Here is a 288,358-nt window from a genome sequence, read left to right on the forward strand (position 1 = left end):
ATGTCGCCTTCCTCAATGCCAGGACCCTGAATTCTTTGAACGATACGAGAAGAAGTACGAGAATGCCCACAAGCAAAATACACTACTATCTGAATCAAACTAGCTTGTACTACTGCCACTCTTCTGTTGCTATGATTCTCAGCTTCTGTACTGATAGCGATTGACTCTCCAGGACAATATCCAGCTCTGTCTATAGTGACTGACAGCGAGATGGGACCAGAAGCACAACAAAGACAACACAATGTCTTTTCATTGGAACCTGACAATGGAGCTGTTAGGTAGGGTGTGTTGATGTCTACCGTTTCATTGATGGTTATAGCTCTCTTCGTAGTGTGGTTATGTTTCCATGACCGTAATATGGTAGCAGTCAGTGTATACCTAATGTAGCCATATTGACTCTCAAAAGACGTTGGTAATGCCACATTATAAGGAAGTTGATATTTAAATGGAAACTCGTACCTGCCAGCAGCTAGCTCTTGAGAATCTTTACCATTGCCCCATAAGTGTGTTGACATACGGTTCAAGATCGTTTCAGAATCAGAGTAGTGTACAATCTCAATTCGTCCGGTTTCTCTTGTCCCACGATGACGTTCTTCAGTCCAGTGAACGTAGGTTAGTCCAGACAGTACAATTGAGATTCCTTGCATTACCTTCGGTTGGGACAGTTCCAGGATGACATTTCCTTCAATCGTTGACCCCGCGAAATACACAGGGTTGTTTCCATCCAGTGTGATAGCGAATATTTTGGGCCTTCCCATTTTCTACACCTCGACATCTTTCTCTATAGTCTGGTCTCCGGTCCCCATGCGATCAAGGTCGTTGTCACGTGCCGTGCCTTGGCACGTGATAAGAATGTTGGAGTTTCGCCGTCAAACTCTGGATAATTGAAAGTTCCAGCTTCGATTCTAGGGTAAGGTATATATTGTCTATGATTCCAGCGATTATCCATCATAGATCTATGCCGAGATCCATGGCTTACACTCGGTAAACAGGGGCGGAACCAAGCAGGGGGAGGGGCACATCAGGAAGTAAGATAATGGAAAAGCTACAACACAATGGTAGTTACATGCATTGGGAGGTGATTCTCTGGAGAGTGCGGTGTTGAAAAATGTAAGTGTTGAAGTCTTGGGGGGAAAGTTGCATTGGCATTTGTTAGTAGCTATAGATTTAGTACATGCATTTAGCATCAATTTTAAGCCACCATTTTAAAGCCTTTATATTGCAAAAATCCGGTAGCCCCTGGAGGTCGTATCCCTGGACCACAGTCATACCGGCATAGTTTTGTGTATACACCAGCAAATATCACTGGGGAGGAGGGAGGGAAGGGGGGTAGTTAGCTATTCAACTAATTATTGCAAAATCTTTATCACATCTAACAGGATGGAGGTAGTTAATTCCACTGTTTGTAAATGATGCTCTTTACTTAATAGGTAGAGTGAGTGTGTAGTGTATAATATTATAGTCACACATGCACACAACTCTACTCCCTCCATCACAAGACTCCAGCTTAATTCAAGTATGCTGTCACATGACAAGTAACACCAGTTGGGATAGTGGATAACACTAGCACTGTTCACAACAATGATGGGCTGAACTCGTCACAGTGTATGGAACTGGTAGCTTCCTTTATGCACATACAATCAAACAGTCAGCTGCACTGTTTGTATATGTGGTGATGTGCATAAATTACATATAGATAGGTAAAAATACATGTATGAATTCAGTAGTACTTCTTAATTCCTTGAAGTCCAGTGGACCAGTTTTCTGGTCAAGCCATGTGAAACTCCAGTACACACAGAGCAAATGATTCATCATTTAACAACATTATAAAAACGACATCTGAGTTTTGTCTACAATCGTAGACTTGTGTACACAGAATGTGATTAAATATCTAGATATAACTGGAGTATCCTTACCAATATTTTAATTTCCTTAGCAAGCTTAAGAAAACAGCAAAGCTGGTGTAAACAAGCACACACCATAACTCTTACTTCTTCAAGTTATATTGAATACGGCAGTAATCATAGTTCTTTTTCCAGAGAACATCATGCATGCTCATGATATTTCCATGTCTATACAAAATCAATCAAATATTGTGGTATGTGGATGTATGTATACTTCTGTTATTAAACGTTGCTACATAAGCTAGAACTTTCAGAACCTTTATAACATAGGTATAATTTTAACGTTCTCCTAAGTTTTGAATGTGATTTGTGACTAAAGAATGATGGAGCAAAATATATACATACACAGCAAATGGCACAATTATCTTTCAGTATAAAGGTACCAACATTGCCTGCGATACCTATGCAGGTACCACTGGTAATTCAAACATACACTCTACGTAGACTCCATATACAGTAGCAAATAAGGAATGATTCATACCTATATATATATCAATTGCATGGTGATTCAAGGGTATGTAACTATTCCAACTATTACATACAATGTAGTACATAATTTTCCCACAAATAATCTACTATCTTACCCTCCCACATATCACCTGTAATAAGAAGTAGCTAGGGCCTCTTTGTTACAAGTTAATCTGTATACCACAATTATCCAAAATTGGCTGGAATAGTGGCTGTCTGGCTGTTTCCGGTGCAAGACGGTCACCCAGTACAAGCAATAAATGTATGTACACAAAACTCACAGACATGTATGACTGGATTTCACAATTCATTAATGATTTCCCTCCCATAATTAATTTTCACATTAATGCATTCTCCAATACAGTATATTGAAGCATTATTTTAGCCAAAAATTTACTCATTAATATACTGATCGTTCAATTCATCAAATTTTATATTGTCAAATCTTTGATATTGTGTTTGTGAATCAAGACACACGGTAGTGTGTCGTGCGGCCCAAGAAGCCGGCGCGTAACACCCGTGAGTATATTGACAGGAAGAAAGAAAATGCAATTTTCGCACCTCCGTAGCTCTGTGCTTCCTTGATGAAACAAGACGATTTTTGCTGTGGACATTCCCTCCAACTGCAGCACTCCACATTCCAAATTTGAGCGAAATCGCTTCGCGCGTTCCCGAGATATGCGACTTCAAAAATTGGCTCAGTTTCTTCGTTTTTTTTCTTCTTCTTATTTTTCTTTTTCTTGTCGCACACTTACAAAAATTGCTATAAAACTCGAACGCCATATCCGATTGCCTAGAAATTTGGCACACAGAAGGGGGATATAAAGGCGCATCTCGGTACCAACTGTGGCTGGAATACGATAAACAGGCAAAGAGTTATGAGCGATTATTCACGAAAATTAACACCAATATGTTGTCACGCCTACAGGGTAAACCGCGTATGGGAAGAAGCTGAAAATCGGTGAGTGAATAGGTTAACTATTGAACCTCAAACCTTTTGTGGTTTGAAAGAAATCGAGCTAAAAAACAGGAAGATAGAACGAAAAAACCAACAGTGTGTAACAATTACGCAATCGAGATTAGCTAATAAAAATAACGACTGCTTGCCACGCCTACCAGATAAACCGCTTGGGGTAATGCTTTGAAAATCGTTGTACAGATGGAGTAATCATCTTAGAAAGGCTCATCAATGGTGTAGAAGAATCAGACTTAAAGCCACGGAGTTATAACACGAAATCCAACTTGGTGCAGCAAGTGCGAGATCGAGATACTCTAATAGAGCAGTCATCCTAATAGAGCAGTCATCCTAATAGAGCAGTCACCCTGAAGAGAATTCAAGAGATCAGCTAGAAACAAGAAACATGTATAGAGATCAGCTACACACAAGTCACTCTGTAGAGAGATCAGCTAGAAGAAGTTACCTTGTAGGGAGTTCATGCAACTATGGAAATGGATAGTTCAGCTAGAAAAAATCACCTTGTATAGAGTTCAGCTACAAAGAAACCACCATGTACAGAGTTCAGCTACAAACAAATCTTCCTGTGGAGAGATCAATAGAAGAAGTTACCTTGCAGAGAGTTCAGCTACAAAGAAACCATCATGTAGAGAGTTCAGCTACAAACAAATCTCCCTGTAGAGAGATTAGCTAGAAGAAGTTACCTTGTAGAGAGTTCAGCTACAAAGAAACCATCATGTAGAGAGTTCAGCTACAAACAAATCTCCCTGTAGAGAGATCAGCTAGAAGAAGTTACCTTGTAGAGAGTTCAGCTTCAAACAAATCACCCTGTAGAAAGATCAGCTAGAAGAGGTCACCTTGTAGAGAGTTCAGTTACAAAGAAACCACCATGTAGAGAGCTCAGCTACAAACTAGTGACTTTGTAGAGACATCAGCTAGAAGAAGTTACCTTGTAGAGAGTTCAGCTACAAACAAATCACCCTGTAGAGAGATCAGCTAGAAGAAATTACTTTGGTGAGAGTTCAGCTACAAAGAAACCACCACGTAGAGAGTTCAGCTGCAAAGAAATCACCCTGTATAAAATTCTGCCACAAGCAAATTGCCCTGTAGAAAGATCAGTTAGAAGAAGTTACCTTGTAGATAAGATCTCCCTGTAGAGAGATCAGCTAGAAGAAAGTACCTTGTAGAGAGTTCAGCTACAAAGAAACCACCATGTAGAGAGTTCAGCTGCAAAGAAATCACCCTGTAGAAAATGCAGCCACAAACAAATCGCCCTGTAGAAAGATCAGTTAGAAGAAGTTACCTTTTAGAGAGTTCAGCTACAAAGAAACCACCCTGTAGAGAGATCAGCTAGAAGAAGTTACCTTGTAGATCGTTCAGCTACAAACAAATCACCCTGTAGAGAGATCAGCTAGAAGAAGTTACCTTGTAGAGAGTTCAGCTACAAAGAAACCACCATGTAGAGAGTTCAGCTGCAAAGAAATCACCCTGTATAAAATTCTGCCACAAACAAATTGCCCTGTAGAAAGATCAGTTAGAAGAAGTTACCTTGTAGAGAGTTCAGCTACAAAGAAACCATTTTGTAAAGAGCTCAGCTGCAAACAAATTACCTGTACAGAATTCAGCTATGAACAAATCACCCTGTAGAGAGATCAGCTAGAAGAAGTTACCTTGTAGATAAGATCTCCCTGTAGAGAGATCAGCTAGAAGAAAGTACCTTGTAGAGAGTTCAGCTACAAAGAAACCATTTTGTAAAGAGCTCAGCTGCAAACAAATTACCTGTACAGAATTCAGCTATGAACAAATCACCCTGTAGAGAGATCAGCTAGAAGAAGTTACCTTGTAGATAGTTCAGCTACAAACAAATCTCCCTGTAGAGAGATCAGCTAGAAGAAATTACCTTGTAGAGAGTTCAGCTACAAAGAAACCATTCTGTAAAGAGTTCAGCTGCAGACAAATCACCTGTACAGAATTCAGCTACGAACAAATCATCCTGTAGAGAGATCAGCTAGAAGAAGTTACCTTGTAGATAGTTCAGCTACAAACAAATCTCCCTGTAGAGAGATCAGCTAGAAGAAATTACCTTGTAGAGAGTTCAGCTACAAAGAAACCATCATTTAGAAAGTTCAACTTCAAACAAATCACCTGTAGAGAGTTCAGCTACAAACAAATCTCCCTGTAGAGAGATCAGCTAGAAGAAGTTACCTTGTAGATAGTTCAGCTGCAAACAAATCTCCCTGTAGAGAGATCAGCTAGAAGAAATTACCTTGTAGAGAGTTCAGCTACAAAGAAACCATCATTTAGAAAGTTCAGCTTCAAACAAATCTCCCTGTAGAGAGATCAGCTAGAAGAAGTTACCTTGTAGAGAGTGAAGCTACAAACAAATCATCCTATTGAAAGATCAGCTAGAAGAAGTCACCTTGTAGAAATTTCAGTTACAAAGAAACCACCATGTAGAGAGTTCAGCTACAAACTAGTCACCTTGTAGAGACATCAGCTAGAAAAGTTACCTTGTATAGAGTTCAGCTACAAACAAATCTCCCTGTAGAGAGATCAGCTAGAAGAAATTACCTTGTAGAGAGTTCAGCTACAAAGAAACCATTCTGTAAAGAGCTCAGCTGCAAACAAATCACCTGTACAGAATTCAGCTCCAAACAAATCACCCTGTAGAGATATCAGCTAGAAGATATTACCTTGTAGATAGTTCAGCTACAAACAAATCACCCTGTAGAAAGATCAGTTAGAAGAAGTTACCTTTTAGAGAGTTCAGCTACAAAGAAACCATTCTGTAAAGAGCTCAGCTGCAAACAAATCACCTGTACAGAATTCAGCTACAAACAAATCACCTGTAGAGAGTTCAGCTACAAACAAATCTCCCTGTAGAGAGATCAGCTAGAAGAAGTTACCTTGTAGAGAGTGAAGCTACAAACAAATCACCCTATTGAAAGATCAGCTAGAAGAAGTCACCTTGTAGAAAGTTCAGTTACAAACTAGTCACCTTGTAGAGACATCAGCTAGAAAGTTTACCTTGTAGAGAGTTCAGCTACAAAGAAACCATTCTGTAAAGAGCTCAGCTGCAAACAAATCACCTGTACAGAATTCAGCTACAAACAAATCACCCTGTAGAGAGATCAGCTAGAAGAAGTTACCTTGTAGAGAGTGAAGCTACAAACAAATCACCCTATTGAAAGATCAGCTAGAAGAAGTCACCTTGTAGAAAGTTCAGTTACAAACTAGTCACCTTGTAGAGACATCAGCTAGAAAGTTTACCTTGTAGAGAGTTCAGCTACAAAGAAACCATTCTGTAAAGAGCTCAGCTGCAAACAAATCACCTGTACAGAATTCAGCTACAAACAAATCACCCTGTAGAGAGATCAGCTAGAAGAAATTACCTTGTAGATAGTTCAGCTACAAACAAATCACCCTGTAGAAAGATCAGTTAGAAGAAGTTACTTTGTAGAGAGTTCAGCTACAAAGAAACCGTAAAGAGCTCAGCTGCAAACAAATCACCTGTACAGAATTCAGCTACAAACAAATCACCCTGTAGAGAGATCAGCTAGAAGAAGTTACCTTGTAGATAGTTCAGCTACAAACAAATCACCCTGTAGAAAGATCAGCTAGAAGAAATTACCTTGTAGAGAGTTCAGCTACAAAGAAACCATCATATAGAGAGTTCAGCTGCAAAGAAAACACCACTGCCCAAATTTCAAGGCAATAGCTCCTTCCAATCTGAAGTTATCAATTGTCAAAGTTGGCAAATTGGATGTGTGGAAGGCCCCTTTTCGCAAATCCGGTCACATATGTATTATATGTGACCGGATTTACGAAAAAGGGTCTTCCACACACATCCAATTCTATGAACTTGAATGACCATACCTTTGTGCTCAAAGAAGATACTAACCTGAAATTTTGTTCATGCATTAACCTATGTTGTTACTCATCACTGTCCAAATTTCAAGGCGATACTATTTTCCTATCTGACATTATGAACTGCCAAAGTTCGTAAATTGGATGTGTGTGGAAGACCCCTTTTCGCAAATCCGGTCACATATATATAATTTGTACATTTACTTCATCTTTTCTTCTTCCTGTAGTAAAGAAAAAAACATAGGTTAAAAAATTCCCAAAGCTGGCCATAGGCCGGCTTTGGGTATACAAATACAAAAAGAAATGAAATCTAATCCAAAACAGCCAAGCTGTAAAAATAGTGTGCGGCCCTCAGAAAGGCTATGGTGAAAAAAGATGTGAAATCCAAGGTGGCGGCCAAGAAATGGCTGTGATGGTAGGTTAATGGTAAAAATTTTAATAACGACAATTCAGGTGAATTTTTGTGCCGCTTCACAAAATTTACCTGAATTGTCATTATTAAAATTTTTACCATTAACCTACCATCACAGCCATTTCTTGGCCGCCACCTTGGATTTCACATCTTTTTTCACCATAGCCTTTCTGAGGGCCGCACACTATTTTTACAGCTTGGCTGTTTTGGATTAGATAATTTAATTACAGTGGAACCATGCAGTCTAAAGTGATAACCTTAGACCAAACTTTCGGCTGGTGGCTGCTTTAGATATATTTTTACACACTGTGACAAAACAGGATCTACTGTTAAACGTATGCATCATAAACACAAGTGAGAAAATAGCACTAGATGAGGTAAAGTAAAAGGACTAAGTTTAATAAATATTAGTGCTGCCTAACTCAGGCTAGTTGCACAAATATCTGATTACAGGTTATTTTCTTCTGAATCATCTCCCATCACTAGCAACTGCTTCAGAATAACACGGTGGTGGAGCAAGCTGATAATCAGTTACAAAACCATACACTGGGGCATACTGTGTCTCCCCTATGGTGTAATTGTCATCTCCAATATATACTGGTGGGTGAGCAACTGAGTAAGTCAACGCCTGTGGCATTGGGGAAGGAGGACTCTCAGTAAATGGTTTTGGAGGATATAGAGGATGCATGTAGGAATTCCTGTTGTATGTCACCTGAGGCTGTCCCCTAAATGGCACTTTTCCTATAATAACTGGGATAGTAACATGGAGGTCAATGGTACCAGGTACTGCAAGTGTCACTGTCAGATGGTATGACAACTTTAATACATGACAACTAGCAATGGTAGGGGAGGTAGCTGGAATGGGTAACAATTCATTACTCCAACTTGATGTGCTTCATGCAGCAAGGCTGGGACCTTCAATTCTCTGAACAACTTTTTTACTTGAACAAGACTTTCCTTTGGCATAGTAAGATGCTTCTTGCTTTAAAGTGGCTCGTACAACATTTATTCTTCTGCTGCTATGACTCTCTGCTTCTGTACTGATAGCAATTGACTCTCCAGGACAATATATATCCACCTCTGTCTATAGTGAGATGGAACCAGAAGTACAACAAAGACAACACAATGACTTCTCATTGGAACTTGAAAATGCAGTTGTTAGTTGGGGTGTGTTGATGTCAACTACTTCATTGACACTAATGGCAACCTTTGCAGTGTGGTTAACTTTCCATCATGATATGGTTGCAGTTAGTGCATACCGAATGTAACCAGTGGGACTCTCAAAAGATGTAGGTAACACTATATCAGAAGGCAGCTGAAATTTGAAAGGATATTCATACTTGCCAGCAGCTACTTCTAGAGAATCTCTGCCATTACCCAATAATTGTGACGTCATATCATCAAAGAATGGTTCAGTATCAGAGAAGGTGATAACGTAGGTACTTGAACCTGCAGTGTATGTTTCTGACCAGCTAACTTTGGCTTTTCCAGACAAAACGATTACAATTTCCTGCATTTTCTTCGGTTCTGATAATTCTAAGAGTACGCTCCCTTCGACTGACATCTGATCCTGCAAAGTACACTGCATTGTTTCCAACTAGATTGATAGTGAAGGTCTTTGGTCTTCCCATCTGCCACAATGCACAATGCGCTGAGACTACTGGGATTAAGTGTTATCAGTTACTGACTGAGCTGCGAGTGATAATATGAGGCAGGGCACATTAATTATGCTGCATCACGTGTTCTTGTAATGCAGGTAAACCCAAAAGCCAGGGTGTTGAAAATTTGTAGGAGCTAAGAAGAATAAAAGCTCATGCCGCTACTACCTTTTCATGTATCTGAAGTTGTCGCCGTCTCACTTGCGAGCTCACGTAACATGCAGTTTATTTATGACTAATAGTCAACTTTTTACAAGACCACCTCTTTAAATAGGCATTCCAGTATCCGAGATTTTTTAATAAAAAAATTCTCCGTATATTCCCCAATAGAACCTTGGCACAAAATAACAACTCGTATTTAACTTGGGATTGCTCCGTCGTCCAAGCTCCAATGAGGACGAAAATCACTGTGGGGTTTGTCCACACGTTGATCATCATGAAAATCTTAGTTTTATCGTGCGCGTTACATATAAGTAAGTTTTGTGTTGTTTTGTAATCTTTTCAAGCCTTATAATGTATGTAGAATGCTTTAAAACTTTAAAAAACGTACTGTCGGGTGGAAGGTAGTCACTGGTGCTTACTTTAAAGTGCGTAGTTACTTCGCTCGGGTTAGCGATTTTCAGCTCCAGAGCAATCTTCTGATGGCTGTGTCATCAGCTCAAAAGTATAAACCACTTCAAAGTCGGCATAACAATACCATAATTGAAACCACAACTCCACCTTAGGTATTGTTGCATCATTGCGGCACCTCCACTTTAGTTGTTTACCTTTATAAGTTGTTAACTTGATGTTTTCACTTACTTGACATAGCCTCTTGCCTATAGGTATACACCATTGTATTGAGAAGTGTGCAATAGGTGAAACATATTTGCTCACCACAAAGTATACAAAGATAGCTGAGATCTGATACAATCTGAAGTTACTCTCATTACATGTACACACTTGCAGATAGAAGCAACTGCAGTTTCAAGATAGTCCAGATTGCTAGATGGCTTCCTGATTCAATTGTGCCATTTTTCCCTTTAAAATGTATGGGGAGCCCCGGAGAAAAAATGTACCTTTTTTCAGTTTTTAAGCACTGTGCATGCCAAAGTAGCTAATTCCAACCCAACAAACTATATATTTCTGAGATCGGCAATCAATACTCTATCTATTGAGCATATAAAAAGCCCATTTTTCCAAAATTTAAAAATCGGGCTGGAATGCCTACTTTAAAATACCACAGTTAGGTCCCAGACACATAGACCTCGTACTTCATGGCCATTAACAATTACAGTGACTATAGCTACGTTAAATATTTGTAGGCTTTACAAATTCAATGGTCTGTCTTGTAATAGGATGTTGTCCATGCTACTGGACACAAGGGGTCCAAAACTCCCTTAAAATCTCGTACAGCCTCTTTAAAATCTTGTTGAAATCTCAGCTCATTTTGAAATCTGAAATCTTGAAAATTTGCTGTAAAATTCCATATATTCCCCGTATACTGCCGTATATGTACGATCGTAAGTGGTACACCAACTTTTGCAGGGCTTACAAATTTCATGTGGAAATTTTCCGTACTTCTCCGGATACTAATGATCACGATATTCTGGATTTAACGATTTTGTTTTGCTGTGAAATCTGAAATCTTGCTCAAAAATCTTTGAAATCTTGAAAAAGTTTAAGATTTGAAATCTCATACAAGATTTTTACCAGTTTCGGACCCCTCGAGTGGACACTAGCTATCAGAAAATGTAGTCTCATAAACTTTTTCGGTAGCAAACCAATGCAATACATTAATATTAGCTATGATACAAAGAAGACTTCGAAAAGGGATGGTGGTTTTTGTACAGAGGTGCCTCCGTTTCCACTTTCCAATTGGTAGGCTTCAGGCGCCTATTATACATGTATGCTGGCATAATTTTGGGAATAACACACTGTTAAAAATAAAGAGTAACTACCGCTCTGAAGAGTTCTCAGTGTAGGGAGGATTAACACCCCATGGAGACATGAGTAACCAACACTCTGAAGAGAATAGAGTAAGTGACACCACCTTCAGAGCATGTGTTACTCCCCAGATACTCCTTGAGAGTAATGGTTACTCTCCAGGGGTGTTAAATCCTCCCTACACTGGGAACTCCTTGAGAGTTGTGGTTACTCTTCATTTTAACAGTGTAGGTCACAAATTTCGTGAGGGAATAATAGGACGATTACAAGCATAATTTTAGAATAATCGGACACCCACGGGAATAATCGGTGCACTGTAAAAATTTAGTAGTGAATTGCTCTGCCACAATACTCACTACTTTTAAGTAGTGACGTTCACTACTTTTTGTAGTGAACGTCACTACTTTTTGCAGTGAACGTCACTACTTGGTGGTCAATGTAGTGACGTTCACTACAAAATTAGTAGTGAACGTCACTACACAAAAAATAGTGAGTATTGTGGCAGACATTAGTAGTGACGTTCACTAGTTTGTTTTTACTGTGTGGAATTAACGGGCGTGCCTCTCCATGATTAGCTAGAAGAAACAGTTGGGCTACTAAGAATATTATATAGCTGGCATAATTACATGAATGCTGGCTGTAAGAGAGCTGAAAACCCGCTAAAAGATCGATAAACTCCAATAGAACGCTCAAATACTCTAATAGAGCAATCAGATCGTTGCATCTTGAAAACAAGGTGACTAGCTACAAAAACTAAACGTGCATAATTTAGGAATAATAGACAGCATACAAGAATAAAAAAGAATAATAGGAGAATTTTTTGGGAAATTCTGGAAGGAACAATAGGCAAAATTCGGAGCATAATAGGCGCAAGCCTACCAATTGGGAATTTTTATATGCAGGAGAGCGCTAAGCCTGCATTAAATTTAAAGGTTTGTGGACAACTTGTACCAACATCTATAGAAAAAATGTACAACTTACATTGCATGCTTACGGCTACTTACTTAATAGCCAAACTGTATATTTAAGGTTAGTATACTTATCATTACAACTATAAGAAATATGTGGCTAATAATTAGCTAGTAAAAAGAGTGCATGGAAATTGGTCAAGATTGGTTGTCTTGTGCAACAGTGGTATGTACATAAGATGAAATGAACATGTTAAATCAGAGCTTCAAAATGTTCCCATAGTTCTTATAATTTTCAGTTTGATCACATGAGTCGGTAAGGAAGGTGCTATATATGATATGAGAAGAAAGTATAGCAACCAGCAATAATTGTGACCTGGCCTGTGAAAACATGGCATGTGGGCATGAACTACACCCCATCACACAACAGGTCATTTTTAGAACTGGACTACAATCATTATTGTAATTGTGTTGCATGTATTTGGGCAAATCTGAGCACACCAGCAGGGCTGACTGCTCAGTAACAATAATAATCATATCTCCAGATTGAAGTAACTTATTTGCATTCTGTAACTAGTGTTATAAAGCCAAGTAAATATTAAGTAATGCTGAAAATTGTATGGCCATAGCATGATGTTATGAATTTGGCAACCTTTGTGTGCCCACATGCCCTGTTTTCGCAGGCCCAGTCACAATTACCGGATGGTGTACTGGTGATTACCATTCTTATTAATCTTATATGTAGATAAGAGTTACTTGGCTTTTCTTCAGTCATCAGGAATAGTTTCAGTGAGTGTGTGGTGTATGCATGTGTGAGGAAATCGGTTTCAAAATTAGGCAATAAGACGTGGCAGCTTCCTTTGAACCTTATTCAGCCATCCTTATATGGATGGGTCCATTGTATTCCTTTGTAAAGATTGGGTTTTTGAACATTGTCAGTTAAAGGATGGAATATCAGCACCAAATAAAAACTGAACTTCTGTTTGCAATTTCCACCATAATCAGGATAAAAAATAATGTCATGCACTTTGAAATAATGATAACCAGACACATATTCTCAAGTATATCAGCAGGCTTTTACTTCAAATCAAGAAATAATTCACAGCCAAATAGTTCTAAGGATATATAGTTGCTTGAAAGTAGTGGTACAGAAACGAACATAGCTACATTTGTACAAAACCAGTTAGCTAGCCATGTAGCTATACATCAGCTAGTTATTATATGCACTGTATTATATTAAATACAAGAACCCCTTAAAAGAGTACAGATATGTGACTGAATTTTGGAAAATCACCCATATGGGCGTACATGAAATAATTAGATTTTTCATGTTTAGTGGGTTGCTAATATATAAGAACAGTACACAGTTTTAAAAATATTTCTCTTGTAATTTAAGATATTGAGAATGGCTTACAATTGTTCACAAGTAGATTTGCACTAGTTTGTTGTTGATCATTAAATATTTTAGGTGTCAAATGTGCCCATATGGGTGATTTTTCAAAATTCGGTCACATATTTGCTCAATGCAACACGTACACATTAAACATAATGATAGAGTTGTATACTCACCATGTGTGACCAGATTTGTGAAAAGGTACCTTTTTCACACATTTTACATATATACCAGCAAACAAAATGATGTAACAGTTGACTCCTTCTACTAATTAATTTTCTTCTACCATCAAAATGCAGCCAGATACTGTAGCTACACTTATGGAAAATTCCAGGCAAATATATGGTCATGATTTAAAAGTTATAAAGCTTCAAAGTTCAAAAAAATGGGTCAAATTGTGTGTGAAAAAGATACCTTTTCGCAAATCTTGTCACATAACGGTTTTAATATAATTATCTTAATCACCATCAGTTTTCACCGCCCATCACTTTAACAACTGCTTCAGAATATGATGGAGTAACAAACGGATAATCAGTTACAAAACCATACACTGGGGCATACTGTGTCTCCCCCATAGTGTAATTGTCATCTCCAATATATACTGGTGGGTACACAGCAGAATAAGTTAATGAGGCAGAGGGAGGATTCTCAGTATGAGGCTGTGGCAGATATGGAGGAGGTATGTAAGAATTCCCATTGTGTGCTGCATGATCTTGTCCCCTAAATGGCACATTCCCAATTGTAACTGGGATGCTGACATGGAGATCTCTAGCACCCGGTATTACAAGTGTCACTACTAAATAGTAAGACAGTTTTAAAATGCGACAGCTGTCAATGGTAGGAACTATAGCTGGAACAGGTAGCAATTCTTTACTCCAATTTGAACTTCTTCCTGCAGCTATCCCAGGACCTTCAACCTTCTGAACAACCTTTCTAAAAGAACAAGAATGTCGATCGACATAATATGATACTTCCTGCTTCAAACTAGCTTGTACAGCTGACACTCTTGAATCGCTATGATTCTCAGCTTCTGTACTGATAGCAATTGACTCTCCAGGACAATATCCACCTCTGTCTGTAGTGACTGATAGTGAGATGGGACCAGAAGCACAACAAAGACAACACAGTGTCTTCTCATTGGAACTTGACAATTCAGCTGCTAGGTAGGGTGTGTTGATATCGACAATTTCATTGACGGTTATAGCTCTCTTTGTGGTGTGGTTAATATTCCATGATCGTGATATGGTAGATGTTAATGAATATCGAATGTAGCCAGTTTTACTTTCATAAGATGTTGGTAAATTGCTGGAAGGAAGTTGAAATTTAAACGGAAACTCATACCTACCAGCAGCTACATTTTGAGAATCTCTTCCATTGCCACACAACTGTATCGACACGGGGTTGAAGAATGTTTCAGAATCGGTGTAAGTCACGGTCTTGGTTCGCTGATCTTCTCCTGTACCGATAGCATAGTTCTCTGACCAGCAAACATAGGCTAGGCCAGACATCACGATCGAAATTCCTTGCATTTTCTTCTGCTCGGACAGTTCCAGAATAACTTTTCCTTCAATGATTGCCCCCGCGTAATACACTGGATTGTCTCCTGCCAATGCGATAACGAATGTCTTCGGCTTTACCATTTTCTCGCCACTGCTATCGCTTTTTCGCACGCTCACGTGACAATAAATTGCTACACCTTGTTGCTATTATATTTTCAGGCGCCTACTGATGCTGCTGTTGCCTGTTGCCGCTTGCTACTGTTGGATGTTGCTCGCTACCGCTTGGTGCTACTTGTGCTTTGCTACTGTTGGCTGCTGCTGCTGTTTGCTTGTGCTTGCTGCTTGCTTGTGCTTGCTGCTTGCTTGTGCTTGCTGCTTGCTTGTGCTTGCTGCTTGCTTGTGCTTGCTGCTTACTGTTTCTTGCTGGTGCTGCTTGCTGCTACTTGCACATTGCTGCTGCTGCTGCTCCTTGCTGCTATCCTTGGATTCCTTGCTGCTGCTGCTCGTTGCTCCTGCTGCATGCAATCGCTGCTCATTGCTGCTTGCTCCTGCTATAGCTATATCGCTGCTTTCTCCTGCTACTCCTTGCTGCTGTGCTGCTATATTTAAATTATGCACATACAGCATATATTGTGTATGAAACCTTTTATTAATGTTAATTTAATGCTTAAGTGTAATAATTTTAAATTATCTTTGGCATTCTTTTCTTCTTCTTCTTATTATTATTATTATTATTATTATTAATGGACAAAAATTGCTTGGCAGTAGACGTCTACAAGACTGTCAAGCTAGGTCGCAGCCCTTTGAGAGTGCCCATATCTTGTTGTTCTCCATAAATCATCGAGATTCTTCTTAAACAATGCCATGGTTGGTGCATGCACTCTAACACCATGCAGTTGGTTGTGCCTATTGCACTCTAACTTCATTAATTATTTTCAAGGCATCTACAATCATGCAAAGTCCCTTTATATAGGCCATGCATTTGCCTCCAAGTTTTTATATAATTAACAATCTGACCACTGTATGTATGTATCACTGTCAGGTCCTTCTATAGCTATTTGAAACTTGGGTAGCTACATGTGTATAATTCTTAGCACAAATAATAAGCACCCTCCCAGTATAAATCCACCTGTGTCTATAGAAGTCCATTTTTTTGTAATTGTTTGGGACAGACCTTGTCCTCTGCATGGGCACAACCAACTGGTGCTGTCTGCCCTGTATTATAGTAGTAGTTATAGACATCAAAAGAATCCTAATGGATTTTTTTTTGATTTGAAAGATTTTCTTTTTTTGAATCTCCTACAGGTTCTATACATTCTATACTAAAGTATGGCCAGTAATACAATAATTATGCCACACTCAAAGGAAAGCTGAACGTAGGTTGATTACCAGATTACTACTGACATGTATATTATGCAACACAAGACCTTGCAGAATTAAGGTTACCCTCATGTAACTATTGTCATCAATGTGGTGACATGATATTCTTATATCAGATTTTAAACAATTTAAATTAGTAGACTGATGTTGATGACTTCTTTACATGGTCTCTACAGGAAAGCTATGCAAGTATCGTTCCTCTTATTTGTTGACAGCATGTAGTGCAGCGTTGCATGTAAGTGGATCAGTGCTGTTGACCCGTTTGACCCACTGACCCGAATAGTAATCCGGATGGAACCCGGATCTGACCCGCATGTGACCCGGTTTAATTAAAATAGAGGCGTGCCCCAAGAGCTAGATTAAAAGTCCACAAGTTCCACTAGTCAGCCCTACATTTTTTACAATATAAAAAAATTGTCTGCAAGAATTGAGTAGCTACGTATTATCAAGTGGGTGTGGCTCCATGTACGTATTATCAAGTGGGGGTGGCTCCACGTAAGTTTACATGCAGCTACAGAATTTCCAGAAGTTAGTTACCTACATTTCAAGTAGCAACACGGATCTGGTGATGCATGCATGCCCACAGAGCACAGCTGGTACAATTCCGACAAGTGGGCGTGGCTCTACATGCCCAGCACAGACAGCAAAGCATATTCCTGAATGGCGGGTGTGGCTCCACGTAAGTTTCTTGAATGTTTACAACTGCATTTCCATCAATACAATCGAGCTTGTTAACTTATAGTCACACGTGATCTCATCCGGGTCAGACCCAGATATTCAGTGAAGTGGATAAGACCCACTTGACCCGGACAAAATGTGACCCAAATGACCCGGATAATATACTAGCTGTGATTAATAAATCGTTTGAGTACTTGAACACCAACGTGTTACTCCAACTGTACAAATCTTTTGTTCGTCCCATATTAGAATATGGAAATATTATGATTATGATTATGATTACTGAAAACACAGTTACAAACTGATATGTTCAGGTAAGGAAAAAACATTACAAATCACATAGATAAGAGTCAGCTATAATTTATCTAAAAATACTTGTAGAGATTGGGATTCTATTGTGTCAGTTGGTAAATATTATATGGGGTCCACAATTCATACTTGATCAGCAGTCAGTTGAAAAAATTCAAAGAAGAGCTACCAAGTTAGTGAGCGAAATTAAAGACTTGCAATATGTTGACAGATTAAACCACCTAAACTTACCATCTCTCAGATATCGACGTCGTAGAGGGGACTTAATTTACACATACAGACTATTTCATAACATGTTGGACATGGATAGCTCATCTTTATTTACCCTTCGATCATCTTCTATAACAAGAGGTCATGATTTAAAGATCTACAAACCACACGCTACCTGCTTGCCACGCCGTCACTTTTATTCAGTAAGAATTATAAATGATTGGAATGGACTCCCATATGACTCAGTTAATGTTCATTCAACCAATTTGTTTAAGACACACCTAGATAGATTTTATTATGATTACCAGTATGATATTGTATAGTTATTTTTGTAGTAGTTTGATTGTTTAGATCAGGTTTTTACAGGCTTTGCCTCCTTACCTGTACCCCCAATAATAATAATAATAATAATAATAATAATAATAATCCGGATGACCCGGCCCACTTACAACGCTGATGTAGTGAATACACTGAACAATCTACCACAACATCTTATTGAAATATGCCACTTTTAAGACAAATACGGGACTGATATTCATTTATTTATTTATTTAATTACTGAGCAGCCAGCACTGCTGATGCGCTCAGGAAAAAAAAAATCACACATGTACATTACTACAATAATTAGAAATATTAACTGAGAAAGAGTCAGAGTCATTTAAATCAATTAGGAATTGTGGCAACGAGTTCCAGTCTTGAGCTGTTCTGGAGAAAAAAACTTTTTTGGTAAGCTGTAGTAGATGTTGTAGGGAGTGTGAAATGGTACTGATGATATTGCCTGGTTTCTCTGGTCATTGGAAGATAATTGGATGGAATAGATAAGGGAATTTGGTTGTGAAGTGTTTTGTAAAGTGTCAGCAGTCTGGATATCTTGCGTCGAGTTTTAAGTTCAGGCCAGGAGAGATGTTGGAGCATGGAAGTAACTGAACTGTATCTACTGTAATCTTTCAATACCCATCTTGCTGCTCTTCTTTAATATGTATTTTGGCGAAAAAGGCTAGAACAGCCTAATTATGCAGTAAATCAAGACTCACGCTAGTGAGTCGCGCGGCCAGTAAAGCAGAAACGCGCGCCGCAGTCAATAAAAATGACGCGACCGCTACGTGAGGATTTTATAAGAACGAACGTTGTCAAATTCGGCCTTCCTGTAATCCACCCGTCACTTACGCTATCCCTCTGAGACTCTGGAGTTGAACTCATCGTGTCACTAGTAACTACCACACAAGCAGTGAAGCAAATCCATGCCGATTGTTTCGTGATCGAGGTTGCCGACATCAAAGGGGAAGTTTCTTTTTTTTTTTTTTTTTTTATCGCATGCGGTTAGACGCAACCGCAGGTGTATGCCTTGCGTTCCTTTGTGCATTCCGAACATTGATCGCCCTGTTATCGCTTCAGTATTCACTCAATCACCTCAAGATTCACATCATCGATTTCACCATACATGATTACCCTACAGTCGTGATTTCAGCACCAAACGAAGTTTCAGTCGTCCTCAGTCGACTTAGAGGCCAAATACAAATCCCAGATTGTTGTTTTCCGCAATACTCGCTTGGCATGTAGGGCAATGTGTCTTTAAACTGTTCTGAAAGTTTCGTTCAGATTGAAACATTTGTTTTCGAGAATGGCTAGTTTGAAATTTGAATTTAGTCGCCCCCACGTCATTTGCTCACTAAGAATTTTACTCGGAATTTAAAGAATGACGCAGAACACAACTGCGGTCACTGGGTATTGATGAACTGGCGCTCTATGTAGTTAATCAGTACATATAGCCACCAAGAAATGTGCTGCCATAGATTATAGTCCATAGATATAATCTATGGTGCTGCATACCATCCTTCGTTTTGAAATTAGTCGCCCCCACATAATTTGTCCGCGGCTTAAAGAATGATACAAGAGTACAACTGCGGTTACCAGTTGTTGACACAAGCTGTGAGTAATTAGCACATGTAGCTAGCTTAAAAGGAAGTGTGCAAAATCGCCTAATACAATTGTCACCATGCATTATTGCATCTTATAGCACCCCCAAACAAAATTACACATGTAATTACAACATACAGAGGAGACACATGAATACCAAACACTTTTCACAACAATAATGTAAGAATTATACAATAATGACTGTAATATAACTGCTATGCAAATGTTTTCCAGTGGCCCGCCATGGTAGCAAGTCTCACATGACGGCATGTATATTCATCCAAAACAATGGGAGTAACGAGTAAGTATGATGACAACAAGTTGGTATGACTCCATTTGTAGAATCCAGATGAGTGGGTGTGGCTCCAGTATATCTAAACAGTTAACAAACATTCCTGTTATAAATACGTGCTAGAAATGCAATATAATAGTATAGTATTTAAATAACACATAGTCTCCATTGCATCACTATCAAACGACACTAAGTGGAGGATATTGTTGCATCTCTAGTATGTACACTCTATCAGTACAACCTATCTTAATGGCCACTAGTATAGAAAGACAACCACCCTTGAAAAACCAATTCCAATTGAGAATTTATACACTGTTACCTGCTGAATGAGTGAAGGTGGCAATAAACAAGCTCCACCGTAATTTATACACGTGATCTGATCCTGTATATTCTGTCAGTGGATGAGATCCACTTGGCCAGGACAAAATGTGACTCAAGTGCCCTGGATGATCCATACTCAACCAACTTATGACCCAGTGGCACAATGGAACTGACTATTTATAGAGAATACAATTATATTTATTTCTAAGATGTGTGGATGTGTGGACACATTACAACACATTACATGTACATACAAGACATGCTACGTACTGTTTTAGCATTTCAAGTCATCACATTATACACGTACCAGTCAACAATGCTTCATAGTGCCCATCAGTAAACCTGAAGAAAAGTTACGAAAAATAAAAATTCACATAACTACAATGAAACCTCATTAATATGGCAGGCTGTGGGACCAAAAAATTTGGCCTGAATAACAAGGTGGCCTTATTAATGAGGTCATAAGTAATGCTTAGCTATATTTGGGACCTACTAGAGGTGGCCAATATAATGAGGTGGTCTTATTAAAGAGGTGGCCACTAAGTGAGGTTTCACTGTACATATAGTTCACAATATTGTGAACAATATTAATGGTTAACAATATACACTGAAACCTGCAGGTCACTTCTTGTGGAAGATTGCTCTCTACACAAAATGACACATTCAGAGATTGTATTTAGATGGATGATACAGTAACGCATTGTGACTTCAATACTCGTGATGTGTCACTGCTAGGCAGAAACCATATACACGGCACTGCCACATCGCACTTGCTTGCACACACAATTTTGCTAAAGATTTTACAAATTGATAATTAAGGGGTGTGGCAACTAGCTGTTTCGCTCGCAAGACTGTGTGGCAGCTGTTTCCCTTCTGTACAAGTGGCCACCAAGACAGGTCCACTGTGGATGAAAGCCAGGCATTAGATATTTGGTATTTCATGTGTTGAAGACATTCCAGGGCTTCTGGTAGTCTCAAATCTCACCACAGTTTAACTCAGGCAGTGTTGTGGTCACCACTAAACTACTGGAATGCTGTGTTATGTTCATCTTATGCTTGGCTACTATATTGTAGAACTGAAATGGATACTCTGAAAATATATCCTATGGATAATGACTTCATCACTTTCTTCATCAGGAGCTTATAAGGACCAATAGTGAAACATTTTACACTTGGGGCTGACAGTCAACTGCCTATGTCTGAAGCAGTGCTTTTGGTGCTCTAACAGATTGGCTGCCCTCTTGCTGCCAGCACTCACTGTCTCATACGCTGTCATACACTAAATCCATCTCTATAGCCAGTTAGAACAGCATGCTTCTTACCTTTTTTTAAGGCCGCATAATGCAGCCACCTCTTTAAAAGGCAAGGTTAGAAAATTTTGTCCCTACGGCCTGAATAAAGACCAGTTTTCACTGTACTATTAGTGATTAGTGATCATGGGGGATTATTTATTAAGATACTAAGATATACAAACGCTACAACCTCTAAATGTAGCAGTAAATTTTTTACCCTGGTCCAATGTCTCGTAATAATCGTGACTTCGTGAGAGACTCTACTGTGACAAATACATGTTTATCATATGTGCTAATCGCCTTTTTACAATTAAGTTTTACAACACAAATGCATGTATAGTTAAACTCACCAATTGCGACTAAATCCCTTCAACACGAAAAGAAGACAAGGCATAGTTACAGACTTCAAATTTGTTAATTCCTCCAGTGGTTCATCTACTACAAGCTCTACATCTGCTAGTATTGCACCCGACTCTGTCCCTAATCAACAACCCTCTGTTCCTAATCAAAATCAATGACTACCTAATTGTTTCTACATAAACACTAGAAGTATTGTTAATAAGTTAACACAATTCCAATCCTTAGTTTACTCTCATGAATATGACTTGGTTGCTATTACAGAAACCTGGTTAACCAGCAATGTATTTAACAATGAAATTCTACCAAATCAATACATTATCTATCGCAATGATCGTAGGTCTAGAGGTGGAGGGGTCCTAATTGCCGTTCGAACTCATATCATCAGTAAACTCTTACCCTCCCCCACCAATCTTGAGATGTTGACTGTTGAACTAAAGCTACCCAAACGCCTAATCTTATGTGTGGTATACCTTCCTCCTGATCCAACATCATCTCAAATTCGATCTCTATCAGATCACATATCACAGTTCCAGCAGTCACACAGTGTTGTTCTTCTAGGTGATTTTAATCTACCACATATAAACTGGGAAACAATGTGTGGTAATTGTCGAGCCTCTGAAGACTTATGCGACATGACCTTTGAATTGAATCTTGTCCAACTTATAACCTACCCAACACATATTCATAGCAACATACTTGACCTCATTCTTACCAATGACGAAGACCTCATCATAAATGTCTCAGTTAATTCTCCAGAATGTTCTCAGATTTCATCTGACCATTTCCCAATTTCCTTCAGTATTAACCAAAACTGTCTACCACTTCACAATACTACTACATTACAAGCTTATGATTATTCAAAAGCTGACTTTACGAGTATGAATGACCTTATTTTAAATTCTAACATTGCTGACTGCTTAACCTGTGATGATGTTGAAAGCACTTGGTCTACCATCAAATCGGTCATCTCAGAAGCAATGTCCTTGTTTATACCCAAGTTTCAGTTGCGATCTAATCAGTATCCAAAGTGGTTTAGTCGTGATATAAGGCATCAGTTGAAGTGCCTTCACACTCTCAGAAGAACTCATAAACGTTCACCCACTCCCCATAATACTGCTAAACTTCGTCTAGCTGATGAACATTTTCAACAAAGTGTAGCTTTGGTCAAATCTAACTATGAGTCTTCCCTCATAAACAGTTATGCCGAATCCTCTAATCCTGCTATCTATCACTATATTAGAAGTTATACTAAATCTGGCACAATACCACCTACCGTACATCTCGATGACACTACAGCTTCAAGTGATGCTTCCCGAGCTAGTCTGTTCAATCGATACTTCCACTCAGTTTTTACAGCTCCAACATCTTCTGAACAAACCATTCCATCACTCCATCCAGATCAAATAAATTCTCTAACATTCACTGAGGATGAAGTATACTATGTTCTGTGCCAACTTGACCCTAACAAAGCTACTGGTATCGACAAAATTAGTCCCAAGGTCCTCAAAAACTGTGCTTTCTCACTAACCCGTCCATTATGCCATCTTTTTAATCTCAGTCTGTCAACTGGGTCAATTCCTGAGGAGTGGAAGATTCATTTAATTGTACCTGTATACAAATCAGAAGATAGATCTTCAGTAAAGAACTATCGTCCGATCTCCCTCCTCAGCAACACGTCTAAAGTCCTTGAAACTTTAGTTTATAACAACATAATCAATCACACACTCAGCCATATCACAAATTGTCAATTTGGGTTCCTTCCTGGTAGATCAACTACCCAACAACTGTTGCTATACTTGAACAGCATTCATCAAGTCACCACTCAAGGCCATCAAATAGACTCTATTTATTTGGATTTTCGCAAGGCCTTCGATAGTGTTCCACATATGAAACTGCTAAATAAATTGAAGTCTTGTGGAATCTCCGGTAATCTCCATAAGTGGTTCAGCAGTTATCTACATAATCGTCTACAATGTGTAAGAATCTGTAATTCCATTTCCAACTTACTTCCTGTCCTGTCTGGGGTGCCTCAAGGTAGCACCCTTGGCCCACTGCTCTTCCTGCTATACATCAATGACCTACCATCTGTCATAAAATTCTCAAGTATATTCCAGTTTGCTGATGATACCAAACTATCTAAAAGTATTGCTGTTTCTTCTGACCAACCGTGCTTACAAGAAGATCTCAACCATTTATTCACCTGGAGTGTTAACAATGATTTTAGATTCAGTGTACCCAAATGCATCCACCTGAGTTTCAACAGTAAATTCACTACCACATATTCTATTGATGGCTGCCCACTCCCACAGCTTCTTTCTCATCGTGACTTAGGTTTGCAGCTTTCATCAGATATGTCCTGGTTCAAGCACTATCAAATCATAACTGCTAAAGCCTATAAATATTTAGGACTGCTGAGGCGTGTCTTCCATAGCTGCCATTCTATCAGAGCCAGAAAACTTCTTTATTTAACTCTAGTGAGATCTCAGTTAACTTATTGCTCACAATTGTGGAATCCTTATATGATCAAAGATACCACTATTCTTGAAAAAGTACAAAGACGAGCCACCAAGTTCATTCTAGCTGATTATGTCAGTGACTATAAAACACGCTTACTCCGGTTAGGTATCTTACCTCTAATGTATATGCTCGATCTCTATGATATTATGTTCCTTGTCAAAGCTTTACAACAGCCATCTTCTCAATTTAACATATACAACTACATATCATTTAGCTCTTCCAACACCAGGTCTTCGTCTACTAACAAACTAAATTATGTCCGCACTAATAGTAACTATGCCAGAAACTTTTACTTTAATAGAATTCCCAGGATATGGAACCAATTACCTTGCATTGACATCAACCAGTCCCTACCAGTCATCAAAGCTACTATTCAGAACTATTTATGGCAACACTTCACCACAAATTTCTCTCCTGACAATCCCTGCACCTATCATTACTGCTGTAGATGCAGCAAGTGCTATGATTCTGGACTGACAATTAACTTTACTTCATAAGTTTAATTAACTCCCGGCTGCCAGCACAGGTTGCTGGCAGACCATCAATGCAACTTTTTCTTCATCTATACCCACCTACACATGTATAATTGTAATTGTATGTTGCATTGTAAAGCATTAATAATAATAATAAAATAATAAGTAATGAGACAACCTTGTAGACAACAGCCACACAAGCCTATTCTGGTGCGTTTATTTAGTAGTAATATAAATTTTAAAGGCGTTTATTTACAACAGGACATAATTACGCCCCCCTCTATTGTCTCTGTACATACTTGCCTTTTCTTTACTATTCTCATTTCATTTCACAAGATCTCTTGGCAGGGGCGTAGCTTCTTCACTTGAATTAGTCAATGCTTGAAGTAGATCGAGATACTCTAATAGAACAGTCACATTTCTACAAGTACCATATTTTTATGTTGTAAAGTCTGTAAGTAGCTAGTAATTTAAACTATACAATCCGATGCTAAGCAGAAGTTGTAACTATGCTAAATATTGATTGTTGTGTTACAGCTGTTTTGTGACTGCTCTAATAGAGTATCTTGATCGTTTCAATGCAGTACAAGATGGAAGGCAAAGTGTTGTTAAGGGTTTACTAGTTAAAATGGGTGTTAGTTGACTACAGTTGCATGCCACTAACAGGGCCGTCCAGAGAAATTAGAGGGCCCAGGGAAAAGAGTTAAAGAGGGGCCCAGAGGCAAGGAAGGGTCTAGATCCTGACTGCTCTATTAGAGTATATCGATCTTTCTTTAAACAGGTATTCAAGTGGCCCCTTTCGGGCTGTGGTAGGGGGCAAAATACCCCAGTTACCCCCAATGTGGGCGGCCCTGGCCACTAAAATTACAGTTATATTTTAATATTCTGTCACTGTAGTCTGGGGTTTCTGTCAAAACCATGGAAACTCACCTACTGTTATCAACAGTGCATTGCTTATTCTAACAAAAAGTATTGAAATCCCATCCAAAAACAGCTTATAGCTGTAAAAAAAGTGCGCGTCCAAGTAAAGCAGAGTTAACTGCGACAAAAAGTAATAATATCATAATGCGGCCATGTGCGAGGTGTGCAAGTTGTAAAATTAATATTAGCTAATCAGATAATACAATGTTATTGTTAAAGTGTTAATGAGAACTATGTGATGCTGCTAGTTTTTAAGTGTGTGAGCATCTTCATAAATGCCACATAAATTTAATTCTCAATAAAGCAATGTGTATAGATTCTCTGATAGTAATAAATAGTTTGAGTTTGGCCGCCTTTCCTGTATACAGCAATGCTACGAACAAAGGAAAGGTGGCCAAACTCAAATTATTTATTACTATCAGAGAATCTATACACATTGCTTTATTGAGAATTAAATTTATGTGGCATTTATGAAGATGCTCACACACTTAAAAACTAGCAGCATCACATAGTTCTCATTAACACTTTAACAATAACATTGTATTATCTGATTAGCTAATATTAATTTTACAACTTGCACACCTCGCACATGGTCGCATTATGATATCATTACTTTTTGTCGCAGTTAACTCTGCTTTACTTGGACGCGCACTTTTTTTACAGCTATAAGCTGTTTTTGGATGGGTTAATAATACACAGTATGTGTCCATTACTAAAAGAACAATACCACATTGGCTATAGTATAAACATATAAACATGCGTAAAGAGCATAAGAAATAGTTAATTTTCAGGACCTTTAACTTTAGCAACTGCTTCAGAATAAGATGGCGGTGGAGCAAACTTATAGTCAGTGACAAAGCCATACACTGGGGCATACTGTGTCTCCCCCATGGTGTAATTGTCATCTCCAATATTCACTGGTGGGTACGCAGCAGAGTAGTTGACAATTGGTGGAGGATAAGCATTTTGAGTAATTGGCTCTGCTGTCCAGGCTGAAGGGGGATTTGGAGTTATTGTTGCTGGTGGATAAGGATTCTGTGCAACATTTGTGGAAGGCTCTCCTCCAGGATTTCCAACTGATGGATAAGGATTTTGTGCTGGTGCTGTAGATGGGGCAGATTGTCCTCCTTTGAATGGAATATTACCAATTGTAATTGGTAGTGACACCTGAAGATCAATCGCATTCGGTATATCAAGTGACACATGTAAAACATATGACACATTCAAAATACGACAACTAGCAATGGAGGGAACTGTGGCTGGGATGGGTAGCAATTCATTACTCCAATTAGATGTGCCTCCTGCCTCCATTCCAGGACCCTCAATCGTTTGAACAGTACGATTACTGGTGCGAGAATGACCACGAGCGTAGTACACTGCTCTCTGCTCCAAGCTAGCTCGTACAGCTCTTATTCTTCTGTTAGTGTGATTCTCTGCTTCTGTACTGATAGCAATGGATTCTCCAGGACAATATCCACCTCTGTCTATAGTGACTGCCAGTGAGATGGGACCAGATGCACAACAAAGACAACACACTGTCTTCTCATTGGAACTTGACAATGGAGCTGTTAGCTGCGGCACATTTATATCAACAATTTCATTGACGGTAATAGCTCTCTTTGTGGTGTGATTAAACTTCCACGACCGTGCTATGGTAGCAGTTAGTGAGTACCGGATGTAACCCACAGTGCCTTCAAATGATGTAGGCAACACCAAATTGGAAGGAAGTTGAAAGTTGAATGGAAACTCGTACCTGCCAGGTGCTATTTGTTGAGAATCTCTGCCACTGCCCCATAACTGCAGCACCACGTTGTTGAGGATAATCTCAGAATCGGTGTAATGGACGGTCTCCGTATGGCTGCCTGCTCCGTGATGATGATGGTGGTGATGGCCATGATGGTGATGTCCATGGTGGTCATGATAATGATGTTGCTCCGTCCAATGTGTATACGCTTGACCTGACAGCACGATTGAGATTCCCTGGGTTTGTTTAGGCTCTGTAAGCTCTAGGAGAACGTTTCCTTCGACGCTTGATCCCGCGAAGTATACCGGATTGTTGCCATTTAGATTGATAACGAACGCTTTTAGTTTTCCCATTCTTATTCGTCACGTAGCTAGGCCAGGTAGCTATATAGCTAACCTGATTATATTAGATACCAACTACTCTCAAGGTGGTCAGCCACACCCTTTGAAGTTTAGACACACCCTAACCATTGGGTGTGGCCGATGCTGGAGGCAGTAACATGTAGCTAAGTTACCGCGAAAAATCAGTCAGTGCCTGATAGCTTAATTAAGGTTTTATTTTATTCTTTGCAGCACGAGGGTTGTAGCATTATTGAATCTTTCCCTTAAGGCCACTCCAAATAAATTATCTGTTTCCCGTCCTGGACTCAGGCATATTTGCATGCGGGCGGGCGGTCCATTTCCATTATTTCATTATAAGATTGGCAGCTTTTCAAGCCATTATTTACCTGGCACAACCATAAAAAGCTGCATAAAAGCATGCTTAAGCTTGTTCCTTCCTTTTAAAGTTGCAATAATAACACAAATGTGAAGTGTGTGCCGACTTGATAGCACTGCTGACACACCGTTTCGAGATGGCTTTTACTGAGCCTGTCAGTATGTAAGAATAACTGGAAAATAATGGAAGAATACGGAATAATGGAAGTAGAGCTGACAGTAACCAGATGAGGGCGGTGGACGGGAAACAGAGGATTTATTTGGAGTGGCCTAAAACGATCGAAACACTCTAATAGAGCAGTCACCTGCATTAAAATAGAGCAATTTAGATGTAGGTATAAAGAAGGCTCGGAGAACCTGTAAAGCCTGACTCGATATTTACTAAAAAAAGCTACTTACATAATTACAGAGCAAAAACTATATCAAGACACGGTAGTGTGTCGTGCGGCCCAAGAAGCCGGCGCGCCACACCGTGAGTAATTGACAGGAAGAAAGAAAACGTCATTTTCACACCTTTGTATCTCGGTGATCCCTTATCCGATCGAAACCAAATTTGCTACAGAGTTTCCCGCCAGCAAGGGGAGTCTACATTCCAAATTTGAAGGCAATCGCTCTAGCCATTTCCGAGATACGAGCTGCCAAAGTTTCGATTTTTTTCTTCGTATTTTCGCACCCTTGCAAAAATTGCTATAAAAAGCAAACGCGTACTCCGATCGCCTTAAAATTTGGCACACAGAAAGGGAGACCAAAGGTGAATCCTAGCATCAAATTCGGTGCAAATCCGATGAATGGTTCAGGAGTTATGACCGATTATTCGCGTAAAACAAGATCGATTTGTTGTCACGCCTACAGGGTAAACCGCTTCATGGAATGAGTTGAAAATTGCTATGTAGATGGAGTAACCATCGTAGGAGTGCCTTTTGGTAGTTTAAAAGGAATCGGGATAAAGACCACGGAGATATGACACAAAACCCAACCTGTGTCACAATTACGCGATCGATTTTTATGAATAAAAAAGTATTAGTTTTCACGCCTACTAGGCAAACCGCTTAGAGTAATGAGCTGAAAATCGGTGTATAGCTGGAATAATCTTCATAGAAAGTCCTTGCAGTAGTACAGAAGAATCGGATTGAAAACCACTGAGTTATGATTCGAAAGCCAACTCTGTGTAGCAAATGCGAGATCGAGATACTCTAATAGAAGTCACCCTAATAGAGCATTCGGCTAATTTATTTACTCCATTATAGAATTCTATTACATTACAAGTTATTCTATAGGAAGTTCAGCTGCAAACAGTTAATCTTGTAGACAGTTCAGCAAGAAGCAAGTCACCATGTGGAGAATTAAGCAAATATATCACTGTAGAGATTCAGAACATTACAAGTCACACTGAAGAGAGTTCAGCTATAAACAAGTCATGCACCCTGTAGAGAATTCAGCTACAATTAAGTCACTCTCTAGAGAATTCAGCTACACACAAGTCACTGTGGAGAGAGTTCAGCTACAAACAAATTACCCTGTTGAGAGATCAGCTACAAACAAAACACTTTGCAGAGAGTTCAGCTACAAACAAATCAACCTTTAGAGCGATCAGCAATGAACAAATCAACCTGCAGAGAGATTAGTTACACACAAATCAACCTGTAGAGAGATAAGCTAGAAACAAATCACCCTGTAGAGAGTTCAGCTAAAACAAATCAATCTGCAGAGAGATCAGCTACAAACAAATCACCGTATAGACAGTTCAGCTACAAACAAATTACCTTGTAAAGAGATCGGCTACAAACAAATCAACCTGCAGAGAGATCAGCTACACACAAATCAACTTGTAGAGAGATCAGCTACAAACAAATCACCCTGTAGAGAGATCAGCTAGAAACTACACACAATGTAAGGAGTTCAGCTACAAGCAATCACCCTTTAGTGAGTTCAGCTACAAACAAATCAACCTGCAGTGAGATCACCTACAAAAAAGCACCTTGTACAGAGTTCAGTTACAAATAAATTACCCTGTAGAGAGATCAGCTAGAAGAATTCACCTTGTAGAGAGTTCAGCAACAAAGAAACCACCATGTACAGAGTTCAGCTGCAAACAAATCACCCTGTAGAAAGTTCAGTTACAAACAAATCGCCCAGTAGAAAGATCAGCTAGAAGAAGTTACCTTGTAGAGAGTTCAGCTACAAAGAAACCATCCTGTAAAGAGCTCAGCTGCAAACAAATCACCTGTACAGAATTCAGCTACAAACAAATCACCCTGTAGAGAGATCAGCTAGAAGAAGTTACGTTGTAGACAGTTCAGCTACAAACAATTCACCCTGTAGAAAGATCAGCTAGATTAATTCACCTTGTAGAGATTTCAGCTACAAAGAAACCACCATGTAGAGAGTTCAGCTGCAAACAAGTCACCCTGTAGAAAATTCAGCTACAAACAAATCATCCTGTAGAGAGATCAGCTAGAAAAAGTTACATTGTAGACAGTTCAGCTACAAACAAATCACCCTGTAGAAAGATCAGCTAGAAGAAGTTACGTTGTAGAGAGTTCAGCTACAAACAAATCACCCTGTAGAAAGATCAGCTAGATTAATTCACCTTGTAGAGATTTCAGCTACAAAGAAACCACCATGTAGAGAGTTCAGCTGCAAACAAGTCACCCTGTAGAAAATTCAGCTACAAACAAATCACCCTGTAGAGAGATCAGCTAGCAGAAGAGTTACCTTGTAGATAGTTCAGCTGCAAACAATTCACCCTGTAGAGAGATCAGCTAGAAGAAGTCACCTTGTACGTAGAGTGTTAAGTTACAAAGAAACCACCATGCAGAGAGTTCTGTAATAAATATATGTATTATATATACATATAACTTGTACATTTACTGATAAATTCAGAAATATTTAAAGTATTCAACATCTGCTTCATCTTTTCTTCTTCCTGTGGTAAAGAAAAAACGATAGGTTAAAAAAGCCTGGGGTATACAAATACAAAAAGAAGTGAAATCTAATCCAAAAACAGCCAAGCTGTAAAAAAAGGTGCGGCCCCCTAAAAGGCCTGGGTGAAAAAAGATGTGAAATCTAAGGTGGCGGCCAAGAAATGGCTGTGATGGTAGGTTAATGGTAAAAATTTTAATAACAACAATTCAGGTGAATTTGGTGCCGCTTGGTCTTGGCACAAAATTCACCTGAATTGCCGTTATTAAAATTTTTACCATTAACCTATATACCATCACAGCCATTTCTTGGCCGCCACCTTGGATTTCACATCTTTTTTCACCATGGTCTTTTAGGGGGCCGCACCTTTTTTTTACAGCTTGGCTGTTTTTGGATTAGATACTATTACAAATTATAAAACAAATCAACTAACTCAAAAAGGTAGACCAGCTATAGATAAAAAAAAAATTAGTTACTAGCTATCCAAAGCCTAGACTGCATGGCTGGCATAAATTAGATTGTCAACAATGAATGATACAGTGATTCAAATCAAAGATTGTTGTACATAACAATCATCCCTGGCTATGATTATAATTCAAGTATTGGTAAAGGCACAGCCCATATAGCTACTGGACCAGTACAAAAAATAGCATGTACAAAGTGTATATCTAGAATCATTAGGCTTGTAATTCTATAGATATATTTTGTAGCTATAGTCTATGTGTTAAGTTTTGTACATGCAGGGATCTAGGATTTATAAAAGAGGGGGGGGGCTAGCTCAAGGTACTAATCTCTTGGGTAGAGGTGTGCAAAGCATGCTGGAACTGGGGGGGTCTGGGGGCATGCCCCTCCCCCTCCCCCAGGAAATTTTTGAAAAATAGATGCTAAAATACTGCAATTTGGAGACATTTCCACATAAAATTCAATATTTTCTGCCTGTAGATATTTCATATACTGTCTTTAGATTATAGGTATGGCTCTCTAAAGCATTTTGCTAACAGAAAAGTTTGGGTAGGTACAGACAACCAAGTACATGATGCACCCCTCTCACAATTGCACAACACTGAATAGGTGCATGTTAGAATAATAATGTTGAAAGTGGAAAATTTTGAAATTTGAACAATACAAGATTGAATCTGAGAGCATTTTCAATGGAAATTGTGTACCTGAATTAAGTATTACCATATAGTATTAACTACACAAGTAGATGAATGAAGCCCTTTAAACAAACCAATGCACTTCATTGCATGTATAGGTGTAAGCAGATTTGGAAACATTCCATAACAGAACCAACTACATGTTTCCAGTGAATGTTCTATTAGAGTAGTTAGCTGACTGCTCTATTAGATTATCTCGATCTTGTACACCTCCAATGCTGATCCGGGTCCTTGTTGCATAAACTTTAGCATAAATCCACTGATATAATACCTTGGAAAGATGTTTATAAGGTGGTTTTATGAGTATTTGTATTGTTAGTGATCATATAAATTATGCTAAGACAAAATTTCATTATAATACTCAGCATATTGATCACGTAAAGCCTAAATATGAAGGGGGGGCTTCAGCCCCCAAAGCCCCCCCCTGGATCCGCCCCTGCAGGGTTGATTGTTACAAATCATGACAACTTTTATCATTGGTCTGAATCATTTAAACTGTTTATGGCTGAGGGAGTATACCATTCAGTGTCGATGACCTAATCTGTGCCAGCCATGCATTCTATAAGTTTTCAGGCTTTCAAAGCAGATCTATATGAAGTGCTCCAATCATCTAAGAATTGCATTCATGCACTGTAAAATACAACCTGTCACACATGGTGACAATTGCATGGCCATGCAGATCCAACAAGGTGTGAGTACGGAGCACCAGCACAGGGTGACTTCTACATTCTCTTAAATTCTTTCAACTGCAATGACTCTTGCAAATAGAACAATCAGTTTTACCAGCCATAACTGACATCTTATGTGTCAAGGTGACTTGAATTATACCTAGTTACCGTAATTTCGCGTGCAAAAAAATTCATGATAAAAATTTTCGTGAAAAAATATTATGATTTATGCCTGGATTTACGTAAATGACTGCTCTATTAGAGTAGATCGATCTTATGTAAAAAAATTCGTGTAAGAAATTTTCGTACAAGGTTTTGCATACGAAAATTATTTTACAACGAAAAAAAGCTAATTTAATAGGGTAGATACCACTCAAACCATTAGCTGTAAAATTTAAAAAATTGACCCTGTGTATTAATGTAGTTGCATGGTAATCTGTCAGCTACATTGTTTAATTGAGTGCACATATTGTACTACACGGCCTAAACTTCTGCCTCCTTTACCAGCAGCATCATGCACTGGGTGTGCACCCCTCACCATGTCAGTTCCTAAATTGACCCTTGAGACCATCTTCTCACAGAAAAAAGTTTAACATGTCATATATAGTGTTAAAAAATGTCAAGGTGTTTTGTGTATGTATATCTTTTCGACTGCATACTGCTTTTGATAAATTTTATTACATTGATTGGTGTCATGAATTCAATGGTCACAGCCATATTGCATGCCATAATTGCACTGAAAATATCAGTTTTCATTACCTCTCTATAAGGGATTGTTGCTGACATTACTAAACATTAATGCTGAATAACAGTTCCTTTATTATTTTAAATCATTTCACATCATGCATGTTGCAATTCACTCACCCAATCATAAAAACAATTGTGCAGCTAGAGTCCTGCAATTGTTATAATAACAATAGCTACATACAATGTTTTATTATTATTATTATTAACACTTTCTTTTGATCCAATATATAGGTTCTGTAGTTAGGCCTCCATGTGCATGAGAACCGCAACCTGTAATATTATCAATGTACTTGATATTTATGTGACTTGTTGGGCAAAAACCCAACAATTCTGTTTTAAAATTGGGTTTAAAAAATGCACGCCACAATATATGCATGTTATAATCACTTCAGTGAACAGTGAAACAAGACTGTTTCATAAGAGTATTATTATGCTGCAAAGCAGCCTGATTGTCCAGTCAACAATACTTTTAAACAGTTGCTCTGACTCTATTACTACAAGTAACAGTTACTAATCTTGTTACTAATCCACTGAGTAACGCCTAGCCACAACAAAGTAATGAAACCTACCTCGAATTGATGAATGAAGCTTCTTGACCAGTTTTTTTCTCTTGAATACAATTATAACCAAGATTCCAACAATGTAATCATGTAATGTGATTAGGTGAAAGTGGCATACGTGACAGCTTAAGGTTGTGGACACAAAGTAGTATATACATATATATATTATATGTAATATTATAGTTACTGTATTTTATGGGTAATATTTAACTGTAACTAAAATATAGTTTAAGTTGCAAGTAATGGTAATATGTAATAAGTTAAGTAATTGCCCCAACACTGCATAGGTACTGTATACACTATAGTTCACCTGAGCCCTCGTTTTTTGTTAATAACTCTTATTACATGGGCCAGCTGTCCAAACATTTAGTAATAAATGCATTTAGTAGTGTTGTGAAGCCCTTTAAATGCTGAACTGTATCAAAAAAGTGTTTAAAAACAAGTGAGTTATGAGGCTTTAAAAATATCGTTTGGTATAGACAATACAGGCATGCAAACATGTTTACAACATGAAAACATGCTTGTTCTAGTACAAAACCATTGGGAATGAACACATGATCACCTCTTTGATATTACTATATTTGGTGAACATGAACTGACATTTTGTTATGTAATACAATAGCAATGACATAAAGCTTGCAAATATGGACACACTTGCATATCCTGGACACTTTATAATGGTCCCAGGTGCATGTCCCTTAGTATTATACATGACTTCAGTAAATCACAACACCTTGAAATTCAGGAAACTTGGTAAGTCCTGAGGTCAAAGGTTTTACTGTAAAACATACAATGGAGCTAGCAGCATATAATTATAGTATGGCACAGAATGGCACTTGGTCAGAGGGCTTGGACTTGTGACAATACGGGTTAGAATCCAATGTGGCTGGACAAATTTTCTGTATGATGTACATTAAATAGAAAGGCTAGCACAACCTACAGTTATTCCACTGACAGCATTATCAGCTGGTTTCAATTGAAAATACACAACCGGATTGGTGGAAAGGTACTGTACCTTTTTCACACACAAAATTTGACCCATTTTTTTACACTTTGAAACTTCCTAACTGTTATATTGTTGCTCGTGATTGTCCATGAGTTGAGCTACAGCATTTAAGTACATTTGGATATGAAAAGAAACTTGATCAGTAGCCACAGAACGTCATCTACTATAACACTTCATTTGCTGGTATGTAAAATGTATGAAAAAGATACCTTGTCACAACATTTTATACTGATGGTTTGATTACACTGCAAATATCACAATTGTAAAACCGTAATTTTCAACATTTTCACAAGAACACAGAACACTCTTTTTACTTATCCCCTCTGTCCTACCCAATAAAAGTGTTGATACTACACTGTATATGAATAATCAATATCACTGTCCTTACTACACCTGCCTGTTTCATCCTCTGAGTCATAAGCAGCGGAAGGGTGTAGAGTTGGGGGTGCCCAAAATTTATGCAGGTAGCATACAGCATTCTAATTCTAGGTGATCTAGGAGCATGCCCCCCCACAGGAAAATTTTGAAATTTTAGCAATTTATTAAAATTAATAAACACATGTTTGACTATTACATAAGGGTGACTGCTCTATTAAAGTATCTTGGTCTTTTCTGTTGGAAACTTTGCAGTTTATGTGACGACTATAGTGCAATGCACCTATAGTTCAGGGTGCTGAAGCACCACCCCCCTCCCCTTCCTATGTGATTAGTCACAGTGTAAGCATTGACAGTATGTGGACTACTTGGAGCTTAGTGTACACTATATACTTGTTTACACAACTATCCTGCAAAGCAATTATCAGACTTCAGCTGCAACTAGCTTCCACCACCCGCTAACAATTTAACTGAACACTGCACTACTGCTAAATCATCGCAAATTATTTGTTATATGGTATTGCTAACAGTGCTAGGATCAACATGTTTTAAAGGAATTTACCCACTTCCCCTTAGCACATATTTTCTTATGAAAATTCTTAAAACAATGGATGACCCTAACTGTATTTATCTGTAATGTAGTGTGTGGTAGCATATGATCAAGTAAGAGTTATCTTTTCAATGACCAATCACAGTTTGAATTTAGCAGATATAAATTTCAAACATCTTTGATACGCTCAGCCATTTGAACAACAGGTATACTCATAAACTTCTGTCAAAACAAGCATTCAAATTATATAACTCGCAATTGGTTGTATAAACAATAGCACTATAGCAAAGTGACTATTCACAGTACATACACCACAGTATATTGACATAATATAATCACGCAATGATAAAAGTGATACGATGTTCTTACATTTTAGTAATGCTATTTGTGTGGGTGTATTATTATTCCCAAGTAATTTTGAATTTAGTCACTCTTGGATTGCTTGCTAGAATGTTTCTTTGTATCTGTGGAAAGAAAAAGTTATATAAAAAACTTGAGAAGCATTAAGTGGAAAGTACATAGCTTAAAGCAAAACATAGCTATGGTCTGCTTTCTGTATCAGTTATGGTTAACCAAATGTCATACTAGTACTGGACAGTAAACCCTCAGTTGTCTAAATTTCAATGTTCCCAGACAATAGTAAAGTGTTCAGATAAGTGAATTGTTTGGATAACTGAAACCCATACATTTATTTGCATGGGAGGATCAAAGCAAAAACTAAAAGCCATGCAGAAAACAATTTTCTATATTGGGCAGTTATAGAACACTTTGATAGACCCACAGTTCTATAGACCATGTGCACATTAAGGCATAGCACTTTATTACATCATCAAAATAATGCATCCGCCATTTTTTGAGGGCAAAACATGTATGCATTCTATGCCTAGGAAACTTTTTTTAATGCTAATACGGAGGAATCGTACTGAAAGATAGAGTAGCGCTGGTATAAAGTAAGTTACTAGGTAAAAGATATAACATACTTGCTGCATGGCAAATTATTCCACTTAGGGAAGCTTTTTGCAATAGAACGCTCAATACTTTTTCTCGTAAACTATCGTGAAACTTGAAGCCGTAGCAACTTTTTTCTGGTTTTTGACTGACCATACCTTAGAACGCATAAGGTCTATATCCGGTAGTTATAGAACTGCCATGCCTATTTGCAGGCTAATGGCCTGCTTTGAGTGATTACTTATCAACCAAGCCAGACTAGGCTGATAGCCTGTACTGCGCTGGCTGACCAGTCAACCCAACCAGTAAGAGTAGGACCTTTTTTTAGTGGTCTCAAGACAAATATAGCACTCGGCTTTGGCTCATGCTATATTTGTCTCTCGCCTACTCCTTTACGTGTTATACTTGACACATAGCACTTGCGGCAGTTCTTTAACTCTTACATAGAGTTCTTTGAAATACTCTATTAGAACATACACCTGTACTCTAATAGAACAGTCATTTCAAATTTTGGATAAACAAGGGTATGAGGTTCAGATAACTGAGGGTCTACTGTAGTAGGATGTAGTAATAAAATTTAAAGGATGCGCTTTTCCACATCATCCAAACACTATTTCAGGCATATTACACTGTGACAGTGCTTGGACACATATATGACATTTCCAACCACAATTGGTATTTGTCTGAGCATGTTTCATTTTGGTCAGACATAATTTTCAATCATAATGTACTCACTGTAGGTAGAAAATTCACTCAGACAAAATGCTTGACAATGTTTGAAGGTAAATATATAGCAAGTTCTACAAATATGTGCTCAAGTACAATCAGACAACTTGTGAACAATGTTTTCTTGAACTGTACACATTCAAGGCTTGGATACATTAATACCTATAAAGACTGAGTTTGAAAAAAACTGAATTGGCAATAGCGTATATCCTTATAATACTCTAATAGAACAGTCACAGAATTTGAAGTGTGTCAGCAGCAAATATAGCACAGAAAATCTTTTCTGAGTGTAAAAGTGACTGTTTCAGCTAGTGTTGCACCGACAATCGGTTGAATAATCAGTAGCACCCTAAATTTTGCAAATATCAGTATCAGTAATGAAGCAGAAATAATTAGCCAGTTAACTGAAACCCACAATCAATCAGTATACAGACAATAATAAACATGTGATAGTAAAGAAAGTGCTGAATGCAGCGGTCAGTGGTAAAACATTTATTTGTTGTAGGGTGACCTGAGCGAGCCCCACACTAGCAAGTCAATGGTACATACATCTTGTTCACAGACAATTACAAGAAAACATGGATAACTTCCATACAAGGCTGGTATGTCTGTTCATAAACACAAACAATAACCAGCATGGTTTACTGACACTCCATATAAGGCTGGTACATATGTATTCCTTTTTTTTTTTTAAATGATCTCCATAGGCGTCGCAGAGAACTTAACAGATTGTGAATGGAAAGAGAAACACTAGAAAGAAGTGGAATTGGGAAGAGCATGTAAGAAGAAGGGAACATGACAGACATAAGACAGACAAACAGAAATGCCAGAACAAGCGGAATTATAAGAGCTACGAGACAACAGCATGGCAGGCACAGGAGAGGTCACTTATCTACAGACCAACATCATTTTACAACAGCAAAGAACAGCTAATCCCCAACTAGATGCTCAAAGTAGTACTGAGTGACGTTCAGAAGTAGTAGTGGTACTCAAATAGATCATGACACCAGTGCCACATATACTGCAGTTTCCATTTAATCAACCAAATGTCATGGCTAAAATGACAGAATTTCACGCACATAATGGATTCGTTACAAATAATATGTGAAGTGTGTCTATCTACATATTTTTCCCATTACTAGCAAATTATCATTTTCAATTTTGTACAATCTACATTCTTCTTCACCTACAAAATACCAAAACACAATATAGCATGCATATAGCTAATCTTCAACCATGCACAAATATAATTTTATGCAATTCAACTTGCTCAGGATGTCAACATCTGTCTAGTATAACTGTTTTGGCTTGTTTGTCTGCAAAAGTATGTTTGCAAGGCTATGGAAGGCTGTGATTTATTGGCCGCCCACGCAATTAGTCATTCGCCCTTAACAAAGAGTCTGGAATCCCACTAAAATCACTGTTTGAGAAGCTGGCTTAGCTGTTTTTTATTATAAATACTTGGCTTCCTTTTCCATGAAACGGGTTAGTGGCAAACCTGTAGCAGACCTTGTAGACTTAGCTGCCCTCACAATTAATTACATTGTCATTACAAATTAGTGTCCTGAGATACAGTGTATTTTGTGTATTACGTATCACCATCAATAAACTGTTCGATACGATACTGTATCACGATAATAGTAATGAAGTGGTCATGGCTGGTTATAACTGGCATATTACGATACCGATACTAGTATCAGTATCGGCCCTATTTTGGTGGTATCGGACTCATATCGGTAATGCTATAAATGCCCGATACCAACCGATACTTTAAATGACATCATCTAATTACTTTTCAAGATGACAGCGTACATAGCACATCGAACGGAGTTAAGCAAGAGCTGATATAAGCCATAAATTCTTCGAAAGAAGCCAGTTACTAGCATTATTAGTACAGTGGAAACTTCAGTAAGCCAAAACATAAGATTCATTGAAGCCATAAACTATATTATCTTCACGTAATTGATAGCCACAAAACCAGTAAACTGCAGTTGATGAGATTAGCAAATATGTTTAGTAAGCTGGTTTATTAACTATTATTCAAATCACTAGCTGTTTCTTGTGAGAAATATGCCTGTAAGACAAAGTATCGGTATCGGATCGGTATCGGCCATTTCTGGCCTCAAATGTATCAGTATCGGATCGGTAGTGAAAAAGTGGTATCGGTGCATCACTAATATTAGCTAATAAGTATAACAATATCCAATTTATCTGTACCTTTAAAAAGAGCCGACACTGATACTACTCTCACTGTGTACACATTATTCAGTGAATGCCGGTAAACTACAGTATACTGATGTGACAAATAGCTAGTGTTCTGATATGATTAAAAGCACATCTCTACCTAGATACCTTCCTCTAATACACCACCCAGACAATTATCTATCCCAAACATTTTTTTAACACATGCTACCACAAAGGCTTGTAGGGATTACTCCGCATTTTGATGAGTTGTCAAGATGGCTAGTATATATAGCAGATTTGTTTACTGCTTAGTAGTACAGTTCTTTATACTTAAAGTGTTTTTAGAAGTCCCGGGTAAGAATATTTTAGCTATATCAGCAGCACTTATGCACATGTATTTGTATGACTTCTCGTAATGTTCCATTTTATACCACAGGTAAATAGAGAGGCTTTCGACTTTTGATTTGAGTATCTAGATAACTGTTACAGCAATCAGTGACTGTTCTGCTAGAAACTTCGACATATCGATATTTTCTAAGTACAGTATCGTATCGTGATACTTATTCGCTGTTTCAATATATTGCCATATCGATATGTATTGCAGGTCCCTATTACAAATACATTATCACTACAAATGCAATGTACACACAAACTTTAGGTGATCTTCTACTGTGGTACTTCACATAGTAAACACCTCATCAACCATTTAACATAGCTACAGTTACATGGTCTTGACCTCTTCAATAAGACCACCTCATTATAGTGACCATGTCAAGTAGGTCCCAAACATCACTAAGGTGTACTTCATGACTTCATTAATAAGACCACCTCATCACAGTGACCATGTCACACAGGTCGCTTAAACAGAGGACAGCTATATTGAGGACATAATTTTAGTCTCTGGAAGGATCAGGTGAACCTGTGTGTGTGTGTCCGTGTGTATGTGTCTGCGTGTCTCTCTCTGTGTGTATGTGTCTGTGTGTGTCTCTCTGTGTGTATGTGTCTGTGTGTCTCTCTGTGTGTATGTGTGTATGTGTCTGTGTGTGTCTCTGTGTGTGTGTGTGTGTGCGTGTGTGTGTATGCGTATGTGTTTCTCTTTGCTTCAACAAACAATCAAAGAGTTCACACACATTAAGCGTACATATGTGGAAAGACACTTCAAGACAGACTGCCACATATTTAAAAAGATTATAGTTTGATGAAAACAATAATAATAATAATAACTGGCACACCTATGTAGCACAGGTTATTTGTGCGGGTCTACACATGAAGAATCACTGCCTTACTTGTTGGAATAAAGGTTGGGCTGGAGGATTCTCATTCAATTCTGGATCGGTATACTCGTTGTTGACATAGTAACCAATTCTCACAAACTCATGGTCACGATATGAACATGTTAACAATACCACAGTAACTCCTAGGACATCTTCTGGAGGTATCTTGGACACATCTGGACAATTTGCCTATACAGGAAGTTGAGAATAATATGCAGTGTATATACACACTGTGTACAATGTACCAAGTCATGGCACATCTAACAAATGCATTCTACCACACCAAGTAGTTCTTGAAACAATTGTGAAACACCTTTTGTGTATAGAAATGTAGTTGTGCGTGTAGTGTGTGTGTGCGTGTGTGCATGGATTGAGTGTGTGTGTGTGTGTGTGTGTGTGTGTGTGTGTGTGTGTGTGTGTGTGTGTGTGTGTGTGTGTGTGTGTGTGTGTGTGTGTGTGTGTGTGTGTGTGTGTGTGGTGCATTGTGTATGTGTGTGTGGTGCATAGTGTGTATTGTGTATGTGTGTGTGGTGCATAGTGTGTATTGTATGTGTATGTGCATATGTGTGTACATGAATTGCACTTTGCTCATACATCATCAGATTGTGTTATATGCACATGTTTGTATGTGTACATGTTTGTATGTGTACATGTCTGGTGTGTGGGTCTGGCCTAGATTTGCACACGTGAAATGAAGTGATTAGATTGATGGTGTACAGTATTATCTGGCCATCAATTATCCAGTTATTCCAAACTGTGGAGGTGACTGTTCTATTAGAGTATTTGTCTAAAGTGTGTGTTCTATTAGAGTAATTGAACATGGCTCTGTGTATAAATGAATGGGCTTCTGTTATCCGAACTTTTCCATTATCTGAACACACTCAAAGCACAATGAGTTCAGATAATAGAGGGAGCACTGTATTACCATGTGATAGTCTAGTCCTGCAGCACCCCAGCTTCTTTCGTGAGCCACGTACGTTTATCAGGATTGTGTGTTGCTGTCTGTAGGCATGCAAGGAGTCATGCATGTTGCTGTTTGCAGGTTATGCAGAACCACGTTCTGTAATTGATCATTATTTTCTGTGTTATAGTCCATTCTTACAGCAGACCAGCTTCCTCTTTCTTGTGAACCACACTTATTAAGGGAATGTGTGATACTTTCTGTATGCATTTGTCAAGGTGCATTGAAGTTTGTAGAGCCTTACAGGTGGTTCAAGAGTAAAAGAGGCCTAGCGGTACACACATGCAGAATATAAAGTTATACTAGTTGCCATTTTTATAGCTTGCTTAGCCATTCAATGGCAGCAACAGAACAAGCATACAAGTTTGTGTGTGCGTGCGTGCGCGTGTGTGTGTTGTGGCATGCATGTATATGTGTAGCTAGTATTGCTGTGCTATTATATACATACATTGGATGTTGTCAAATAATATTTGAAGGCTTCACAGAATGTGCAAGCAGTGGCAATTCAATGTACAAACACAGATGAGTGCTGAGTGTGCTCACATAGAGACAATGCAAAACACAGTAACAGACATGCAAGACAAATACTCTACAAAGTGAACCTGGATGACCCAGACTACACCCACACGCACATGCACACACTCACATACATGTGCTAACACACATAGACGCACGCGCACACACATGCTAACACACACACACACACACACACACACACACACACACACACACACACACTCAGACACATACACACATTCACATAAATGTGCTAACACACATAGACGTATGCACACACATGCTAACAGACACACACACTCTCGCACACATACACGCTAACACACACACACACACACACACACAAACATATACGCGCGCACACGCACGTACGCACACACACTAACGTACACACACACACACAACACACACACACACAACACACACACAACACACACACCCAACACACACAGATGGACACACCTGAAACACAAACTTGTGGCTGCCCATTGGGATAGGCCCAACTAGTACAGAGTCCAACACTTGATCGTACTCTTCAGTGGATGCTGAACCAACATAGATTATTTTCCACTCCAAATCTGAGGGGAAAGAAATTACTTTATGACTATAAACTGTACAACACGTGCTATGTGATGTACAAGTACATAATGTAGAGAAATGTACAGTATCATATTTCGGCTGCCCAGGTCCAGTCATGGATTTTTTTCTCCTTTCTCCACCTTTTCAAACATACTTTCTCTAACAACTTTAAACAGGCTGTAGGACCAGGTGTCCTACAGACTTTCAGCACTTGTGCTGTAAAGCCTTAATTAATAAATAAATAATTGTCACAAAAGATGAGGTGGTACAGACACTCAAAAGAGTAGCAAAGTATTCTATTACAAAACAGAGCGTAACACAAGCTGGTGTGTAGTTTTACATCTCTATGGGGTTGAACAAGTGATCACATGATTCTATACACCTAAATCACCATATTCAAACATTCGTTTTTCCTTGAGGTTTGGTACTTTTTAAAGTTTTTTACTGTGGTCTGCACCAAAATATTTTTCCTGAGTTATTGTCTGCTTACTACTTAGGCCTTACATCATTACTTGATTTACAAGCTTGTCTCACTTGGCCAGACCATTTTTTCTCTTCGTCATTGGGTAGGGAGAAAAAAAGGGTCTGAACACCTGTACTTGTTCTGGACATACCTCCAATTGTAACACCATCACTTAATTCTGTGCATGCAACTCTAGACCATCAATGCATCATGTTTCTATCCCGGCCACAACTAGGATCGTAGAACAAGTGCAGGTATTAAAACTGGATCAGACCCTTTTTTCTCCCTACCCAATGACAAAAAGAAAAAAAAGCGGTAGATCACAACCAATCCACCTCTTTTAGTAGATTTAAATTTTAAGCTAATTTTTTACCAAAAATTGCGAGTGTTTTGCAAATTGTAAATTCCTTGTTTCCCGTCCTAGTCAGACAAAAATACCATGTGGGCAGGCGGCTATTATTTATTATATTGTTAAAATCTATTGCTTGATATCAAGGATATTAAAGGGAGCCCATTAACTCCAGATTGCTCTTTTCTCTCAGATTCAGGAGAGCTAGATTCAAGGTTAGTTGTGATTTGAAGGATTTTACTAAGATTCAAATCTCTAGAAGGTTAGATTTGAAGTTGCAGTGTTTCCTGAGCAGCCAGAAAGGAATTTACGTATAGAGCTGCTGGGTTTGCCATGCTTGTGGTGACACATGCTAGCTAGTACTGTACTTACTAGCCTGACTCTGTACCATCCAAATATTTCACACATTAATAACAGATTGAGAATGGGACTCGTGTTGGTGCGCATCTCAAGTTTACCAATGGCTACTTGAAGAGATTCACTGCTAGTATTAGGCCAGATGCCATGCACTAAATAGCATCAAAACTCGCATCAGAGTCCACCTATCCAATAACCTAGTCTTCATCCCAATGACAGAACCACACAACTGGACTCGCTGCCAGTAGGTCACATGACTATCAAATGCAATAATAAATTTGCATGCGGCTCTAAAATTACCATGGGGCGGGTGACAGGAAACAAGGAATCTACAATTGGTGGCCTAATCCATCTACAAATATTTCTCAAAACACATAACGCAAGCCCCAAAATAATTAGCTAGGCCATTTCATTTGTATTTCACTGTTTCTGCACTCTTTTGTGTTGATTGTATTTATATTCCAATCATACAGACCATGTGTACGCTAAGGCGAGGCACTTTATTACATCATCAAAATAACGCATTCGCCATTTGAGGGCAAAAAACGTATGTATTCTATGCCTATGAAATTTTTTTAATGCTAAAAGATAGAGTATCGCTGGTATAAAGTAAGTTACAGGGTAAAAGTATATAACATATTTGCTGCATGGTGAGTTATTCCACTTAGGGAAGATTTTTGCAATAGAACGCTCGATACTTTTGCCCTCACTTTTCTCGTAAACTATTGTGAAACTTGAAGCCATAGCAATTTTTCCCCAGTTTTTGCCAGACCACGCCTTGGTATGCACAGGGTCTATACTCTTGACACTAGTCAAAATGCCTTTAACGAGGAGCTGCCCCCCCAAAAAAACCTAAAATAAATTGCGTGAGATTCCCCATATGTAAGTGTTTAAATATTTCAGTATCTTCAGTATTACTTGTGCAGGACATGTGAGGACCACAGGAACAAAACAGAAGTACAATCTTTGCAAATTGCAGTAGGGAAGTAAGGAAAGACGCTACGGCACCTTAATTCGTACAAAATTACTACTCGGGATAACCAGCATACACATTGCTCAGTGTAAGGTCATGCAAACAGTAGACAAACTGCACTAAAATATTCAAATACTATAGACGACCGGCACATGTTTACAAGGAGACGGTACCTTCTGGAAGGTTCTCCGTGCAATCAAATGTGATCTCGAATTGGAACGGATTCACAAAAGGCGACGGGTTGTCCAGTACGGTAACATCGGTCACTTGAACTTTTGCCATCACTGAATTAATTTCCCGCCACCAACTCGCGGCATTATCACGTGACTACTAGAAGTAGTTGGCTTAAACTAAATTACCTTAGCAACCATTAAGTACCACCTTTGCCTAGACATGCTACAATTCCTTACACAGATCACAGGCATCTGAAAATTATTAACATGATTATTTATTTGACTTCTTTTCATCTATAAGTTCTAAGTATTCAGTATAGTCCCACTCATCGTCATGTAGTTCTTCATCAGCTTCATAACTAGCACGAAGGGCATCAGCTCTCTCTTTTGCCTCTTTGTCCTTCTGTATCTTCAGCAAATCTTTCTGTTGTTCAGTCATTACGGTGAGGTCGAGTGGCATCTTGAGGATACCATATGGTTGTGGATGATGTATGTGATATGTGGAGCCATCAGGTTGTACCATTAACACCTTGTACATGCGATACTGTATCTTCTTGGGATTGGGGTAAGGAATGAGTGAGCCATCTGCTGCAATGCCTCCATAACTACAACAAGAAAGACAGAGAACATGATAACAATAGTGGGGCTAACACACACTACACCAAATACAGTAATAACACTTCGGTTTCTGCATTTAAGCAGTCACCTGCCTAACGCATATAACGGCCAGCCAAGAGTTTTCCTGTGAATCATTGTATACATAATTTCAACTTCAACTCTTATATAAGTAGACCTGATCAACAAGTGACACCACTTTGTAATTATTGCACATAATGAATGCATAAACCGGCTGGCTATAAATGGCTGTTCCAGCATTCACATAACAAGCTCAAAAAATGGAATATCACGGTTGAAAAATGCCTCTTAATGGTGATTGTGATTACTCTTTTGTAACAGTCACAGTCAAACTGACCTTCCCATACAGACTTTTCTCTATAACAGCAACATGTATACAAAGGCCAAAAATGTTTGGCCTGCATACAGAACAATTGATATCTAACACTAAAGGATGACTTCTATATAATGATGCCATTTTGTTGTGATATATTACATATTTATGACACTCAAAAAGGTGTATTAATAGCTGCTCTATAAGGGTAGGCCTACACATCATTTCACTATTCCTGCATGAAAGTGGACCAGACCAGGTTGTTAATGTTCATGATTTTATGTCAGAGAGCTATCTTGTTCAACGCCAAGTGTCTGTCTTCTACCCTTTTCCTTTCCTATCATCTTCATTTGCACGGTCATCTTCTTCATGCAATGATACCATACTAAGGTGTTAATTTTCTGCATCAGCACTTTCCTAAAAGCAAAAGTACTCCTTTATTCTGTATTCTTGCTAAGATAAGTGTATTTAGAGGACACAAAGTTATCTGAAGTGTTTATGTACTACTACAAGAGGAAGTAGAATACCTGTATCTGTGTTTATAAAGTAATCAGATTGCCGCTGAAAACAGAGCATGGGGACCACACCCTTAAATGATCTCAGAACATGTTGACCACACCCCTTAATGATCTAACCGTCATCAGCTGAAGTTTTGCTGTAGAGAACGAGACACCACACCCTTTAATCTATTGCATAGCTAGCTCACTTGAGAAAAGCAGCAAGATTAAGATACCTCTTATAACACAGTCACAGCCACATCTGAATATCATAGCCACATACTAAAACAAAAAAGTTAACAAAGTACAATTACAAATTAAAGTAGGGTTCCAGTGATAAAAATAGTGAAACAAGTGATACAAATGATGACATTACAACATAGCTATGTGCCGAACAGATGGTTGTAACTGCCAATGTAGAGGTTGCCCCACATAGTATGTTGCAATACCACCATTCACCTCTGTTTCAACTATATTTTTATTGCTGGAACCCTACTTCATTTTTAAATCAATTGCACTTAGAAAATATTCCGGATTTCCATATAGGTTTTGCCGGTTTCATATAAACACAACATTGTCTTCTAAACAAGATGTCATAACTTCCTCATGCTTTGGTTAACAGATACAAGATTTGGCTCATCAGATTCCTTGATGAAAGGTGATTCGAGTGATGTATAAGTTATTTGTGTAGCAATGAAGGGAAAGCTAGAAAGGAAAGCTAGAAAGGAACCTTTTATCGCAAAACTCACGTGTTCATAGCACCCGTAAAAACACGTGTTTTGGCATGTTTTACAACATAACTCTGAAAACTACCTGTTCATACTTAATATGGTTGGAGTCTTATTAAGCATCAATTCAGTGGAGGGTTGCAACTTGTAATTTTGGGATTTTCCCACCAAGGTAATTAAATTTTCCAATAACTTAGTCATGGAGCATGCATTATGACATCATCAGCAGTAAACAGCAGTCATGAAAGTAACATCATCATGCCAATATCATTGGCAATGGATAGAGAAATCCAAGGGTTTTCTTTTATCGTATGGTGTGTTGTAGAGATTATGCATGTAAATTAGTGTTTTTATGTGGAGTGTAAAGTCCATATATTGTCCATTGGAGAAGGAATGGCAAGGAATATTCGATGAGATTTTTTGATCAGCCTGTTTCACCAAGTTGAGGTTATGAATAGGGTATTAGATCTAATTTACTAATATTTTTGGGTAAAACTTAGGGCTGAACAATAGTATCGATAATGTGATATATCACGATAGTACATCGCGTGTAAAACAACTCTCTATATGACTGCAAATCATAGCTATACAACTTAAGAGCAAAATGTTTCATAAACTATCGGGATAGTATTCACTATCGCGATATTTAAGGAGCAACTATTGTGATAGTAAAATTTTTACTATCGCTCAGCTCTAGTAAAACTCGGTGTTTTTGGAAACTTTTAATTTTTACCACCTGGAAATGCTCGATTTTACATATCCCATACTTATGTTCTGATGTGATATGATCCTTTCCCAGCTACCTACAGTTACCACATTAAGGATACAACCATAGACTGATGCTACATGTTAACAGTTGGTCTTAAAAGAGCCACTGTCCAAAAGATTCATCCAATTATTAGTTGCTTTATGGACAACTATTTTATTCAATCAATTTGGCTGATATTTGGTGAAATACTCTAGCCTAGGCCTTCCTGTGTAGCAAATATCACACACCACAGTCTGGTACATCGCAGACTCTTCCGCTGGGGCTTATAATTATGAATTAGTGATTATAAGTACTACTAGTGCACAAAAAATTTTGGAATTTTCAACTAGAGTAGGGACCATAGCACATCAATAAAAAGTACTGAAACAAGCTGGAGTAGTGCACGATATTAAATCACAGTAAAACAATAAGAAGTGTTATATCCCTACTGTGCTCAGGATACCACGCACAGTACAGACATATCACTTCTGCATACTTTTTATCGATGTGATATAGTCCCTACTACTCTAGTTGAAAATTACCAATTTTTTGTGTACTTGTTTGTTAACTTTTTTTTGTAAAATAAAATCATTGTGCACCCACGCATACCGCATCAAAAGAAAGAAATGGTGCCACTCGCCTCAGCTATCAATTATCGTCTGAAAAGTGAAGTATCCATTACGCTTCGTTGTCAGCTATGTTCAACTTGTTACACAGCATTACGAATCAAGAACTGTTTTTGGAATCAAAGTAGCCACTATGAAAAATACGGGCAGTTTCCATTATGAAGGGAAGCCATCATGTGCTACTGCCAAATTGACACTTTTCGCTGTCAGCAAATATGAACGGGCACAAAGGAGGACACTGGTAAGTCCATGAAGAATGCATTGTACATACTGCAGCATGCCAAAAGGCACCTCTCGTACCAAAGCGACATCAAAAAATCAAGCCCATACATAGCCTTATCCATTATTGAGTTCTGTTTGTCTGAAGGCATCAGTTACTCAGTCAGTCAGTCATGATCAGTCAATAGAAAATTCTGTTTAATACTTTAAAAAAATAAATTTCATAGCAACTTGTTGAAACCGTTTCGGGTCAATCTGAAGGCTTGGTTGTACCAAACCAATACCGCTTCAGTGTCATCAGGGAAAAGTGAGGCTGGTTTTTGGGTGATGTTTTTTCATGAACCACGCCCAATCCTTAGTGGTCCCTACTATAAGTATCGTACTGTATAAGCCCCCAGCATGTAGCGAGGGTTTCTAACGTACCAGACTATTGACTACGTGTGTCCAGAAAAGAGGATTGTCTAGTCATTACTCTAGTGCACACATCAATTGCAATGCCCAACTACCACAGGTACAAGTTGAGATGGGGTTGATTGTTAGCATTCCCTGAGGTAGTAGGGATTTGTCATCAGTGATTGCTATTACTGTTATCAGTGGCATGATTAAATGATTAAACATCTCCTTGGATCAGAGTACGTAGGGGTTGCATAACGAGATTCAAATGCCCACCTTATATTAAAGCTTACTGCTTTTCAAATAACTAGTCATGTTGGTACTTGTGTGTCGTTTTGTTGTTGCATTTAGTCAGCTAATATTATATGTTTTGAATTGTAGGCTACTCCCAACAGTTCATAGAACTGAAGCAGTTACCCACTAATCATTAAACATACATAAGTACGTTCCATACGCATAATACTTACTTTGGTTTCTTATTTTTCTCTATGTGAGCTCGTCTTTTTTGCTTTCTTTTAGAAACAGGTCGTGTGAGTACAGGAGGACCAGCGACATAACATCGAGTGGTCAACAGCTATTGAAAACGCATCGAAAGTGATACGAATTATCAAGAATGGTATCACTCACCCCACTAGATATTTTCAAATCATAGAGACCCTTCAATAAAGTGCCGTTTACCCTCAGCATATCCTTTAACTTAGACTCTAACTATTTCATGCAAAACATACGGTTTATATGCGAGGTCCATTTTTTGCGATAGTATGTCAGTGACATAATTTGCTGGAAGGCTAAATGCAGTGAGTCATAGCTAATACCAAAAGTCCAAAACCCTACTGAATGCAGATTACAGAATAAATCCTAGACTCACTGAACCCTCAGCACATATTGAACCTGGCATCCTGTAAGGTTCAGTTTGCCGCCAGGGCCCCTCCTCAATGATGCACACAGAAACTGAACTAATAGTCAGTATTGCACTCTGCACATCTCTTCACACTGATGTGACATTTACTGATCTTTATGATCAGTGCTGACATTGTTTGGGAAGTTGCCAAGTTGCTTAATCATAAGTGTGATCTTTTATGGGGGCAATTTTTTCAGTAGTGAATCAGTTTTCACTAAGGAGGATTTCCTGAATATCAATCAGACAAGTGCCATTCAATATTTACCACCATCACAATGACACAGCTGAACCCCATCAAAGCTCCAGGTCCCGAGGGTTGCTGATCTTTGCAGCCGGTCCCTATAATGGGATAGTATCTAATAATCTTGGCATACAAGATGTCTGACTTTTTCAGGCAGAGACGTGCACTTTATGGTGTGCCATGGATACCCAAATGCCATTTCCTAATCATAAAAGCTGTCATTTCAATGCATCACCATAATGTGATTAGTTAGTAAATATATAGCTAACAATGTATGCCCCACTGATGACTTTGTTGATCAGGGGCGGATCTAGGATTTATAAAAGGGGGGGGGGCTAACTCAAGGTACTAATCTCTTGGGTAGAGGTAGTGAAGCACACTTCCCAGCATGCGAAGCATGCTGGAACTAGGGGGGTCTGGGGGCATGCCCCCCCCCCCCACAGGAAAATTTTGAAAAATAGATGCTAAAACACTGCAATTTGGAGACATTTCCACATAAAATTCATAATATTTTCTGCCTGTAGATATTTTATATACTGCCTTTAGATTATAGGTATCATGGCTCTCTGAAGCATTTTGCTAATGGAAAGTTTGGGTAGGTACAGACAACCAAGTACATGATGCACCCCTCTCACAATTGCACAACACTGAATAGGTGCATGTTAGAATAATAATGTTGAAAGTGGAAAATTTTGAAATTTGAACAATACAAGATTGAATCTGAGAGCATTTTCAATGGAAATTGTGAACCTGAATTAAGTATTGTCATACATATTAACTACACAAGTAGATGAATGGAGCCCTTTAAACAGACCAATTCATTTCATTGCATGTATAGGTGCAGGCAGATTTGGAAAAATTCCATAACAGAACCAACTAAATGTTTCCAGTGAATGTTCTATTAGAGTAGTTAGCTGACTGCTCTATTAGAGTATCTCGATCTTGTACACCTCCAATGCTGATTCGGGTCTTTGTTGCATAAATTTTAGCATAAATCCACTGATAATACCTTGGAAAGACGTTTATAAGGTGGTTTTATGAGTATTTGTATTCTTAGTGATCATATAATTATGCTAAGACAAAATTTCATTATAATACTCAGCATATTGATCAAGTAAAGCCTAAATATGAAGGGGGGGGGGGGGGCTTCAGCCCCCAAAGCCCCCCCCTGGATCCGCCCCTGTTGATGTCACTTGCTGTGTATCTGTATATAGCTAGGGAGTGTTTATATGTCATGGGGAAGTACGTATGATTGAATGTTTTACTTACCAAATGTTATGTGCCAATTGAATCATAAATGCATACATGCACTCGTTGTGTAATTCTATTCAATGTCAGTCCACGTAAACACAATTTTCTATATAGAATCAATAATATAGCAATTGCATGTTTACAGTGTGGTGTCTGTGGTGCATGCTGACCTATATTGTCCAATAAATTCCAATATGGTGGTCCTAAACTGTACACTGCTGTGGTGAGAACTTCTAGAGTGGCCTTGGATCCATTCTTGTCCAGCCATTTTCGTAGCACCTGTATGGCCTGCTCTTGTACTTAATCTCTTTTGATAGCATACAGTCATTTTGCTTCACTGATATTAAGCATTCTGCCCAAAGCTTCCCACATTGCTAGCAAGTTTGTTGCCAGTGACATCAGCATTCTCTGATGAGAAGGAAGCACACTGATTTGTGTGGCATCATTCCCAAGAAGATTAAATATGAGATATGCTCGGTTACTTTTCAGTAAGGTCTTGCATGGAGGAGGTATTAATCAGTTGCCCATAACTAAACTGACCATAAGGTTTCTGCATCTGCTACAGTGTAGTTTTATCGGTAGAAGTAGTTCCTATTTGTAAAGTGCCGCTGCATTACAGTGACTTAGCCAACAAATCCAAAATACAAAATAAACAATTAAAGTTAGAGCAATGGTGCAGCCCTGATGCAAACCATTTCTCACCTCAAGTAGTGGTGCTTCCTCTCCGCTTACTGCTACCATAGCAACTATCCCATCATGAAAAGAATGCACCAAACCAACCAAAGAGTCGGGTACACCATACTTCCGCAGAGTACACCAAAGATGGCACTGAGTCATACGCCTTTCAGAGGTCAACAAATAGGAGGAAAATCTTGCCTATGATGTTCAGTGGTCTTCTCCACAGGTTGACGGACACAAAAGACCATATCCACACAAACTCTACCAGCCCTAAAACCACACTGAGAGTCAGCATCAGAGTCTTCTACTACAGCTTAATTGGAGTCAGTCATTGATTACCCTTGCAAACAGCTTGCCCATCACATCCAACAAACTGATACAAGACAAATCACCCTTACACTAGAGTTGCATCACGCCATTCTGCAGGTACCTGTTTCTCTTTCCATACTGTACCAAATAGCACTATAAAATCCAACAATGGGCCACCACAACACTTTACAATATCAGGTAAGAGGCCATTACTACCTGCAGCCTTTCCCACTTTAATCCTGACAAAGCAGCCAATATTTCATCTCAAGTAGGCGAATCTTTTCTCATTGCCATTGATTGAATACTATCAATTGTGGTCATATTAAGGGAGCTCTCCACATTAAGAACACCTTCAAAATGGCTTCTCCATCGACTTAGCATCTCCTCTGGTCCACAATATAAACTGCTATCTTGTTTCCTCACAGCTCTTGGCTGAAGCTACTCCTACAAATAGTATGAGTGTCTTGCTAGGTCTGCCTTGAGAAAGTGCAGCTTGAATAGTATTAGCCTTCTCCTGATACCATCTGTTTTTATTTTGTCTGTGTTAAAATTACTGTCAATCTCGGTGGTTTTGAGACCGTAACCACAGCGAAAAGAGCTTATTACGTTTATCAAAAAGTGGTCTTAACACATCCTCTTTAGCTCTTCCACTATAAACCAATCAGGCTGATGTCTCCTACATTAGTACTACTTGTATCTATAACAACCCATCTCTCCATTTCATCGATCCTGGCATCAGCATCATCATTTCATTTACTCCTCACCAAGTGCACAACATGATCAGTAAACTGAGACACAAAGGTGGCGTTCTTTAGTGGAATAACAATTATAACATTAAATCTACAACACCTACATAATGATTTCTGTTGAGCAACAGGAATAAAACTACATAAGTGTAGCACACAACAACAAATGATCAGTCCAACACTGTGTAGATCGAAACACAGTGACATAAGTGTAGCAATAGTGTTGAGACTGGCGCATCAGCACATAGTTAATACAGTGCCAATTCTTGGTACCAGGATGCTGCCAAGTGTACTGTTGTATTCTCTTCTTCTCAAACATTGTATTCATCACACATAGCTGATTCAAGGAACAAAAGGAAAGCAATGCCTTACCACTCTTCTTGATTTTACCAACACCAAAATTTTCCCTGCACACCATCAATATCCCAGATGTTCAGTTACTTGCACAACTAACGCTTAATCGTATTAAAGCCTCCCACTACCAATAACACATCTTGATGGAACCATGCTAATCACTACTTGTAAATCTTCATAAAACTTCTCCTTCACTTCAACTGGAGCTCTATGGGTGAGTGCGTACACACTAGTAATGGACACAAATCATTGACTACTTGATGTGTATTTGTCATTAAGTTTTTGGCCAATATACATATATATATGTATAATAGCTATTCTTATATAGAAGGACCCTCAATTATTGGGTGAAACTAAATCCAGTTATTTTATACTGTTATCAACCAATTTCAATTACCTATTGTATTAATAAATTATTGCACTCATGAATTGTGATGCTGCAAGCAGTGTATGTTACAATATGTTACTTCAATTCCTGCAGGAATACTAGCAATGGTTGTGATGCATAGAGGAAGACTTAATTTAGTGCGTGGCCATGCATTACAATTATTTCATTGTGGATTAATTTGTTTTTATGCTGCATGTCTTTTCCTTTCCATGTCCATTCAGTGATTGTTATTATTGAACTATATCGTGCTCCACATGTATACAACTAGCTATAGTTTATAATAATAAAGTTCATGTACTGTTAAGGTTGCTGGTAGCTAGGCAGGGTATCGATTGTGGTGCTATTACTGAAGAGCTGTATAACAATTTTGGCACAACTAAGTCCACAACAACAATGATTGATTCCACCATAAAACCATAGACAACTTACAAGTTCAAGCATTAATTGGCATTGCTGGCAGTAACATCACTGTTGCATATCCCAGCAGGTGTGCTACTATTATTAATCGTATATCAATTAAGAGTACTGATATTATGAATATGTATGCATGAATGTTTAGACCCACCGATTCTTTAATTAATTTAAAGAATTTTATGAAATACTAAGAAAGTTAACGTTCATCAGTTAGGGGTGCATGGATCTAGAACTTAATTCACAATGGGGGAGCTGTAACCAGATTTTGGAAAATCAGCCTTAATGTCACATTTTACAACTAGAATATGATTAAAAATAATGCATTACAAACTTCTACTCAGCTTTATACTGATCAGATCAGTATAGTGACTAAGTCAGCACCATGAATTACAAGAAATTCTTTGAAACATTAACAGGTGTATAAGTGCTTTATAGTGGTGACACATATATGTGTGGATTTCTATGTATTTCACATGTGACTGATTTTCCAAAATTGGGTCACAATTTATATTTAACAGGCCTAGGGCAGATGAAATCATAGGTCAGTTAATTGATACAGTAAGTGTACAATGTGCTAAGTACAGTCAGCATACAAAATATGCTTATATGTATGGGGGTCTAGGGGCAGGAAAATGTGAAAATTCAGCCATTGAATTTGACACCAATTTTGACTGCAATTAATTTAGCATAATTATTATAGTGTCACTTCTTTAAAAGAAAATGATTGTCATGAGTCTGACTCTCTAGCAGAGGTTCATGCAGGCATTGTTTGACAGTAATTAATTTCAAGGGATAAAATTAATGTCCAAATTTGATGCTGTGCATGCATGTAACATTAGTTTTGGTGCAAAAGCACTATATGCCATGGCCAACAACATTGATATCATCCTATGTTGTACATGTTGACTCTAACCTGCTATGTTTATAGGTGCTATCACAACATAATTCATACACAAATACTGACTGTATTTATTCCATCTATGTTTAGGTGTTGGAACTAATAGTCCAAAAATTCTACTTTGGCTCAAATGAAAACAGACCACAACCCCAATAGTGAATAACATTAGAGTCATTTATAGATTTGAGGTTCGTTTTGTCTCGTTATAAGGAGTTTTTTAAAATAGGTGTTCCAATACTGAATAAAGACGGGGTTAGAATAGGTAGTATTGGAACACTATTTTTGCTGTGTATATGCGTACATTCTTTGCAGTATAGCACACCAAACTCAGCTGTTGTGGCTCCCTTGGTGCATGCCTAGATTGCATGTTGTGAGGGATCAAGTCACCACTTGGTCTGGGATTTTTTTCTGCATTCTACACACATGTTTCTGACTCCCTGTATTCACAGGCCTAGCCTTCTCACTGGTCCCTAGTGGGATGGCACTAAATATAAAAACCTTTTATGGTGAGAAGTCAATATTTAAGTAGTGGTTGAATACAGAGAGTATCTCATATCCCAGCTGTTATGGCTCCCTTGGCACATGCCTAGATTGCATGTTGCGGGGGATCAAGTTACTATAATTCTTCACAGTTTTAGATACATGTTTCTGAGTCTAGCCTTCTCGAGGGTCCCTAGTGGGATATATATAGCGCTTAATATGAATATGCAAGCTGAATTAAGGGACTATGCAGTGGCCACATATTTACACTAATACCATACCTGTTTCACTGCCCGTACAAAAGTCTCAATAGTAGCAGTGAAATTTATCCCGTATTTCACTGACAGCAGTGAAAAAGTTGTAATTGCAATTTCATTGGCTAGAATTTATGTTAACAATGTAGCGCCAATTAGTGTCGAAGCGTGTTTAGTACATAGTGACAAATTGCGTACATAGCAAAGCTAATGCAGCATATGCAGCGAGTATGGTATTAACTGGGAATAGCATGGGTAGCAGTGAAATTTGGGATAAATACCACTCTTGTTGTATTGGAAATGGTAAATTTCACTCGGCTTCGCCTCGTGAAATTTATCCCCATTTCCAATACAACACTCGTGATATTTATCCCAAATTTCACTGCTACCCATGCTATTACTAGTACTAATTTACAGATATATGATAGCATGTGGCATGCATATACCCACCATAGCTATGTATATATCCACAATGGTAATCAAGCATTAAATTTGATTGTAGTTTTATTAAATTAAGGTAATGTGGCAAGATGCATGTTTGATACAACGGTTAACAGATCAATATAAGAGGTTCAATTAGTTCAGCTTATATTGCCTGCACCTTCTGTTATGAGTGTTGTCTATGATCAATGTAAGATGGTTAAATTTATCCTTTAAGAGGAAAGTTTACATTGTTGAAGCTGCACCTAGCCACCTACTCTCTAATAGAACGTCCAAAATGATTTCAGACAGTCATTAAAACTGCTTTAAAATACTGGTGAGTAGTCACATTAGTATGTATGTTTTGTGTGTATACTTATGTTATACATTGCACCGCACATGCATGTGTGTGTGTGGGAGGGGGGGGGGGGGAATCCAACTCATGCCTCCTCGTGGTGCCTCATGGGCAGTAACTCTGTTATTGGCTAACATGACTGATACTCTTTGGATGTTTTTCATGTGGTTTACATTCTGACTCTTGTCAGTGGCCATTTGAACTCCAGAGGGGTTTGTACTGCAGTAGTTGCAACCCTTTAGTGCTTAATTCAAATTTCAATGGGAGTGGAGAATTCTGACAACTAGGTTTGCACCCTAATAGTTTTCACCACTTGAAGTCTTATCTATGTGTGGATGTTGGAATATTCATAGTCTTGTCAAGGCAGATGGTGGGAATAAGACTGCTACTGTTCGAACCGGGAAGCATCCAGTAGCAGTAGATAGGAAGATCAAATTTCTAGTAAATGAATTGATAACGTTTTAAGATAGGGGTAGTGTGTATTAATGGTTTGGTATAGTGATGTGTATGATGTAGATGGCTTTAAGTGTTACACTCTGATCATAACCTGCCTGGGCCAGGTAATGTATTACAACGTGGTAAAGGAGTTGCAGTAGTACTTGATCCTGTTATGCAGGCTGGTGTCATGCAGGAGAGTCATTGTTAGTTAATTCTAGGGTCGTGTCTGTCCGCTTACATGATGTTGAGGATTAATTTCACTATTTATATATATTCATCCAAGTCTTCTTACTTATTTCAACATGCCGTTCTATTGTATTAAATGGAAAGTTCAAGGCTAATTTCACCAATTTTGAATGGATAATAGTTCTTGCATTCTAATTGTTACATTTTTGTAATTAACCAGGGGCGGATCCATATTTTGGAAGAGCCTCAATAATTTGAGATACTCTATAGAGCAATCACAGTATTCAGAGTATAGTGTAGTAAGCTACGTATGTATAGTTCAGATATAGTTGGTGGAGGGGAGCTATTGTCAGCAGGTAGTTAACTTTGTTTTGCTCTTTGACTTACAGCTAGGCTCTGGCATCACCAAAAGTGTGGAACCCACCTTTAAAAAGTCAGGATCCCCATTATACTTTAGATCTCCACATATATGAAATATATACATTTACTTACTATGCAAATCACCAACACGCACAGTGTAATGTCACAACTAGTAAAAAATGATCTAGTGACCATCACTCTGTACTATAAACTACCAGTATACTAACTACCAGATAGCTAAAAAATAAACAGTCTGTGATCAGAAAAACTGGTTATCACTATTTGACCATTGTTCATCATCATTATTCCACGGGGATTAACAAATCTCCTCTTATCTTGATAGAAACCTTCAATAGATGATACAAACTTCCCATCTTCTTGAAACACCAACACACTATTAGTAATACCAGCAGAAATCAACAGGTGTCCATCTGGTGTGTAGTGTACCCCACTTGGATTTAGTACGTAGATGGGGACACCAATGAAATTACTAAATACTTTGAGGAATTGTCCTTTTGGTGTAAACAACTGAATTCTATGATTTTTACTGTCTGTAACAAATAACTGATCTTCACTGTTGTTCATCGTTAGATCAATAGCTTGATTAAAAGCACCAGGTTTTGTGCCGCGCTTACCAAAGGAGTAATAGAATCGTTCATTTTTAAACACCTGAATTCTGTAGTTTTCAGTGTCACACACAAACAATAGCCCTGATTGAGAAAGGAGTAGGGCACAAGGACAATTAAATAGTCCAGCAGCAGAACCTTTACTGCCAAATTGGCAAATAAATTTTCCACCTTTAAGTTGCAACTTTTGAATGCAATGCAAATCACGATCTGCGATATACAAGTGCCCATTCTTGTCTGCTGCTACTCCAGTCATGCATGAAAACCTTCCATATCCGTAACCACTCCCACCTATAGCATGCGAGTACTGAAAATGTTCATCAAATACTACCAGTACATCCAATTCAACATCTCGAACAAGAAGTTCATTGTGAGGTCCTCTAGCTAAGAAGTGAGGAGAAGCTATGTGCTTATTCATTGGTGGAACATCTGGGACATACTTTATTGGTCCATAATCATAAATGACATTCACCTCTTGTTTAATATTATTGTAGTCTCGGACATTCATTAACACCTGGATTTTTTCATGATCCATTGCTATACCTCTCCAATGAATGGATAATGAATGATATTCCATTCTTTTAGGCGTATACTTGATTTCATACCGACCGTCTGGCTGTTCTTCGATATGCTTATTGTGTACAAACTTCTTCTCTTTATTACAGTGAATTTCTATATTTTTTGATTGGTTAACCACAGGAAATTCAAAGACGTCTTGCAATGTAATTGTAACTTTGATTTGACGGTTGACTACTATGGGACCTCCTGTCACACTACAGATTGGAACACTAGACACATCACAAAGTGAATCATTAACAACCGGTTTACATGTAATGATCATATGACTTGCTTTACATAGGGGATCAAGGCTAGTGCATTCCATTTGCTCATTTAGTTCATCAACTTTATTTTCAATCCAATCACTGCAAGTTAGTAATCCTCTCGTTCTGTTAACAGTCACAATTTTATCATAAAACTCAGTGTAACTAGCCAATTGGCTTTCTGTTTTCTTGACATTTTCTTTTTGAAAGGTAAGAGTCTTTCTAAATGAAGCCTTAATGCTGTTTACCTTTTCTACTGCTGCCTCCTCTTGTTGTTTTAATATTTTGTACTGCTTGTCAAATGTTGCTCGTATCTTCTCGATATTTACTTTGCTCTCTTTGTCTATCTGTTTCTCACAATGTTCAATTTTATTGATTCCATTTCTTACATGCTCAAGCAATTGTTTCAGTGGGAAAAGGATTTCTTTAATTCTTTCTTGTTTTTCTTCCAGTACATTTTCAATGGAGCTAATTATGTGAAGAGAATGACCATGAGGGTGACCAAGCAAAGCACACTCTTGACAAATTAATCTACTACAAGTTTCGCAGTACCGGTCTAGTATTACTTTTCTATGATTCTTACAAAACTCTGGCTTATCTGATGTGGCTAGCCTAAAAACTTGCTTGGGATCACTAAGGAATTGATTAAGGGGTATAACTTCGTGTGACTTGTAAGCTTTCATCTTTTTGTGTAATTCATTACAACCGTGACACAAAGGATCTTCACATTCCATACACCACATGATCAATGGCAAACTCTCCTCACAATTACCACACTTCGTTTCACCTGAAGTAACCTTGCCCACCGCTTGCTGTCGGCCAAAATTTTGTACCAGATGACGAATAGTCACTGAAGCCTCTTCTTCATTTTGTCTGTTATTTTCAAATATTTCTACCAAACGACCAATAGTAAAATTTGACGGGATAGACTCTATTTCGTCTTGGGAAATCGGTGCGGGCAACAAACGGCAACCGCCATTTTCTTGTTAGATTCTATACTCCTCTCTACACATTTCTTACAAAACGTGTGCAAACACGGAATTATGGTCTTCGGATCAGTAAATATATCTCCACAGATGGAACAAGTTATTTCTTCCTTGATATGTTGCCATTCTGTCTCTACTGCACCTTGCTGTGCACCTTGCTGTGCACCTCGCTCCACACTGCTGCCAGTTGCCATTCAAGTTTAATCTCTTCACGTGCTTTGTTTTCTTTGTTTTGCCCACGCCATGGTAACGAAGTGTATTTGCACTAGTCTGGCGGCGCCCGTCCCTGCGCAAAGAAGATGGGATTCATTATTATTATTTTCTCATCCTCCTAACTGAGTGTATATACACACACCTACGTATAGAACATAAAACACACACACACCCACGTATAGAACATAAAACACACACACCTACGTATAGAACATAAAACACACACACACAGAGCACACACAGCACACACATGAACACACACACACAACACGCACATACACACAGCACACCACCCTCCACCCCCCCCCCCCCCCCCCCCCCCCACACACACACACACACACACACACATACACACACACTCAGCTATCTGATCACATGAAAGCCTTTCACTTCAAAGTCAGCAATACATAAATACTCAGCCAGGTATGTTCAACAGCCATTTTTGGCAGGTTTTGATAAACCTGCTTTTTGCCAGATTTGGCAACATTTGGTATCATATTTTTGCCAATTGTGGCAAAATTAGGCTTATCCCAGATGTTGGTAAATTTAGCATTGTCCAAATGTGAATCCAACATGTTGCCATTTTTGTCAATCTATTGGGTTCCATATTTTGCAGCTTTTGGGTTATTGCCAAAGTTGGAATACCCTTAAAAGCAAAGTATGGCAATGTAAAGAATTCTATTTTGCCATTGTTGGCAATTTATGAAATTCAACTTCAAAGTTGTGACAACAGAATTAATGTAAAAGTTACCAAGCTTCCAAAACTGGCTCTTTTAAGCCCAAATTTGGCAGGACCTTTTTTTGTCAAATTTGGCAATAATTCGTAACCCCCATTATTGCCAACATTGGCATTATATGGGATCTGAATTATTGCAAAAAAATAGAGCAACGTATTTTCCTTGGCAAGCTAAGGAGAGTATACACAGCTTTGTCATGGAACCAGTAAGTGCTTCAATTTCTCTCACTTAACAGTTATTCCAAAATTGGAAGGTATCGGGTTTTACTTATATAGTGGTGTGTGTAACCATTGATTGTGGGTTTGAGTTTCCATTTTTGGCAAGAAATAAGATGTTTATAATTATCATTTTTATTGCCAAGTTTGGCATGCCTACTTCATGCCAATAATGGAATCTTGGAAATTCAAACTTGCCAATTTGGAAAATCAAACTTGCCAATTTGGAAAATCAAACTTACCAATTTGGAAAATCAAACTTGCCAATTTTGGAATTTCAAACTTGCCAATTTTGGAAATTCAAACTGGAAAGTATAAACTTACCAACATTGGATATTACGAAACTTGCCAATTTTGGTAATTACAGAACTTTCCCATTTTGGAAATTTTATAAACTTACCAAGTTTGGACTTATAATCTTGCCAATTTCGGTAGCTATAAAAGCTTCCAGTTTTGAAACCCCAAATTGAAATTCAATCCCACAATTAAAAGATACTTTTGCAACTATAAAAGGACATGGAATTTATGCCACTTTTGGAAATAAAATAAAGCTGCTAGTGATACGTTTTTGAAGCAGCTCTAAAAGTTGCCAGTTTTGGCAGCTTTTGAAGTTTCCAGTTTTGGTAGCTTTTGAAGTTGCCAGTTTTGGCAGCTTTTGAGGTTGCCAGTTTTGGCAGCTTTGAAAGTTGCCAGTTTTGGTAGCTTTGAAAGTTGCCAGTTTTGGCAGCTTTGAAAGTTGCCAAAAATGGCAAAAATAGGTTTATGAAAACCTGCCAAAAATGGTTCAGGAACATACCTCACTCAGCAAAATGAAACTGCATTCAGAAGTTTAATAACATGCACAAGGCACATGACCTTAATGAAAATAACATGTAACATTTAGGATTAATTCTAATGTCATGGTCACATGATATCCAGTTATTAGTGCATGGGACTGACAGGAAGTAGAGTAGGTAGATACTTGGCATTGCTGCACAGCAGTAGTAGGATCTGTTAAAGGTGTTGTTCTTACAACCTATATGTATATACTGTCTTTCGGAAACTTGCCTCTATGTAGGTGGAACGTGAATTACAGTTGTTGTTTATTCTGGGTTCGATGTCGGTTGTGTTTTTCCGGCTCTGCTGTAATGTGCTTACGGGGTCATCGACTAGTCATCATGACCATCTATGGTCAATCTGACCTATTCTGAGGGCAGAGTTGGGGGTAACTAGTTACTTTTGTAACTAAGTTACATAACGGATTACTTTTAAAGTAGCTAGTAATATAACTAGTTACTTGCTTTGTAACTAGTAACTTGAGTAATTGTCTGAAAAGTAACTAAGTTACAATAGCAACTAATTACAATAGTTACATTGTAACTATAACTAATTATGATTTAAAAGCAAGAACCCTTCAATTTTTGTGTCATATATGCTACAGCCACATTAAGTAGACAGATTCTGTGTACTGTTCTCTATGATTCAGCTTGAGTAACAGATGTAGCAATAATTAAAACTGACCTGAAATAGCCACAGAATTGTTATTTCAAGTGCACATATGCATGTATTGCATCCCTTAATGATGCATATCTGAGCAAAACTGATTTATGTTACAAAAGCAAAAAAAACAAGTCATAATTTATACTACGAAAGTAACTAGTAACTAGAGTACTTAGTTACCTTTTAAAAAGTAGCTGTAACTGTAACTAAGTTGCATGGGATAAAAGTAACGTGTAACTAGTAACTAGTTACTTTTCTGAAGTAACTACCCCAACTCTGTCACCTTGAGTTTGGCACCGAATTGTTTTAGTAGCTGGTACACCCTCCAGCTCTTGACAGCCAGTGCTGGGGGTGGTAGACAAGGGCAGTCCACTGGGAAAAAATCTCAAAACTGAGCCGTTCTTTCTACACTTTTTGAGCAAATGACTGCTTTTTCATCCATGCATGCATGCATACAGACTTCACCTCAAGCACGTTGCCACATTTAATTGAGACTAAACGAACGTATACCTTAGGCTTTCGTGCTTATAAACCCTAATGGGTCTGTGTGTGTGAGGAGCAGTGTTGGGAGTAACGCGTAACGTAATATTGTTACTTGAAAAACAGGTAATATAACGCAAAGTTACTTTACTTACAAATGTAGCGCGTTACCTAAGTAAAATAGTTACTGTAATGAATCTAATGTTAGGCCACTCCAAATAAGACTGTAGTTTCCCGTCCTGATGTTTTCGTTATTCGGTGCGGGCGGGAGGCTTATTATCATTATTCATTATTCATAAAGATATGACTGCTCTATTAGAGTATTTCGATCTTGAGAGGATTTCAAGGTCATGAAATGGCTTCTTTGCAAGCTAGCAACCACCAGAACCGTTCATTTTTAGGTTTCATTGTGCTTTTTAGCAATGCAAAATAAAAGGCTCCATGAGAAGTTTCCAGAAAGCAGCACAGGAAGTGGTTTTGGAAAATAATGACAAAAATGACATGCAATGCGGGTGCTCAGACGTGATGCGGGCGGAGGACGGGAAACTACACTCTCATTTGGAGTGGCCTTATGTAATATTATTACTACAAGTTACGGAGTTACTAATCTCGTTAGTAGTCCACTGAGTAACGCCCAGCCACAACCGGAAGTAACGAAGCCTACTGAATGAAGCTTATTCACCAGCTTCATACTTATAACCAAGATTTGCACATTGCCCAACAACGTAATTATGTCACGTGATAAGGTGGTAGTTTCACACGTGACAGCTTAAGGCTGTGGACACAAAGTAATCGTAAGTATAATATGTAATATTATTATCAAACCATTTTAAAAGTGCACATATGCAGCTATCACTTTATCCCCAGTTTATAAAATCTGCCAGGAATTTCTATTATGTGACAGTTTTCCTGAGCTGGAGAAAATTATGAAAACTTCACTTATGAAAGCTGTTTTTTAAACTTACTTCCTGTCCCAAGTTTGATTCCTCCTGCATGTATCAAAGGCACAAAAATTAAAAACATTTGTGATTGTCTCAACTGTCACACATAGTGAAAACAAAGCAAAGCCTTTGGCTACGTACCGTGCTAACACGGTTACACCTACCCAGTGAACCAGCACTGGGACACTTGTGTGCTACTCAGGTGCTTGGAGTCAGTACAGGAAAATCCGCCTCGGGCAGGAGTAGTAACTCGCAGGAGGCTGTACCATGTCCCACAGGTGAAGGTGTGGATGCCTGAAGTCCCACCTGGACTTTTACCTGTTGTGTGATACATGAACAGATGGCATTTGCTTCCCCAGACATAGCTACACACACTGTGACACACACACACGGTGACACACACACACACCGTGACACACACACACACACACACACACACACACACACACACACACACACACACACACACACACACACACACACACACACACACACACACACACACACACACACACACACACACACACACACACACACACACACACACACACACACACACACACACACACACACACACACACACACACACACACACACACACACACACACACACACACACACCACACACACACACACACACACACACACACACACACACCCACACACACACACACACACACACACACACACACACACACACACACACACACCACACACACACACACACACACACACACACACACACACACACACACACACACACACACACACACACACACACACACACACACACACACACACACACACACACACACACACACACACACACACACACACACACACACACACACACACACACACACACACACACACACACACACACACACACACACACACACACACACACACACACACACACACACACACACACACACACACACACACACACACACACACACACACACACACACACACACACACACACACACACACACACACACACACACACACACACACACACACACACACACACACACACACACACACACACACACACACACACACACACACACACACACACACACACACACACACACACACACACACACACACACACACACACACACACACACACACACACACACACACACACACACACACACACACACACACACACACACACACACACACACACACACACACACACACACACACACACACACACACACACACACACACACACACACACACACACACACACACACACACACACACACACACACACACACACACACACACACACACACACACACACACACACACACACACACACACACACACACACACAACCTTAATTACCCCAATCTTAAAACTTCGCAATATTGGTGTAACTTTTAAGCAGTAGATGCAACTGCTTTGTAATATCAAGTATAAGCCGGCCGCGCTGACTCATTGTCTCATGTTCTGCGAGGTCTTCTGATATCAGGTACTCGTCTACGTGACAGTTCCACGTAAATGTGGGCGTAGCTCGGGCTGCAGAATCACACCAAAAACGTGTAAAACGACCTTGACTATGACTGGTTTGACGGCTTAACATACAGTCAGTTTCCGCCAGATTCTTACAGGGGGTTATGGTTTTGCGTGTCAGGCGACCTGTTTTGGGTGCGTGTGTATTGTATTATGGGTTTCGTTACTTTCACATCGTTTGATGCCCTACGTAAAATCATAGATAATAGACACCCCTACCTGGATTGGAAGCACACGTATAGTGCCCATACAAAACTACTGTTCTATCCGCGTTTCGCGCCTGAAGTTTTCAAACACTCTTTTTCATTCGAAGATTCTGTTTTACTGTCTGGATACAGCTCGGTTGCTTTAACTAGTAAGTTTAGTAGATTGTTTCTTGGGTGGCGATTGGCCTACTACTGGTATAGGCGCTTTCCGTATAAAAAGTATTTGAACATGTTTGTGAAAATGGCGGGGTGAACAAGTTTAGTGTAAGGCTGATGCTTATTACTAACTAATGCTACGTGTACTGGTATGTGTTTCATGGTATATTCGCTCCAGTTTAGTCAAGTATCACCTTTCGCGCTTGTCAAACTTCTAGCTAATACACATCAGTACACCCACTATGAATAGGCCAAACCTTATATTCCATAGCGGTAGGTTTACTACTCACCAGTAAGCAAAACATGTTCTTATAAAATATACTCCCGGTACTGTGTACAGTATAAGGGGCGCGAAGCGCGGATAGATTAGGTGGCGCTTAGAAGTTTCCAATCCAGTATGGGGTGTCTATTATCTATGGTAAAATTACGTAACAACATTGCGTTAGAGGCGCTTTAATAAAATAATTATTAAGCACTGACTGAGGACACGCTTTATCAAACCAGATACATAGAATCTAATGGGGAGAGGTAACAGCAGCCAGCTAGTGTTCTGTGACTAAGGGGTCTGCCAGAATAACAGAGGTAAGTAATGTATGCAGCAGTATGTATCACATCACCACCAAGATCACTTTAATATGCCTGGTTGTAATGTTTTATGCTGCAATACCGCTATTAATGCTATGAACAGAACTCTTAACACAGACATGGTAACAATTTCCTTCACTCCAGATATATTTCAACCTGCCTTGGTCAATTATAGTAAGGGCAGAGGCTCAGATTGTCCCATGCAGTTGCACGGTGTTGATGGTTTTGCAGCAGTGTTCGTAGTTGAAGTATTCTTTACTAGAGGAATAGCATAACTGTAGCTAATGGATAATACTGTAGCCTCTTTCCCAAGGGTCTGAAACTCACATGATCTTACAATTTCTGAAACAGTTTTTGTTACTTTCACATTGTTTGATGCACCTCTACATACCATTATGTAACAACACTACATTATAGGCACATTGATAAAGCACTGAGACACGTCAAACTCAATAGGTGACAGCAGCCAGTCTTGTGATGACTGAAGATGATGTGCGACTAATTGGTCTGCCAGGATAACAGAGGTATATATGCATTATGTATCACATCACCTCTGTTACCTTCCATTATCCTCGAGTGTACTGTTTTAAAAATGCTATGAACAGAATTCTTAGCACAAGCATGGTGATAATTTACTTCAGGGATATTTCAACCTACTGGTAGCCATCTTTTAATAGGGACCTAGTGTACGTTTGTTTCACTGGGGTGTCACACAAGCACTCACTATTGGATGATCTGTGTCAAAGACAAAATTTACCTTAGCCTTTGGCTTACAGCTTTTGACCTGACTTGAATGCATCTTCCTGAAATTTTGTCTGCTGTTTTAGGCTTAATTGTTAGGTTTTCATCCCTGGCCACATCCAATGTGGCCATTTAGCATTTTTAAAAGTTAGTATAACTAGCTATAGTAAACCAAGAAAGCTGCTGTCTGGGCCATGTGAGCCAGCTAGATATAAATCCGTACACCTTCATTGTTACTTTAAGTGTTGAAACTATTTAGGTTTATTATATCCATTTACCAAACACACCAGTCCTGTGCTTTAAAATTTCTTAATACATCCTATCTATATAACCAGGGGAGTAGGACAAGACCACGTGAATGCGTAATAATGTTGCACAAGTACTTAAAGTATTTCATGTGAACTGAATAGACCCTGTACAAAAAGTAGAGGAAGGGGCTTGATACATATTTTGCTCTATTTAGTTTGTTGCTTGCAATGGTGTGATTCATGATTGGAAAGATGCTGCTGTTATGGCAAGGGCTAAAAAGGGGGGCTAATTGTGGCCAAAAAGCTAGTTGTAAATGACTTTTGGCTAGTTGCAAATGGTGATTGGGCTAGTTCTAAAATTTAGACAAAATAGCCAGGTTTACTACAGGAAAGTATACTTACGTATTGTACCTCTTAACTCTTTTACAATTTACCACAGGGATTTGACTAAAAGTCTAAAGATACATCTTGAGATAGCCATTTTCAAAAATTTTCAATTTCATGGTCTACTACTCTGATTAAAAATTACCTTACTAGTTTTAATTTCTTTCTTACAGTTCACTATAAACTGAAAATCAACACATTCATCAAATCAATGCTTTCACGCACTTAATTATATACATAGTTATTTTGTCCCTTCAGCTTGCTAATTATTTCCAGATCTCACTCATTCTCTAAAATCATTTCCAGGTTCAATCTTGGCACACTTATGTTTCAAAATTCTTGGGGAGTATGCCCAGACCCCTAGAAATCCCTCTTTACTGCCACTTTGTCTCATGACTTTCATGTCAACAGTAACAGTAGGCATCAATGATTACAATACAATCGTTGTTGCATGATCTATTACTTTCAACAGGTAGTATGACTACGGTTTAATAAAATATTTTTGTTAGTGCTTTGTAGTGCACGTGATCTTGTCTTACCCCTCTGATCTACAACTGTGAAAGATACATCATTGAAATCACAGTGAAATTGTTATAGAGCTTTGAAACATTTTAAGTTTTTCTATCTCGTAAGTTTTAATATTTATTTATAGGTAACTCTGAGTTTTAACACTTCTTCCCATCTTCCACTGTAGTGATATTTTGTAGTCTTGACTGTTGACTATGAGTTTGACCACAATCACAGATTGAGATTGACTTAGTAAGTGATACCCCTAGTGTTTTGTTTTATAAGCCTAGCACTACAATTAAACAGTTGATTCTGAAGTCACAGTCTAACCCCCTCCACCATACTCCAAATAACCCACACCCTGTTTTCCCATTGTAATCTATAACATCTGGGTTTTGCACCACTAGCAACTGTAGCAGGCTATCTATCATTGTTACCAAACAACCAACAACATACTTAGTAACCATAGATACAAGACAATAACCATATGTAAGTCCAGGAGCACGACTACCTGAAAACTTACATTCATAAGTGAATAGAATATAATGAAAGACTAAATACAACAATGGAGAGTGAGGGCTAGCAACAAGAAATCAAAACGTAAAAATTTTAAGCCATCCAGCACCAAGATGATTCAGGGAAAAACCCACTGGGTTTTACCCACATACACATGTTATGCACATCAGTAATGTCATCAGTAATGACTGAGTTTCTTTCTGTAGCTATGTATGTGTTCACTTCTTCATTTTGATGACAGTAGTGACTTTCCATGTAGAATTCTGCCGTTCTCCTAATACAAATGTCATTTTGCAAAGTTTTTTTTAGACATACTCTGTAAAATGAAATACAATAGTAATTGTTTTGTTTGTTTTTGTTAATGCAGGTAGCAATGATGTCATCGTCTAATTGTGGGTCAGTCATGACTACTTGCACAGCAGGTGAAATTGGCCAGTATCTCCTCATATTGTACATAGAACTCTATCATCAAGGGTGATATTTTTTGCTGAAGAGCTGCAGCATTTGCAATAGTGTGATGCTACACTGTGGTACATCGCTCAATAACTTTTTGTTCCAAGTTTTATGTACATGCTGTAACTGATCATATTATTGTTGTTTAAATATCACATCTTTTTATTTACAAATAACTAACCCTTTGTTATCACATCTTTATAGTAGATCCAATATTACCGTAACTTCTTTCTGTAACAGAACATGTACAGTATGTTACCTCTATTACATTCAGATGGTAGCCCTAATAATTTATGAATGGAATGTGGCTTATTCGTGGTAATGCTTGACCTGCTAAAACACCCTGAAGCTTTTATTTCAAATGTCCTATGTGGTCTGACAATTTCACTGTTTTATATGTACTAGGAAACACACCATTTGGTCTTCTTTTCTGAATTTGGAACCAAACCATTATGTCTTTATTTATTATACTGGACAGTCTGTAATTATTGATGCATCCAGTGGAGGGGAGGGGAATGCATAATCAATACAGACACTAACGATAATGTTCATGCACGTGTAGACAGTTCAAGAGTGTCATTATCTACAACTTCACAATTATCATTTGTACACTCAGTCAGATTGTTATCACCAGGAACTTGTCGCTTCTCCAACAGAGGGGACATTACTTGTTCTAAGTACGATTTCACCATTAAGTATTATTCATAACCTTTCCGTAGTTGACTCTCCAACAAACCCCATACATATTCACTGTACACAGAATCACAACTGCACTTTAACCTTTGATTTAAACCCCTGGGTTACCATACATGAATTGGATCACTTCATCTGAAGCCTATACGTACTTAATGTCCCTAGCAGTGCAAAACACGCTGTGCTGTACATGATACGAAAGCAGTGGATTTTTAAACAACATTTCAGTCTAATAAATAGAGTAGTTACAGTTGTACAGGAGCAGCTTTACATAGTAATAGCATGTTTCAAGCCTTAGTGAAGGGGGAAAGGGTCCTGATGTAGGGAAAGAGAATAGTGCACGTGCTGAATTGTCGCTGTTCAATATAGTGCAGACCAGCTAAATAAATTACTTCACACTTGGACACGCTGACATGGTCCACATTCTGTGGGTATGCCTTACAATGACAGTGTACAGGACAAAGTTCTTGTAAACAATTTCAATTTAGTACATACTGTAACAGTATAGTTGGTATTTGAAGGCACACACATGTTGCTGTACCTTAATTTGTTTGCTACTGATTATGGAGGATGATTTGATGACTACCAACTGAGGCGATTCATTTGGTTTGTCTTTTAACTCAGACTCTACTGATTGTGTGCAGTGTAACACCATTTTGCAGTAAATGTACTTGAAATTTAACTGTTAGACTGGAGTGATTCAATTATATCTAATCACGAGCAAGAGTTGAACTTGCACACGCTGGATAACAAATGGCAGAAATGATAACCCTCTTGAGTTTACTTAATATTGGGACAGTCTGTACTAATATATTGCAGGTCCCTATGGTGAATGGGTGAATCCCCCAATTCCCTGTATCCCACCAGTCCCAACATAAGCAGCCCATTGTGTTTATGTTATGAAGTAACAGCTGCTTGTGCCTAATTGTATAAAATAACAAAGGTTATCTGCATGCACAACATGGGGCAGGATACAAAACCTTGCACGAGACTGTACTATCAGCAAAGATTGCAAATGTAATTTAATGCCAATATTCCTGTATTAACTAATTCAATGAAATATTAAAAATTAATTTAAGGTGTTTAATCAAGCAATACAGCTACTCAACCTATACAGCACTGTGCATGACAATAAATTGATTTCAGTGGCTGCTTTGAGCTTCAGTAATGGTGGAGTAATATATAACATACACCTGTAGAATGGCATGACCCACACACTATAGCTAACTGTCACAAATGAAAGGCAGACAGCGCTGCACAGATGATTAGGTATGCAGATATTTAACAAAGTTTTACAGATACAACAGGAAGTACTGACGAAAGAAAAATTTGAAGAATTCACAATATTATTAATCAGCTTTGACGAAAAGCAAAAAATAACAGGTCTAAACACTGACTTTTGAGGTGCTTATTGGACAAATTAACCAATTTGTCAAATTTTACTTTTGTAAAAATTTTCCTGTTGTAAATTTACAGTTAATATTGTTTCAGAAATTGTACTATAGTATTATCCATTAGCTACGTAGTTATGCTCACAGGCAATTCTAAGGGGAAGGGGGGGGGGGGGGATTCTGTAGGTCTAGTTCAACTACCAACACTGCAAAACCATCAACACCACTGCAGGGACAATCTAAGCCTTTGCCCCTCTACTATAATTGACCAAGGCAAGTTGAAATATATCTGGACTAAAGGAATTATCACCATATCTATGTTAAGAATTCTGTTCATAGCATTGTAGCATAAAACATTACAACCAGGCAAACAGTGGTGATCTTGGTGGTGATGTGATACATACTCATGCATACATAACTCACTTCTGTTATCCTGGCAGACCCCTTAGTAGCACGTCATCACAGGCCACTGGCTGCTGTCACCTCTCCCCAGAATCGAGGTTTGATAAAGCGTGTCAGTGTGCTTAATAATTATTATTTTATAAAAGCGCCTATAGCGCAGTGTTGTTACGTAATTTTACGTAGGGCATCAAACGATGTGAAAGTAACGAAACCCATTGTATTATGAGTAGCATCGTGCTTCTCCTTGACCTCGCCTTGACCACGCTTTGACCTGCTTGACTGGTCATCACTCACCTTAACTGGTCACGTGTTTTAAAAATGCGGCAGGCATTGTCGTTGCTATTATTCCTCCTGTTTAGTGAACACGTTAAAGCCGAGAAGTGTGACTATGCCAAACCTTCTAGTGAGTAAACAATCGTTAAGGAATATACTAGTACACTATATGACGGAAGAAAAGTCTCATTTGGTCTAGTCTTGTGCCGAGATTTATAATCAAGCTATATCATCACTTATTCTACAGGTGGAAAATATCTACTTTGTGCTGGAGAAGTGAGCACACTAGAAATCGGTCAAAATTACTCTGTACACTTATACACGAGGTAATCATGATGGGTGTGTGTGTGTGTGTGTGTGTGTGTGTGGAGGCACTGGAGGGGGGAGCATAACAACAAGTAGTGGGTGGGGGAAAGTACTTTGGATGCCCACTCCTTATCCTGTGGATAACCTCTACGAGCCCTGAGAATTTTGTTACAGGAAATTTATTGCAACAAGTTTTAGTAACTGCACATTGGTTTTTTTAATCACATTAAGTTGGTGGTCAAACACTCCAAACATATATTGTTCTCTATTAATTTTAAATTTTAAATGTCTTGAAAGGCAGTTCATGCTGTCTTGTTTTGAGGTACTTACATGCATACATAATCCCATAGTGGCGGTGTACAAGGTTTCTAGATTGCTTTCTCCTACTAATATAATCCTCCAGTTTTTAAGTCAAAAAATGCTGGAACCTTATAGTATCATCTCTACTTTGAAGCCACTAAAATGCATAAAACAGCGGCATGGGTGTGTTATCCCATCGCTGAAGCTGCAAGAAGATTACTGAAAGCTGCGTAGCAAGGAGTTGGAAGCTTAGTACCATATCACTGTAGTATTGTGATTTGATTGCTGCCACTTGTACAATGACATCATGATAAGATATGGGTTCACCAGTTGGGCTTTGTCATGTGTTACAATTTAGGGTTGTGTGTGTTATGTGTACTGTACAGTATGTCTGCAGTATGTTTTTACAAAAGGCTTGCAACAAAACAAAATCACAGGGTCTTTGAAATAAAGGGTCTTTGAATTTGAAATGGATTTTATTTTTTAATTTCTGGCTTGGAACTTGGCATTTTTGCCCTCAGCTTCGCTTACTGTAACTATGAACACAAGTCTTGCTTTATTTTAAGTGCTTTAAAGTTCAGTGAATCATTGTAATTTAGCGTGTATTAATAGCATGCCCAAAAATTGTACTGCATAACATCCTGACTGCCTGGCAGACTCCTGTAAGTGTTCGAGCATTAATCAGATGGCTGCAGGTTCGAGGCCGCCCAGGTCTGGTCACAGACTTTTTTTCTCCTGTCTCCACTTTTTCAAACATACTTTATGCAACATCTTTAAACAGGCTGTAGGACCAGTTGTCCTACAGACCTTCAGCACTTGTGCTGTAAAGCCTTAATAAATAACAATTTTAGCCATTTTACTACTGGGATTTCAGTTTTGTTGCTGGCCCCTTTTAAGAAGAAGATATAGAGCTCTTCTGTTTTTATAGTCCACCAGGGCTCAATGACTCAATTATGTTACATCCTCATGTCACAGTGAAGCAAAGCATCACTTTACCAGTTAATGTGAGTATGTGTTGTATTATAAACAAGTCATGTTTAGTTGAGATGTTTGTATATATATAGTTTACCCTTGAGCCAAAAGGTAATGGATCATCCCAACACATTACAGTGACAGCTGTGAGAGCGGGTAAAGCAACAGTGAGATTCTACAATGAATCTGATGTGGATGAGTTTATTGTGAGGTACATTAAACTTTTAGCCTTATATGGAGGGAAACAGCAAGAACCACTTTAAAAGTACTCTCCCCATAAAGGACACTGTATATTTAACCTCCTTATAAAGGACAGCTTCTGAGGTCTATTCAGGCCTCTATCAATTATATCTGAAAAGAACTATAATGGTAAAATTTCATCAAAATCAGTTGGTCCAAAAGTGTCCATCACAGCTTTGTTACGGGACCTGAGAGTTTTCAATAATATTGCCCACAATCTGAGCATGGATAATCCTATGTTAGTATAGCTCATTCTCATACACCTGTATTGCTTTTTACAGTGTAATGGATACAAAACTAGGCGGGCTGGCTGGCTTAGGGTATTATGTAAATGTCTTCTTGACTTTCGGCTGGAATTAAAGCCTATCAAATTTCTTTTTGCTTGGTGCAGAGTGAGAATTACCATAGCTATGTACATATATAGCTACATATGCAAGTCAGTAGATTCCAACTGTTTCACTCATCAACATGTGACAATTCCTGATAGAATGGAGTACATATACCTCATAAGTGCACAAGCTGTTGGTAACATTGCATGACTGGCTCATTAATTTACTTTGTTGCTTTCGTTAGCTTGCATGCATTGATATCCATTACTTGGCACATGAGTTCTTGTTTGGTCCATAGCAAGAGCCACCCAAATGTTGAATAATATGTTCTTAGATGCTGTGTTAAAAACCATATATCTAGTGGTTACCCATGTGTGAACTATGGTGCTAATTATCATGTTTTGCCCTGAAAAGTACCAGCTGAAATAAAATCTACTCTGTTTATTTATAGACGTCACCATGACCTTTTGATCCTCTGTAAAAATGTTCTCTGTTAGACAACTACCTGCTTAAATACAGATGAAAAATTTTGTGCATATAGGTTTTGTACATAGCACAACATTTGTTCATGGTGTTGCAGGATTGATCGAGCAGCATTTCAAGTACTGGTTGTCCACTCAAAGCCGTTGAACATTATCATCGCTGTTGTAGGCTGGGTATATTTTACTGCCTGGACTATATCATTTTATCCACAGGTATGTGTACAGTAAAATAGTTACCATACCTTTTGTGTACTTACGTAGGTATCTATGTAACCAGTAACTGTTGTACGGCCTCAGTGTTTTGTCTTTCATTTTGTTACGTACTATTTTACGTACTTTATAAGGCAGTCTACTTGAGGTGGGATTGCTGTAGTTGTTTTGATGTGTGCGTGCGTGCGTGTGTGTGTAATGTATATATCATATTGATATCTAATCCCCTGAAAACTTTTACACTGTAGTTGATCCAGAATATCTCTCTTCAGTACACTGCTCACTTTTGGGGATCAAACATGGGCATTAAAGATTTAATATCAATATACACATTCAGCTTTGAAACAGGGCATGCTATATATGGAAGTAGTCTGCAATAGGATGCTTTGGTGGAGAATGTACCAAGTAGGTATATCTGAGAGATAAGATTTAACAAATACAGCAACAAACACCCTGGAATGTCAAAAATGAAACTAAAAGCCAAAGAACACCAGTCCAGTAGTTCAGTCCATTGATCCAGCGTTTGTATACTTTCTCTGTAATGTGTGTATGTGGTGTGTACGCTATATTTTTCGTCACTAGTACCAATGTGGAATTCGTGTTATAATCTATTCAAGTTACAGTACATTACAATTTTTTTCCCTGTTCACAGATTTTTTTGAACTTCAAACGTAGAAGTGTGGTAGGTCTTAGCTTTGATTTTCTCTCTTACAACATTCTTGGATTCTTTGCTTACTCAGTCTACAATTCTATGCTGTTTTGGGACTCTGGAATTCAGGTGTGTATTTTGTTTATTAAAAGTAGTGTGTTGTTTGACCTACTGTAACTGGCATAATATTAAAGAAAATGATTATTTTCTACAATAGATATGTATGTATCAGCTATATGCATGCATGTGTGTGAGTGCGTGCGTGCGTGCGTGCGTGCGTGCGTGCGTGTGTGTATGCATACACATGTATGTATGTGTATACAGTAGATACAATAGGATGCACAAAAAACTTTGCAACTATGATGCGAATTTTCATGAACACTGCTCCAAGCGTATGTCATGAACCATGTACTGTATGTCATGAACTTGTGAACATTCATGAACTAGTTGTATACAGCTGCACGGCTATTTAGTGGACTTCATGAGCAGTTCGTGAATTCACCAACTTTTCATGACAAGCAAGCCTTCATGAAAAATGTAGAGCATGTCACAAAGTTTTTTGTGCACTCTACTGTACACGCACGCACGCATTCAGCTGTACAAACAAACACATGCCTGATATGTACATGTGTATTGTAGAAAATAATCAGTGTTTCCAAAACACTGTACGTGCGTACATTGTATGTATATATGTGCTGGTCTATTGTACAGTCCGAATACTTTGACAGCCACCCTGGAGGAGTCATCCCAGTTCAACTTAATGATGTCATTTTTTCATTACATGCGGTTTTAGTGACAGCTTTCACCATATTTCAGTGTTTCATATTTGAAGTGAGTATAAATTGTGTTCTAATTCTGTGTCTGTAGTTTTAAATATTGCACAATGGAACATCACCAAGATATTGCACATCAAGCATTCTAATTGAACAAATATGCATCATTTATGATGAAGGTAAACACTTAATGCCTGAAGTTAAACAAGTTATTTTATTTGTGAAATGGTGGATGGACTACGGAGTATCAGAATATTTAAATACAACATGTAGGACACATTAATAAAATGTCAGTACAGTGGACCCTTGGTTATCCAAACCCCAGGAATGGTATTCAGATAAGTGAATTGTTTGAAGCCCATGCATTTATATACAGAGCTCTGTATAATACTCTAATAGAACATACACATATACTTAAAATACGTTAATAGAACAGTCATTTCCAATTTTGGATAAGTATAAATGAGGGTCGGATAACTGAGGGTTTTTTGCAACTCAATCCATGTACAATACCATGGCTAAGATCACCAAACTGAATTAGCTTACTCTATAGTCTAAGGTGGGAGACGTATGGTGCATATTTTAGGTTGAGATAAATTTTAAAATTTTACATACGTATTGATAGCAAATTGAGTTATATGTTCTGTACTTGAAAACTTTTACCAATGAAAATTTTAGCCAATGCATAACCAACTCTCTACTGTACTTTGAATGTTCTATATTGTTATAACTGTGTTTCCCCTTCCAACAGAGAGGTGGTCAGAGAGTGTCGTACGTAGCGATGGGCATACTGGCTATATTAATCCTGTACTCTGTCATCATAGTGTTCCTTGCTGTGGGTAAGGTAGTGACATGGCTCAACTTCCTACTACTGTTCTCCTATGTTAAACTGGCTGTCACCCTTATCAAGTATTGCCCACAGGTATGTGTGTGTAGTGTAGTGTGTGTGTGTGTAGAGTGTGTGTGTAGTGTGTGTGTGTTCTCCACTGATTATGCTAGCACAATTTCAGAAATAATAGGTAAATAAATAAAAAAGAATATGAGCAGAATAATAATCAGAATCAGTTAATAATTAAAATTCATATACACTCCATCCCACAGAAGCCCTACATCAAAGTAGGAGTATACCCCAGGAATGGAAGTTAAACCCCATTAGGTGAAAGTCTTAAATTAAATATGAAAGGCAACCTGAGTTACACATTTAAGTAGTTGGATCAAAGCCAACATGAAGCCATATTATATTCTAAAACTACCAGTTCACTTAAAACCATTTACAACTGACTTTTTTGTCTTGCGTCATTATCACATTGTTTGTGAAGTCAAATGCTGGGATATAAAGCGTGTCATAACACATCATTTAAGCAATTGTCACACACTGTTTATGAAGCCAAGTGCTCCAAAGTATGGGATAGAAACTAGTTACACCAAACCTGCACTCATGGGATATCTTTGTTATCAACACCTCAGCTTCGGGTTGATCATGATATCTTACTTGTGGTGGGGTTTAAGTTTTAAGCTTTTAAAGTACTCATGAAACGTTGCTATCATAATCTACATCGGATAATAAGATCAAGATACTCTAATAGAGCAGTCATTTTCCCTAATAATACCTTCACCCAAGATTCTTTGTGACTGCTCTATTAAAGTATCTTGATCTTTTATTGTGATTTTTTGCTTGCTTCTCTAGCTACTGCAGTTGTTTCTTGCTATGATATTATTGATTGGTTGCACTTATTATAGTGTCACTCCTAGGAATAATTTGAGTTGCTCCTGAGCATGATTTTGGGAATAATAGGTGAAAATAAAAGAATTGCTAGAAAAAATAATAAATTTTAAAAGCATAATCAGTGGATTCATAGTTGTGTGTGTAGTGAGTGAGTGCGTGCGTGCGTGCGTGCGTGCGTGCGTGCGTGCGTGCGTGCGTGCGTGCGTGCGTGCGTGCGTGCGTGCACACATGCATGTGTGTGTGTGTGTGTGTGTGTGTGGTGCATGTGTATATATGTGTGTATGTGTTGTAGTTTACATACTTTTGGGACCTTAACAAGTGTCCACCTTAACAAGCTCCACTGAAATTTTATTGTTTTATACAGATAGAACAGTTACACTTTTGTACAAACTAATACAGTATGCACACACATGTGGTTTTGTTTCCTTGCTTCCCTCCACTTCAGGTGTATCTGAACTATCGAAGGAAAAGTACAGTTGGTTGGAGCATTGGAAATGTTTTGTTAGACTTCACTGGTGGAGCTTTGAGCATATTACAGATGTTCCTTATTTCTTATAATAACAGTAAGTTGTGTTTTGTCCTCAGACATACATTTTTATAGGCATATCTTTATCCATAGATAATAGAGTACATAAAAGGGAAATGCAATAACGTGACGTTACAAAATACATACATTTCTATTGGAGTTCTGTGTATTACGTCACGAACATACTTGTTACGCTTGCTGCGCTTGTATCAAAGAGAAGCAAATTGTTGTAACGACAGAATTTTGTAACCAACGACTGTGAAACTCCGCTACAGTGAACTCAAGTAAGTAATCAAGGGAACTAGGATGGTACCAACCCTCAAGGAAGTTATACACAAAATTAAAGGAGATTGAAAATGAAAAAAATGGCCCAAAAATTACTTTAAACCACTTAATTTTCTTCGCAAATGTATTCTATCCTTTCAACTGTGTTAAACCTATTCCTTACCATTTAACAGAGAGAACCAGAGCAAATATCAGAGCAAAACACGAACTGTTGCTTGAAGAAACGACTAAGTATCTTCCATTTTTAACCAAAAGTTTAAACCACCTTGCAGTACAACGCAAGGGTAAAAGACTGTTGGTTACACGCCTAGCTTATCACAAGATTCAAAAGTGGAACCAGCTATACAAAAAGCGGTATGGACGAGGCATCAAGGTACTGTGAGCGAGGCGTATAACAATCACGGTTAATGCGATACGCTTTGTTTTAAAATCTACGGTCTGAATTCTCTTGCCAAAATCTCTCACAAAGGCCTAAATACTTGCTGTAGTCTGTTGGATTACTATTTACGCTGCTTAGAACACTAATTCCCATGCTTGAGCACAAAACTGTCTTGTCCTTTCAAGTCACGCGTAACAGAAATCAAACCGGAAATCGCTTGCATTTCCTATCCCTTTTACTCTATTATCTATGCTTTATCTTTCTATCTGCTGATTATACTGTCTGCATTTTATGACATATCTTGCGACTCTTAATGAACTGTGTATTATCGTCTAATGTAATATTTTGTCTCGGTAAAGGGGATATCAAATTTCTTTGAGGTATTTTCTTTTTCCTAATATACCACGTGGTAGAGGCACACAGACAGATGAACATGGATCCACAATAAAGTTTTTGTGGACATTCAAGCATCCTCACAATCTGTTCTCATCCCTTTAGTATCGTATAGTTATGGTAGTACAGTGTATAGGAATTATTAGAAAGATCGGGATTTTTCCAACATTTACCCAAAACCAGCCTCACCATTCCTTTACAATACATGTAGCTCAACGGTATTGGCATAATCATACCCAAACGCTTCGTGGAACAGCAGAAATTATATTTAACTGATTTTTTACTAACCGACTTACTATCAGATATCTTCAGCTATCTACGTATGATTAACACCACGGCCTTAATTTCTTCACTATTTAACATTGTGTGGGCCCAAGATGTGACTTAACCTACTGCAGCAGCTATCATGAATGCACCATTGACTTACTTTTGTCCTCCTTTGTGCTCCAAATCTTTCTCCACTACCATGTAGGTGTTGATTCACGGATGGCTTTCTTTGCTGGCCATCACATTTATAACTGTTACAGAAATCATCCATGGTTTCTTGGATGATTTCTGCAGTGACTGAGTTGATTGCATAGGCACTTCCCATACTTGGTACAGTATAACGGGTGAAGCATAGCTGAAGACAAAGTGGAAAGGCTCATTACTTGATAGTCAAGGGTATGTTCAGATGCAAAATTAGTGCTATAATACATCTGGTGCCGTTGTATGTTTTGATGAGCTCCATTTTGTTTCAAAAAAGTAAACAAACGAGCACGAGTAATTTTAAATTCAAGTTAAGAAAAATACATTTAATCCTACTTTTAGTCATGGCTATAATACTAATCTGATTGGCTAAAATAGTGTGATATGTTTGACTTGACAACTAGTGTTGCCATAGTGATACATGCTGCATAGCAACATTATGGTTACTTAGCAGTGGTTGCTAGGTATCCGTTGCTAAGGTAAATGTCACTTTGGGACCATAGCAATGGTTGCTAAGTGTGATCAGTGGTTATTTTTGAATTCCTGTTGCTTAGTAACAGTTTCTATGGTTGTCAGATTAATTTGTAATAGGATGGATGGCTGTGGTATTTGAGATTAATAGTTCTCGCATTGTAAACAGGAAGGAAATAGTGCTCGGCTTCGCCTCACACTATTTTACTCCTTCCTGTTTACAATGCTCGCACTAATAATCCTGAATACCGCAACCATCCATCCTATTACATATATTAATACATACAATGTATATCTTGTACAATATTTCTCTAATGTAGATGACTGGAAATCAATTTTTGGTGATCCTACAAAGTTTGGTCTGGGAGCCTTCTCTATTTTCTTTGATGTGATCTTTATGTTCCAACACTATGTGTTGTACAGAAAGAACAGCCCCAAGAGTGCTGGCTATGAACCTATCGGAGATCCAAAGGAAGAAAAGAAGAAACATCTGTTGACATTCAAGGCAGACCCAAGTTCTGATTCTAACTGATATTAGCATTGCCAATACAAACACCACCAAACCTTTAGGTATTAATTTTTACACATACATAATTATGTAACTCTTACTTTATTTTTATTCTAATATCTTTTTAACTTTTCAATGGGTGGTATGTAGTCAGCATAAAGTACTTTGCATTCCTGGCCCTACTGCTGAATGTCTACCTCCATTGTCATACAATATTGACCAGAAACCAACCTTGCAATACTTTCATGGTGCCTTGACTACTGAATGACTGACCAATGCCACCAGACAAGTGTAATCAATAGGCCAAGGGCTCAATTTTTCTGTGTTTGATGTTGCTTCAGCCAGGCAGGCCACAGTACATACAATACAGTTTACCTTTGTGCTCCTTTTCCTTTTGCTAATTACACAAGGTGTCGAATCATGAGTACCACACCAATGGCTTTGTATTTGTTGAATTGTCCATAATTTTCAAACCATGCCCCCAACAGTCAAGTTGGTTTAGGCTAATTTCCTGTATAATTTTCCATGTGTAAAACTGTGCAACAGGTACAACATAGTGCAATACAGTAGGACCTCTATTATCTGAACACCTGTGTGCCAGTTAAATATCATAAAAGTGTTCAGATAAGTGAATTTGTTTGGGTAAATGAAGCTCATTCATTTGTATACAGAGTTCTGTTCAACTACTCTAATAGAACGTTCACTTAATGACGAAATACTCTAATAGAGCAGTCACTTATACTGTTTGGATAATTGAGGGTTTGAATAATTGAGGTCCTACTGTAGTAACTGCATTGCTTGTTATTAATTGGTATAGGGCCATTAATTTGTCTGGTGTCATTCTTTCCTTTAATGTGGTGTTGTAAGAATGGCACCAGATGTGTGAGCCTATATAGTTCACGACATAACGTGCGTCTCTCTAAGTAATAAGCTGTTTCTCTTGGTTTTCAACTGTGCTCTGCTTGTTACACACTCCTACACATGCATGAAACTAGTCTAATGCTTACTTTGACTGTTAGTGACATGGTACAAAAACTACAGGCAATTTCCATTTTATTCTTACGTGATAGCTAACATAGATATTATATCTATGTAGCTAGCTACATGAAGTGATTGATATAGTACCGTGAATCGACACCTTGTGCTGTCTGAAAGAAATGGGACACAAAGGAAGTCTATGATGCATGCATTGTACATACTGCAGTATACCAAAATACATTTGTTGTGCTGAAGCAGTGTAAAAAATCAAAGCTGTTATTGAGTTACACTTGTCTAAAGGCATCAGGCAGCAACATAGTCAGTCAGTAGAAACTACCACTAAATAAAAAAAAAATTCCATGGTAATTTATTGGAAGCATTTTGAATGACACTGAAAACACTTTTGGGCTTGATTATACTTGACCAATACTGCCAAGACACTGAAGGAATTGTGAAGCTAGATTCTAGTTTTTGTGAGAAGGTGCACACCTCCATGATGCAGTACAGTACAGTACTGTATGATTTGGTGAGTTTGTTAAAGTTTTCACTGTGTTCTACATTATTTCCTGCTTGGGTACAGCAAAATCCATGAACAGATTTGACGTTACTTATCCTTGCTGTCACCATCTCCATGTTTTTATAACTACCACAAAAGAAGTTTCTTGGTTTGAACTTCAAAACCATTTATTATTAGATCATTACACTATCTATCTGTATCACACGGAACACATTACCTATTGCAATGTGATTTGGCTAAATTATTTAATTTAGTTTCCCATCCCTGAATATCTAGCTAAAAGCAGACTAAGCAAGTTGCATTCTAAGTCATGTGAGCTACTGACATCTAGTTAATAACCACACTAACAAACCTGACTGCCTGCATTGTTATTTTGAGAATTGTTGGATGAAAAACAATAGTTAAGCCTTTCGTGTAGCTAACATCAACTGAAACCTGTCTAATTAGATCACTGTATCACAATATTAATGTAACATCCATACATTCACTACATGCTATGATATAAATGTAATTACATCATACAATGCCGGTGTGTAATAGGCCCATGTAATACTGTTACATATGTACTGCCAGTGTATGTATTTGGTAGTACACACAATTCTTTAGTATACACACTATATGGCTGATTACACACTGAAGCCTGAGTGTCCATTCCAGTCACCCAAAAGTCAAACTTCCTGACCTCATAAAACACAGGTGGCTGTATTAGGCAGGTCACTATTTATATAAATGAGATTTCTACACTGCATAGACAGTTTCTGTGCACGAATGCTTGTGTTTTAGAGCTATACTACTATACTGGTGTTGGTAGTACATTACAAGTATCGGTACTGATATTACAAGATTTGTATCGGTAAATTATGAGGTGTATATATCACCAATATTTGATGTATTAGTACTGTATCTGTACATGTGCTATTGTAAGCATAGGCGGTGGAAAAAGGAGAACCATGGCCTCCCAACCACTTATATTGGACAGTACTTGTGAGATACTCTAATAGAGCAGTCTATCATGCTAATTAAATAGTCACCTTTTAAAATATTTGCAAAATCATCTAAAATCAGACTCTCTCAGAGATGCTAAAAATAAAATTTTTCCTGGGGACGCCCCGTAAATAACATTCACATCGCTTCAAATTCTATACTGTGTAACTTTCATTGTTGAAGTTGGCTGGACTACCCTACTCTTAGGCCTGCTCCACGGTGGGGAAACTGGTGTGTTTGGAGTGCATGAGTTTGAAACCCAGATTAGTCCACTTTTTTTTCTTCACTGGAGGTTTTTGGTACCATTTTTTTTGTAGTTTCCATTTTGTACAGTTGATTTGTACTGACAAAATCAGATCGGTTTCTTATCAAAACACTTTGTAAACAGTCATTGGTACAGTATTGGATTGTTCGAAAGCATATTCATTTAACCATATGTATAACAGTTGTATTTCAAAATAATGAATATCGGTTATATTTTTGAAGTTTCAGCTGTATCCATAATATCAGTTCATCAGAAAACTTATATTGGTACTAGATAATCAATATTGGATATGTAAAAATGTGGTATCAGTACAATCCTATTATATTTGTTGTATGCAACTATGTGTGCATACATTACATTGTCTTTGTTTCACAATAATGTTCACACTATTTTATGTTGCACACTAGTCAGTTACATTCATATGCATTTTAATATAACACAGGACACACAAAAGGAGACACACTCACATGCATATAACTGAGCGCAATACATGAATTGTTTGCATAGCAAGTTCTGTCTCAGGAAATACTAAACCCTGCTGTTATGTATTTCAGGCTCTTGTTGATTTTGTTCAGGCTTTTGGACTACAACAAAAGCATGCCCAGTTGTATCATTATATATATTCCTTCCTGACAATGCTTTGTCTTTACTCTCTACAGTACGCACCACGAAACCAGCTTTTTTAGCAGCATTTTCGATGTTCTCAAGACGAAGATATATGCATGGAAATTTGGCCTCCTTGATTAGGTACCAACTGCATCCAAGGCTGCAGAGCAACAGCAGAAAGCCTTTTGGATTTAGCATATCAAAAAGCACCTTCATGACATGTTCAAAATCAGTCATCGTTGGTAAGGTAGTCTCCAAAGAGAAATTTGCACATATAATGTCCACAGGTTTTGACATATTTGGAACTATCGGCTCATTTCTTACATCACAAGTAAGCGGATCCTTTAAAATTCTACGCAGCTGTGATTCACGTTTAGCAACAGCATCAAGACTAACCTGACCCTCTAAAGTGCTCACAACATGTCTGAAATAAGGTGACCAATTGTAGGCATCAGGGTCAGCATTCTTCCACATCAGAACTTCATTGCAACATGACTCCACATAATCCGTGTGGTATATCTCAGCCACGTATGGAGCTGCACTGATTAAGGCATAAATACAGGGACCTCCCCCAATCTCCAACAGAATTGTGTTAGTGTTGTCCCACTCTTTGTTAAAAGTCTGGTAGAACTTGTGGTAGCAAAGAATGTCCCAGGATGACATGATCTTAGTCTGGTCTTCTTCAAATAATGTGGTAGGGTATCGTTCGATCAGATACCTCCGAGCATCAAAACCTTTATAGAGCTCCATTCTGTTGGATGATCAAACAATAATATCGTTGACGTAATAACAATGAGGTAGCTATGGTTATTGCAGTGATGTGTGTACCAATGATTGATTAATTAATAGCCATGCAAGGTCTTAAGGTCGCTCAGTACAGTTTCTGTATGGCTACAACATGAAATTCACAAGGCCCAAAACACCACAAAGTAACAAAAATCTATGAACAGGAACACTATAGCTAGTACTCATGATCAGAGATGCATGTAGTGCGAGATCTAATTTTAGCCCTTGAGAGTGAACTATTCTTTTGCACTTGGCTCAATGCCTGTTAGATGCTGTATCTACCATTGTACAGGAGTTACTTGCCATATGCTAGCTAGTTCTATACACATTGCACAAAGATTTATATGGCTTTTAAAACAATTTACCATTATCAGGTGGAGTCGAGTATAACTAATTAACTTAATTTGTATTCATCCTTGCCATGCCTTTTATTTTGGCTTTGATTGATTGTAGTTACACGTGACTGAGGAATTGTTTATTGTATTGTATTTTTAACAGTTCATATATGATGTGGATGGATGGACTCAAAAAATAATAAAGCTTCCTCACAATGTAGCTTATTTACTACTGCTTGCCCAATCAAAATTTGAGTGATATGTGATAACATATAACGTATATAATAAAATGACATTCCCTAACATACGTGTATAGATAATGTTTAAGCAGTATACTATAATGTGTCATAATTAGATATTATGTTTTGTTTTATTATTACTGGGCAGGCAGCTCAGCTGATGTGCCCAGGAAAAAAATTACACAAAGATATGCATGCAGGTGTTAGCTGGCTACAATGGTTTGATTGATGAGTCTATAACAATGTTAGTAATTTATCAGTAAATAAGTTCAGATCATCATGCTTGATAATTATATTGCTGTATAGGTAAGTGATTCCATTCTTTAATTGTTTTTGAGTAGAAGCTCTGTTGATATATGCTACAGTGGACGAATATTATTGGAGTGTAAGTGGTGATATTGTCTGGTGTGTCTTAATTGTTTGGGGGAGATAATAGTGTGGGATTTCAAGTGCATAGTCACGGTCTAGGATTTTAAAATAATAATGTTTATAGTCTTGATATCGTACGTCTTTTTAAAAGTGTATCCCAACCTAAGTGTTTAAACATAGTTGTAACAGAGTTAGCTATATCGTCCATAAGGCCAGGCAAACTTGTCTACTTGTTTCTTATCCACAAAAATTTGGATTTCCATGCGGGCAGAGGTCATTTTCATTATTAAAGAAAATACTCCAAATCAAGCTGTCTGTTACTATAAAGGTTAGCTAAAGACTATTAAGAACTATAGTACTTAAGTTTTACCATTGTTTCTGAGGTGCAAGTGACATTTGCTGTGCTGTAAGCCAGCCTATTTCTTAGCATCAAAATATGTGCATGTGCATTTGAAATTATATATTATGTAAAGGCGGTGGGGTAAAACGGGATGTGGGCGGGGATGAGAAACAATTTTAATTGATCAAGTTTAATCAAGCACCCATCTTGCAGCTCTACATCATAGCTATATATCTTGTGAGCTGTGCATTCAGACCCAGGTGGTCGGTGAATTGTACGTACTAGCAGTTGAGCAATATCTAACTATGCCAGCTAGCCTACGGGTGTCTGGCAACCAACGATGAGTTTTGGTCAAGTCATACTGTTTTTTTGGCAGTGGATACTGAACTGAAAGTTGGTTCAATAAGCCCTACTGGCTATTGATCCGACTGTAAAACTTAGACAAAAAGGGGTCACTAAACAGAAAACAACATAAAAAATACCCCACAACACTCAGCTGGGACTCGAACCCTGGACTACTAGAGCTTTAGACAAGTGTGCTAGCCACTGTATTACCACTGCTATAGCTACCCACTTCCTCTTACTATCTTATAAATGTTACTCGAGTGGTAGTCTTAGTATATAGTAAGAACATAGAAGAAAGAAACCAAGCTGAACCTGACCCTAACCCTAATGCTAATATTACTCTTTGCGGCCCCTGAAGTCGAATGCTCGGGGAAACTATAGCTACTAGACGCGTTCCCTAAAGTAAAATGCTCGGGGCAACTACTCCTTTTTTTAATTTTAGCTATATACGTCTTCTGGATAGCAGATGCTGCATTCTTTCTCTTTGGGTAGCTGACATCTAAACTGCATTAGGGGACAAACCACAAGTATAGGCTAGGTATGTATGCATGTAGCTATAGTAGGGTCTGCAATCCGAAAAAATCACCTTTTACAAATCGATCCCCTACCATTGTGGGATGCTCATAGTAGCATACCATTGCTAGATCCACCATGAAACCAGAAGCATGATTGTTGTCTTCACAGAAATATAGATTTTTATATTTCACGAGATGTAAAATTTATTTTTAAAATTTCATGCTCCACACAATGACCAGATGAAACTTGCTACTTAAGCTATATAGCTAGATCTTATCTAGAGTTGTTGTAGTTACAAAGTGTATACAGCAATAAGCAAATGATTTGTTTGATTCCCAGCACAAGGCTGCTTTCTTTCAAAAATCACAAAACGAAGCACAATTCTCAAATTCAAGCTGCCCTACCAGCCAAGACAAGTAAAGCCAATTATTCTTTACAGTATCTTGATAAGGTTGGGTGCATGGTCTATCTATGCCGTTAACCTGGAAAGGATCTGAGACTTCTCACCATCTGGGTGACGAGTGTCAAAATTTTCGTGCTTCACTGATTTCACTGGATCCTCTCAATGATGCTGAAGTCCCTTCCAGCACTTCTGATGCCGCACCGATCATCTAATTTTGTTTAGAATGATGATAAAATATGGACCAAAATGTTTGGCAGTAGTAATTGTTGTTTCTGTGATTTCATATGATGTAGTATTCCAACAAGTTCGCCAGGAGCCCTATCTAGCTAGCTCGATTTGAAAATCAGTTTATTTTTGAATATTTTGTAACATGACGGTGCTGTAAGGTGATCTAGAAAGATTTGAAGCCACTGTGGAGCATGAGAGATGAGGTCAGTTTTGGCATGGTAATTATATTCTAATACTGTAGCCAGTGGAATGTTGGTCATTTTGTTGTGGAAAGTACCTAGATGGTGAGAAATCTCAGATCCTTTCCAGACTTACAGCATAGACAGATTATGCACCCAACCTTATCACAATACTGCAGAATATTTGACTTTTTTTGTCTTGGCTGGTGTAGGGTAGCTTGAATTTGAAAGTTTGTGTTTCATTTTGTAATTTTTAAAAGAAAGCAGTCCTGTGCCATGAATGTAGCAAATCATTTGCTTACTGCTGTGTGTATTTTTTAACTACAACAACTCTAGATAAGATCTGGCTTAGTGGCAAGTTTCATCTGGTCCTTTGTGTAGATCACAAAATTTAAAAAATAAACTTGATTTTGCATCTCGAGATACTGTTTTTGTGAAGACAACGCCGGATCGTGCATCCGGTTTCATGGTGGATCTAGCAATGGTATACTACAATAAACATCCCACATTGGTAGGGCATGTAGGGGATTGATTTGTAAAAGTTGATTTTTTCCCGCCTACCACCCCCAGCACAAAAGGCATGCGTGCTGGACGCAACTGATACAAAAATAATGGGGACAATTAAAAGTCCCTAGGGCCACCAGGGCCGCCCACAGGGGGGTGGGGGGGGGGGGGCAACTGGGGCATTTTGCCCCGGGCCCCAGCCTGAAAGGGGCCCCAGGAGGCCCCATGAAGGGCACCCTGAATACCTGTTTAAAAGATCGATATACTCTAATAGAGCAGTCAGCTCTAAATATTCTAATAGAGCAGTCACAGTATTCTTCAGAGGAGCAGTGTAGCAAGCTTACAGATAAGGAGATGTGGTTGGTGATGGGTAGTTATTATTGTCAGCAGGTTTGCGACCTTTTTTTTTTTTTTTTTTTGGTCTTCACCTTACAACTTGGGTGAAGTGCCCCACTTTAACTCTTTGCCCTGGGCCCCTTACAAGGCCCAGTTCCGGGGAAGCATCAGATGATCTGTAAGAGATGGAACGGCTCCCCCGGATGCACATAGTTGCATGATTTCTCGGTTTGCGGACCCGAGCTATATAGTCAGCGGTTTTAAAATTATCTAGTTGACCAGTTTTAGCTAGAATGTATGTGATATGTATACTTGCATACAAGCAACTCACCTTGTCCAGTTTCAGCCAAGACAGATATTTCTGCTGCATGCAATGACTGAACTGGTATAGCTAGTGGGATCCGAGATAGTGAACAAACTTCTCAGTTAACCAGGACTGCAACTTAAGCACTCTTATAGTCTAGTTATAGCTGCAAGACACTGAGCTAGCTATATATGCTGCCACCAAAGTTCCTGTAACTAGCTAGCTATCCGTCAAAACTAATCGCGATTCTATTTTTTTCTTTTGTGTCAGTGCCGTAGTAATCACGTGACATCACAAAGATTAATGAAAAGTTGAGAAAGCGATCCAAAGTCCAGCAAGTGAACTCCTGACTCGTCTCGAACGTCATAAGGTTAGTAGCTAGTAACGCAAGAGAACTTTATAGTATTCGAGATTATTTAGCATGACGTGCTGTGTAAGTGAAGTCAGGCGGGGATGATCATATACTGATAAATTGTATATAGCTATACGGCGACACATTATGTGCGACAAGGCATATATAATTATAAATGATGCAAGGTTGTAAGTTTACGTTAGTCCGGCTTTGCATTGTAAGCGTTTCAACAAATTCATGCAACTCAGTGCTGTAATTGATCGCCACTGATTCAATTCCTTGTAGCTAATGCAATTAATTTGTAGCTAGTACTAATTGGTGGTTTGGGCAAGGAGGCTACTATTTTCTACAACCGTTTGGCAGATCTTTTATCACAGAAGCACAATACGTCTTACAACCAGACACTCTCCTGGATGCGCTGTACTTTATCATTTTCCCCATTACGTTCCGCTCAGTGTACTGGCCATTCGTGGGAGCAGAAAGCTACAGTCAACCGAGCTCCCCGCAGTCTCCTCTGAGCTGCGCTTAGTGGAGAGCCGTATTCTTACTGATTAGAACAATTGTTTTTTTTTTGTTTGTTTGTTTTTGCATAGATAATAGACACCCCTACCGGTGTCTATTATCTATGGTTTTTGTTTTATGTGTTGTTAAAGCGTGATATATGAATTATGGCTAAGTTCCGGCTTTGCATTGTAAGCGCGTTTCAGCAAATTCATGCAACTCAGTAGTGCCGTAATTGGTCGCATTCAATTCCTTGTAATGCAATTAATTTATAGTTAGTATTAACAAGAGTCCCCTCTCTTATTATGGACTCTTGGTATTAATTAGCTAAGTAATTGCCTGCAAAATAAGCTTCAAAAATATTATTGTTATTTCATTGAGAGTATAGACGAATAGGTATATTGAAATAGCATAGATACTAATAGTATCTATGGGAATAGCTACGTACTTGTTAGTACTATTGCTTGTCTGTCAATATGCAGTCTAATGGATATAGTGGTTTGATATTCATGCACTTGTATGGTCAACCTAGCTAAAGCCAGCTAATTTTTGAAGTGGGCAGCAATGTCATTAAAGCCCCACTCACAGCACACAATATGGCTTGACTATTTTCTAAAGCTACCACATGTGTAGTTCTCACCAATCAACGACCCTTTCTCAACAATCAGAAGGCACCCAAAATCTGGGGGTTTTGCCAGAACAAAATTGCTATACTGTGTTAACACCAGACCCTTTTCCTTCCCTACCCAATACAAAAGAAAAAGTGGTTTGGCTGCGTGAGACTAGTGTTACGCTGCATTGAGAATGTTGTTTTAATTTGGTACTAAAGAAGGCCACTCTGCAAACCGAGAACTTGACAATATAATTGTATGACTGCATGGCCAGCTGTATAGTGCATGCATATTTTTTCTGTGAGCAGTATGGATAACACAGTAATTTCCTTGGCTGTTGCAAGCCATCCAGCCACAAAAGGGGAAATTATCATAGCTGGGCACATTACGAAGAATACTATATGTGTGCATGAGCTGATATATATTACGTACATTAATTTGTAAGTGCTCTTTTCTCTTGATATTCTGAAGTAGTGAGACAGTGGAAGGAAAGTTAGAAAAATTTTGAGAGAACAATAGATAGTTCTACCCCTCATTGCATATGCATGTTACTGTTCATACTTAAGTAACTATTACAACCATTTACTTTGACTAATTGAATTTTTACAGCAATTCCAACATGGATGTTATGGAACAGTGCTACAACGATTCCCGGTCATATCTAATCAGTCGATATCCTACTACAATCTTTGAAGTAGATCAAACAAGTGTTATGACACCATGGAATGTACTCTGCTATCACAAATTTTACCAGCAGTTCCATACAGAGTGGAATTCCTCTACTGCCATTCTCCTGGATATTGGGGGAGGCCCCTGTATTTATCCCCATATCAGTGCTGCCCCATATGTGGCTGAGATATACCACACAGATTATGTTAAATCTTGTCGTGACGAAGTTTTGATGTGGAAGAACAATGATCCAAATGCTTATGACTGGTCTGCCTACTTCAAGCAGGTTGTGAATACCCTAGAAGGCCAGAGTGATCCAAAAGTGGTGGACGAACGCAAGGAGAGGCTGCGTAACGTTTTGAAAGATGTCCTCCCGTGTGATGTCAAAGCTGATATCATAGTTCCAGCCATTTCAGTTAATGTGAATATTATTACTTGTAATTTTTGTTTGGAATGCACTGTTGGCTCGCTTGAAAATTTTGTAGTTGCTTTAGGAAAGATTCATGACATGCTTCTGCCACAGGGCTTCCTAGTGATGTGTCTTAGTTTAGGGTGTTCTTGGTACATGCTTAATGAGACCAAGTACTTGACTGGGTTTGCTCTGTCTGTTGAAAGTTCCAAGGCATCATTAGAAAAGGCAGGCTTTGTTGTACGTTTCATTGAATGCAAAGAGAAGCCAGTTGCAGGAAGGAATATCAACAATGATACAACAGGCCAAGCTTTTGTAGTGGCACAAAGGTCTTAACTTTGAACATTTATAGTGTGTGTTAGCAAAGGACTATTTGTGAATATGTGTGTGACTTTTTATGTCCTTATTTATTACAACACTTTAGTAGGATACACATACTGCTATGATGGTCAACAAAAGTGATTTTGAACATTTAGCACATACATGCAAGTGTTTAGCAGAAGTACACCAGGAGTATAGTTGTACTGGCTAAATATTTGCTATACAACTTTGTGGCAAAGTTATGTAATGGACTGGACTTATTATACAGGTAGCTAACCTGATTTGACAATTACTATGTTGTAGCTGGGTGCTATCAAATTTTCAAGGTAACAGTTAACCTGACATCTGAATCATAAACTTTGACGTCAACAACCTATCAAATAGGTCTGTAGTTCTAAGCTGTGTTTTCAGAGTACAAAAAGCATGCACCACACCGTTGTAGTGAAACGTATGCAAACACAGGACAATCAAATAGAATTCTTTTCGTGAATTCATGCTGCATATTTTTATACACGTATTGTCACCGACATATACCACTGCATTAATGTGTACACAACATTAACATGTCGCCTGCACTATATAGTAATATCAAACCTTCATCAGTAGGTGGAATTTAGTTTTTCAAAGATTGGAATAGATGGTATATTGGTATTGAAATCCACTTTAGAAATGTTCTTGAAGGCATCAGTTTCTCTAAAATGTCTGCTCCCATATGCTGGCCTATTAAAAGGTAATGAAGAATTGACGCCTGGCTGGCTTGAATAGAATTGCTTTGAAAATGGTAAAAACTTGTTATCGTGAATTCTTTGTCTCCATTCTTTTGCCTTGATCTCGGCCCTGGCAATTTCAACAGATTCATATGAAGTAGTAACACGGAGAGTTGGCTGTAAAGGCTTAAACTTTTGTCGTATAACTTCCTCTGGTTTCTTAAAAGGACCTTGTACTTTTGTTGGTATTGGCGGGAGTATATTGTATGATGACTGACCATTACTTGTCCCATTTGCAGTAGCAGCTAATACCAATGCTGGTGATATACAGCTCTCGCCTAATGCTATCAGTCTTTGTGGATCTTTGGTGCTCACACTGGTGGCACTGGAATAGATTTCTCCATCGTGTAGACATTGGATAGCGTTAATCTTTTTATGATGCTGTTTTCTTTTCAGGGCTTGAACATCAATTCTTAAACGACCCATTGCAGTCTCCAGTGGATGAGGGGAAGCTGTATGTAGTGGCTTAAATACTCCGGCCATTGATTCTGTGCTCATCATGTAATGCTTCTGACAAGCTTCTCTTTCAAAATTAAGTTTTGCAAGTTTTTGCATCCTAGCCTTTTCCTCTTCTCTAGTTTGTTCTTCATATGTTTTAAGCTGTCCCAAGATAGCCTCATTTTTAAGAGCCAATCCTTCCAGGTATGCCTTTAGTGCGTAGTAATTGTGAACGTATTTCCTTACATAGTGTCCCCTCCAGAATCTCTGAATGCAAGCTGCATTTTTGTGATAAAAATCCACTCGCATTTTCCCCAAACATTCTTTAACTGTTACTCTGTACACTTTTCTTGCCAAATATCCTCTGAAGTTCTTCTGAATGGTTACAGCCGCATTGTTCAGTATTCTGTAATACGCTCTGACACGCAAGCCTCTGAACCAAGCCTGGATTTTTACTGCCGAGTCATATTCTAACTTTCTTCTTTCTGCCGCCTCTCTACAAACTTCAAACACTGTGTCAACAATTTTCTGCCGCTTGGTCCAGTTTCTGACAAACTCCGCCATTGTTTGGTCTCCAAGGGAACGAAATAATTTAAATTTACGGAGGTGTGCAGTACCGTTAAGTGAGTTTCCACGTGGCTACTTGACTCTAATACATTCGTACAGGAGTTTCTTCAGTTCTTGTATTTTCTGGTGCCCCGTGAGCTTTAGGTAGGTTCTAAACGTTTGATTTGGTGAGATGTGTATTCGTAATATTTGATGTATCGTTTTTTCAGGTTGTTACAGGTTGTTAATCTCCTTAGGCAAGTGTTAAAGTAAAACCCTTCGCAAAATCTAGTAATTAAAAGCCTAGGTCGATCGTGGGGCCTAGGTAATGCTTAGGGTGCTAAAAGTTTCATTCCCTAAGGCATTTTGTAGATGAACAGTCCGTTTCATCTTGCCAATGAATTTTAACACTACAGAACTACTGCTGTTTTTGCATTACAGCCCGTGGTGTGTGTCTTTTAGCTGATTATGCTGCTATGATGACTATATAAAGATGACAGCATCCTGTATTACCCTGCCGTCTGGTTACAAGGTACTGATATTTCTTATATTTGAAGCACGTTGCTGTATTTTTTAGGAAATATTTTTGTTAAGATAGTATTTGGTGGTACAGGATTCACATATCACTTTTTGATGTGGGCTTTCAAATTCATGAGTTTTTTTTGTAGTATACCTGACAGCTGACATGCAAAACCCTGTATCTAGGTAATGAGAATTATGTTGATCATATACTTGCATTTTTTGATATATATATATAGTGGAACCCCTTTATGCCATTGGGGGGATTCCTTTGCAAAGAAGCAGAGGAGGTTGGTCCCCTATGACGTACCACTACATATGATTACCCAATAAAACATGGCACCTGAAACATGCGTTGTTCTTATGAAGTCATTTGTCACAATCACGAGAAGTATGCATAATGTAGTGTTTTGGTTATAAAAACCACACAAAGTGTTGGGCAGCTGAAAGAAGGACTCTGGAAACCATAATATATCGATATCATTCCTCGTATTAGAATACTTTATATCGATACTGAGGTGTCGGGGTTGAATGGGTTGAACTTTTGTTTGAGATCACGAGATGTTTGATGATGTGTGACCAACCTAGGTGTCCTTATAGTTGAGGGGGTGTACAAGTTTCTAATATCTGTTGATTTGGGACCTAGATGGATGTCCTTTATAAAGAGGTTGTCCAGTATTCAGGGGTGTTAAAAAGGGTTCCACTGTAAATGTTAATGTTTAATCAGGTGTTGGAGGATTGCATGACTCTGCAAGCTTTTTTTTTTTTGAAGACTTTGTAGTGGTGTTCCAATTGATTGTATACAATGGACAAGTTAAGGACACAATAGAAAATACCTCCATAAAGATTTTAAAATTTTTGGTCCCAACAGATCTGACTCTCAGACTAACATTTCTATCTGTGAAAGAAAAAAAAACCTCTGTTTTTTTACAGCAAACATAGGCTTAAAATTCCAAAATATCCTTTATATGTTCCCCCTTGTAAATTCTTCCTCCCCCTTGTAATTTTCTTCCCTCTTGACAAAATCAGTAAACAGTGCCTGCCCAGTAATTATACAACCAAGTACTAAAGATAATAAGAAATGCGGTTAAAATTATGTAATAATAAATAAATAATGAATAAATAAATAATTAATAAATAATGTTTGGGAAAACTGCAAGGCCTAAGGCTTCGCATTCACCGGGAAGAATCTATGTTGAACGAAGAGACAATCGTATAATGGGTGGGTGTTTTCATGGAGGTGATAGAAACGGTATGAAAATTCTATTTAACGTCGATCAAAACAGCTAGCATATGACGCCCACTAAATCAACCAGGCAGATTCAAACAGTAATGTAGATGAACAAACTACTGATTACTTGTTTTTGAAAGTGTTGCCAGTGGACAAGACTGATTAAGCCAGGCATCACACCCATACCAGATGGCAAGGAGAAGATTAGCAACCACTGTGACCTAAAATTAAAATACATACACCAATGCGACAAACCCCTGGTGAGGCTACACACAACAAGGTGGTTGAAAGTACGATCAACGTGTGATCCCAAATCAAGCCAATATGTAACAATAGTGACAGATATAACACAATAGCACTATCGTAATTAGAGGCCACCAGTGTATAGCTCTCTCCTGTATGTTTTGTATACATATATACTGTGTACACATCACTGTGCCATTGCCACACCACTGATGTACCTGCACTTAGCAACATTACTCTAGTATTATATGTAGCAATACATTATTGGCAATGGAAATTATTCAGCTACAGCTGTATGGTGAAGGATGATGCATACAAAACGTAAACCCTCAACTTTTTTTACATTGTAAGTGTGAGAAGCCTCTGAAGATGACTCAATCAAGAAATGAGGCTATGCACGACAAGGTGGTGAAGGCCAGCACAGTCAGCATATAAATAGCAAAAAGTTGAGGGTTTACGTTTTGTATGCATCATCCTTCACCACACAGCTGTAGCTGAATAATTTCCATTGCCAATAATGTATTGCTACATACAATGCTACAGTAATGTTGCTAAGTGCAGGTACATCAGTGGTGTGGCAATGGCACAGTGATGTGTACACAGTGTATATGTATACAAAACATACAGGAGAGAGCTATACACTGGTGGCCTCTAATTACGGTAGTGCTATTGTGTTATATCTGTCACTATTGTTACATATTGGCTTGATTTGGGATCACATGTTGATCGTACTTTCAACCACCTTGTCGTGTGTAGCCTCACCAGGGGTTTGTCGCATTGGTGTATGTACTTGGTTGTATGTGATCCGGTCCTAACAATAATAATAATAATAGTAAATAGAGAGGCTCAATTTGTCAGGTGCTTTACTACACCACTGAATTTAACGAAAGAAAAGTTTAAAGTTAGCAACTACATAGCTGTAGCAGACTAAAAACATTGCATTTATGAGTCACATGACCTGTGTAATAAATTTATTAGAAATAAAATGAAATCTGTCCACCAACATTGGTTTTTTGTATTTTGAATAGAGGTTGATGAGAAACTTAATTATTAGTTTTTCATCCCCACCTGCATTGCTATTTCTCTTACGGCATCAAGTCATAGTGCTGCCATCGCTGAAGAATGCAATTGTTTTGCTAAACTACTTCTGTTCTAATCCAATTTTGTTTTCACTGCAGTACGACTCAAATGTTTCACTTAAATACTTTGCAGTGTTACAACCGGCAATCTTCTCTTTACCAATGTCACCAATATTTTATTATTATTATTATTATTATTACTAGGACCGCGTCACATACAACCAAGTACATACACCAACGTGAAGCTATTAGGTGGTGAATGCATTATCCCCAAATCAACTCAATATGTCACAGTAGTGACAGATATAACACAATAGTGGCATCGTAACTAATGGCCACCAGTAGCTATGTGCCAGTACATCATTGGTGTGGTATAAATGGCACAGTGATGTGTACAAAGTATATGTATACAAAACATACAGGAGAGAACTATACATTATTGCAGTATTGTATGCAGCAATACATTATAGGCAACATCACCATGCAGATAAAAATTATTAGCCAATATACAGCAATGCATATCAACATCAACTAGAGCTAAGTAAGGTTCATCAGTGATGTAGCAATGGCACAGTGATGGGTGACACACTATAGTTATGCATACACAACTTGCAGGAGATAGCTACACAATGCTGTAGGCGTATGCAAGCCAGATGAACCAGATAAAGGAAGACAGCCAAGCAACTAGAGCCTAGTAGCTACGCCAGGTGAAGGCAAAAAAGATTAAGCACGTATTGAATTGCCTGACACCAACACAAAGAAAGTTCGCCATGCCAGCTGCACAAGACAAAATTGTTCACTTGTATTTTATATGTAACTGTAAGCTTATTGTAAAGAGCTTTAGTGGCATATGTCAGTTTAATGTTTTCTTGTATTGTTTATTTACGTGAATGAATCCACTGGCAGCTGGCATGGAGACTTGAGATGTTACAAACATAAAAACTTACTTGTAATCTTCTTGTTTACCAAGTGGCTTCTGGCTCTCCTGCACGGGCATCACTAATCTTCTTCGCGCAATATGTAAGTAATTAAGCAAGGGTGTGGTACTGGGCGTTATATAGAATTACACGTATGGTCAAGTCATCAGCACAAACAGGAGCGACGATTATACGTTTGTGCCTTCATTCATAGGCGAATCTATCCCCGGTTAGTTCATGTCTCTAGGCCTCGTAGTTTTCTCAAACATTAATTATTAATTATTTATTTATTTATTTATTTATGACGTAATTTTAACCGCGTTTCGTATTATTCTTAGTACTTGGTTATATAATTAGTACTTTATTTGTGATGTGTGCATTTGTACTGTTTCATTCTGTCAATCATATCACTAAAGCCAACACATTGATTACAGTGGAATTCCCTCTCAGGACCATGCTGTAGCGTCCTTATTATGGAGTTGTTCAGATCTGAGGGTTTAAGGTAATACAAATGGACCATGGACTAGTTTCCTGATTATCAATGAGCCCACATTTCAGAGTGTCCTTTTTTCTGGGTGGAGGAGGAAGCCACTGTAATTTTTGTAATCATGTTGGTCATTTTCACTCAGGTGGCACTGGTTCCAAGCTTGTTAGGTGCTGTAGACAGGCTGAGGAAAGCTGTAAAGGTTGATGGTGTTGTGTTGGTGGAGGGAGAGGCAGGGTGTGGTAAGAGCACTGTGATCCACACTATGGCTGCATTACAAGAGGATGACAATAAACCTTGTGTTGTGACATTGTATTTGGGGGAGCACACTGATGCTAAGGTGTGTGCGTGCGTGTGTGTGTGTGTGTGTGTGTGTGTGTGTGTGTGTGAGTGAGTGAGTGTGTGTGTGTGTGAGTGTGTGTGTGGGCTTGTGTGTGAGTGTGTGTGTGGGCGCATGCGCACGCTCGCATTTTCGTAGTGTATATCATATACTGTGCATCGCACACTGTAATGAGCACACATGTGTACAAATTATTGATAACTCTAGTACATTTCTTGCTTACAGATGTTGGTTGGTACTTACCAATGTACTGGTGTACCGGGAGAGTTTGAGTGGAGACCAGGAGTCCTTACTAGGGTGAGTAAATAGGTGAATATATTGTTCTTTCTGTAAGCTGTTATAATGAAAAAAATGTAGTTACTTCACGACATTATTCTGGCCCCACACAGTGGACATCTCTCCATGACTTGGTTCATTTTTTGCTGCAATAAAGGTGTTTCTTTTTCAAGCCAGACCTGTTGGTACCAAAATTTTTTCCTTATAATGGATGTTTGTCAAGGAGATTTTACACATGTAGTACACCAATAATAGAACCCACCCTAACCAATATTATTATAGTGGTACATATTTGGTTGTATTGCACATAAACCAATATCCTTTATGTGTGTATTGTGTTGTGTAAACTAATAGTGAAACAATTCATTTAGCCACAATGTGCACACCAAAGCAATTGTGATATATACAATAAATATTGTGATAGACAATCACAGGAAATGTTTCAAGTGATTGTCTTACTGTGTGTTGGTCACCACAAAGGTCAGTTTTGATATGTAAGTACATTATTATACACTAATGGGTTTATAATGGTTCTGGGTTTATGGATGCTGAAAATATTCTAAAAGCAATACCAGTAGACACCTTGATTGATTTTCAGGGCTGTTTTGTTGTTTATAACTTTCTATCTCACAAGGGACCTGCAGGAAAACAGCATGATTTTTAAACTTTGTGGAGTATAGTAAAAAATCCCAGTCCAGGTGGTGACTTGATTCCTTGCTGTCTGGCCAGTGGTTAAGGAGGAGCAATGTATCCTGGGATAGTTGTCCATAGTCCCACTATATTTAGTCTCCTGAAGTCATGGCCTCTCTCTAACAGGGACACTTTAACCCTTTATTATCGAATGGCTAATATATTGCCATAACGAGTGCCCTTTATAAACGGAGCCATAACTCCTTTTTCCTAGGGGCTACGAAGCTGAAATTGCTACCAAACTGCTCAGAAGGACCGGGCGTTTTTAATGAAGTTTACCGTTCGGCGATAGGAAGAAGCATGGGCAAGTTATGGCACTTGGCAATATAAAATAGCGTATACAAAACAATAATACCTGTTTAAAACTCCATGTTCGCCTTCTCCCTGCTACTAGGAGGCTTTAGTTGGAGTTACTCCATTCCCCACGTGATAAGGATTCTAAAAATAAATAGTGTGATGTCATCGCGTTGATTAGTAAGATGGCGGCGCCCATCTTTCAATGCCATGGCGATACGGAGAAGATACGCTTTCTTCGCTTCATAGCGCGTGAGTTGTGTGTGTGATCTGTAAGTATTCTAGCTGTGTTGGTAGAAGAGAGAGTTGGCTATCAAACGGTATATAGCTTGATGGGTTAATTAATGGGTGGGGTCCACTCGTATCGCCCACATTTCACACAAGCCATAAAAGTTTTCACACTTGCGGTTTTATAAAAAAAACTTCGGTAATAAAGGGTTAAAAATGTCCAGAATAGGGTGCATGTTGTACACCCATGAATCAGTCCGTAGTAGTAGCAGGAAATACCTACATTTACCCTCAAGAATTGATTCCTACATGCAATCATTCTTCCCTAGAGCAATTAGACTATGGAATCACCTACCTGATCACCTCGTGGAAACTGATAATGTCGTTACTTTTAAATCTTTACTATTATAGTTACGTGTAATTTATTAAGTTTATTAACGTTTAGTTTGTTAACTAATCAGGCACATTATACTCGTGATTGAGGTTTGTACATTATACAATAATAATAATAATAATAATAATAATAATAATCAGGATGCAGCTCTAATGTAGGCACTAGCTGTAAAATGTCCATACAAGTATGTTTCTTTAAACACAAGCACATGATGTGTTATTTTGCTGCTAATCTGACTAGTGTACTGTAGTTGTGTTTTATTGGTAGTGATGAGTGTTCCTTTCAGCCTCTGGGACCTGATAACCTTTGGTTTGTTCTTAGTCATTGTGTCATGTTTAGTATTACCTAACTCTTGGTATTACAGTGGTAGAGAAATGATTCAAATGACTTAAACTTGCCGCTAGTTGACAAAACTGCTGGGATTTAAATTTTCAGTAAAAAAAGAAAAAAACTCTTTACCACGATGTACTGTCATGTTGTGAGCAGTGGCGTAGCCAAACCCCGGGCAAGCCAGGGCATTGTTCTGGCGTCAGACTACTTTGCCCCACCATCAGCCACCCAGAGCAATTAGACGTGGGCTAGCTGCTACTCCATTAGATAGCATAACTTACATAATGCTAACTGTGTTTTTTTGCCAATGTTTTTTGTCGATGGACAGGGATGGGGTTATCCAAGGGATTTTTCTTATGAGTAACTCAATTGTGTACAAAGGAGGCATTAAACAGAAGCGAGATCGTGTGATTGCAAAAACCGCGCAGCATTGTGACAAGGAGTGAAGGACAAGGATTGGCATTAACTCTTCCAGTATACAGTGGGATGGACAATTAATATTTGGATTAATTTGTGTAGCTATCAGTGTGGTCAAAACTTGGGTAAGAGAATAGAGGCAAGGTAGCTAGCCTTGATATTTGTGGCACTAACCTAGCCCCGCCTGCCATAGATACTGCTTAGTGATAGTTCAAATGGTATGGAGTCAGCTTTTTTGTTCTAGGCTGACAACTCTAGTGGCACTGGCAGGGTATAGTCATCACATGATACAACACTAAAAGCATCTTGTGCTTTAATTCAGGTTTCTTCCTAGTCTGGCGTTAAGACACAGAGATGTATGTAAGGAATAAGAAGGCCAATAGCTAGCCAGCGTTCACTTGAGTAAGGTTACAGTACATTAGTCATCTTGCATACAGTAGTGTAGGTATAGTGTTTGTAGTGATGTATACACATTTTAAAAAATGCTGTACTGATGTCCATATGAAGATGGGAGTGTGTGTGTGTGTGTGTGTGTGTGTGTCTGTGTGTCTGTGTGTCTGTGTGTGTGTGTGTCTGTGTGTGTCTGTGTGTGTGTGTGTCTGTGTGTGTGTGTGTCTGTGTGTGTGTGTGTGTCTGTGTCTGTGTCTGTGTGTGTGTGTCTGTGTGTGTGTGTTGTAGGGTGTATGGTTGAATGGCTTTCCTGCCCAGTGCCCAGGCATGGTGAAAGTCTGGTTATGCCATTGGTTGTGAGTAACTCTGCTAATTATCAGTAAATCAGTCCAATTCATGTATGCTGTTTTGTGGAATATGGTAGAGTATATTGTGGACATTGTAATATTTGTCGATAGGCTGTACTTGAAGGCTGGTGGTTGGTGTTGGAGGATCTTGACCAAGCGACAGCTGATGTGGTGAGTAATATGTACACATGTTTGTAAATGGATACTGTATGTAGTACTTGTACTAACGTATTCAGTACATCTGGTGATACTAACACCCTTTTCATATGGCCATCCAAAAGTTGGTTCAACCCAGTTTCTGTTCACAAGCAATCATTACATGATGGTATTCGTTGAGTGATAACTGTCTTCTAAGCACTTTATGTATTCATCAAAAACCGCAACTCGCTTTTGCAGCCATAAACTGAGTTCGACCCAAGTCAACTTGACTGCTTTGTAGGGTTGAACTCACTTGGTTATGACTTTGAGGTTCAACCCTGGGTTCAACCTGGTTGAATGTGGATCCGCATTAACCTGGGTTGAATGTGGATTCAACCTGGTTTAAAGTGACCATATGAAAGGGGTATAAGGTTAGTTAGTTACCTATGGTGAAACTGAAACCTCATCAATAGGGTCACCAACAGGACCAACAAATATAGTAATGACCTCTGTAGTCAGATGGTATGCATGTGTTACCAAGTACATTTAGTTACCAAGTACATTTAGTTACCAAGTACATTTAGTTACCAAGTACATTTAGTTACCAAGCACGTTTAGTGACGCATGTGTGTCACATGTGATGTACACATGATCCAGTATCATGCAGTATGTAAAGACCACGTGTTGACTCTCTTATTACAGAATTAGTCCCATTTCCATGTGAACACATACATGTACAATTACAACATGCTTACTCATGTAGGAGTCTACTAAGTGCTTGTATGATATTTTGATTATAGTCTTTTTTTGCCTTTGCTGTGTTTGAAATCTGGTTACTATAAAGAGGTGGTCTTTTGAATAGGTGTCTGTTGAATGAGGTTTCACGGTGACCTGATTAGATCCGTTATACTTTCTACTGTTATATCAATATTCTTAGGTTTCCCTCCTGCTACCACTTGTTAAACATTGTCATCTGTTACTACCTGGCTATACCCAACCACTGTGTGCAGCAAACGCTTTTAAACTGATCTGTACAAAACGGTATGCGTGATTTAGTTAGTGACTGTATGTGGTTCAAGAGCCTGTGTTTGCTAGGCCATCTGGTGTGCTATCTTTGAAGACTAATTTGCTTGAGGTACTGGAGGACCACATGTGTGTGGTGTGCATTAATCCCATCCCTGCCAGTGACTTTGAACAAGTTAGTGAAAATGATTCTGAAGTGTTTCTGTGCTGTACACACGTATGAGTCTTTTAAAATATTATTGTAGATAATTTCTTTACTCCATCCTGACCTGTCCTCTCTGGCTGATAAACTACTCTACACATTTCACTCTGTTGATGTGGACTACAGGTAAGTAGGTGTGATCATGTGATCTGTTGTATGTGGAGTCATGTTAGTTCATTTCTTTGTCCAACATTTTCTTCTGTTTTTGAAGCTTAAACCTGCACCTAATTCTGGGCATGCTCTCTACAGTTTGTTGAACAATGTTTTTACATGTAATGTGACATCTTGTGGCCTCAATAACGTAGTGATTGTTATACTAGAGAATTTTCCATTATTATCATTAGTAACTGTTCTAGACATTCTATACTATGAACATGTAATATGTTACAGGCTGTGTCTTAAGTTGTGTGGGAGGATTGTGTCATACGTGAGTGATGGCCGGACAACTTCACGTGAAGAAATCTTACTGGAGGTATTAGTGTGTACTTGTGGTCATCATAATATGGTGTTTCTTCTTTTTAGTGTTTGGATTGCTTGCTGGGTTATAAGGCACAGGGTGACTTAAAACTGAAACTATGTCACACCATCAATGACCACCTCATTCACTTATCCAAGGAGAAGGTGTGTATTGGTGTTATGGGAACAATTTATAAAAGTGTGATACACGTATGTGTGTGTTTTATTGCATTTTGCCTAGCCAGTCTGCAAGTGTCATATATATCTGTTTTGGGCTACTGGCCATTTGTAGGACTATGCTGTCGTTGTACTCTGTACTATGGGCAAAGTGTGTGTGTGTGTGTGTGTGTGTGTGTGTGTGTGCGTGTGGGTGCGTGTGTGTGTGTGTGCATATGCATGTAGTGTACCACTTCCGTACCTCACTTCAAAGGAAAGAGAAGATGTATAAATGCCATATAGCACTAATAGCAGTACCCGGGGATGCATTAACAATGAAACAGGTGGTATATCAAAACTAATCCTAGGAGTAGTATGTTTAATATTTACTTGTTCTCTTCTCTGCTTTATCCACTTTATGGGATTGCATGATTGTGAGTTTTAGTTTTGTAAATAATATAAAGAGACAGTTCATTGTTCTTGGATGAAGAAGGTCACAGGCTAGTTAATATTGCTGTTTTGATTGAAAATGGACACCCGGCATGATGTCATAGATAGCACAGGGCTTGGTGCTTAATGGACTTTACCATTAGCATTGTGAACATACTCATGAGTGTAGTAAGTACTTGAAATGTCATTATGAATTTGCATCTCAGCTTTCTGTACTTAATTGTGCACCTCACAATTGAAGCTTTCTGCGTACTTGTGTCGATGCGCCTCAGTAACATCCCATTGTTATTCTTAGGAAGGCTATCCATGGCTGAAATTTGTATGGCCCAATATGAATACACTTGTGAAGCATGCTTACAGTGTCCCACAATTGAGCTGAGTCACCCAAGTGGAGTGCATCAGTTCACTTGTGATTTGCATGCACACAATCACTCTGGCCGGTGGGCTAAGTGGTTGCACATATATATCAGGGAAAATGACTTGTGCCTATGTTACAGCTGTTACCTATTTTACAACTGTTATATATATACTCATGTAACACATTCACACCTCAGATCAAAGGAGCTGCCCGGGCTACATTTTGTATGTAGCCCAGCTAGCCGGGTTACATATGAAATGTAGACCGGGCTACAACTGGGCAGTGATTATATAGACGTTGATGCCGAAATCGATTGTGGGGATCGATTAATACTTACGTGATTAGGATGTATAACTTGGATTTCGCTATGAAAACCACTCATACGGAGAGTGTTTTGTTATCCTCACCATCCTATGAGTTGAAAAACGTTGGGCTAAGGTGAGAACTAGCTGCTGTAGCTTATTCACTGATGGTTTCTACACGTTTTCAAATATGGACATGCCCCCATCACGAAGCTACCACTCTGCACGGAGTAGCCACTCTACAAGCAAGCTTACCTATCTAGGCCTTTAGTAAACTCCTTCATTATTCCATAAACGATTCAATAGCACTGATTAAAACATTAAACTCGCGTAACGAAAATTCTCGGTGATATCTCTAGGATATGTCCGTTTATCATAACTGAATGTAACCAGAACATACTAGCTGCTGACCCATAATCGAAAATTTTAGGTATGCATATATAATATATCCAGTGGCTGCACTCATATTGGCTTGGGTGATTGATCGCTCTGTACAGGCTATCAGCCTAATAAGTGTTACATATTAGCTGTAACAGGGGGCATTTGGGCTTTTACCTGATATGTATGCCCTCGGGCAGTTGGGCATACATATCAGGCAAAGCCCTCATGCCTGTGTTACAACTACATGTGTACAAGTGACATATTTAGCATAGTATAGCTAGGGTATAGAAATATCATGATGACTGTTCTATTAGAGTATTTTGTCAGCAAAATGTGTGTATATTATGTTCTATTAGAGAAGTTGCATGAATCGACGTATCAGAGATGTTTGTGGTATATGTAATGAATGTGGGCTATAAACCATTACATGTTTTGATAGACTTCCCCATTGTATAGTGTATGTCTGACTAGTGTTCATTATTATTGGCCAGACAGTTGTCCATGGTTAACTGCCTTGGTCTGAAGTTTTTTCTGAGTCCTATAGTTCCAATGTCTAGATTTAAACTACTATATTCACTTTAGGACCCCTATAATAGGATAGTAAGTAATATATATGCACACCCCATGTAATATGTGATCGTCTCAGCAAAAACCTAACTTGTTCGCACAATTAAAAAAACAAATTTTATTCACTCAGCATTATTAGCAGTGTTCAAGGAATGGATCACCAAAGTTTCAGCCTTCTGTGGTGTGTAGTTTTGAAATTATAGCACTAGACAGTAGGAAGAGTAAGACAATCGATTTGTACAGCAACTATACTGAAAATAAACTACAGGCGCTTACATTCGCAGTCATAACTTCCATTTGGATTAGTTTACAATGTTGCAATTTGGCTTAAAATGTTCACCATGGATCAGCACATCAGCCAAGGTATTGTGTTAGCCCTGTAGACACTTGCGCATATGGATATGAAAGTGGTTTGGTAGAAGAAACGATGACGATCTTGTTTACGTTTACCGTATCGTAAACAAACGCACATGACACGCATACCGTTGAAGCTACAGAAACGAAACAAAGATTTTCGAACTCTCCATGAGTAGGCGAATAAGATGCTATATAAGTTTAATCGATTTGAGTCTTCCTTCTTCGAGTACTGGCCCGATAAAAACTTGAGTATTTTTCTTTGTAGCATGCGTAATTTTACGAATTATTTTTAAATTTCGTTTTTCTCAATACGCATATATGCTTGTGCGAACAAGTCGGGTTTTTGCTGAGACGGTCACATATATGTATTACACTATTTTAATAGGTGGAATATCTTAACACTCTGTACAAACCAGCTGTACAGTTGTCATTTGGGTCAGCTGTTTCTATTGGTAGAGCATACCTGCCCAGCATCACCAGTGACAAGTGAGTCATGTGTAGTATATAGATGTGTTGTATAATAGTTAGATGAATCAAAATTCCACAATTTTGTATAGTGACGTACTTACTTCACAAATACACTGACTAATCCTAATTCTTTTCTTACTGAATTCACAATCTATCATTGGAATTAGAGAAAACACCAGTTAGTCCCTCATAGCTAATGTACAATGCTATTAAGTGATAGAGTACTGCAATACTTGTACAATATGTATTGGTGTGTATTTTGTCTACAGTGTGGAGAGGCCTCAGTTTGCTCACACTAGACAATCACTTGTGTTACTGGAGAGTGTCAGTAGATGTGTACAACAACAAGAGCCTGTGTTGTTGGTGGGGGAAACTGGAGTGGGCAAGACTGCGTTAGTTAGTTATCTGGCTTCTATTACTGGTGTGTGTGTGTGTTGGCAGTATGTGTGCGTGTGCGCGCGTGTGTGTGTTGGCAGTGCGTGTGCGTATGCGTGTGTGTGTGTGTGTTGGCAGTGTGTGTGTGTGTGCGTGTGTGTGTGTGTGTGTGTGTGTTGGTAGTGTGTATGATATTCTCTACATGTGTATTTGTGTTTGTAGCTTGTATGTAGTGTATACTTGTAATACTGTACTACTATCACTTATTGTGACACATTGTAGGTCACAAACTGATTGTGGTCAACATGAGCCAGCAAAGTGATAGTACTGACTTGCTTGGAGGGTGAGTTATGTACGTACTGTATGTATGTATGTTTACCGGATGAGTACAGTCCACCGAAATTGGGAAGACGACTGTTCTATTAGAATATTGAGAGTGCTTCAACAGAGCTCTGTATATAAATGTATGGGCATCAGTTATCCAAACAATTCACTTACCCGAACACTTTTACCATTGTCTGAGACACACTGGGGTTTACCAGTAATCTGTGTTTCTATTTTGATCTGTTCATTCCAGCATGTTTTGATTCCAGCATGCCAAAGATTTGTTTATATGACTCACATGATAAAATAAATGGGTGTAGAAATGTGTAATTCCATGTTTCATGAATAGCAGATCATTTACAGTAGTAATTAACGTACAGTAATAGACAGGTGAAGAATTCATATATGTGATGAAAATAAAACAAAAATAGTAAAGAAAAGATGCCCCCTGTGAGGATTGAACTCACGACCTTCAGATTATGAGACTGACGCACTACCTACTGTGCCAAGGAGGCATCTGATTGTTGCAAGCACTTTGTATGTTATTTTGCCTTCATCATGTCATGTGCAACCATCATTGTGCCATCATTCCATCCATGTGTTGTGTGTTTGCTGTTATCTTAACAATGTGTTTAATGGTGATACTTTTAGATTTAAACCAGTTGAGATGTCTACTCTGGTGTTTCCTGTTAAAGAAAGGTTCGAGGGATTGTTTAGGAAGACATTTTCAGCTAAGAAAAACCAGGAGTTTCTTATACACCTGCAGGTACTAGTAGTGTAAGCCTATGTTGATGTAAAACAAAACTGCTGGATGTACAATAAAAATGGTGTCACACTTCTTTAATGAACTGGTTGTACAAGGGTGTCATATTGCATGTTTTTGCTAAAACTTGGTTAAATGGTAAAGTACTACCGCCATATGCTTGTAGTTTAGCTGGTTGTGATGTGATGCCCTGCTAATAGCTGTCTTGAATCTATTTGGAAACCGGAGTAGTATGCTTTATGTACGTAGTAGAGTGTGTTTATAAATGTGTGCTCCGTATAATCATGAAAGTATTGGGAATGCAGTGTAAACTGTGTCAATATAACTCTGTAGGAGGTGTATGCTAAACATCAGTGGAAGGCGTTCTTCAAAATTGTTATCCAGTTAACTAAGAGTGGCTTGAAGAAGTGCCAGAAGAAATCAGGTACAGCTGTAGTGACAGTGCCACACATGCCACACACACGTGCACATAGATATGGCGGAATTCCAGCCTTCAGACATTTATTTATTTTGGCTTATGTCATGTAATGTACTTTCAGTTACTCACATGATCAACAAGTGGGAGGGGCTGCTTGAAGACGCAGTTAAGATGCAGAGGCAGCTAATGAGAAACACTACAGTGGTGTTTGCATTCATTGAAGTGAGCAATATACAGTTGTATTATTACAGTTATAAGATATTTGTTTGGCCTGGTTAATTGACAGATTAGACCTCTTAACTATAGATTATTAATACATACATTTGGAACCAATCGATGCTGATTACAAATCAAGTTGTCCTGATTTTCCAGTTTTTAATTGTACTAAAATTTATTTCTGAGTATCCACATTAACAGGAGCTTCTGTAATAGCTTATGTGATTGTATTACTCCATTTTGTGTAGGGTGCGTTAGTTGAGGCAGTCCATCAAGGGTGGTGGATATTACTGGATGAGGTGAACTTGGCCACACCAGATACTCTACAGTGTTTGAGTAGTCTATTGGAGGGACAACAAGGATCTGTGCTTTTACCAGAGAGAGGGTAAGAATGGGTACCTGATGTGGACTAAATGATTCATTTAACATAGGACTCTGTATTCTAGGTACTAGCAGTTTATGTCTAGTTGTATTGTAAAGAATACACCAGTATTGTATTTGTGAGTTCTACTCTCTCATCATTGAAGCAATGTATGAAAATTGCCTAAGTACTGACTGTGCCTACGTACTGACTGTGCCTACGTACTGACTGTGCCTACGTACTGACTGTTCTATTAGAGTGTTTTGTGTGTTAACAGTGTGTGTTCTATTAGAGTGGGTAAACAGAGTTCCCTGTATAAATCAGTTCATTCCTAATAAAGCATCAACAGTTTGGTCATTGAAATGGTATAGATGTTTAGGTAGGGCATAGGTAAGGTGAATTTGATTGTTCTATTAGAGGCAGATATTATATTTTCTCCATAATTTCATCCACACATTACTATTGACTTTTCAGTTATTCCGGGAACACCAAGTGGTCCCCAGGATTTTGTATAACTTGTGATTCCACTGTACTAATATGTTTGCTGTGTTTGTGTTTTTATTTTTGTGTACTTATTGTTACAGTGATTACAAGCCTGTTGCTCGACATGATGAGTTCAGGTTGTTTGCTTGTATGAATCCGGCCACTGACGTGGGAAAGAAGACCCTACCATACTCCATTAGAAATAGGTATAACATGTCACCATGAGTGCATAATACACACTGCTGATGTGCTAGCACATGTACATAGATTGTGATCATATCTTGTGTAATAGAAACTATTTTAGACTTAGGATACTTTTAGACTTAGGATACTTGTATTTTATGTGTGTGTCTCAGTACTGACAAGAAGCTATGTAGTACAGGTTGTGACTTGTATGATCTCCACTGGCTAATGATAAATTGTAAAATTTATTTGTTACTGTTCAGGGGGCTGTTCTTACACCTTATTATAACATTTAGTATTATTTTTAAACCAGGCACGTGCCCCCCGGTTTACTGAAATTGTTTTCTGAAAAGTGTGTGTGTGTGTTTTGTATGTTTGTATTAGTGCTGCACACCAGTGTGCAATTAACCAGTTAACCAGTGTTGTCTAGGTCAGCCAATAACTGGTGAAGAAACTTTTAAACCAGTTATTGCCCCCACCCCCCCCCCCCCCCCCCCCCACTTGGTAAACCATAAATTACCCCTGCTGACAAGTGTTAACTTCATAACATAACCTCAAAGCATGTGTAAATATGTGATTGTAACAACTGTTATTGCAAGACAGGATGTTGATGGTCACTTTGGTACCACCCTAAACTTTCCAGCAGGCTTGTTGAGTACACATTATGTCTGCCAATATACACACAATCCATTAACTGGTTATTGCCAATTATTGGTAGGCAATTAACCAGTGACAAAAAAAAATTGTAGGTGCACAGCACTAGTTTGTATGTTTGTTTGTATATTTGTTTGTCTTTTCACACCCATGTGAGCAAATGATTTGTTCACTAAAAACAGCCTTTACGTGATAAATAAAGGCCATATAGAGCCTGTATTAAACTTCTGGGTAAGTAAGCTTTGGTTTAAGATGGTTAATACGTGCCGGTTTGAAATACGGGTGAAACGAGTTTATAAGGACACGGTGAAGGCCTTACCCAAATGGCTCTACAGACGTCAAACAGCTGAAAAACAACACAGCTGGCTTCCTAGGCTACCAGGTATAACGAATTCCTTCAAGTTGAAAGGGGGCGTGCTTGTACATACACGAATGAAAATGAAGAGCAGCTTTGAGGCTTTTGCCTGGAGAATTTGCGTAAGAAAATACCATAGACGAACTATAAAACAGTTAAGAAGATACTTCTGTGCATTATGGGTTAAAGCATTTGTTTGAGGTACGCCTCCTTAGCAACGTAATTACAGAATTCCAAAATATTTCATCAATTATGAAGTAGTAACAAAGCAAAACCCAATATAAATTAGTTTAGTACATACACTGTTAATTAATTCCAGTTAGGTTGGTTTGCTGCATACCGCCTGGTTTTTAGAAGTAGCAAAACATCAACTTGTTTTGAATGTGTTGTTGTGTTGTACGTACATAGTTATACACCATTGTATAATGTACCTTACAGATTTACAGAGTTGTATGTTAATGAGTTGAGCTCCAATGAAGACTTAACAGTGTTGGTACACTCTTACCTCACTAGTGTACAAGTATCTGATGAGATTGTACAAGGAATAATAAGGTGTGAACTAATTGCTGTGTATTAATTGGGAGAATGTTGTGTGTTGTATCACTGTTCTAAATTGTGTACAAATTACTCTAATAGAACACACACGTACACACATGCACGCACACTTCTCAAATGCCCCACTTGCCTTGGCCATGATAATTGTGATCGTCTCAGCTAAAACCTGACTTGTTAGCGCAAGCATGCATATTATAATTCGTAAAATTATGCATGCTACAAAGAAAAATACGCAAGTTTTGATCGGGCCAGTACTCAAAGAAGAAAGACTCAAATCGATTAAATCTTATAAATCTTTGTTTCGTTTCTGTATAGCTGCAACGGTATGCGTGTCACCGTGTGTTTGTTTACAATGCGCTAAACGTAAATAAGATTATCATTTCTTTAACCAAACTGCCTTCATATCCATACACGCAAGTGACTACAGGGCTAACACTATACCTTGACTGATGTACTAATCCATGGTGAACGTTTTAAGCCAAATTGCAACATTGTGGACTAATCCAAATGGAAGTTATGGCTGCAAATGTAAGTGAAGTGCCTGTGGTTTATTTTTAGTATAGTCACTGTACAAATCGATTATCTTGCTCTTCCTACTGTCTAGTGCTATAATTCCAAAACTACATACCACAGAAGGCTGAAACTTTGGTGGTCCATTCCTTGGACACTGCAGATAATGTTGAGAAATTCTAAAGCTGTGCAAACAAGTCAGATTTTTGCTGAGACAGTCACAATTATTGTGTGCACATTATTTTCTACAGATTTTACAAAGCTGCTAAAGCTCTGGCGGAGAACAAACTCAGTGATGGTACCGGAAGGAAACCACTTTACAGGTATACATGCTTCTTGGAGTAGCTGAATAAAGTGTATGGCCATCAAATTAAGAAGTGCTGCATGTTTCTTTTGGGATTCTATTTGTTTACAGTGATGAAAGAGTTTTTTTTGTACTAGGATACGTTGTATAGTCATTGTCCTGCACTTTCATGTTGTTGCATAATTGTCTTGTGCAAAGTATAGTACTGGTTTCTCTTCCTTTAGCATGAGGACGTTGTGCAGATCATTGCAGTACGTGGCCAAAAATCCTTGTGGAAATGTGCAGAGGTCTTTGTATGAGGTATGAGGATGTGAAATATTACTGTTTAGAAAAACTTTTGTATATGTTTTTTATTGTATATACATCATGGAAAATATCATGATATGTGACCCAGTCTGAGAAAACCGGTCTTATCGCCGATGTCAGCAGATTCGATTTTTCACCTAGGACACAAAGTTACATGAATAAACTATCTAATTCCACAATCAAAATCAGCTAATTACAGGCTGCTTTTCCCAAGCCTAGTGGTGATCCGTGTGTGCGGTGTGGGGCCTTAATGGAGCTCTGGTCAGCCTGGGGATGACTGTATGTGGCTGTACAGCTCTGTGGTGTTGAATAAAGACCTCTGCTGTGAATTTCCTTTCATTTTAGCCAATTTTGAGACCTCAATGGCCCAAAACTTGGCTTAATTCGTCCCTATGCCTTCCTTTTCAATTTTTGAACACCATCTTGCCCGCCTTCCAGACCCCCCCGCCTCCTACCCCTTTTGCAGCTTGCCTGATACAGTCAACCTTGGTTTAAAAACTATCTAAAATGGCGGGAAACTTAGTTGTTGGCTACTTGCACAGTGGATGCTCTGGAAGGTAATGAATTGGTGTAAAACGTGTGGAAATTTGGGACACATAACTTCAACCATTGGAAAGCTGCAACACACTAAATACTTAAAACCGGTGTTCCTCGATACTTTTAAATAGGCGATAAGACTGGTTTTCCCAGACTGGGTCACATATCAGAAAATATATATGGTCACCTCGCCTGATGTTTCAAGTTATAGTTGTAACACACCCACGAGCGGCTGAGGTTAGAGTTGTTTACAAATCAGATACAAACCTCGTGGGTATGTTCTTACTGATTTGTGGTATGGGGCGTGCACAGATCAAAGGTGTCCATTTGTAACATGGAAGGAACAAAAAAGCAAGGCTAATAATATTGGCAACTGCTAAACGCTATATGCAAGGAACGATTTTACTCACCGATTACCGCCTTGATGGTTAGTTAATTCATTGTTAGCTAGTTTATTTATTGGTAGCACTTTTCCCATGCGCGAGTGCAAGGTGTGCATCGATGCCAATCACTCCAGCCATTGTACTGCTTCTGCATCATTTAGACCGGTGTAGCTGAAGTGTCTGATATTCACTGTTGAGTGGTGCAGTACTATAGTGGTCTTGGTTAGCTTAATTTATTGGTGAACGAGCTGTGGTGTACAAATAGCTACAGACTCAGCTCAGCGGTTGTACTGCTTCCCTTCATTCAGAAGAGTGCAGTGTTGTGGTTAGAGCAATTCATCTCCTTGATGTATTAGCCAAATTCATTGTGACTTCCTGTGCTGGTTTGGTGTTTGGTTTGTGTTTGAAGTCTTTGAACTAATTAGTGGCCAGACTGTGTGGCCAAAAGGAGATACTTAGTCATGTTAAAATTATTTGTAAACTGGTTTACAATCACTGGCGGCAGCCTTTGATCTACCCACGCACCATACTACATTTGAAATTGTATGAGTGACTGACTGTTATATTAGAGTAGTTGACTGTTCTATTAGAGTATCCTGATTTTTCATTGTAAGAATCTACAACGTCATTTTTCAGTGGCACCACTTAAAGTGATCAATATTAGACTACATTAATATCACTAATATTTTAGGGCAGAAAAACTGTTAATTGTTAGTGCTAAAATGATCCCACAATGTGTGATTGTGTTGTCAAATGTGGTTGAGTCTTATTCCTTAGAATACTTGATATATCAGTCTGAGTCATATACTTTAGAACTATTTTGTATGCAGAGGTGTCTGGATGTAAAGTGGTATCTAATCCAAAACAGCCAAGCTGTAAAAAAAGTGTGCGGCCCTCAGAAAGGCTATGGTGAAAAAAGATGTGAAATCCAAGGTGGCGGCCAAGAAATGGCTGTGATGGTAGGTTAATGGTAAAAATTTTAATAATGACAATTCAGGTAAATTTTGTGAAGCGGCACAAAAATTCACCTGAATTGTCGTTATTAAAATTTTTACCATTAACCTACCATCACAGCCATTTCTTGGCCGCCACCTTGGATTTCACATCTTTTTTCACCATAGCCTTTCTGAAGGCCGCACACTTTTTTTACAGCTTGGCTGTTTTGGATTAGATTTCATTTCTTTTTGTATTTGTATACCCCAAAGCCGGCCCATAGGCCAGCTTTGGGACTTTTTTAACCTATTTTTTTTCTTTACTACAGGAAGAAGAAAAGATGAAGTAGATGTACTTTAAATATTTTATCAGTAAATGTACAAATTATATAAATAATACATATGTGACTGGATTTGCGAAAAGAGGCCTTCCACACACAATTTGCTAACTTTGACAATTGATAACTTCAGATTGGAAACAGCTATTGCCTTGAAATTTTGGCAGTGGTGATTTCTTTGCAGCTGCAGTCTCTAGATGATGGTTTCTTTGTAGCTGAACTCTCTACAAGGTAATTTCTTCTAGCTGATCTCTCTACAGGCAGATTTGTTTGTAGCTGAACTATCTACAAGGTAACTTCTTCTAGCTGATCTCTCTACAGGGTGATTTGTTCGTTGTTGAATTCTGTACAGGTGATTTGTTTGCAGCTGAGCTCTTTACAAGATGGTTTCTTTGTAGCTGAACTCTCTACAAAGTAACTTCTTCTAACTGATCTTTCTACAGGGTGATTTGTTTGTAGCTGAACTATCTACAGGGTAATTTCTTCTAGCTGATCTCTCTACAGGGTGATTTGTTTGTAGCTGAATTCTGTACAGGTGATTTGTTTGCAGCTGAGCTCTAAACAGAATGGTTTCTTTGTAGCTGAACTCTCTACAAGGTAACTTTTCTAGCTGATGTCTCTACAAGGTGACTAGTTTGTAGCTGAACTCTCTACATGGTGGTTTCTTTGTAACTGAACTTTCTACAAGGTGACTTCTTCTAGCTGATCTTTCAATAGGGTGATTTGTTTGTAGCTTCACTCTCTACAAGGTAACTTCTTCTAGCTGATCTCTCTACAGGCAGATTTGTTTGTTGCTGAACTATCTACAAGGTAACTTCTTCTAGCTGATCTCTCTACAGGGTGATCTGTTCGTTGTTGAATTCTGTACAGGTGATTTGTTTGCAGCTGAGCTCTTTACAAAATGGTTTCTTTGTAGCTGAACTCTCTACAAAGTAACTTCTTCTAACTGATCTTTCTACAGGGTGATTTGTTTGTAGCTGAACTATCTACAGGGTAATTTCTTCTAGCTGATTTCTCTACAGGGTGATTTGTTTGTAGCTGAATTCTGTACAGGTGATTTGTTTGCAGCTGAGCTCTAAACAGAATGGTTTCTTTGTAGCTGAACTCTCTACAAGGTAACTTTTCTAGCTGATGTCTCTACAAGGTGACTAGTTTGTAGCTGAACTCTCTACATGGTGGTTTCTTTGTAACTGAACTTTCTACAAGGTGACTTCTTCTAGCTGATCTTTCAATAGGGTGATTTGTTTGTAGCTTCACTCTCTACAAGGTAACTTCTTCTAGCTGATCTCTCTACAGGGGATTTGTTTGTAGCTAAACTCTCTACAGGTGATTTGTTTGAAGCTGAACTTTCTAAATGATGGTTTGTTTGTAGCTGAACTCTCTACAAGTTAACTTCTTCTAGCTGATCTCTCTACAGGGTGATTTGTTTGTAGCTGAATTCTGTACAGGTGATTTGTTTGCAGTTGAGCTCTTTACAGAATGGTTTCTTTGTAGTTGAACTCTCTAAAAGGTAACTTCTTCTAACTGATCTTTCTACAGGGCAATTTGTTTGTGGCAGAATTTTATAAAGGGTGATTTTTTTGCAGCTGAACTCTCTACATGGTGGTTTCTTTGTAGCTGAACTCTCTACAAGGTATATAACTTCTTCTAGCTGATGTCTCTACAAGGTCACTAGTTTGTAGCTGAGCTCTCTACATGGTGGTTTTTTTTGTAACTGAACTCTCTACAAGGTGACCCCTTCTAGCTGATCTTTCTACAGGGTGATTTGTTTGAAGCTGAACTCTCTACAAGGTAACTTCTTCTAGCTGATCTCTCTACAGGGAGATTTGTTTGTAGCTGAACTCTCTACATGATGGTTTCTTTGTAGCTGAACTCTCTACAAGGTAACTTCTTCTAGCTAATCTCTCTACAGGGAGATTTGTTTGTAGCTGATCTTTCTACAGGGTGATTTGTTTGAAGCTGAACTCTCTACAAGGTAACTTCTTCTAGCTGATCTCTCTACAGGGAGATTTGTTTGTAGCTGAACTCTCTACATGATGGTTTCTTTGTAGCTGAACTATCAACAAGGTAACTTCTTCTAGCTGATCTCTCTACAGGGTGATTTGTTTGTAGCTGAATTCTGTACAGGTGATTTGTTTGCAGCTGAGCTCTTTACAGAATGGTTTCTATGTAGCTGAACTCTTTACAAGGTAACTTCTTCTAGCTGATGTCTCTACAGGGTCACTAGTTTGTAAATGAATTCTCTACATGGTGGTTTCTTTGTAACTGAACTCTCTACGAGGTAACTTCTTCTAGCTGATCTTTCTATAGGGTGACTTGTTTGTAAATGAATTCTCTACATGGTGGTTTCTTTGTAGCTGAACTCTCTACATTGTGGTTTCTTTGTAGCTGAACTCTACAAGGTGATTTCTTCTAGCTGAATTATCTCTTTCTATAGTTGCATGAATTCCCTACAAGGTAACTTCTTCTAGCTGATCTCTCTACAGGGTGAATTGTTTGTGGCTGATCTCTCTACAGGGTGACTTGTTTGTAGCTGATCTCTATACAGGTTACTTGTTTCTAGCTGATCTTTTGAATTCTCTTCGGGTGACTGCTCTATTAGGATGACTGCTCTATTAGAGTATCTCGATCTCGCACTTGCTACACTAAGTTGGATTTCGTGTTATAACTCCGTGGTTTTAAGTCTGATTCTTCTACACCATTGAAGAGCCTTTCTAAGATGATAACTCCATCTGTACAGCGATTTTCAAAGCATTACCCCAAGCGATTTACCTGGTAGGCGTGGCAAGCAGTCGTTTTTTATTAGCTAATCTTGATTGCGTAATTGTTACACACTGTTGGTTTTTTCATTGTATCTTCCTGGTTTTTAGCTTGATTTCTTTCAAACCACAAAAGGTTTGAGGTTCAATAGTTAACCTATTCACCCACCGATTTTCAGCTTCTTCCCATACGCGGTTTACCCTGTAGGCGTGACAACATATTGGTGTTATTTTTCGTGAATAATCGCTCATAACTCTTTGCCTGTTTATCGTATTCCAGCCAAAGTTGGTACCGAGATGTGCCTTTATATCCCCCTTCTGTGTGCCAAATTTCAAGGCAATCGGATATGGCGTGCGAGTTTTATAGCAGTTTTTGTAAGTGTGCGACAAGAAAAAGAAAAATAAGAAGAAGAAGAAAAAAAACGAAGAAACTGAGCCAATTTTTGAAGTCGCATATCTCGGGAACGCGCGAAGCGATTTCGCTCAAATTTGGAATGTGGAGTGCTGCAGTTGGGGGGCATGTCCACAGCAAAAATCGTCTTGTTTCATCAAGGAAGCACAGAGCTACGGAGGTGCGAAAATTGCGTTTTCTTTCTTCCTGTCAATATACTCACGGGTGTTACGCGCCGGCTTCTTGGGCCGCACGACACACTACCGTGTGTCTTGATATGCTACAATACGTATGTGTACTGTGATGTTCTTGTGAAGTTTTGGGTGGCTACTGGAGTGCTGCTGTGACATGTTGATAAGAGCACATAAAACTAGTGTGCTTTGATTTTCCCAGCAATGGACATTATCCACAATGACGTCACGAGCAACGAGATGGCCGCGTTATTTGGGGTACTAATGTACAGGCGCCTATGGAGAAATTGTTTTGATCCATCATATTTCACTCGTGAAGCAAGATACCGAGGAGTAACCAACAGGTATGGATATAAAGTAACAAAAACTATTGCAAACAAGCGTTATCTCGAAAATTTTCCGGCATGCGATACAAATCATTTGTTGTACTGTCTTGTAACCGTACCTGTTGCTTAGAGCTCGATATCTTCTTCCCTGGCTGAAATATGATCGATCAAAAGAATTTCTCCATAGGCGCCTGTACATTAGTACCCCAAATAACGTGGCCATCTTGTACTCGTGACGTCATTGTGGATAAAGCCCATTTACAGTCAGGAGTTGGTATCAGAGATAGTAACACCCAGTAGAGTGTTTCATGTTAGCTTGCTTTAATAGGATGGTATAATAGTGCATAAGAAATCACGGAAACTTAAATATATCTTTGCTCTACAAAAAGTTAATTGAAAACTAATTGAGTGTATGTGCAAGTTACTGCATGAAAGTTTACATGCTAAACTTTGTACTGCTCGTTCCACTGTTGTGGTCTCATCTGTGGGGTAAAGCATACAATGAGAACATACAGCTCGATAGATGCCAAAACCTGATTTTTGGGCTGCTCAAACAATCAATTTGGTGCTGCAGACCATGCCATCTTAAAATAGAAGAATGAATTTTTTATGTTAAGAATTTCATTTGCTGCATCAGAAAAGTTCCTCTTTGACACTTATGCCTATAGAACAGTAAATTGTACAGTACCTTAAAACACAAATAGTTGTAGTATGTGCATGTAGGTTTCACCAATAATTCATGATATAAAAACAGTGTCATTGTCTAGGGTTTGTGTATGGGATTCTTGTCTCAGTTAAAGAAGGACCAACATCAGCTTATTATACAACTGATAAAGACTACTCTACCCAACCTCTCCACTACATCGGTACAAGCAGCCATTCCTAGACCAAAGGGTGGCCACTATGTACAGGTTAGTGGCTGTGTGAAACTGTACATGTGATACCTGAGCTGCTTACAGAGAAACTTGTGTATTTTAGTCACCTTTTCAAAATGTTTTGACCTTGAGCACATGACTGCATTTTCAGCAGGTCACTTTGTATACAAGTGACACATTTTATGGATTTTATAGCTGGTGACATGTGTAGTACAGATCGAGGCTCTATTGGCAGTCTCACATAAATTTGGACTTTTTACACAGCATGCTGAATAGCTAACATATCCTAACCAGTTTATTATGTTTTGTATATAGAAAAAATCAATAGTACAGATCTGTGTCCTTTTAAGATTGTCTATATATATATTGTTCTTCACAAAGTGTCTACATTGTAAAGGGGATTCACTGCACGTACTGTATTTAATTTTATTACGATTTCATTTAACTTATAATGTTATTTAGTATAGTGGTCAGGGCTACAATGGTATGTACAGTATCTGCTGGTCTCTAGGTGGAGGGATTTTGGTTACCAGTTGGTAGTGAAGCACCTGAGAGATCAAACCAATATGTGTTGACTAGTAGTGTGAAGAGTAACCTGAAGGATATTGCCAGAGTGGTGACTGCAAGGTGTGTTGTGTAATTCAGCTTTTATACCTTCCCCGTGTGTACACAGTACTGGAGTATTGTGGTATTGTATATATGTGCTTAAAAATAGTTTACACTAGTGTCTAGAGTGTCATATCTTAACTGATTGATCAAACACCAAAGTGATTGCTCTATTAGAGTATTTGACTTTTGAGTTATCTAAACACTGGTCGGCAGTGGTTCAAAGAGACCAATACGTATAAAAACCAGTACCTTCTTAAATTCGACTGCTACACTCTTACATATATCACTGATGCACATGCAATATACTCTAATATAACACACAAACATTCTAATACAAATCAGTTCATGTTAACTTTAGGCAACCACTCAGGAATTCCTAGTCCTGATATACATAATACCTGAGGTTTCACTGTTACTGTTTCAACAACATGTGGTATGTAGCATCCTAAATAGTTTGTTATACAATGCTGCATGTATTGTTGCGATACTGTTTGTTTTACTGACTCATTGGGTCACACTCTACAGTACAATACACAACCCATTCTTAACACAGGAATCACCCAGTGTTACTACAAGGGCCAACATCAGCTGGCAAGACCAGTTTAGTTCAGTGGCTGGCTAAGGCAACTGGCCACAAGTGTCTCAGGATCAACAATCATGAACATACTGATCTGCAGGAATATGTCGGCATGTACACTGCCAACAGTCAAGGACAACTGGTGTTCCAGGAGGGTGAGTACTAGTCACTGAATACTTAATTTGTTTAGTATAACATGAAAATTTTGTGACTGGAAAGTACATTGTATTAATAATTTGTTGAGAAATTTTAGTGGGTTGAATTTTGGTGGTTAAATTTTTCGGGGTAATAAAATTTTGAATTTACTTTAGTGGATGCAATTTTGGATAAAATTTTGGTTAGTGGATTTTGAAAGCTAACATTTTGCTATGTGAAAGCAACAATGTGAGAAGCATTAATCAAGCAAACTTCTATGTCAAAAGTTGGTTTGGTTTGTTCAGCTTTGACTGTACCATATTTGAGATACTCTAGAACATTCACCTCAAATAGAATGATTCTTTTTGACTAGTCTTACGATCTACCCACACAACATGTATTTTACATTATTTGGTGTACATAACAATGTATCCTTTTCTCGTGGTAACTATGTGGTGTTCCATTAGGAGTGCTGGTTGAGGCAATGAGAAATGGTAACTGGATTATATTAGACGAGCTGAACTTGGCACCAACTGATGTACTGGAAGCATTGAACAGGGTAATGTGTGTTGTGTGTACCATAACTAATCCCTCGTGGTAGTGAGTATGTCATAAAACACTTTGGGAATTTCATGGTAGAAATATAATACTTGATGGTTCACAACCATCTGAAGCATAACATGCTCAATTAGCATCTTTACATTCTGGTTGGAATGTTGTGTAAGAAACTTTAATTTTTAGTATCTGAAATATATGGTACAGTAAAACCTTGGTTATCTGAACATTTATAGAACATACACTTGTCACACAGTATGTAGGTAGGGATTGCCCCAAAGTGACGTGAGCTGCCAATATTTATGCCTTTAAAAATCATCCTAGAGAAATATTGCACGACAAAAATCACCTTTGCGGAATAATATTAGTCCATCTAACATGAAATACAGCATTGAAAACAAGAAAACACTTACTGGTGACCGGAGAGAGATTTAAAAAAAAAAAAGATAAAACTCAAAATTTATTCTGCTTCACTGCCTGACCACTTCGGAAGCCTAGAGGCCAAATGAAGCAATGCATGGCCACCATTTTATACCACAATAACAAACTGACCAGTGGGATGTGCTTTTGGGGTTCCGATGAGTGTGTTCTCTCTGCATCTTACTTTCCTTTTATTTTCAATCAGGTTGGTTGTCTTCTTCTTCAAGCGTCGAAACCATATCAAGGCGTTAATTTTCTGTATCAACACTTTTCCCTGAGCAGCATATTTAGATGCCACAATATTATTTCAGAAAGTGCTTACGCTGCTGAAAGAGCAGGGTGCTTATAATTTCCGAATGGCTCAGATCACAAAGTGATTGCATGCTATTTGGGATAATATGAAGAAGGTGAAGTCGAGTACCGTATATGACCGTATAGAAGCCCGGGCGTTTATTTCCTATAAATCATTTTTGACCCGGCGTTTAAACGAGACCGGCGTTAATTTGGACCCGGGCGTTTATTTCTTACTAGCCACTCGTTGAGAATGACAGGTGTCATTACAAGTACCTACGAAATACGAAATCCATAGCCCATCACGTACATAAACCCATTTGGACTCCTCTGCTGGGTGAAACATTGGAAGTCGGGTGGAAAGATGACAATGACCATGATAAATATGCTATGGCCATCACCAGAAGAGAAGGCATAGTCGAACAAGACAAGACATCATAAGACTGGTGACGAGACATCACTGTATAGTTAGCAGCTGACACGAGTTTAGAACCCCTTTCAGTGTACCCCGGCGTTTATTATGACAGTCTCCTAGCTGTACCCTGCGTATATTTGAGCCCCTGCGTGTATTTGAGCCCGGCTTTAATACGGTCATATACGGTATATCAATGGTGTAAGGCCTGGTTTCCTAGAGTTACAGCTAGTTGGTCGTTTAATAGAAAGGATACAAAGTATGTGTGCACATGCGCATGTGCAAGGAATCCTTATAAAATTTGCCATGCTTTCACACTTTTGGCCTTTGAGAGTGAGCCAGATATATGTGAGAATAGGGCATGGGTGGGTGGGACCATTGATATGCTCAACTTCACCTTCTTCATATAATCCCAAATAGCATGCAATCACTTTGTGATCTGAGCCATTTTGAAATTATATTTCAGAAGGCTCCATCTCATATATCAATGGTGTTATTTGTAGCTCAAAAATGTGGTGAAGTTGAGCAAATGTGAGTGTTATACATGAGCACACACCCACACAAAAAACTTAATATTTTAGGTCTCACTACTTGTTTACGACAGCACAGCCCGGCCCTATGAAGAATTCCGGGTAGGGCGATAATAGAATTTTCATAACACTGACTCGGTGCTCCAGTCTGCAGCCTTCAGGATGTCACTGGTTGTCACTCTGGAATCTAAGCAGCTGATGCCGATGTACTCCTTGTAGACTAGAGTGAGCTGTAAAAATACCAACATCAATACCTGATAGTTTTAGGACAGAACAGACTGGAAACTTCACCCCAAGTTGTTCCAAGGGATCAACCAGAAGTGGGGACCACCACAAATGGATCTATTTGCATCTCGCCTATCCACCCGACTACCTCGCTACTTCAGTTGGAGACCAGACCCATTGGCAGAGGCAATGGATGCATTCAGCCAGATATGGGAAACATTCAAAGGCTTTGCAAACCCTCCATGGTGCTTAGTAGGCAGAGTTCTGTCTCAAGTGCAGCAAAGCATGCCCAGGTGATACTGGTGGCCCCAGTGTGGAAGGGCCAGCCATGGTATCCTGTTCTGTTGGAAATGCTGTACGACTATACACAGCAACTTCCTCGTACATTGAGCCTATTCCAACAGACATCCGATGCCAGTCGGATAGATCTGGTACCCCAACTAGCCGTATGGCCTATCTCTGGCAGAAGTTTGGAGGTGGAAACTTTTCAGAAGCAACTAAAGAACTCCTACTCGGAAGCAAAACGTCCAAAGCCTATGACTCACACTTTAAGAAATGGTTGGGCTGGTGTACTGAACGGGGTCTCAATTCCGTTTCAGTACCCATTTTAGATGTAGCCAACTTCTTGGCTGATTTACATGCACAGGGTTACCAAACAAGCTCTCTAAACACTTACAGGTCTGCCATATCCAGTGTACATGACAGAGTAGATGATATGGATGTGAGCAAGCATCCACTTGTGGCCAGGGTCCTGAGTCTTCCATGCCAGGCCACCTCTCCCACGTTATACTACTACTTGGAATGTTCAAGTAGTATTAAACTGCATCTCAAAGTGGAGTGACACTCATTCACTCTCCTTGTAGTTACTCACATACAAACTAGTTATGCTGATGGCTTTAGTTAGGCCGTCACGTTCGGCAGATCTAGCATCTCTAACCATAAGTAAGCGTCAATTCAAACCAGAGGGAGTTTCCTTTTTACCCTCTGATCTGGAAAAACAGTCTAGACAGGGTAAGCTCCTAACTGATATATTTTTGCTACCTTTCCTGGCAACAAAGAACTGCCCAGTAGAGATTCTTTGTCGGTACCAGACAGTAACATCTCCTTTGAGAAAGGAGTCTGATCAACTCTTTGTGGCTAGTTAAACATTGTATTGTGTGTTCAAGGCTCATTGGAGCCTGCAAAAAATTCTGTATCAATTGCATGTTTTCGTATGCAGTTACTACTAGTCAAGTTTCAATATAGTAATACATGCACAAACTGATTGTGGGTTTTACTTTTATCACCAATAACCTCCTAACAACGAAGTTATTTATTATTTGGAAAAAATTACAACTACACAGTAAATATGTGAAGAATGCATAAGTTTCTTATTCACAGAAACACCCAACATAGGTCTCCGCAAAACACTCACTAGTGTCATTGGAGCCTTCCAAAAATTCTGTAAGGATTTTGGTGCTTTGTATGTAATTGTTAGTCAACTTTCACTCACTACTTATATAGTAATACATGTACAAACTGATTGTGGCTTTTAGTTTTATTACTAGTAGTTCTTCTATCAACTCAGTGAGCTTCTTCTGCCACCAGGTTAGATGCTCTCTGACCTGAGTTGACAGTGACAGTACCGTGTTGTAGTTCTGGTTGATGTGGTTCAGGGCCTTGTGTATGTCTGCTTGTAGTGACTGGTAAAATAGAGGGGCAGGAAGGACTGCCTGTGAAGCCACATGCAGTTTCCCTATATATTAGCTGAGTCACCTGTCGGGCTGTGACCTCTGTAGTTGTTGACTGACCTCCGTCCTTATGTGATGGAGTTTCTCTCCTGGTAGGCTCAGCCGTAGTGAGGTAGAGTTTACCTTCAGGCCCAGAAACTCAATCTGCTGGGTTGGGGGTTATAGACTTTGGAACGTTGATGACAAACCCCAGACCTGTCAACAAGAACATCAGCGTTTCCAGGTGGCTCTTCACCGAGCTGCTGTGTCTGCCATCACCAGAATGTCATCTATGTAGACTATCATTCTCACCCCCATGGCACGAAGAAAAATTGCCACTGGCTTCATCACTTTGGTGAATGCCCATGGTGCACATAATAGACCGAAAGGTAGGCATGTGAACTGGTACTATAAACCTCAGATAAGGTTGATGGTCCATGTGTAACGGAATCGTGAAGTAGGCATCTTTGAGGTCCACCTTCACCATCCAATTGTTCACCCTCAGTAGCTCCTTGAGTGTCCCCATGCTCTCCATTCTGAAGTGCTGGGGTACCATCCATTTGTTCAGCTTCGTGAGGTTTATGACTGGCCCCCTTTCTTGGGGACAAGGAAGAGGGTTGAGTAAAACCCGTTGTTGTTTAAGGGACATTTTGATAGGGTAATTGCCCCTTTTTTCTAACAGCATGTTCACCTCTGCTAGAATCAGCGAGCTTTGCTCTGCAGAGTATATAGGAGAGTTTGGCTGGTGTTCTTGAACTGGTGGACTTGTGAATGGGATTAAGAAACCCTGCACGCAGTCCAGAACCCATTTGTTTGTAGTCAGCACTTTCCAATTGCTGTGAAAGTGACTTAACCTCTGTGCCACCCATAGTGACAGCTGTGCTGTCTGTGGCTTTGTGAAACCTTTTTGTAAAAGGTGAGTAATTACACATTCTTTTGATGATATAAGAATGTGTGTGCATGAAGGTCTAGTCATTTGGTGGTCTTCTGAAATGTTTGTTGACCTTTCCTGCCTCTGGAGGTCTTCATCTGATGGAGATGAGTTGCAGCTTTCTCTGGGAAGGCCAGTCCGAGGAGTGTTTTTGTTGCCGAGGAGAACAGCTCATCAGACTCTGTAGCATAGGATACCAAATCCTTGTTGTAGTCTTGGAGGACGCCCTGCCTCCGTATTGATGTGCACCGGTGAGAGACATTCCGCAGAAGGGTGAGGGAAGCCTTCACCGCACTCTCCACATCTTCAATGGCTAGCTGTTTGCCACCATTGATTGCCTCTATTATTCCCGTGAGGGGTCCCACAGCATCCAAGAAATGTGCTTGGATGTCTGAAAAGAGACTGTCATTGGCCTTAGTGCTCTTTAAGCATTCACCAGTAATCATCTTGTCTAGGTGGGCGAGGTGGTAAATGATATATTTGGCACAATGAACTGATGCCGGAGTTGCCGATGATCCTTATTCTCCATTGGAGAGAAGGCTGTCTTTAGAAACCCCTTGGCCGATTCTAGCACCGGAGTTATGCAAATCTTGTCGTAACTGGCGGGCTCCGCTAGTTTCTGAGACGAGTTGGGGTCTTCCTCCTCCGGCTTGAGTTCCACTCTTTCAGACCACGTAAGTCCCGTGGTAAAAAGTCATTGGAGCTTCTTCGCAGCGTGGCACTTTGTGCCAGCAGGGTACTGTGTACCAGGCCAGGATTCTCATTCCCAGGCAGATGTGTTGCCCTTTTGGTTCTTTAAATTCTCCATGTTGGCAGATACGCTAGACAACTTCTCCATTTGTTGAAGCGACTCCTGCATTGAGGTGAGTATAGAAGAAGTATCATCAGACATCACTATTAACGTAGAGATATAAATCACGAAGAGCGATTAACGACAAACAACCAACACTAGCGAGCTAGAAGAAAGGCCATCACTTGGCACACCGTGGTGGGTTTGAAGAACTTGCCTTTAATTCCAAATGGGAGTACATCTTTTCAAATGAACTGAGTTTTCAGTTTCTGAAATTGTATTTGCAGCTTCAAATAAATCCTTCTCTACTGGCCCTGGTTGCTTCTCCTTCCCTATCGCTTGGCACACTGTGGTGAACTTGCCTTTTACTAATTCCAAATGGGAGTACATCTTTTCATGGTACACCTCTGGGAGAAATCCCTCCAGCAGGTCCCTTGTGTTGAGCTGCCATTTGCTCGCTCTCAGCTTTGTCTTACATTCTATTTACAGTAATGATTTAGTAGATCAGTAGCTATGAAAACAAAGTGAGAATGTCATGCTTATGCTTCTGTCATAATTTTTTCTTGTTTAGACTACAGGAACATTGCAGTGAATGTAAATATAAAGAACAAATCCATTATTTCACAGTTCGGCAATGACTTTTCATGGCTTGCCTTATATTCAGTAATTCTAAAATCCTTTTCTTCAACTACTTTTTCATGGGTGTTCTGAAATAGAAAGAACAAACCCATTATTTGACACTTCACAGCAATGACTTTCATGGCTTACCTTAAGATCTGAAATCTTCATCAATAAGCCATTCCTTTGTCTCTTTTATTTCCTACAGTAATTTGTCTATAATCGACTTGTCGATGTTTCCTTGGTAGTTTCTTATTGGCACAATGCTGGACTGCAGCTGCAAGGAAAAAACCTCTTGTCTCACCAAGTATATGGCAGCAAAGTTATGATGTAACAATATCAGCATGCAATCAATAACGCATGTGCTATAAATAGCCACCAGCTTGATGCATAAATAGCATCACGATTTTTCACAGTGTGGTCATAAAGCATAGCTTGAGACGAGCGGTTACAATGCAGGGATTGATTGGAGTGAGACAAGAGGTTTTTTTCCTTGCAGCTGCTGTCCAGCATTGTGCCAATAAGAAACTACCAAGGAAACATCGACAAGTTGATTATAGACAAATTACTGTAGGAAATAAAAGAGACTAAGGCTGAGAGATCAAGAACTGAGTTTTCAGTTCTTGATCTCCCATTTGGAATTAAAGAGACAAAGGCTGGGAGATAGGCTGAGAGATCAAGACTCACAGGATAGAGAAACCTTCAGGGCGTGCTGGTGTTGGAAATGACAGCCTTGAAAATTGCCCTTTTACAAATGTGGCAAGATATGGGACCAAAAATCATTGTAAATACAGTGTAACTACCCTTACAACATAATACATTTTGGTCCCATATCTCGCCCTATATATATATATATATATATATATATCACACACTAGTATATAAATTCCAATACAAGTACAGCATTATGCACTATTACCCAGACTTGAAAGTCGCCAGTATTGGTAGCCTTGAAATAGCTAGTTTTGGCAGCCTCAAAAATTGCCAATTGTGGCCCATCACAGAAGGCCAAACCAACTTTTTGGGGACGTTGACTGATGTCTCTTTAAGCGCTACAAAGAAAGCCGTAGGCAAGCACGTGATAAGCCATCTTACTGACCTGCTTACTGCAACAGACTCACTCTCCATCCGTGGTGAGTACAAACTTTGGATTTACCGGAACTATATACTTTAACTGTTTTAGTTCCATTTATGTGTTGATGCTATCTCCAGTGAGTGCATCTCTAAGTTAGAATCTGTTACCACTCAGTTAAAATGGCTGAATTTGCCTCGAGTGCTACATGCGTTATATTGTACTACCCAGGTGTTTGCTGTCCCAGCATCTCTAGAGAAGCAAAACTTAGCATGTTAGATTGTTAGCTTGTGTCAGTGCTTCTTCTGATTTATGGCTTCAGGAACTTAACCTCCAGTTGTGACTTGGAAATGTTGCCCTACAAATCCAAGATAATGACTATTCCATCCTGTCACTCAAAAGCAATTATCTGCCTTCCCATCAGCTCGGTCTTTATATACGTATTAAGGCCAAGAAGCATTTGAGAGTTCATACCAAAACTCAATGTGAAGATCATTTACAGTCACTAACAATTCAGTCAAAGTTTGAGAGTTCCGCTGAATTAGAAAACTCTTGTAAAACTTGGAATAGGCTACTGAGGGGATTTCACCCTGGTCAATTGTTCGTACAACATCTGATACTCTACCAACAGCTGTGAATTTACAGAGATGGTCAATCCAATGTGAAGCAAGGTTTTTGCTTTGTGACTCACAGTGTCCAACAACTGCTCATGTTTTAAGTAGCTGTCCTGCTGCATTAAATCAACTGCGATACACTTATCGTCCTGATCAAGTTCTTTTTGTTTTGGCCACTAAACTTGCTGAAGCATTTACTGATATCCCATTTGTTAAAGTGTTTGCTGATATACCTAATATCCATGCTGATAATTCTCCACAGTCAACAATTCTGACTAGTTTTCTTATCACATACTACCACCCAGACATTGTAATATATAATTCTCAGAGTCCATCCATCACTCTGTTGGAACTAACTTTCCCTCTGGACTCTATCCATCACATTTAGTCTGCCCATGATAGGGAGCAGAACAATACTGAGTATCTGCAGCTGTTGGCTGAATTCAATCACCTAAATATTACTAACTATAATGATACCACTGAAATCACAGTGCTTGGTCATTTCCAAGTCTCCACTACCAAGAATTTGTCCAACTTGTTAAACTTTGTTTGTGCTGACATAAAGATATCGAAGTATGTTGTTAAGGAATGGTTGGATGCTGCTGGCAGAGGCAGTACTTCTGCCTCTCAGAGAATTTTTCTGGCAAGAAACTGTAAGGAGTGGTGCACAAACTAGATAGGATTTTTTTTTTATTTTGTAATAGAGTAGCTAGTCCTTTTGTTTTTCTTGTTATGTTTTTACCTTTCCATGCCCACGGTGTGTTTTCTACATGGCACACTTTGTGGTCACATGTTGCCCAAGGTTTCACGTACCTATTTGTTTCATTGTACATTTTCTTCATCACAAATAATTTTGATGATAGTTCTCTCTCTGGTTATAGGTAGACTAGATATAAGTCAGGGTGGCCATACAGAGTGCATGAGCCGGCCCTGTTCCAGTACTCAGTAGCTAGCTACCATGGCTGCTTGACGCGAGGCTTGACGTCTCAGTAGCAGTCTGTGCGTTGTAGCCATAACCGTCAGTCTCGTTCAGTGGTGCACATTCATAAAGTTCTTAGCTAAACAACTTCCATTGAATGCATTTTAAAAAATTCAACAGTTTTACCAAGAGTTCATAAACCTCTATTTATGTTATTATGAACTCTTGGCTGTACATATGTTTAGCTACTGTCAATGTAAACATATGGAAAGTTCTAATGTCCCCAATAGCTCCTCGTGATGCTAACAGCTCTACCAACTGAATATTACCATCTTAGCTGCTTTGTGCAATGGAGTGATCCCTGACTATATAATTATGCATGTGTGAATTGGCAAAAATAAATGCAACTCCACTCTAAGTTATCAGTAACAAGAACAGCCAATGAGAGTTATAATGATGATTGCACACTATACAGAAAAAATTAATAGTGGCAAAATATACATATATGGCAAGATGAAGTTATCTTAAGAACTTTCAATGGGCATTCAGCTGCTGCTAAAGCCAGTATTGTGCAATACAGGATAACAGGTGTATCTAGTATTCCATAATACATGTTGGCTTCAGTGTCAGTCTTAACTGTTACATATAAGAAACACATTATCTTAGAATGTACACAACAATTCCACAGCCTGTACATTATCATGCTGTACTGCTAAGTGCAGGGGAGTGTCATCATTTTACAAAAATAATGTAATAGCGACATAAGCAAGAACTATTATCTATATCTACAATAACATCTATGTCTAAGTTTCATTATGGCATCCAACCACGGTAGAGATCATCGGTTGTATTGTTTGGTTGTGATTTGAATTCACCATTGTAGCTAGCTTGACAATCCTTGTTTTAGTGTTTTTTATATTGTGTAGATCCCTACTTTAAATATATATATCTAAATACTAGTACTCAAAATACTCTAATAGAACAGTCATTTCCAATTTCGGATAAACTAGGGTACTGATAAATGAGGGTCGGATAACTGAGGGTCTACTGTAATATTAAGATTTTGGATCATCTTTGCTGCAGACCCCTTGGCAATTGAAAATCAGACTGTACCATTGTAGTTGACTTGTGTTTGTGTATCTCACTAGGTGTTGGATGACAATAGAGAATTGTTTATACCAGAAACCAGACAACTGGTGAAAGCTGACCGACACTTTATGCTGTTTGGCACACAGAACCCTCCCGGCTTGTATGGAGGAAGAAAAGTAAGTAGTGAATTAAAGGCTAATGAAGCAACCATATCTCTTGCAGATTATTTCATGAGTTCTGTTTTATTGATTATTATCTTCATTGTTGTGCAGGTACTGTCAAGAGCATTTCGTAACAGATTTGTGGAGCTCCATTTTGATGATATTCCTTCAGATGAGTTGGTGACTATCTTGTACAAACGATGTCAACTACCTGAATCATATGCTAAGAAACTGGTAGCTGTTATGAGAGAATTACAAGTGTGTGTGTGTGTGTGCGTGCGTGCGTGCGTGCGTGTGTGCGTGCGTGCGTGCGTGTGTGTGTGCATAGTGTGTGTGCGTGTGTGCGCGCGCGCGCGCGTGTGTGTGTGTGTGTGTGCATAGTGTGTGTGTGTAGGTGCATAGTGTAGTGTGTGTAGTGTGTGTTGTGGTCTTTAGCTATCATTTGTTTTTGATAACAGCAAAAGAGATCTGATTCAGTATTATTTGCTGGAAAGTATGGACTCATTACATTAAGAGACTTGTTCCGGTGGGCAGAACGTTACAGACGATCTCCCAACATCACAACTGCTCATGACTGGGAACAACAACTAGCTGATGATGGTAAGTTTATCCTAGCTGTTTAACTTTAAAGCAACTTTTGAATGTGAGAGTTGTACAATCCTTGTTGTGCATGTGTGAGCATGTGTCTTCTGTCTAGATGTTGCTCTTGTTTCTTTGAGCCAGAAACTCTATGCCCTTTCTGTGCAGCGCTGTGTTAGTGTTATTTGAGGAAACTATTGCCTTCACTTAGTGGACAAATCCTTTGTAGTACGCACACCATCATCCTTAAACCATGGTACATACAGGAGACACTGTAGTCCCAACTTTAGAAGTACTGCCTGCATAACTGGTGTTGTACCTCCTTCCTTATTTTAAACCTTCGCCCCACTCATACCACACTATTCCTCATAGGTCTGTGACTGCGTAGGGTGGTTACCCATACTTGCAACGATTAGCATACTCTAGATACCAAAGAGGGCACTGTGTGTAGCACGATAATTCAACTTGTACGATACAGTTAAATTCCTAGGCTCCTTGTCACTAATACTGTAGGTGCTGCTCCAAGGAGTCCTCAATATAGCCATCTTTTGCATTTTCGGACTTCCATCATCCATGCTTCTTGAAAAGTCTGCTGCTGCTGTGGCTCCTCCTGCTCTCAGGCTGTGGAGGCTAAACTCATCCGTAGAAAAACCTACCCCTACACCTTCTCATTCAGCAGCTCTGCCATTCTGGTGCGGGATATCCCGCCAGTAGCTTGAAGCTTTACTACTTTACCACTAACGATTAGAACTGCAATGAATGTCAAATTTAAAAACTGAATATTTGAATGTCTTAACGAGTGAATACCGAACTATTTGGTGACTATTGATTCATGCAAAAATGCTACAACTAAGCTCTATACACACTGCTACATACACTCAAAATTGATGGTGTTGTAATTAGGGCTGGGACGGAGCTTCGAATGCTTCGTGAGTTCGAAGGTTAAGTAAACCTCGAATTATAAAAGTATCCTTCAAAGCTTCGTAATGCACTCATAGTCTGCGAAAGAATTACAAATAATGTTATCTTTATTGCAGCTGCTTATTCCTCTTGCGTGATCAATGTTCCTCTCTTCGCGATCAATCTTTGTGTGCCACGCCTACTTTTAAACCATCGAAGTTCAGCTTACTACCATAGCTGCAGCCTTGAAACACGTTATAAAGTGATAGACAATGCATGGAAAGTGTACTTTTAGCCATTACTTGGTGTTTACCTGTGCATGATCGCAGTATAGTGGACATGTCCATTTGCAATCGATCGATCGCGTCATTCAGTACTGCTGCTATACACTTTCCATATGCTTACAAACTTATTAAATAGGTTTAGAAAGATAAAACCTAAGAAGGATGTGCATAAATACAAGATAACCTGTAACTTGAAAGCTAACACTGAAGCTTTAAATATTTGAAGGTAAATTTCAATATTCGTCCCAGCCCTAGTTGTAATTTTAGATGGCAGAACAGTCCGTCTTGTAGAAACATACGTAGCTGGTAACCAACACTAGTACTATTCGACTTTAAACACTTCTAATTTACTAGTAAACGATTATCTGTATTGTAAATTTAGTATCCAGATAAAATCATGATTAAATGTCCGAACGAATTGAATATTTGTTGCAGCCCTACTAATGATGGTGCGAAACAAACTTCTGGTTGCTGCCAGATTGGATGTCTCCCCTCCACATATAAGTATACAGCATAGCCACAGGGCAAGTATCTAAAGCTATTAGCATCTCGCCACCCTGTCTCAATTGGTTTGTCTTGCTTCGTGGGATTCTCAAGATCAAGAGTTCGTCCCCAGTTGTGAGGTTACAAACATTTGGCTAGCTCATCAAATCTGAGGAAACTTGCAAAAGGCAGGAGCCAAGCTGCAATAAGCCTTAGGCTATCTAATGTATTTGTCTTCTTACCATCTTGCACTATGGCTTCCAACATCTGTGAATGGTGACTTCTTCATCACCAGTTTAGTCAACTCTCTCTTTAGGCCTCCTAGGGTTGCATGGACTAATGGGAAATCTGAGATGATTAAATGCACCCATGCCAGCGTATAAACTACTTCTTCCACTTTGAGCACTTGGTCAAGTACAATGCTACATGGCCCTCATTAGCAGGGAAAACTTACTGTACTGTATGTTTCAAAGCCCATTCTCTCCAACAGTGGTAGGTACCAACATATTTCTTAGTTGTCGAAGTAACTTTGCTGGTTGTTGAAGTATTACTTTGCATCGCAACTCTTTCGCTGGAAGATCTGCAGCTAGCCTGGATTTGCAGCTAGCCTGGATTTGCAGCTAACCTGGATTTGCAGCTAGCCTGGATTTGCAGCTAGCCTGGATTTGCAGCTAGCCTGGATTTGCAGCTAGCCTGGATTTGCAGCTAGCCTGGATTGTCTAAGCCCTTCAAAGTGGTGCACACTCCTGTAGCAAACACATCTACAAAAAGGGGAACAAATGGCATACGTATGATGCCAACACATCTGTTCACTTATTACTACCCTTCATATGCTAATGGGAAGATGGCTACCAACCAGACTTCAAACTGCCACTCTACCCCAACACATAAACTGGCATGCTAAGAGCTACTTAACCCCCAGCAATCATCATCCTAGTGTAAAATTAACCACTAACAGCATGGTCATTTTTTTTCTAGCACACAACCAGCCCTGATTGGACTTTCCGGCACAAACAGATTGGTCTCTAGTCATCATAAATGATTAGCCGTAATAGAATACTAACAGACTGGTCTAGTAAACTAACAGACTGGTCTAGTAAACTAGCCACTATAAAAAAATTCCAGTATTAATATACTTTAAAATGCCCTGGAATTAGCCACAGCTAGCACACTCAGTTAATTTTCCCTACTGGTATCAGGTGAAACATGGGCTAGTTGGCCTATTATTCATAAACTGCTGCCTTGGGGGGTGGGGGGGGGGGGGGTGGTGGCAGCAGCAGCAGTGATGGTGGACCCAGCTGGAACCACTGTCAGCAAGAGTCCATAAGTGCCACAAGGCACCTCGGCACCTATAAGCTCCTGCAGTCAGTCATATGGCTGGTAGCTAGGTGGCGGCAACAGAGGTTGGAACTTTTTCTGCCTCTTTGGTGGTGTCTCCTTCCTCTCATGTGTTATTGTCTGCTTGCTTGTCCTCTTCTCTGTCCCCTGGCCCTCCGGCCTTGTAAGCTGCTACCACCCTCCAGCTATTAGATTGATCCGCTCTGCGGATATGCTTCTGGCATTCAGCAAATGCCTTGATACTTTCATGGAGCTCGCCGAGAGCTTCCTGGGCCACTTCGGCATCTTGCTCTGTTGGAGTGCTGATCTTCTTAATCTTTTTTTGCTGCCGATTCAGTCCTGCCCCTACTTCAGTGTTGAACAGGTACTGCTCCTTGTGGCCTTTCCTTCTGGATTACAGTGGGCAGCTTTGCTTCACCTGTTTAAGAGCCTGCTCCATGGCAAGTTGCTATGTCCTCCTCAAGTTTCTTAAACTTCTCATCCATGTTGCGCTTGGTGTCATTCAGACAGTCTGATACAGATTTCATCAATGCATCTAGCTTCTGCTCCGTTGTCTCTGACATCACGAGTAGAGGCAGTCTATGAGAAAACACAGCTTAGAATTGACAAATCTTCACACATCATGCCTTTTATACCAGTTGCCAATTATGCATGTGATAACACCTGTGTACCCATCCAAGGCTATTTTCCGCCTAATTCACTATGTTTAACTGGCAGAAAAATACATATTATGTCATGGCTATGTAATTCTTTGTTAGGTTATTTGATTTTAGCTGGCAAAGTTCGCACCCCTACTGAGGAGGATTCAATCAGGACTACCCTTGAGAAACATTTCAAACGAACTGTCAATATCCCCTCGTTATTTGGTTATGGGGACCAGACCAGCCTCACCACAGCTAATATAGTGAACAGCTTACAACAGAGTGTACACTCTGAACTGTTTAGTCATCTGGTGTGGACACAAGATTTGATGAGACTCGCTGTGCTCTTAGGGAGGGCAATCCAGTTTGATGAACCAGTTTTACTAGTTGGAGAAACAGGGTAGGAGCTGTATGCGTATTTATGTATGCTTGTATTAAAGCTGTTCAACAGGTGTGGCAAAACTACACTATGCCAGTTGTTTGCCAGTATTCTGGGTAGGAAGTTGTACTCTATTAATTGTCACATGAATACTGAAGCTGCTGACTTTCTGGGAGGACTTCGACCAGCCAGGAGGAGACAGGACCAAGATGATGCTATAACTGATGAGGTCAGCGTGTGTGTGTGTCACTGTGAGCGTTTGTGATTTTTGTATGTGCTTTTTATTCTTAACTTTTCACACTATCATAGGAGGAATCAGAAGTTAGACTGTTTGAGTGGACAGATGGTATCCTAGTACACGCCATGCAAGATGGAGGTTGTTTGTTAATCGACGAGATCTCACTGGCTGATGATGCTGTTTTGGAACGACTCAACTCTGTACTAGAACCAGAGAGGACACTACTCGTAGCAGAGAAAGGTTGTTCCATCACTAACCAACCTTATGAGATCACTGCCCAGCAAGGGTTTGTGTTGATGGCCACCATGAACCCTGGAGGAGACTACGGCAAGAAAGAAGTAAGAGCAGCCGCACAAACAGTATTGTCGTACTTGTTGTAAATATTCAATGAGTGCAGATTAAGACTTATACTACAATCTATGTAGCTATCACCAGCACTAAGAAACAGGTTCACTGAGATATGGTGTCCTAATAACATGACCAGGGATGACTACCAGAAGATTGCCTGTCATAACCTGCAGCCTTGTTTTGTTGATCAAGGTCAGTTGAGTTGACAATCATCCTTTTTATGTTGTGATACATAGACATCAATTGGAGTCAGTTAATGGTGGAATTCCTACACTGGTTCCAGCAGAGAAAGATGATGCATCGGTAATGTAGTGTGTGACTGTCATATGGACTTATGCTTCCCAAGGCCACTATTATGTAGATTACTTAAATGTTCTTAAAATTTAATGAGTTCCACTTTAGCAACCTTGGCTTATCAACATAATATACCGTAATCAGGAAATTTTGGTGTAGAAAATTTTGGTGTATTAAAATTTTGACGCAACATATTTTGTCATTGGTAAAATCGACAAAAAAATTTTGACAGAATAACTATATGTTAATATTTGTATGCGCAAATAGTTAAAAATAATTCGTTGTTTTTTGTCGATACAGCCAGCTGCAAAATTTTTTGATGATGAATTTTTCCTGATTAACAGTAGGCTAGCTAGTAAATGTTTTATAATCTCATGCAGGAACTCAGTCAGTGTCAGGGACCTGTTGTCATGGGTGACATTCATGAACACACTATCCACAAGACTGGTCCCATCAGAGTGTTACTATCATGGAGCACGACTTGTGTTTGTGGACAGTCTCATGACAGAAACTGGTGACCTCATGCAGTTAGCCAGGGACAGAGACCTGTGTACACAATTCCTCAATGAACAGTTATCATCCAGTAACGTGTACCATCCATTGGCTGTTGGTGAAGCTTGTAGCATGGAAGTAGAAGTAACTTCTGACAATCAGTTTGGGATTTCACCATTCTATATATCTAAGGGTAAGTCTTGTATTTGTAGATACATAGCCGAGATGTGTTCCAAGAGCATATGATGAACACATCCAGGGATTACAACAGACACAACACAAGTGTTGTTGTGGTGAATAAATTGTTCCTTCTGATGCTCTTTGTGTTATAACCACCACCTAGAAAATTGATGTTTATGATTGTGATTTGGTGATATAATTTAAAACAGTAAGACATGGTTCCACCAATCATATCACACCTACTCTCCTCTAGGTGTTCATGGAACTCGTTTCCCTGACAAGTATTCATTGGCTGCCTCAGGACCAAAGTCTAATGCTGCCCGACTGCTGAGGGCCTTGCAGTTGACCAAACCGGTCTTATTGGAGGGTACCCCAGGTGTGGGTAAGACGTCTCTTGTGATGGCGTTAGGTCAGGCCAGTGGGCACCATGTAGTGAGGATAAACCTTTCTGAGCAAACTGTGAGTGTTAATATATATTGTTGTAGTTTGGTGTATTGTATGTACATGTGTGTGTGGGGTGTGTGTGTGGTGTGTGTGTGGTGTGTGTGTGGTTCTACTGTGCAGCATCTTTTACATTTATGTGTATACAATTCCCTGAGGATAAGGTCTGTATAAGGACATGAGGAGGTGGTGGATACAAGATACAGCACTGCATGATTATTATGGTATTTCCCTTAGACTCTTCGTTCGAAAGGTAACTGCCTTCTTGACGAGCTGTATAACTGTCAATACTGATGACTTGCAGTAATTCATAAGGAAGCTGACTACAATTTTAGTGTTCCCTGAGCTGTTGTAGCTAGGTACCAGCTAGGTACCAGCAGTCTGCAATTAAACATTGCTGTCATCAAATACGAGACCAAAGTGTGTGGCTTCCTATTTAACATCTGAATGGGTTGTGGAATAGTATTTAAGTCTTAAGTCAAATTGGTCTGTCATGATGTTAGCTAAAGCTGTTGAAATAAGACTGATACCCTGTCTATAACACCATCCATCCTGGCTGATAGTTCTCTGTAATTTGATGACAAGCTCAGTAACACTCTGGTTAGCCCTGTGCTTCATAAATTTGTCTGAGATAGGCCAAAACAATCAGATACAACCTCCCCTCCACTTGGGGAGGATTGGGTTGGTGGAAGTACAATTGGAAAGCCTGTCAACATTGACAGCAGTTGTGGGTACCAGTTGACCATGCGTCTGCTGTCAGGCAAGCACTTTTGACTAACTTACTGTGCATCTTCAACAGAGCTCTAGCTACTGAACAGAAAGGGAGGGAAGAGATTGGCAATTAAGGCACCACCAGGACAGCAGCACTTGGCAGCTACATCTCTCAGTGTTCGACACCTTGAATCACCTGCTGGGTCCATTCTCAATACATTTATTTGCCTCCCGAACAAACCATCAGTTACCTAGTGGACAGGTGCATGCACAATAGATGCATTCTCAGTATCATGATTCCGTACACATCAGTTTCACTGGTCTGTGGTTTAGCTCTCATGGTTGTCACAGCTGCTGTCACTTCTAGTGGATACAAACGAGCAACTGGTTGGTTTGTCTTGCCAGTAGTAGTTCGGATATCTGGTCAGTCCGTCTGCTCTCTTGTTAAGGCTTTCAAACACAACAAGCTTTCACTTTATCCAGGGTGCATCATCGTGAACTAGTACTACATCTCTGATCTTATTCTCTGATCTTGATTCTCCGTTTATTGTTTCCAGTGATCGTATGGGTATCTCTTAAGACAGTCAGGTACTCGCACATGTAAACAAACATAGGTAAACCTTTCATTCTCCTTGAGTGGTGTGGACATATAAGGCACCAGTAAAATCGATTCCTGCAATGGTGAATGGCTCACCCTGCAAGGAGAGGTGGGTCAGGAATGGCATAAGGCTGACCACTGGTCTTCATGCACACTACACACTGGGTTTGATCCGTTGAAGAGCACAAGGAATCCAATAGCTTTGACGTAACATAGGATTTACCCCACTGTGAAGCTGTGCTACAGGGGCATTCTGAATCACAAGTGTAGTGAAGTGGTGGCATGATGGTAACAGATACGTTCTGCTAGAGGGGCGTTATAAATGCACTCTCCACATCATAACAAGTGGTTGCTGTCTAGGAACAATCTCAGTTGTCTCACTAGTGGTAGGTGACTGTGGCGTGCCTGTATGTTGGTAATCTCGTTGGTGAACATCGTATGTTGGCTGTTGTGGATCCATTTAAGGTTGGCTTGTGCTAACTCAGATACTGTTAGAGATCCTGTCTGATGTGATGATATAAGTTTCCTGGTGTTATGAAGGCACATTTGCAGTTGTAGCTAGCAGCTTAACTTACTCAACCGTTTTACTTCAACAAGGTGATGGAGTCCTGCACTAACTGATTTGGTGGTGTCAGCTGGTGGTGTCTCAACTTCCTCATCAAATTCTGCCTGAATAAGTAGAATCTCAGCTTGTGGCCATGCTGGCCAAGTTCAGCTATGTTGGGCCATGTCTCCATTGACCGCATGGGCTTCAGCTACTGGAAGGTGATCCCCCTAGTAAGTAAATGGCTGGGTTAATTATCTGCTGATAGATAGTATTTCCATGAAGCTGAGACTGATCTTATTTCATTCACGCAGTTGTTGACAAATGGCTTAAGTGTTTTCTTGATGGTAATCCAGGAAAGGACAATCTCTGCTGTCAGACCAGAAACAAACATTAAAGCCAGTGTTGATAGAAGTGGAGATAAAGTTGTAAAGTCTTGTACCAAGCACAGCGGCCATTAACTCGTAGTCTTGGTAGGGAGTGTTGCTTAAGGGGTGCTGCTGTTGATTTTGACATTAGCATGGCTGACTGTGTACCATATTGGAGGTATGCAACTGCTCCATAAGCACGTGGACTGGAATATGCAGATATGTGGAGTGTAGTGTCAGTTGGTGTCATCATGTAATACACTGACGAGGAAACAGCATTGTGGTTGTCTGAGTGATATTGACAGTGATCTCATATCAGGTGTTACTTAAATCTTCACTTAACTGTGTGTCCCAATTCAGATTTTGCTGCCATAGACTTTGTAAGAAGATCCTGGCAGTGATGGTTACTGGTGAGATTGTGGATCAAAGATACTGGAAGTCCAGAGGAGGGCGGTCACGCTTTAAGCGCTGCTAAAATATATTATACAAATGGTTCGTTTATAATGTGCTGAAGAACGACAGGAGTTACCACGCAATGTTTATTGCTGCTTCGTATGGTATGCGAAGGGCTGAGGTAATTGCGCCCGATATACATGACATTGTTAATATCGCCATAAACCAAAGGGTTTTTGAAAAACCAAACATACCATCTTAAAACTTACACTAAACCCAATTCGATTATCCAGTAAACCCCATTCAACCTCACTGTTCACTAGATTTGTATTGGGTCTATTAAGGCTCACGTGAAATACCAAGTTCAACTATGCGATTAAAGCAATAATTTTACATAGCGCTTAAAACTTGACCGCCCTCCTCTGCTGGAAGTCCTCTTCAAGATTTCATGCTGCATTACCAATATTGTAGCATCTGGTTTAGGGGAGGCAAATATTGTGTGTCCCACCATAAGCCATGAACTTTAACTGTGTTGGTGTCATCAATCATATTGTGTATGCGTGCTATGTCATTGAGTTGCTTGCTATTGGATGCCCAAGAGTATAAATTAAAATTGGTGTTGCCTAGTATGGACCTGGATCATTCACAATTGCTTCTTCACTTTGAGAGCCTTAAATTATATTGCCCACGTAGAGATTGTGAATAAGATCACTTGATGTTGCTGACTCAGATGGTAACTTATAGCAGTGTTAAGCATGAATGGAGAACAGGTTGTGTACAACTTTGAAGTGGAATGTTGTGAATGAGCTGTCCGGACCAGCTGGGTTAGAGAGCCATGTAAAGTCCCTGTCTATCTCATCCAGGTGTGCATGTAAAAATGCCTTCTCTATGTCTGAGGAGAAGGCAAAATTGTGTTGATGAAAATGTATGAGAATGGCACAGAGATCATTAAGGCATGGGGTCCAGAGTTGAGACAGTCATTCAAACTTGGTAAATCTGGAAACTGTTTGCAGCTACCATTGTAAACAATACGAATAGGTGTAGTCAAGGACTCCTTCCTCACAGGGTGGTGAGGGATGTAGTGTGTGGATGTTGAAATACATGTAGAACTGCTACTGACTCTCTCAATAAATCCTCTGCTTTCCTGTTCTTCAATTATGTTGTTATACAGCTTTAGGAGGTGGGGAGTCTTGGCCAGGCGATGGGCCATAGATCTTGTATGCTTGGCACAGACAACAGAAATCATACCAATTTTGAAATTAATTACACTTGAGAGTGTAAGTGTGTACAGTACTTGCTGAAAAACATGGACAAAAGTTTGTTACACTGTTACAATTATCAGTGAACCCAATGTATGGGACACTCCTACTAATAAAAGGCCTGTTTATTGTGAAGAAATAATGGCAGCTGCTATAACTTGTTTCCTTGTATCTTCAGGCTGTTAGTTTGTTTAATACACAAAATATGTGGCGTTAGCACTCCATGTGGTTGACTGGAGTCCCCAGTGTATGGCTGATACAACTCATTCTCACACCCTTAAACATACTGTACAATAATGGGGCGGGGTGCTCATCCCCTCCCCTTGCACATGATAAGGTGTCAGAAAAGGTTTAGCAAGAATTTTCTACTCCCACTTTAAAAATTATCCTATAAAGGAAGTTGGCCTCTTCACACAGTTACTTTATACAGGCTATAGCCTAGCCGACTGTTACCAAGGGGCATGGGGACACAAGACTATTCTGTACCTAAATAATGTCAACAGCTCTATCTACTGGCATTCTGGTTGTAGCATGAATGATTATGTGAACTCCCACCTGCCTGAGAAATGTGATTTGATAAAAGTAAAGAGAAAGGTGGAAAGCCTGAACAGGAGGGTTTGAAAGTGTAAGAACTTTCTCTGTCAATTTTGAAATAGCAATAGGGGTTGGAATTCCTCCGCTATTAATTACACATCATTTAGGTCAATATTGACCCATAAGGGAATCCCTTCATAAGAGTGATAGCATCATGTGTAGTTCTTCAACCTTGCAGATGACTCAAGTGTATGATTAGGCACCATTCTACTCTATTTTGTGGACAACAAAAAGGGGTTGACTAAATGTGTAAGTAGGCACCACTGTGCCTTTTGCAGCCTGAAATTTTGGTTGCATGAAAGCTTCCAATTGAATAGAATCTAGTGTATCTTCACAGGTGCTCTAGCTTGGGACTCGGCCATTGTTGCAGAGGTAACCTGTAGCCCTTCATGGTGGTAAGAATTTGTCAGCTTTTCCCATTGTGAGAAAATAGGACCAGTCTGCTACCAAGTGTGGTTTGTCTACGACACTGCTGTTAACATATCTAGGGCCAAGGAATAAAAAGTTCCATGAGATTGGGAATTTGGTTTAGTTTCTCCTCAACTGGGGAGCATGTGGCTTGTAGTTGTGACTTGAGTGAGATGTCCCCCAACCTGTGTGTTGGCTGCAATACTGTGAAGAGTGAGCTCTGCCCTACTAGGCTCTCCTAAATTTCTGGCAGGGCTCCCTTGAAAAAACTGCTGTATTGTGCTACTGATGATCGATGAAAATCGTAGCTTATGCACACGTGCAAAGGTGGTATCATTGTAAAGAAGTTAATGAGGATACTATTTTTGTAAGGAAGGTATCAGTTTTTATGGTAGTGAATTCTGTATTTCCCAGCTTGTGGCTGTGGCTTAAAAGTTAGTGTAGGGAATCAAGGATGTCACTATGGTACCCCACCAGTGTGTTACCCCACCAGTGTGTTACCCCACCAGTGTGTTACCCCACCAGGGTGTTACCCCACCAGTGTGTTACCCCACCAGTGTATTACCCCACCAGTGTGTTACCCCACCAGGGTGTTACCCCACCAGGGTGTTACCCCACCAGTGTGTTATCCCACCAGTGTGTTACCCCACCAGGGTGTTACCCCACCAGGGTGTTACCCCACCAGGGTGTTACCCCACCAGTGTGTTACCCCACCAGTGTGTTACCCCACCAGGGTGTTACCCCACCAGTGTGTTACCCCACCAGTGTGTTACCCCACCAGTGTGTTACCCCACCAGTGTGTTACCCCACCAGTGTGTTACCCCACCAGTGTGTTACCCCACCAGTGTGTTACCCCACCAGTGTGTTACCCCACCAGGGTGTTACACAACACCCCACATGACAACCTTCAACAAATGTTAAGTTTTCTATTGTGGGTGAAACCCTCTGGGGTGTCAGAATAGCTGAAAGGGTGTCGGTGGTGCACAGTGTGCTTGACACCCCAATTTGGTGCTACCATAACACTCCTGTTTTTACAGTGATAGAGAACTAGTTGATCTAATAGGTGAAGAGTCATTGTTAATCATAGGGGGATTTGTTGTGCAGGGTAAAGAGTTCATATACCAAGCTATCTGACCAAATTTTATACGAGAAAAAAATCCTTGTTTATTCTTTTCCTTGAGCTCTTTCTGAAGTTTTTGGTTAGCAGCCTGTTCTAAAGGGGTAAGATCTGGAGTAATGAAATTATTTTAACGTCATCTGGATTGTCACTATTGCATAGCTTTGTGCAGTTGCGGAGAATTGCAGCCTTTTCTTGCTCGGAACTGACTGTTAATCTGTAAAAGATGGGATTTATCTCTTCGTTGACCTAGGCAGAATGATTTTTCAATCTTTTCTGAAATTCCAATATGTTTTTGGAGAATGCTAGATATGGAAGAAATATCTTCCTGCTTTCTGGCATCACCATTTTCTTTTGAAGATTCAACAAGGCTAGGTTGAGTTTGTGTTTAGAATTCTCCTTTTCCTCATTGACAACTGAAAACATACAAGACAAGTGATAATAGATATTTGATTGATCTGTTAATTGTTGTAGAGGAGGAAGAGCTTTGGTCTTTGGAGAGCATATCTGATACTGATGTCGATGAATCGGTCCGGACTACGACCACAATCTGTCTAACGTACGAGCGATCAGCTAGGATTCAATGGATTAGTACCTCGATTGACATCTGCTAGTACGCCATTTTTGTTACTTACTTGTCACATGGTACAATCATACATTACGTAATTCTAAATTGGCCTAGGAAATGACGTATACTACAATATTAGTCTACAAAGAGTTCTAAGTTCTTTACTAGTCCGTGACATCCTCCGGGGGGGGCATTGAGTTCCTCACACCACACCTTAGTCTGAACTCTTGCTCGTCTAGCAGAATCTCTCTGTGGTCTGTCTACGCTATGTCCGGAGTCACCAATGTCAGCAGAATCTTCATCAAGATTGTCAGATTTGGTGGAGTCCTTCTTATCATGGTTGGATACTGCAGCATTCGCTCTAACTTCTAACGGATATAGCCTTGTTATGGCCCGATTAGTTCTCCCATTTGCTGTATGTATATTAGCAGCTCTCACCAAATTATCGTTTCCATAAATCAAACTCTCAATAATAGCCAGTTTCCAATAAATCCTCTTACAGTCATCATGAACCAAAACTATGTCTCCCACTGCTATCTTCTGTTGGTTATTTCCGGAAGTCTTGTGGAACTCACGAAGAGAGGTGAGGTACTCATGCTTCCACCTTGAACGAAAGTGTTGCAGTAATGATGCCTGCTGTTTCACTCTTCTCTCAATACTTCTATCCTCTCCAAACGTTGGACCTACAACTTCATCCTCCTCCACCCGCCTATAAGGAAGGGAAGTGATTCTTCGGCCATAGAGGAGGTGAGCTGGGGTTATAGGTTCAGTGTCTGCAATGTCACTGGAAACATAGGTTAGAGGCCTATCATTCAGTGTTGCCTCAATCTCAGTAATTAGTGTCTGAAGCATGAGTAAGGATATGTGAGTTCGGCCTAACACTTTCTTCAATGACATCTTAGTAAGACCAACCAACCTCTCCCAAAAGCCTCCATACCATGGAGCACGTTTTGGAATAAATTTCCACATTACTCCTTGTCTACCCAGGGATTCCTTCAGCTCTTGAGATGCTAGCAATGATGTCAACTCTTCAGCAGCTGAGAGGTAAGTAGAACCATTATCGGAGATGATTATCTGTGGTAGAGACTTACGGCTCACAAATCTTCGAAATGCCAGAAGAAAGGTGTAGGTGGAGAGATCTGTGATGATTTCTAAATGAAGTGCCCTGGTTGTGGCACAAGTAAACAGACAGATATATACCTTTTGCTCACTGTGATTCTGTTGAATATATAGGGCTCCTGTAAAATCAACACCAGTCACAGTAAATGGTGTCACATCACAAGTGTGAACTGCTGGTAGCGGTGCCGGATCAGGTGCTGGGTAGGGTTTACCAATGTGTCGTTGACAGGTTGTGCAATGCCGCAAAAGTGTTCTAATGTATTGCCTGGCTGTTGGTATCCAGTATTCCTGTCTTATAGCAGTCAGAGTGCTGTCCACTCCAGCATGAAACTGTTTCTCATGAATGCTGTACACAAGCAGGGAAGTGAAAGGATGCTTGGGGGCAAGTAAATATGGGAATTTGGCTAATTGGTCCAGAGGAGCATTATGAATTCTACCTCCACAGCGGATGAGGCCATCATGATCTAGGTAGAGTCTGAGTTGCCTTACCAGTGGCAATCGGTTAATGGGTGGCTGTGAAGTAAGGTTAGCCAGTTCCTTCCAATAGACTTCTGATTGACAGGCTTTGATCTAGCACATCTTGGCATTATGTAGTTCATCGCTAGAGAGTGGTCCATGTTGTGTTTTGGACGATCGACATTTCAAGTTGGTAATGAACCTAGTGACATATGCGGTGACAGCAATAAGCTTACCAAGTCTGCTGTAGTTAGCTGGATTGATGATTTGATGAACCCCAGTCTGACATGGTGTCGAGGCTGTAGGGATAAAGTCCTCTGCTGTGGCTGCAGCTGCAAGTAGTGGAGTAATGGGTGATAACGCCCACTTAGGCCATTCTGTTTCGTTGCAAAGCCATGGTGGTCCATTCTTCCAGAGGGTGGATGATTGTAGTGAGTTGGCATTGATTCCTCTGGTTAGGAGGTCAGCAGGGTTTTCCTCAGTGGGACAATAATGTCATGTAGCATCTGGCGTGAGCTGGTGAATCTCATTCACACGGTTGGATACGAAGGTATTCAGTTTTTTCCTTTGTTGTATCCAGTACAACACGATTTGGCTGTCCGACCAGAGGTAGAGTGGTGTTTTCTTAAGAGACAAGGAGGTGATAACAAATGCACTTAGTCTAGTAGCAACCACTGCAGCCATTAGCTCTAGTCTTGGTAAAGTCAGCTCCTTTAAAGGTGCAACTCTGGTCTTGGCCATGACAAAGGCTGTGTAACTTCCGGATCGGAGGTACGCAACTGCACCATAGGTTCTTTTGCTTGCATCTGCAAAGATATGTAATTGATCTATGGTGATTGTGTCCTCAGCTACGATGTATCGTCTGAGAATTGGTAAATTGGTAGCTTGTCGTATCTCTGTTGCTATGAGGACCCATTGTTCTTGCAGAGCTTGTGGTAGTGGCTCATCCCAATTCACATTCTTCTGCCACAGTTGTTGTAATAAGAGCTTGGCCTGAATTGTCACTGGAGTTAGATAACCAAGAGGATCAAATATCTTTGAAGACTGCTGTAAAATTTGTCTTTTTGTGATAAGGGTATGGTGTTCAGGAAGAGCTGATTTTACAGCAAAGTGTAGGGTGTCACATTTGGTATCCCATTGCAGGCCAAGAACATTGACAGTAGTATGACTATCAGCAGTATTGTCTGTTGCTGCTAGTGAATTTAGTTGGTGGCAGTTTGACGCCCATGATCTAAGGTTGAAGTTGGCTTGTCCCATGATGTGCCTTGCTTCCTTGTAGTAGCGAATGGCTTCTTGTGAGCTGTGACAACCACTAAGGATGTTGTCCACATAGATGTTAGAAAGTATGTCAGTGGTTACAGGGGAGTCTATGTTTTGCAGGTGGCAACATAGTACGGAATGGAGCATAAAAGGTGAACTGGTAGCACCGAAAAGGACAACCTTGAAACGAAATGTTTGAAGATCACTCTCAGGGTTGTTGATGTCTGATGGCCATAAGAAACGTGTATAATCTCTGTCCTCTTGGTGTAATTTGACATGTAGAAAGGCTTTCTCTATGTCAGTTGAAATGGCAACCTTGTGAAGTCTAAAACGCAAAAGAATTGAGCACAAGTCTTTCATGAATGGTGGACCAACTTCTAGGCAGTCATTGAGACTTGGTACATTCTGTGAGCTATGGCTACTGCAGTCATACACGATTCTAATGGGGGTTGTTGAGGAATCCTTTTTCACAGCATGGTGTGGAATGTAGTGACAGTTGGTTGTTGGAAATGGAGAGTTTACCTTCTCAATGAAACCTCTTGTTACTTGTTCACTGAGGATGTTGTTGTAAGTAGTAAGAAGTTGAGGAGTTCGTGATAGTTTGTTAACCAGAGAGCGTGTTCTCCTTTCACAGGGGGTATAATTTGTTGGTAAAGGTGGATGGTTGGGTTTCCATGGAAACTTGGTGGTGTAGGAACCATCTGGTAGACGTGAAACATTCAAGTTGATATATGACTGTATGACAGAGTCAGCATTGGAGTTGTCTGTCTTCGGTGATATACCAGTAGATTCAAGTGTCCAAAACTTCTGAAGGTCAAACTCTGTGGAATCTACATGTAGTATGTTAGTATGAAGAACAGCAGCTGGGGAATCAGACATGTGTGGCATGGGACCAGAGAGAAGATATCCTATCTTTGATTTCACAGCTGTTGGTCCATTGCCTCTGATGATGTGGTTTTCAACGATGCTCCAGTAGTAGTCTGCACCTATCAAAAGTGAAATGTGGAATTGTCGATCAGTGGTTACTGGATGAGCAAGAGGAAGATTTCTTAGATAGGGCAGCTGAGATATATCACTTTCTACTATGTTTAGTATAGGAGAAGCGATGGTGGGTACAATCAGAACTGATAGTGGTAGTTGTTCTCCCGAGTTAGTGACAAGGTTAATCTGGGCAACATTTAGTGTGTTGATGGAAGGACTATGGGCTCCAAAGGTAGACAGAAAGATCTTGTCAGTTTTGTAGGGTTGGAGACCCATCTCATCCGCTAGTGACTGAAGTATAAATGAACGCTGTGAACCTTCATCAAATAACACATGGGCGGTTGCTTGGTGATTTGAGGTTGCGATAGTGGCCGTTGCAGTTTTGAGCAGGCACTTGCCATTTCCTGTAGGGAGGGAGTCAGTGTTCTCCTTGCTTCTGGAAATGGTTGTAAATGAGCTTGTTGGAGTCACCTGACTGGGCATGTCTGAAGTAGCTGATGTAGTTGTGTTGCCCTGTGATACCGTTGCCTGGCTCTGAGGTGGTGGTGCAGTGGTAGTAGGTTTCTCCGTGCAGAGGCTGGTATGGTGCTTACGCCTACAGGTCTGGCAGCGGTGTTTAGATGTACATTGTGATATCTTATGACGAGCAAGACAGTTGAAGCATAGTTTCTGTTGTTTTACAAATTCTAAACGTTTTGCAGGGTCTAAAATGATATGGCAGGCAGAAGGATTATGACTTCCTGAGCAGTACACACAACCTTTCTTCTTAAAGCCAGCACCTTGATGAGGTGAATGAGAATATTTAATGGTAGTGCTGAAGGAAGCAGTAGGAAACTGATGAGTAAGGTGACTACTAGTAGGGCCAGATTCAAAGATCCGAATTTCTGCTTGGATGGCAGCTTGTAAATCTTGTAGTGTCCATTCGGATGTTGGGTGGGCTCTTGCTAGATTCTTCTTGGTTTCAGCTGGTAACTTATTAAGAATGATTGGTACGAGTAACGTTCCATAGGAATTTGTGTTTGTGCCCAGTGAAGATAAACTGCATATATGGCTTTCTATGGTGTCGTGGAATTGTTGAAGGTTTCCCAAAGAATTAGTGGGGCGTGGCATATCCAGCAAGGCTTGCATATGTGCATTTACAAGTTTGTCAGGCTGGCCAAATCGGGTTTGTAATAGTGTCACTGAGTGTTGGTAGTTAGAATTCGTGAGTGGAAAGCCAGCAATTGCTGTTGACGCGTCACCTTGTAGTTGAGCTCTTAAGTAGCTTAGTTTCTGCACGCCAGTTAGAGTGGGATTAGAGTGGACTGCTGCATCAAAACAATCCCAAAATGACTGCCATGCCAAAGGGTCACCATTAAACGTTGGTATGGTGAGTTTGGGAAGGCGGCTGACTGTATAACTAGGAGAAACTGCATGAGTAGGTGTGACATGCGTTGTAACAGCTGGTCGAGTGAAAGTAGGTGGGGACACTAGTGGTGCAGGTGGGTGTGTTGACTGTGTTGTATCACTGACTATTGGTAATGCACCACTCACCTCTGAACTAGTAGTTGAACTAGTAGCTGAGCTTGTAGCTAGAGGTATTCCACTAGTACTCACAACTGAATTTGTAACTGGGGGTGTGTCACTTGCAACTGAAGTCAAATCTCCTGGAGGGTGTGCAGGACTTTGTTCTAATGTAGTAGGAACATCTGTTGTTGTGACAACTGGTTGTACTGGTGGAGTAGCAGCTGGGATATTACTCAGTAAAAAGTTCAATTGTGCAATATGCTTGTGAAGGGTAGTCTGTAACTCTGCTGACTCAATAACATCTGATTCGAGCTCTGACTCTTCTTGAATAAGAGGTAGGATCTTAGTGTCTAATTCAGCAATAGTGTCCTGCTTTCTTTGCGACTGTTCCATGTAACTGGTGAGTGAGACAATTTCTTTAGCAGTAAGGGATGTCTCCGCTGCTTTCTCAAGTAGGTTACTCGTGGTAGCTATCACCTTCGTGAGGTGTGATCGATGACCGCCTCGGGAGAGACGAAGACGCTTGAGTTCATCCATCGAAGAGTACTCGTGCAACTAGATTGTGGAGAGATTGTACGACAATAATTGTTCTATACAGGTAACTTGCTTGCCTTATTGGGTACCGTTATCTTAAGAGTTTGCCACGGTACCACGACTTCTTAATGGCGGGTTACAATTGAGCAATAAGGCTAAGCAGATGATCACAGCACCAAAATGTCAATGAATCGGTCCGGACTACGACCACAATCTGTCTAACGTACGAGCGATCAGCTAGGATTCAATGGATTAGTACCTCGATTGACATCTGCTAGTACGCCATTTTTGTTACTTACTTGTCACATGGTACAATCATACATTACGTAATTCTAAATTGGCCTAGGAAATGACGTATACTACAATATTAGTCTACAAAGAGTTCTAAGTTCTTTACTAGTCCGTGACAACTGACTTGTGATAATCTGAGAGTTGAGCTTCAATTTTTTTTACTGTGGTGGATAATGAGATCTCAGCAGACTGCAATTCAGGTAACTTTAATTCCATTGATGAGAGCCTGTACACATGACACACATAGCATTCAAAGGCAGTTAGGAGTCTTTGATGGCAATTGTTGTACAGAAATATTAATGGTTGACTCGAGTTGGCAGTATATGGCTAATACAGCTCATTCTCAAACATACAGGTCCCATCCACTCACCTCACACATGACAGATGTAAGCAAAGTCAGCTAGATGAGGTTAGTGTTTATGTGTGATGGCTGTGGCTATGTTAGAAAAGAGGAAGATTTGATCAAGTCATGTAGATATGCTGAAGATCTTGACATCATATGACAATTAAATTTTGTCTTGGAGGCTAAACACTATCAGAATATCACTTCTGTAGTCTACAAAGCCATGTGGAAGCCATTAAACTAATCGAAATATTTAGTTTAGAAGTAGGCAACTGGTTATATTTTTGTGATCATACTAGCAACTTTTCTGTTAATTGAGACTTATGAAATGTGAACTCCCTTCCTCTGACATACATGTATGTTTTTCATGTAACTGTGAATGGGTACTACACACAGGGCTAAATAATGTCAACAGTTTTTAAATTTGTTCCTAACACATGCATAAATCTACTGTGTCCGAGTGACCACTGTGTGTGTCCATCCTGCTTGGCTGTATCTGCAAATATGATTTTCCACTGATAATGATAAAGGTTTCCAGTGCCATCAATTCTTCAGTCAAATTTTGTTAAGTGATTATGAAAAGTCTATCTGTGACTGGCACCATTGCAGTGAAGACAAGTTTGGCCCTGCCTTACTCTGGTTCTCTTGTTGGTTGCTAGGTCTTGTAGCAACTGGCATTCTGACTGAGCTGGTAGCAGCTTGAATGATTATGTTTGCTCCCACCTGTCTGAGAAATGTGATTTAGTAAAGGTAAAGTGAATGGTGGAAAGCCTGAACAGGTGGGTTTGAAAGTGTAAGAACTTATCCTGTCCATTTTTGAAATGGTACAGGGGTTGGAACTCCTCCGTTATCAAGCATGCATCCTTTAGGTCAATCTTGACCATAGGGGAATCCCTCTGTAAGGACTTGTAGTTGTGTCTTGAGTGAGATGTCCCCCAACCTGTGGGTTGGCTACGATACTGTGAAGATGAGCTCTGCCCTGCCAGGCTCCTCAATTTCTGGCAGGGTGCCCTTGACAAAACTGCTGTTTTGTGTTACTGATGATCGATGAAAATCGCAGCTTATACATGTAAAGGTGGTATCAGTGTAAAGAAATTAACAAGGATACTATTTTTGTAAAAAAAGGTATCAGTTTTTGCGGTAGTGAATTCTGGGTTCCCCAGCTTGTGGCTGGGCAAATTTTCTATTGCTGGTGACACCCTCTGGGGTGTCAGAAAGCTGAAAGGGTATTAGTAGTGCACAGTGTGCTTGACACCCCAATTTTGTGCTACCATAACACCTAGTTGATCTAATAGATGATGAATCATTATTAATCATAGGGGGATTTGTTGTGTAGGGTAAAAGTGTTAATACAGTTAGTTAGTTCCACTGAACTATCTGATCATGTCTTATACGAAGAAAAAAAATCTTGTTTATTCATTTCCTTTTGGAGAATGCTAGATATAAAAGAAATATCTTCCTGCTTTCTGGCATCACCATTTTCTTTTGAAGATACAACAAGGTTAGGTTGAGTTTTAGATTTCTCCTTTTCCTCATTGACAACTGAAGACATACAAGACAAGTGATAATAGATATTTGATTGATCTGTCAATTGTTGTAGAGGAGGAAGAGCTTTGGTCTTTGGAGAGCATATCTGATACTGACTTGTGATAATCTGTGAGTTGAGCTTCAAATTTCTTTTACTGTGGTGGATAATGAGATCTCAGCAGATTGCAATTTAATTCCATTGATGAGAGCCTTGGATCACCTTGCACACATGACACATGACATTCAAAGGCAGTTGGGAGCCTTTGATGGCAATCGTTGCAAAGAAATATTACTGGTTGACTCGAGTTGGCAGTATTATATAGTTATACAACGGCCACGAGTGCTCTGCCTGATATAAACGCACGAGCCTGAGGGCCGTCAGGCCCGAAGGAAAGTGCGTTTATACAGGCAGAGCACGAGTGCACGTTGTATAACTGTTATGTACCATTCACCTAATAGGTGGGGAGAGTCTCACAAGACAGCTGTAACACTTATAAAGGCCAGGTTTCTAACATCGATTGTGGGTAACCAAGCCTGACGATGCGATGACGTTCCCCCTGCAGTACTGCAGCCACCTGAGATATTGAAAGCTAGTACGCTATGGGTTATATCACTAACCTGCATTCGCTGTTCCACTCTCATCATGTAGTGCTCAGCATGCCAGTGTGCCATATAGACTAAGCACCAGACTAATCGCCATAGTGATTCTCTCGAGCGAAAAAAAATCAGCTAAATAGATGGTTTAAGTAAACAAAACCTAACTACTAAACGATACTAGTCTAATTCTTACTATTCACACTGGCTAAACTCGAATCTGGTGGCATGACAAAACTGGTTACCACAATCGAGCGTAAAGGTTAGTATTATTTAGAATATATTTGTTTTATTAGTCATTGTCGAAGTGGACTACAGTTTAATCTGGACTACAGTTTAATCTGGGCTAAGATGGCACCAGACTAGTAAGGTGTACAAGTACGTTTATATATATGTAGACTAGAGTTGTGGCCACCCGCGTTGGCTTTTTCGATAGCCATTGGCTGCTTGTAAACATTATACGTATTGGTGACGTTATGGCCCACAATCGACCTTTACATGTCAGGCTATAAAAGAATTCGAGTGATCTGTGTAGTGTCTTTCCACCTATTAGGTGAGGTGTCGTAGTGGTCTTCGCCACCGGCACTTGTGCTATGCTGCACAAAACCGCAGCCAGTACAATATACAGATATTGTACTGCGGTCGGTGCATTATACCTTATAATGCACTCGTTGTGGTCTACAAAACCGCAACCAGTGCGTTATAAGTTATAATGCACTCGCTGCGGTCTGCAGCAGTGCAATATACAAATTATGGCACTGGCGGTGCCTTTGAACTGCCCACGCAGAGTGGTACATATGGCTAATACAGCTCATTCTCAAACACACTTAAACATACAGGTGCCCATCCACTCACCTCACACATGACAAGATGTAAGCAAAGTCAGCTAGATGAGGTTAGTGTTTATGTGTGATGGCTGTGGCTATGTTAGAAAAGAGGAAGATTTGATCAAGTCATGTAGATATGCTGAAGATCTTGACATCATATTGAAATTTTGTCTTGGAGGCTAAACACTATCAGAATATCACTTCTGTAGTCTACAAAACCATGTGGAAGCCATTAAACTAATTGAAATATTTAGTTTAGAAGCAGGCAACCGACTATATTTTTGTGATCATACCAAGAACTTTTCTTTTAATTTAGAATTATGAAATGTGAACTCCCTTCTCTGACATACATGTACATTTTTCATGTAACTGTGAATGGGGTACTACACACAGGGCTAAATAATGTCAACAGTTTTTTAATCTGCTCCTAATACATGTCTAAATCTACTGCTCTCGACTGTGTCCATCCTGCTTGGCTGTATCTGCAAATATGATAATGATAAAGGTTTTCAGTGCCATCAATTCTTCAGTCAAATTTTGTAAAGTGATTATGGAAAGTCTGTCTGTGACTGTCACCATTGCAGTGAAGACAAGTTTAGCCCAGTTCTCTTGTTGGTTGCTAGGTGTCAGTCTGCTACTAACTGTGTGACACTAACATATCTAGGACCAAGGAATAAAAAGCTTCCGTGAGATCCTCGACTTGGGAGCATGTGGCTTGTAGTTGTGTCTTGAGTGAGATGTCCCCCAACCTGTGGTTGGCTGCAATACTGTGAAGAGTGAGCTCAAAGAAGATATCAGTTTTTACGGTAGTGAATTCTGGGTTCCCCAGCTTGTGGCTGTGGTAAATTTTCTATTGTGGGTGACACCCTCTGGGGTGTCAGAAGACACCCCAATTTGGTGCTACCATAACATCTAGTTGATCTAATAGATGATGAATCATTATTAATCATAGGGGGATTTGTTGTGTAGGGTAAAGTATTAGTTAGTTCCACTGAACTATCTGATCATGTCTTATACGAAAAATATCTTTGTTTATTCTTTTCCTTTTGGAGAATGCGATATGGAAGAGATATATTCATGCTTTCTGTCGTCACCATTTTCTTTTGAAGATTCAAGATTTCTCCTTTTCCTCACTGATAACATAGCTGAGGAGATGGTATTTTGTGTCTTTTGTGGAGGTGTTAGGTGACGTACTGGACAGATTGTTGAACTTTGAAAGTAGAGAGTGATAATCGGTAGAACATTCTTCAAGCTTTTTAGATATTTGATTGATGGAACTGTCAATTGTTGTAGAGGAGGAAGAGCTTTGGTCATTGGAGAGCATAACGTGTGATAAACTGAGAGTTGAGCTTCAAATTTTTTTTACTGTGGTGGGTAATGAGATCTCAGCAGATTGCAATTCAGATAACTTTAATTCCATTGATGACAGCCTTGGCTCACCTTGTACACATGACACATAGCATTTAAAGGCAGTTGGGAGCCTTTGAAGGACATTGTTGCACACTGGTTGACTCGAGTTGGCAGTATATGGCTAATACAGCTCATTCTCAAACACACTTAAACATACAGGTCCCATTCACTCCCCTCACACATGACAAGATGTAAGCAAAGTCAGCTAGATGAGGTTAGTGTTTATGTGTGATGGCTGTGGCTATGTTAGAAAAGAGGAAGATTTGATCAAGTCATGTAGATATGCTGAAGATCTTGGCATCACATTGAAATTTTGTCTTGGAGGCTAAACACTATCAGAATATCACTTCTGTAGCCTACAAAACCATGTGGAAGCCATTAAACTAATTGAAATATTTAGTTTAGAAGCAGGCAACCGACTATATTTTTGTGATCATACCAAGAACTTTTCTTTTAATTTAGAATTATGAAATGTGAACTCCCTTCCTCTGACATACATGTATGTTTTTCATATAACTGTGAATGGGTACTACACACAGGGCTAAATAATGTCAACAGTTTTTAGTCTGTTCCTAACACATGTATAAATCTACTATGCCTGAGTGACCACTGTCTTTGTCCATCCTGCTTGGCTGTATCTGCAAATATGACTTTCCCTCCCCCAACCTGTGGGTTGGCTGCGATAGTGTGCTGTCCTGCCTCTCAATTCTGACAGGGCTCCTTTGAAAAAAACTGCTGTTTTGTGATACTGATGGTCGATGAAGATCGCAGCTTATGCGCCTCAATTGCTTTTACAAATATTCATTGATATTAGTGTGAGCTTCGAATGTGTACTCATCCTTGGTAGGAAGGTCAAAGTTCACAACTGATCCCATAATCAAATGTGAGGCATGCAGTTCATTATTATTAATTTGATAACATACATTCAATTGATGCCCACCTTGACTGGCTGGTCTTCTCTTTGGGCTGTAGTGGGCTGTAGTACCATCACTCAATTGGCATGTGTTACTGGAGGAATTGATCTGTCCTTACACGGGCCTCTGTTACATTCCCATCTTCCAGCTGAATCATTGGCGTGACCAGCAGATTTGGTCTTCCCAACTGGTACATTTAGTGTGACACTGGCACTTCCTGATCGACACATTTGTGTGACCAACGGGGCATACACACTTTGTGATTGGTACATTTGAGTACCAAAAGCAGGATAATTAGGTCTTGATTGAGAAACTGTGGCCCGTGGAGAGTTGACAAAGCTCACGTCCTGTGAGGGAATGCCATTTTCATTCACCTAGAGTTTCTTTCAAGTGCTGTAGATCTGGAGCAAAGAGTTAAAGGGCAATATTATATGTTAATCAGTGCTGTACCTTGTATGCAGATACAATGCATGGATAGATATACTAACATGTGTATATCGTGTACATTTGCAAATGTGAGGTCACACCTACAAGCATTTGTGCATGCTGTATTTCTGTGTACAATGTGTCTTTGGCCAAATTTGTGGATTTGTAATGAATTCAGCTAGTTTTCTGTTAAAGCAATGATTGTAGTTGTGAATCACTTGGTTGTATTCCAGATACAATATGTATATCTGTTATTCAAGCTATTTACTATGTAAATGTCACTGTGTTGTGTGTGCATACATTATAGGATATCGGTGACTTGTTTGGATCAGACTTACCAGTTGAGGGCACAAAGAAGATCACATTCAAATGGAGAGATGGTCCATTCTTGAAGGCACTGAAGAATGGTGACTGGATATTGTTGGATGAAGTGAGCAGTAACTACTCTATCACACACTCCATTACTGCTCATTGTACATCATCAGATGAACTTAGCCTCTCAGTCAGTATTGGAGGGATTGAATGCTTGTTTGGATCACAGGGGAGAAGTGAGGACTAATTGTTTATGAATTTATCTGTGGGCTGCTTATAATGGACTTTGAATATCCCACTGTAAAATGATGTGAGTTTTGTGTTAGAGGCTGCTGTTGGCATGGTTTGTTAAACTACAACTTTCGATGACTTTGTTGTAACCAAAGACAGGGTATTTTACCAGGGACCTGCACTGAAAACTCGTTGTCTTTGTCACAGGTTTACGATACAGGTCACTGGATAGTTAACAAAACATTCTTGACTGCTCTATTAGAGTATTTAATGGGTATGACTGCTCTATTAGAATGTTTGAATTGTTTGACAACAATGCTGCAAAGAAGCACTGCGCTACATAATTCAACCTGTACATATTGACATGATGACCTTTACTAAGTATTTTCTGTTGGTTGTTCCTGTTCCCTCTTTCTATTCCCACGTTCCTAGTATTCTACTTACCCTATTTTAAGTCGTGGTGCATAGTATTTCATGTGATATTATTCATTAACAGGTATACATTCCAGAACTTGATATGACATTTGCGGTGCAGACAAAGACAAGATTATTTGCATGCCAGAACCCTCAGTACCAGGGGAGTGGCAGAAAGGGACTTCCACGATCATTCTTAAACCGATTTTCAAAGGTACACATGTGTATACTAAAAGTTTAACTTGTGTGTACGTGTTGTTAGGTATGTATTGAGCCACTGTCCAAGGAGGATCTCTTGTTCATTGTCTCCTCATTGTATCCTACGTTGGACCATGAGTTGGTGGAGGTGATGATTACATTCAACTATAAGGTGTGCAGTGTGTGGGAATGGTTCTAAAGTGGTTAGAACACAGGCCCAAGTATGTTCAATGCCCAGTTGTGCCTGGTTGCTGTTTTGTTGTTCCCTTGTGAAGAGAAACTTTCTATAGCTTTTATAATGGGACCTGGTGGTATAAAATTGTGGAAGCAATTGCCCAACTGTGCTTCCTGTTTGGCAGGTATGTATAGTTTTGTAGGCGTTTAAAATGGTGGCTCTAAAGGTTACGCCATGCACCAAATTGAATATGCGATCTGTGAAAACCTGACATAATGATGCAAGCCTAAATTCAGTATGTACCATTGATTACAATGGGTATAATACTTGCTTATTTCAAAAAAAAAAAATCATTTGTGAAGAAAGGGGTCTAATAGTAAAACTTACATATGGTCTTATTTACCTACCAGGAGGAGTTTGTTGTAGTAGACCAATTTATAGGTATTTGTTTACATCACGTCAAAGCGATTTTATGCGATTGATTTTTCTTTACTGATTTCGTCTCTGTATGTAGTAGAGAAAGATGATACAAGGAAACATTTACTCAGCAATGGTATCTCTTATTCATGGTGAACATGATGGTGCAAGTTACAACTCTGTGTATCATTGCGTTCGTAAGCTACAACCATTTCTATTAAGAGCCTGTTTTCCCTATACTTGCTAGTGTAGTGTATTGTGTTGTGTTGTGTAGTGTACTGTGTTGTGTTGTGTAGTGTGTAGTGTAGTGTAGTGTAGTGTGGTGTAGTGTAGTGTAGTGTAGTGTAGTGTGTATATTCAGATAATGGTACGTTTGGCTGGTACACAGGTAGCAGACATTGTAGCAAAGGAGAATTATGACCTGTGGGAGTTTAACATCAGAGATGTTCTCAGGTGGTGTGAGCTGATGATGAAACACCAGGTAATTGTATGAACAGTATATCCATTTACTAGACTACAATAGAACTGCTTGCTTAAAGCCTATTTAAGTTAAAAAATAAGTGTAAATAGATTTGTGGTCCAGGTTGTTAGTGCTGTACATATTTTTTTGCCTTTGAATTAGGGCTGGAGAAGTTGGTGTTTTTAAAATTTTTTTTACAGTAGCAGAGACCTGTTATTAGAGGTTCCATCTTATACATTAGTACACAGACAACTGATGATGTATGTATTGCACACATACACATGTTGTTTACTGGATGTTGTGCATGCAGGTGCCCCACCAATGGGATCCTGGCCAGTTCATAGACTTGATTTATACTGGAAGATTGAGGTGTCCCGCTAAGAGAAAAGAGGTGTGTATTCTCTTGTTAATGGATCCTGTTTCTGTGACTTATATATTTGTTTCTCACATGCATGCACACACAAATGATGGATATAGTTCAGAATGGCCACTGTGCATGTATGTTTGTTTGCTAAGGTGCGCGTGCGCCCACACACACATGCATGCACACAGCACACGCACAACACAGACACAAGTTGTCACAACACATCACTTATTTTCCTTTAAAAATTACATATACCAATGTTTTGTATCATGCAATATATCACTGTATCGTGATACTGACAGCAAAGGCAATATATTGATATGTCTACACTCTGTATCATTGCAACTCTACACTCAAATAATTAACACATGTAAAATTTATACGTATTGGTTTAATGTTGTTCACAGGTGGATCGTTTGTTTACTGAACTGTTTGGCACTGCAGCCAGTAAGCCAGGAAGATATTTCAACATTACTAACACTTATCTGCAGGTACTGCTACCATCACTCATTTTCCTTGTGTGATCAATGTATTATGGTTAGGTTGGGAGAGCTATTGTGATGAGGGAGCCAGTACCAGTCCCAGCTAATAACAACATGCTACTCCTTCACTCTCAACTGTCACTGATGGAGTTACTGATGTATTGTGTGGATATGGGCCACATGTCTATCCTGGTTGGTATATTTCACATATAAACCATGTGTAGTACATCGTATGGGACCTTACATGACACAACACTGCATACCAATGCCACACACAGTTATTTAGCTTTTCCTTCAACAATGGCTACGCATTCGTACAAATGATGTGGAATTTCAGGGTTTCATTTGACCTATTGTTTCAATCGTCCTCAACTGTCATGCTAATCCATGAAGTTCATTACACTCATAAATAAAGCATCACTCATATGCCGGGGCTATATATAGAGGTGTTGTTATCCCATACAGGTTGGTGGTAGTGGAGCTGGCAAGTCCTCAATTGTGCAATGTCTAGCACAACTAACTGGCCACAAGTTAGTGGAGTTCCCCATGAACAGTGACACTGACACCACCGAACTGTTGGGAGGATTTGAACAGGTACTGCCTCAGTTATTGTTGGATCTGAGCCTCAACTTATGAATATACATGTTTGTAAATGATGTGTAATGCTCAATGAGAATGCAGTATTAGCGTTACAGCTATGTATTAGTAGTCAAACTCATTTGCTTAGAATGGTACACGTACCGGCCACTACCATACATACGTAGTAGTAGAGATTTGTAGTAATTTATGAAGTAATTTGATAGCAAAATATACTTGGTTGGATGACAATGTACTGTCCTGTCTCATGGCAGTCTGGTGTACTCCTTACAACATGTGTTGTACCAAGTTGTTAATCATGTGTACTGACTGTACTCTACTATTTGTACAGGTGAACTACAATAGAGATCTAGTGAACCTTGTTGGAAGGTTGAAAGAAGTTATTTCTCACTGCTTGTGTTGTGGAGAAGTAAAGGATCAAACAGTTACACACAAACTAAATGAGTTTGTTCAAGAATTAGAGCAGTGTTCTGTGGCTAAAGGTTTGATATGTTATTGTTTGCTGTTGTTAACACTGCTGTTGCCATAGTGATGGATACTGATAAAGAGAACATGTTATTGTATTGTACCGAGTTACACAATATGATGAGTATGATGAGTGAACCATATCTACCATATCTAAAGTGTTAGTGTGTTTAGTGTATGTGTGCGTGTGTGTGCGTGCGTGTGTGTGTTGCTCTATCTAGATCTATTCTTACACAACATGCATGCCGCATTTCTTAAGCTTATGCAATCCTATTTATGATGGAAGTAATATACTAGTTTGTTTGGTTTTTTGTTATAACATACAGTTATACAAGTGTGACTGTTCTGTTAGGATGACTGCTGTATTAGAGTATGTCGAGTCAGCCTTTCACTTTACCAGGGTGTGTGTCACTATTTCTTATGTTTGTTGTGCTAGCATTGTGAATACAGCTAGAGCAATAATAACAGGGTGTGTCATCGTGATAGAATATTAAGAGGTGTGGTCTTGGTGCTTGATCATTATTAATCAACCAAGATTGCATTGATTAATTAATAGGCATGGTATCGAATATATCTTGAAGTTATGGTATCTACCAAACATAAGCACTTAAATAAGTATTGCAGCTTCTAAATATGCAAATGTTGATAGGGAAAATCAACACCTCGATAAGTTGATAAAGAAAATTAACACCTCAATATGGTTTCATTGCAACAACAAGATTAAAGGAAAGACAAGGCAAGAAGGCACAAACTCATTAGAACCCCAAAAGTCACATCCCACTGTTGAGTTTGTTATTGTGGTGTAGAGTTATTGTGACATAAAATGGTGGCCGTGTGCTGTTTCGTTTGGCCTCTTGCCTTGCGACTGTGGTCAGACTGGCAGGCAATTCAAATTTCGGTGATTTTTAAAAGAAATTTTATATCTGTAAGTGTTTTCTTGTTTGTAATGCTGTATTCGATGTTAGATGGACTAATATTATTCCGTAAAGGTGATTTTCATCATATAAGATGTTTCTAGGATGGTTTTTAAAGGCGGCACACGGTGCACTTGATTTTGGGGAGATCCCAAGTGATGATGTAATGACAAGGTGTTGCAGTTTGTGACCTAATAGAAGCCATAAAGTACAGTATTCATTAATACTGTACCACACTTGACACTCAGGGCTGCTGTAATTGTGAATGGCCTAGCATGAATTTTCTGTGTAGTTGTTTAAGCCATGAAGGCACATCAGTGAGAAATGTTGAGAGTTCAAATTAGTTCAATTGCCTAGTGATGTTGTTAGGCATGTTTACAATCGATGTCATGTTGCATCAAAATAGTTAACAGGCAAACTCAAAAGTGTTACAATATGCCGTAATTGTGTTAGTGTTCTGTTAACTTAACTGTAAATGTTATTCTATAGCACAAATTAGTGATCTACGGAGGACACTTACTGACCTAGTACAGAGGGTCACTACTGATGATTGTAGTGGACAGTTCCATTGGGTGGATAGTGTATTAGTGAAGGCATTACGTGATGGCCACTGGCTACTAATATCTAATGCCAACTTCTGTAGGTATGTATGGTAATGTGTACAGATCTTAGCTATGTGAGGGGGGACCAACCAGTGTTTGAATTGTGTAGTATCTGAGAAATTTATTATAGAATTGATTAACAAAACAAGATAAAATCATGTAAAATGCACTTAAGTAACATATTGACCATTAAATGTTCAGCATTTAATGTACTCTAAATAGTCATAAGTTGTGTCAACCACGTAATAAATGTACTGTGAGTCTCAGCTAATAAAACATAGAGGGAAAGCCTACAATAAACAAGTTACCAACAGTTCAAAAGTTCAAAAACACAGTGTGGTCACACAGCCCTTAGACAGGGTATCTGCAATAACAACTCCAAAATTTTGATTAAAGGTAAGAGAAGATATATATGGTAAGGCAGGAGGTTTTCTGCATTTAGCATTGGTACCTACCCTACGTGCAGGACCATCTCCACATTTTTGCAATAACATAATTGTAACCTAATGCAATGGTAAGCTATGACACATCAGCACCATTCATGTATGCAACATACCACCGGCATGGTGATGTCACAATCGAGTGCCATGCAATCCTTCCTGCTAGTATATTGAAAAGATGTGAGTGTACATGCATGTAAGTTAAACAGCTGGACTACGCAAAAGCATTTGTAATATTGATAATGTGTTTAACACACACACACACACACACACACACACACACACACACACACACACACACACACACACACACACACACACACACACACACACACACACACACACACACACACACACACACACACACACACACACACACACACGTAAGCTATGCTAAGTAGTAGCTATATCTGTCTTATCATGACAAGTAAGTGATACCTACATTCCTACTCTATATCCTACCTACAGTAGAACTGCACAGTGAAACCAACAGTTAACATAGGAGAGGTATTAAGTCTTTGGTGATACATTAAAACGTGCGGTGTTTGGAAAAAGGAATTAAGGTGCACAATGAGAGGTAAAGGTGCCATAAAATGGTTCACAATAAAATGCCCAGAGAGATGAGTGGTGTCATAAAAAGTTACAATAAGATAACTCATCACAGAAGGAAAAAACGTGTAAGAAAAAGGTTCTTAAAAAAGGAGGAAAAAAAGTGCACAAAAAGGTTAGCTAAGCGAAAAAAAGAAAGAAATTGAACCTACGTGGATTCGAACCCATACCTGTACACAGGATTGTGATTAAGAAGTGTGTGATCTGACCATAAGCCAACTGCACATACTGGCATGGTCGAGTTGTATGGAATATTGTGGTCATGCATGCGGTTTATAAAAGAATTTCACTGAGCTTTTGGCTTGACACTCCCATCTTCACGGCGCTGTAGAGAACGAACAAAAGCACGTAGCAATTTGTAGCAACAAACTTGGAATTGCCAGATGATGAGCACTTAATTTCATTAAAGTCCCATGGAGAAGTCAAGTTGTACTATTATTTAGACATTGATACTACAGCTAAAGGCATTACATTATAATATGTCTCAGTGCAGTACATAGTGACAATTATTAGTATTCTTCATAATCCTGTTGACTATTATTTTGCTCCTGTTACATAATAATGAGCAAAGTGAATCTGTGATAATTACAAATATGTGTCAAGGATATGGTGTTATGAACACCAATTCAACTAACTACGTCAATTGATGTAAAAATATCACTTGATCACAAGAATTGTGCTGTTTTAGAGCATTGCAATATCTCTGTAGTCTATAGCTCGTCGTAGAGGGAGATAGTAATCACTTCTTGTAGTTGCAGTCATTCTTATCTTCAATGGAGCCTTTCAACGATACTACTACATCTGGGAGCTACAGTGAGGTACCATTGATTGTTAGTTACCTCAAAATAGCCATGTTGATGTTGGGTTCGCTTGTGCTGGCTATTCCTACTGGGTTGGTGTTGTGTGTGATTGCCAAAGAAGATAGCCTGCATACCAAATACTACTTTCTGGTTAGTAATTTGTTAGTTACCGATTATTTCGGTGTTGTGGCCCAAAGCTTGCTGCAAATCGCTGGACTTATTATGCATGTGACGGGGCTTCAAGTTGAGCTTAACTGCACATTTATGAAGCTGTTTGAAACACCAGTTTTAGCCAGCCAACTACTGTTTGCCACCCTTGGTATTGATCGATTCATCGCCATTGCATATCCGTACCGTCATCGTAAGCTAATGACAAACAGGTTTGTAGGGAGTGTTATTGCTGCTGTATGGGTAATGGCAATCACTACCACTTCAATCTTGGTATCCGGAGTATTGTTCCAGTATGTACCAGCATTTGGTGAATGCTATGGCTTAAATGGCTTTCCATTGGAATATCTCTTTAAGGGATTTTTAATGGTTTGTTCAACAGTATTGATCATAGCAATCAATGTCTACTTGTATATCAAGATTCTAGACTCCAATAAGACACGCAGGGATAACATGCAACTAGCTGGTGAGGGCTCCAGGAATGCTACGAATCATGAAGTGCTGAAAAGCCACATCAAACCAGCGGTGTCTGTTTTGCTTCTAGGCGGATTGGATAGATTATTCAACTTGGCTGTCCCAGTCACTCATATAACACTGCGGCTTACCCTCGGTAATGATTCAATCATCAGGTTGTATTTCGTGGAGTTTCTGGTACAGTCAATTAAATGGTGTCAGCTATTATGCCATCCCCTGGTCTATGGAATCTATATGACTGCTATCCGTAAGAAGTTGTTTGACTTTGAGCTCTACCATAGGATATTCCACCGCCAGAGCAGAGTGGTCGTATTGAACAGGCAGTGAAGACATGAAATAACTTATTGTACACATAATGTGTAACATGCACAATATTATATTACTCATCATTATTGTATAGTTATGCAATGACACAGATGTAGTAGAATTGTAGATAGTAGTTACTGCTTATGTAACACACTGTAATTACACTTATTTTTTGTGCACAATTTAATAGTTATATACATATATGGTAACTTTATTATTGGGTATAGGTGCTGGTTGGTTCAGAAAAAAAATGAAAACAGTAATATACAAATATACACAGTCATTATAAGTTATAAAATTGTAATTTGGGCAATGGCTTTGTAATCAATTAGCTGTTGTGGGAGGGAGTGTCATGTTGCTAACCTCTATGGTGCATGGATGAAACTGGGTGACGAATACCCTTGAAGATGATCTTGTCCCATTTTAATAGTTGATAGTTAAGGAGTTTACTAATGGTGGATGATTTGTATGACACACTTGAACATATATATAGTTGTTATATTTCGTTAAAGTCCCATGTCGATACGCGCTTTGGTTGTGTTGTGGAATCACAAAACAGACAGACAGCTAAATATATATATTTTAATAACAGTCCTGGCCTTTTTAAGAGATATTCAGACAAAGTATTTACCGTATACGTACAATTTTTGAGGTATGTAATTTTCGCGGATCAACAAATTTCTGGATTTTCATTGTTTTATTTTCAAGGATCACTCGTTCTTCACTGAAGTTACCTATTAGAAAACAGAGCTAACCCCGATAATCATTAATTTTCAAGGATGAAAATTTTGCGGAAAGCCAAGCAACCACAAAATCTGTGAAAATTACACCCATCGAAAACTTGTATGTATGTATACGGTAATAGTTCAGTCACTGATTTTTATGTGCTAATGTTGAATATTGTATTGTTGCAGCCCATCAGTATTGGACAGACTCAATGCAGTACTAGAGCCAGGAGGAGTACTAACATTGGATGAGATGGGATCTGATGGGGACCATGTTCCCCATATTAAACCACACCCTTCCTTCAGGTATGACAAACTTCAATAAGTGTTTGACTTGAATGAGAACATCAGGTAATTGTTTTGACTTTGTAATAATAGGATGTGTCATAAATACTAAAACCCACATGTGCAATAGATTTATTTATATAAGGCATTACCAAGTCTATTATCTAGTTATTAGCAAGATTTTAAAACCAGGCACATGTCCATAGCCAGCCAAAGCCAGCCCCATGTGAGCAACATCGTTGAATGGTAAAGGCAGCTTGCACGTAAGAAGTAAAAGCGAAATGAAGTCTGTATTAAACTTCCACACAGGTTAAACTTTGCTCTGAAGTGGTTTCTTTCAACAGTCTGAAATACGGGTGTAACAACTCTTCTCAGACTTTGTGAATTACCTTCCCATCGGGTTTTACAGGTGTTTAACAACTGAAAAACAGCGGTACAGGCCTCTTAGACTACCAGGAATAGCCTATCCATTCGAAAGGAGGTGTGTCCCCTACATACGCAAATGAAAATGAAGGGCAGCTTCGAGGCTTTGTTGAGAGAATTTGTGGGAAGAACACAATAGTCAAACTACAATACACTATGTTTTGAAGACGTGTAATACGTATGTTGTTACAAGTGGTTTGTTTATCAGGTGCTTCCTTAGTGGTGCATAGCAACGTAATTGAAGAAGTATGAAAATTTATTACAATTAAAATCATTTTTTGCTTTGAAGTTTTAATTTACTACCTTTGCTTGCTGCAGGTTGTTTTTAACCATGAACCCAAAGTATGGGGAGATATCTCGTGCCATGAGGAACAGAGGAGTGGAGTTGTTCATTCTTCCAGAGGTGGTGACTTATTTCTTGTTTTGTGTGTTTATTTATTGTTTGGTGCAGGATCAACTTGATTGTAATGATGTGGACTTAGCAGCTCTTCTATACCGAGATGGTGTCAGTGATTTGAGTACCTCCTCTCGATTGATAGAGTGTTATAAGAAAGTTGTGGAGCTTAAGAGAAACCAAGGTGAATATGATCAATTCTATATACATGTACTCACGTAGTAGTATCTGTGTGTGTGTGTGTGTGTGTAGTGTATGCATTGTACATACATTTGTCACATATGATATTGTACTTTTTCTGTAGCCCACAGGCCACCAAGCATAACACACTTGTTACAAACAGCCAAGTTATGTGACGGCAATGATGGAAAGATAGAGACTAGCTTGTATGAACGAGGAGGCCAGCTACAGTGCACACTAGTAAACCCAATACTCATTACTGGTAATATAGTCATAATTGTATTGGTAGGATATTGGTCCCTCATCACTACCTGATCACATGCTAATTGGGAGGGATAACACATTTACTATACAACATGGACACTTGAGGTCTATCACTACCTTCACTACTGATCCTACTACTAGTATAGCTGAGGCTTGTCTTGGTCCTCTGTTAGCCTCTGTGAAGTGTCAACATGACAAGGTGATTATTTGTGTGTGTGTGTGTGTGTCTGTTCACTCCTGTCTATGAAACCTGTATAATACTATTATGTGAACTATTAACAGACAGTTTTGTAGATTTTAACATGTACAGGTGGCCGTTTTGCCTAACTAACTTATTTAAACATCTTTCGTGTATGTGTGTACACAATGCATATGCAATTGTAATTTAGTTGCTATGCATTTGTACAACACATTAATTTCAATATACCGTATTGTTCCTCTCTATAGAACATTATCAGGGCACATTTGATGGTATACATGATCACAACTGGTCTCAATGACTACCCCACCAGACTAGCTGTACTTGATCAAGTAGTAGCTGATCATCGTGATGTGATGGTGGATATTGTGAAGGCCTACAGTAATGCTGTATTGTCCAGTGACCTCATGTGTCAACTTCAACAACAAATCTCTGGTAAGATCTCTTTAGTGATATAGTAAAACATATTACTAAAAATGAGGACGCCATATACTATGCTGTAAACTAACCTGGTCTAAAAATCAGGAAGGCTTGTTGTTTATTGTTTAGGCCACTTTGACTTGTTTTTAAGTTATCCATATTACAACGTCCACTGTATGATTAGTGAAATAGACACACATACATGTGTGTCTTATTTATCATGTACATGTTGTTTGGTGAACTTTTCTCCCCTAGACATTGTCATGGACTACAAGTTATCACTCAGTATTGAACTGGATCCTGTTATGCAATATCTGGTCAAGGTGAGGGCTATGTATGTTTCTGTAAGGTGACAATCTGGTTAACTTAAAACATTGAAATGTGCTTGTTACAATTTTGCAACAGTTACGTACGTATCTAGAAATTTGTCTCAGTGTTACTTCTACTATGTCACAATCTCAGGTTGTGATCATTATTGAATTGTTGGGTTAATTAATTTTCTCCGTAGCATCAACATGTGTACTGCATTGCCTCAAATTGTGGCCGGTCTCGCATTAATGCCTAGTCTCATTTAGTGCCGGAGGTTGACAAAAATAAATGCTGGGTTTCAAATGAACACCTAGAGCAGTCATAATTTCTAACAATTCTATGCAGTGTCTAGTGATAAATGTTTCATAGAACTCCTTTAAGCATTGAATCTGTGAAGAAAACATCACTAGGTGAGTACAACACTGAGGTGTGAAGACGATTCTAAAAATATGTGAATGTCGAACCTGCCTATAACAGCTGGTCTCATATAGTTGCCGGTCTTGTTTAGTGGTTGGGATGAAAAGCTACTTGTGTACATGTAGGTTAGAGACCCAGCACAAGGATCTTCGTGGATTTTAAAAACCGAGCAAAGTAGGGTTTTTAAAATCCATGAAGATTCGAGGGCGTGGTCTCTAACTGACTTAAGAAAATGTATGTGTTTTATATGGGAATATAGGTGGAGTCATTGTGGGATTGGGTTATATGTCGTACTGAAATCATCACAAAATGTTAAAATAATCACGGAAGACTGAACATGCTTTTGTCGAAGTGTTGAAAAACCGAAGCTCGCACCACTTCCTTTCACAAGTTAGACTTGGAGATCTGGCACAGCTAGGAAACTGCAGTGATCAATATTAGAAATAATGTCGAGCTGGGTTAGCGGTAGCCAGTGCCCATGGCGTTACAGCAATGTGACATGTGTGTCAAAGAAGCAGCTTGTGTGGATTTATACAATGGGAACGAGTTGTCACAAGTTGTGCCTTCAGTGGTGCCACAGTAGCACAAAGAGCAGGCACGGTTTCGAATGAGGTTTCAAGTATGGACACGCCTACAGTACACGTTGTGAAAAATAACGTTTCTACAAGATAGCTTACCCATTTAGGTCTTAGTAAAGTCCTTCCATAGTAATAGAAGACGAAAACAGTCTTAAAACAGTCTAGAAGCAGATGGGTACTAAACAGAGTTTTCCATGATATTTCTGGATTTCTCCATTCATTGTAGCAAACGTACGTACACCATTAGATTGTACCTCCCATAATCGAATTATTTTAGGTATGCCTATAAAATGAATAGAGTGGTTAACCACATGTTGGCCTGGGTGACTAGTCGCCCACTGCAGGCTATTAGCCTGAATATGCTTGGAGGGAGCATTGCAAATCAATGATCGAAAGTGAGATTTGTGATGCTTCTGCTAGCAAGTTTCTAACCATTTTAAGAACCTGCTAACAGGTCTCTTAGTGGATTTTAAAGACCTCATTATCCTCCAAAGATCAAAGCATATTATGCATTTGAAATAGTAAACACCTGGGCCTTAATTTAAGACAGTACAGTATTATTTGTGTAATTTTTACTGTGGATTTTGTTTATACAGGAGAATAGCCACATTTATGACATTGTTTTGAGGTATATTTTGATAGTTTCCATAGTACGATATGCTGATGTGTGGTGTACTTTGTTGGTTTGTTAGGATCTTCTCACTTGCAAGAGTCACAGAATTACACCAACTATTTCAACATCACACCTCAACAGTTTCTACTACTCTGTTGGGTAGTCAGAGTCTACTACAACTATCACATGCTGCGTATGTTGGTGAGTATTAATGGCTGCATGGATAGTTGCTTTATTATATTAGACTATCATTGGGAACTGTTATAGAATCTGGTGGATTTTAAATCACTGCTAGAGTCACGAATTTGGTTGATAATTTTTTAAAAGAAATAGTGTCCACTATATTGTGCTACTTTGCTGTCTTTTATTTTTTCAGGCAAGTTATCCATGGATTGTCTACCTGACATTAATTTAGTATACATATATCCTTTACTCAAACAACTCTATGATAATCTAGTTGGGATTGACAAGTGTTCAACTACCAATGTGCTGCAGGTATGTCATGGAAAAACAGTAATTTCAACTGGGTGGTCTTAAAATCACAAGCCAAAAGTAAATTGTATTTCATGACAATTTACTATGTGTGAAGTATGTATGTGTTTCTCATGAAATTATGTGTGTGTATTTGCATGTTTAGTTTGTGTTTTCTAGTTTTTCAGAGCCCTTAACTGGTTGGAGATCTTCCAGGATTATTGTTGTCAGCCAGTCCAGTCAGATTTTAGTACTGGGTTGTTTGCTACAGTCTGGAGTATATGGCATCACTACTCCATGGATCAACTTAGTAACACAGTACTGAATTGGAAGCTAAAGTGAGATATGTGTGTAGAGGCAAAGTCAAGATTATTATTGATGCTCAGCAGCTATATGTACTGACTGTATCACGTAACATCTTGACTATTCTTTATTGGAACAACAAACGATGGAATAGTAAAAATTCAAATTCCCTGAATCTTAAAATTTCCAACTCTTGCATTAGAGTAATGTTTACTATATGTTAGTGTGTCAGTCTAAATACAGTCAGGGAAAATATACATATGTACTCATTTGCTGTACAAGTGGAGACAATTTTGATAGAATCATATCATATATCACATGAGGTTTCTGTCTGCCGTCATTCAACTTTTACGGTGCACTGAAGGCCATTGTCTAGCAGAATGTTTAGTTGCACTCCATTGCATAATCACAGGACGTAATTTTGAGTTGTTCAACATGCAACTTACAAGCACGAGTTGCAGATATGTAAGTAGTGGGCTTGAATCCAGCTGGTGGTACATGTTGTCTTCATCTAAGCTAAACATTTTGTGCATATTTTTAACAAGGTTAGTAGCTGAATTGCAATGTTACGATCTGTGGAATGAGTATGGTAAGTTTGGTCAGTAAGGCAAAACCACTACGGGGTAGGTAAGCCAATGCCGACCCAGCTTCTGATAACATGATCTTTGTATCACGTGAGTGGTTTGTAGCATAGAAACTATGCTATTTGTTTGGTGGGCAGCATGCTATATTATATATGACTGCAGTTAGCTGTACTGAGTCTAAGATACCGCTTATAATTAAAGAACCCCAAAGTTCCAGCCTCAGACTGTCTCCAGTACCCCCAGGACCTTTTTCATAGTTGGCAACAGTGATATGTACAGACTAACGGAGGCATACTATCGCCAACTAACTCTATTAAAAGTCATACAACTAAATGTAGCTAAACACAATGAGTATATGTAGGAGTCAGCACCTATGTGAACTGTTGGTGCAAGAGGTTAATTAACTACTCAGCTGGGGTGTCTGGTGGGAGGCCTGCTAGTTTGCTGGACAACAGTGCAAGGCTAATTGGGGGCGTCCGTATGTATATCTGGTATGCCGAGCTTTTCCACCTTCCAAGTAGCTTAATTGTGGTGTCCCATATTCCTTGACATGCCACCGTAGTGGCTGCACCCGCTCTAAAACTGTGGCCAGAGTATTTGAGTAGGCTCACCCCAATTTTCCGGAGCACTTCATGAAGCTCTACAGTAAGATCACTTTGGGTGACCAATTTCATACCAAAGCAGTGGACCTGTGCCGTTGCCCCTTACGATCAGCCATGATAACAAAGCCACCGACATACACAGAGGCCCCCTGGTCTTGCCATGTACACTGGTGTTCTGTGTCTCAGTTGGTCTGTGTTTGAATTCTTCAAGAAGACTTGTATGTATGACGGGTCAGCCAGGTTATCAATTGAGATATTGGAGAAAGTTGTGTTGCAGGCTGAGTCGAAACTATCGCGTGACTGGATGCAGATTTCCCTGGATCTGAAGAATCCAAAGTAACACAGCACCATGCCCCCCCCCCCCCCCCGAAGCATTACTGTCTTCTGTTAGGTGCTCTTTATCCCACAATGCTTTGATTGCACGTAGTATCTCTGGCATAATGGGGTGCTGCATAGGGACTGGTTCAGGTTGGCTGGCTGCTTGAGTGGTCCATATGCCTCTCAGTACCTGTTGTAGGCATGGCATCTTGTCCACTGTAGCCATGCTATTGGACTGGAGTAGGACTGTACATCCCCTCCAATTTGCACCCCACGCTGCTAATCATCAGGGTAAGTTCTTTCACGGTAATGTGTGAATGGTTGAGGCTTTGTTCCATGGTAGCTGGAACCACTCTCTGTCAAACAGTGCACCACACAGATGCATCTGCAGTAATTACTCCTTCTGAGGTTTGTATTTTCAGGGCCGTCAGCATGGAAGCCTCATTCCATGACTGAGCAAATTGGTTCCACCATTTGATGTCTGAGTGGGTTTCGATGTTTAGTCGAACTTTGTCATCTGGCTCTCTTCTTACTGAGGTGAGGTCAATCAACTTTCTAATTAACGATCGCCCAGAACGTACATCATGGTTTAGTAAACCTACAATAGATTGTAGGTCCTTTTTATGTAATGTTTTTTGCCATGCCTAGTGTCAAGAAGGCAAGGCAAGGCATTGTAACTCAACTCAATACATTGTTTATCATTATTCCAAAGGTGGAAGCAGAATTACTTCTTTGGAACTTTGAGCAACTATATCCAAGAACTGATAGTTCATGCATCAAGATACCTTTCTTGAAAATTTATTGTCTGTGCTAAAGTTGAATGTAAGGTGCATACATCACTCCAAACTCTTTATATGCATGTAGGAGCAGTGATAAGACAAATGGTTATAAGAGGTGGAGGTGCTCATTTGAAAGAAAGGGTATGTAGACTGTGATAGTGTAAACAACTTTATTTAGAACAACTCAACAAACTCTGATTCAATATAAGTTTAACTGTAGGAGGTTAAAGGATGCTTACTGAAGGTGGCATTGCTTGTGAGGGCAGCTTTCCCATAGTGTAAGGACACTTCGTGTCATCACTTGTGTTCCAATGGTACATGTGATATACAAAGAGCAAAACAACATGGTAATCAGGGGCAAGTGGGATATTTTACCCAGTTTGTGTCTCGACTCATGAATTGAGTGTCATGGGCCAGTCAGGAGTTCCCAGGAGCAGTGCTGTCTCTGCCTGTGCTTTTTGTGAACGCACCAGCTACAGTGGTTTCGTCAACTACCCCCGTGGTCACTTCTACCCAGGCAGCTACGTACCTCTGCTATGGCTAAAGTGTCTCAACCCCCCACCCCGCACCGACTACCTCAGCAACTATTAGACTATACCTCACCTCTAATGACCTATCAAGTATTGCTATGGTAATAGCAGGAATTTTGGGGTCATAAAGGAACCCCCTCTCAACCACTTCGGCCCTTCTATGTATGGCTCTTGACTTCAGGAAGTAGCTCTCTAATAATGTGTGTTGCTGGGCAGGGTAGTAGGGATTTGTCCAGTGCAGCGCACTGTACCTAATAGATTTGTGGCATCTAATGGTCTGCGAAGGGGGTGTGGTAACATCTTAAGCAGTGCAGTGCACTACTGCACAACTAGTCTGTTTTTATCTCTGTTATTGTCCACAGGTGGCTGCAGCATTGGTCCACCTTTGCCAGTGGACCCCTTATTAGCTTTATAAGGACCCCTTCTTCCTGTGTTGAGTCTGCCAGACCCACCACAGCTGGCCCATGTGCTTTCCTATTTACTTGTGGTCACTGAGGGCATCCCTCCAGTTCCACTGGAGTCATTCAAAAGATCCATAGATGGACCTATCCCAGCTCCTGGTGTGTACTGACCATAGTGAGTATTCTTCTTTGATAGTACATTGTTCTGTTTTGTGCCTACTCCAAAGCTTCTTTAGGTAGGAAGACCCCATCAACTATCACAGATGTAACCAGCTAGCTGCAGACCTTCTCACGATTCATGGTGGTGCTGCTATCCACCTTAGCCACATCAAGAGAGGAAGTGGTAGGTCTTGCTACTCACTAACAACTTATCGTCTAGTTGGCCCACGACTTGGGCAGCAGACAATGGCTGGTATATGACTGGGAGTATTGTGAATGAGCAGCAACAAAATTGGTCAAAGTTTGTGGAGAACTAAATCTCTCAATCTACGGGAGGTGCCTACCAGATGTTTGAATATAGAAAAGGCAAACTGCTTCAGTATAGAAGCAAGAAAAATAGTGAGTGGAAGTGACAAAGGCCATTGAAGACTCGGTGCTACACAATTTACTGGCAACCAAGATCCCAGTCTGTTGTAAGTGAAACCAGAGGAATCGCTAGAGGCCCAGATGCGAATGCCTCCATGTCTGTTCAGAGTGCAGGGGGGCTGCATCGGAAGAGTCAGTGCCACCTGAGAAAGTCGTAGTAGTCACCTCTGGTTCATAAGAGAACGTTGGTAGAACCCAATATGAAAGTCCATGCCTTTTGTTGTTAGCTCTGGAAGACTCCCTGTCTACTTGACTTCCACCTTAATTCTTCCTCAGAGGCTTATAAAACTTACAAATTGTTCCCACTCAGTTGCACAAACTTAGTATCATTCACTGGTGTCAAGACCAGTTCTACGACTTGCTTGCCAAACCTGCTAACAAGACATTGTCATCAGCCTTGTTGTCTCAACGCAGTAATAATATTCAATGGCCTATGAGAAGGAGATAGAGCTTAACGTTTATGCATACTTATGTACTCCATCCTGACGCTGTTTCTTATTAGTGGTGGCTGATTAACCTATTAGCATATTCATATAATAACAGGAGGTAAAACTCCCTTGACTATTTACTGGCATGTGCTATTGTAATTATCTCAACTTCTACATAACACTGAAAATTTTATCATACACAAAGAGAAATATTTAGTGATTATACTTCCCTTTAACCAGAACATTAATTTTGCTTCCCAAAACCCATCATAAAATTACTGTAATAATTATTGTGTATAGGGTTGCTACATTTTTGTGTTATACATTTTACAGGGGATCCAAGGAGTTAGCTAATACTCTACACCACTTGGAGGTGTTCTCTAACTTGTTCTCAACTGGCTGGCTACTCTGTACTATCAGAAATAAACTAGGTCACCCATCACCCTATGTGTGTGGTGAAGTGGCACAGGCCATGGTGAGTTTTACCATCTTTATAATAAGTAACTATCTGTTCTGTTTAATATCCAAATGGTTGTTATTAGTGCTGGGCGATATAGCCGACATACGATATATCACGACATAATTTTTTATATTGTGATACAATAGCTGGAAATTATATCGCAATATAGTGCACGTGATCTAAGCAGTACAACATGAGCTCATAAGATGGCATCTCCAGTTTCGCCATTACTCCTGCTACACCCACGTCAGCGGTGTGGCATACTGTGAAGGCGCTATCTACTTAGATCTGTGTGCAGTGGTTGGGACATGTAGGAAGCAGTATAGACCAATAAGAATACTCGGAAGAATAGTTCAAAGAGCCACTGATTAACCGGAATTTGTAAAGGATCGAAATACTCTAATAGAGCAGTCAGTGCGATACTCTAATAAAACAGTCAGTAGAATATACTAATTATACTGCTTGGTCTAAGCTATTTTGATATTTAAAAAGAAAGGAGAAATAGACTGTGTATGTAAAAAAGCTATTTCAAAGCATCTGTACATGTTTTTTTTTTTAATTCTCTGGGGGAGCATGTCCCTCCTAGCTTGCATGTGCTTTGCACATGTAGTTATTGTAAACTGATAATATCTAATTTAAATATCATAATAGATCAAGATGATGAAGCAGTGTACAATATAAGGAAAAATTATTGCTCGGACACAATGGCCAATCAAAAGTAAATTTGATTGGCCATTTCTGAAATTGCATGGCCATAAGATAGAAGTGTACTACCGCAGTGCAAAGCATAAGCCCTCTAGGGGGGTCTGGGGGCATGCCCCCCCCAGGGAGTTTTGAACAAGGATCACTCGGAGATTGAATCTGAGACCACTTTCAGCTACTTATCACTCAACTTTATGCACATGTACATTTTACAGAGAATTAATTGTGTTTATTAGTAATACACGTACAAAATTTGTATTGCTGCATACATGTTTTGCAAAAAACAATATATGAATCAATGTATATAATTATTGTACAGCCAGTTTGTAGAGTTAGCTGGGCTAAATTCTTTGTTACAAGTGGTGTTGAGTCAACACAGATTGAATTATAACTATCCAACTAGCTATTTCTCTTGTGAGTTGAAACTTACTCTCGAACCTGCTGCGTGTGCAGAACAACTTTTATCACCTCCACTCTCTCCAGCCAGTACATTCTCTACAAATTCTAACCACGAAATGGCCATGTTATACTTAATATTGTACCTCCACTTTGCAAATATCACTTTCTTTTCTTCTCCTGGAAAGCGACACTCGTGTAGTCAGTGTAATGATCGCTTCTTCCAACATCGACTGTAACCCACAATCGATAACTGGGGTAAACACAAGGCGCAGTGCTCTAGCTTACGCATGCGCATCGAGTTTCTGCTTTGACAAACACAGCGATTAAATAGCTTTGGTAAGGAAACGTAATGATACGATAATAATAATAACTATAATAATGCATGTTATAAAGACTAATAATAAAAAATTACAATTGTGAAAAATTTAATCGGCACAAATGGCCGACCAACGGCTACATTGATCGGTCAACAGCAACACTTGGTCGGAAAATGGCCGATGGCCGACCGTTATATTGTACTCTGATGAAGGTATCACAGATTAAGTTGTAGGTGAACCGGAAGACTAATGATTGTATCTTGCCAGTATGCAAATCAACATTTCTTTTTAACTAGCTGTATAAGTGCATATGATGTATTAGCTAATAAATGATCTTATTCCTGTGTTTTGTGTACAGTGTAGTAGTACATACTTGAAAACTATCTGAAAAAAGAAAATAAACATCATCTTAAAATATTGGTATATATCGTGACATATATTCATATCATGAATAAATTTTGCCATGACATACAACATAAGAAAAATCTATATCGCCCAGCACTAGTTGTTATATTAGAATATTTCATTGTAATATTAGAATAGTGTAAAATCTATATGTGTATTAGTTGTGTTTCCGTATTATTCCATTTTCACAATATATAATCAGCTTGTGTATACATACAGCAGTAGTAATTAATAAGGATCCGTTATGAATGAATTCTGTGCCTAAAATGATGTTGTTATGTAGTGTATGTTACCAAGCAGTCCCGTTGTATGTTACAATATGTTAGTACAATTTCAATTCACCATGGCAGAAAGGCTAAGTTTACATGACAAGGGATTTAATGTAGATAAGGACAGCCTTTTAGCAAGCAGCTGCAGATGAACACACAAATACATGGTTTTTGTAATACAGTTTCAGAAATCTTGTCATGACACACATAATTTGCTATTGTTAGTCAGAGATTGAGATTGCATTATTACTGTTACAGGTAAAACTTAATGAAGTTGCTAGTCAACTGTTGAACTCTACTAGACAGTGTTCAGTACCTCAGTCAGTGATTAAGATCAAATCCCAACTACTGGGATATTATCAGATTGTGTGGTCATGTAACCATCACCAACAGGCTCTTCCTAAAGGTATTACAGCTGTATACATGTATAAATACACAATTGAGTTAGCACTTTATACTTTGTTTTGGACAGAGCTGTTGTTTTTGCATATACTACTTAAATATAAATATCACATTTTGATGAGTAATTGTTGCGCTGTATGTATAGCTATTATATGTTTTGATCCTTATTTGTAGAACTGTTTGCTGATGTGAAAGAGTTGATGATGCCAACTGACTTGCTGTCACCATCAAGTAACATGGAAGGAGCTGGATTAGTGTTACAGCCATTAATTCAGTGTTCACTGGTTAATGTACTGACCACAGTATATGAAGCTTTGAATAAAAATGAGTTAGTATGTGTAATATATGCATGTGTGCATCTGTATGTGAGTATTTCTGTGCATATTACACGCATATTACTGTGTGTGTTTGTGTGTGTGTGCGTGTGTTTGTGTGTGTGTGTGTGTGTGTGCGTGTGTGTATGTGTGTTTGTGTGCGTGTGTTTGTGTGTGTGTGCGTGTGTGTGTGTGTGTGTGTGTGTGTGTGTGTGTGTGTGTGTGTGTGTGCATGTGCCATGCATGTGTGTGTTGTATTGAATGTGTACTAGTATTCTATGCAGTAAGGTGACTCTTATGTACACTGATGTATGTAGAGCTGTACTGATAATCGGATCGGCTAAAATATCGGCCATCGATATGGCATTTTTTAACAATATCGGTATCGGTACAGAACAGTAGGAGGACTGATATCGCTACCGATTTTTAGACAGTAGCAATAGTTTGTACATAAATGGATTATGCATTGGTTTTCTACGTTATCCATGTGACTGTTTAGTGTCAGTGGCTTATTGTTCTCTCTGAAACAAACGCTACGCTACGCTACGAGAAGCCATATAAATACACGTGAGTCTAGTGTTTGTTGCTGAAAAGCTTATCACAGTCTTTACAAATGAAGCAGCTATAAAGTACCTTGCAATAAAAGAAGGGTCACAGGATAACCAAGGAAACTTGCTGTACCAGCTTTCTCTCAAGCCATTAGAATACAGAGTAATGTAGAAATATCCGTTTAAGGCTTCATGGGAGTATACATAAAAATGTTTGTGAGTGCCTAATTGTCTGGATTGCACAATAGAAACCCAAGCTGTATACCACCACAGGCAGAGTATAGCATGCACATGTTATTGTATAGGGTAGGTAAATGTGCACTTTTAACTATAATGCAAATATCGGATCGGCTATCAGTTATCAGCTTCTTCTGGTGGCATCAATATCGGATATCGGTACATGCCAAAAACTCATATCGGTACACCTCTAGATGTATGTACATAAACATGCATAATGCATTAGCTGGCACTGTTCTAATTTAGTCATCATTTGTTATTGTATTGTCACACTATAGTGTTACTGGAGTACAATCAGTTCTTTCAGATATCAACAAGACATTGCAATATCTTCTCTCTCATACCACTACTAGCTGCTCACAATTACGACCACTATCAATCCTGTCATATTACACTAGTCATAACAGCTGTACATCAGATATTTTAAAAGATCTATTACCTTCACTATTCTACTCCTACACTTCAGGACTACAAGATTTCACTAATACTGGTAATATATCTGATAATAATAATAGCCACCTCTATCAGTACAGAAGTGTCTTCACTGAGTATTGTCTTGATAAGTTAAGTGTTCACCAGTGTATTAGACCTAGTGAAGGTGGAGTGACACTGAACAACAGGTTGGAGTGTTGTGAGGAGTTGAAACAGTTACTGGGTCACTTGTGGTGGTCTAGTTGTAGTGATGTGATACATCCAGGGAGACACCAGTGAGTAGCTACATATATCTATGAGAAAATTGTTTATTATTCCAGCATAGTGATATGTTCATGTCTGTGTTACATCTAACTGGTGGCAACAAAATATCTAAACCAAAACAGCCAAGCTGTAAAAAGGGAGTGCGGCCCCCAAAAAGGCCAGGGTGAAAAAAAAAGATGTGAAATCCAAGGTGGCGGCCAAGAAATGGCTGTGATAGTAGGTTAATGGCAAAAATTTTAGTTACGACAATTCAGGTGAATTTGCGTTGCCTCCTAGGTTTCACCCTGGCCTTTTTGGGGGCCGCACTATTTTTTTTAAAGCTTGGCTGTTTTGGTTTAGATATCACTTCTTTTTGTATTGCAAGCCACAAAGCCAGACCATAAACTGGCTTTGGTGCTTCCTTTTAACTTGTTCTTTTTTCTTTACTGCAGGAATTGTGGAACAAAAGAAATAATTCTTTGTATAGCTTTTTGTCTGATGTAATATTTGTATATTTAATACTGAATAAGGTGACTTTTTACATAACTGAACTGTAGCTGAAATTCTAATTGTTTGTAGCTGAACTCTTTTCAAGGAGACTTGTTTCAAGCTGCACTCTCTACATGGTAATTTATTTCTAGAGCATACTTCTACAGGGTGATTTGTTTGTAGCGTTTCTAGCTGATATCTCTACAGGGTGATTTGTTTATAGCTGATCTCTCTACAGGGTGACTTGTTTCTAGCTGAATTCTCTACTGGGTGACTTGCTCCTCCTAACTGATTCCTCTACATGGTGATTCGTTTCCAGCACTTATACTGGGTGAAGCTGATCACTTGTATTTAGCTGATGTCCCTACAGGGTGACTTGTTTCTAGCTGAACTCTCTACAGGGTGATCTTGTTCATGGCTGAACTCTCTACAGAGTGATTTGTTTACAGTTGAACTCTCTACAGGGTGATTTGTTTACAGCTGAAATATCTACATGATGGTTTCTTTGTAGCTGAACCTTCTACAGGGTGATTTCTTCTAGCTGACCTCTCTACAGAGTGACATGTTTCTAGCCCATCTCTCTACTGGGTGACATGTTTGTTGCTGAACTCTCTACAAGGTGATCCTTCTAGCTGATCTCTCTACAGGATGACTTGTTTCTAGCTGAACTCTCTACATGATGGTTTCTTTTCAGCTGAACTCTCTACAAGGTGACTTTTTCTAGCTGATCTCTCTATAGGGTGATTAGTTTGTAGCTGAACTCTCTACTTGTTTCTAGCTGATCTCTCTACAGAGTGACCTGTTTCTAGCTAATCTCTTTACAGGGTGATTTGTTTGTAGCTGAACTCTCTACAATTTGATTTCTTTGTAGCTGAGCTGTCTACAAGGTGACTTCTTCTAACTGATCTCTCTACAGGGTAAATTGTTCAGAGCTGAACTCTCTACAGGGTGATTTGTTTGCAACTGATCTCTCCACAGGGTGATCTATGTGTAGCTGAACTCTCTACAATTGGATTTGTTTGCAGCTGAACTCTCTACATGGTGGTTTCTTTGTAGCTGAACTCTCTACAAGGTAACTTATACCACCTGATCGCTCTACAGGGTGACTTGTTTCCAGCTGATCTGTGATTTGTTTGTAGCTGAACTCTGATTTATTTGCAGCTGAACTCTCTACAATTTGATTTGTTTGTAGTTGAACTCTCTACATGGTGGTTTCTTTGTAGCTGGACTCTCTACAAAATAACTTCTTCTAGCTGATCTCTCTACAGGGTGACTTGTTTGGAGCAGAACTATCTGCAGGGTGATTTGTTTGTAGCTGAACTCTCTACCGGGTGATTTGCTTGCAGCTGAACTCTCTACATGATAACTTCTTCTAGCTGATCTCTCTACAGGGTGAATTGTTTGTAGCCGAACGCAGTGATCTGTTCATAGATGAACTCTATACAGAGTGATTTGTTTGTAGCTGAACTCTCTACAAGGTGATCCTTCTAGCTGAACTCTCTACAGGGTAATTTGTTTGCAGCTGAACTCTCTACATGTAGGTAACTTCTTCTAGCTGATCTCTCTACAGGGTGACTTGTTTCTAGCTGATCTCTGGATGACTTGTTTCTAGCTGAACTCTCTATAGGGTTATCTGTTTGTAACTGAACTCTCTACAGGGTGATTTGTTTGTAGCTGAACTCTCTACAAAATGATTTGTCTCTAGCTGATCTCTCTATAGGGTAACTTGTTTGTAGCTGAATTCTACAGGATGGTTTCTTTGTAACTGATCTGTCTACAGGGTGACTTGTTTCTAGCTGATCTGTCTACAGGGTGACTTGTTTCTAGCAACTCTCTACAAGTGATTTGTTTGTAGCTGAACTCTCTACATGGTGACTTACTTGTAGCTGAACATTGTATAAAGTAACTTATTTGTAGCTGATCTCAATAGGTTAGCTAACTTGTGTATACAGATGAACTCTCTACTGGGTAGTTTCTTTGTAGCTGAACTCTCTACTCAGTGACTTGTTTGTAGCTGAATTCTCTACAGAGTGACTTGTTGTAGTTGAACTCCCTACAAAATAACTTACAGTGTATATAATTTTACAATGGAGTAAATTAAAAACGTATAGCTGAATGCTCTATTAGGGTGACTGTTCTATTAGAGTATCTTGATCTCGCATTTGCTACATGTAATTGGCTTTCGAATCATAACTCAGTGGTTTGTAATCCAATTCTTCTGTACTACTGCAAGGACTTTCTACGATAATTACTCCAGCTACACACCGATTTATAGCTCATTGCTCTAAGCGGTTTTGCCTGGTAGGCGTGAAAACTAATAGTTTTTTTATTCATAAAAATCGATCGCGTATTTGTGACACAGGTTGGGTTTTGTGTCATATCTCGATGGCCTTTAGCTTGATTCTTTTCAAACCACAAAAAGGCACTCCTACGATAGTTACTCCATCTACATAGCAATTTTCAGCTCATTCCTTCAAGCAGTTTACCCTGTGGGCGTGACAGACCTTCGACATTATTTTACGCGAATAATCGGTCATAACTCCGTGAATGTTCATCGGATTTCTACCAAACTTGGTACTCAGATTCACCTTAATCAGCCCTTTAATTGTGCCAAATGTCAGCCCGATTGGAGCATGCATTTGTGTTTTATTGCGGATTTTGCAAAGTGTGCGGAAAGAAGTAGAAGAAAAAAACGAAGAAAAAAAAAACCTAACTTTGGCTGCTCGTATCTCGGAAATGGCTGGAGCGATTTTCTTCAAAATTGAAGTGTAGACTCCCCTACCTAGCTGGCAATTTTGTAGCAAATTTGGTTTCAATCGGATAAGAGATCACAGTACTACAAAGGTGTGAAAATCGTGTTTTCTTTCTTCCTGTTAATATACTCACGGTGTGGCGCACTGGCTTCTTGGGCCACACGACACACTACCGTGTGTCTTGATGCTGTAGTGTGAACTCCATTATTCAAACGCCTGTGTGCTAGTTCAATTGCAAAAGTGTTTAGATAAGTGAATTAGTTTGGGTAAATGAAGCCCACTCTTATATACAGAGTTGTGTTCATCTGCTCTAATAGAACATACACCTGTTGACAAAATACTCTAATAGAACAGTCACTGCTACTGTTTCAATAATTGGAAGTTCAAATAATTGAGGTCCTACTGTACCTAAGAGTCAAACTTTTGGTCTATGTACTCTATTAGAAGAGTATGTATACTCTATCAAGTTTTATTTTTAAAGTTCTGCTGTATGCGCATTTATAGCTACAAAGGTGCTTTTATAAATGCGTGTGTTTTGGTTATTCATATAATAGTTAGTGTAATTGATTAAGTGTTTGTATATGTTTGTTTTCCACAATTTTTATTTCCAGAAATAACATGGTAAAATTTCTCTATCAACAATTTCTGTGTATCATTGTTCAACTAGTTAACGTTTGTATAGACATCAATCTAACTGCTGCCCAGGACATCAAAGATAAAGTGACTAATTTCACGATCACTAATGGAGACATTCACAAGATTATTGCAATTTTAACATCACAAACTAAAGATGCTGCTACTAATGAATTATTCAAAGATGCAGAGAAATGTTTGTCAAATTTTATTGTTCTACACGAGAAGTGTTTGTCAGAGGAACAACTCAGTGTACAAACTGACTTGTGTGCTGACCTTCAGTACATGTTAGTGTGTGAAAAGATGAAGACTTACCTATCACTGGCACAACTTCTATTGTATGGTCCAATGTCTCCTGTGGACTACGTCATGTGTGATACTGTCAAACACGATTGTCTGCAGCATGTGGTAAGAACTGTGTAACATTGTGTGTATGCATGCGTGCGCATGTACATATATGTGCATGTGTGTGCAGTGTGTGTGTGTGTGTGTGAGTGTGTGTGTGCGTGTGTGTGTGAGTGTGTGTGTGTGCGTGTGTGTGTAGTGTGTGTGTGTGTTTACATAGTGTGCACGTGTGCGTTTGACTTAATATTTTCTCTTATTTTCCAGATTGACAAAGAGAAATGTCTGTTACTAGCATATGACCATCACTACAGATCAATGACTGGTAATGGTATATTCAATCAGTTTGATTGCAGCGTTGACAACATCAATGACTTGCCTGTTAATCAGTTAATATCATCACACTCCAGTGTATTACTCTACTCTTCACTTGTACAAGAAGTTTATAATGATTTATGTGAGCTAAACTTGCTACAGCAATCTGACTGCCAAACCAAGTCTGTGTATCGTCCATCTTCATATGAAGTTAGTGTGTGTGTGTGTGTGTGAGCGCGTATGTGTGTGTACCTTGACCTGGTACAGCCCCTGTAGGGTAGTAGTCCTGCCTTATAGCACCTGAGTAGTGTTCAGGTGGCCTGCTGTTACACTGGGTAGGCACCACTGTGTATACAGTAGCCTAAGGTTTAGTAGCCTAAGGTTTTGCTTAAGTGTGTGTACATGTGTTTGTATTTGTGTGTGTGTGTGTGTGTGTGTGTGTGTGTGTGTGTGTGTGTGTGTGTGTGTGTGTGTGTGTGTGTGTGTGTGTGTGTGTGTGTGTGTGTGTGTGTGGGTGCATGCGTGTATGTATGTGTGTGTGCGTGCGTGCGTGTGTGTATGTGTATGCGCGCGTGCGTGCGTGTACTGTATGTGTGTGCGTGTACTGTATGTTCGTGCGTGTACTGTATGTGCGTGTGTGTATGTGCTCTTATTTACATTACTATTGTCACTTTCATTCAGTATTCTAGGCTGGTCCAGCTGTGTAAAGACATTATAGCCAGTACCTGCTCATCATCCAACATAACCACACTACTATCATCAACTGATTATGCTATCAATAAAGTAGCAATATGGAGAGGAAGTGTAATATCTGCCATTAACAAGTTATCATCGGACTACCCCATGTACCCTGATGTAATGTTACCACTAGTAGCATCACTGATGGGACTGGTCAATGGAGTATCAACTAGTGTATGGATAGGACAACAGTTATCCCTCACTAGTGAACAGGTAAGCAAGCAGTGGTTTATCTAGAGTATAATTGTGGTATTGTTGGACAGCTGAATGTAGTATTGTTTTCCTTTCAATATATCCTAATGCCCCTCTGTCCCTCTATTTCTCCGCCCCTGGTCATGTGAGCAAACAAGCTTCAAGATGAGCCTTATTCTATGCCATTTATTAACTGTGTTGACAGTACAAACACAAGTATAATTACAACCACCCAATAAGCCATAGAAAAGTGAGGCTACCAGTGTAGTTGTATTTGATGACTGAAAAACAACATAGCAGGCCTTGTAAGCTACCAGGAATAGCATATCCTTTTTAGTTAAAAGGGGCTTGTCTCTTATATACGTATACAACAATAAAGAGCAGTCTTGGAAGTTTTGTCTAATGAGAAAACATGATAGACAAACTATTAAAAACTGAAGTGTATATGTCATAGCTAAAACTGGTTTGTTCGGGTTATGCTGCTGTTATAGCATTGCATAACTATGTAAATCGATGAATCAGAAATAATTGATGAAATATAACATGATTAGCTAATAGCAATGCTATGTATCATCCTAAACTTTATACGTAGTTGATTTATTAACCCTTTAAGGACCGCTGCCGTAATATTACGTCCAAACTAAGCATTGCTCGAAAGCCCAGCGCCATAATATTACGTCCAAGATTATTGGCAGTAAACAAAGAGCTATAACTCCGCAACAAATGAAGCTATGAGATTGAAACAGGGGCCATTGTATTTGCCATTCATAGGCGATTCTTTTGATGTATAAGGTCAACTTATCACACAAAACTAAGCCTGTGTAAAAGTCGTAACAAAGTACAAACATTTAATATTTGCACAACAATAAAACTAATCTTGTAGAAATCGTTCCACAACTTTGGCTGTGTTCATCGTATTAACTTCAAATAAAGCTCAGAGTGCTCACTAAGTAGAGGCAAATAATTTGATATACAAGATCACGTGATGCGGTTTTTAAAAACTAAAATGGCGGACTGTTTTTATTGATTGTGTCACGAAGAAATCGATTGCGTGCAGGTGTTTGAAACTCATCTTAGTGCTTCTAAGACATTGGTTCTACACTTTGGCAAGTTAGATAATGTTGTTTATTATTGTCAGGGGAGTCTTTTAGTATAATTTTGTTATACCATTGAGCACTTGTAGGGGCTTTGTCAACACTATAAACTTATATCTTTTTAAAACACAAAATGTGCAATCATAAAACGTGTGGGCTTTCAAGGTAGACTATGCATACAATTCTTGGTCCTTAAAGGGTTAATTAAGGGAAAAGTGTTTACTGCACGCACACCTCTGGTTTTCAGAACATCAACTTGTTTCTATGTATACTTGTATTTAACTTTTTTTTTTTGCATACATATTGTAGAAAACTTCTTTAAGTGTTATTGGCAGTTTATTGGGAGCTCCTGTTGGACTGTGCTCTAAACTCAAACAATGTATCAGTAAGATGTCTAAAGTAGATGGCACAGTAAAGTCAAGGTAAGCGTATTAACCAACTTACTGATGCCTATTTATCCTTTAACCTTAGTATAATGGAATACTTACTGAGAGCATGTTTTGATCACATCACTGGTGCATCGATGCTCACACAAGAATGGAGCAATGTCACTTCAAATGTGTTAAAACATTTTGCATGTGTGTGGAAACTCTCTGAGGAAGCAGCCAGGAAGAAGGACGAGGCAGAAGCTAGTCTGTACAAGTATAAATCTCATACACACATCATTGAAGAGGACAATGATTTAGCAGAAATTGCTAACAACTTGTTTCCAGACTATGATAAGGAGTTTGGAGAAGACAGTGAAGAAACAGAATCAATGGACTATAATGAAGAACAACAGCCAATTATAATATCAGATGATGTCTCTATTAGTTATGACACGATTGTTGAAGTGTGTTTAGTACATGTGTTGTCATCAAACAGTCAAGTTCCCTTCATTGCCTATCACAATCCTCTGTCTTCGTCTACTGTTGCTTATCAGTTGGCTAGCTCTTTGTACAAAGAATTGAACGTTATCCCAGGTATTTCAAAATTACTGTATTTCTTTATTTATATTTGTTTCATTCATCATTGTGTTCCTGTATTTGTTGATATTTCTTTTGTGTTTACATAGGAATGACAATTGAGCAGTATGGCATGGGATCTCATGTACTGGTGTGTTCTAATATTTTCAAGCGCATGGAGTCAACAACACTGGTAGAATCCAGGTAAACAATGTTATCTCATTGGCTGTCTATATTGTTATACTCCTGCAGTAGTTACAACATCTATACTGACCCTAATGTTGCTGAGGTGATCAAGAGTTGTCCTATACTAAAGACACTAATCCAGTCAACTGATTCATTGCTAGACCAGTGGCCTGACCATCCTGTATTAAACCAGGTAAGAGAAACATGAATTATACGTGCGTTACTGTTGTGAGTAGTGAATAAGTGACTATTTCTTTAATTTCACCAGCCAGGCACTCTTTAATATGACCTCCTTTGTAAGAGGAATGGTGTTAATTTTCATTATATTAAGGCTTGTACTAGGTTATTGCAGGAGTAGCCTGTTATTAAGGGCTCACTATGTTACATTGTTTTATTTACAGATCAAGGAGTCAGCAGTTCGAGTACTATCACTACCAGTTAATGTTCCAGTAATGAAGGTACTCAGTGGACTAGAGTATATACTGAAGAAAGCACAGGTATTGATCACATGTGATGTTGTATGTGTATATACCTCTATACCTGTTAGGACTGGGAGACATACGCCAGCTCTAAAGTCTCTCTGATGGTTCATCTTGATGAGATCACCCAACTAGTGATTGAGTGGAGAAGGAAAGAATTAAGGTTAGAGTCACTGTGTCTGTTGTAAGTAGTGTAACTTGTCACAATAGTCAATGGAAGAACTTGCTATCATCTTGTAAAGTTGAGGCACAGAAGACATGCAGTAAATGGTGGTTCCATTTGTATCATCTATTACAAGAATGTGATCCAACAGGTTAGGAATAGCTAACATACATGTTCGTATTGAAGAATGCAATACCAAGTGTTAGCTTACATGTAACTCTGCTTAATTATTAACTGGCATAGACAAATAGTTAGGTAGTATAGGTGGAGTGCATTGTATAATAGTTTTAAATCTATCCCTACAGATGAGGAGTCATTCTCAAGCACATGTCAAGCCATTCAAAAGTTCATGGAGTGGTCTTCATTGGGAGAGTACACCTACCGACTGGCCATATTAGGAGGGTTTGCCAGCGATGACAACACCATTGATGTACCCCACACACTACAAACTGTTATCTGGAACACTCAACAATTCTATCAACAGTTTATAACTAGTGTTGACCAGGCCATTGAAAAGCTGTCACTACCAATAGTGAAGGAATTTAAGGTACTCCATTATAGCATTTATTAGTATTGTAAATAATGTTGTGTTATAGGAGTACTTGACAATTGTGAGGTGGAACGATGGGACATACTGGGCACTCAAAACAAAAACTGATAAGAGTAAACGTGTGCTAGCTAAACTGACTACTAAATATAAGGTACTGTAATATACCTGTGTTGTTGTATTGTAGTAGATTATTTTTGATTTATTTAGGAGGTTCTTCAGCAACCTGCAAATCTTGTTATTACTGATAATAGTTTAACATCTGAGTCAGTGGAAGGAGACTCCTCAAAACTTCAACTATTTTATGAGTCATTCATATCATCCATTCCTAATGTAAACATGTTAATGTGCACATTTTATATATTATAATTTTTGTCTAGTTCCAGCAATTGTCTACATCACTAACAGATGATGCAAGTTTCCCAGTCACTCTTGATCCTGCCAGCAATGATCCTGATGTGACCACCTTATCATCTATTGTACTGATCAGTCGATTACACTCACTTGTTGAGGAGTCAATGTCTTCAAGATGTTTTGTTGAGATCATTACTAGTATTGATGACCTAACTGGTAACACATGAGATAATTATAGGAATTACAAATAAGAGAGGTCATTTTCTAGGTACAATTATTAATACGGTAACCGAACTCTCTCAAACAGCCTACATTCATGAGGTAAATATCGAGTTACTATCCACTAATATTAATACTGGGTTTCATAGCTACCCAAAGATAAACAAACTGCAGCTGCCAAGAGCAATATTGTACAGAAACAGAAAGCCCTCAGTGATTTGTTTAAGGCACTAAAAACAATTGGTAAGAGATATGAAGTTGATGTAAGATACAGCTAGGGATTTGTAGTGACCATGTGTGTTTTGTATTGTAGGATTGTCCTATCGTAAAGGGCTTAAGACTATACAGAACTTTCAGTCACTGTATTTCACCTTGCCAATTCTTGAATGTCACGTTTTAAGGTACTGATATTCTTTTTCTACATCACCATTCATATTTCTGTTATTTCAGTGACAAAATATCAGCTCTACTATTGGATGGTAACTCTTATTATTTCAAGTGTATTGCTAGGCACAAAGCATTATCAAATATTACAACACCATCACAAGTAGGTGGTTTATACAAATGATAGGAGTGATAGTGTCTGTGTGCGTGTGTATACAGAGACTCACACTGGGTCAGTTATCAAGATGTAAGGGATTTGCTGGTGATATTTTACAATGTGTCACCAAACAACGATTCTTACTTGCCAACTTGTTGAAGAATTACGAATGTCTAAGGTACTTGTGTTAAGTTTGCTCTTTCTATGCTTTACTATGTATTAACCATGTAGCTCTATTCAGAGTACAATGGATAGTTTGTGTGCCAGTCAAGATGGAGAACAACAAGTGTTTTCTGCTGTTGATTCCCTTACATGGATGGTAATATGTTTATGTGTTAGTGCGTAAATGTGTGGGTTGTGTACATGGTGTAAATCAGACTTGGTCCTCTTAACTTCTATCAAAATGATTCACTTTAGGAGGACATGTATCAGTGTTTTGAGGAGCTGTTGGTTGCAGTCAATCATTGTAAACAGCTACTTGAGACTGTTCCATTGTCATCGGAACAAGCTTCACTACATTTATCAAGTTGTCCACCTTTCCTTGATACTAATGGACATGAAGTGTGCCAGACATGCACTGATAAACTAAAGGTATGTAAGATATTATGTAGTATTTGCCCCAGTTGATATGTGTGTGTTGTGTGCAGGCTATAGCTGATGATGGTAAGGCTGCTCTACTTGTTGCTGCCAAAAGAATGAAGTTCAGTAGACACCACAAAATGCTACTATCAACGACGTATGCAAGTGTAGTTGAGATATAAGACTGTTTAACTTACACGTTCTTCCTTTTAGTCTTGATGGTCAGTACTTACTGAATGGTTACACACAACTCAGTGATATGGTTAACACCTTCCTTGTGGTAAAGCATGAACTACTGGGGACCACCCACAGGTAACTTGTAATATGTTAAGTTGTGACAATTCCACTGTAGCTCTGCATGGGTGTAAGTCAGCATTGAAACTGGGTCACTACTACTGACCCGGATGACCCACTGACGCGGATGTGACCTGGATTAATTAAACCCGAGGCTTGCATAAGAGCTATGTTTCGGGCTGTCTCGAATCGAGTGAGACTACATTTTGAGCGTTCGATTCGTGTTGAGTAAACGAGTAGTTATGTGATAACTAAGCCGGTAAGTTTATAATTTAAAATCAGTCAGTGGGTTTGGTTCCATGTAGCTACTGTGAGTTTACAGACAGCAATTGCTCAAATAGGGTGTGGCTTCGTGCATACCTAGTATTACAATTTCCCGATATATTAAAGTGGGTGTGGCTCACAAAAATACTTATCGTGATGCAAGACTAGACTATGCACAACTTGTACAATAATTGATTAGTGGGCGTGGCTCCACGTAAGCTTGCAGACAGCAACAAACACGGTTTTGTGCTACAGACTGCACTTACTAATAAATGGGCATGGCTAAGTGTACATTTGTAATGTGATAAGTGGGCATGGCTCACGAAAGAGCTGCGCGACTAGCGTTAATAAGTTTCCACGTCGTCAAACTAACAATTTCGTTTCTCACGTGATCCAATCCGGGTCAGACCCAGATAATCTGTAAACCGGTCGGACCTGGATGACCCGACCCGGTTTCAACGCTGGTGTAAGTGTTGTTCTTACATTTGTGTTTATGCTATTGTGTGTATCAACAAAGAAACTGGTATAAACAAATATCTTCTTGCACACTCTACTTAAGGCAGGCCGTTGGGTTATATGTATGTAATTGAATGTTATTAACCAATTTAACCATTATATCTGATAGCTCATGCACTGTACATAAGGTATGCACAACCATTTTGTAGTGGTGAGATAATACAATTTGACTACACACATTTTTTAAAGGGACAAAAGCAGTCACCTGCATGGTTAATATTGATATCAAGTTTCTTTCCTTGTTTGTTTGATTTATTCATGTAAATATTTCTACTATAGTCATATTGGAGTGTTCCAGTTTATTAAAGAAGTTACTGATCACATCACTGAGAGAGTGACATCATTTCAACACTACTACAATGACATCACCATCACTACCAATATTGATGATGATGGTAGTGATGGTGTGGATGAACTGACCTCAATGATCAGATCATCATTTAGTATTGTTCTTATTGAGTGTCAGGGTCTCATTAAACAATATAAAACAATTCAGACATTCACGATGGAATCTGGTAAGTAATGACATTAACATCAATAAAAATTAATAACATTTTTCAATGCAATGATGGTATTTAGATGAAGATGACGATCATATTGAACACTGGGAGGAAGCTTACAATGTTATCTTAGAGATGGCTGGTTCCTCTAGTGTTGAACAAGTTAGCTTTAGTGTCTAATATTTTGTGTGTTGAATATTTGGTTTTAGGTTTGTTCAAGTCTAAACGAAGTGATCACCACTTTAGAACACACGTTCTCTCACAGTAAAGTATGTAAATGCCATACCGTATATTTGTCTGTGAAAAAATAGTTCATCTTGTAGAATTATTTACTGTTACTTGTTATGAGAGCTGTCAATAGTCCAAATGGAAGTTAATGAACTAATTGTTTTTAAGGGCTTTGATGTAAATAAATGCCAAATGTTATTTTTGCGGATTTTAAATGTAGTGGACCCTCAGTTATCTGACCCCAATGTGTCTCAGGTAATGGTAAAAGCGTTCAGTTAAGTGAATTAGCTGGATATTTGAATCCCATACGTTTATATACAGAAATCTGTTGAAATACTCTAACAGAACATACACTTGTACTCAAAATACTCTAATAAAACAGTCATTCCCATTTTGGATAAACAAGGGTACAGATAAATGAGGGTTGGATAACTGATGGTCTACAGTACCACAAAATTCTGACTTAAAAATTTGTTGCCACTGTTGATACTACTGCTACTACTGTGTCTGCATACCAATATCAGTTGTCTGTACAATCATTACTTGATTATACCAGCTACTGTATATAATGGTTGATAATACCACAGGTTGATCCATCAACACTACCACTAGTTCATCAGTTACACTTATCAGTTATGGGATATAGTAGTCTAGTCCACAAGTTAGTGATGGACTTGTTAGCCTCACATCGCACCATGTGCAAGTTGTCATCAGTTCTGTTTGCTGTGTTTGCTACACTGTTCACTAAGGTGAGCGAGTGTATATAATATGTGTTTGAGATTTTGACTGGTATTGTATTCTTTGGTGTTTTCTTTCTTAATGACTTTCACTACTATTTATTATCTAAGTGCATGGCTATTGACACTGGTAAGCGGTGGCATCGAGTACTATCCATCCATCAATTGTTATTGTCACCAAAGAGCTGCTTGTCGTATACATTCACTGCCAAAGTTATTGTGGTAATGACATACTTGACTTTATGCACGGACTTAAGATCTTGCTCTCATCCCTCCATTTCCATGATGCATAATCTGTTTGATTAGCCAGTCAAAAGGTTTAGAGTTGAATATTACTCAGTATTTACTTTTCCATCTGCAGTATGATTTTATATTGTGTCACGTTTTGTTGCTGTATCATCATTACTGTCAGGGTGTTCCCCTGTGGTTGTAATATCTTCAGTATCACTTATGGTATCACTACTGTCTGTATCATCACTGACAAGAATGCCAGTCTGTGATATGGCAAATATGCAGCAACTTAAATAGCAGTTATGTTTTCTCACATCTTTTCATCCAGAACCATATCCAAATTCCTTTTAAGGATACACGCTGCAGCACTGTCAGTGGTTGGTAGCTACATCTAACCAGCTGTTGTGAAGCATATAATATACAGGCAAAATAAATGGAGGGTGACAAAATATTCCAGTATGTCAAACATTGCCTCAGCCTTTTGTAGAATCTTGAGAGTACCTCTTCTGTTAGTACTGCGTATGTGTATATTAACTATCAAGTCATCTTTAGTGGCCTCAAAACATCAAAGCTTGTACTGTTTATCACACTTTCATGTCTTTCCACTGCTTTTCAAAGTATAGTAGGTAGAAAGTTATGTTCCATCCCAATCCCACTCTTGGCTGCACAAGAGACAAGAGTATGAGTGCATTAATTTAATGAGTGTAATTCAACGTTCTCCCTGCAAAACTTTCCCATCCTGTAATAATAGAGGTGGATAAATAGGTTCCATGCATATAATTTATGTGTAAAGATGTACTGATAATTGGATCAGTGATCGGATCGGCTGCCGATATGGCAATTTCTACCATATCGGTAATCGGAACAAATGCTCTGAGAACCGATATTGCTACCGATAATTTGCATGGTAAATATAAGTACCAGCAAAGCAATGAAAAGCCTTTTTGTTCACTACAAACAAATAGAACGTCTCTCTATACTATTTCACTAAAACGCTAAGTTACGAGAAGCCATATGACTGCGTGTGTAAGTACTGCTATTTAAATTTTGTGTTAGAATATTCTTACCCAGATCTTCTGAAAACGGTAGTTGTTATACTTTAAGAATAAAGAACTGCACCACAGGAAAGCTGAACTGATAATCTGTGTATAGTAGCCATCTTGAAAACTAATCAAAACACGGAGTAATCTGGACAAGGGAGCATGTATTAAAATATTTGTGGTGCCTAATTGTCTGGGTTGTGTATTTATTTATTTATTTTATTTTCCAAGAAATGTACAGCCTCAGTTTGAGGATTAATGCACATATGAAACATGCATACAAAATGTTTTACAGTATGATTGATTATGGGATTACTGATTGGTAGGGGAAAGTAATAATAATTTCAGTATTAGAGGCAACACCACCATAGGTAATCAGGTATTGCTGTACCTTATAGTTACATCACTTCCGTTTTCTCTATAAATCATTAGAATAATATGCATCATGCAGTAGTTACACCTGTAGTTCTATTTGATTTACATTTTACAGAATATACAATAATCAGATCGGTATAATCGGCATCGGCTCTTTTAGGTACAGATTAATCGGATATCGGTACAACTGAAAAATCCTTATTGGTATACCTCTATTGCTGTGACATTTGGAAATTTTTGCAGCTGTCATGTTTGCACTTTTATCAGTGGTACATGGCTACATGGCACATTCTCTGCATTGAGTCCAGCTTCACTTAGACTGGATGTAGTCAGCTGTTTTAGTGGGAAGGTTTGCAGGCAAACATACTGTGTTTAAGAGCCCATTGTCTTTTATCTGAACTAAATTCTTGTACCCATAAAAATGTGACATCTAGATATGACTGCTGTACGACACTATATGATCAAAGGTCACCAATGAAGGAAACTGCATAATTTCTACAAGTTCCTTGATGCGCAAAGTCTTTCAATGGTTCTTGCTCAATAGAGCAATACTGTAATTGTGTAGCATCAAGAAGAGTTTGTGATCTGTTCACAAATCAGTATTCTTGTTCTTTCCCAAACTTTCCTTTTACAAAACTGTCAAAGGTCATCTATGTGGGTGCTGCTGCTACTGCTACCAGTACCACACAGAACACTATACTGTGAAAAGATGGTGTACAATTCTTTATATAGTCTTTGTGTCCAGTAATTTTTCTTCCCATTTACCAACATTTTATAACAAAGATGTGACTTTCACAACAAACAATACTACATACTTGATCGGATCTGCCCTTTGTTTTTTTGTTTAATTTGAGCATAAATTCTGATACCACATGCTTTGAATGAGTTAAAGGAAGCAACTCAATGGAGGACTCAGACCCAAGATGCAATTGCCCATCTTCGCGTAGACCAGATGCCATATTTTAAGGAAATATGATGTATTTTAATTATCCGGCTCACATCTGGATAATTTATTTTGCAGATCAACCCATCAAAAAGTCACCCAACTTACCCAGATAGTCTGGCACTTAACAACGTTGTCTCTTTTGCACCACTAGTTAGATCACTAGTCCTCCAGCTATCACTCTGTACTTTGACAATATTCTATGTTACAGACAATGTAGCACATACAGTACCGTACACAGTGAGTATCATCACAATTCAGCACAAAACTCTTTTCAGGTTATGTCTAAGTTCTATAATAGATTGTAAGTCTCCGGCTACTGAGAATTTCACTCAAATCAAAGATTGCATAAAATTATCCAACAGAGTCATTCAGACATCCTTGTGAACATGAGCTATGTCATTATCATAAAGGTGGTTAGTAACCTCCTCCTTCACCAATGGACATGTAGAATACATAGTTTCCATCCATTGTATTTACTGCTTTCCTTTCTTTTCCCCTCATCTTAGCAGTGTAGAGCAATATGCAAGGCTATTCCACACTCGTAAGGATTTCTTTTGTACACCTTTGAAGTGGTCAGTATTGCTGCCTTGAAGCATCTTTAGAAGGCCAAACAGTGCTTATGTTGACCTTTGTGTGAGTAACTGTAGTAACTATTTCTCTTCAGTTAAGATGTAACTCTCTAAGAAGGCATCTAGCAGATACACAAAAAACAAACAATTACAAATGTATTAGCATTGCAACAAGCTAGCAAACCATTTGCCTTTTAAATCATTCACATATACAAAGCAGTTATGTACATAATTATTTCTCTTTAATATTGCTTGCACTGCCATCTACATGACTGAGGACTATTAACAACATAAGCAAATCATCTTGGGACACATCATTTTACTGAGTTGCTGCTTTCTTTTAAAATGTCATGCAAAGTGTAAATTTCATATGTTGTTTCCAGAGGAGTAGGGTAAAAGGACAGAAGAAATTCTTAAAATTTTCTTTTAAACTCTGAATGTACTTATAACAGGAGTGAACTTCAGTAGGACAAAATTTGCCAACAGACAAATGTCGGTATGCTTCAGATTGTACCACTCTCAAGCTTTTGTGACATGGAGGTACAGTTTGACTCTAGACAGCTTTCGAATAGGCACATCTGAATTATATGAAAGCCTCATGATTTTTTTTTCTGTGATTCAAGGTAGTTTTGGTAACTCTGCAAATTTTCTCTTGCAAACACTGGTTCTTTCCAGTAAGTACTTTGTAAACATGACAGCGGTGATGTCAAGTGGTCATGGAGAGTGATGGCACATGTTTCCAAGAGTACACTTTGATGCTTAGATGCTTCTGGAAGTAAACCTGGTAGAGATCTGTGGTATTGGGTAGCCTTGTTTTGTAAAGGTTTGGTGGTGACCATCAAGGTATGTACCACAAACACTCAACAAGTACTTCTACTATCTGCACTCCACTACTATTTGCGGCATCTCTACTTTTCCATGAAAGGTGATATTTTTCTAACAAACTTATTACATTATTATACAGCTTGTCTTTTTTCTAGTTAGTGAATCTTTCTCCAGTTTATCTGTTAATCTAGCATGGAATGCTTCTCTTTAATCAGCCATCATAATAGCGAATGCTAAAAACTTATTTTTATTTGTATTAGATGTTTGCATCTTTTGATTGTGGGATGGAGTACTGCTCAGCATCAAAACAGTATACATAAACATGTCCCAGCTTCTGATGACACTGTGTGTAAACGTTCCTTGTAAAAAATTGCACATCCTTGACATCATTCAGTGTGTAAACAGCATACTCTACTTGTAGCTGCTCCACTATTAGATTAGTGACATATTGTGTGCAAATTGGTCGCAACTCTACAAATTGCAGTATAATCATCTTTAAAAGTGTGAAGTGAATTCCATCGTGAAAACAACATGAGATGTTCATATTTGTACCTTCAAGATGTAAGATATTGATATTCTGGCTGTGAGATCTTTCAACTTTTGGCATTCAAGATAGTTATTGGTAAAATGTGCTACCAAGTTGTATTGATGAGTCACCATTGTGGGCTTGCAGCTTTCCCTATTAATGATAAGTGCTTTATCACTACAAAACTCAAATAGCTCCTGACATCTTTTTCATTTGCATTTCAACATCATAATCACTTAAGCAATTGAATAGTACATACTTTAATAAGATGCCACTGACATTACAGTATTTCACTGCATTGGTGAACTCTTCCTTGTGTACTTTATACTCAGAAGAATAATTACGGAATTCCAATGAGCATTCTTGTCCTTATATATACACTTCCAACAGATATTTACATTTGAAATGCATGATTGACTGCTACAAAACATTTTTCTTAATGCCATCTTCTACCATTAAAGGGGGGCAGTGTGTAAAGCCATACAAGTGCTGAAGTTACACATGTGTGACAAGCATTTGATGTAGTTTTACATAATTAGTCTAGAGATTGTGGTTGGATAGTGAACAACAATTCTCACTTCCTTGTAGCCTTTTACGACAACTTGGTATCATTTTACTGTGCTATTACATGTAAAGACAGGTTATTTATATAAGCCAAGTAGGAGATTATAAGTGGCCTAAATACTTGAAGGTATAAATACAACAGCATGTAGCCACAAGAACAATAGTGCTAGCCCATAGTAGACCATTATTTACTGAACAGACTTGTTTACCACAAGTTCTTGTCAGTAGGCATAGGTCGAAGTGGTTCTTTTTGCTACCAAACAATGATGTGTTCTTTTCTACTACTAACAATGATGTGAACTGCAGGGGAAGATGCCTTACAAATAAAACAGTACAAATTTATACCATTACCATCGCTCTGTTTACAATTATCCTGTTAGAAGATCAGTGCCAGTGGTTGTTGTGTGGTGTTGGTGATACCAGTACTGTATGTGTAAATAATTACTGCATCATTGCCTGTTATGGTGACCTGTTTATCAGTGACGTCCATTTATTAAATTGTACAAGTTTCTGTGAATTATAGCTGGTATTGTCATTTTCAAGGGATTTTGTGCTGAAGATTTAAATGTTACTGAATGTGAAGGAGAAGGAGCTACTGAGTTTGTTGATGTTGAAGGAGGAGGATTTGATGAGGGAACTGGTACCACCAATGTTAGTAAGGATTGTCAAGACTTAAAAGATCAGGTAACTGTTTGTATATTAAGTATATGAACAAGATTATACTTATTGTGGACAATATTATGGTGTAGATAGCAATCTTTAAATAAGAATGCCTCCTTGGCACAGTAGGTAGTGCGTCAGTCTCATAATCTGAAGGTCGTGAGTTCAATCCTCACAGGGGGCATTAATTTTGTTTTACCTTTTGTTGGTTTTATTTTAGGTGAGGTCTTTGTCTTCAAGACAAAAGCCTTGATTTTATATCATTCCCATCAAAAGTCAAACATTATATGAAACGTCAATTACAACAGTTGTGCTCACTGAATAACCATTTCTTTTATTTGCATGTACTCCACTAGTTAGTGTGATATTGTAATTAATGTACTGGTTTAGGAAGTGCAATGGAAACCAAGCCCATGTAATTATATGCCCCCAATCTGTGAATTTCCTTGTTTGATCTTTATTGTATGTCCACTTCTGTAGTTGGAGAATGCAACACAAAAGCCAGAAGATCAACAACAACAACAACAACAGGATAACAACACAGATGATGACAATGAGGGAGTGGAAATGTCAGAAGATTTTGAGGGTACACTGACTGACCTACCAGAACAAGAAGAAGATGATGATGATGTATCAGACAAGGAAGACAATCAGGATGATGAAGATGTTGCTGATCAGATGGGAGACCTGGGGAAGAAAGAACGTGAAGGACTTGATAAGAACATGTGGGCCCCTGAAGATCAAGAAGAAGAGGTATGACTATATGTACTCTGCGTATGCTGTAGTTGTTGTTTAGTATTTACAAAACTGTAACACTGATGATTATAATATTGTTGTGTATTTAGAATGAGTTATCAGAGGCACAGGACAATGTAGATGGAGGAACAGAGATTGAAGGTAGTAATGACATTGTTGCCAAGGATGACTCACTAAAGAAACATGGTAAGTGATGTGGGGTGGCAGTGTATAGTTAGCTAACTGGTTTTTATTTGTAGAAGAGACAAATGAAAATGACCAAACTACTGACGGTAATGATAAAGTTGAGTTTGAAGAACAAGATCCTCAAGACTTCACATCAGCTGTAAGTAATAAAATCCACTGATATCCAGTTACATACGTGCACCACTGTACCTGTACTGTAAAGTCTACATACAAAACACTTTGTATATAGCTAGCTACAGTAGTTAAAATTTTTGGTGCACCAGTAATGGTCATAATATCAGGAATGGGTCATAATGGCAATTCCTTCAGAACAATGTTCATATTCTATCTTTGTTGTTTATTCAACTTTTAATTTTAACTCTTTGGCCCCAAAGCTAATAAAAAAAGTGTTTGTTAATGCAAACGCCAATATAGTGGCTCTCATTACACGCATTCGTTCTAACGCATATATCTCATAAACGAAATATCTTATGAATATACGGTTTGGACTACTCTGTAGTTAACGGATGTTATCCTATAAGCTTTATCCGAGGACTGTAGCATGATTGAGCATGATATAGTGTGAATCTGTGTTTGAAAGATAATAATTATGATGGTATTACCTTTCACAAAGGAGAGACGGAATAAAGAAGGTTAGTAAAAGTTATGATATTGTAGGTATATCCTTCATGAGTAGTTAATTGCAAACCATGGAGGAATAGGTGGTCCCTACACAGATTAACAGTAGCCCAAGTTTTGTATGTTAAAACATGTATTTTACGTAAAATAACTTGTTTTTAAGAACCAAAGCCACTATAGTGGCATTTGGGGCCAAAGGGTTAAAAAGTGTATTAGCTAGTGTATTGTGCGTACTACTTCTATCAAGACTATATAATCTTCTTAATATTATGCTTTTTAATACTGTGACTGTGTATCTTCACAATAGGAACCAATCCCAGATGAGCAGTACAATCCACAAGATATTGAAGACTTACCAGACACGGACTTACACTTGGATGGTATGTATATTGTATCAATAATAAATGTAGCAGTGGACCCTTTGCTTATTTTGTAGTTACTAACTTGCATATCTTACTGTCTATACAGCCATTGCTCTAAATGTAGTAAGCAAAGTCACTCCATTGTAGATGAAGACATTGCTGGTGATGATGATGTTGATGAGATAGAGGAAATGGGTAAACTAGAACTAGACCATAATGAAGATGATCATGATAGTGGAGAGGAGACAGAACAGACAATACAAGACAGAGATCTAGTACAAGAGGATAATGATGAACATGATAAAGCTCCTGATGAGGTAAACTTCATTAACCCCTAAACCCACATAGTCCAGAAAACTGGATATAATCTCAATAAATACACATCATGCCTTACACAAATGCTATAACTTTTGAAGCATACATCCTATGGCTTTGCAATATACATCATTCTACTTGTGATGTAACAAGGATTTAAATGATACCTAGGATTTTACCTTATTGTAAAAATGGTAAGGCCAAACCTGCTGTGTAAGTAATTTTTTGGTATGGAAACACTCAAACCCTTTACATACCTTTATAGAATAATCCATAACTTGATGATGGTTGCTCCTATTAACTTGCAATGTGTTCTGCATCCCACGCTATTTAAGACTTGCGTGATTAACTTCTCCAAATAGCCCAGGGAACGGACTTTTGATTAAAGTGTAGCTTTAAGCTATAGAAATTACCTTCCTCCACATAATTCATGTCTGTATTGTGTAAACATGGAAGTTCTATGAGGGTTTAAGGGTTAAATAGGGCCATCCACTTATGAGACCAAACAATGTGGCCTCAATAATGAGGTGGCCTTTTTACAGAGGTCACAAAGTGCATCTTATTATAATTGGGATCTTCTAAACATGGTCTCTATAAGATGTGGTTAAAGAGGTGGCCGCTAGGAAGTTGCTTATTATATATGAAATGTTACAGAGTGACTGGCAGCCCGACATGACCAGTGTATCAACGAGTGAACAAGCTAATAATATTGATGACAAGACTGCCAATGATGCTAACACTGAGGTAATTACATTGTAGTGTTCTTGTTGCTATTCAACAGTACACATACGTACCACTGCACACACCTTAGTGTCAACAAATAAAGGCTTACCTACTATACAAGTAACACCACATGCTCAGTCAAAATTTGCAGAATGATTGTATATCTCCTAATATATGCTTACTTGACTTCTCGGTTCCCTGAAAGTTGCTTATTATAATTATGTAACATTGTACCACTGCATGCCATACTGTGTCTCCAAGAATTGCTTTACTGTGGGCAGGTTTTGAAACTATAGTAGCTAATAATGTATGAGTAGTGAATTGTGTTGCTTAGCTAAGGCATGTCAACTGAGTTGTTTTGTGAGCCCATCCAACCCAGATTACAAGATTATGAAGTTTTGTAAGTAAATTAATCTTATACAAGAGTACTGTATGGACAATATGATATGCAACATCACTTTGATCCTCCCACACAAAGTACAATATATTGCCTTACTCACCATTGTTTGGCAATGGCAAATGTTATTTGATCAAATGTCAACAAGATATGCTACAAGTATGAAAACGATTAGTGTGCTCACAAACTGAAGTTATTTCCACGGCGTGTTATGGTCCTTGTACTTTTGTTGTAGGGTAAATCTCTAGGTAGCATTTTAACCCTCAGTACGCCATGAGTAACTGATGTTGATTGCATAGCCATAGGATCAACACTTCAAAAATTACAGTGTGTGTTTACAACCATGTGTAGCAGCTGATATATTGGCCTATGCGGCTTTAAGGTTTAAGAGCATTGGAAAGAATATAAGGCTTGTACTCAGAGTTCTAATCAACTGCATAACTGTACTGTATGAGTCATACAGTACAGTTATGTGAAGAATTTATTTGTGAAATGTTATGTAAACAACACACTGTAAATCGCTAAAACCAGCTAAACTAATCTTATGAGTTCATTCTACGGCTAGGAATAGATTGTATAAACACTTACTGATCATCTGATCACGAAGCTTTTAAACGCAACTCCACTAAGACTGCACAATTGATCACGTGCATGACATTGTAAATCACTAAAACTAGCCAAACTAATCCTATCAGTTTGTTCTACGACTAGAATAGATTATATGAACACTTACTGATATCCTTATCACCGAAAATCGTAGCAATTTGAGTACTAGAGAAAATCACTCAGAGCTAGACGTGACCAGGAAGTACAATATAACACTTAAAGCACTGCCTTACTTGTGTGTATGAAAAATACAGTACTCGGGGGGTGTCTTGAGGCAAATACAGCACTCGGCTTCGCCTCGTGCTGTATTAGCCTCTCAACACACACCCTTGTACGTACTGTATTTTCCGTACACACGCGCGGCAGTGCTTTAACTCTAACATACAGTTCAAGTGACTGAAACCTTAAATTAAGATGGCAGATGAAGCATGGAATGTGGCGTCACGATGAAATTGGTCACTGTTCTTCATTGCTTCATAGCAAGCAAGCCTCTGTTGTTACAGAGGTTATTTAGCTTTCCCCTAGTAGTCCAATGAATAAACTTCCTTTTGATATCTGATTTTAGGCTAATGGAGTTAAGTAGGCTAAGTCACATGGCCATTTTGTGTAAATGCACATTCCTGAAAAGTGTTATGTGGCTTTAAGGGTTAACTACTGTTCACTTCTTAAATATCTTTTCAAAACACACTATAAGCTACTTCATTGTGACCACTCCCCCTGTATTGTATTTTTGCATTGTTAGTGCTATACTCCTTAAATACTGATTTTTATTTACGTACCAACTACATATTATGGTCTTGATAATTTTGCTCATGAAGCAGCTAATCAAGTTGAAGTGGCTTAAGTACAATTTCCGTATGATTTCATACTGCTACTTAATTGTTTTATGTATTCTTAGACTCAACAATCTCAAGAAAAATCGATGTCTGACAAAGACAATGATAATAAAGGTACTGTGAGCTAGTAGTTTATTAGGTACAGTATAGGGAAGTACATAATTCATGATATGATTTTGACAAAAACTAAGTAAGGGTAGGTGGAAACTATTCTAGCATAGTGCCACAAATGTTAGATAATAAAAAAATAAAAATAGCACTGCCTCCTGTGAGGATTGAACTCACGACCTTCAGATTATGAGACTGACGCACTACCCACTGTGCCAAGGAGGCAACCTTGCTCATTTAGACAATATAGACAATCTTTGATTTGAAATCTCCCAGCTTGTTTAATTGATGCCTGTACATGTAGTACAACGTTATCCTTATACAGTGTAAGATATTGTATGGTGATTGAGAATGCCTCCTTGGCACAGCAGGTAGTGCATCAGTCTCATAATCTGAAGGTCGTGAGTTCAATCCTCACAGGGGGCATCATTTTTTAAAACTCTTTTTTTCACTTGTGGCACTATTAGGACTCTAGGCTCCATCCAAGCTTTATTCCTGATCATATATTGTCCATGCATGCTCAAAACTGTTTAAGCAATGTTGCTAAATTTTCTGCATGCCAAACTACTTGCGTGTTTTCAAAGAACCTGGTTGGATTGTATAATGATTATACAAATAAAGATAGAAAATATTTATTGTTTGCAATGGATATTTCATTGCCAAACCAAAGTCCATATATTTTAGTTGAAAAATCTTTGCACGGATTCATACTCTACCTTCTGAGGACTCTGCTAAATAAGAGATTAAATATTAAAATAGTTTTGATTGTTTTATTATATAATATCTATACAGAGAGTCATGGCAATACAGAGTCAACCTCACTGGTGGATGACACAATGGTATATACTTGTTATGTGTTTTTTTTTCATTTATTAAATAATGTGCTTATTTGTGTCAGGACACATCAGAAGATGTCCAGTTTGAGTCACAGAAGCAGAGGAAGTCATCAGATAGGAGAACACTAGCTGATGATGACCAACGACCAGTGAAGAAACCTCGTATTGTAAATGATGATCTTGCTGATAAGGAACCAGCCAATTCCAGTGAAATAGAACAGCTTGTACGTTGATAGCTGATATGTAAGAGTAGCTATTTAGATGATACCTGGAGAAAACTTTGTTCTGTTTAAAAATAGCAGCAGTTAAGTATCAAACAGTATGGGATCCTCCCAGAGGAGGTTGGACACGATATAAGCGCTTCTAAAATTTATTACTGTTAATTGCATATTTCTAATATGTGACGAGGAGTAAGTGATAGAAGAAATGTTTAACAATGTCCACACCACGTTACACTGTGCTTCTTAAGATGAACAGCAAATTCTTATTGCAAGGCGGGAGTGCGAGTTTCTACTTCTCTTTTTGATTCTCTGTGAGGCCAAGCTAGCAGTGTCTGCTCTTCTTTTTCAATACCCTGAGAGGCTTTGTTAGCATGCACATTGCTTTCTTCGACAATTATTGTGCTAAAATACACGTACATAAGGCGTCCCTATAGTATTACACATCGCTTCCACCCAGCAAATGTTTTTTTTTTTACACACGTGATCCCCGTAGATTTCAAGAGTGATTTACATGCCTGGAGTAGTGGGGTTGAATGGGGTTGACCGCCTGAATAGACTAAACTTGAAGTGCACTCTTGAATGGTATTTGTGAAAACTTTCGTGAACGCTTGGTTAAACTTTCAATACAGAATGTATGCGCTCGCGCGTGTGTGTCCAACCTCCTCTGGGATCCTCCCAAAAATGATGCTCACCGCCTAAAAATGCTGCCTTTAAAAATCATCCTACAATATCTTTCATCTTTTGTGACGAAAATCACTTTTATGAAATAGTAGTAGTCCATCTAACATGAAATACAGCATTAAAACAAGTTACAGGTGGCCAGATATAGAATTTAAAAAATATACCAAAACTCGAATTTTCATCTGCCTGCTAGCCTGCCTGACCACAGTCGCAAAGCTGGAGGCCAAATGAAGCAGCACACAGCCACCATTTTACACCACAACAAACTCACCAGTGGTATGTGCCTTTTGGGGTTCCTACAAGTGTGTGCCCTCTGTACTTTGTTTTTCCTTTTATCTGAAATCAAACTGATCTTCATTTTCTTCTTCATCTGATGAAACCATATTAAGGCATTAATTTTCCCTATCATCACTTTCCTTGTATTTAGATGCCGTAAATTTATTTAAGCACTTATGCTACGTGCCACCTTATTAATGCGATTAATTGTAATGATCGATCACCGAGAGACCATACATCTTAACAATATAATTACTCAATCACGATGACATACCTCGTTATCAGAAATAGTGACACACCCCCTGGTAGGTGAAGGCTGTACTCTAATACAGCAGTCACCCTAACAGAGCAGTCACACGTGATAGCTGTATAATATAACAAAAAAAAACCCAGATTATTAATTTAAAAATGAAGTAGGGATCCAAGCAACAAAAAGTAGTGAAACAAGAGATGAATGATCATGGTATTACAGCATAGCTCGGTGGAAAAATCATTACTTTTGGCATTAAACAAAATGATTGTTACAACATGCCAATGTAAGGATTTTCCCACCGAGCTATGCTATAATACCATGATCATTCATGTCTTGTTTCACTACTTTTATCGCTTGGATCCCTACTTCAATTTTAAATTAAACATTTTTAATGTACTTATAATATTCAGGTGTAGTGATTCTACAACCTTTAATAACTTACCTTTCCACTGGGATTTTCAGGTATTCTGTGACTAAAAACACTGTAGCATGCCTTGTAGGCAACCAGCAAAAGCACATCTATTTGACTTGAAAGGGGTGTGTCCCTACATACATGAAGGAAAGTGAAAGGCAGTCTTAAGGTTTTGTAAAGCAAATTTGCAAAAAAAATGATAGACAAGTACATATATATGTATATGTATATATATAAATATTTCCTTAGCAGTGCACAGCAACATAATTAGAGAATTACTAAATGATTCACTAATTACGAAATATGAAAATGCAATAACTACAATTCTGTTTGCATATATTACAAAACTTGAAATCAAGCATGGTATGTAATATTTATACACTGCCAGCTATACTAGCTGCATGGTGCCTGGTTTGTAGAAGTAGCACAACATCAACTTGTTTGTTAACTATTTTGTGTGCGTGCAAACATATAAAAATTTTTTGTAGATCCTTATTATTGATTTTTTATTATAACCATACCAATAATATCTGTTAGCGATAATTATTAGAATAATTAATAGTTAATAGTCTCTGATGTATCCTACCATAGATGACTAGTAGCTGTGGTAGCAGACAGTTTCATTATTGTAGCATGTACTCTGTATAGGACGATGGTACATACAAACACATTGAAGATGAACAAGATGTCTCCAGTTCTGCTACTGTCTGGGATGCTGCTACTAAAGAACAGCAGCAGCAGCAACAACAACAGCAACCAAAGGATGGAAAATCAGCAGAAATGAGTGACAATGAAGACGAGGATGTCAAAATAAACAAAGATAGGAAAGATGTAAGTTAACATGCTTTGATTGCAGTGGTGACTGCTGGTATCATTACAGGAAAGTCTTCAGGTAACTGGCAAGCCATCAAACAAGAAGGCCAATAATATAGACAATGTTACAACTCCTGAGGAAGACAGTGAATCAAGTGACATTGAGGAGGAGAAAAAGAACAGCGACCACCACAATGAAGATAATAAGATGGATGTGACGCAGAGTTACTATCATACTGATACATCACTACTAAATGTTGACAGGATTAATCCTGGAACAGAAGTATGTGTACTTTATTAACATATGATTGTCTGCTTCCAATCCTATGTGTTCTATAGGAGTTAACAATAATCAAACAGCAAGTTGCTGATGCTACTAAATTCTTACATTCAGTGAAGGTACTTTTAATACAGTAATCATTTCATGTCATTGTTAGTATTACTGTACACAGCAGTCAGTGGACACTGCAGAGTTGTGGTTGAAGTATGAAAGTTTGACAATGGAATTTGCTCATTTACTGTACGAGAGAATACGGCTTACATTCCAGCCCACACAAGCCTCCCAATTAAAGTATACAATTATTGAAATAGTTTTTTGATCTGTAATTATCTTTATCTTCTTCACAGGGGTGATTATAAGAGTGGGAAGAGGTTGAACATGAAACGAATTATTCCTTATATTGCTAGTCACTACCAAAATGATAGAATATGGTTACGCAGGAGCAAGCCCAGTAAAATGCACTACCAATTGTTGATAGCAATTGATGACTCATCCAGCATGCAAGACAATGAGTGCAAACAAGTGAGTATGATTGTTGTGTGAGGAAAGAGATGCTCATTGCTGTGATCTGTTAGACTGCCTATGAGTCACTTGCTGTCATTAGTGGAGCACTTTCTAGACTAGATGGAGCTCAGCTTGGAATTTGTAGGTATGTAATTGGGAGCAGTAGCAAGCAAGGCTGTGTTGTTCTGTGTATCATTACAGTTTGTTAGTATTGTGTTATTTTACCACATCTCTGGGTAGTCAGGATTGCAAGGGCTGTCTTCACTTTAGGAGTCTTGTATGTGTTTGCTTTATTTTTCATTATTTTTATTCATAAACAGAAATCTTGACCACCAAAAGAATCAGTATTATGCAATTTTATTGAGGGGTTCCACCTTATCTCATGCTTGTTATTAGAACAACAGTAACAGGTTCCAAGGATGTAGTTGATGTTGTGTATCACTATTTGTAGGTTTGGGTCTGAAGTAGATGTCTTGCACAATTTCAGTCAACAGTTCACAACACAAACCGGAGCATTCATTCTTGAACAGATGAGTTTCCAGCAACCTAAAACTAACTTTGTAAAGGTACCACCACACTAACCATGTGTTATAATGTCCATATACAAGGCTCACTTCAAATAAAAGCTGTTACAGTGTGTAGTGTAGTGTATGTGTAGTATGGTGTAGTGTACAACTGTACATTGATGTGTTACTCAACTAGTACACTTCATCCATAGCTCATGGAGGTGTCCAGGGCCTTGTTTATTGACAACGCCCAACACTCAGCACACAACACGTCTGGTACTGAACTTCATCAGTTGTTAATGATCCTATCTGACGGTCGTGGGGTGTTTGCTGAAGGCACTTTGGTAAGATACAAGTGAAAAAGGGTGCACATGTGTACTTTTCATTCTGCTACTTGTAGTCTATCCAGCTTGCAGTCAGGAAGCTACAGGAACTAGGAGTATTTGTGGTGTTTATAATTCTAGATCCACTGCACAAGGTAACTACAATGTTTATATTAGTCACACATATCTGTTGTGCATATGAAAGACTGAAGGTCTTGTATATGTACCCTCATGAGATATGCTTCTGTTTGCTAAAGATGAGGCACTGTGCTGTTTTTATACCATTGTAAACTATTACTATTATTTAACGTAGTGAAAATGAATTAGTCAACAAGAATGCCTCCTTGGGACAGTAGGTAGTATGTCAGTCTCTTAATCTGAAGATCATCATTTTGTTCCTCACAGGGGGTATTTTTTAATTTTTGTAATGTTTTCCAACTAGTTTTGCCCCATCTTTTCTATTAATTTGGCAAATATTGTCTCAAAGTTTTGTAGTCATAATAAAAATTATGACATATGCAGAACCAAGAATGTTGGTGATGAATTTGTATGGTTTAATATATACAATGGCGGATCCAGCATTGGGAATTTGGGGCAAATGCCTGCCCCCCCCTTCCTAGGCCCCTTTCCTTTGTGAAGGAGCCATTTGTTTTTAACATAAACTGCAAGCTAAAATCAATTGATCACTTAAGAAGTGTACATATTATGTCCATTTATTGTAAACTCACCTGAAACCAAAGAAACTGACTGTAAAACTGTCACTCAGTGCCTTTCGTGTGCTCTAAGCACTTCTAAAAATAGTTATCGTGTAGCTGGTGTTAAAGTCAATAGAATGGTAACACTTTAAAACTTTGATCTAGCAAAGTAGTAAAAATCAAGTGAGACACACTATTAAGAGGTGATTATTTGCTGCTACAAGAGTGCAACAAGTAACAAAAGAATATGTGCTTTCCAACCACCTACAACATAGCCTGTTTGTGTCCCTCCCATTGCCAACTCATGGATCCACCCCTTTTTAAATACACTACTGTCATAGTCACCAAGAGAAAACTAAACAGACTATATTTGTAATGTTATACAGCTATATTACTGCTTGAAACTATACTTATGAAGTATCATGATGGAGCTATTACGTACAATACCCTGATGTCATGGGCATGCCCATAATTATATGGTAAATGCTTTATTCATAATTAATAACTGTATTTGCCCAAAAATGTATATGCTATGTATAGTAGGCAACCAATCTTGAGTTATCCAAACTCCAAAATGAATATTGTATTAGAGTAGTGAGTGTTCATTATAGTAGTGGAAAATTTCATAAAAATAAATTTTTGTAGTGTTTGATACGTACGCACATAGTCGTAAGGACAAGACTAAGAGTTATGTACTTTTCAGTTATCCAAACACCGGTTGGGGTTTGGATAACTGAGATTCCACTGTATTTAATAGTAGACAAGTAATATGTTCATAAGGATAATTTTTATGTTTCTATAGGACTCTATACTAGACATAAGGGTACCCATCTTCACTCAAGGGCAGGTGTGTGTGTGTGTGTAGTGTACCTATGTGTGTGCATTTGTAGTTGTTAAAAGATGACAAACAAGCATAGGTATACAAACTGTATAAAACATGTACAGTACATAGACCAAAGAGCATATGATGAACACATCCAGGGATTACAACAGACACAACACAAGTGTTGTCTGTGGTGAATAAATTGTTCCTTCTGATGCTCTTTGTTTATACCTTTCTATGTAAGGGGTGTGTTTAAATGTGTGTGAGCTATAAAACATTTTCTGGTAATGATTGCATGTGCAGCATACATTGTTAGAATAATACTATATGAGTGTACATAGCTATACTTATAGTTACGTCTATATTGGGATGCTCCTTGTATATTTTTTTGTACAGCCGATAAGTTTCAAGTCTTACCTGGATGTATTTCCATTCCCATTCTACCTGTTGTTGAAGGAGATCAGGAGTATGCCTTTAGTACTGGGGGATGCTTTACAACAATGGTTCCAGCTGATCAATGATGGACATTATTTAGGATTAACGCAACAGTGATTCTTACACCAATTGAATTTTCATGTGTACAGTACTGTATTTTAGTTTAAATGAAATATCAATAATGGGGTACCACATTACCTCTTTTGACTATTGTAGCAGTGGCAGTCCAGTTAATCAAAAGAAATGTATCATTACTTATAGGTTAGAGTCTCTAAAGTTAAATATTTACACTATTTTAGTCAATAGTTCACCACACAAACTGTTGTCCTTGAGTAGATGAGTTTCCAACAGCCAGTAAATAAAGTATAGGGTTGCATGGAACAAATGTACAAATACATCCTCTGAAGCTTCTTTTGAAAGTGTTACCAAAGCTTCGAAACTTTGTTACAAATGTCATGTCAATAATTAATGAACACAATTGATGGTTATTAGGGTGTACACTGTAATACCAACTCCTACACTTTGTTATAGCTCATTGTTTAAACTATAATTACACCAAAAATACCTAAATGGCAGCTTCCACAAGGAGTGACAATACTCGTGCAACTGGTTTAACATGTTAGTATCCATGGTAATAAAGCTTGGTGGGGTAAAGCGGCATCCGAATGTTATAAAACCAAACGAAGCTTCGAACTATTTGTCTCAGCTCTAAAACAAACTTTGTAAAGGTGCTATTTATACTTGTTGACAGCTAGCGTCTCCCTTTTCAAGCTTGTCCTGCTATGTCTATGTAGTCACTGTAAAGTGTTAATAATAATAATAAAATAATAATAGTCCCAATTTAGCTTGTCAGAGCATGCACACATGTGTAGTGTGAATGTGTGCGAATAAGAGTGTACATGTGTGCTTATGCTACTTATAGTCTATCCATAGGAGTATTTGTGGTGTTTGCAATTCTAGATTCATGTGTGTGTGGGTATGGGTCAGTCTCATGTACCCGGCCCATAAAGGGTCTAGTATCACTCAAGACAGCATGGCTGCTTTGCAGCTTGTCTGGGAGAGGAGGCATTCTTCATGATGACACCATACTTGGATCTGGTAATGTGTATGACATCCTTAAGTCAAAACACCATCTGCTGCTCCGCTACATTCAGAAACTTTACTGCTACAATTGCAGTTCACTCGGTCATCTTTGATGTGTTGGATGGTTCTGTGATACTAACTGCTGCACTACAAACTTCAGATGCTGCTGGACTTTCTGACATTGATGCATATGGTTGGAGAAGGCTGTGCTCCTCCTGTTCTGTATCTGTTGCTCTTCCATTACCTTATTGACTTGTCATTTGTGTACCACTTTTCTCGATCCCATGATTGTTTTCCCCATGATGGCTTGCCGGCTGATAACTTTGGACAAGAGACCACGTGTGTGATGTATTGGTATTGGTGAAACAGTTCAATGTATTATTGCTAAAGCTGTCTGTGTGATTGGTGAAGGCATTAGTTTTCTGCTGGCTCTATGCAGCTGTGTGCTGGCCAACCCTCAGTTGCTGTCCATGCAATGAGGAAAGCTTAGGATACTGAAGACATGTTACTAATTGATGCAATTTATGCTTTTAATTCTCCTAACAGAGCTGTGGCTTAGTATGTCATTCAGCGTTTTGTCCATTTTCTACCATTGTGATAAATATTTATGGACAACCAACATACCTCTATGTTGATGGTGATGTTCTCTACTCAGAGGAAGGGACTACTCAAGTTGACCCTCTTGCTGCAGTCCGTGGTAAGATTTCTGCTCTTCATGCATTAACTTCAATGGGCCCAAGCTTTGGACACTTCCCAAAATTAATGCAGGTGAAAAACCTGGCTTGTTACAAAGGCATGGTTTATATAGCTCAAGGAATTTATTTCGTGATGGGCTGTAAATGTTACATCTGATGGCAGACCCCATCTTGGTGCTCCAGTTGGCACCTCTGAGTATATGGAATGGTTTACTATTGACAACTGCATTTCTGAGATAGATATGCATCTTCTATTAATGTCCTGCTGCTTACACTTGTACATGTTTTTATTCATGGACTAATTAGCTGATTGCATGCTCTATGTTGCATGTACAGTTCCTGTTACATCTTTTAGTTTCCAGGAACTTGAGAAGAACAAAGTTTATATACCAGCTTTGACTGGCATAGGGGTCATTCCATGTCAAATCAACAAGGAATTTAGGGTCACCTCTCAGATTTTGACGAAACTTGGTGTATTTGTAGTACCTGTGGTGCTTATCACTCATGCAAATTTTTAGCTCCATACATTCTATAGTTTCTGATTTATGACTGCAAATATTTTGAATATTTCATGAAAATTTGGTCCATCTCCAGTTACAAAATCAACTGCAACTTTGTACTGTATAAATACAATTTTCACTGATTGAAGACTGTTGACTGACCTTTCCAGTGATCCCTAAATTATGGGATATCTACTTAATTATGGTTCAAAAGTACTTCATTGAAAACTTTAATCCTTTATATTTTGAGAAATGCTGCTTGAAAATTTTCAAATTCTTTTGTGAATAATGATTGGGTCATTGTCTATGTTTGATAAAATTTTTGTGGTGGGACCACAATGGGCTCAAGAGATATTATGAATTATGTTGTGGTATGCGGTGGAATGTGCTGTCTATTATTGCTGTATTGGAGTGTACAACTCCAATAACCACTCGCAACAAGCTAGGCCATGCCAAGCTTGTCTTACAGAGTGAAGGTGTCTAGGTACATTGCAACCTGTACTAGTGATTACCTGTACTGAAAGACCATCTATAAGCTGCAGTTAATTTATACTTTAATTGGATCTTAATGTGTAGCACCAAAGCATCAATCTTTTCTAGCAAATCCAAAAATGGTCCTTATTAGACAGGTTGACTATAAATGAGACCATCATGCATCCATAAACACATTAATGTTGTACCATCTCTTCAGTTATACCTTATTTATTAAGTAAAATCTTGCCGTAGTGCACTTACATACATATCCCCACTCTACACTATTCAAGTTACGTACATAGCTGCATAGGTACAACAGACCTCCTCAAAAAGGATATCTGGGTACCTTGATAACATCATGATCTTACTTTATAATTGTACATACATTTTGGATCCAAGACAAGTCTGTGGTTTCTCAAAAATGAACACTTCATCAATGGTCCAGGGAATAGAAGAGTTACACTATATACAGTAGATGCATTACTTGTACCAAAAGTTTTTATATTATTAACACTTGCTTGCACCTCAATGCGTGATTTATAGTACTGTAATTACTAAAATTAATGGTTTTTCAAAGTATTTTGTGTTCACGTTTTGAAGATCAGTACAGGTAAATGTTAAATATGTGGTCAACATGTTTGCTTCCTACGTGAGTATGTGTATGAATTTATTTCAAAGTGGTTGTGAATGTAAAGTAATGTAGTAATTAATTTCACACATTGAGGCACAATTAATGCATGTATATGGTAAAACCCCTCCATTGCTAGGACCATAATAAAGTGCTCACATTACGCCACAGATGTATATTGGTCTAAATGTATGTGTACCACTAGAGTGGGAGTACAGAACAGGTGTCCTCGTTATCAAGGTATCCAGGTATCCCTTCTGAGGAGTTCTGTTGTATGTACCTATGCAGCCACATACGGAACTTAAATATGGCTAAGTCCACTACAGTGGGACTCAACTTAATAAAGAAGGTACTTGTGAAGAGATGGTACAACATTTGCATGATGTTTATGGACACATGGTGGTCAGATCTTTAATTCATAGTCAACCTGTCTAATAAGGACCATTTTTGGATTTGCTAGAAAGAGTTGATGCTTTGGTGCTATACATTAAAGAAGATAACTTAACTGCAGCACATAGATGGCCTTTCAATACAGGTGGTCACTAACACAGGTTGCAATGTACCTAGACACCTAGACAAACTTGGCATAGCCTTGTTGTGAGTGGTTATTGGAGTTGTACACTCCAATACAGCAATAATAGCCTGCAAATTCCACCGCATACCACAAGATAATTCATTATATCTCTTGAGCCCATTGTGGTCCCACCACAAAAATTTTATCAAACATAGACATTGACCCAATCATTATTCACTAAAACATTTGAAAAATTTCAAGCAGCATTTCTCAAAATATAAAGGATTAAAGTTTTCAATGAAGTACTTTTGAACCATAACTAGGTAGATATCCCATAATTTAGGGATCACTGGAAAGGTCAATCAACAGTCATCCATCAGTGAAATTGTGTTTAAAAATATTTACACAGTGCAAAGTTGCAGTCAATTTTATAATTAGAGATGGACCAAATTTTCATGAAATATTCAAAATATTTGTGGTCATAAATCAGAAACTATGGAATGTATGGAGCTAAAAAATTGCATGAGTGATAAGCACCACAGGTACTACAAACACACCAAGTTGCATTAAAATCCGAGAGATGACCCTAAATTCCTTGTTGATTTGACATGGAATGACCCATAGGTGGATCTAGGAGGCACTGTTGGGGGGGGGGGCAAGAAGTTTTAGTGTACAACAGTGTTTATTCCACTAAGAGGAATTCTAGTACACATTGACAAGTTATATTCAGTTGCATAACTTTATTCAGTATAGCTGGATGGATGATAGACATACAGTTTTAGCAAGACTTCGTAATACAAAAAAAAAGGAGAGAGTGTCCAACTGGAATACAGTCAGCAGATACACTGCTGTCAAGTACACCTAGCCTGTTCACAGAATAAAGGCTTGACCTTATCAACACCAATAAGCACCAATCAACAGTTCTGTATGACCAATGGAAGTGTTAATTTGATCAAAGTTGAACATGACAGAACTTGACACAGTGACTTTATACAGGCTATATTGGAAGTTGGACACTCCTTTTTTTTATATTATGAACTTTTTTATATTATGAACTCTTGGTTTTAGACTGTGGTTAAAAATTAGACCTCCTAGGTTTGAATTTGGGAGCATATTTGATAGCATTTAGCTAAAAAAAAGTGTATGCTTGCAATGCATATAAAGATTAGTTAGCCTATCTGAGATAAAACCTGTTTGATGGTAAAGTGTACTAAATCAAAATATAAAAGTATATATATATTGTTATAATTGTGACTGTTCTATTAGAGTGGTGACTGTTCTATTAGAGCATCTCGAACTTAGTACAAAATTTTAAACTTATTTACCTCTGTTGCCTTCTATTTGCCCATTGGCTTTCTATACTTCTGAATACTGTGTGAATGCATGATTCCAGTTTCTGTTATCAATACAGTACTGTGAGTCCAAGGGGAGCAAAAGAAGGGGAGGGGCGCAGCACCCCTGCCCCTCCCCCCAGATCCGCCTATGCTGACTGGTCTTGACCGTCCCGGTGTACTGCAATGTTTACTTTTGCCCTTCCAACATGATTCAGAGGTATGGGCATCGTTGATACTACTAATACAAGTAGGCTTTAAAAAAAGAATTTTCAACTAGAGTATAGGGACCATAGCACATCGATAAAAAGTACTGAAACAATCTGGAGTAGTGAATGATATTAAACACAGTAAAATAGTATATAAGTGTTACTCAGTCACCAGAAAATTCCGTTTAAATTCCATAGCAACTTGTCGAAAGCGTTTCGGGTTGATCTGAAGGCTTGTTCATGCAGACTTAGTTTTACCTATAACCAACACTGCCTCATCGTTGATTCCTCAGGGAAAAGTGAGGCTGGTTAATTTTTGGGGAATATTTTTTCGTGTGCTACGTATACGCTCAAACCTAGCTAGCTAGCTATGTATTCCCTACTATACCGTACTGTATGATGGATTTCAATTTAAATGAATTTAGACTATATCAAGACACACGATAGTGTGTCGTGCAGCCCAAGAAGCCGGCGCGCCACACCGTGAGTATATTAACAGGAAGAAAAAAAACGCAATTTTCACACCTATGTAGCTCTGTGATCCCTAATCCGATTAGAACCAACTTTTCTAGAGAAGTGCCGGCCAGTTAGGGGAGTCTACATGCCAAATTTGAAGAAAATCCCTCAGGCCATTTCCTAGATACGAGCGAACAAAATTTCGTTTTAATTTCTTCGTTTTTCTTCTTCATTTCGCACACTTCGCAAAATCCGCCATAAAACACGAATGCGTGCTCCAATCGGGCTGAAATCTGGCACACTTGAAGGGTTCATTAAGGCGGATCTCAATACCAACTTTGGTAGGAATCCGATGAACATTCACGGAGTTATGACCAATTATTTGCGTAAAATAAGGTCGAAAGTCTGTCACGCCCACAAGGTAAATCCCTAGGCGAAATGAGTTGAAAATTGCTATGTGGATGGAGTAACCATCGTAGGAGTGCCTTTTTGTGGTTTGAAAAGAATCGAGATAAAGACCATAGAGATATGACACAAAACCCAACCTGTGTCAAAATTACGCAATCAATTTTTATGAATAAAAAAACTATTAGTTTTCACGCCTACCAGGTAAACCGCTTAAAGCAATGAGCTGAAAATCAGTATGTAGCTGGAATAATCATCATAGAAAGTCCTTGCAGTAGTACAGATAAATCGGATTACAAACCACTGAGTTATGATTTGAAAGGCAACTACGTGTAGCAAATGCGAGATCGAGATACTCTAATAGAACAGTCACCCTAATAGAACATTCAGCTACGTTTATAACTTACTACATTATAGAATTATATTACATTGCAAGTTATTCTGTAGGGAATTCAGCTACAACCAGTTAATCTGATGGACAATTCAGCTACAGGCAAGTCATCCTGTAGAGAGTTCACCTAGAAACAAATCACCCTGTAGAGAGATCAGCTAGAAGAAGTCACCTTGTAGAGAGTTCAGTTACAAAGAAACTATGCACCAAGTAGAGAGTTCAGCTGCAAACAAAATCACGCTGTAGAGAGATCAGCTAGAAGAAGTCACCTTGTAGAGAGTTCAGCTACAAAGAAACCATCATGTAGAGAGTTCAGCTGCAAAAAGATCACCCTGTAGAGAGTTCAGCTAGAAGAATTCACCCTATAGAGAGTTCAGCTGCAAATAAATCACCCTGTAGAGAATTCAGCTACAAACAAACCGTCCTGTAGAAAGATCAGCTAGAAGAAGTTACCTTGTAGAGAGTTCAGTTACAAAGAAACCATCATGTAGAGAGTTCAGCTGCAAAGAAATCACCCTGTAGAGAGTTCAGCTATGAATAAATCACCCTGTAGAGAGTTCAGCTGCAAACAATTCAACCTGTAGAGAGACCAGCTAGAAGAAGTTACCTTGTAGAGAGTTCAGCTACAAAGAAACCATCATGTAGAGAGTTCAGCTGCAAACAAATTACTCTGTAGAGAGATCATCTACAAAAAGATCACCCTGTAGAGAGTTCAGCTAGAAGAAGTCGCCTTGTAGAGTGTTCAGTTGCAAACAAATCATCCTGTAGAGAAATCAGCTACAAACAAATCGCTTTTTAGAAAGATCAGCTAGAAGAAGTTACCTTGTAGAGAGTTCAGCTACAAAGAAACTATCATGTAGAGAGATCAGCTACAAACAATTCACCCTGTAGAGAGATCAGCTAGAAGAAGTTACCTTGTAGAGAGTTCAGCTACAAAGAAACCATCATTTAGAGAGTTCAGCTGCAAACAAATCACCCTATAGAGAGTTTCAGCTACAAAAAGATCACTCTGTAGAGAGTTCAGCAAGAAGAAGTCACCTTGTAGAGAGTTCAGCTACAAAGAAACTATCATGTAGAGACATCAGCTATAAACAATTCACCCTGTAGAGAGATCAGCTAGAAGAAGTTACCTTGTAGAGAGTTCAGCTACAAAGAAACCATCATGTAGAGAGTTCAGCTGCAAACAAATCACCCTGTAGAGAGTTTCAGCTACAAAAAGATCACCCTGTAGAGAGTTCAGCTGAAGAAGTCACCTTGTAGAGAGCTCAGCTACAAGAAATCACCATTTAGAGAGTTCAGCTGCAACCAAATTACCTTGTGGAGAATTCAACTACAAACAAATCACCCTGTAGAAAGATCAGCTAGAAGAAGTTATCTTGTAGAGAGTTCAGCTACAAACAAGTCACTCTGTATAGAGAAGAAGTTACCTTGTAGAGAGTTCAGCTGCGAAGAAATTAAACCACCATGTAGAGAGTTCAGCTGCAAACAAATTGCCCTGTGGAAAGATCAGCTAAAAGAAGTTACCTTGTAGATAGTTCAGCTACAAACAAATCACCCTGTAGAGAGATCAGCTAGAAGAAGTCACCTTGTAGAGTGTTCAGTTATAAAGAAACCACCGTGTAGAGTGTTCTGTAATAAATATATGTATTATATATATATATATATATATATAATTTGTACATTTACTGATAAAATCAGAAATATTTAAAGTATTTAACATCTGCTTCATCTTTTCTGCTTCATCTTTTCTTCTTCCTGTGGTAAAGAAAAAAAAATAGATTAAAAAATTCCCCAAAGCCGGCCATAGGTATACAAATACAAAAAGAAGTGAAATTTAATCAAAAACAGCTAAGCTGTAAAAAAAGGTGTGGCCCCCAAAAAGGCCATGGTGAAAAAAGATGTGAAATTCAAGGTGGCGGCCAAGAAATGGCTGTGATGGTAGGTTAATGGTAAAAATTTTAATAACGACAATTCAGGTGAATTTGGTGCCAAGACCAAAAGGTGCAGCCCCCCAAAAGGCCATGGTGAAAAAAGATGTGAAATTCAAGGTGGCGGCCAAGAAATGGCTGTGATGGTAGGTTAATGGTAAAAATTTTAATAACGACAATTCAGGTGAATTTGGTGCCAAGACCAAGCGGCACCAAATTCACCTGAATTGTCGTTATTAAAATTTTTACCATTATTGAACCTACCATCACAGCCATTTCTTGGCCACCACCTTGAATTTCACATCTTTTTTCATCATGGCCTTTTTGGGGGCCGCACCTTTTTTTACAGTTTAGCTGTTTTTGATTAGATAATAATAGTAGCTCGTCAAACGTTTGTTGAAGGTGTGTATTTTGATTAGCAAAAATATGCGTGAAAATTCGATAGGTTGAAAATTTCTAATATAATAGTTAGCTATAGTAGTGATCATAGCCGGTGTAGCTACTTAATCTCTGATACTCAGATATAACGCCGAGCAGTATACGTTTGTGTCTCAAGTTTATTGATGTAATATTGCGTGTGTGCATGTGCTCGAATACATGCGGTCAAACGGGTGTCACGGGGTGTACCCTCAAATATGCACGCCATTTTTAGCTATCGGCAGAAATACTGATTCTGGTGCGTACGGCGAACTATATGGCAGAGCTACTTCAGCAAGATAAATCTACTGAGCATGATGTAGAAAGTAAGTGTGAATGATCTACATCTAATTTGCATGTAGCTATGACGGAGCAATTACAAAATAGCAAACATTTTAAACTGAGCAAGCTTAACTGAGAAATGCGCGGTCATAAAAGATACTGCAGATTTGCGTTAGAATTTTTTCTGTAATTCGCTGCATGATAATTATATTGTGCACACCCGTCAGGCTTAAACTTTCGAAGTGCCTGCCGCAGCCACGAAATCACCAGTTCGTGTAGGCGAACCTAGGAATGATGAGCTCAATCAGTGGATATACCCAGGATTTGAAGTGAAGGAACGTGCTCGGGAATTAGAATGCTGTATAGCTACTAGGTACTGTGGGTTTTCTGTCTCCGTATATTAATGCAGTTCACAACTAGTACGTAGCTAGTGCGAGACGTATAGTACGTGATACGCAATACGTGATACACAATACGTGATACACAATACGTGATACGCAATATTCAGTTGCAAACTGACATAGAAAATCAACAGTGTGGTTGGTTTCCTGTATGTCGGCAGGCGCGAGCTTGCCTTTGTATGTCATGTTTGTGGGTGCGTTGGTGTGAGTCATGCTCCCTTGGTCAGACTGCCTTTTCTGGCCACTAATTTCCCCTTGCTGTTCATTGGGTGCATGTTTTTAAAAAGCCACAATTCATTGGTTTTTAAGCCACATGACAGTTCAGAAAACAATAATTTAACAATAATAATGATCATTCACTACCTCATCAACTGAATGTGAATGCTCAGGTATAATGTGAGATGAGATAATAGCTATTATGCTGTAGTTTGGAGTGGTTTTGGCTAAGCTAATAGTTTGTTTTCTGTAATAAACAGTCAGGCAGCTATTTCTGGTTTGTGTGGTGTGTGTGTGCGTGCGTGTGTGTGTGTGTGTGTGTGTGTGTGCATGCGTGCATATGTACCCACCCATGCAGCTGTTCTGTGGAAAAGGAACATCTATATAGCTGTTAGCTAAGTATATCTAAACTGTTGTGTTGTAGCTATAATGCTGCCAGAATGCATGCAGGCAACAGCCAACAAAGTTGCTTAGATCTCAACTGACTACTACCAGTATTATAGTGTGTAAAGAACAAAGGGAGACTGACTAAGCATGACTGTAATCATTATTCATATACCATACAATCAAATTCATTGGGTTTGTCCCTCCATTAAAGCTATTAAATTAGTGAAGTCCAGCCCTTTATAAACAAAGGCTATAAATTACTATTTATATTCATACTAGCTACTGTATAAAGGGAAACGTATAATGCAAAAGTTTGTGGATGAAAGGTTTCACAGTTTTCACAGATTTATTGGCAACTGTGAAATTTTTCCAGCAAAATTTCCTTATAATAATTTGTATTTGTATTTTAAGGATAAAGGCTTGCACCTGTACATCCATAAACAGTATATACTTAACTATACTCAGGAGTGGATCCAGGAGGGGGTCTCTGAGCTGGGTGGAGGGTAACTCCCCTAAATTTCACACATGCAACTCAGTAGCATTCATACATAATAAGTGCCCTTAGACAAACTTTAACAAGCATGATGTGTGTATCTAGCTATAACTAGCTGGAAACCCACACTGCTGTTTGTGCTGCTTATTGCTATACTATGCTATTGTAGACTTATAGCTTACTACATACACAACTTCCTGGTATATGGTAGCTATGACAAATGATCGGGTGTTTGAGACTGCTCTATTAGAGTATATCGATCTTTTGCGATCTGTTGCTTTCCTCCATGCACTTTCTGTCTAGGAAGAAGTGTGATGAACAAGTGTCTCTATTCTAAATAACTATAATATAGCATCATTTAATGATAGCTCATGTGATATAAATTGTTTAAAGTTCAGCAAATGGTGGAAGATATGTGCTTACTGTGAATGGAAGAGCTGGCAATTGCAAGGAAGCAATGGCATTTGTAGTCACTGATATTGTTGTACAGTGAAATCTGTCTAATCAGGTCACTGCATAAAGAAGTCACCTGTCTAAACTGGCCATTATAAAAATCCCCTCATTTGCCAACTGTGTACAAAGTGACCTGCTTAATGCAGCCACCTCCGTAATGAGGTCAGAAAATTTTGTCCCTATGATGACCGGAATAGACAGGTTTCACTGTATAGGTAAGTCTGATTTGTATAATCTTCTACATAAAGTTTTACTGCCGGTACTTTTCTTTTGTGGTAATGCACCTGACATTTGGTCTGTAATGGACATGTGATATCACTCAGTTCCGACACAGAATGAACTGGACATGAACTGAACTCCAGTCTCCCGGCAGTATGAATTACGGAGTGATACAGGAGTTAGCTACTTCAGTAGTACTTCAACTTGGTCTCAAAAGAAAGAAATGGCGTTGCTCCCAAGCTACCAATTATAGTCTGAAAAGTGAAGTATCCATTACGCTTCATTGTTCAACCTGTTAAATAGCATTATGAATCAAGAACTGTTCAAAAAGCACCTCTGCAATCATAGTAGCCACTATGAAAATATGGACGATTTCCATTACAAAGGGAAGCCATCACATGCTACCACCAAATTGACACCTTTTGCTGTCAGCGAAAATGAATGGGACACAAAGGAGGACAATGGTAAGTCCATGAAGAATGCATTGTACAGTATACATACTGCAGTATGCCAAAAGGCACGTGTCCAGTTGAAGCAATGTTGAACAGTGAAAAAGACCAAGCCAATAGCCTTAGCTGTTATTGAGTTATGCTTGTCTGAATGCATCAGTCAGTTAGTCAGTCAGTCAGTTAGTTGGTCAATCAGTAGAAAATTCCAGTTAGTAAAATTTAAAAAAAATTCATAGCAACTTGTTGAAAGCATTTCGGGTCAATCTGAAGACTTGTTTTGGGCTTAATTTTACCTAACCAATACTGCTTCATTGTCATCAGGGAAAAGTGACGCTGGTTTTGGTGATGTATTTTTTTTTGTGGGTCACGCCCAAACCTTTGTGGTCCCTACTATACAGTATGATGTATGTAATGTAGTGAACACTGACTTAAGTACAGAATGAGAATCAGTTAGTGACTTTAATAGCTGGTTGCTCTGTAGTTGATACTCTTGTAACAAACAGCTATATAGTGTGTAGTCTTAATAAAAATGTGCAGCTGCATGACTGGCATGCACAAATGTTTGGTCATTCTGTTCCATTCCTGATTCCATTAATTATTGCGGCCATGCCCTCTCATTGAACCCGTCTTTAAATGAAAGGTGGTTGGGTGGGGTTTCATGGCCTCAAATATGTGCAGTAGTGAGGCTGTGCTTATTCTTGAGAAAAACCCAAAAAATTACCTGACTTTTTGGTGAGTTTGCCTGGCATATAGCTAGTGATAGGATGACACAGCCATTTCAACACAAGCATCAACCCGGGGTGTCTGATACCAACTGGAATCCAACACAAATCACTTGGAATCCCAATATGGAATCTGGAATCCCTGATAGAATATGAGATTTGGAATCTTACACACAATATTTTGGGTAGTGTTGGACCCCTCAGCTTCAACATTCACAGGATATAAATGGTACGTGATCTTGTACATGATAGTAAGTAAGCATAAAGATGGACAATCATTATTAAACTGTTAATGTGTTACACTTGCTTTTTCTTTTAATTATAAGTTATTTCAGCTGCAGGACTCCTTCGCAGACAGTCAGATATTTTCTTTCACGTACTGGACACCCACAGCTTGATCTATATACTGCCCTGAATACTACACAAAATCACCAGAGCAAAAGATAGATGACAACATAGCCAGCACATCACCAATGTCAATGAATAATGCTCCTTAATTCCTCTTGACCACTAAACTTTGTAGCTTCACGAGCCATCCCAGGTGGGGCAAACTATAGGTAATCTATGGGCAAACATCCCTGCAGGATTGGGGTGTGTACATATTGAGGTACATTATGTATAGCTCAACTCTAGATCTCATGTGGGTGCAGAGGAGGATCCCGCAGACAATAGAGCTTATCCGTTTGATGTCACACTAAATATTTTCTGTATAAATACAGGTTATTTTCGTGAATGCGTGAAACAAGAGTGAGTTACAAGCTGAAGAACGCTAGTGAAAATAAGTAAGCTGTGGTGCATTTGTTATGTTATTCGTTGCTTAACAATATCACTTCGCAGCTGGAAGAAACAGGGCCATTAAATTCCAGCTGCTTGCTGGCTTGCACTACTGAATTAATCCAGTCCCCTTATTCCCGCTCTTCAATTAGCTATTAATATAAGTAACTCAATCGATGTAGCTATTCCCCCCAAGTCTTTCTTCAAATTGTGCAAAATCGCAAAAAGTTTCATTTTCTCGCATGGGTCCCATTAATTCTAGCCTCAAAAACATGATGTCTAGTAACTGTTACTAACTTAAAATGATGCAACTTGACGTAAACGGATAAGCTCTATTTTATTTTGATTGATTCTAGAGTTATCATACAGTATGGTAGTACTGTATAGTAGGGATCATGCAGAACTGAGCTTTTCTAGCCAAAAATATCACCCTAAACCAGCCTCAATTTCCCTTCATGACAACTTGGCAATATTGAGTAGGCACAGCCAAGCCCAAAAATGTCTTCAGATCAACCCTAAACCTTTCCAAAAGTTCTGTAGAATTTTAGAAATTTTCTATTTAACAGAATTTTATTCTGACTAGCTGATGCCTTCAGCCAAGCACAACTCGACAATGGATATAGCTACGGGCTTGATTTCTTCACTGTTCAACATTGCTTCATCCCGAGATGTGCCTTTTCACCAACCACAGTATGTACAATAAACTCATCATGGACTTTCCTTTGTCCCCAGTTCTTTTTGCTGACAATGCAAGGTGTTCATATTTATTCGTGATAGTGCATTAGTGGCTTCCTGCTAATAATTTATTTTGTACGTGCTGCTCAATTTTCTGTGCTGGCCGGTACGTTTGTTTCTTGTGTGTTTGAGTTCAACTGATTGTTCAAGACGATGGGTGTAGGATAAGAACTCATTTTAGCAAAGTAGAACAGGGATGTACTGATTAGTTGGCATGGTTTAATCGCTTGCATTTCTTAACGCACTGCTTTGCTGTGTAATTTCTTTGTACTAAGGTATTTCATTCTATGAACACTGTTAATTGTTTATTTCTTGTGTGTTGTTTGAGTTCATCTGACTGTTCCAGATGGCAAATGGATAAGAACTCGTTCTTAGAGTAGAACAGGCACGTGCTGATTAGTCTCGTGTATTTGAGTTCAACCGACTGTTCCAGATGATGGGTGGAAAGAACTCGTTCTAAGCAAAGTAGAACACAGACGCGCTGATTATAGTTGGTATGGTTTCCCACTGCTTTGCTGTGTACGTAAGTTCTTTGTACTAAGGTATGAACACTGCTGCTTCTGCCAGCATGAAACAACAAAAGTTAATCTTAAGTTCTTACAATGCATTGATAAGTGTTCTACTTGGGGTGAATATAATATATGGATTTTGAAAAACTTTGTGTCTTCTGTTCTACATTTTCATTTTGCTGTTGAGAGGCTTACTGTGTCATATATTACTTCAACACAGTCATCAATATTGAAGCTTGTGAAGAATTGGTTGAACCTCCCCCAAAATTGCACTCCTGGAACTATTTTTTCACCTGGTTGTATTGAATCTTCCCTTTTTACCTCATCTGAAGCAGTCAGCTAAGCTGTCATACATTCTGGCTGTTGAGCGGTCAATTGACCCACTGATTGTAGAGCTTCGATATTCTGTACTAGCCAACACTCCAGATGTCTCTCCCACTGTCCTTAACTCTTTATCTGCTGCTAAGGCTTTAGTACCCAACGTCTACTCCACTACATTCAAGAACCATGCACGTCATGATTTACATCGTACTCACATTGATTATTGGGAATCAAAATTTGAGACATTAACGGTTCAAAATAAATTTTTAGACATTGTCACTCTGGAACAAGCCTGTCCTTTACGGAAGAGATTGATGTATGGCCTCCCTGTGAAACAACTGCTCTTCTTGCTATATGCTGGTTGTGATACTCTACCAACTCCTATGAACCTGGCTAGCTAGGTGAAACATCATTACTAGCCCTAAATGTGCCCTTTGTCAAGCTCCCCAGCCCACAACAAACCATATCTTGACTGGATGTCCTGCTGCTCTTAATCAAGGCAGGTATACCTGGAGACATGATTCAGTCCTACAGGGGACTCCAACAGCACATATACTTTTAAACTCTTTGCTGACCTTCCAGGATATCTTGCTAGTGTCTGCCCTCCTAGCACCATTCCAACCAATCTTTCCTTTACCCTTAGTAGACCTGACTTGGTGTTGGTTTCCAATAATTCCATCTGTTTGTTCGAACTAACTATCTCCAGCAACATCTTTTTGGCTGCTAGAGCTCGGAAGGAAGATCGGTATGGCTGTTTACAATATGACCTCAGCTTCCTGGCTTATCTGTTAATCTCGTTTCGATCAAGATTGGCCATTTTGTGCCAGACACAATTGCCCAGTGCCCAATGCTTGTGAAATGACAAAGAAGACTATAAGAGCAGGCTGCTCGCATTGCTGTCTCCTGCTCATATAGGATTTTTAATTCTAGAGCCACCCCAGACTGGGATCTATTGGTTTGCCTAAACTTAACTTTTCTGCATGCTTTAATTGTTATTTCTGTATTGTAATTTAATAGTGTAAGTCTTGCCAGGGCTCCTGTACTGTTCATCCAGCGCATACATTCCGGGTAGCATGTACGTGAAGTATGACTGACTGTATATTTATATTATGTTGTTGATTGCAAATGATGATGATGTAATGGGGTGATCACATGTCTTATACATGCTGGCATGTGTTTGTAAATCAGATGAATCTTTGCTATCATGGTATCGGCAACTACTACGTAGTGACAGGAGTTTAAAAACTGCACCAAATCATTGTCCTTTGTAATGTCACATGGCAACTTACCAAGTTTTTCTGCCAGAACAGTTCAATAATTTCAGTTTACCAGAAGACTGGCCCAAATTGGCACAATGATTTGAATGTTTCAGATGTGTGCCAGGTTTAAAAGACAAAGACGAAGCTGTTCAGGTCCATACACTCATATATTCTATGGGAGACAAAACCAATGACATACTAAAGTCCTTCGGGCTCTCGCAAGATGACCTAAAGAAGTATGACACAGTCAAAGGAAAAATTGATGGCCACTTCGTAAAGAAACATAAGACTGTTTACGAGAGAGCACGATTCAATCAGCATGTACAGGAAGAGGGTGAATCAGCAGATCAAGACACACGATAGTGTGTCGTGCGGCCCAAGAAGCCGGCGCGCCACACCGTGAGTATATTAACAGGAAGAAAGAAAACGCAATTTTCACACCTATGTAGCTCTGTGATCCCTTATCCGATTGGAACCAAATTTGCTAGAGACATGCCGCCCAGTTAGGGGAGTCTACATACCAAATTTGAAGAAAATCGCTCCAGCCATTTCCGAGATACGAGCGAACAAAATTTCGTTTTAATTTCTTCGTTTTTTTCTTCATCTTCATTTCGCACACTTTGCAAAATTCGCCATAAAACACGAATGCGTGCTCGGATTGGGCTGACATTTGGCACACTTAAAGGGCTCATTAAGGCGGATCTCCGTACCAACTTTGGTAGGAATCCGATGAACATTCACGGAGTTATGACCGATTATTTGCGTAATATAAGGTCGAAGGTCTGTCACGCCTACAGGGTAAACCCCTTGGAGGAATCAGTTGAAAATTGATATGTAGATGGAGCAACCATCGTAGGAGTGCCTTTTTGTGGTTTGAAAGGAATCGAGATAAAGACCATGGAGATATGACACAAAACCCAACCTGTGTCAAAATTACGCGATCGATTTTTATGAATAAAAAAATTATTAGTTTTCGTGTCTACCAGACAAACCGCTTAGAGCAACGAGCTGAAAATCTGTATGTAGCTGGAATAATCATCATAGAAAGTCCTTGCAGTAGTACAGAAGAATCGGATTACAAATTACTGAGTTATGATTCGAAAGGCAACTAGGTACAGCAAATGCGAGATCGAGATACTCTAATAGAACAGTCACCCTAATAAAGCATTCAGTGCATACATAATTTACTCAGTTATATTACATTGCAAGTTATTCTGTAGGGAATTCAGCTACAAACAAGTCACCCTGTAGTCAGATCAGCTAGAAGAAGGTACCTAATAGAGAGTTCATCTACAAAGAAGCCATCATGTAGAGAGTTCAGCTCAAATAAATCACCCTGTAGAGAATTCAGCTACAAACAAATTGCCCTGTAGAGAGATCAGCTAAAAGAAGTTACCTTGTAGAGAGTTCAGTTACAAAGAAACAATCATGCAAAGAGTTTAGCTGCAAACAAATCACCCAGTAGAAAGTTCCGCTATGAACAGATCACACTGTAGAGAGTTCAGTTAGAAACAAGTCATCCTGTAGAGAGATCAGCTAGAAGAAGTTACCTTGTAGAGAGTTCAGTAACAAAGAAACAATCATGCAAAGAGTTTAGCTGCAAACAAATCACCCAGTAGAAAGTTCCGCTATGAACAGATCACACTGTAAAGAGTTCAGTTAGAAACAAGTCATCCTGTAGATAGATCAGCTAGAAGAAGTCACTTTGTAGAGAGTTCGGCTACAAAGAAACCCCCATGTAAGAGAGTTCAGTTGCAAACAAACCACTCTGTACAGACTTCAGCTACGAACAGATCACCCTGTAGAGAGATCAGCTAGAAACAAGTCATTTTGTAGAGAGTTCAGCTAGAAGAAGTTACATTGTAGAGAGTTCAGCTACAAAGAAACCACCATGTAAGAGAGTTCAGCTGCAAACAAATCAGCCGTAGAGAGTTCAGCTAGGAACAAGTCACCCTGTAGAGAGATCAGTTAGAAACAAGTCATCCTGTAGATAGATCAGCTAGAAGAAGTCACTTTGTAGAGAGTTCGGCTACAAAGAAACCACCATGTAAGAGAGTTCAGTTGCAAACAAACCACTCTGTACAGACTTCAGCTATGAACAGATCCACTATAGAGAGCTCAGTTAGAAACAAGTCATCCTGTAGAGAGATCAGCTAGAAGAAGTCACATTGTAGAGAGTTCAGTTACAAAGAAACAATTATGCAAAGAGTTTAGCTGCAAACAAATCACCCAGTAGAAAGTTCCGCTATGAACAGATCACACTGTAGAGAGTTCAGTTAGAAACAAGTCATCCTGTAGAGAGATCAGCTAGAAGAAGTTACCTTGTAGAGAGTTCAGTAACAAAGAAACAATCATGCAAAGAGTTTAGCTACAAACAAATCACCCTGTAGAGGGTTCAGCTACAAACAAGTCACCCTGTAGAGAGTTCAGCTAGAAGAAGTTACATTGTAGAGAGTTCAGCTACAAAGAAACTACCATGTACAGAGTTCAGCTGCAAACAAATTGCCTTGTAGAGAATTCAGCTACAAACAAATCACCCTGTAGAAAGATCAGCTAGAAGAAGTTACCTTGTAGAGAGTTCAGCTAGAAACAAATCACCCTGTAGAGAGTTCAGCTAGAAACAAGTCACCATGTAGAGAGTTCAGCTAGAAGAATTTACATTGTAGAGAGTTCAGCTACAAAGAAACTACCATGTACAGAGTTCAGCTGCAAACAAATTGCCCTGTAGAGAGATCAGCTAGAAGAAGTTACATTGTAGAGAGTTCAGCTACAAAGAAACTACCATGTAGAGAGTTCAGCTGCAAACAAATTGCCCTGTAGAGAATTCAGCTACAAACAAATCACCCTGTAGAGAGTTCAGCTAGAAACAAGTCACCCTGTAGAGAGTTCAGCTAGAAGAAGTTACATTATAGAGAGTTCAGCTACAAAGAAACTACCATGTACAGAGTTCAGCTGCAAACAAATTGCCTTGTAGAGAATTCAGCTACAAACAAATCACCCTGTAGAAAGATCAGCTAGAAGAAGTTACCTTGTAGAGAGTTCAGCTAGAAACAAATCACCCTGTAGAGAGTTCAGCTAGAAACAAGTCACCATGTAGAGAGTTCAGCTAGAAGAAGTTACATTGTAGAGAGTTCAGCTAGAATTAAATCACCCTGTAGAGAGTTCAGCTAGAAGAAGTTACATTGTAGAGAGTTCAGCTACAAAGAAACTACCATGTACAGAGTTCAGCTGCAAACAAATTACCTTTTGAGAATTCAGCTACAAACAAATCACCCTGTAGAGAGTTCAGCTAGAAACAAGTCACCTTGTAGAGAGTTCAGCTAGAAAAAGTTACATTGTAGAGAGTTCAGCTACAAAGAAACTACCATGTAGAGAGTTCAGCTGCAAACAAATTGCCCTGTAGAAAATTCAGCTACAAACAAATCACCCTGTAGAAAGATCAGCTAGAAGAAGTTACCTTGTAGAGAATTCAGCTACAAACAAATCACCCTGTAGAGAGTTCAGCTAGAATTAAATCACCCTGTAGAGAGTTCAGCTAGAAGAAGTTACATTGTAGAGAGTTCAGCTAGAAAAAGTTACATTGTAGAGAGTTCAGCTACAAAGAAACTACCATGTAGAGAGTTCAGCTGCAAACAAATTGCCCTGTAGAAAATTCAGCTACAAACAAATCACCCTGTAGAAAGATCAGCTAGAAGAAGTTACCTTGTAGAGAATTCAGCTACAAACAAATCATCCTGTAGAGAGTTCAGCTAGAAACAAGTTACACTGTAGAGAGATCAGCTAGAAACAAGTCACCCTGTAGAGAGTTCAGCTAGAAGAAGTTACATTGTAGAGAGTTCAGCTACAAAGAAACTACCATGTACAGAGTTCAGCTGCAAACAAATTGCCTTTTGAGAATTCAGCTACAAACAAATCACCCTGTAGAGAGTTCAGCTAGAAACAAGTCACCCTGTAGAGAGTTCAGCTAGAAAAAGTTACATTGTAGAGAGTTCAGCTACAAAGAAACTACCATGTAGAGAGTTCAGCTGCAAACAAATTGCCCTGTAGAAAATTCAGCTACAAACAAATCACCCTGTAGAAAGATCAGCTAGAAGAAGTTACCTTGTAGAGAATTCAGCTACAAACAAATCACCCTGTAGAGAGTTCAGCTAGAAACAAGTTACACTGTAGAGAGTTCAGCTAGAAACAAGTCACCCTGTAGAGAGTTCAGCTAGTAGAAGTTACATTGTAGAGAGTTCAGCTACAAAGAAACTACCATGTACAGAGTTCAGCTGCAAACAAATTGCCTTGTAGAGAATTCAGCTACAAACAAATCACCCTGTAGAAAGATCAGCTAGAAGAAGTTACCTTGTAGAGAGTTCAGCTAGAAACAAATCACCCTGTAGAGAGTTCAGCTAGAAACAAGTCACCATGTAGAGAGTTCAGCTAGAAGAATTTACATTGTAGAGAGTTCAGCTACAAAGAAACTACCATGTACAGAGTTCAACTGCAAACAAATTTCCCTGTAGAGAGATCAGCTAGAAGAAGTTACATTGTAGAGAGTTCAGCTACAAAGAAACTACCATGTAGAGAGTTCAGCTGCAAACAAATTGCCCTGTAGAGAATTCAGCTACAAACAAATCACCCTGTAGAGAGTTCAGCTAGGAACAAGTCACCCTGTAGAGAGTTCAGCTAGAAGAAGTTACATTGTAGAGAGTTCAGCTACAAAGAAACTACCATGTACAGAGTTCAGCTGCAAACAAATTGCCCTGTAGAGAATTCAGCTACAAAAACAAATCACCCTGTAGAAAGATCAGCTAGAAGAAGTTACCTTGTAGAGAGTTCAGCTAGAAACAAATCACCCTGTAGAGAGTTCAGCTAGAAACAAGTTACCATGTAGAGAGTTCAGCTAGAAGAAGTTACATTGTAGAGAGTTCAGCTACAAAGAAACTACCATGTACAGAGTTCAGCTGCAAACAAATTTCCCTGTAGAGAGATCTGCTAGAAGAAGTTACATTGTAGAGAGTTCAGCTACAAAGAAACTACCATGTAGAGAGTTCAGCTGCAAACAAATTGCCCTGTAGAGAATTCAGCTACAAACAAATCACCCTGTAGAGAGTTCAGCTAGAAACAAGTCACCCTGTAGAGAGTTCAGCTAGAAGAAGTTACATTGTAGAGAGTTCAGCTACAAAGAAACTACCATGTACAGAGTTCAGCTGCAAACAAATTGCCCTGTAGAGAATTCAGCTACAAACAAATCACCCTGTAGAAAGATCAGCTAGAAGAAGTTACCTTGTAGAGAGTTCAGCTAGAATTAAATCACCCTGTAGAGAGTTCAGCTAGAAGAAGTTACATTGTAGAGAGTTCAGCTACAAAGAAACTACCATGTACAGAGTTCAGCTGCAAACAAATTGCCCTGTAGAGAATTCAGCTACAAACAAATCACCCTGTAGAGAGTTCAGCTAGAAACAAGTCACCCTGTAGAGAGTTCAGCTAGAAAAAGTTACATTGTAGAGAGTTCAGCTACAAAGAAACTACCATGTAGAGAGTTCAGCTGCAAACAAATTGCCCTGTAGAAAATTCAGCTACAAACAAATCACCCTGTAGAAAGATCAGCTAGAAGAAGTTACCTTGTAGAGAATTCAGCTACAAACAAATCATCCTGTAGAGAGTTCAGCTAGAAACAAGTTACACTGTAGAGAGATCAGCTAGAAACAAGTCACCCTGTAGAGAGTTCAGCTAGAAGAAGTTACATTGTAGAGAGTTCAGCTACAAAGAAACTACCATGTACAGAGTTCAGCTGCAAACAAATTGCCCTGTAGAGAGATCAGCTAGAAGAAGTTATATTGTAGAGAGTTCAGCTACAAAGAAACTACCATGTACAGAGTTCAGCTGCAAACAAATTGCCTTTTGAGAATTCAGCTACAAACAAATCACCCTGTAGAGAGTTCAGCTAGAAACAAGTCACCCTGTAGAGAGTTCAGCTAGAAAAAGTTACATTGTAGAGAGTTCAGCTACAAAGAAACTACCATGTAGAGAGTTCAGCTGCAAACAAATTGCCCTGTAGAAAATTCAGCTACAAACAAATCACCCTGTAGAAAGATCAGCTAGAAGAAGTTACCTTGTAGAGAATTCAGCTACAAACAAATCACCCTGTAGAAAGATCAGCTAGAAGAAGTTACCTTGTAGAGAGTTCAGCTAGAAACAAATCACCCTGTAGAGAGTTCAGCTAGAAACAAGTCACCCTGTAGAGAGTTCAGCTAGAAGAAGTTACATTATAGAGAGTTCAGCTACAAAGAAACTACCATGTACAGAGTTCAGCTGCAAACAAATTGCCTTGTAGAGAATTCAGCTACAAACAAATCACCCTGTAGAAAGATCAGCTAGAAGAAGTTACCTTGTAGAGAGTTCAGCTAGAAACAAATCACCCTGTAGAGAGTTCAGCTAGAAACAAGTCACCATGTAGAGAGTTCAGCTAGAAGAAGTTACATTGTAGAGAGTTCAGCTAGAATTAAATCACCCTGTAGAGAGTTCAGCTAGAAGAAGTTACATTGTAGAGAGTTCAGCTACAAAGAAACTACCATGTACAGAGTTCAGCTGCAAACAAATTACCTTTTGAGAATTCAGCTACAAACAAATCACCCTGTAGAGAGTTCAGCTAGAAACAAGTCACCTTGTAGAGAGTTCAGCTAGAAAAAGTTACATTGTAGAGAGTTCAGCTACAAAGAAACTACCATGTAGAGAGTTCAGCTGCAAACGAATTGCCCTGTAGAAAATTCAGCTACAAACAAATCACCCTGTAGAAAGATCAGCTAGAAGAAGTTACCTTGTAGAGAATTCAGCTACAAACAAATCACCCTGTAGAGAGTTCAGCTAGAATTAAATCACCCTGTAGAGAGTTCAGCTAGAAGAAGTTACATTGTAGAGAGTTCAGCTAGAAAAAGTTACATTGTAGAGAGTTCAGCTACAAAGAAACTACCATGTAGAGAGTTCAGCTGCAAACAAATTGCCCTGTAGAAAATTCAGCTACAAACAAATCACCCTGTAGAAAGATCAGCTAGAAGAAGTTACCTTGTAGAGAATTCAGCTACAAACAAATCATCCTGTAGAGAGTTCAGCTAGAAACAAGTTACACTGTAGAGAGATCAGCTAGAAACAAGTCACCCTGTAGAGAGTTCAGCTGGAAGAAGTTACATTGTAGAGAGTTCAGCTACAAAAAAACTACCATGTACAGAGTTCAGCTGCAAACAAATTGCCCTGTAGAGAGATCAGCTAGAAGAAGTTATATTGTAGAGAGTTCAGCTACAAAGAAACTACCATGTACAGAGTTCAGCTGCAAACAAATTGCCTTTTGAGAATTCAGCTACAAAGAAATCACCCTGTAGAGAGTTCAGCTAGAAACAAGTCACCCTGTAGAGAGTTCAGCTAGAAAAAGTTACATTGTAGAGAGTTCAGCTACAAAGAAACTACCATGTAGAGAGTTCAGCTGCAAACAAATTGCCCTGTAGAAAATTCAGCTACAAACAAATCACCCTGTAGAAAAATCAGCTAGAAGAAGTTACCTTGTAGAGAATTCAGCTACAAACAAATCACCCTGTAGAGAGTTCAGCTAGAAACAAGTTACACTGTAGAGAGATCAGCTAGAAACAAGTCACCCTGTAGAGAGTTCAGCTAGAAGAAGTTACATTGTAGAGAGTTCAGCTACAAAGAAACTACCATGTAGAGAGTTCAGCTGCAAACAAATTGCCCTGTAGAGAGATCAGCTAGAAGAAGTTATATTGTAGAGAGTTCAGCTACAAAAAAACTACCATGTAGAGAGTTCAGCTGCAAACAAATTGCCCTGTAGAGAATTCAGCTACAAACAAATCACCCTGTAGAGAGTTCAGCTAGAAACAAGTCACCCTGTAGAGAGTTCAGCTAGTAGAAGTTACATTGTAGAGAGTTCAGCTACAAAGAAACTACCATGTACAGAGTTCAGCTGCAAACAAATTGCCTTGTAGAGAATTCAGCTACAAACAAATCACCCTGTAGAAAGATCAGCTAGAAGAAGTTACCTTGTAGAGAGTTCAGCTAGAAACAAATCACCCTGTAGAGAGTTCAGCTAGAAACAAGTCACCATGTAGAGAGTTCAGCTAGAAGAATTTACATTGTAGAGAGTTCAGCTACAAAGAAACTACCATGTACAGAGTTCAACTGCAAACAAATTGCCCTGTAGAGAGATCAGCTAGAAGAAGTTACATTGTAGAGAGTTCAGCTACAAAGAAACTACCATGTAGAGAGTTCAGCTGCAAACAAATTGCCCTGTAGAGAATTCAGCTACAAACAAATCACCCTGTAGAGAGTTCAGCTAGGAACAAGTCACCCTGTAGAGAGTTCAGCTAGAAACAAGTCACCATGTAGAGAGTTCAGCTAGAAGAAGTTACATTGTAGAGAGTTCAGCTAGAATTAAATCACCCTGTAGAGAGTTCAGCTAGAAGAAGTTACATTGTAGAGAGTTCAGCTACAAAGAAACTACCATGTACAGAGTTCAGCTGCAAACAAATTACCTTTTGAGAATTCAGCTACAAACAAATCACCCTGTAGAGAGTTCAGCTAGAAACAAGTCACCTTGTAGAGAGTTCAGCTAGAAAAAGTTACATTGTAGAGAGTTCAGCTACAAAGAAACTACCATGTAGAGAGTTCAGCTGCAAACAAATTGCCCTGTAGAAAATTCAGCTACAAACAAATCACCCTGTAGAAAGATCAGCTAGAAGAAGTTACCTTGTAGAGAATTCAGCTACAAACAAATCACCCTGTAGAGAGTTCAGCTAGAATTAAATCACCCTGTAGAGAGTTCAGCTAGAAGAAGTTACATTGTAGAGAGTTCAGCTAGAAAAAGTTACATTGTAGAGAGTTCAGCTACAAAGAAACTACCATGTAGAGAGTTCAGCTGCAAACAAATTGCCCTGTAGAAAATTCAGCTACAAACAAATCACCCTGTAGAAAGATCAGCTAGAAGAAGTTACCTTGTAGAGAATTCAGCTACAAACAAATCATCCTGTAGAGAGTTCAGCTAGAAACAAGTTACACTGTAGAGAGATCAGCTAGAAACAAGTCACCCTGTAGAGAGTTCAGCTGGAAGAAGTTACATTGTAGAGAGTTCAGCTACAAAAAAACTACCATGTACAGAGTTCAGCTGCAAACAAATTGCCCTGTAGAGAGATCAGCTAGAAGAAGTTATATTGTAGAGAGTTCAGCTACAAAGAAACTACCATGTACAGAGTTCAGCTGCAAACAAATTGCCTTTTGAGAATTCAGCTACAAAGAAATCACCCTGTAGAGAGTTCAGCTAGAAACAAGTCACCCTGTAGAGAGTTCAGCTAGAAAAAGTTACATTGTAGAGAGTTCAGCTACAAAGAAACTACCATGTAGAGAGTTCAGCTGCAAACAAATTGCCCTGTAGAAAATTCAGCTACAAACAAATCACCCTGTAGAAAAATCAGCTAGAAGAAGTTACCTTGTAGAGAATTCAGCTACAAACAAATCACCCTGTAGAGAGTTCAGCTAGAAACAAGTCACCCTGTAGAGAGATCAGCTAGAAGAAGTTATATTGTAGAGAGTTCAGCTACAAAAAAACTACCATGTAGAGAGTTCAGCTGCAAACAAATTGCCCTGTAGAGAATTCAGCTACAAACAAATCACCCTGTAGAGAGTTCAGCTAGAAACAAGTCACCCTGTAGAGAGTTCAGCTAGTAGAAGTTACATTGTAGAGAGTTCAGCTACAAAGAAACTACCATGTACAGAGTTCAGCTGCAAACAAATTGCCTTGTAGAGAATTCAGCTACAAACAAATCACCCTGTAGAAAGATCAGCTAGAAGAAGTTACCTTGTAGAGAGTTCAGCTAGAAACAAATCACCCTGTAGAGAGTTCAGCTAGAAACAAGTCACCATGTAGAGAGTTCAGCTAGAAGAATTTACATTGTAGAGAGTTCAGCTACAAAGAAACTACCATGTACAGAGTTCAACTGCAAACAAATTGCCCTGTAGAGAGATCAGCTAGAAGAAGTTACATTGTAGAGAGTTCAGCTACAAAGAAACTACCATGTAGAGAGTTCAGCTGCAAACAAATTGCCCTGTAGAGAATTCAGCTACAAACAAATCACCCTGTAGAGAGTTCAGCTAGGAACAAGTCACCCTGTAGAGAGTTCAGCTAGAAGAAGTTACATTATAGAGAGTTCAGCTACAAAGAAACTACCATGTACAGAGTTCAGCTGCAAACAAATTGCCCTGTAGAGAATTCAGCTACAAAAACAAATCACCCTGTAGAAAGATCAGCTAGAAGAAGTTACCTTGTAGAGAGTTCAGCTAGAAACAAATCACCCTGTAGAGAGTTCAGCTAGAAACAAGTTACCATGTAGAGAGTTCAGCTAGAAGAAGTTACATTGTAGAGAGTTCAGCTACAAAGAAACTACCATGTACAGAGTTCAGCTGCAAACAAATTTCCCTGTAGAGAGATCTGCTAGAAGAAGTTACATTGTAGAGAGTTCAGCTACAAAGAAACTACCATGTAGAGAGTTCAGCTGCAAACAAATTGCCCTGTAGAGAATTCAGCTACAAACAAATCACCCTGTAGAGAGTTCAGCTAGAAACAAGTCACCCTGTAGAGAGTTCAGCTAGAAGAAGTTACATTGTAGAGAGTTCAGCTACAAAGAAACTACCATGTACAGAGTTCAGCTGCAAACAAATTGCCCTGTAGAGAATTCAGCTACAAACAAATCACCCTGTAGAAAGATCAGCTAGAAGAAGTTACCTTGTAGAGAGTTCAGCTAGAATTAAACCACCCTGTAGAGAGTTCAGCTAGAAGAAGTTACATTGTAGAGAGTTCAGCTACAAAGAAACTACCATGTACAGAGTTCAGCTGCAAACAAATTGCCCTGTAGAGAATTCAGCTACAAACAAATCACCCTGTAGAGAGTTCAGCTAGAAACAAGTCACCCTGTAGAGAGTTCAGCTAGAAAAAGTTACATTGTAGAGAGTTCAGCTACAAAGAAACTACCATGTAGAGAGTTCAGCTGCAAACAAATTGCCCTGTAGAAAATTCAGCTACAAACAAATCACCCTGTAGAAAGATCAGCTAGAAGAAGTTACCTTGTAGAGAATTCAGCTACAAACAAATCACCCTGTAGAGAGTTCAGCTAGAAACAAGTTACACTGTAGAGAGATCAGCTAGAAACAAGTCACCCTGTAGAGAGTTCAGCTAGAAGAAGTTACATTGTAGAGAGTTCAGCTACAAAGAAACTACCATGTACAGAGTTCAGCTGCAAACAAATTGCCCTGTAGAAAATTCAGCTACAAACAAATCACCCTGTAGAAAGATCAGCTAGAAGAAGTTACCTTGTAGAGAATTCAGCTACAAACAAATCACCCTGTAGAGAGTTCAGCTAGAAACAAGTCACCCTGTAGAGAGTTCAGCTAGAAGAAGTTACATTGTAGGGAGTTCAGCTACAAAGAAACTACCATGTACAGAGTTCAGCTGCAAACAAATTGCCCTGTACAGAATTCAGCTACAAACAAATCACCCTGTAGAAAGATCAGCTAGAAGAAGTTACCTTGTAGAGAGTTCAGCTAGAAACAAATCACCCTGTAGAGAGTTCAGCTGCAAACAAATTGTCCTGTAGAGAGATCAGCTAGAAGAAGTTATATTGTAGAGAGTTCAGCTACAAAGAAACTACCATGTAGAGAGTTCAGCTGCAAACAAATTGCCCTGTAGAAAATTCAGCTACAAACAAATCACCCTGTAGAAAGATCAGCTAGAAGAAGTTACCTTGTAGAGAATTCAGCTACAAACAAATCACCCTGTAGAGAGTTCAGCTAGAAACAAGTCACCCTGTAGAGAGTTCAGCTAGAAGAAGTTACATTGTAGGGAGTTCAGCTACAAAGAAACTACCATGTACAGAGTTCAGCTGCAAACAAATTGCCCTGTACAGAATTCAGCTACAAACAAATCACCCTGTAGAAAGATCAGCTAGAAGAAGTTACCTTGTAGAGAGTTCAGCTAGAAACAAATCACCCTGTAGAGAGTTCAGCTAGAAACAAGTCACCCTATAGAGAGATCAGCTAGAAACAAGCCACCCGTAGAGAGTTCAGCTAGAAGAAGTTACATTGTAGAGAGTTCAGCAGTTTAGCTGCAAACTGTAGAGAATTCAGCTACAAACAAATTACCCTGTAGAAAGATCAGCTAGAAGAAGTTACCTTGTAGAGAGTTCAGCTACAAACAAATCACCCTGTAGAGAGTTCAGCTACAAACAAGTCATCTGGTAGAGAGATCAGCTAGAAGGATCACCTTGTAGAGAGGTTAGCTACAAAGAAATCACCCTGCTTCATCTTTTCTTCTTCCTGTAGTAAAGAAAAAATGACAGGTTAAAATCCCTAAAGCCGGCCATAGGCCGGCTTTGCTGTATACAAATACAAAAAGAAGTGAAATCTAATCCAAAACAGCCAAGCTGTAAAAAAAGAGTGCGGCCCTGAGAAAGGCTATGGTGAAAAAAGATGTGAAATCCAAGGTGGCGGCCAAGAAATGGCTGTGATGGTAGGTTAATGGTAAAAATTTTAATAACAACAATTCAGGTGAATTAGGTGCCGCTTGGTCTTGGCACAAAATTCACCTGAATTGACGTTATTAAAATCTTTACCATTAACCTACCATCACAGCCATTTCTTGGCCGCCACCTTGGATTTCACATCTTTTTTCACCATAGCCTTTCTCAGGGCCGCACTCTTTTTTTACAGCTTAGCTGTTTTGGATTAGATACCGTATACAGTAAAACTTTCAAGGGGGAAAACATTCACGCGGTTTTCACGATTATACTGCCAACCGCGAATGTTTCCCCTCGAATATATACTTTGTGTGTAAAAATGTTAAACATAAAATATAATAGATACTGTACCTTTTCTTTTGTATTTTTGTAAGTCTTCATTGAAACCAGAGCAGCACCCACCCATTTGCGAGCTCATACATTCGACGGTCTTTGTTACACAGATAGTATTCATTTGGGAACACTCCATGTTTTAACGCTCAACACATGGTGTTTCTGAAGTATTTCAAACTCAAGAAACCAAAGTTGCCAGATCCGGAGGGGCCCTTAAGTTCCCATATAAGTAGTGACTGCATCAGAGAAACGAACAAAGAAGTGTCATCTGCATTGAAGGAAAAGCAAGCACCGTACATTAGGTTACTCAAGATCACAAGGCTGTTATAGGAAGGTATGCAGCAGATCACGGTGTGGTAAATGCCATTAGAAGATATCAAGATGATTTTCAGCAGACATTCTGAAAGAAAGCACTATTAGAGGTTGGAGAGATACATACCGCAGAGGAGTGGGTGTACGAGTGAAAGAAGCTAAGAAATGAGCAGCAAGTCCAGACTTGAATGTGAAGACTTTGCCAAAAAAAATGCAGTCGTCCTTTGACCTTACAAGTAGAAATAGGCTTGGAGGTTCAGCAATACATTCTTCATCTTTGTGAAATTGGCGGGCCAGTAATGGCACTGTAGTTAGAGCTAGTGCTAAGGGATTACTTAAGAGAAAGATCGAGGAAACACACGGTAGTAAAGAAGGCCCTGGCCCAACTGTGCCAGTCCTAACTAAACACTGGAGTCCTGCTTGAAGAATACAGTTTGTAAAATGAAAAGCCAACACTAAAGTAAAAAATAATGTCTGTGGAGAATTTTGCACAGTTAAAGCATAATTACCTGTCAGATGTTTCAGGAATAGTTGATATTGAGGAGATCCCCCCATATCTCATCATTAATTGGGATTACACGGCACTGAAATATGTTCCAGTAGGATCATGGACATTGGCCAAGGAAGGATCTAAGAAGGTACCAATAACTGCTGTTTTTGGTGTTACAATGGATGGTAACTTCTTCCACCACAGTTAATCTATCAGGGTAAATCCCCAAAATGCTTGCCAGAAATAAGATTTCCAGAAGATTGGGATATCACATACACAGCAAATCATTGGTCAAATGAGGAAACAACGATTCAATATATTCACATCATCTTACCTTTCATTTGCAAGCAGAAAACAGAGAAGAGTTTACTAGTAGATTAACGGGCATTGTGTATCTTTGATAATTTTAAAACCCAGTTAACCGATGATGTTTTATAATTGCTTAAAGATAGTTTCGTTGACACGGTGTTTGTCCCAGCCAATTGTACCAATCAATTACAACCTTTGGACCTTAGTGTCAATAAGCCTGCCAAATATTTTCTCAAAACCAAGTTTGAAGAATGGTATTCTGAGCAGGTTTTCATTAATGGAGCAATAGCACCTATTAAGTTCCCTTTATGCACAACGAAGCCTGTTTGTGCACAGTGGATAAAGAGCTATACAAATACGTTTCAGAGCATCCTGATATTATTCAGAATGGTTTCAAAGTGGCTGGTATTACTGATGTGGTGTCGATCAAATGAGTAAACTGACTTCAACTATTACATTATTACTATTAATTTGTTTAATCAATCATTTAAATGTACCCAAGTGAAATTATTACAATACTGTTGGTTTAGTTGTACTTCTAACAGGATGTCTTTGGAAATAAAGAGAGCTTGCCTTGTGAAATGCAGTCAACAAGATGTTTCTGTAACTTGCTTTGATCATAATTTACAGTACTGGAGTCTTCACCAAAGACAAGTGAGATCATAGTAGCTATGGAAAATAGCCCACAATCTGTAGTACCTTTCTGGCATTGCATAGGCACCATCTTGATACAGTCTGCTTTCTTTAAACCAAACAACTGTTTGACAATAGTTTGTGTTTCAGCATCCAACTTGCGAAACATGGTATTATATATATCAACCTTCCCAGGTTCGCTAAATTTTGGTGAGGCTGCTATCCAGTGGCATCTTTTGTCGCAATAAATTATTTGCACAGTGTTGACTGTGCAACTACCTTTTCTCTTTTTACTTTGTAAAAGTGTTGATTTTAGGCCACCGGTAACAGGGAACCGAGTCTTCGCTAGGTATTGTGCCACCTGTATGGCTTATCATTCAATTCTTCACCTTGTTCAATTACTGCTTTATCTATAAACTTTAAGCTGTACTTTCCATGCGTAACCCACACATCATCACTTGCTTTGTCATTAGTTGTGACTATACCTTCCTCATTATTCCTTAGCTATGATCACACTACTGCTGTCCTGGGCCACAGAGTTTGTACTGCTGCAACTTGGTGCTTCTTCAACTTTAATAACTTTACTCCCCAACCCTGTCATAGTAGACATATCTTCTGCACATGAAGTTGTTTTTAATGCAGCCAATTTAGACAAATCCTGCATCAGATTGCAACAAATTTTTTCAGTTCCTTTCCTATTCCTATAAAGATTGGCTGGCATGGCACCTCCATTCCTCCTTGCACAAGGTGCCTACAAAAGCGTCAAGGTCCTGTGACACGGCAGTGAATAACGCCACCCTTTCTCATGAACGTGGAACATAAGGTAGATATTCTTCGGGGTAAATGCCCAACTGTTGTCCTGCTCTTCTTCACTGTGACTGCATATCTATCTTTATCGTTATCCTCCTCCCTTACACATTTCAACACTTCATCAACTACAGGGGTCCATATCATCTGATATATATGATAACCATGAATTTCACCTTCAGTAGTAAACTCCTCTTCGTGATATTCCATCTTAGGATTCTGGATCAATCAATTGCCACGTGCCTTCGCACGCAACGTGGCGGTATGCCAGGCGCCTAGCTATAGACCCAACTGTGAATGTTTTCCCTCGAATTGCAAGATTTCTATGAAACCACGAATATTTTCCCGCGAATTGCAATGCTTTTGTACATCCGTGAAAGTTTTCCCCCTTGAAAGTTTTGCCGTATATGGTAATTTCATTACCACCTTGTATGAATTAGTCAAACACTGCAACTACAGAAATTTACAGAACGGAATGATAAGGGATCACATTGTAGTGGGGATACATGACAGAAAGCTATCAGAAAGGCTACAGCTAGTGGCAGGGCTAACTCTAGAAAAAGCAGTCACTACAGTGAGACAAAGTGATTCTGTTAAGAAGCAACAAAGCACTCTCCGTCAAGACAAACCTAGTATCAATACTAAAGCCTCTGTGAATGCAATTGGCAAATACCCTGTATAAAGGTCACGGAAGGCTGCTAATAAATCTATTCAAACATCACAGAACCTCTCCCAAAGTCACCGAGTACTTTTTGTACTAGATGTGGTAGATCACCTCCACATGATCACACAGAATGCCCCGCTAAGGATGCCATTTGCCACCACTGTTCCAACATGGCCACTTTTAATTCAAAACTCTCTGAAAGTCTGCCAGATGTGTGGCAAATGTGTACCATCAGAATTCTTCAGATGACAACTCTTCAGATGACATTACTGATGACGTTTCTTCCAAATTTATTGGAGTTGTCACTGACGAAAGTAGCCCAGCATGGACGTGTCACTCTTAATGAATGATCACAAGACTGAGTTTACTATTGATATGGGGGACTGATGTAACCACGGTTACTGAACAGTTGTGCAAACAAGTTGGGTGTCCCCTCCAAGCTAGTTCACACACACACTGAGCATGCCCAGATCATCAAAATCAAACACTTCCAGTAGTTGGCAAGGGCATTGTTACACTATGAAAAGGCAGCCAGGTGGTACAGGAAACAGTGTATGTTGTAAAACAATTGAGACGACCATTCCAACAATTGAAGAATTTGGATTGGCTAAACATGTAAATGTAATTCAACTCACAGATTCCTCAGTAAAGCAATGATTTCCAAATCTATATACTGGATTAGGAACTGGAAGGGAATTGCCACATTTGCTTGAAAGAGGGAGCTAAGCCGTTTTCCCTTTGTACACCTTGTAGAGTGGCTATCCCCCTTCTCCCATAGGTTAAGGAAGAATTGGCAAGGATGGAAGTGCTGGGGGTTATAGAGAAGGTAGAACAACCAACCGAATGGTGTGCTGGGTTAGTAGTAGTACCCAAAGCCAATGGGAGGGTATGCATTTGCGTTGATTTGAGCACATTGAATAAAAGTGTTTGTTGAGAAAGATACCCCCTACCAGCAGTGGAACAGATACTGCCCAACTTGCTGGTACTACTGTGTTTTCTACCTTGGATGCCAACTCAGGACTTTGGCAGATCCCTTTCTCACATGAGTCCACTTTACTGACTACCTTCATTTCCCTGTATGGGCGATACTGTTTCAAACATCTGCCATTTAGCATTTCCTCAGTGCCTGAGCACTTTCAAAGATGAATGTCTAAAATTCTCAGTGACCTTACAGGAGTCGTCTGCCTCATGGACGATATTCTTATTCATGGGAAAACTCAGTCTGAACATGACAGCCATCTAGAGAAAGTGTCGAGTTGTTTACAAAAATCCAATCTCACTCTAAAAGTAGAGAAGTGCAAATTTTCTCAGAAATCCATTTGCTTCCTGGGCCACATCATTGATGGCAAAGGAATTCACCCTAATCCTGACAAAATCAAAGCCATTCAACAGACTCCAAGGCCTACCAATGTTGGTGATATCCGCTGTTTCCTGGGTATGGTCATTCAGATTACCAAGTTTTCTCCCAATCTGGCTGAAGTAACTGAACCACTATGAGACCTATGACTCCAAGGCCTACCAATGTTGATGATATCTGCCGTTTCCTGGGCATGGTCATTCAGATGACCAAGTTTACTTACAATATGGCTGAAGTAACCAAGCCACTGCGAGACCTACTTCAAACATTAGTGGACCTGGGGACCTGCTCAAGAAGAGGCCTTTGCAAAGGTACAGCACATTCTTAGTTCTGACCCTGTTCTTGCTTTGCTTGATCCCAATTCAGATATGGTAGTTTCATCTGATGCTTCATTCTTTTTGGGCTGGGGGCAGTATTATTGCAGAAGCAGACAGACGGAACCCAGAGACCAGTGGCATACGCTTCTAGAGCCACAACTAGTTACTGAACAGCAGTATGCCTAAATAGAGAAGGAGGCCCTGGCCCTCACTTGGGCATGTGAGCAATTTGCTGATTACTTGGTTGGGTCAATGTTCTACTGTGAAACCGACCACAAGCCATCGATACATACCCCTCCTGCACAACAATAATCTGCCTCCTCATATTCAATGGTTCTGTATGCGTCTAATGAGATTTTGCTTTGTTATTTCCCATGGCCTGGTAAAGATTTGATGATAGCAGATTCCTTATCTAGGCTACACTAGTACAACTTAGATGAAGACTTTCAAACTGAGGTGGAAATCTATCTCAACACAGTTGTACAGACACTACCTGCAACAGAGAAGCAGGTAGCAAATGTTCTGCATCACCAGAGATCTGATGAAGTTTGCAAACAATTTATTTTCTATAAGCCTTTTTTATAATGATGTTACATCGGTTTTCTATTTGGGGTACTTTTGTATTTTCGAGTTTTGCATCCTATGACGACCAGTTTTTCATGAACCATGTAGTTGTTAATAAAGGATGATATTGAAGCCAAATTACCAGGTATGGTTACAATGTATATAAAGGAATGTTATTTCTACTCAACCTTCAAAACCAGCCGAAAATTTCAAAACCCACGTAAACGATTTTATTCCGCTGCATTATACCCATACCTGTTAGTTTTGGCTTAATATCTTCTTCCTGAATCACACAAATGATCGATCTTCATTTGTCGCCCATATCAACCTGTACTTGAAAACATTAGAGTCCCCCAAATAGAGGTAGCCATTTTTTGCTCTGATGTCATTATTGGAAAGGCTTATTGTAGCTCCACCTGGCCAAACATAGCTGAGATCCCTGGGCCTATCAAGGTATATTACCCAGTTGCTTCAGACCTCACAGTGGTCAATGAGCTGTTGATGAGAGATTACTGAATTGTTATACCTGTAGTTCTATGCGCTGAGATCCTGGACAAACATCACATGGGCCACCAGGAAATTTCAAAGTGTAGAGAGCGAGCTAGACAATTTGTCTGGTGGCCAGGCCTTTTTATGTGACTAGAGGAGTTGGTTAAAACCTGCAAGAAGTGTTGTTAATTTCAGCCACAGCTTGCTCAGCCACTTTTACCAACATCACTTCTCTTAACATGGCAGCAAATAGCAATGGATATGTTTGAATGGGAGAAAACACAGTATTTATTGGCAGTGGATTATTACTCTTGCTACAATGAATTAGCTATAGCTAGACTTAATCATTCAACTTCTGCTGAGGTTATCATGCTAGGCACCGGCCTATTATGCCCGAAATTTTACCTATTGTGCTTTTGAGCATTGCTCAAAAATTAAGCCTATTATGCTCAAAATTATGCTTTCAAAATCAAAATTATGCTCTAGAAGTGACTGTTTTATCAGCCTTTCCTGACTGCTCTATTAGAGTAAGTGACTGTTCTATTAGAGTATCTCGATCTTATTTCTGCGAAGTGTGAATAACCAACAAAGAAATGGTTAAATAAGTTGTATTACGTGTTTTTGATTATAAAATGCCCTAATAATACTATTGAAAGTGAATATTTGCTTTCTTTCAGGCGCGCGTATTGCGCCTTTAATTAATTTTTCAAACATCGTCCCTATTATGCTGGCATTATGCTTGATGCTTTTGGCCACCTATTATGCTTTAAATTATGCCGGCATAATCGGCCGGTGCCTATATCATGCTTGCCAGATATGTAATTCCAGAGAAGCTTATTACTGATAATGGACCTCAGTTTTCATCAACAGAATTTTCTCGATTTTTGAACACTTATCCACACAACTAGTAGCCCTTATTTTTCACAAAGCAGTGGGGAAGCAGAGAGAGCAGTACAGACATTTAAGGGACTATTGAGAAAAGCTAAAGACTCCTATAGTACCTGGCATTACTAGCTTATCGAAACACCCTTCTACAGATTGGTTTCAGCCCTGCACAGTCATGTGAGTAGGAGGCTGCACTCCACAGCACCAATGTTACATAGTCTCAGAGAACTGCAAGCACCTGATAAACTGGTTGTTCACGATAGAGATAGTCAGAGTAAGTGCAGGCAGAAACTGAACTACAATGATCATCACAGGGTACAAGATTTAGAGCCATTAACTGTAAGGGACCAAGTGTGATTACCAGATCAGGAGCAGAGGGGCAAGTAGTAGCAACAAGTACTCCCCACTCTTAGGAACTCCTAAGGGACAGCACAGATGTAACAGAAGCCACTTCAACCCACTGCCTCCTCAAGATAATATTTCTGAAGAGACTTCTCTTGTTGATGACTCAGTGAATGAAGAGATTAGTCCTTGGCATGACAACGGTTCAGTTGTGACTAGAACTAGGAGTGGTTGAGTAGTAAAGCCTCCAAAACGTTTTGACCCAACAGAGAATTGACATAACAAAGGAGGATGTAGTATGACTGACTGTATATTTATATTATGTTGTTGATTGTAAATGATTATGATGTAATGGGGTGATCACATGTCTTAGTGTATTGTACATGCTGGCATGTGCTTGTAAATCAGATGAATCTTTGCTATCGTGGTATCGGCAACTACTACAGCATGCACAATGTTTATTTTGTTTGAACACTGTGCTGTATTTCTGGTGAGCTTTTACAGTTTTGTTATGATGATTGTACAACAAATATCTTCAGCCCTGCATTTCAATCATGACAGTTTAAAAAAAAGCACATGCATGTGTATTAAATTTGGTGAGATTACAAAAAACTGCTGTATCTTGATTTTCCAAGTTCTTGCAATGCAAATGTGTGCACAGTTGTTTAACAAGGGATTTTTCGGTGTCGTCTACACTCACAGCTAGGAGCTTAATAAACCTGCCCACATATACAACTCAACAGACAACAGTCATAGAACATTAGTTATGTACATTTAAAGAACTGCGCAATGTTAGCGCATGATGCTTGATAATTGCAAGAACTTGGAAAACTGTGGTACCAACACTGTTAATTTCACCTTCATTAAAAATTGTATGACACATGCATGCATGAACTAACAAGATTTAAAATAATTCATTTAATGGAACAAGTTGCTAATGTCTGGAAATCTTGGCCCCCAACGTCAGCAACTTGTTTCGTGAAACGAAGCACTTTAAATTTTGTGTGGATGCATGCACGCATCACATGTCTCATGCAGTACTAGTATGCATTATGCAATTTTAAATGAATCTGCAGTACTGTGGTATTGGATTAATGACATGGATTATAATGCAGTTCACAGTACATAGCTAGTATGTAATATGCAATACGCAATGTTCAAACAGACAGAAAATCCACAGTACTGCAGATTTCAATCATGGGCATAGAGTGAAACTACTTTTATATCCCTAAAACTCCCTATACTTTGTTATTAAAATAACTATACTGTACTATTACTGTTTGCTTGACTACTGTATTAGAGTGACTGTCGTTATGTCAATCTTAGATGTATTCATAGTTTGCAGTTATTGATGCCTGGACCCCCATGTATGCCACTGCAAACTTGAAATGTATAACGAAATAGTTACTAATACATACTTCATCATTACAGCTACTGGTACTCTACAACGGAGGGATCTCTATAAGGAGTTCACTCCACAATATGCTGCTCATTGGAAGGAGATAGGAACACTACTAGGTTTACCCAGTGGAATGCTTGACATTATAGAACAGGACAATGTGCGTGACAGTGTTCGCTGCTGTAATGCCATGTGGAGTAAATGGCTTCAAATAGATCCCTCTGCAAGTAGGGAGAAATTGCTTAAAGTAATTAAGTCACTTGCAGTGTCCAATGACCAAACTTCTGATAAAGGTAACCAACTTATATATATACACCGTTTTTACTTGGTTATAAATTAAAAGCCACAGCGCTTACTACCTTAGTTCTAAAAATCGATGCAGATAATTTGACAACTACTTGATGCTTGAAAATGGTGCTGAAGCCCTTATTTTTAAAATCGATCATTGCACCACTTAAGTGTGGCTACTATTGAAGGTGTGGCATTTAACCAAGTAAACATGGTATGTAACAAACCATGACTACGAGATGTATTGCACTTATGATACGTACAATCCTAAATCCAAAGTCAAGGAAATTTAATGTTGATAAACCCCAAGCTCGGATCAAAATTTTTGATGACTGAGGGGTGTATACTGTAAGTGCAATACACCAAAGTATAGCCATGGTTCATATGATATATGTAATAGTTGTAACATGGGGATGAGGACTTTGCCTAAAATGTATGTCCAACTGCCCAAGGGCGGAAGGCATAAGTTTTAGCAAAGCCCGAATACCCCATGTTATGGCTACTTAATATGTAACACTTTCCATCCGTATCAGGCTGTTAGCCTGCACAGGGCAATCATTCACCCAAGCTAATACAAGTAAAACCACTGGATATATATGCATGCCTAAAAAATTCAATTATGGGTCAGCGGCTAGTATGTTCTGGTTATGATAAATGGACATCCTTAAGATATCATTAAGAATTTTGGTTACACGAGTTTAATGCTTTAATCAGTGCTATTGAACCACTTATGGAATAATTACGAAGTATACTAAATGCCTAGATAGGTAAGCTTTTTTGTAGAGTGATTACTTCATGTAGAGTGGTAACTTCATGATGGAGGTGTGGTCCATATTCGGAAACATGCAGAAATGATTGGTGAATAAGCTACAGCACTAGTTCTATTTTTTTAAAAAGAACCAGCCCTAATGGCACACCCATCTACCACATTGTGACTCTAAGTTAAGATGTCCTAGCACTAGTTCTCACCTTAGCCCAACATTTTTCAACTCGTAGGATAGCGAGGATAACAAAATACTCTCCATCTGACTTTTCATGGTAAACTCCAAGTCATGCATACTAATCACGAGTATTAATCGATTCCCACAATTGATTTCAGCCTTAACATCTATGTAATCATTGCCCAGATGTAACCGGGCTAGCTGGGCTACATACAAAATGTAGCCCTGGTGACTCTTTTGATCTGAGGTGTAAAAGTGTTACATATATTATGTTATGTAACACGCACTGCATGACATACTAACACACAGTATGCACATAAACTAACTTAGCAAAGGAACTCATGCATAATTCGTCATAGTTTGGCATAGTAGACTTGCAGACTGCTGAGAAGAAACCCCCTCACCTTTGCAGAAGTTTTATACAGACTTCATTTTTGCTTTCAATTCTTACATGCTGGCTGCTTTTTTCATTTAATGGGCTTACTCATATGGGTACATACAGGCAAACAGATAGGTAGGTACACACATTTTAAAACTAGGCATGCACCCTTACAGGGGTTTGCAAAGTTCTTGCAATTTACAATCTGGGCATGAGACTATATAGTATTGTATCACATTCGAATACCTATCATTGTAGTAGATGATATTCATGCATTCGTGTTTATGGTGAGATAAATGTAAGAACAATAATGCACATGTGCAAAAGTTTGAATTTGCAAGAATTTTGCAACCTCCTGTAGCCTGCTGAAGGCCAGCTGTGGGGGCATGAAATTGTTATTAATTGTTAATTGGTTTCCTGAAATTGTTTTCATAAAAAGTGTGTGGTGTGTAACGTTACACTGACGACTCACAGTTACCACAGTAAACATACCAAGTTTCTCATTATGAGAAATCTTTCCACTTGCAATGACTTCTCTGCAACACAATAAAAAAATAATTAGCATGTTTTACAAAACCTTTAACAATACCTTGCTCTAGATATTGGTGATGACACATGGAATAAAGCTGTACTTTTAGCACTGGGCACTGGTCTGACGGGTCTCAGAATCTTGTAGTGGAGATTCCTGTGTTTTGGTTTGAGCCAGCTCATTGCTTGGCTAATCTTGGAGACAATTTCTTCAGGGGGGGAACTGTTTTAACAACAATTCATCTGAGGATCAAAGCAAAGTTCTAACTCAATTAGCTTCAACTTATATTCACCAAGCTCTGCTGCACCTCATTGTGGTGATATAGTTGCAAACGGTAAAGGCCATGCACTAATGAGTCAACAGGAACTTCCTTCCACTGTTGGTACTGTTTTAGTACAGTGTTAAAGCCCTCTGACTGGTTGGTTGTGACACCACTTAAATTAAAGAACTGTACACCTTTACATTCTCCAGCACCCACCTACCAACAGTCCTGTTGACCTGAATAACAAGTACGTATATGTACAAAACAAAATTATAGAACATAGTTTAATTTTTTACAAAAATGTAACAGCATTGCTATAATAATACCCATTTCAAAAATTGTAGATACAAGCAAACAGTTAGCATGTTACATTGGACTGTTAGTATACCTCATATGAAGATTTGCTTCAAAGTAGTCCAAAAAAGCTTGGTTCCAGTTCCTTTTAAGGCACTCATATTTCTCAAGGTAAGCTTTGTAGGTTGAAATAGTTCTCACAAATTTGATACATAAACAGGAATTTTAATAGACTTTGCTCCATGTCTTCTCAGCCACACCTTTGCAGCATTAATGATGCGATTCCAGCAACTGACATGTACAACTCCTGTAATGTGCTTGTAAATTGCATTATAAATGCCCTTTTCATCATTGGTGACGATAGGGATAAGTGATGTAACATTACTGAGGGATGGCAGCTCTTTTCTAAGAAATACCATAAAAGTGTAATGCATGCATTATAGTTCCCCAATTAAATCCTGAAGCGCACATATTACCACAAGGTTTGGATGGGTTTCCATTCTTCACACAAATTCAGAAGTGTCATATGCTATCTCATGGAGGTTGTAAAGGGCATTATGGCTCAAGTGTGATGCTTGTCGCTGTAGTGATTGTGCATTCCGAATCTACTTTATATCTCATGGAGTCAACACAGGTTTGCAGATCAGGAGAACAATGTGGATTTGAGACTAACTGCTTGTAAACATTTGCTGGTGAGTCTTGGCTTTTTTGAGCATAGATGAACATGCACTAATGTAAGGAGTATTGCATTTAGAATTTCCATGTGGATACTGGACAGCTGTATTGCAATCACCATTGTATTGTATTAGAACACAATTCTCTTTCTTGTCAATTGGAGTATAGACACAGCGAACAAAACTGTGATTTTCCCTTCAGGAGTTACATTTAAATAATACCGATTTGTCAATACTAGATTAGTTGCAGATATAGTTTTAATTCCATTTTGATACCATCAGTACTGATTAGCCTTCCAGTCGCCTAAGCAGAAAATTAAAGTTGAAAACTAGGATAATAGCATTTAGTCCCACATAGCCAGACAGCTATTTCAGTCTATAGGGCTATGGTGATTACAGATGGCATGTACACCTATGCTGGAAAGTGACTGGTACATCTGATAGCACTATGGCAAAGATTTAAGGAGTAGATAACACCATTAAAAAGGCTTGGCTATGATAACATATTTCAGTTTAATGGGCTTAATTGAGCAGCATAATCAATTAACACCTCACATTTTATGCTGACTAAACCCAGTTTTAGAAGTGTACCACATCCTTTTTATTGGGTCAAATTACCGACTCATTCAAACTCTGGGGCTGGCTAGGCTAGGCCATGCCACTTTAAAATTGAAATCACAACTCACCAGCAGTGTTAGGGGATTCTGGAACATACAAATAAACATCACCACCTTTTGGACAAGCTGGTGTAACAGAAATGGTATATTCTTCATTATTTGCTAATCAAAATAGCTCCTGAACTCTCTGGAGTAACAGAGCCTCAACACAAACACGTGGCATGGAACTATCATCATTGGTATCCGGGCCGATTCATCACTGCTATGAACAGCTGAGATTTCTTCTTGTTCAACAGAACTTGACATAACCAGGGTGAAGTAACAGCCACGTGTTCCCAGGTGAAGTGTCAAACAATTTTTTGCGCCTAATCCAGGCCACGTGCTTTGCTAAACACATGATCCTTGGTGTACTAGATCATGTGTGGTCCGTCCATCAGTCTGTATTTTAGTAGGGAAGTCTGGTTCAGTCCAAAAAGCAAAAGCTTACAATACCAGCATTTGATCTCAACCAAGCCATGGGGATCTTCCTCACTTGGGTCTGTAACAAACCCATCTGGTGATACCCCTATCCAGTTATGCTGTATAAAAGGAATAACACATACATGAGTTAACAATGAACTATATTCACCTCTTTGTCAATATTTAGCCCAGTTTCTTCAACTGTTGCATCTTGGTGGTGATGTCTCTGGAGATGGTCAAGGTATGCAGCTGATGGTATAGTGATGTTACCTGTCGAGAGGGTAATCCTGGTTACGGCATCAAATGACAGTGAGGTTTAGTATGTGAAAGGTACCGTAACATTGACTGAGAACGAGACCGAAGGTAAGACACTAATGTGTGTTCACACTACTACTCAACTAATCGTAAGCATATAAGCCAACTAGGGCCCAAACGAACTTAAGTGAATTTGAAGGTTCATTCGAACGAACGAACAATCGAATGCGGGCTGAACAGTTCGAATTATAGCTACTAATTAGATAGTGATACAGTTAAGCTATCCATCTTGCTGTGTTCCATAATGATGTGGGGGAAGCTAGACATATGTGTAACACGTGTACAAGTTCAACACCGACTCTAATGATTTCATTCAGTTGTCACACACAAAGTATTTACAACCACAGATATTTATAACAAATCATAATTACAATAATATTGATGATTACAATATTAAACTAATAATCAGTCTGTCACATTTGTTCCTTCCAGATGAAGCTCGTCCTCGAGCTAGTAACGTAAATAGTCTGGGGGTTGCCTACTGCACTGCGGGTAACGTCTACCTTCTCCTAAATCGAGGACTTCGTGCTCAATGGTTGGTGGATTCCACACAGGCAGTGAAACATTTACAGGTGAATCAACTTCTACACATATTCGTTTACGAAGTCTGTTAATATGCACTATCTTTTTCTTCTTGCCATTTACTATTTCATATGAGGTTGGTCCTTTGATGGCTTTTACTGTCCGCCCTCCCTCCCATTTTGGATCCGATTTACCAGCTGTTGGTGAGCTCAACCATACTGCGTCATCTACTTTAAAGCATCGATCTTGGATGTGCTGGTTATATGAAGTTTGCTGGTGGTGGGCAGCCTCAACCAGATTAGTTTCCACAAAATTGTAAAGTTGGGATAGCTTGGAATGAAGGTGATTGCTGTAAGACTCAGGATCAAAAGCCGGAGGCAAACTGAAAGAAAAATTCTGAGCGCTTCGACTAAACATGAACTCAAAGGGGAAACCCCTGTAGATGTGTGAACAGAAGTGCGATATGCGAACAACACAAGTGGAAGAAATTTTTCCCAATCTGCCTGAGTATGCACATATGAGCGTAGCATTTGTAGTAGTGAACGGTTGAATTTTTCTACCATCCCATCCCCTTGTGGGTGGTATGCAGTAGTTTTGAATTTCACCACACCAAAAGCATCTAAAGTCTGTTGTAATAACAAGCTCTCAAAATTACGTCCCTGGTCAGAATGCAGGATTGCAGGCATGCCATACTTGGAGAAAATTTTAACAAGTTCTTTGTGATGGTAGCAGCCGTTTGGTTCGGAAGTGGGATAGCCTCTATCCACTTAGTGAAGTAGTCTTGCACTACAAGGATGTAGCGATTATTGTGGCAGGACAAAGGAACTTGTAAAACATCCACAGCCACCATTTCCCAAGGTTTTCCAATAGGGATGCTGTGAAGTGGGACTTTCTGTGGTGCAGGGGGCTTGGCTGATTGACATGTGACACACTTGCTACAGTACTGGTTAACATCTTGAAGCAAGCCAACCCAATATCCCAGCTTACGTACCTTTTCAGCAGTTTTCTGAGGTCCAACATGTCCCGCACTGACAGCATCATGACACTGTTGTAATATTTTGGTTTGAAGTGAAGTGGGAACAATTGGGACTAACAGAGCATCTGCTGTTGGACCCGGAGTGTACTGTCTGAAAACTATGCCATCTTGTATAAGTAGTTGCGACCATATTTGCCTGTACCTCTGGAGCGGGTGTCAACGCCACTTACGTCCTTTTGGAGATGTGTGGGACTGTAAAAGTGAATCATGGAGCTGGCGAACTACAGGATCACTATGTTGGTATAGATGGAGATCAGGAAACAAATTCGGTGAGCAAGATGTTGCTGCAGCTGCCTCAACACTATGGAACTGCTTGCGAGATAGGGCATCAACATTGCCATTTTCAGTACCTTTCCGATAAACGATGGCAAAGTCAAATTCCTGCATGGCAAGGGCCCAGCGAGCTAATAACCCTTCCATTTTCTGACTTGCTAGCCACTGTAATGGTGCATGATCTGTAAGAAGAGTAAAATGTCTGCCAAGCAAGTAATGACGAAACTGTTTCAAAGCAAAGATTATAGCTAAACATTCTCTTTGGATAATGCTGTAGTTCTTTTCTGCAGTAGTCAGGGTCCTACTAGCATATGCGATGACCCTGTCACCTTGCTCCAGAACAACTCCCAAGCCAGTAGCACTGGCATCTGTGTGTAATTGAAACTGGACGGCCGTGTGAGCAAAATTGGGATATGCCAGGATTGGTACTTCTGTCAGAACCTTTTTTAGAGCCTCAAACGCTACTTGGCACTCAGACGTCCAGACAAATGCAACGCCTTTGTTAGTAAGGGCATGTAGTGGTGTAGCAATGTCAGCAAATTGACGTATATAACATTGATAGTAGGACGCTAGACCCAAAAAACTTCTGAGCTCAGTAACATTGCAAGGAGTACTCCAATCACGAACAGCGGCAATCTTCTCTGGATCTGGTTCCATACCCTTTGCTGAGAACAGATGCCCAAGATATTTTACCTTACTCAACCCAATGTAACACTTCTCACCTCTTAACGTGAGGCCTGCATTGGAAAGACGAGTAAAGAATGTTTGGAGGTGCTGGACATGTTCCGAAACCGAACGTGAATGAATTAAAACATCATCAAGGTAAGATGTAGCAAACGGCAAGTCACGGCATATCGTATTCATCAATCTCTGAAAGGATGCTGGCGCCCCAGTCAGGCCAAAGGGCATTCTGCGGAATTGAAAAAGACCCAAACCAGGACCAGGACAAAAAGCAGTTTTGAGCTGATCTGGCTTGTGTACTGGAAGCTGCCAGTATCCACTACGCAGGTCAAACGTGGAAAACATAGTACAGCCTGCTAGTCTGTCCTGAACTTCATCAGGTAAAGGAAGAGGATACGAGTCTTTCACTGTCTGCTTGTTCAGTGCACGGTAGTCTACACAAATGCGGACATCACCATTTTTCTTACAGACAAACACTGCTGGCGACATCCACGGGCTTGAGCTTTCTTCAATTATGCCATCTTGCAGCATGGCTTCTATTTGCTCCTCTACTTGCGCTCGGAAATGTGCTGGTATCCTCCGTGGAGGTATTTTCACTGGTGTCCCATTGGTTGGAATGAAGTGTTCTGCCAGTCGAGTCTGGCCTGGAATTTTACCCCTATGTTGCTCCAAAACTGTTAACAACAACGGATTAGTACATTTAGGGATATCTACACATTTTAGTGAGGACTTACCAAAGAGAGGTATAGCACAGTTGTCAATGATATCCTCTGATTCACCATTCACTCCTGTAGCACACACCTTAGCTGCATTCAACAGTGGCTTCACACATTTGGGCAAAGAAGGTTTCAAATCAGATTTGATTTGCTTAGATGCAATACTAACTGGACTGGTGGTAAAGTCCAACACCAAACTGTGCCGTTGTAGAAAATCAATCCCAAGAATTACTGGGGATATTAGGGATTGTACCACCACAAACTTATGGTTGACTATGAGGTCTGCCAGGCACACAGGAAGTGTGGTACACCCTACAACAGGTATCTCCTTTCCTTCTGCTGAGACCAACTGAAGTCCTTTAGGGGGTGCTTCCGTTTTTGTCACATAAGCTTTTGCAACAGATTCTTCTATTAGAGAGATAGACGATCCTGAATCAACCATCATGTCTACTTCTTTCTGTGCCAGGCGCCCCTTTATGACTGCTGCGCTGGATCGCACAGCAGCCACCACTACCATATTGCCCACACCAGATGGGGGTCTAGTTGGTTCTTGGGGGTACCCCAGCCCCCTTTGGGGTGCCCCGTTGGCATTTCCCAACTGACACTCTCTAGTTAAATGTCCAGGTTGTCCACAATTAAAGCATCTTCTGGCTGTTGGGCAATACCTCTGTAAATGACCTGGCTGGTGGCACCAATAACACAACATACTTGCGGGTTTCCTATTTTTCCTGGTAGAAGTAGTAAGGGCTGCCACTTGTTCAGTCAAATGTGCAATCTGATCTTTGAGAACGGCTACTTCAGATGACTGGACCACTGCTGACGCTTCCTGCTCCTGTTCCAGAGTCATTAACAGCTTGGCCCGCTCCATTGCTGCCTTCAATTCAGTAACTTCACCCGCTGCACGTAACTGTTTACTAAGACGAGCCGGTAGTCCGTTGATAAACTGATGGAGGAGGAGTTGCTTACTAGTGTTGGCATCAGCCGTTGGCAATGCCTGTTCCAGTAATCGCTTCAATTCATGGGCGAACACTGATAAGGATTCACCAGGCTACAAGCACCTTCTGTGGAGGTCCGCCAAGGTCACGAACCGAGCAGGTGCCATCTGCTCAACTATCTTCTCTTTCGCTGTCTTATACGTCCCCTGTTCCTCAGTTGAAAGGTCAAACCATCCTCTGCTACCAATGTAACACATGTACAAGTTCAACACCAACTCTAATGATTTCATTCAGTTGTCACACACAAAGTATTTACAACCACAGATATTTATAACAAATCATAATTACAATAATATCGATGATTACAATAATAAACTAATAATCAGTCTGTCACATATGGTATTTGGCATTCAATTACGTTATGTGTTGATGGTTTAGTGGTGGTCACAGGCCATGCCTCTATGAGGTTTTAAGGTTTCTATGTGGTGCCAGTCACTTGTCTCAACCGTAGAGCAGTAGTAAAATGTATTCAAAACCTAGTAACCACATGCATTTTTACTTGTGGTATTCAATTTCAAGTTTTCTCAGTAAAACTGTTGAGTCAGTACAACTGCATGTGTGATTTATAATTTGTAAACAGGAACCAGCTCCATTTAAAAGTTCGAAAGATTCGTGAACTTTAGTTGATGAATGTTCGAACCCTGACAATCCAAGTTTGTTTGGGCCCTAAAGCCAATATAATACAATATAACAATGTCATGATACTACTAGAATCAGTCTACAATAGAGGGAGTTAATCATTGTCCATGTCAGCAGCTCAAGTATCAGGTTCATGGTAGTTGTCATCAGTGGCGTATCTACACCCGGGCCCTGGTTAATTTGACTTGTGTCCTGGTAAATGCTTTTCACCATCAGTGTTGAATAACCACAAAACATTAATGATTGTAAACAATACTTCTGCAACACTGATCCACGTCAAATCAAGCTTTTCTTTCCAGAGGAGAAATGGCGATCTTGAATTGGTTTCGATTGTGGTATTTCCAATGTAAGGCACTTAATAGAAAGAAGATCACGTGACTACCAACTACAGCATCGTGACAAGGACTGAATGAATCATAGTGTGGTGAATAATCCCCATTCAAGATTAAGTCAATTTCAAAATTCAGATGTGAACAGATGCAAGCAAGTTTTGAGACATGCACCCCATATGACTGTGTGATGCCTTGGTAAATGATAGCTAGCTACTGACTAGTCCAAAGGTATGGTGTACTTGTTTAGTTAGTGTTTTCATTTATTCTATTTGTAGGTTAACTACTTTAGTCCACAGTTGTCATGTGATCGTATAAGCGCCTGGTGCTTTAAATCCAAGTCTCGAGTATTATGCATTGCTGTATTGTATGTGTGAAGAAGACGATAGTAGTCAATGTTTGTGTCTAGTGATATTAGCTATTTTGCATGCAGTTAGTGTAGGTATAGCACATAGATAGTGATGCACAACACATTTTAGATGTTATAGTGATGTCCATATGAGGATGGGCATGTGTATGTGGCTGAGTGGTTTGCCCACCCAGCGCCCGGGTGAAGTAAGAAGTCTAGATACGCCACTGGTTGTCATACAGTGTTACTGGTGTCATTATATTATGTCGTGTATTTTTGCACAAAAAGGAAGCCTTCCACTTAGCTACTACTACAAAGGAGGAAGCAGTAACACGACACTGATGGTGTGAGTGCCATCCCCCGGATTGGTCATCACTCTGGTCTATAGTCTCAGCACTGATTCAGCGTATTCCATCAGCAGTAACCATCAATCTATCCAGATGTTCTCGACAAAGTTTGAGGAGTTCTTCTGGAGTTGGTCCAGGGTCTGCTGCTAAACTCCCAAATGATGAATCAGGTGAGCTACTAGAAGCTTGGTGTTTACTATCTAGTCTTTGCTTATTATCTAGTCTTTGCTTCTTGTGTTTCTGGAGGACTTTACTCACACTGTCTCTATCATGTTTCCACTTCCTCCTTACAGCAAATGTTGCCAATGGTTGTAATTGGATGCCCATTTTATTCAAGACTGGGTCAAACCAACCTGGACTCTCAGAGCTGCTGTCATAGACCGATGCCCAAACGATCTTGCTTGTACCCGGTTGTAGTACATTCCATCATCCATTTTACAATGGATTGACATAACGTTTTCAGTTAGGTTGGTGGTTTTGTTGCAAATCAGTTGGCCAGCTTTGGACAATAATTGATCTCCACATCTTCCAAATCTCTTAGAAAATTAGTAGGAAGTTTATCAAAAGGTGTTGGTCCTGTATGTGACTAGTCATTATACATGATACACTTGTTTATATAGTATTACCTGCTGTATCTTTGTCTTTGTGTTTACAAAACGCAGAAATACATTTACTGTGGTCACAAAAACAGTAGTGAAGACCATTCCTCAAGTTGTTTTGCAAAGCGTTGACATCCTTTGTGATGGGATCTGATAGCATATCGTGCTCCATCGGTGATATGCCTCATCATGGAAGTTGATAAGGCATTTCTGTCTTTATATTCAGGCTTCTGCTTGCAGAGATCTTCCATTTGATTTCTGTAACACTTGATGGCATGGTTAGCATATTCAACTTTTTCAATATGCCAGCCATATGTAAGTACCCCTTAGCATTGTAAACAGAGCTATCTCCATCTCCAATCAACCACTTGTATTGAGACCATGCATAACCTCAGATTGTAGGAAACCATCAAGTACAATGTCAGCTTCCATGGAGCACGATGAGCCAGACCAGTTTTTGAAGCATTGATGTTTAGGAGGTGACTGTTTTTTTTATGTTCACTAACTGAAAATACAGAGCAGTACTTCTTGTTAATCCCAATGTACAGTAATTTCTTTGTAGCTGCTCCAAAGATAACAGCAACACCTGATTTTGCATTGTAAGAGTTTTTATGGGCTCATTTACTCCAGCCTCCATCAACTACGACAGAAATGGCAGGAACTTCACCATCAAAGCTGTTGTTTGATATCGTTATTTGTTTTTCTTCTTGTCCTGCACTCAACATTTGTTCCATCACAAGTGACTTGAGATTTGTGCCATGCGTATGTTCCATCTCTACGAAGAAGGCAATAGTGAGTGATGGCACCGAGATGCAGGCTAGTTGTTCTTCCAAATGTGCTGCTCCACCACCTGTTGCCATTTGTCAAAGAACAGCACCAACATTGGTGGCATAATGATTATGGTCATCATATGATGTCAATTCAGATGTGTGCCATTGAAATATCTCATGGCGCTTTGAACACTGAGCTAGTAGGATGGATACTAGCCCACATGCAGACATGGCTTTCTCCAAGGAAATTGATCATCGATCCACAAGATGTAGCAAGATTTGTCACTCGTTCAATGAAGTATTTCAATAGAAGCAGTGGAATTATACGATTTCCTTTAAGTGTACATACATTCTGGTACTGTATTAAAATAACTAAAATTGTGTTTTTACAATTGTATATTCACCTTCTGGCCTTTGTAAAACTGTTTCTAGTGTTGTTCAGTTGTTGAGAGTTAAACTTATAAACCTTGCCATAGTTACATTGCATTTTAAAAGCATAATGTTTTCTCACCTTCCACCTAGCTTGCTTGGCAAGCTGTGAAGCTCGTGTAATTTCTGCTTAGACGTAACCATTTTATAGTTATCTTACAGTTTTCTATGTAAACTTGTGGCGCAATTACATGATGCCTGCCACATTTATTTATTTAAAAGCTTTACAGTGCTACAGGAGCAGCACATAGTGAAACCAAAAAATTCAATTAGTGGTCAAAGTTAATTACTACTACTAAGGTTTCTTTTACTGGTATACCACCACACAGTGCATTGCAATGCAATTAGAGAATTAAGTATTTCATGAATTACAATTCCAAAATTACTACTTAATTAATTGATGTATTATTGCAAGACAGAACCTATTAGCTAAAATAAATAATAGCATATCTAATATATTAAAAATTATAAATTTAAAAGTGAAGTAGGGATCCAAGCAATAAAAAGTAGTGAAACAAGAGATGAACAACGGTAGCTATTACAGCATAGCTCAGTGGGAAATCCCTACTTTGGCATGGTATAACAATTATTTTGTGTTCAATGCCAAAGTAGGGATTTAATGCCAAAGTAGGGATTTTCCACTGAGCTATGCTGTAATAGCTACCATTTTTCATCTCTTGTTTCATTACTTTTTATTGCTTGGATCCCTACTTCACTTTTAAATTTATAATTTTTAATATACTAGTTTGTTTAGATTTTTTTTTGTTAAAGCATACAGCTAGCTATAAACATGTGACTGTTCTATTAGGGTGACTGCTGCATTAGAATATCTTGAGTCATGTGTGCTTGCCCCAAAAGGGGTGTGGTCATTGTGGTTTTGATCGATTGGTAGACTAGAGTATCTCGAATCAGTCTACCAACTTGAAGTGTGTGGTCACAAATACAGCTAGCGTAAAAGGGGCATGGTCATCGTGGTCTTGATCGATAGATCAAATAAAGAAAAAAAATCTCACGTGACGTGGAAGTATGGCATCTTTTTTTTACTCCCGATGAGTAATATGCTACAACGCCCTGCTGGATATGTTTAGATGAGATTCTTCGTGATCGTTTAGGTTGGTTACACCACTCACTTGGCAGTGATGTGTTGGCTGCAACATGCTCACAACAAATTTTCTTGGCTAGGAACTGCAGTGAGTGGTCTCCTTAAATTTGTAATTACTAATCACTTTTTTGTTTGTTTTCTGTATGTATGTATGTTTGTCAGTTTTGTTCTTGTATTTACCTTGCCATGCCCACACAGATCTTTTACTACGATCTGATTGTGGTCGCACGAGACCGAGGTCGCACATACTGTAAGCTAACTCTACTTATTGTGTTTTCTCATTTATAATAATGATGGTTCTCTCTCTGGGCGTGATCTTGTGGCCTATCTTGTAGTACCGGTACCTCCATGCAGTAGCGTAGCCTAAGTGTCTTAAATAATTTTGTTGCATCTATTTTGCTGCTTAATAAAGAAAGTGTTGATATGGAAAATTAGTGCCTCGATATGATTTTGTTGGATGAAGAAGACAAGCAGTCTGATTGAAGATAAAAGAAAAGACAAGGCGCACAGGGTGTACACTCGTCAGAACCTCAAAAGGCACATCCCACCGGTGAGTTTGTTGTTGTGGCGTAAAATGGTGACCGTGTGCTGCTTTGTTTGGGCTTTAGGCTTGCGACTGTGGTCAGTGAGTGAGTGAGTGAGTGAGTGAGCGAGCGAGTGAGTGAGTGAGTGACGAAATTTCAAGTTTTGACGATTTAAAAAAAATTCTATATCTGGTTGCCAGTAAGTGTTTTCTTGTTTTTAATGCTACATTTGATGTTAGATGGACTAATAGTATTCTGTAAAAGTGATTTTTGTCATTTAAGAAGTTTCTAAGCTGGATTTTAAAGGTGGTATTTTTGGCGGCGTGTGTCACTTTTGATACAAACCCTACTTAAACATTACTATCGTACTGTTTGATATGTAGCTAGCTACATGATTCCTGGTTTTTAGAAGCAACAACTTGTTACAATAATAATTTCAGTAAACCAAGTGTGTGCCCATAGCTGGCCTTCAACAGGCTGTGGGTGTATGCCTGGTTTAAAAGAAAACAAACTTGTCTATAGCCAGTTTTATAGGACTCTGAAAATTAGAACTTTAAAAAATTGAAAAGGAAGTGTTAGAATGATGCAATTGAAACCAAAGGTGAGCCAAGGTTCCACTTGTTGTTCTAAAGAACAGACACTAAATTGGTTTATACTTCAAAGATGCTATAGTTGTCACTCACCAGTGCATGTCACTTGCTGGTGTTGTGTGAAGCTTTTAATTGGCAGCACTGCTGTTTTTAGTGAAATTGATTACCATTACTGTCATTGCATGGCACAGTTATTTCTTGGCCACTACTTTTCAATGTCACACCTGTGTTGCCTAAAGGTACACCTTTCTTAACTGGTCACCTTATTTTAAAGTAGCACATCAGCTCGTTGGTGTACAGGAACATTACACTTTAAAAGCATTGTTGGTATAACAGTAAAGTTGTTCACAAATGTGTAACAAAAAATGTTAGTATATACAATTGCAACTTTATATGATCAGTTTCTTATTATTTTCTTAGATGCGGAACATACAGAAATAGATAAGTATAACAGTCGACTCAAGAATAAATATACAATTCATAAAAGATATGCCTCTGAAAACAGGTGGCCACCTTTCACACCTGTAAAATTTACTAAACTTGGATATGTCATTCACAAAACTAAACGTACACAAAAACAAACAAATGATTTTGCAAAATTAAAGCAATCTGGAAGTTTCTCTTCATCTTCAATGCACAAAGATATTAGTAGCAGTGATGTTGATGAAGATGTATTTGATTCAGATGCTTTAATAAAAGAAAATGTCTCTGATATTTTTTTAAATTCTGAACATTCTGAAGATGATCTACAAATAATTTTGGTAGAAGGAGCCCCTGGTGTGGGTAAAACAATGCTCTTGAAAGAAATTGCATACCTGTGGGCTACTGGAACGCTGCTCACTGAAAAGAAAGTTGTCTTACACTTGTCACTTCATGATCACAAATTTAATGATATTGATTCACCAAAACATATGTTTTTTCATGACTGTAAAAATGAAAAATATGCTCAGATTTATGCCAGTTACTTTTATAACAATAGTGGAGCAGGGCTGGTGATATTGCTGGATGGTTTAGATGAAAACCTAAAGGCATTGCAAGAAGGAACCTTTCTATACGACACTCTTATATCAAAGAAACATTTTTCTCGGGCATGCATTGTTATCACTTCTAGGCCACATGCAACAATTGAATTGCAAATGCATATTAGCTATAGAGTTGAAGTGATAGGATTTACTAGGGAGAACAGAAAACACTTTGTGCAAGAAAATTTAGAGGAGGATGCTGAAAAATTAGAAAGTTATCTAAAAGATCACATTGTCATTGATACTTTGTGTCACATACCTTTAAATTTAAGTATAATACTGTTCTTATTCAAAGAAAAACTTACAACAGGAAGCGATTTTTCATTACCCACAACTCAAACTGAGCTAATAAAAAAAGCTGTAGAAATGACAGTATTGCATAATCTGGTAAGGTTGAACCGGCAGGACCTGAAAACTGAAAATAATGATCTTCAAAATCTGCCTGAACCATATCGATATATATTTAATAAATTTTGTGTGCTAGCTTACAATGGATTAGTTGAAAACAAGCTAATGTTTACATATGATGACATGAAAAGGGCATGCCCACTGCGTTTAAACAATGAAGATGTGAAATCTGCTTGGTTCTGTGGCCTTGGTTTAATTCAAACAACACAGTTCATTGCTGACAATCATGGCTACACTAGAAGACTGTCTAATTTTGTTCATTTTTCTGTTCAGGAGTTAATGGCTGCATGGAATGTTTCTTTTTGGTATAAAAGTTTATGTAATCAAATCCCACTTGGCTGTGCATTTAACCCTTTAAAGGAATGCGCATATTTCTTCACACTACAAAGAGATCTTAAGAATAAATTTTGGAAAGGAGAATACATAAACATGTGGTCCTTGTACATTGGATTAACACAAGGTAAGGATTTGGTTTTGAAACATTTTCTGTCAGGGAGTTGGCTGTGTTGTGCCTTCTGTATCCATTGTAAACAGTTCTCCATTTCAAAAAGCATTCTTAGTAACAAAATAAACACTCTTTTGCTGTATTTGTGTTTACAAGAAGCTCCTGGTAATGAGATTACTGAACAACTACAGGTTGTAATTGGGGAAGACACCTTGGATCTAAGCAAAGAGAAATTAAGTGAAAAGGATGTTGATCTCTTAGGATATATTCTATCTCGACCCTACCTAACTCCACAATGGAGAAAAGTTGATTTATCTCACTGTGATATAGATGATGATAAATTTGAAATTCTGCATAATGTGTTAACTCGGAATGATGGTATACCTAAACCTAAAATACAAGATTTATCGGTGCTTGGTAATAACCTAAGATCATGTGGTACAGCTGTTGCTAAAGTAGCACAAAACCAAAAAATAATTCGTTTAAATTTATCGGGTAATGCATTGAAGAATTTGGGTGATTTTAAACTGTGCATTCTTCTTGAAATATTGGACATGTCAAACAGCAGTTTAAAAAATAAAGAAGCACTTGAGTTATTTCCAGCACTGAGGTTTTTAAAGAAACTTAAAGAACTGAAACTGGTTGGCAATCACATTGGTGATGATGAAAACATAGTCGATGCCATTGGTTCAGCTCTTTGTTGCTGTGATTCACTTAATCATTTGGAGCTTGAAGGTAACATGATAAAGGATAAAGCAGTGGTAATGTTTGATGTTATAAAATATATTAGAAGCTCCACATCTCTAGAGCTTTCCTTTAGTATGCCCATAAAGGCTATTTTATTTATCAGAATTCTTCATTGTTGTTGTAAGATTATAAATGATAGAAATATGCTTAAAGAAAAAATTGCAAAACTGGTGGTGCTGAATATATCTTGCTGTGGTTTACAGGATAGTGATGCTCAAACACTTGGAAAATCTTTGCATGTTCTTAAGTCTCTAAAGAAACTTGATATTTCAGAAAACAAAATTTCTGATACATCCTCAATAGAGTTAACAAATGGACTAATGCTCACACTTAAACTAAGACGATTTGAATATGATAAATGTTCATTCGATGAGCAAAGTATTGGTGTGTTTAAGATGGTTCTCTATTTGCGTGATATGTCAAGCAAAGTATTTAGATGTGTACCATCAAAAGTTAATGCACTAATTTATATATTGGAATGCATAAGAGATCTTGACAAAGATCTTGTGTGGTCAAGTGACATTGTGAAAACTGTAGGTTGTGTTTCTGAACTAGACTTGCGATACAAAGGAAGTGGAGGTAAACTTAATGATAAAAAAATTAAATTACTTTGTCCCTTGTTGAAATGGTTCAGGCAGCTTGAGGTTGTATGTCTTAACAATAACAACATCACTGCTGAAGCTACAGAGTCATTAGTATTAGCTATGATACAAATTCACACTTTCAAGCAATTAGAGATTGCTGGTAATCCAATTGTTGACAGTACATCAAGCATGTTAACATTTGCTACTATAAAAGATTTATTTGAAAGGAAGTTACTATCGTTTGCTTGCAATCAAGATTCGGACCATGAAAACTGTAAATCAATACTTTTTATACTGGAATGTTTAAACAAAATAGAGAATGTGCAGGACTGTACTTTGCTTAATAATGTTGCTGATCTGGTAGTTCATTTGTCAAACTGTGGGTCTTCATACAAGTTTGTCAACTACATTAATTTTCTTCCTGGTTTACAATGCCTTGATGTGAGTGGTACCACTATTACGGAGCATGGCATAAAAGAACTGAGCACATACATCACTGAAAACTTTAAACTACAGAAATTGGATTTATCATGTAATAATTTAGAAAATCTTAAAATAGAAGCAATATCTGACCCTAATACATCCTTAAAAATTGCAAGGTTTAACAATTGTAATGTTACAAATGAAGTGTTATGTAACTTGGCACAACTACTGGTATTAAATGACTTGGATATCTTAGATCTTGAAGGAAACTGTTTTGATAGCCAGGGAGTTAGCAATCTTTATGATATATTAACCCAAAATCAAAATGAATTTTGTGGCATTTCTATAACTTCACTTAATCTTTCCAACAACAATTTGAATTCATCATCTGCTAAACATATTATTGAAATCATAAACACTTGCAAGACAAAATCTTTAAATGTTGCTCATAATTGTTTGGACATGTTGCTTTCTTACTTTGAAGATATACAAGTTTCAACACTTGAAGAATTGGACATTTCTTCCAATAACCAGCAAACAAATGGTGGAATAGAATTTGCTCAGAGTATAAATTATTTAAAAAACTGCAAGACTTTGAAAAGGCTTAATATAAGTAACAACTGCATTGATCAAGATGCAGTAGACCATTTATACTCTTATTTTCTGAACTGTTCTAGCCTAGAAGAAATACAATGTAATGACAATCCGGCAGCAGTTGAAATTGAAGTAGCTTTTTATTTGCTGAAGAACTTGCGCAGTCATTGTGTTGAGTCCATTAATTTAAAAGGCCACCCAGCTGCAGTTAGAGTATTTATTTCAGCAGTGTCTAGTGGAAGTGACAGTATACATGGACCATATGCAATTCTTCTTGAGGCACATGCCAGTGACATTAAGCAGATTGATATATCTTTTACTGAGTTGCAAATAGATGAAAGCTTTATATGTGTACTGAAGAAGTTTACTAATTTACAAATGCTAGACTTGAGTGGCAATAATATTACAGATGAAACCTTTAAACATGTGGCTACCGGATTTCTTTTTGCTTCACAGTTGAAGATTACAAACATTCATCTTGAGGGTAACCCTTGTGACAGCAATAAAGAAAATCATTTCATATTGCAAATAATTGAAGACTTTCGTTCAGGTATCAAAAATTTTGTGTGCTTGCCAGAAAAGTTCAATGCATTCCTTTTTGTTCTTGAGCTTGTACATGGTATATATGAGTTAAACAGTGAGCAAAGTGATGTGTGCAAAGCCATTCCTTACATAGAAGGTATTGACATTGGTGACCCTGGAACAGCAAATGCCAGTGCTAACAAAGAAGACTTTTCTACATTTGTGAAATTAAGTTCTGGTAATGCCAAAAATTTTCATCTTTATTTGAAGCATTTTAAATCTTTAACATTTATCAACATTGGTGGTAATCTCAAAAATTCTAAAACTGTTGATTATTCCAAACCGTTAAAAATAGCTATATTCAATAATTGTGATATCACAGAAGATGTATTGCAAAATTTGACAAAGCATGTACTAATCAACAATGACTTGGCCATCTTAGAAATTTCAGATAATCATTTTGGTGACAGTGGTTTTTATAAAACAATATCAGCGTGCAAACAATTGCAAGATCAACTTAACACAACAATAATGTCATTGAATTTGTCCAACAATGATTTAACTTCAATTTCTGCTTCAATGATTATGGAACTTGTAGATGTTTGTAAAGTAAAATGTTTAAACATCTCTGGCAATCATTTTCGGTATAGCATATTACAGTATTTTCAATTTTTGAATATTACAACACTTGAAAATCTGGACATTTCAGGTAACAATCGACAAAGTAGATATGGAATCCAGTTTGCACAAAGCATAAGTTATTTAAATACTTGCAAGTTGAAAACACTTAACATCAGCAGCAACTACATCGATAAAGATGCAATTTATGAAATTATGTGTTCTTTCATAAAGTGTGTTGACCTGGATGAACTAAAATGTGCTGATAATCCAGCAGAAAGTGAAATTGAATTCACATTTGATTTGGTGAAGAAGTTTTACGATCGTCAGAACCATTTTGAATCTATTACATTTAAAGGATACACAGCTACTGCAAATGCTTTCATTTCTGTAGTTGCAAGAATAAGTTTGTTAATAAGTAAATTTTCATCCTCCATCAAGTTTCATGCCAATCAGGTTAGAGAGATCGATTTTTCATGGAACAAGTTACAAATAGATGAAAGTTTTGTTCTGATATTAAGAACATTTTCAAGTTTGCAAGTACTGAATTTATCTGGGAATAAAATCACAGATGAAGGATTTAAGTTTGTAGCTACTGGATTTCTTTACACTAGTAAATTAAAGCTTGTTAACATCAACCTTTATGGTAATCCTTGCACAATTAATAAAGAAAACTATTCCATTCTTGAAATGATTGAAGATATTCGCTTTGCCTGCAGAGATTCTAATTTTGTGTGTCTTCCAACAAAATTTAAAACTTTCCTCCATGTTCTTGAACTTGTAGATCTGGTAAATAGTGAAGAAAGTGATGTTTGTAAAACCATCTTCTCTATGAAATATCTTAATGTGAGCTACTCAGAAATAGCAAATTCATTTAGTTCAAGTGGCGGTAAACAAGAGTTCTCTAGATTTGTGAAATTAAGTTCTGCTGAAGTAAAAGAATTTTGTCCATATTTGAAACATTTCAAATCACTAGAAACTTTAAACATGGGAGGTAACAACATCAAAGAAGATGCTAGAGATGATTTGGTGACGAGTATCTTGAGGAACAGCAGTATTTTTGAAATTCAACTTGAAAGAAATCCTTTATGTAAAAATAGAAGGACATTCAAATTATTTGAAACCATTGGAAAACTACGGAAAAGTAAAATTCCATTTCCCTTCAAAGATCTACCAGAAGCATTGCTGGCTTATGTAGACTTACTACAATACATCAATGGCTTTGAAGACAAATCTTGTGATATAGTGGTAAAAACTGAGCACTTGAACATTAGAGAGTTTTATCAACCACAACAAAAAGGTCGATTATATGGCATTGAGAATGTTGACAATCCAAAGACTGTTATTACAGGCTTTGTTTCCCATTTGAAATTGTTTTGCAATTTAAGAACTCTTGATCTATGCAATTCTTGCTTGACTATACGAACATTGCATAAGTTATCGACATTTCTGTGTAGCAGTGAAACACTCCAGGGATTAGACATATCACTGAACAATATAAGAGGAGAAGGAGCTTTGATTATTTTGAGATCATTGGATCCTGTGTCAAGCAGAGCTTTACAACATATAAACATGACTAGCAATGAAATTGAAGGAAGACAGAGTGAAGAAGTAGCTACTATAATATGTAGTGTGCCTATTAAAATTGATGTGTTAAAAGGTAATAGGTTTTCTGAAAAAAGCAAGAAACTTCTTAAAGCAAAGAAAATGTGATATGCTACATTCAAAGAGGGTGTGCTTTTTTATTTATTAATTTGTGTGTGCTTTATATTTTGTGTGCATCAGCATAATTATTACATGTATATGCATTACAACCCTATACATTATTAGACATGCACTTTATATATGCATAAATACATTCCTCCTTTATGTAATAACATGTTTCAGTGTATCTTAGCTAAATAGTTTGAATGATATGCGTCACTATCAAAACAGCTCAATATAACTATTTGGTAATTCTTTGATCTATTTTGATTGAGTATAAACATGCTGTTGAATGGATTAAGTAGATACATACATAGGTAGATAGTATTATTCCTTCCTGGAAAATGTGTTTTTATTACCAAGGGTGGCTCTCAGAATTTTGTTGACAAATCTCCAAATTTTCTGTTGCAAGTGCGTTTAAATCTAGGCAGTCTGAGGGGCATGCTCCCTCAGGAAATTTTTGAAAATTATTTAATCTGAGATTAAACCTGGCATATAACCATTTTCTCCAAAGCTAACATTTTAAAATTAGCTTTTGCTTCCAAATTCTACCTCAAGATAGCTAGGTATTTTTTCAGTTTGTGAGGCTAACTGGTCGAGCATGGTACAGATGCTGAGTATTGATTATTCATCTTTTTGCCTCAGCAAACGCATGCGCAGTACTTGAAAAGGTGTGATGGATGTTGGCTACACTGAAAAGAGTTTGTTTATAGTATAAAATGTAGCTTTAGTACATAAACTTCTGGTGACACTATGAACTACATGTACAACATCCTTGCCATCTGTAGCTGCTTCAACAGTAAATGGTTAATACATGTACAGTGAAATCTTTTTAATCCGACACCTCAGTAAGCTGAAACAGTTTTATTCTAATGCATTGTGATTGTTTAAAATTAGCTATATTGTGTATGTTTTGTTTTGTACCTGATGCCTTGTAATTGTACATGTGTATGCATGGACTGTATGTAAGGGTATCACCTTGTACATGCATTTGTCTGTATCACTTTAAAGTTCAATAATAATAAGGCCATGAAAAGTTAATTACATGTTTCTGGCTTCAGGGGCTGGGGCTAGTTGTGGCCAAAAAGCTAGTTGTAAATGACTTTTGGCTAGTTGAAAAATGATGATCGGGCTAGTTGTAAAAGTCAGGCTAAAATAGCACAGAAAAAACCAAGTTGTTTCTATCAGCACGATCTTTGGTACCATGTTTTAACAAGTTAATTACTGCCTCAGGGAGTTAAAGACAAAAAAAGATCAATTTTCTGTACAAAAATGGCCGTAAAAATCATCAAAGGTCAACTCAGCGATGGCACTATATCTAAAATTACATATCATGAGGAGTACTATTTATGTGGAAAGTTTCATGGCTTTATGAAAAAGTGCACAATTTTTTGGTTGGCCGTTATACTATTTATTATGTGTGTGTTATACAAATTTAAAGACAAAAAAACAACAACACGATAATCATTTTTAGAGATGCTTGGTACGTACGAAGGTGTTGGATTACAGTTTGACAGCTGTTTTAACTTCGGTTTCAGGTGAGTTTGCAATAAATAGTGGTAGCTAATATGCAGTTTTCATGAGTTATATAAATTGATTTTGGTCTGACATGGTGTATAGTATTTCTATCAAAAGAACGAGTAGCTATGTCCACAAGGAAGGGGGCATTTGTCCCAAATGCCCCATTCTGGATCCGCCATTGAAAAGGCTTGACTTTCCTACTGTTCTGTGTGTTGTACAGACTAATACAGTGAGTGATTCGAAATCTCCAGACAGCTCTGTTGAAAAGCAGAGAGTGGAGGTAGCTCCCTTGTGGGGGGCACAGTTACTTCATAGTTTCTGCGTCTGGCCTGCCTTGATCTGGGATAAGCTATTGACTAAAGTCTTTTGCAGCAAAAAAAAAAAAGGCTGATCACCCGGTCAATTTTTGGGTAGGACCAGAACTTTTGCACGACCTAATCGTGTGATTTATTATTAGGCCATTGCTATTGCCACCGGTGAACAAAAAAAAAACTTAGACACTGTAAAATGAATAAAAATTTTTTGGGTAAAGCGGATCCCCGACCCTCCACACTTGAGTCGCAGGGCCTACCACTGAGCCACCGCTGCCAGCTACTGCCTTCCTTTGTTTTCTACATTATAATATAATGCAACTATAGTAACAAACCACAAGGGTGTACTATATTATTAAAGAAGGAACCAAAGCTGAACCCGACCCTAACTCTAACGTTAACACTGCTTTTCGCATCCCCTAGGCTAAAGTCGAATGCTCGGGGCAACTACTAGACGCGTCCCCTAAAGTCGAATGCTCGGGGCACTACTAGACGCGTGCACGTGCCCTAAAGTAGAATGTTTGGGGCATACCACATCGGTGTCAATAGCTGATAGGTGGCTCTTACATCCACCGGTATACCGGTCAGCGGCGTACCTACCATGTAGGCAGGTGAGGCAGCTGCCTCACCAAATATTCTGAGTAATTGAACTGAGAAGCTAGTAGTGGACTTTTTGATACTTGAAACTTAATGTTACAACAATTTATATGTTATTTAGTGCAATTTACCATGGAAATTATTACGAATCCATCCATAGCAGATTACCCTCGGTACTGCTTCGTTACAAACAACAGTTGGCACTTATTAGAATTTTTTTGAATGGTTAGGCGATTCTTTTTTTGTTACTAAAAACGGATGATCAGAGTGAGGACCACATTGAGTCACAACCATAGGCATAGCAACCCCGGGGGCAAGGGGAGCTGGAGCCCCCTTGTGATTTTATGATTGTAAATTCAAAAAAGATCGAGATACTCTAATAGAGCAGTCACTTACTCTAATAAAGCAGTCGCAGTATTCAGAGAAGTAGTGTGGAAAACTATGAAGTTATGAATAAGGATTTTTATGTACTTTATCAGTGATACAAATTATTATTAGTGGAGGGCAGCCATTCTTAGTAGGTTTTGACTTTTTTTGCTCTTCAACCTAAACTAGAGCCGGCCTCTTATCTAAAAATATCCGGCTTGCTACGCCTATAGTCACAACAACCAAAAAAGAAGCACCAAAAGACCATTCTACATTTATGGGTTGAGTTTAGTTAATTCTAGGTATTAATTGTATTATAATCAATTCCAAACTATTCTATTATAACCACACCAATGCTAGTTTTCATATAATAGGCTAGTAATAACTAACTAATCTAGAGAATAGCTTTGCCTTATAGATTAAGTAATGCCCTTTATGCTTGTATGGTCTGCTGCTCATTCTTCTCAGCCTGAGTCAACACCTGAGCTTTAACCAAGTGCTTCTTTGACAGTTCAAAACTCCAAGGGACATGCACTTACAGAAGGTATATAGCTAAGCTATTGTACATTCAGCTATTGTACATAATAATTGTATTAATTTTCCAGTGCACATTCTTTGCAATAATTATTACCATAGTATGACTAAAATTGCCTCCAGATTCAAATTTGAAACACCTAATTTTTAAACATTTTCTGGGGGGACATGCCCCCAGACCCCCCTAGAAGGCAAAATGCTTCGCATTTCGCAGAGTGTGCTTCGCACACTGTATGGTCACTTCTACTACCTTTAGAAAAATCCTAGATCTGCCCCTGGAGTCTGCCTCACCTATTTTAAATTTCTAGTTACGCCCTTGCCGGTGGACATAGACACTTCGTTATTAATAATCGCGTGTGGAATTAACTTTCGCGGGCTTTACGCGAAAACATTGTACAGGTGTCAGCAGTACTGGAGATTTGATACAGTGCACGCGCTAGCTGTGGGTGGAATTTGATTGTTACGCCCACTGTCCATTGACTGTCTGAAACGAATTGGTTCAACTAGTGGATAGTCCCCGGGCTACTCGAGCGATTAATAGTTTGCCTGGCCGACAAGGCAAGGTGCGGACATGGCACGGCGACGTGAAAATCCTACCAAGGATATCCCGAGTAAGTTGATGTAAAAATAAGTGAACACCACTGCATGCATTTAAGGGTGTAATCTGCTGGCGGGGAGTATAAACATGGCACGGCCATCATAGGGCCAACTAACTCTCAATATGCGAGCTCTTATGCACCTATCAATATTAAGCCGCACTCATACCAGCAATATCGGGCTTTAGGAAGGGATTTGGAGTTGAAAATATGCCCGAGGGTGCATGAAGAAGCTCTGACTTGTGGCAAGTGACAAAACCCTCAAATCCTTTCTTACAGAGCCTTTCTTATATCGCCACATCCTAGATGTGGGCGAGGATGTGGGGATTTGACCTAACAATTTATCCCCAAGTTTGGTCAAATCCCCACTACAGGCCTGCCAACCTGGAAAGTAAAAAAATCTTGAGATTTCTGTACCTTTATTGTAGTATTGCAGTGTGTAGTAAAAAAAAACTGGTAGATGCTATGCTGAGACCAAAAAAAAAAAAAAAAAAAAAGGTCTCGACTTTTCTCAAAAACCGTGAGATTCGATCTGCTGCCCTTGAGCAGGGTAGTGAAACCGTGAGACTCACGGTAAACCCGTGAGAGTTGGCAGGCCTGCCACTATGTTCCCACCCTCCCCGTAGTACTGGGGCTTAACATTGTTATTGTTATTAGAGCTTTACAGTGACCATTGATAGGTGCATTAATACTTAGGCCAGGCAGACTTGTTTACTTGTTTCTCATTCAGATTTTTTCATTATTCATTATTAAAGAAAATACTCCAAATCAAGCTGTCTGTTATATAGGTTAGCTAAAGCCTTTTAAGAACCAGTAATTATGTTTTACTATACTGTTTCTGAGGTGCAAGTGATATTTGCTGTGCTGTAAAATGATAGCCAGCCTTCTTAGCATCAAAATACGTGTGCACGTGGTGGATAACCGCAATAATGAAATTAGAGGCAGTGGGGTAAAAGGGGGTGCAGGTAGGGATGAGAAACAACTAATCAAGTTTGCTTGGCCTTACTTAGTGTGTACTGAGCTAGCTATGTTAGCATTGGGGGTCTGACACCAACTGTAATCCAACACAAATCACTTGGAATCCCAAAATGAAATCTGGAATCTTGGGCAAGAATCTTAAATCACTAATAAAATGGCAAATTTATATTACCTCGTGTGCTGTGTTACAATCAGTTTAGTCTCGTAAGCACTGTGCATGTGTCGTGACACATTTGTGCAGGCAATAACACAACTTTAACCTCTATTTCTGCCCTAACAGATCCAATTAGCCTGGAAGCTAGCTGAGTGCATAAAGAGTGTTAATATATGTATACCCAGCTATATAAATTTCAAATTTTGGAATCTGGAATCTTTGCAAAAATTGGTTGAGATTTGGAATATTACACATGATTTTTTTGTGGTGTCGGACCCCTCAGTCACTAATAATCACTTCAAGTGCGTTGCATCAAGTAATGCACTTGCTCCCCAGGAAAAAGTCCTGCAAAACTATTTGCAAGATTTTGCAATCTTTTCTTGCAAAGTTTCTACAATATCTTTGAAAACCAGTCGTTTCTTGCAAGAACTTTCAGGGATCCTGTAGGGCTGTATATGGTATTTCCTCAGGGACATGACGTACGTGTATCGATTAGAGATTATAAGACTATATATATATATATAAGTGCCCCCCCTTCTTCCGGTACCACCCCCGAGGAAATAGGATCTGGGAACAAAACTAGGTTGAAACCAGGTCAAGACTTTTGGGTCTGTTGCAGAATTTTTTGGACAATGAATTAATTGGTTTTGTGAACTCAGCTCTACCATAACTTATAAAAATGAATACCAAATTTGGGGTAAACAGGATATCATGTAACATTCCTGTGGTAGTACAAGTCATGTGTGTGTCTATTATTGTTCACACTTGTTATTGTTTATGACTTGTGTTACTGTCTGTAGGCATACAGTACCGCTCAAATGCAACATTGTTTTGCAAGAGTGTGAGTGATTAAAAAAACTTGCTAATTAAAAGGCATGGCACCTGTTTTGCTTGTGAGTATTCATCCCGTTTCATTTGGGATGAATACTCGCAAGCGAAATTAGTGCCACGCCCCTTAATTAGCGGTTTTTTATTGCTCGCACTCTCGTGAGACGACATTGCATTTGAGCAGTACTATATGTGGAGCCACACTTATTCACCAGTATATATTTATAGCTATAACATGCTTACGAGGGATATGAATAAAATAAATTATATGCATGATTCTGCACGTCTACTTGCCATTACTGAGTTATCCACGAAGGAGACAAAAGTTCATTGAAAATCCTTTTACTTACTCAGGTGAATAATATTTGGTTGATTTAGGCGCTTGTTAGTAGAGACTTGCTTACTGTTTAGATAAGGATTTTGCACAATGTGTGAAGTTACACCATTTATGGTAATCGTAGCCACAGTGTATCACTTATATACCACAGTTTGCCATGGTATATACCACAGTGCGGCACTTTTGATCTCCACCACAGGTGTAGTATATACTATATGTATCATACAGTACAATAGTGGACCACAAAGGTGTGGGCGTGGCCCATGAAAAACATCACCCAAAAACCAGCTTCACTTTTTCCTGATGACGATGAAGCAGCATTGGTTCGGTAAACCTAAGCCCAAACATCAACCCGAAATGCTTTCAACAAGTTGCTATGAAGTTTATTATTAAACGAATTCTAGTGACTGACTGACTAAAATAACTGACTGATGCCTTCAGACAAGCATAACTCGATAATGGCTAAGGCTATGGGCTTGAGTTTTTCACTTGCTTTGGCCCGAGAGGTGCCTTTTGGCATACCGCAGTACGTATAATGCATTTTTCATGGACTTATCAGTGTCCTCCTTTGTGTCCCATTCATCTTTGGTGACAGCAAAAAGTGTCGATTTGGCGGTAGCATGTGATGGCTTCCTTTCATAATGGAGATTGTCCGTATTTTTCATAGTGGCTATTTTAATTGCAGAGATGTTTTTCGAATAGTTCTTGAGGTTGAACATAGCTGACAACGAAGCGTAATAGACACTTCACTTTTCAGACGATAATTGATAGCTGGGATGCATGGTGCCATTTCTTTCTTTTGATACGGTATGCGTGGGTTCACCATTCATAATAATTTTATTTTATAACAAAAGTTAACAAAGAAGTACACAAAAGATTTGGAATTTTCAACTAGATTAGGGACAATAACACATCGATAGCACAGTAGGGATGCAACACCTCTTATCAAATAGTACAGTAGTACTGTTTAAGTAGGGATCCCCCAGAAAATGACGCGCCGCCTAAAATACCACCTTTAAAAATCATCCTAGAGACATCTTACACCACAACTAGAGTAGGGACAACAACACATCGGTAACACTTCTTATCAAACAGTATGGTAGTAGGGATCCCCCCGAAAATGACGCGCTGCCTAAAATACTGCCTTTAAAATCATCCTGGAGACATCTTACGCCACGAAAATCACCTTTACAGAATAATAATATTAGTCCATCTAACATGAAATACTGCATTAAAACAAGAAAACACTTACTGGTGACTGGATATAGAATTTTTTTTAAATTTCCAAAACTTGAAATTTTGTCTCACTCACTCACTCACTCACTCACTCACTCACTCACTCACTCACTCACTCACTCACTCACTCACTCACTCACTCACTCACTCACTCACTCACTCACTCACTCACTCACTCACTCACTCACTCACTCACTCACTCACTCACTCACTCACCACAGTCGCAAGCCTAGAGCCCAAAGGAAGTAGCGCACGGTCACCATTTTACACCACAACAACAAACTCACCGGTGGGATGTGCCTTTTGGGGTTCTGACGAGTGTACACCCTGTGCACCTTGTCTTTCCTTTTATTTTCAATCAGGTTGGTTGTTTTCTTCTTCAAGCATCGAAACCATACCGAGGCATTAATTTTCCATATCAACACTTTTCTGTAGACACCACAAAATTATTTCAGAAAGCGCTTATGCTGCTGAAAGAGTGGGGCACTTATAATTTCAAGTGTTGCACATGAAACATTAAGAGTTGTCACTTCAACTTTTGCCAATGCCCGAACTGCAATCGACGAAGAGATTTGTTACTTAATAGATGGACTGATAATTGACAGCTTGTTCCTCTGAGCACACTGACTCAGCCACTCAGTGCCGGAAGGCGAGATCAGCGAATGATTGGATAGTACCCAAGTGGAAATTGTATTACTTCATCCTGTTAGTCGAGGCTAAGCTCCAGACAACTGAAAGGGCCTGTTCGTTCGAACAACTTCCGGTCCGGGTGAATAGAACGTGGACCATCGTATTGAGATAGGTCATAGATCTGAGCGCCACTGCTACTATGATCAAAGGTAAGCTATGCACACTACTATGGGCCTCTGTGCTTCCAATTTTGGAATAGTACGTACTTTAATAAGCTGTACAGGAACTTAATAGTTAGCTCATAAGTTACACTGTAACTAGCTGTGCCACAACAAAAACTAAACAAACTAGTATTTAAAAAAATGTTAATTTAAAAATGATCTATGCAATAAAAGGTAGTGAAACAAGAGATGAATGATGGTATTACAGCATAGCTTGATGGGAAAGTCCCTGCTTTGGCACATTAGCTATAATTTTGCTCAATGCCAAAGTAGGGACTTTCCCACCGATCTATGCTGTTATACCATCATTCATCTTTTGTTTCACTACTTTTTATTGCATAGATCCCCACTTCATTTTGAAATTAACGATTTTTTAAAATACTAGTTGTTTTACTGTGGTTTAATATCATGCACTACTCCAGCTTGTTTCAATACTTTTTATCGATGTGTTTTTTGTGTACTTGTATGCTTTTTAGTCTGTAGGTGTGTACTTTGCTACATGGAGCCACACCCACTAGTCGATTGAGTCATCATTTCACAGACTGGTATTGTGGCAGGCTAGTTTCTTTTGAGAACCACACACTCACTTATCAGCAGTGTGTGCTACTATTTATAGGCACAGTTACGTGGAGCCTTGCTGAATTGTCAGTATGAAGTTTGTAGGTATCCACAGAGCCACACCCACTTATAGGAAATGTAAAGATACTATGTCCACTGACTGATCATTATTATTATAATTATCGTATAGCTACTGCTTGTGGATCATCCCAACTGTAGCTCCTGGCACTTGCCTCGCCTTTTTCAGGTCACATCCAGGCCAGTGGGTTATCTGAGTCAGCATTACTGACCCAGGTTACAAAGTTACCTCACAAGAAGTATAGTGTGACTGGGACTTGAAAAAACCAGTCTTTCAGTATCATCAGTAACAGCAAGTTCAATTTTTAGCCACAATCACAAAGCTATATCTATAAGACTAGTACGAATTTCACTGTCATAATCAGCCCCAGTGAAGTGGTTTGCTTCTGCCGGCTGCTTTTTCCAAGTCTAGTGTTACTTTGGAGCCTTGATGGAGCTGAGGAGAACTCAGGAGATGGCTGTATGTGAATGTACAGCTCCATGATGCTGAATAAAGACCTAGATGCTGTACATTTTCCTTTCATTTAGCCAGTTTTGATCCTTGAATAGCCCAAAGCTTGGCCTAATTCATCCCTCACCATCCTTATCGGATTGCCTGATATAGCCAACCTTGTAACAAAATGGCAGGAAACTTTCTACTTGTACAGTGGATGCTCTAAAAGATAAGAAAATGTGTGAAATATGTTGCACATAACTTCAACCATTGACAAGCTACAACACTCTGATTACTTAAAACTCTATACTTATTATATTAATAAGTGATAAGACCAGAACAGTCACTTATAGTAGAGTATCTGCAGGACGGATAAGCTTCTTTTGAATCAGGACACATGATGGTGTGTCATGCTGCCAAGTACAACTAGTGTGGTCGCATGACAGACAAATATGTCTTTTACAGGAACCAATAAAACAGTTTTCACGCATCATTAGCTTGATAGTGCTTGAACAGAAATTATCCAGTTTCACTGTGGAAACCCCTTGGGGTAGGGCACCTCTTATTTCAAGTTTGATACAAATCCGCCCAGAGATATGTGCCTTCAAAGGTCATCTTATATTCCTCGTATTTTCTTCATATGTATCATACAGTACAGTATATTATAGATCATGGAGGTTAGCACCTTTTCACAAAAATATTGACCAGAAACCAGCCTCACAATAGCTTTATGGTGCCTTGGCAGTATTGGTTAGGAAGAATCAAAAATGTCTTCAGAACGGCCAAACACACTTCAGAAAGGTTGCTATGAATTTTTAAAAATTTCTTATTCAGTGTAATTTTCTGCTGACTGACTGAATAATGCCTTCAGACAAGCATAACTTGATAACAACTAAGGGTACGGGCTTGATTTTTTCACTGTTTGACGTCGCTTCAGCCCAACAGGTGCCTTTTTGGCATACTGCAGTACGTACAATGCACACATCATGGACTTACCTTTATCCTCCTTTGTGTCCCATTTCCTTTTGCTGACAGCCGAAGGTGTTGATTCATGGTAGCTCGATGGCTTCCCTACATTTGTTAACAGGAATCGTCTGTATTTTCCATGGTGGCTGGATTGAGGGAGTTTGTAAAAGACGGAATAAGGAATAGCGGAATAACGGAATAACTCGCATCACAATGAATGGGCATTTATATGGCTTATGCAATGTTAGGGCCGTATTCTCACTGATTAGAACAATTGTTTTTATGTGTTGTTAAAATGTGTTCATTAATAATGAAAAAAAAATGCAATTTTAGGGTGATTGTACTGTTACAGCTGTGAACTCATCCCTCGTAGATATCCTTACAATGTAGGGTGATTGCATGTACTGTTACAGCTGTGAACTATACTGCTTCGTCACTCATAGATGTCCTAGCGAAATGATTACTATACGCTCTTACTACTACTGTATGTAGCTAAGCTAGAATATACAGTAGTTAGCTATTAGTTTCGTTTTCGAGTCTTCATCCTTCCAGTGGAGGGATGAAACGAAACGACTGTCACGCCCCCTTTGCTCATGACGTTGGTACCATACTTAACATACAGTACCCGCTTACGAAGTGCAAAATTACATTTGATTATAGCTCTTACTAGCTACTACTGTATGTAAAGTAGCTATGGTACCAATGTCGCGAGCAAAAGGGGGTGTGACAGCCGTTTCGTTTCATCCCTCCACTGGAAGGATGAAGACTTAAAACGAAACTAATAGCTAACTACTTTATATTCTAGCTGTGTTAGCGCAATGATACTTAGCTACATACAGTAGTAGTAAGAGCGTATAGTAATCACTTTGCTAGGACGGCTATGAGCGACGAAGCAGTGTAGTTCACAACTGTAACAGTACACGCAATCACCCTACATTGTAAGGATATCTACGAGGGATGAGTTCACAGCTGTAACAGTACAATCACCCTAACATTGCATAAGCCATATAAATGCCCATTCGTTGTGATGCGAGTTATTCCGCTATTCCTTATTCTGCCTTTTACAAACTCCCCTGGATTGATTACAGAGGTGCTACCGATAATTGGTTTAATAATTGGTATCGGGCTGATATTGGCTACTAGCCGATTAATCGGTTTTGATTAAATCACAGCTGATGTTAATCTCCACTGTGCTGTGTAGTATAATGAAGTGGGGAAGGCTAGACATAAGTTATTTGGCATTTTAATTAAGTCATGTGTTGATGGTTTAGTGGTGACTACAAGCCATGCCCATAATAAACTGCCAGGTTTTAGGCCATGTCCAACAGTAAACTGAGGTTTTAGCTAGGTTTCTATGTGGTACCAGCCACTTGTCTCAACTGTATAGCAGTAGCAAAATCTACTTAAACCTTATCAACATGAGTAGCTTTTATTTGTGGTATACATCTAACTTTACATTTTAGCCTAGAATAAGCTGTATATCAATGAATATTGAGTCATTTAATAATGATGAGGATGAGTGTTAGTGTTATTAGTGTATATCGGATCGGTTATCGGTATTGGCTAATTTATGTTGCTTAATATCGGTTATCGGAATAATTGGCTAATTTGGTTATTGGTGCAATACTAGTGCTTCTGCTGTACTTCATCAGTAGCGCTGTGTAATAGGATGAACAAAGCTGAAAGTGAAGCGTAATGGCCGCTTCACTTTCGTATCAATAATTGATAGTTGGGGTGTGCAAATCGTCCATATTGATTGATTACAGAGGCCCTTCTCCTACTTTTCTTTGTTTGTAGCACTGTACATAGCTGAAAGTGAGGTGTAATGGCCATTTGTCTTTTGATGCGGTATGCACGAGTTCACCAGTTATAATAATGTTTTCTTTATTATTATTATTTTTCCAGCCCTAATGGCACTCCCATCCTCCCCGATATCTAGCTAGAGTGAAACCTAATTTTGCATGCAAAAAAGAAGAAAAAAACTAACCAACAGAGCCTACATAGACCTAAAAAATACCACATGAAATGCAAGCAAACACACAATCAACCCCTAATAACAGGGGCCTTTATAGCATAAAATGTTATATTCTTGTAGATCTATCAGTGGAAATTCTAGATTGTTCTAGAACATTCTATGTGCATTTTAGTAGATATGCTCAGGAAAATGTGTGTCCTAAAATATTATATTAAGACACACATACTGTTGTGTGTCCAAGTATGGTAGGTGCAGATGTGTGACAGACAAGTGTGCCAGATATAGAAATCTTGAATTTACGTTGCAATGGTTTACAGGATAATCATGCTGAAATACTTGGCAAATCTTTGCATGTACTTAAATCTTTAAAACAACTTGATATTACTAAAAATGAAATCACTGATGCATCCACAAAAGAGTTAACCAAAGGAATACTTCTTTCATCGAAACTAAAACAATTTAAGTATGATGAAAGTTCCTTCAATAAGCTGAATACGACAGTTTTCAAGATACTTTTGTTTTTGCGTGATACATCAAGTAGAGTGTTTAAATGTGTACCATCAAACTTTAAGGCTTTTATCTTCATACTAGATTGTATAAATGAACTCAGTGAAGGGTATGTGCGGTTAAGTGACATTGTAAAAACGTTAGGTTGTATTACTGAACTAGACTTGATATATGAGGGAAGTGGAGATAAAATTAATGACGAAAGCACTGAATTACTTTGCCCTTTTCTAAGATGGTTCGGGCAGCTTGAAATTGTGCGACTCAACAACAATGACATCACTGCCAAAGTTACAGAATTATTGGTACTTACTATGCTCCAAATTCACACTTTCAAACAATTAGAGCTTGCTGGTAACCCAATTGTTGACAGTGAATTAGCTGTAAAGATATTTACCATTATATTAGAGCTGCATGAAAAGGAGTTGCAGTCATTTACTTGTGATGAAAATTCTGATCATGATAATTGCAAATCAGTTCTTTTTATAATGGAATGTTTAGATAAGATTGAACATCCACAAGATTGTACCTTGCTTAATAGTGTTGCTAATCTGATAGTTCATACATCAAAATGTGCATCGTCATGCAAGTTCGTCAATTACATAAATTTTCTTCCTGGTTTGCAGTGCCTTGATACAAGTTGTGCTGTAATCACAAAGAGTGGCATAAACGAATTAAGCACTTACTTGACCAACCATCATCAGCTAAAGGAGTTGGATTTGTCTTCTAATAATTTAGGAAATCTTCGAATTCACAACCAGGTAGTTAAAAGAAAACCATTACTTGTTGCTAGGTTTAACAACTGCAATGTTACGGATGAGGTGTTGCATGATTTGATAAACAGTTTGGTAATGTTCAGTGATGTACAATTCTTTGAGCTTGAAGGAAATTGCTTTGGCAATAAAGGAATTGATACCTTTTGCAGCCTGTTAACAACACAAACTAATAGCGGACTCAATACAAACATTGCTTCACTTAATCTTTCCAATAATCAATTAGATTCATCTTCTGCAAAGCAAATACTTGAAATAGTAGAAATTTGTAGCATTAGGGCTTTAAATATTTCTAGCAATCACTTGGATAGTTTCTTTCCTTATTTTGAGCATTCAAATATTACAACACTTGAAGAATTGGATATCTCAAGTAACAATAGTAGTGAAGATAATTCAAAGCGATTTCTACAAAATATGAGTTATTTGAGCGAATGCAAAGCCTTGAAAATACTTAACATTAGCAACAATTACATAACTGAAACTGCAGTGGATCAAATTTATTGTTGCTTTCTAAAGTGCTTCAATAAAACTGATCTTGTTGAAATACAATGTATCTGTAACAAAAATCCAGCAAGAGGTAAAATTGAAGCTGCATTTGATTTCGTGAAAAATTTATACAGTCTTGATGGACATGTTGAAGTCGTAGACCTTGGAAGCTGTCCAGAAGCAGCATGTGTGTTTATTTCTTTAATGGCAAACCAACACATTGAAGTGAATAAAATTACACGAGCAATTAACTATCATGCTGCCAATATAAAATGGATTGATTTTTCCAATTGTAATCTACAAATAGATGCAAGCTTTGATCATGTACTTCGCAAATTAGCAAGTTTGGAGGAACTAAATTTGAGTAACAACAGAATAAAAAGCAGTAACTTTATACATTTAGTGACAGGATTTCTTTTTACTAGGCAACTTAAGCTTGGTAACTTGCGCCTTGAAGGTAATTCTTGTATGAAAAACAAAGAAAATTCTTTAAAATTAGAGATGATTGATTGTATTCGTTCAGGTAATAATTTCTTCAAGTGTCTTCCAGAACAATTCAATATATTTCTTTTTATTCTTGAATGTTTGGATACTATAGACTCTGAAAACTGTGATAAGTGTGATGTATATAAAAAGATCAACTGCTTAAAAAGTCTTGATATAAGCAGTACAGATTCAAGTAAGAAACAACAGAAATTAAGTTCTGATGATGTAAAAAAATTTCACCATTTTTTAAAACACTTTCAGTCACTAGAGGTTGTAAACATGAGATGCAATAACATAAAAGATGATGCTAAAGATTGTTTGGTCAAATCTATGTTGAAGAATAGCAGTATTGTTGACTTTGATTTAGAAAAAAATCCTATACATATTAAAGAAACTATAACTACAGTGTTTACGACACTTAAAAGTGTCCGTGAAAAGCATAATGAGTTTGACTTTAAAGACCTCCCAGATATCCTACAAGCCTTTGTAGAATTGCTACAATACATCAATAATTTTGAAGACAGATCATGTGACATTGTCGAAAATATTGAACATTTGTCTTTAAAAGATTTTTACCAACAGAAAAGGCACAAAAAATATAGCCCTGAAAGAGCAAGAATAATAGTTATTGGTTTCATAAGTCACTTAAACCTATTCAAGAAATTACGATCCCTTGATTTGTGTAACACCTATTTGACTGCTGATGCAATATGTGAATTACCAGGGTTTTTGTGTAGCACTAAAACACTGAAAAGTCTGGACATTTCTGAAAATAACATTGAAGCTAAAGGAGCTATAAGGATTTTGCAGGAATTGCAGGATGTAGATCCCACCTCTAACAGACCAATTTTGTCTATTAAAATGACTGACTGCAACATAGTAGGAGATTCAGACTGCGTAGAAATAGCTAAACTAATATGTAACCTTCCTGCAGCTGTTATTAGTGTTAATGTGATAAAAGGAAACAAATTTCCTGAAAAAGCTATTAAAATTCTTAAATCCAAAAAGTAAACATATACAATACATATCACATAGTATACCACAAGTATTTACTATACACAACACATGTATTTACAGCATGCTTATATAGTTATGCTCACTTCATTAGAACAGATGTATACTTTTGCATTGCTTGTATGTTAGTTAATTTTTTTTGATTGTAATTGTGTTTCATGTAGAACATATACATTTTATTCTGCATACATTTGAATTGATATTTATAGTACAGTATAGTGAATATTGTATTAATGCAGTGCAGGATACTATTAGTAACATTGATGTGTTAGTACATATAGGTAGTAAGAGACCTATGGATGGTAGAAAGTTGTAAAGTCTTACAATTCTATTGAAGTAAAAATGACACTGTGTTACTATAGGGTGAATTAATTATTGTGTGCTCCTGAATTACTGGCAAAGGTGATGTGTTCCTTGATGCTGAAGTTATCTGATGGTGACTTAAGAACATGTACTGTCATATACAAAAGAAGTGCTATGAAATGTGTTCCAGAACTTTATAATTTAGAATACGATGATCGTCTAAGTGCTCTAAATCTTCCTTTACTATCTTACCGAAGACATCGTGCAGATATGTTGATGGTGTACAATATTTTACATGAATGTCAGTTTACAGTCTGAAGTGTTTTCACCAACAATTGTCTAGTGTAACAAGAGAACACAGTCTCAAATTGTTTAAGCCGCATGCACTAAGGTCTATTCGAAGTAATTTCTTCTCTATAAGATCAATAAATGCTTGGAATAATCTACCTAATGAAGTAGTGTCGACTAACTTAGTAAATAACTTCAAGATTCTATTTGATAACTATTTTCTCTAATGATTTAGTTTCTTTTTGTACATGAGCTGATTCCTTTTTTTCCCTATAATATTAATTAAGGACTTTATAAGAAACATCAGATTGTTGAGTTGATAGATATACATCAGTGGTAGAAGATATTTAATTGTTCCAGCCTTGATTAATTGTAATTTAAGAGATCTTTATTGGCTCTCCTTTGTGTATATATGTTCTTATGTTGTGATATCTTATGTTAGATTATCATGAGGTCTCCATATCTGGAAACAGTTGGGATTGTACCAATGCAATATATAGTTGTTCTTTGCTTCTATACAAATGTTCATCTGATGAGTTCTGAAGTTTGATAAGCTTTGGCGGAGATAGATTTGTAATGTTTTGACCAGCTAAAAGTCAGTTAAAATGTTATACTATATGATCTTAGGTGTTTGATAGGGTTTCGGTTGATGGTGTATATTGAATGGTCTGTTGCAGTTGTATCTTTTGGCCAAAAATGAAGATGAACAAAATTAATTTGGATTCATTACAGAATAGATCTGATGTGATACTCCAATCAGAAACATGATTGTTGATGTCAGTTTGTAGTTTTTCTGTATATATATCATCAATCTCTGCATGTATCATCAATGATTGTGATCATATGTAGACACTTGGTGTCAAATGAAGAAGATAGCAAAAATTTGAAAGTTTTTGGGTGCTGTAATTAGCTTTATCTTTGTGCAACAATTTTTGTGATAAAAAAATTTGTGCAAAAATATTTTCGTATGATTTACATAAATAACTGCTTTATTAGAGTAATTCGATCTTGTGTAAAAATTTTCGTGTAAAAAATTTGTGTACAAGTTTTGCATAATTATGAAAATTATTTACAATGACAAAAAAGCAAATTACGGTAGAATAAAGATGACAAACAATAGAGGTCGATACTAGGACACTCCCTTGAGGTACCCCTGATAAAACATTACATAAATATGTGAATGAGTCTCCTAGTTTGATAACGATACTTCATTATGTATTATGTTTGAAACCACTGTCCTAGCTATTCCAATAGAGCAGTTTGTTGAGTAGACATTCTAGAGTCAAAGGCTTTTAATTATGCACCATCAACTTCACACTTGGTTTCTCTAACTTTTTAAGCAAATACTAGTAATGCGGATTCTTCAGAAACTGAACTGATGTTTAGGATAGTCGTCACACATGATCTATTATGTTATTACACTATATTCTTTCCAGTACATAGCTATGTTAGATAGGATACACAACAGTGAAATTGGTCTGTAATTGCACACAGAGGATTTGTCACCCGATTAATTT

At 38.7% G+C, this 288,358-nt stretch overlaps 11 protein-coding genes, 3 long non-coding RNA genes, 4 other non-coding genes and 1 pseudogene across 21 annotated transcripts in view; 5 read left to right on the forward strand and 14 right to left on the reverse strand.

Annotated features, from left to right (window-relative positions):
• The window catches only part of LOC136255789 (arrestin domain-containing protein 3-like), a 1,633-nt gene extending 619 nt beyond the window's left edge, over positions 1-1,014 (reverse strand). Inside the window, exon 1 of the mRNA XM_066048682.1 lies at positions 1-1,014. This exon is cut by the window's left edge and continues 619 nt beyond it. Within this exon, the coding sequence (XP_065904754.1) occupies positions 1-758 (758 nt within the window). The 5' untranslated portion in view covers positions 759-1,014.
• Positions 1,015-8,075: 7,061 nt separating this feature from the next.
• Positions 8,076-9,237, reverse strand: LOC136254985 (arrestin domain-containing protein 3-like; annotated as a pseudogene).
• A 4,721-nt stretch (positions 9,238-13,958) lies between these two features.
• Positions 13,959-15,131, reverse strand: LOC136254986 (arrestin domain-containing protein 3-like). The gene has a single exon (XM_066047706.1). The coding sequence runs from the start codon at positions 15,129-15,131 to the stop codon at positions 13,959-13,961; it is 1,173 nt and encodes a 390-aa protein (XP_065903778.1).
• A 147-nt stretch (positions 15,132-15,278) lies between these two features.
• On the reverse strand, positions 15,279-15,617 carry LOC136254987 (uncharacterized). The gene has a single exon (XM_066047707.1). The coding sequence runs from the start codon at positions 15,615-15,617 to the stop codon at positions 15,279-15,281; it is 339 nt and encodes a 112-aa protein (XP_065903779.1).
• Positions 15,618-26,334: 10,717 nt separating this feature from the next.
• LOC136255753 (arrestin domain-containing protein 3-like) lies at positions 26,335-27,855 on the reverse strand. The gene has a single exon (XM_066048628.1). It carries the CDS (start codon positions 27,755-27,757, stop codon positions 26,441-26,443), a length of 1,317 nt encoding a protein of 438 aa, XP_065904700.1. The 5' UTR covers positions 27,758-27,855; the 3' UTR covers positions 26,335-26,440.
• An 8,512-nt stretch (positions 27,856-36,367) lies between these two features.
• On the reverse strand, positions 36,368-45,773 carry LOC136255791 (histone chaperone asf1b-B-like). Its single transcript, XM_066048684.1, has 4 exons — positions 45,609-45,773; positions 43,177-43,292; positions 41,250-41,426; positions 36,368-36,569 (listed from the first exon to the last, which is right to left on the reverse strand). Exons 1-4 carry the CDS (start codon positions 45,715-45,717, stop codon positions 36,507-36,509), a joined length of 465 nt encoding a protein of 154 aa, XP_065904756.1. The 5' UTR covers positions 45,718-45,773; the 3' UTR covers positions 36,368-36,506.
• Positions 45,774-45,850: 77 nt separating this feature from the next.
• On the reverse strand, positions 45,851-50,504 carry LOC136255790 (uncharacterized). The gene is made up of 3 exons (XM_066048683.1): positions 50,396-50,504; positions 50,236-50,342; positions 45,851-46,213 (listed from the first exon to the last, which is right to left on the reverse strand). Exons 1-3 carry the CDS (start codon positions 50,453-50,455, stop codon positions 45,880-45,882), a joined length of 501 nt encoding a protein of 166 aa, XP_065904755.1. The 5' UTR covers positions 50,456-50,504; the 3' UTR covers positions 45,851-45,879.
• An 8,174-nt stretch (positions 50,505-58,678) lies between these two features.
• On the reverse strand, positions 58,679-61,068 carry LOC136254988 (E3 ubiquitin-protein ligase TRIM71-like). The gene is made up of 2 exons (XM_066047708.1): positions 61,017-61,068; positions 58,679-60,780 (listed from the first exon to the last, which is right to left on the reverse strand). Exons 1-2 carry the CDS (start codon positions 61,066-61,068, stop codon positions 58,679-58,681), a joined length of 2,154 nt encoding a protein of 717 aa, XP_065903780.1.
• A 5,604-nt stretch (positions 61,069-66,672) lies between these two features.
• On the forward strand, positions 66,673-70,461 carry LOC136255688 (uncharacterized). The gene is made up of 3 exons (XR_010701048.1): positions 66,673-67,410; positions 67,831-67,937; positions 70,177-70,461. It is a non-coding gene; the product is annotated as an uncharacterized lncRNA (long non-coding RNA).
• Positions 69,666-72,927, reverse strand: LOC136255687 (uncharacterized). Its single transcript, XR_010701047.1, has 3 exons — positions 72,770-72,927; positions 70,444-70,493; positions 69,666-70,388 (listed from the first exon to the last, which is right to left on the reverse strand). It is a non-coding gene; the product is annotated as an uncharacterized lncRNA (long non-coding RNA).
• Positions 72,928-72,990: 63 nt separating this feature from the next.
• On the forward strand, positions 72,991-82,166 carry LOC136255686 (cystinosin homolog). The gene is made up of 10 exons (XM_066048502.1): positions 72,991-73,151; positions 73,269-73,347; positions 74,556-74,631; positions 74,692-74,810; positions 75,749-75,863; positions 76,513-76,638; positions 77,221-77,340; positions 78,034-78,204; positions 79,454-79,571; positions 81,851-82,166. The coding sequence occupies exons 1-10, from the start codon at positions 73,067-73,069 to the stop codon at positions 82,060-82,062; spliced, it is 1,221 nt and encodes a 406-aa protein (XP_065904574.1). The 5' UTR covers positions 72,991-73,066; the 3' UTR covers positions 82,063-82,166.
• Positions 82,167-85,058: 2,892 nt separating this feature from the next.
• LOC136255426 (nicotinamide N-methyltransferase-like) lies at positions 85,059-90,417 on the reverse strand. Its single transcript, XM_066048185.1, has 2 exons — positions 90,300-90,417; positions 85,059-86,139 (listed from the first exon to the last, which is right to left on the reverse strand). Exon 2 carries the CDS (start codon positions 86,136-86,138, stop codon positions 85,311-85,313), a length of 828 nt encoding a protein of 275 aa, XP_065904257.1. The 5' UTR covers position 86,139; positions 90,300-90,417; the 3' UTR covers positions 85,059-85,310.
• A 3,195-nt stretch (positions 90,418-93,612) lies between these two features.
• LOC136255427 (spermatogenesis-associated protein 17-like) lies at positions 93,613-94,932 on the reverse strand. The gene has a single exon (XM_066048186.1). It carries the CDS (start codon positions 94,902-94,904, stop codon positions 93,735-93,737), a length of 1,170 nt encoding a protein of 389 aa, XP_065904258.1. The 5' UTR covers positions 94,905-94,932; the 3' UTR covers positions 93,613-93,734.
• A 25-nt stretch (positions 94,933-94,957) lies between these two features.
• On the forward strand, positions 94,958-211,420 carry LOC136255428 (midasin-like). 4 transcript variants are annotated; one of them, XM_066048188.1, is made up of 110 exons: positions 94,958-95,051; positions 95,349-95,418; positions 99,505-99,699; positions 99,925-99,996; positions 103,177-103,236; positions 104,141-104,244; positions 104,299-104,401; positions 104,472-104,554; positions 104,819-104,900; positions 104,951-105,049; positions 107,841-107,941; positions 108,193-108,344; positions 108,581-108,641; positions 109,274-109,388; positions 109,719-109,809; positions 109,925-110,025; positions 110,268-110,404; positions 110,965-111,069; positions 112,494-112,607; positions 113,372-113,443; positions 113,649-113,724; positions 120,355-120,498; positions 120,974-121,089; positions 121,625-121,803; positions 122,251-122,342; positions 132,018-132,134; positions 132,231-132,377; positions 132,578-132,719; positions 136,462-136,744; positions 136,796-136,952; positions 137,033-137,299; positions 137,387-137,501; positions 137,546-137,612; positions 137,984-138,288; positions 138,529-138,734; positions 157,772-157,894; positions 157,950-158,012; positions 158,504-158,635; positions 158,684-158,791; positions 159,600-159,692; positions 159,982-160,062; positions 160,443-160,526; positions 160,578-160,709; positions 160,983-161,111; positions 161,446-161,596; positions 161,644-161,739; positions 162,983-163,136; positions 166,807-166,923; positions 167,644-167,728; positions 167,777-167,903; positions 168,024-168,139; positions 168,189-168,362; positions 168,611-168,797; positions 169,038-169,105; positions 170,683-170,714; positions 170,779-170,900; positions 171,076-171,194; positions 171,351-171,508; positions 176,034-176,175; positions 178,511-178,658; positions 178,829-178,982; positions 180,032-180,460; positions 184,282-184,711; positions 184,913-185,170; positions 185,642-185,911; positions 187,294-187,406; positions 187,456-187,946; positions 188,039-188,132; positions 188,181-188,307; positions 188,516-188,611; positions 188,662-188,756; positions 188,804-188,907; positions 189,062-189,303; positions 189,353-189,457; positions 189,514-189,636; positions 189,684-189,873; positions 189,926-189,978; positions 190,026-190,119; positions 190,190-190,277; positions 190,327-190,423; positions 190,480-190,595; positions 190,649-190,736; positions 190,835-191,008; positions 191,065-191,153; positions 191,210-191,308; positions 192,350-192,585; positions 192,650-192,732; positions 192,780-192,839; positions 193,386-193,547; positions 199,155-199,295; positions 199,752-200,024; positions 200,117-200,213; positions 200,267-200,352; positions 201,139-201,211; positions 201,341-201,510; positions 202,163-202,252; positions 204,133-204,184; positions 204,971-205,017; positions 205,077-205,238; positions 207,506-207,688; positions 207,738-207,953; positions 208,010-208,069; positions 208,123-208,241; positions 208,298-208,472; positions 208,526-208,599; positions 208,906-209,020; positions 209,173-209,304; positions 209,361-209,438; positions 210,781-210,825; positions 211,198-211,420. In XM_066048188.1, exons 2-110 carry the CDS (start codon positions 95,380-95,382, stop codon positions 211,351-211,353), a joined length of 14,544 nt encoding a protein of 4,847 aa, XP_065904260.1. In that variant the 5' UTR covers positions 94,958-95,051; positions 95,349-95,379; the 3' UTR covers positions 211,354-211,420. The 4 variants fall into 4 exon arrangements, 3 of the variants coding, with proteins under 3 accessions (XP_065904260.1, XP_065904262.1, XP_065904261.1); XM_066048190.1 differs by having other exon boundaries at positions 208,126-208,241; XM_066048189.1 differs by having other exon boundaries at positions 188,184-188,307.
• On the reverse strand, positions 109,065-109,137 carry Trnam-cau (transfer RNA methionine (anticodon CAU)). Its single transcript has one exon. It is a non-coding gene; the product is annotated as a tRNA-Met (tRNA).
• On the reverse strand, positions 177,082-177,779 carry LOC136256278 (uncharacterized). The gene is made up of 2 exons (XR_010701422.1): positions 177,405-177,779; positions 177,082-177,366 (listed from the first exon to the last, which is right to left on the reverse strand). It is a non-coding gene; the product is annotated as an uncharacterized lncRNA (long non-coding RNA).
• Positions 199,383-199,455, forward strand: Trnam-cau (transfer RNA methionine (anticodon CAU)). Its single transcript has one exon. It is a non-coding gene; the product is annotated as a tRNA-Met (tRNA).
• Positions 204,331-204,403, reverse strand: Trnam-cau (transfer RNA methionine (anticodon CAU)). The gene has a single exon. It is a non-coding gene; the product is annotated as a tRNA-Met (tRNA).
• Trnam-cau (transfer RNA methionine (anticodon CAU)) lies at positions 204,532-204,604 on the forward strand. Its single transcript has one exon. It is a non-coding gene; the product is annotated as a tRNA-Met (tRNA).
• Positions 211,421-288,358: the final 76,938 nt, after the last annotated feature.

Source organism: Dysidea avara, chromosome 5 (genome assembly GCF_963678975.1).
Source record: "Dysidea avara chromosome 5, odDysAvar1.4, whole genome shotgun sequence".
Lineage (NCBI taxonomy): Eukaryota > Metazoa > Porifera > Demospongiae > Dictyoceratida > Dysideidae > Dysidea > Dysidea avara.

Bases quoted from the DNA above. Each gene is read 5' to 3' on its own strand.
- LOC136254986 (XM_066047706.1), bottom strand. From the start codon at position 15,131: ATGGTAAAGCCGAAGACATTCGTTATCGCATTGGCAGGAGACAATCCA.
- LOC136254987 (XM_066047707.1), bottom strand. From the start codon at position 15,617: ATGCTGTATGTGCATAATTTAAATATAGCAGCACAGCAGCAAGGAGTA.
- LOC136255753 (XM_066048628.1), bottom strand. From the start codon at position 27,757: ATGGGAAAACTAAAAGCGTTCGTTATCAATCTAAATGGCAACAATCCG.
- LOC136255791 (XM_066048684.1), bottom strand. From the start codon at position 45,717: ATGGCAAAAGTTCAAGTGACCGATGTTACCGTACTGGACAACCCGTCG. The intron at 41,427-43,176 runs GTGTGTCCATCT...CTTCCTGTATAG, and splicing joins GCCACAAGTTTGTGTTTCAG to GCAAATTGTCCAGATGTGTC. The intron at 36,570-41,249 runs GTAAGGCAGTGA...TTCTTTCCACAG, and splicing joins CCCAACCTTTATTCCAACAA to ATACAAAGAAACATTCTAGC.
- LOC136255790 (XM_066048683.1), bottom strand. From the start codon at position 50,455: ATGCTGAGGGTAAACGGCACTTTATTGAAGGGTCTCTATGATTTGAAA. The intron at 50,343-50,395 runs GTGAGTGATACC...CGTTTTCAATAG, and splicing joins ATTTGAAAATATCTAGTGGG to CTGTTGACCACTCGATGTTA. The intron at 46,214-50,235 runs GTAAGTATTATG...TTCTTGTTGTAG, and splicing joins GAGAAAAATAAGAAACCAAA to TTATGGAGGCATTGCAGCAG.
- LOC136254988 (XM_066047708.1), bottom strand. From the start codon at position 61,068: ATGGCAACTGGCAGCAGTGTGGAGCGAGGTGCACAGCAAGGTGCACAG. The intron at 60,781-61,016 runs GTGCAGTAGAGA...GTCGTTTGGTAG, and splicing joins ACAGCAAGGTGCACAGCAAG to AAATATTTGAAAATAACAGA.
- LOC136255686 (XM_066048502.1), top strand. From the start codon at position 73,067: ATGCGGCAGGCATTGTCGTTGCTATTATTCCTCCTGTTTAGTGAACAC. The intron at 73,152-73,268 runs GTGAGTAAACAA...CTTATTCTACAG, and splicing joins TGACTATGCCAAACCTTCTA to GTGGAAAATATCTACTTTGT. The intron at 77,341-78,033 runs GTGAGTATAAAT...CCCTTCCAACAG, and splicing joins TTCAGTGTTTCATATTTGAA to AGAGGTGGTCAGAGAGTGTC.
- LOC136255426 (XM_066048185.1), bottom strand. From the start codon at position 86,138: ATGGAGCTCTATAAAGGTTTTGATGCTCGGAGGTATCTGATCGAACGA.
- LOC136255427 (XM_066048186.1), bottom strand. From the start codon at position 94,904: ATGGCGGAGTTTGTCAGAAACTGGACCAAGCGGCAGAAAATTGTTGAC.
- LOC136255428 (XM_066048188.1), top strand. From the start codon at position 95,380: ATGACAGCATCCTGTATTACCCTGCCGTCTGGTTACAAG. The intron at 188,133-188,180 runs GTAAACAATGTT...ATACTCCTGCAG, and splicing joins ACAACACTGGTAGAATCCAG to TAGTTACAACATCTATACTG. The intron at 193,548-199,154 runs GTGAGCGAGTGT...GTCATTTTCAAG, and splicing joins TTGCTACACTGTTCACTAAG to GGATTTTGTGCTGAAGATTT.